The sequence below is a fragment of the Oryzias latipes genome, chromosome 22 (genome assembly GCF_002234675.1).
Source record: "Oryzias latipes chromosome 22, ASM223467v1".
NCBI lineage: Eukaryota > Metazoa > Chordata > Actinopteri > Beloniformes > Adrianichthyidae > Oryzias > Oryzias latipes.
The window spans coordinates 4,747,662-5,034,541 of NC_019880.2; the positions used below are offsets into that span (position 1 = coordinate 4,747,662).

Here is a 286,880-nt window from a genome sequence, read left to right on the forward strand (position 1 = left end):
GACAGCTGCTGTTTATCACAGGGCTCCTTTCCTGTTTGTGTGGTGACATCTGTCTGAGAAATTAACCAAGGATTGCTGCTTCCCTCTCTAAGTGCAGGTCTTTGCACTCCATGAGCACATTTCTGTCTTCATGTGGAAGAGGAATCCTCATTTATGTTTTAAATTAAAGGCCCGCACCGATGAAAATTGTGTTTTTAATTTGTTCTTGTGACATTTAAGAAAATTAACCTTAAAATTGCCAACCAGGAGCAGACAAAAAAATACTGTTTAATGCAGAAACTATATCCTAGAAAACAACACAGGATTTTGGATTTTGACTAAAATTAACCACTGGAGACACTTTAAATTGATCGAAAGATGGGACTTAAAAAGGCTAACAGTGATGACTGGACGGCTGCACAGCAAAGGACAAATTGAAAGATTTATGCCAAAAGTCCTGCCAGATTAATCTGAGAAAAAATTAAATTTCTGCCTTTGCATGGAACATAAAAAAGTTTAGCAATGAGCAAATTCTGACAACAGTTGGTTATATTTAATGGTTTCTAACTGGGAAGTTAGTGTATGTTATGACAGTTCTCACATGTTTCCGGTGTCATCAGGAAGTCGTGGGGTTATCTTCTCTGTGTTTTTGCCTGACCCCACTTTTCAGAGACATCCTTGATGATGTGTTTGAGGTCAGATGTTTTTTCAACACTCATGTCAGGATTTGTGCCTGCAATGGACTGGAGAGCCCTCCGGAGTGTGAACCGCCTTTGCCCAAAAGCTGGGATAGGCTCCAGCAACCCCAAACAGGATTAACCGGGTTAAGAAAGTGGTGGATTTGCTCAGAGCGCTTCCAGAAGAGTAAAACCATAAGGAGCCATGTTTCTATGTCGCACGGCAGCTCAGCAGACCTAGAAGATGTTTGTTTGGTAGTCACGGTGATTTCATCGCTTTGATCTTTTGAGGGTTTTCTTGTTGAGATGTCAATCAGTGGTGGTTCAGAACAAACTGAAAACTCTGCAGGTATTTAACATGTAAAGACTTGAAACTACGCAAGAACACACACACAAACCAGGCTCAACACAATCTAAAGTTCAAAAGTCATCCTGCGCTTGGGTGTGATCTGCTTGTACAGTAATGATTAAACTCCCAGAGGGCACAAAGCCGCATGACAGACACCTGACATCATCATCTCCATTATTGTGCAAGGAAAAGCCAACTTACAAAACCAGCTTGTCACAAAAACAAGTGTCAAGAACTGGAGAAATTTCTGCCTGCAGACTCTTGTTGACAGGTTCTTTGATGGGCTGAATTAAAGATCCACCCAAGTAGTCTTTTGATCTATTTTCAAAGCGTTCCAATGGTCAAGATAGTTTCTGCAGAGCGGCAGGAGTTCAGCAGAAATTCACCTCTGAGTTGTGGGCGGGATAGTTGGTGCATAGTAAGCCCATCCCCACTTCCCGTCACCCATCACACCACCAACCTAGAATTATCGGTGTAACAAAAATCCAATGCTGGAGCTCTGCAGCCGTACAGTTTCGAGTCAGCTCAGATGAGGAAAACAAAGACAGACGTGGATCTAGTCGTCTACAAGTGGACTCATCTGAATGGAGCAGAGCAGGAAGCTTGTGGATAATTGTAGTTTCTATGTCACACCTACAAGTTTGTTTTTCATTTGCTCCGGATTCACCATGATTGGAATAAAAAAATATTCAGAAATGCAACTTTGAGCTTAATTTTTTAATATATCATCATCAGAAAAATGACACAAGAACATGTTAAAAACACCAAAAAAAAAACATTTCCATCAAAGTGCATCTTCATAAAGTGTTAATAATTATTCCCTATATGGTCTGTGCAGTGGATTTTTGTCTTCTTATATGTTAAATCTGTGCATATTTGGTGCCAAACTGATGTTAAAACAAAAAGACAATGGTTAGCTTTTTCCTGACTTTAAGCAGCTTTTATTATTTGATTGGTTTTTCTTTTTTTCAAGGGGGATTCTGGTGTAAAAATCAAGTAACAGCTCAGTAATGGCTCCATTTAGGGCTGGTGCGTGGGAAACCAGGATTTACTCCTGTGCCGGTCCCCAGCCTGCATAAAATACTGGTTCATGTCGGGAAGGACATCCAGCGGGAAAATCTCTACCAAACCATCTGTGAAAGCTGATTCGCTGTGGCGATGAGCTGAAAGGTGAACAACATTCTTGTGTAAAAATTGCACTGAAAAATTTATCCAGAGATGACTTTTGGAACATACAGTAAATGGCCAAAAGGAGTTCCTAATGAAAGTTCTCCTGAACCTTTCTGAGACCTGTAGATTTGGAGATGCAGGGTGTGTTTGTTGAAAATGGTGACGTTTTTCAATGGTTTGTGAGGTGATAAAGTGCATTCTGTTTTGTTTTATAACACAATTAACGCTGTTTTTGCCTTTAGTGACTCCAAGTCTTTTCATGCAAAACAAAAGTCTGTGTTCAACCCTTGTTCATTCACCTCGCCTAGATTATTTATCACCTGTTTCCTTGCCAGTCAGAGGTGAATAGATTGGTGGGGCCATTACAGACAGCATAAGCCAGGTCCTTTTACAACCGACAGAATGAAAACAACACAGATATATCCTCCAATTAATCACACAGTCGTTTTTTTCATGTGGCTAAGGCAGCTGCTTTACACTTGTAGTAGATTTTTACAGTAAATTTAACGTGAATGGCGGATCGTAATAGTGCTATTTGCCCAGGCCATTAATAATTCAGTGTTTGCTCTGCAAAGACCTTTTTATTTGTTGAGTAATGTGGGACAAGCACCCAAGTAATTATCTTATTAGCTTTCAAAACCAGGCGTTGACACTCAGCCTTTGATCTATAGCTGCAGTAAGAAAATGTCACGTTTGGAGACTTAAAATGGAAAAAAACTGTATTTTGCCAAAACTTTTTTGTGAAATATTTTTGACAAATGTGCTAATGATCCATGTTCCCAGACCTCCAGTGTTAAAAACAACCAGTCAGCCGCTTCATAATTTGTTTACCTCTTAAGGTGTTGCCCAATTTTGCAGACTAATTTTTCATTAAATTTGGCCAAAATGTGGCGCTCCAGTCATTTCTCAAGATTTAATTTGTCTGTGGAACTGTTTGCTGATGTTATCGCTGTTATTATAGTACTGAGCTATTAAAACAATGGAGTGTTGGGTCAGTGTTTTTCAACCAGTGTTCATCAGCTCTCTGTTCATCCAAACAGGACCAGGTTTCAAAGAATTATGAAAGTTCATAAAATACTTTTTTCTTTGGGTCCTTACTTGTAATTTAATAAGAACAACTGTATATTGCCAAGAAAGACTTTTGGTTGGCGGTGTGCCTATTTTATCAAGGAAAAGGTAGACCTACCTTGGCTCAAAGAAGGTTGAAAAAACATTGTTATGCAATCAGGTGGGGCAGCATAAACTGGGTAAAAGGTTATTTTTCTGCCAAGAAAAATCTTTTGAAACGGGGTGATATGTGCTTCATACCGGGACATTGCTTGTGGGGTACCCCAGGGTCAGTGTTGGGACTTCAATTTGTTTCAAACTAACTATTTATCCTTAAAAAAAGATGTAACTTAAAGCAAAACTGTTTTTTTCCTAAAATATCTAATCATGCTTAAATTAGAACTACAGTGAACACGTATCTAAGCAGAACTATACTCTATAGATCATAATATTTGGGGGGAAACCGTGCGTAAAAGGCGGACTCCTCCGTTCTCGCGCCCTTTGTGGTGTCTGCTGGCTTCACAAACAGCGCTGATGCCTCTCCCACTATAAGAAAAGAAAAAAAAGTTTCGGTAGAGCCGCTTCCTCTGCAGTATAAATGCATCGCGAGCGCGCATCTGCACACTCGTGAGGCGTGGTCAGTCACGGAGGACAGGTGCGCCAAAGCTCTTCTCTCACATCTGCAGGAACATACACACAAACGCAACAAAATGCCCAAGTGCCCGAGCTGCGATAAGGAGGTTTATTTTGGTAAGTTTTCTGCACTTTCCTGTCATTTTTTGCTTTGTCAGAGCCCGCGTGCCTGATGCGCGCGCCAGCATTTCCTGGTTTGTTTGAATTTGCGAGTAAAACGCAGGAAGAAAAAGCTGAAAAAAGTGTGATAACAAGATCATGTTAGGCATTTGTAAACATATAAAACAATGCCTGAAGTTATTTAATATTACAATTTCATGTGTAATTTTGCCGCTGTCAGGTGTGACTTTATGAAAATGTCTAGTAATGCATGTACATTTTTTTTAAAATAATTTAAGAGTAAACCAAGAAACCAGTACTTATAAAACTGTTAAAGTGCATTATGTGCCATACATTTGTAGGTCTTATGGGTAGATTGTAGTATTTTTTCTATACAAACTTTAGTTGTTTCATTAGTTTTTTTTTTTTTTGTTTGTGGTAAAAAAAAAATCAAGAACTTTTTGTCCACTTTTAGCTTCCAGGATATCCAAATTGCAGATCAATTTGATATCCAAATCGATCAAAATCGACATTTACATGCCGATTTTATTATTAAATGCAGAAACAAAGAGACATTAGTCCTTTAAAAATAACTTGATTTGATGTAAATGTATGCACTTCTTGACATCATCCTCTGCACGATCCAAGGACCCAGCAGGAGACTGTTTTGCCTACTTTGTGAGGATTTGTTTTCTGTTTTTTTCCTTCTTCCACATCACTTTTTACTTTTTTATTTTGAGCCAGAGTTGTCAGTCAGATTGATGCAGCATGTAGCTGTAAAACCGTTCTTCCATCAGCTTTTTCCTGGCTCTGGGATTAAAACGAAGTTTCCCAGTTTGCCCTTCCAGAGGAAACTTGCTCTGAACGTCTCAACTCCTTGGCTTCTCTGCCTCCTTTACACCTTCATCCCTCTCACCTCACCCTGCCTCTGTTTGACTCTCAGATGGAAACAATCAGGCTACTGCTGCCTGTCCCAATGATGAAGCTCCAAGTGTGTTTTTCCTGGCAGGAAGCTGCAGACAATCGGTGCATTGTGCAGTATTGCTTAGGCAGGTGTTGTTTTAGTGAAAGAGTCAGCAGAGAATTTGTTTTGCAAACCACATTTATCTGGACAGAAAGGGAATTTGGACTTGATTGCGATTCCGTGTAATGAGACCCTAAAGGCATTTCCCTCCACCAATCCTCTTGTTTGATGCATAGAAACAAAGAAGCAGTTTGCATAGAAACAAAGAAGCAGAAGTTGATGGAGAGATGGCAGATAAGACAATTGCTCTGTCCTGTTACCTTATTATCTTTCTATCTCGGCAATTTACATTTTTATGGCTGCAAATCAAACTTGCAGCCTACAGTCATTGATATTTCCTGCTGAGTTGAGCCTTCTGTTTATCCAGCTTAGCAGTTTGTTTCTTAAAGCTAAGTTCCGTCATTTTTATGGGTCGAACTTTAACTTGAAACTTCACCATCAGGCCAGGACCAAGCCCTCGGGCGTTTTCTCTCCGTTTCCACTCCCTGTTGTGTAATCTTATGCAACATCTTGTTATTTTTTTTAAGAAGGAAATTTGTCATTTCCTTACATTATATGCAGGTTTGGAGCCTCAACGACTTCCTCTGTTATTCTAGAATCTCCTTTTTCACCATTTTTTTTTACTTTTGAGTCTGACATTTCCCCTGATTTAATCCAGGTGTTAACTGCTCTGCTGACGGCAGTTTGTGCTGATAAAGTTTTTATCGGTTTGAGTCAAGAGGAGGAGATCAGATTCTTTTGGGACCTTTTTTTTTCTTTTCTCAAACTACAGATTCCACACCCAGCTGTGTTCTCAATTTAATTTGCAATGAGAGCATCTTTGTGGCTTTGCGCAGGCATTAGGCTGGAAATTCCTGTCGTAATGAACTGGTGGAGACTGCTCCCACCCCCCTCTCCAGACAACATTTTCCATGTTTTTTGACTCGCCCTAAAGTCTGTGATTGTTTATTTCTGTCTGTTTGGTTGTTTCCTAGCCGAGAGAGTGTCTTCCTTGGGAAAGGATTGGCACAGGCCCTGCTTAAAATGCGAAAAGTGCCGCAAGACCCTGTCAGCGGGCTCACATGCAGAGGTAACATTTGAAATATTTTTTTAATTAATATAAACTTTAACATTCCTGTAACAAAACTTTGTCTCTTGCAGCATGACGGTAAACCCTACTGTAATAACCCCTGCTATAGTGCTATGTTTGGACCTAAAGGTAAGACCAATCCCCTGGAAAACAAATCCATCAGTCAACTATCCAAACAGTTTTGTTTCAGTCGTGAAAGCTCATTTGTGCAACCCCTGTCTTACAGGCTTTGGACGTGGTGGAGCTGAAAGCCACAGCTATAAATAGACAGGTATTGTCTGTCCGGTCGCATGTCAAAATACAGGCTCATTACATTTGCGTGTGCTGTGTCTGCAAGCAAATCCGTCTGGTCTCATCTGACACGTCTTTTCTCTACAGCAAAGATGTTGTCGGGAAGTCAAAAGAAGAGGCAGAAACCTGCAAACAAACTGCTCCTGTCCAGAGAGCTGTTTGTGTGCATGTGCTCTCATTTTATCAGTTTGGACCCTGGTTTATGATTTTTATATTCACTTAATTCCAAAAGCAGTCTTTGTCTTCTAGCTATTCAAATTAAACTCTTTTAAAAAATGTTGTCAGCTTTATTGCTGTCTCTCTGCAAAGTCCCTTCAGAATGTGTAGAACATTGAAACACAATGTTGTAAAAGTTGAAATAAACTTGTTTGTTTTTGCTTTAACATGCTTTTCAAGGAGTCAAAGATGTTTGAAAATTAAAAATAGTCTTCAGTCAAATTCTTTGTTTTTATTAGAATAGTCCACGCCAAGACTCTTCAGGGCTCATCAAAAGACAAATACTTTGGAAAGAAAAAATATGTTCGACGTTTTTTACCCTACATGTTTCTAAAAACCTGCCCCATGTGGGGCTTCTTGGAACCCACCTCCAGCAGATCCCAGTAGCACAAATGGACTTTAAAGGAGCTCCATGTGTCTTAAAAGCAAGCAGGCAGAGCTGAGACTTTTTTTTCTTAGCCTGTTTTAAGGATTTTTTTTCCTGTCCTAATATCGTTATTTAGAAATATGAAGGCAGGAAACGGCGATCAACAGGATTTGATGAGGTGCAGCGAGCACGCATCTATTTCTGGAGCTATAAAAACAAGCCTTTCCACTGAAAAAAGAAGCATTTCTGGAATGTTTTTCTGTCAAAAAAACACGAAAGGTTCAGCATTAGTGGAAACTAGGGCCTAAAAAACAATACATATCCATGTGATATGATAGGTTTAGTATTTTTGCTCCACCAATACTTTCCTTCCTGTTTTTGTAAGTTTGACGGCAAACAATTCTCTTTTATGTGGAATTGATGATAAATCTCCCAAGAAAAATACAAAACAAGGCACTTGCTTTTAATTCTGTGTTTCTTTAACATGTCTTTGTAGCCCCGCCCCTCTGTCTGCCGCTGATCCACCGTGGCTATCGGCACATTCTCGGGGTGTTGCCGCAGATCAACCAGATGCTTCCTATTTCCCTCTTTCGCCATGCATGGCCACGTTCACACAGGCTCTGCCATCTCTGCACTGCCGTTGCTATAGCAACAGACACAAACAAGCACCAAACAGAAAGCCAACGTGTCCGGCTGTCACCCTTTCATTCTGTGCAACAAAGGCGGTTACTGTGACAGAAAAAAAAAAAAAGAAATTCACCTCTAAGATCACAGACACCCAGATGAAAATAAATCCCCACTTTTTTCTCAAAATCAAGCGTGAAATGCAGCCGTCCAGAGGCTGGATTGAAGCCAGAGGACTAGTCCTGTCTAAAAAAAGGCTCCTAAAGTGTATGAAAGCAGAAACTTTCCCTCCGTTAGGACATGCTGATGTGCTCAAAACTCTTCCTCTAGAGATTTTTCTGATGCAAACATGTCTCCTGAGGCCATGCGGACAGGAAATACCATGCGTTCATAACCATGAATTTCTATTGCACCAGCAGCATCAGTCAGTTTCGAGGCCTTGCTGCTGAACCTGATCATTCATGTTAGCTCACAAAACAAACACAAAAACATCTTCCTTACACACTACTAAAACTGCACAGGAGAAGCAGGTAGAGTTTGTTTTCTCTTAAAGAGAAATGAGGACCTCGTGATCTGATGTTTTTTCTTGTTTTAAAGTGAACATCACCTCCTGACAGGAGCAAAGCTTCATGCAGGCAGGAAGCACTTCCAATGTACCTAAAGCAAGCTTTGCTTCGTCAAAGATCCACCATGTCAGCTGTAATCAGAAACCCTCAGTCTTTAAGTCGTAAATGAGAACCAGTTAGAGGCTGGAAAATAACAGTCTCACCGCCAGCATGACTTATTACACACGGCTGAGTGTGAAGAAGAAGGTGTTAAGTTGTAAAAAGGATTGAAGTTTACTTATCCACATGTGTTAAAAACAGGCAAAGGCATCAAAGGAGTCATGGTTTCAAAGTTGTTTCTGTCTTTGGTGACTCCTACTGGTGCAAAGGAAGATGAACGCACGTAAATGAAAAAGACCTCAAACAAAATTCTAGACAGCCAGTTCGGCTTTGACCTCTAAAAATTAGTATTTTTTGTCATTTTTTAGCCTCCTCTCTGTCCACAGGGGGAGGATACGTTTCTCTGTTTGCTGCACTTATAGCAGGATTTTCTGAGGATAATCAATAAACTCTCCATTTTGGTCCTTAATAAATAATCTGCACTTGATCCAACAAAGACCGGGTTATAGCAACTATGCAAAAAATCTAATTAAATTAAATACTATTAAAAGAAACACCACAAAAGGGGTGAGATCACATAAAATTTGCAGCAAATCAAATGCTCAATGATTTTAATTGATAATACATTTCATGTATTTAATGTGATGTGTGTGTGTGTACTATACGCATTACTGCAAAACGACCAATTAGGATTATTTTCTTTACTTTACTTCCTTTTTTTCTTTTTTTACTTTATTTTCTTATCAATATATTACTTTAAACTTTAAATGGGTTTAAAGTAATTTGAAGCATTTTTGTGATTTTTTTATGGTTCATATTTTTTTTAATTTTTGAAATAAATAAATCAAATCACAGAAACGTAGCTGTCAAACACAGCGGTGGAGGGATAGTAGTTTGGACTTGTATAACAGCAACAGAACTTGGAAGTCCGGGGTTAAAATTAACACAAATATTTTTCTCTGTCCTGATGTGCTGATAGCAAATAAAAGTATAAAACAAATACTCATGTATTATATTTGCAGGGATTACACTGTACAATGTCACTATCCCCAAAATATAGTTTCTCCACTTCTGTACAAAACCTCATAGTGAATCTATTTGTGCTTTATCATGATGTGTATGCGTGTGAGTGTGCGGATGGGGGGGGGGGCATTGTATCTGTTTTATACTCTTTGTATTTGTGTAATGGTCTTTTGTCCTTTGGTTTTTAATATCGGAAAGTGTGTTTGCAAATTAAGTTTGATTTGATTTGATTTGATTTGTGGCTGGAACTTTATATACAGAACATATTTCTTCCAAACATTTTCCTTCATTAAAGTTGTGTAGAGAGCTGGTTTTGAGTTAAGTCAAAGTGTTAAAGGTTTAACTTTGTGCCATTTGTTTGAAGCCAGAAAGGATGCACAACAGATACAAAGCCATGTGAGGTGAAGTTTTTTCTGAAGTTCAGCAGGAGTTCATGCACTGATACCAGTTCAGTGTAACACCAAATCTGCTGCTGATTTGCATTTCTCTCTTGTGTTTTTTCTGTCTCAACCCAGCGCAGTTCAGCCCGTTTACAACCTTAATCAAAGACGGGAAGATAAACAGCAGCTTTTTAACACGTTCACTTATGAAATTGTGCGATTGCATATTAATACCAACAATAATTAAAATAAAAATAACCTTTGTTGGAAAAATCGAGAAAACTCTTCTTAAGTTGGGTCATCATTACATGTTATTTTTTTAACTAAAAGAAAAGCTTCTAATCCAAAACATGTCAAACTAGTTTAGGAAGCATGGCACTGGAAGAATAATGATAAGCTTTGTTTGCAAAGTTTTTTAAGTATTGTTTTACAACCACAATCTTCTCGAAAACATGCAAAAACAGGCTCATGTTGGTGCAAAACAACAGCAGCAAATCCACCATGATTGATGAGAAACTACTAGAGGAGCCATGCAACAGGAAAAGCCAAATTTCGGATGTGAAATGAAGCCATGTTTGGAGAAAGAGGTTCTAAAAAAACCAGATAAAAAGACGACAAGACACAAAACAATGAATCACCAAGCTCCTGAATGATGGGAGGACAAAGCCTCAGCCACAGTTTTCAGTCAAAAAAAGTTCAATGAGAAACCAGAAGTTCAAATTATAAGGGTTCCTGATAAAATCAGCATTTTTTAGCCTGAAATATCATAGTAGGAAATCTGATATAGAGGCCAGGTGGATAAACAACCCACTTTTTTGGGCGAATGAGTCAGCGGAGAGGTGTCTTGTCAGGATTCTCATGTCTTCAAACTTCAGACAGTCTTTTATGGAAACCAACTAAAAGAATTCAATCACTTTCTCTGGGGTTTCAGAAAGATCCCAACCTGCATAAGCAAGAAAAACCACAACGTTTTCAATAAGAAAGAAAGAACAAACCAGCAAAAATATAATGAAAAGAAGCATTCCCTCATCTTCTTCCGTTTATTCCTTTTCGGGGTCACGGGCTGCAGGAGCCTATCCCGGCCAAAGGTCCTCCATTGCTGTTCTGGTTCAAGTCCCCCAGCCAGGACTTGAACGGGGGGCTTCTTGCTGTGAGGTAAGAGCGCTAACCACTGTGCCAACGTGCAGCCTGAAAAGAATAAAGCAGATATTTGTTGAACAAAATGGCATTTCCTGAGGCATTGGGTCCCATTTATATAGTCTTTGTTATGTCTCAGCCTGGATTTGAACTCGCAATCTTCCAGTCACAGGGCAGACACTCTACCACAAGACCACCGAGATGTTACTGTCCCAATGGTCTACTCCAACCAAAATTGTGTTTTGGTGTTTTCTTGTGACACATATAACGATTAAAGTCAGATTAAAATTGCACTTCTGAATATTTCTTTATTCACTTTGTTGTTAACCATGCGAGTATTTTTGTGACATAGAAAATACGCTGGATGTTCTCCGCTCCATTCTAAAGCTTCCACTTGCAGACGACTGGATCCATGTACGAGCTTTTCCTTGTCCAAGTTGGCGTCTGGCTTCAAACTGTACGGCTGGATAGCTCCACTATTGCTCACCGTTTTTGTTGCACCGGTAATGTTAGGTTGGGGTCGTGAGGGGCTGTAAGCCAGAGGGAGAGTGTGTAAACAGATGGGTGATAGAAAGGGGGCGGGGCTGCTTTGTGCTAACGGTCCCGCCCACGACTTAAAGGTGAATTTTTAATGTACACCTGCTGCTCTGCAGAAACTATGTCCTAGAAAAGGAAACTGTTTTTGACGATAGCTAAAAACGACAATGATAATTAAAAGACCTCTGGGAACGCTTTACAAATAGATTAAAAAGTGATCGGAGTGAGACTTTAATGCTTGAACTGAAGCATAAATGAAGCCATAAGCTTCACACTCACTCAAACCATCAGTCTTCAAACGGGAATAAAGAGCAGAGACAAGAGTTATGGCTGTAAAATTAGTTGAGCTCAATTATATCTGCCAAAATCTTACAGTAAAAATGCTTCAGGATCTAGTAACTCAGCTACGAGAGAGGAGCTCTTCACATCTCGTCCTTTCCCATCATAACTATAGCTTCACAAATGGGAGTAAATCAGTGGGACACGCTTTGCAAGCCTCATCCTGAGTTATGGGAACTCCCCAGGGAGGATCTGCATTGCCAAACCTGCAGGAGCGTCCGTGCAGCTTTGTGTCCCCTATGATGTCCGTCTTCCTGTCAGGACTAAACATTAAATTGTCTCTCAGCTGCAGTCTCTTCCATGAGTCCTTCCCTTCATCCCTCCATGCTTCCACTGCTTCCTTTCCATCCATCTTCTTTCTCATCACAGTTGCCACAACAGGGCTGGAGTGGATCAGTGAGGTTGGATGAGGCTGTTTCCACTGTGACTCTCCGTCTGAGCTCATGTGTATAAATAGAGCCATTGGCAGTGGAACTGTTAATGAGGATCCAGCGTGTGTTGAAACGACCAGCTTCTGCAGCCTGCTCCATGTTTGCATCAATGATGGAGGATTTCAACCATAGGAAAGTCCCTCAGCAGGGCCCGGTCAGACTCTGAGACTGCTCTTCAAAACATTTTAGCACATAATTAACATTTACCCCAAAAGAGGTAAAAGCATTTTTTCACGGTTTTCTTAAGTCTGCCTGTCAGTTACAGCCCATAATTGAAATCAGATGAGTGGATCTGAAGCCGGGCCGGGGGCGGCAGGTTAAAACCTCACATTTCAGTTGTTGGCACGGCAGGCTTTACTGCAAATGATTCTTAAGTTCAAATTGTTTGAAAAACTGACACGATTGTGAGAAAAGTAAAACAGATCACTTCTTTTTGGTCGTTTTATGAGACTTTTTTCCATTTTCATTCATTCATTTATGGGTTCATGTGTCTCACTGCTGAGATGGGATTCCCGTTCACATTACCTGTTGCGCTTTTTAAAGCTTTGTCAAAATTTCAGTTGGGAAGATCTGCCTCACTTCCGTTTACGCTGGGTGACTTTGCACGCCACTCATCAATTGAGCCTTCCCTTCACTCTTAAAACCCTTGTGCTATCTTGTGGGGTCCAGATGACCCCACCCTTACATTGACGTGTTCTCTCTACCATGACAAAGGTGGATAAAGGTGGAGCAGCAGGAGCAGTGCTTTGCCATGGACCCTTAACCACCATCAGCTTCTAAGGCTCTGGGGGTTTCTTCAACTGTGGTCCAAGCTTCTCCCACGTCATCGGCTAAGCTGTGGACTGACTTCATCCACACCTTTTGTGTTTCAATAAGAAATCTTTAAGATCTCTGCACTAAAAAAGCCTTGATCCTAGGATGACAAGAGGTGGACGAGGAGCAAAGCAGAAAGTAAAGACAAAGAATTTCAGGAAATGGATATCAGGAATGTGAGATAACCTGCAAAAACATCACCTATCTGCACAAACTTTTTATGATTTCTCATGCAAGCTTTTTAACCAACAAAATGCCACACCTATTACACCATATTGGTCCAATTTCTTGAATAATGTTATGCCAACTATGGGAAGTTTAAAATTAGAAATCAATTTGCTTCCGGAACACTTAGCAATTATTTTAAATTCCTTAAAAACCAAGTCCTGGTTTAACCACTTGAAACTTTGAGTTCTTGTTGGTGATCCAAGCTGCTGCTTCCAATTCTGTTTTTGCATGAGAAGGCAATAGCTGAAAGGCTAAACCAGACTGTTGTCCGAAAAACGTGTTAAAAAACGATCAGGAAAAGGCTGCAGGCACCTCAGAAAGACATTTGTTGACGTTTCATCTCTTCTTTTCACCAGCTTCAAAGTCAAACTGATGGAAAAATTCAGTTTAATCATCTGTAAAAGTTCAGAAAACAGCGTCGTGACCCGTCGGTCGCTGTTTGCAAGCATTCATCTTTGGCTCCGTTCACAAAAATCTCATGAATGCAGGCTGAGGATGATCACAGAACACCTCCTGTTGGGGCACACCCACATTCCAGCTCTGGCATAAGAATAGGAATTGGCCACAGTGGCCATGTTTCCCTGGACACATGTTATTTTTATTTTTACATAATTTATGATTTCTCTCTGTCTCTGTGATGGATCTTTGCAACACAGAATCATTCATCAGGCGTCTGTGAAATATTAAAGATGAGCTTCAATTTTTATAAAAAACCAAAACAACCTAGAGATGGAGCGGGATTTTTCATATGTCTTTTGATCCGTCTTCCATTTCTAATTCTCTGCAGATGAAGGATGACCACATAAAGTTTCTGTTCTCTTCCCTCCTGTTTTCTTTGTCCTCCTCCTCCTCCTCCTCCTCCTCCTCTTCTTCCTCCCACGAGCTGGAACAGACAGAGGAGGCGAGAACACATCTGAGCTGCATGCTGCTCTGCTTTGCCTTTCCCAGACTGCCCTGCTGCTCGCTGTAGTGCTAACAGGAACAGGGATAGTTTAATTTGCATTGCTGGATCCATGGCTGCACAAACGATTTCACATGCTGCACACCATAATAAAAAATCTCACATAAAACTAAGCAGAGAGTCCATGTTTTTAGGATTTAGTAAAAATGACTATAATGGCTTACTTTTGTGTGCATCCTACACTGGTGTCTATTTATTCTGCAACAGTTTTAAATCCTATAAAAGTTTATTTCCTGTCAAATTAACTTGACTATAATAAATAGCAACGTTTCACTTGATCTACCTGGTAGTTTGTGTCTTTATTACGTATGAAATTTAGAATATTTTGGAGTAATTTGTTTAATCACATTTTTTTTAAATGTTTCCTGCAACTTCATCAACTTTAAAGCTTAGTTTGAGGTCAAATTAGACAAACATATTTGGTCAGATTTAGAGTTTTTCCAGTGAGGATGTTTTAATGATTGCTGAAATGTGCTAATAAACTTTCATTTGGGCATCAAATCTTTGCATGGGGCTCATAGAGGAGAAGTATGAAGGTAAATGAGCACCTTTACAAGCTCTCAAGCAGAGCAAAGGAAATCCCGGTTGGACATCAGATTAAGGTTGGTTATCGCCTTGGGCCAAGAGTTACTAGGGCTCCAAATAAACATTCTATATACACCACTTTGACACTAAACAGATAACTGGTTGGCTGATTAACAAAAAACTGGAAAACACCTATAAAAACGAATATTCATCCGTCTGAAAAAGTGTTTAAGCTTTATGGAACTTAACCGTGGAGAACCCACAGGCTCTCATTTTTTTGATTGATTTACTTTTTCCCCCCTTTTTTTGGCTGCTGTTAATTACTGCTTCCCAAAATGAACCAAAAAAAATTCCAAATTTGTTAAATTGGCTTCAAAAGCTATGAAGAAAATTGTTGTTGGGTTTTTCAGGGTTAAAAAAAACATGTGAAGTTTCACAAGCTACAATAAACCCCATCTTGAAGACCGGAAACCCAAATATTAATAACTGTTCAACTGTTTACAAAGAAATTAACGTATAGTTTTTCTTTAATTATTATTTTTCTTAACAAATTAAGACAGGGAGAAAACAGGGAACCTGCGCTTTTATCATGTATGGGGCAACCAAAGTGCTTCATGAAACAATACAAACAAAATCAATAATACCACTTTATATATTTTTGTTTCTTTTTTCATTGTTTTACTTTGTACTTTCCTGCAGGAATTACTGTAACAAGGCCGCCTCCTTGTGGACGACAGATGATTTACAAGTGTCAGGTCGTTGCTTCTCATCTGCTCTCTTTTTGGTTTCCTCCTCCATCCTCTGCATCCTCCTCACTCAAACCAATCCCTCTCATGTCCTCCTTCTCCACATGCATGAACCTCTTCTTTTCCTGATAGTTTCATCCTCAGCATCCTTTTACTGACATCCGATTTTCTTGTCTCAATGTGTCTAAACCATCTTAGCCCTTGTGCTATCTTAGATGACCCCACCCTTACATTGATGTGTTCTCCCTACCATGACAAAGGTGGATAAAGGTGGAAAGATTTCATGTTATCCACAGACACCAGTGAAGATCACAAATCATTGAAGAAAAAAGGTTCAGAGCACTGTCTAGTGGGTCTAGATGACCCAACTCCCAACGTTAAAGTGCCTAGGATAGCACAACTGCTTCCCTCCATTTATCTTCAAAACATCTGTCATAATCTGTTACTCTGATGGATTCATTCCTGATCCTGTCCATCCCGGTCTCTCCCAAAGAGAACCTCCAGCTCTCCCTCATGTCTCTTTCTCAGAGTCTCTAAACCAACAACATGGCTATTCTCAACAGTTTTATTTCATTCTTACTGACACTTTTACTGACATCACACCTGAAACCTTCCTCCACTCGTCCCAATCTTCTTGCACACGTCTTTTCACCTCTTTCCAACCCCCTCTGTTGATCCTCCACTTTCTTCCCTGTAACCTCACCATTCCATTTCAGTTGCTCTCATTTACACAAGCATACTCCGTCTTGCTGCACATCTCCACCTCCCCCTCGCTAGATGTTTCTCCACCTGTTCCCTGGTCTCACTGCAGATCACAATGTCATCTGCAAAGAATATGGTTCACAGAGATTCCTGTCTAAACTCATCTGTTGGTCTGCAGACAACAAGGAGCTCAAAGCTTATTGTTGGTGTGGTCCCAGCTCCACCTTGAACTCCTCTGTCACACCTACTGCACATTTCACCACTGTCTCCCAGCCCTCGTGCATGTCCTGAACAACTCCAACGTTCTTCTCTGCCACTCCAGAGTTCCTCATCAAACCACAGCTTGAGGGATTTCCTGACAGCAACCGTACACTATAAACTAATTTTAATGACAACCTGACCACTTTTGAAGTGTTACATAATTCTTTTTAAAGATCAGCTCAGCCAAGACATTAAACGATTATGTTCTTGAAGCAATTGGACTATAAAGTTTGATCTGGAAGGAGGTCCTGCCAGAAGTCGCTCCAACGCATCGTGAGGGGCACCTGAGAGGATCATCGGTGCCCCTCTTCCCTCCCTCCAGGACATCCACACAGCACCCGTCTCACCCGAAAAGCCCTCTGCATTGCAGACGACTCGGCCCATCCATCCCACAGCTTCTTCAGTCTGCTGCAGTCCGGGACGAGACTACGTAGTCTTCAGGCCAGGACCAGCAGACTCAGAGACAGTTTTCTCCACCAGGCTGTCAGGAAGCTGAACTCTCTCCCAGCCCTGCCCCCCCTCCCCTCTTGTTGCCCCGTTCCCCCCCTGCTCTGCTGAACTCTGACACACACACACACGTCATCTACCTCATCAGCACTGAACTGCACCTTCCACCAGTCCACTGGTGCTGTAAAAAATGAAGAACTATACTACAGTCACTTTATTTTTCTCTATTTATAGTCACCTTATTTGTTCGTCTTATTCTATTTTATTCTGTAATTTGAAGCTAGATTCCCCGTTAAGACTGGAGTTTGAAGAAAAAAGGAATTTCAATTTCTATGTATGTGAAAAAATTATAGATTAACAATGAAGTTTACTTTGACTTTGAGGTCTTTGGTCATCTGAGTATTTTATTCAGTTCTCACTGCTGGATGTTCTGACCGTTTCAAAATTGAAACTAAAAAGTTAAATAAGTAGATGTCATGTGAGGAGATGCAAACAATCTAATCTATCTGAACGATGAGTTATGTCCTATTATTTGCCTTGTTGTGGCTTAGAGTCGAGGGCACTAAAGGTTTGTCAGTTGTACATGGCTTTCTTGTACAGGAGTTTCTTCAGCATGTTTATTCTGGACGTATTTTTCATTTAAGTTTTGAATATGGTTCAGAGCGAAAGGAGGAAGACTGGTAACCCCCAAAACACGTGACCAAACCTCCAGACATCCAAGGAAACATTTTGTTCCCCTTGGAGGACATTGTTCCTCTCTCAGCTTCTCTTTGAAATAAAAAAATGTGACTCCAATAAAACAGCAACGCTAACAACTATTGATGCTTTCAGTAGAGTTAACTTTGTTTTTACTTAATGTAGAAACAAAAAAGCATTTAAAAATAATATAGTCTGAAAATAATTCTTTTTCTCACACTTATTTTATAGCACACGGGCTGTTGTCCCTGTAACACCTTCCCTCCAGAAACGCCGACGAAACCGCTAAAAGAACCGCGCGACATAGTTCCGGTCTGACGTTGCGTTTGGATGAACTGGGAATTTACAGTACTTTACATCAAACTGTTGAAAATTAAAATATTTTGACACTTGAAATAACGTTATTTTACACCAAAGCTACCCAACAATTTTATCCTTTTCAGTGTAAAGGTTTTGTACATTTTTGTAGAAATTAAATTACCCAATTTTAAGAATTGATTTAATTTAATTTGGCAAGAGCTAAAAAAAAAAGATTAAAAATAAAAATGCAAATTTTTTGACACAACCATAGGCTATTTAAGGTTACTGTTACATTTCGCTGGTTCTAAATATTTTACAATGTAAATTAAGTTGTAAGAAATAATGCTTATTTTTTTTTTTTTATAAAACATTTGCTAGTTTCCTTCAGAATTTATGACATTAACATATAAAAAATAAAGCTCTTTAATAGTCAAGTGGATGTTTAAAACCTTTAATATACAGTGCTTCATAAAATCATTACTAAAAAACACAGGCGTAAAAATCAAATCAAAACAGATACGTAATAAAAAGCACTTGAAATCCCTTCTGTTTTCATCGTTAGTGTAAACCCTATAGGAAAATAGCATAGAAATTATGCAAACATAGAATTGCTTTCATATACACGTCTCATTTTTAGCTAAATAAACCTTTTGTCCCCTTTAATTTCCCTTAATTAACTGGATGAAATAAAGAAAGTCTACAGCCAATCGTTTGTGGTGGTTTCTATGCTTGATAGAAACCTTTTTTTGTGTGTGAACCCCTTAGAAAAAGAGCTTCAAGACAAAGAAAAAGGAAATATAAATAACTTATCAAACATGTGAACAGTCAATTTTTACCTGTCACCAAGCAAACATTTTATTTTCCAGCACTCATACACACCTTTAAGACGATAACTCACTCGTTCACACGCAACAGACTCTGCATAGACCCAGGGTAAACTCACGGAGCCTTTACTCGCCGACCCCCACTAGGTTTTGTCCTTTATAAGAAAACAACCCTTTAACCCATCTGTTGCCACGGCAACAGACACCGGCTCCAGGCTTAAGGGCTTAACGTGGAGATATGTTTTGATTAACGAATCTGGGGAGAAAAAAAAAAAAAAGTTTCAGTGCTCCAAGTGAACGCCGTCCGTTCAGATCTGCTCAGAAAACCCAGAATTTCATGTTTTTGGCGCAGGTGCGTTTTGAAAAATCCAACTGCAGACAAACGAATTTCAGTCTGAACCGTTTCAGAGAACGGACACTAGCATTGGCAGCATATGTCCCAGAGAAGTGAGATCTCAGAGTAGAACTTTTTGTGTGATAAGCAGCAGAAAATGTTGAGTTTTAGTTGGAAAAAAAAACACAGACGTGAAATGTCTTTAAGGGAGCAAAGTTTTATCCGTTAATAGGCAACAGTCTGAGGGAGGTGCAGAAGCAAAATAACTGAGGTAGGAAAAACCATTTTCACTTTCAGCCGCTTCAGACTTCCTCCATGAAGGTTTGTGAGGACACTTTTTGCAGAATTGCAGCAAATTGTGCGTAATCTTTGAGAGGAAAGAATTCAAAGAAACAAAAAAATAAAAACTTGTTTTCAAGTAGGTGAACTCTGAAAGGAGTCTGCAGCTGGATGGTTGTGTACGTATGCCGACACAAATGACGCCTCGCCGTCGCTCACGGGACTTAAAGGCTTCCACAACAGCTGATTGACAGCTGGGGGGGGGTTGAAGGACCAGGCCAATCATAAACGGGTGTGTGTGGGGGGGGAAATCCAACTTGTTCTATTGCACATATTCTGCTTTTTCTTCATTCTGGCCGCCTCCAAAAATATTATCAACAACAATAACAATATTAACTGTCACAGTTCTAAACAGGCAGCATCTAGCATTAACTCTGTTTTTAAATTAAACAAAAAAGCATAAAATAAAATTGCAGCCAAAACCAGGATATAATAATATTAATAAAACCACCAACAGGAATATTCACTAATGAACAATAACCAGATAGAACCACACAAAAGACAGAGTAACAAATGTTTGTGTGTGTCTTTACATATATATGTATGTTCAGTTTAACAAAAGGAAAACACCAAGTGTGTAAAATTGATTGTCATTCCGAGATAAAAAAAAACACCAAAACATCCAAGGCATAAACAGGAAGGATGAGGAACTGTGATGGGAGCTCATGTGAGGGGGGGTTCACAGAAGTAAAGCCCAAATAAACATTTCATGCGTCAGAAAAAAAGCTCCTTTGGCAGCGGGCGGCTTGTTTGCTGTCGTCCGTTTGTCTCGGAGCGCAGAACGCAGCAGCAGCAGCGTGGCCTTATGGTCACCGCCGCCGCATCCGTCTGCGTTTGACAGCTGGGACAAAAAAGAGACGCGTGGCTCGTCCGAGACTTCACACAAAAAAACTCAGAGAGCTCAAAGTGCTGAGGAAAGAGGCGCGCGGCAGCCGGAGGAAGCGGCATGGCTTTTGTTTCAGTGAGCCCTGTGACCGAGAGAGGAAACCAGAACAGCTTTTCAGGCAGAGTAAAGGGGACGTCTGCGAAAAGTTCAACGATTACAAAAATGGAAACTCCCACAGTCCAAAAGCTTCCGGGGGGTAAAAGAGTTTGTGTTGCCCAGGGAAACGGGCGTTCCACTGGAGAGATTTCTGCACAAACCCGTCAGTGTCTACGACCTTCCTCCAAGTGCCAGTCCTCCTCGTCCTCGCCGCCTGAAAAGTCCTCATTGGTCCTGCTCAGCTGCTTTCCGTTCTGGTGCCCCGCAGCCAGGAAGGCCGCCGCCCGCTCCTCGGCTTCTTTCTGCCGCAGAGCCGCCGCCTTCTTCTCCTGCTCGGCGTGGCTCTTCATGTGGGCGCTGCGGCTCTTCACCTTGTAGAAAACCCTGCAGAGCGGAGGAGGAGTCCGTCAATCCTTCAGATCAGCAGGATCTGTCGTAGTTTGGATCGTTTTTTTACTCAATTATATTTAACCAAATGTCTCCAATTTTTGTCTGTCAAAATACAATACTTCATAAAATTATTTTCAAAACTTAATTAAATAAAATCAAATAACTTTGCAGGATAAATCTAAAACCGTAACATATAAAAGGACAAAAGAATTTAAATAACATAAAAGTAAAAAATACTATTATAATACATAACGATTCTGCAACACTACTAAAAAATTAAATGGAAGAAAATTTAAGAATGTTGACTTTTGCTATATAGCTGCTAAAACTGCAGAGTTAAAGGCTGAATTTGTCTGAATTAATAAAAAATAAAGTAAATACTAGGATTTACCTTTTTTTATGATATAAAATGTTGTTTACCTGCTAAATGCAGAACAGTGGACAATATTTCATCTATATGTTGTGATTTTCAACAGACATTGAACTTCTAAGTACTAAAAAATGTTTTAAATTGGAAAAATAAAAACTTCCGGGAAGTCCGGAAACCGCTGAGTAAACCTGAAACTGGCCTGATTTAAGTCGTCAAAGTGATGAAGGAGTTAAAATGTGCTGAAAAAGCGTGAAAATCTCGGCTTGGCGTGTTAACTCAGCTTTCACACCTTTTCCTGAAACTGGATTCCGTCTAAAGAAAAGCGCAGCATGCGGCTCATTTCAAGTCACCAGGCTGACTTTCATTGATGAGCGCCGCGCTCTGCCTCATCCGACTTCCTGTTGCTAGGACACAGTTGGCAGGACGAGCCGTTTTTCAGCTGAAACCATGACAGAAGGCTTTCTCTATCAGACGCTCGTCTGTTTACTGATTTATATTCCAAGTGGGCTTTCGTGCCTCAACTTTCAGGTGACGGCGGAAAAAGCTGCTGCGTAAACGGCGTTGTGTTGGAGGGACTGACCTGCCGCACTTCTTGCAGGGGAATTCCCCCTCCTGACCGGCGAGCACTTGGTTGCCCGCAGAGGGGCTGGAGCGTCGCGGCGTGACGTCATAACGCGGCTTGGCGTTGAGGGGAGATGGATGGATGACCCTGGACAGCGGCTGGTCTCTGGCCACATGCTCCTGGCTCTTCATGATGAAGACCAAACCAGACTGCACACAAACAAGCAGAGGTGTGAAGACTTTTGAGGCAAAACCCTGTAGGGGGCGTGCAGACGAGCGCCCGTTAGCGTGCACCTCTGCACACAACGCATGAGCAGCAATAACCAATGGACTCTTTGTGGAGTCATGCTGACGGACATCCTGGAGCCGATCATAATGGAAGGCGTTTCCTCTGACAGTCCAGAAGGGGGCAGCAAACCGAGCACATGTGTGCCACGTCTGGAGTTCAAAAGGACAAGTGTGAAGAAACCAAGAACGGTTTCCCAACCAGGAGGCTGAACAACAACAACAACACAGCCTCTCATGGCCTGATATTCAGCTTGAAAAGTAAAAAAGGTTAAAAAAAAAGCACACAACAATGTTTCAGTTCTCAACTTCTGAGGCAAACATAAAGAATCAAATGTAAAGTATTAGTAAACGGAGGCAAGATCACTTTGTTGGTTTGCAAATGGGTCACTTAACAATGAAAAACAGATTAAACAGACTAAATGAGGTGGTCGGGGCTTCACAAAAGTAATAAATCTACTTTAGTGGAACAAAGGTGCATCTTTTCACCCATTTGCCTGGTCGTCCTGTGAATCCAGTGTTACAGAGCGGCACCGACACTTGGTTGTTAGGGGCCAACGGAACCCAACGGCTTTGAAAAAAGCGTCTGCATGAATATGAAACAGCAGGACGAAGCAGTCAAGCTGTTTTTATCCCATTTCTGTCGCTACTGAACATTTTTAACCAACGATAAGGACACAAGCAGCTGCAGGGAACACAATGCAAACACTGCAGCCGTGCATGCAGAGCCATACACAGCCATGCAGAGCCATGCAGACCCATGCAGGCCATGCACAGCCATGCAGAGCCATGCAGGCCATGCACAGCCATGCACAGCCATGCAGAGCCATGCAGAGCCATGCAGAGCCATACAGAGCCATGCAGAGCCATGTAGAGCCATGTAGAGCCATGCAGAGCCATGCAGAGCCATGCAGGCCATGCAGAGCCATACACAGCCATGCAGAGCCATGCAGACCCATGCAGGCCATGCACAGCCATGCAGAGCCATGCAGGCCATGCAGAGCCATGCAGGCCATGCACAGCCATGCACAGCCATGCAGAGCCATGCAGAGCCATGCAGAGCCATACAGAGCCATGCAGAGCCATGCAGGCCATGCACAGCCATGCAGAGCCATGCAGGCCATGCAGAGCCATGCAGAGCCATGCAGAGCCATGCAGAGCCATGCAGAGCCATACAGAGCCATGCAGAGCCATCCAGAGTCTTGCAGAGCCATGTAAACGCTTCGGTTTGGACTTCCTAGATGAATCCCTGTTGTGTTTTAAGAGTCATTTTCATCACTTGGTTATTTCTAGTAAGTTCCAGGTCCAGGGCCTGGACAGTGTTCCCTCATTATTCGAAAGAGTTAGGTTCTAAAAATAATAATCCGCATAGTAGGATTACGGCTGTAAAACTCTTCACTACACACTTTTTCAGACAGACGTTTCACAAAGATTTAAATAGATTTGCCAAACTGAGAGTGCATTCAGTACAGGAGACACGGCACAGAGGAAATTGATTGACAACACAACGTACTGCTAAAAAAAAATAAAAAATAAAATTGTATGCAAAACTGCACAGGAAAAAAAAAATCAGCATGACCAGGAAAGGCACACCACAATATAGCAAGGGAACACTGTATTCCAGACGGCAATATGTCAAACTCTTTCTCATCTGTTCTACATCAGGGGTCTGCAACCTGAGGCCCCGGAGCCTCATGCAGCTCCGGCTTCGTCTCTCTAATGTGGCTCTTTGGTTTTGAAAAAAATAAATAAAATAAAAATAATTTGAATAAATAATCGGTAAGGATTAGGGTTCAATTTGGCTAATTACTTTTAGTCAATCAAGTTTTTTCCTTTCTGTTTATACTTTTATCATGTCAGGTAACTGAGCAAAAGGATGGTAAATGTTTGCATCTACTGTCCATTTTCCCATTTTTCATTCAAGTCAACCTGCTGAAGCGGGAGGATCTTCTTTGACACTGGGTGTCTTTTATTTTGAAAGGAATCCTGATAATATTAATAATGACAAAAGTGAAAGAAGCTGTCATACATAGAAAAGTATAACCCCGTTATCATTCAATTACTGTAAATATTTGAAACAGGCATTTTTTTAAACAGAAAACGGCCACAAAAACGTTTATTTATGTAAACATAAAGTGGGATTTTACGTCTCTCGCTGGGTTTTGGTCTTTAAGAAACTGTCCTGAATGGCTCTTCTAGCGTTAAAGATTGCAGATCTTTAATTGGCCTTTACTTGGACAGATATTTTCTTCCTTTATTTCTTAACTCAAAATTTTTTGGCCTCGTTTCACCAGTTTATCTAGGATTTTGTGTAGAATTTTCCGATTATTCCAGGCTGGTTTGGAAAGTTTAACTAACTGAAAATTATAATTATTAAGCTTCCTTCCTTTTTTTTATTTGAATGTATTTTTATTCTGACCATTCAAATGTGAAAAAACACCAGAGAAAAAGAAAAAAAAAAAGAAAAGAAATGGCAGTATTCTAATAACCAGAAAAATCTTTTTGTTCCTCCACGACTCTTGAGGACTCACGTTCTCTGCAGGCTGCAGCGAGTGGGTCACCCCGGTGGGACAGACGTCCAGCTTCCTGTCAGGCGAACCTTCCCACTTCCTGCTGTCCTCCTCCGGCTGCGGCTCCAGTCTGTGAGGGCCCTGCTGACCCACAAGCACAGTTCCTGAGACGCATTTCTCTGGAAGAGAAGGCTCCCTGATTATTTAAACAACAAAATGTGACTTTTTCCTTCTTCCTGGTGATTTTTTTTGTTAAAGTGGAAAGTGACTCTAGCCTTTTGTTTTCTTGAGAAAACATGGATGTTTGGAATATTCGCTGGGTCTGACCTTGAGGTCCAGCTCCTCAGCAGTGGTCCGGCTCTCCGGGGGCTCGGACACGCCGTAAACCAGCGTCCCGCTGCGACCGATCTTCACCTGTTTCTTAAAGGAGTAGTAGAACTCCACGCACTGCGCTACCGTCTTGGTGGTTACCTGCAAACCAGGTGTTCACTTTAACTTTTTGGACAGATAAGATAAACTAAACACCATAAACAGAAATATGACAATAAATGACAATATGCAAAGTTTGAAAAGGGTTTAGGATGAACAATTTATCAAGTCCAGGCCCCTTTTTTCATTAAATCCCAATTAAATTTATACAAAAAGTATTTTTACAAGAAATAAACACTTAAACAGTTAATTCAAAATGTTTTTTAAAAAGTACCTTTTAATGAATCTTGTTGGTTTATTCTGTCTTTTATTCTGAATGTTTCTCTGGATATCTGGAAACATATCTGGAAACATAGCCTATTAAATTATAAAAAAGCTCTGCGTAGAGCTAGAAGCCAGTACTATTCAACCTTAATATCAGAGAATGGAAACAATCCAAGATTTCTTTTTAGCACTATAGCTAAATTAACTCGCAGTCAGAGCTCAGTAGAACCACATGTTCCTGTTTCTCTCAGCTCTGATGATTTTCTTACATTTTTCGATAGTAAAATCTCAAATATTAGACATAAGTTAAATCAAGTTATTCCTACTATCAGCCCAGAACAGGCTGAAGCGGTAGAAATGGAGGCATCCATAGAAACCTCTGTAACATTAGACTGCTTCACTGCTGTGGATCAAGCGGAAATAACATCAATTATTACGTCCTCCAAATCCTCAACGTGTCTGTTAGACCCAATTCCCACTAGACTTTTTAAAGAAACTTTTCCCCTAATTAATGATCCCATATTAACAATGATAAATGCCTCTCTGGAAACGGGTTACGTGCCACAGTCTTTTAAATATGCAGTTGTTAAACCTCTTCTGAAAAAGCCCAGTTTGGATCCTAGCATCTTGGCCAACTATAGACCGATATCAAACCTGCCCTTTATTTCTAAAATCCTAGAAAGAGTTGTAGTTAAGCAGCTTTACTGCCACCTACAGGACAACAGCCACTTTGAAGACTTTCAGTCGGGGTTTAGACCTCACCACAGTACGGAAACTGCACTAGTTAGAGTCTCTAATGACTTGTTATTGGCCTCAGAAAAGGGACTACTTTCTATTCTGGTCCTGTTGGACCTCAGTGCTGCCTTTGACACTATCGACCACGGTATTTTACTCCATAGATTAGAGCAGGACATAGGGATCAGAGGATCTGCTCTCCAGTGGTTTAAATCCTATCTGTCTGATAGGTATCAGTTCGTTAATGTAAATGGCCATTCCTCTCAGTGCACTCGAGTCAACTATGGAGTCCCACAGGGCTCAGTCTTGGGACCGATCCTGTTTACGCTTTATATGTTACCCCTAGGAAACATAATCAGGAAACACAGCATTAATTTTCATTGTTATGCCGACGATACGCAGTTGTATTTGGTAAATGGCGTATACTTATATAGCGCCTTTCTTCCTACAAGGACAAAGCGCTTTACAGTCACAGACCCATTCACCCAGTCACACACACATTCACACACACAGTCACACACTGGTGGTCGCTCCGCTGCCAAACACAGGCGCCCGCCTACCACCAGAGGCAAGGTGGGGTTCAGTGTCTTGCCCAAGGACACTTCGACTCATGGGCGTGCAAGGCGGGAATCGAACCTGCAACCTTACGATCATGGGACGACCGCCCTACCGCTGCACCACGGCCGCCCTGATTTATCCATGAAGCCTGACCAGAATGACCAGATAGAGAAACTGAACGCCTGCATCAGTGACATCAAGACCTGGATGACAATTAATTACCTCCTCTTGAACCCAGAAAAAACTGAGGTCATTATACTTGGTCCTAAAAACCTCAGAGATGCTCTGTCTGCTCAGATAGTCTCCCTGGATGGTATAAGTATAGCCCCCAATTCCACAGTTAGAAACCTTGGGGTTTTACTTGACCAGGATTTATCATTTAAGGCTCATATATCTCAGGCGTGTAGAACTGCCTTTTTTCACCTGCGGAATATTGCTAAGATCAGAAATATACTTTCTAAGAGTGATGCTGAAAAACTCATCCATGCATTTGTTACGTCGAGGCTGGATTACTGTAACTCCTTGTTAGCAGCGTGTCCTAAGAGTTCCTTAAGAAGTCTCCAGCTTGTTCAGAACGCAGCTGCTAGATTGTTAGCTGGAACCAGCAGAAGAGATCACATCACTCCTGTGTTAGTTTCGCTCCATTGGCTCCCAGTTGATTCTAGAATTAAGTTCAAGATCCTCCTGTTAACCTATAAGGCCTTACATGGAATGGCCCCGTCCTATATTAAGGACCTCATAGTCCCTTACCATCCAATGAGAACACTTCGCTCGCAAAATGCAGGACTGCTTGTGGTTCCTAGAATTAGTAAAAGTACGGTTGGAGGTAGAGCGTTTAGCCACCAAGCCCCTGTCTTATGGAATAAACTCCCAGCTCATATAAGAGAGGCCGACTCAGTTTCTACATTCAAAGCTAGACTGAAAACATTCCTCTTTGGACAGGCTTATTGTCAGACTAGTTAGTATTCAGAGATTATTTAACTTAATTTTAGTTTGTTTAAATTAAACTTAATAATAACTATTTCTTTTAAAAGGCTGCTAGAAGTTGAAGCTGGGGTAACTATGGTACACTGGGGTTCTGTCCTCTTTCCTTTTTTACTTCTACCCTTCCTCTCCTCTATTCTTGATCATAATTTATCATTTAGTTCTCCATGCCTCTGTTTGGTGCAGTGCGATTCATGTATTGTCCCTCTTTTCCTCTCCCGTCCTGGGGAGTGGGAGTGCTTCCAGACTCCAGTTGGCTCATCCGTGCTCCAGTTCCTGACCGTTTACCTCGCCTTCGCTCCTGCTCCTACACCTGGCTGTGGATCCTGCCTCTGGCTCATCTCTGGCTCGTCTCTGCTCTGTACCTGACCGAGTACCTCGTCTCTGCTCCTGCTCCTACACCTGGCTGTGGTTCCTGTCTCCGGCTCGACTCGCGCCTTTGACTGTCCCGATAACCACGGCTGGATGAAGCTCGTCTGCTGGACTTTTATATATGTAGTTGTAGATTTAGATAAGTTAATTCTTCTCTAAGATTTCTGGTAAATCGCCTGTCCGTCCTGGGGGAGGATCCCTCCTTCATGTGGGCACCCCTGAGGTTTCTTCGTTTTTTCCGGAATCCGTTTTTTTTGGGAGTTTTTCCTTACCGCGAAGGGGGGTCTAAGGGCAGGGATGCCAGTATAGCTTAGTCAGTTTGTTAGTTCATTTTAGTATTTTTCTATTGAACTCTTTGTATTCGTGATCCTTTTGATTTCATGTTTTACTTCGAAGCCCATCGAGACGACTGTTGTTGTGATTTTGGGCTATACAAATAAAATTGAATTGAATTGAATTGAATTAATAGATTAACATCTGAATCTTTCCTGCAGTTATTCCACATCTGATGTCCTTTTTGTGGAAATATAGGGGAGTTTAGCATTTGTGGCTTTCACAAACGTATTTGAGCCTCTCAGACTATTTATGGTTTGGATTTGGAAATGGTTGAATTCAAGCAATCCAAACAAAAATAACAACAAACTAATCAAACAGCAGAAATCAGAAATTCATCTATACACAGAGAAATCAAACTTAGGATAATTAGTCGTGACATTACAGGACTTGATGACACATGAAATTTTGATCAGTTATTTATCTTAAGAAAATCAATAATTACCAAAATGAATTACAAAAGCAAACAAACTATGATTTTTTTTCTCTCTTTAAAGAATCTTTATTTAAATTTGTTAAGCAGTGAGATAGTCGGCTCTAAAGAAGTTGATCTTATTTTATTAGCAGAAAAAACTTTACTGCAGATGAGAATAAGTTATTAGATATGTCCTGTAGAAACGAATTATTCCAATTTCCCAGAAAATTAGCAATAAAACAAACAAACAACTATGGGATCTACAAAGACAGCCGTGCAGCACCTGCATTTTGCTTCTCTCCACCTATAGAAACTAAAATTTCTATTTGCTGTGGAAGGTCTCCTCCTCTGCCACTCGTACCTGTTTCTGCACCATGAAGAAGTCCTTCTTGTATGTGCCGATGCCTTTGTTGAACTGGCGCCTCTCAGCTGCCGTCCAGCTGTCTGATCCTGCAGAGGCATGAGTGCAGACTTACAGACTCGCGCGTCACGAAAGAGAGAATCCTTTTGTGGCAAAAAAAAAAAAAAAAAAAAAAAAAAAAGCAGAAACTTGCCGAGCCTCTCCAACCCATAAAAACTTTTAGTAGATGAGTCCCACCCCCTGTCCTTTAAACCACACGCACTGCATAAACAATGGGTCTCCTGTCTTCTCCCTGGGATTAGGCACATGCTGTAACCCCCCCACCCCACCTTCAAACTGACCCAGACAAGCCTCCAGTCATCCAGGACGCCAGGCTCGCACCACTGCTGCTGCAGCTGCTGCTTTGAGGAACGACTCGGACTTTCTAAACCTCACGCAGAACATGTGAGGCGCCACTTACCCGAGTAATGGTACCTGGACAGGTGATGCGACCTGGGGAAGATTGGATTCTTCAGCAACAGCATGGACAAAGCCGCCTGAAAAGAAGAAAAAAAAAATACAAAGGTCCTGTTTTATTTGACCCTTAAAGCAGCAGCAGCTGCACATAAACAGAATCAAGTCCTTCAAACTGCTCCAGTTCTGCTTTCTACCCTTAAAAAACCGAGCCAAACAATGACTCATGCACATTCTGGTGAGATAATCGCCCGTCTCTCATTCCTTCTCTTCAATACGAATAGAATCGCTCGGCAAAAGTCGGAGTGAGAGTTAACTTGTGCTCTTTGAGAGGAGCCATCCAACTGTGCATGAATTATGCCGTTTGAGCCGGACTGCTGCAGAGAGTGGGCGCTTTGACAGCCCCCACCAAACCGTCTTGTGGTTTCCTAGACGACGCTGGACCAGTCCTGGTCGCCGGGGCCTCAAATCTTCACCAGCAGGACCCTCAAAGCTTCCTAAATGCTGCCGTCTAATTCCTTATGGAGTTTGGATGAAGCTCAAACCAAGGAAAATAAAAACAAAGCTTGCAAACACATGCACATCATTTATGTTGTTTTGAGGTTTCTATGACAAAATTATTGATTAGTAAAATGAAAAAAATCTTGCAACTTTGTGCAATCTTTAAAGACCCACTCCAATGAAAATGGTGTTTTTAACATGTTTTTGGGACATTTTTCTGAGGATGGAGGACATAATTAAAGAAAATTAAGATCAAAACTGCGTTTCTGATTATTTCTTCATTCAAATGGTTGTGAATCAGGAGCAAATAAAAAAACACAGTTTGAAAAAGCTTGCAGCTGCTGCTACAATCAGTGGGCCACAAGCTTCCTGCTGCGCTCCATTCTGATGCATCCACTTCCAGACAACTACATCCCTGCACGTCTCTGTTTTCCTCGTCCAAGCTGCAACTAAACTGTACGGCTAGATGGCAGAAATGTTGCTCGCCATTTTTGTTGAACCGGTAATGTTAGGGCGGGGCTGTCAGCTAGCGGGAGAGAGTGTAAACAAAGCGATGATGGGAAATGAGGGCAGGCTTAATTCCGCTCCAACAGTCCTGCCTACAACTCTGAGGCTAATTTCTTATGAATTCCAGCCGCTCTGCAGAAACTATGTCCTAGAAATCAACCGTTTTTTAGGTTTTGGCCAAAAACGGCATCATCATGATTAAAAGACCGCTGGGAACGCTTTGAGAATGGATCAGAAGATGATCGGAGCGGGACGTTAAAGCTCAGCATGAATGATTGAAGAAAATCTGAAATGCAAAATGTAATCAAAATCCTCATGACAGTGTTTTCATTTTCAGACGTTCTCGTGCTGGTCACTTATTCAGCTTTAATGCAAATTAAATATATATATATATATATATATATATATATATATATATATATATATATATATATATATATATATATATATATATGTATAAATCACACAAGAGACATGAGGTGAACTCAAAATCAAATGTTTTGAATTTGGACTTTAAAACCATCTGTTTACAGTTTGCATCTATACCTAAAAATCTGTCCACATACGCTAGAAGACGCATTACTTTTACACAATAATCTATTTTTACTTTAGAGTAAACTCATGAGAGTTTCTGCTTCTATCTTTGATTTTTATCTATCCTGATGGTCATGATGGTTGCAGCTTCTTTGTTTGTTCTTTGTGTTTGCTGCACTTTTTGCATAATTGTCCTTTTAATACTTTCTGTACATAATCACTAAAACCACTAAAAAATAACTGATTTTGATCGATGCCCATGAAATTCTCATCAGATCCATAAATACTGAGATTTATTAAACGGTTATAAGGTTTTTTTCAGTTTCTTCCATTTAAACAACCCGCTTATTTAGGTTTTTTAGGATAATCCTGTAGCTGTCTGAACCTGTTAAAGCCGACAAAAGTAGGATCCCACTTTAGAAGTCTGTTGGGATGTGGGAGAGTAGCTGAATCCACAGTTATATTCTTTATATAAGCCTCCAAAGTGTTGCAATAACACTCAAAAAAAGTAGCCTAATTCATTGCTATTCATCTTAAAAAATGAAATGAAAAGCTTTGAGCTTTAAAAAAAATCCCAATCAGACTACATTTATGTGTGTGTGTGTGTGTGTATATATATATATATACACACATTTATGATGATATTGTCATAATTAACTAAAGGTGATCTTGTGGCTGATAAAAAAAGCCAGAGGTTTTCCATGCGCTGTGGCCGTGCATGCAGCAGCTTCTCACTGCTGAAAACCTAAACTGTAACTGTTACAGACACAGTCATCTCAGACCCGCCGCAGTTTCAGAACAGAGCGCAGTGAAATTCTGCAGATCAGTCATTTCCGCTCAGAAATCAGCCAGAGATCAACAGAAAAGAAAACAAAAAAACGTTTCTGCACACAAGAAATGACTCAATACTTTTACTGTTTTTCACTACCATACAAACTGTCCATCACACTTTATTTCTTATTAATACCTATCTTATTAATAGCTTTTGTTCACAAGCTGATAATAACAAAGTTTTGATCAATTTACATAATTTATTTTGCTTAAATGCATTCATTTAACCAGAATTTCAACTAAAACATATTGCATTTATCACCCAAAAGTGAAAGAAAAAGAGAAATTCTCAGATATATGTGATTTTTTTCCAAAGGTTTTTATATTATAACTGAAAAACTTTGGCTTTCATAGTAGGGGAAAAAAACCTTTATTATTGTGAATCTACAGTATATCTCCTCCAGACTGGACTACTGCGATGCTCTCCTTGTTGAGATTCCTGGCAGGAGCCTGGAAAAGCTCCAGCACATTTAAAACTGCGCTGCCATGGTCCTGACCACATCACTCCTGTTCTTCAGTCACTTCACTGCCCATCCGTTACAGAATTCATTACAAAACTCTGTCTCCTCACCTACCAATGCATCCATGGAACTGCCCCTGCCTACCTTAGTGAGCTCCCTTCCCCGCACGCCACTTCATGCCTCCTGCGCTCAAACGTCACTCATTGCCTTCACCAACCACGGACCAGGCTGACCACAGTGGGGGACAGAGCCTTTCAGGCTGCTGCTCCTCGACTCTGGAACAACCTCCCCGAATCCCTCAGAGCCCCACAAAGCCTCGACAGCTTTACAAAAGGCTCAAAGACATTCCTTTTTGTCATTCTTATTTGTTAACTGTTTTTATTGCTGTTCTATAATGTAGCACGTTGAGATTTTTTTCAAAATGTAAAGCGCATTTCTTTCTAAATAAAATGTATTATTATTTTTATTATTATCATATAGAAAACTCATTTCTTTATTTGACTAGTTCTGATTAGATTAGCTTTCAGATGTAACCTTTTCATCTTAATTAATGAAATGTGAATTTGTATTTTTTAGATTTTACAAGTCAGAATCTGTCCGTCTATCATCTATATTCCCACATACTCATGAGGGAGGCGTTATGTCTGGTACCACAACAGCTTTTTCTTTCATGCATCTTAATAGCTGCCAAAATCTGCCGGCAGGATAAAAGTTGGGCGGGGCAGAGGCCCAGCAGTGTTTGTCCCACCCTTAAGCTGCCCTTGAGCAAGGCTCAGCTGCTCCAGTGAAGGGGTACAACGGCCCTAGATGATTCTGTAGCAGCTGTACGTTATGAATATGAAACCAGTTGGAAACCGCCCCTAAGATTGCTCCCTGAGAGATACCCCCCCCCACAGGGTAAAAAAAAAAGACAGGTTTCAGCTGTCAATCAGGAGAAGTGTGGATGTAAGGGACTTTTTGTTGTAAACAGACAAAATAAAAGTCCCTTTTCACAGGTCAGACCTGTAGACCAGTGTTTTTCAACCTTTTCTGAGCCACGGCACACTTTAACCTTAAAAAAAATCCCGCGGCACACCAGGATCCAAAAATTTAAAAAAAATCAAAAAAAACGGAGAAGCTCAGTCTGTATTGATCTACAGCCCCTCCACAATCTCACATGCATTTTTGAGATAATTGTGGCAGAAAAAGCTTGAAACTGCAGCTGTTTTTTTCTAAAAGATGCAATAAAAGTTAAGTTAGAAGATGTAAAAACAGTTTGATGTGTGTTCATTGATTTCAAGACGTTTAACAACAGATCTCCTTGAGCGCTGTCACTCTCACAACCCAATGCATCATGGGAGATGTAGTGCATTAAACGGCCGGCGGAGATCGCGTCTCTGAGCTTCCTTGTTTTGTTCACTTGTTCCACGGTCTGACATCGGATTCTGTGGAAAGCTGCACCGATAAAGACGAGCTTTAGCTGGTATTTTTGTTAGAACTGAGCGAGTTTACGAGCTAAATCGGGACAAGGAAGTGAAGACTTTAACCACTTCTGATTGGTCAGACCGATGACATGTGATTAAGCTCCCCAAGAATGATTGGTGGAGACAGTTAAAAGGACGGGACTTTTCCAAAATACAGCCGGAGTTGCAGCTGAATCGCGGTACTGTCATTCTTATCAAAATGTCTTTAATGAAATAAAATAAACGCAAAGAAAAAGTATTTTACGATCTTTTATATTCCTAACTCCTCAGTGTTTTATCAGGGCCTGTTTGGATGAACACAGAGCTGAAATCCTGGAGATGGGAAATGTTTAATTTTTCAGTTAATGAGGGCAATTTCCCACGGCACACTTGACCATCTCCCACGGCACAATAGTGTGCCGCGGCACACTGGTTGAAAAACACTGCTGTAGACTGTAAAAACAAAGACGAACCCAAAAAAAGTTTCTCACCTGGCGAAATGAGGCAAAACCCCTCGCCGTTTTTTCCTGACACGAGCGCCGCCATGTTGAAACCAGTCGACAGTGATTGGTCCGAGTCGCTCCGAGTCATCGTATCTATGGCGATGGTGACAGTAACTGCCATAGATACGATGACTCAGTGCGACTCGGGCCAATCGCTGTCGACTGGTTTCAACATGGCGGCGCCCGGTACACAAAGGTACTTCCTATTTGGGAGCACGAGAAGGGAGGGGTTGAGCTGTCCATTGTTTTTACAGTCAATGGTCAGAACTTTAGAAAAAATTATCTTCTGGATCAGGAAGGTGGGCGTCCAGGGACAAAAGGAAAATCTGAACATGTTGGGAGTCTTTGTGGGAATACCTGCACAATATGGATTGTTCTGTCCAACTCACCATTATGTCCCCTTCACACTGGTGCAGACAATGGTGAGCTAACTCCTGGTTGGTGCCCCCCCCAAACAAAACACTGGAGCAGGCCAGGTGCATGAGGTCTTCCACTGTCGGATAGGATTGGTAGAGTGATGAGATCAGGAAATTTCAGGACTATGCTGGAGATCTCCCAGTTTCTGATAATGGTTCAGTCCAAGTCGGTGTTTTTCAGACCTTTCTGCTTGAAGTCGGGTTTCTCCTCCAAAGCACTCAGTGGAGCCCAAACCAGCTCGGCCCGATGCTGATCCAGCTCGGCGTCGGATCTCAGTCTCAGCTCTGGAATCTCTGCCTGGTACCGAGATCCGATATTGATCCGTCTGGAAGGAACAGCCGTGTTAGGAAAGACACGAAAGGCCTGTTCTGCTTTGATCCTCTTCAGAGCAGAAACTCAGAGACCGTTCGATACGACTGATGCTGCCGCATTTCACAGTCGCCGAGTCAAAAGTGTGGCGCCATTTAACAGCGTCCACTCAATAAATGGCTGAACTGTAAATAAAGAATACACTTTCAATTGCAGTCAGGTGGAAAAAAGGCGTTAATGTCCATTTTCCTCTCAGAGATTAAAGACCATCTCCAATGAAAACGATGTTTTGATGTTTATAACATGTTCTTGTGGCATTTTTCTCATGTTGGAGGATATATATTAAAAATTTAAGCTCAAAATTGCATTTCTGAGTATTTCTTTATTCAAATCTTTGTGAATCAGGATGAAAAAAATGCTGTTTGAAAATTTTTATTTTTTGTGAGGTAGAAAATATGCTGGGTGGGTCACAAGCTCCCTGATCTGCTTAAATCAGAGCTCTCAGTTATGGATGACGGGAAGGGGGGGCGGGGTTGCTCCATGACACCCACAACTCAGAGGTAAATTTATAATGAATTCCTGCCACTCTGCAGAAACTATTTCCTAGAAAACATCAGGGTTTTAGAGCATAATCGTCATTAAAAGACCACTGGGAACGCTTTGGAATTGGTCAGAAGATGATCAGAGTGGGACTTTAAGGGGTAAACTTCAACCAAGAAACCAAGAAAATGCAAGGATCCCTCCCTCCTCTTCCCATCCGTCTTTGCAGCTCAGTTTCTGGGATTTCTGGCAGCTTTTCTGCAGAAAGGTGGGCTGCTTCTGCAACCGAACTGAGAGCAGAATTTATGGGAAGGCTCTCTGGCGGGTGGGCAGCTGGCCTCCGTAAACCAACACCCCTCTCTCCCACTCCTGCAGGTCTCTGCGGTGATGCAACTCCAAACACACACCCAGCGCCGCTCAACACGCCAAACACATCCAGCTGTCAGAGAGTGTTTACATGCAAGGCTCGTTTTTGAGCATTGTTCCTAACTTTACGGATGTTTTCTGAGCTAAATTATAAGAAGTCACCTTTCAAACATTGAGTTACTTCATTACTTCCATCCACACTTTTATTCTAAATCCCACTCCCATCATCTTTTGATTTATTTTCAAAGCATTCCCAATGGTCTTTTAATTAATCTAGGACATAATTTCTGCAGAGCAGCAGTAAATCATGAAATTTGTCTTTGAATTGTGGGCAAGGAGCAACCCCATCCCCCTTTCCCCTCCCCGTTGCAGAAAGTTTAGAGCAGGGAGCTGCTGGTCTGCCCATCGTAACAAATATGGTCCTTTTCCACAATTTGGACAAAGAAATACTCAGAAAAGCTCAATTTACTTTATATAGGTCCTCCATTATTAGAAAAATGCTACAAGAACACCATTTTTATAAGAGTGGTTCTTTGAATCAGTTCTTTTTCAAACAGATACAAAAGCCAAGTCAACAAATACTCTTTTGGCAGCAGGTTTGCTCTATAATGAGCCAAGTATGGTCTTTTTAATATCTAATTATCCCAAATTTTAAACATCTCTGTACGGATGTATAACTGCTGACTGTATTGTTTTGTGCATTAACCTTTGCTTTGATTGCAAATCAAATCAAGTATGTGAAGGTGGGCCGCCGCTCGGCAAACATCATTCAATGTGAGGTCTTCACCCGTGTGCTCAAATCTTTAGTTTGCCACTTTAGACCGTAAACTCAGAGAAAAATGCCCTTGCAGATCAGGCTCCTCCTCCAAGCCTCTGCTGAGGACCCCAAGCAAGCTGTAGCTTCTCACACATCCTGAATACCTATCATGACGGGCATGTGACTGAAGCAGCAGCCAGACCCGTGACCTCCACAACATGTGCTCCGAGTGGGATCTAACCAAAATAAAGGAGGGTCTAACCCACATTTTAGAGAACCCGTGGAGCTGTACAGCAGATTCAGGCTTTAGACTCTTGCAGATCTGGTTTGAACTGCATGTTTTTGAGGCCATCGCAGCCGTTTGATTTTGATAGCTGACCCTGTTATGAGGCTGCAGATTAATCAGATAGCTGACTTAGTACACTGGAGTCTTCCTGTGACACTAAGGAAAGCACTCAAGAAAAACCTATGTGTCAGACATTATTGCAGGGTTTAACAAAAAATACTAAAGGTGATAAAAACTGGCATCAAAACGGTTTTCCACTTCAGTGCATAGATTTAAAAATCCATGAGGGTTATACTGAGGCTTTAACGTTTACAAAAGCTGTCCTTTAATCAAACATTTGATCTCAAAACATTTCATAAAAGGGACTGTTGGGCTTATTTGTTCCCTTTTTGCCTGAAACGAGAGAAGTCACAACCAAGACGACAACTACTAGGGAGCTGACAAACGGCCTGAGAAGCAGCTCCACAGGAAACCCGAGTCAGGTGACTTTCGAACACCTGCGTCAAGCATCTACCGCTCCTCCAACATGCCTTACTTATTAACCGAATGAGACCTCCTGTCTTCTACTTTTCCAATAAAACTCCTGAAAATTAAAACTGTAAAAGCTTTTTTTTTTTTTTTTTAGCCTCCTTTCTATTGTTCTTCTGAAACAGTGAAAACCACTAAATCCCCATTTAATTTGTTTTTAAAGGACGCCATCTGAGCATGGGGATTGCTGCTGTTACTATGGTAATCAAGCGGCACATTTTCAGCGAGAAAACATGTAAAGCAGCGATGGTGACATTCTGTTTCGACATCAGGTTGCGTGTTTGATTCCAAGCCCCAAATGCAAGTTGTGACTCAAAAGACAAAGATGTACAGCGGCACCAAAAAACAAAGTTCTAGATGTAAAGAACTGGGTTTACTTTGGGTCTCTGAATGTAAATGAGGACTGGACTAGTAATAGCTATGGGATTTTGGCTTCTTGGAGCCAGCAGCCACTTCCTGTTTGGAAGGCCAGGTGGGAGGGGGTCACTCAGTCCAGTTCTCATATACAGTCAACTGCCGCAGCAGAGCTTACAGCAGTGTCTTGGATAATTGGTTAATTAGTTAATGTTAAAATGACCGGAGTGATGGAGGAACTTACGGCTCGATGCTGACAGGCGTGGCCTCGCTCATAGCAGACAGCACCGGCGGTGTGATGTCACAGCTGCCTATAAATCATAGCACCAAAGGCACAGATGTAAAGATACGACAAGTGATCACAACTGCTGACACCTCTTTCTGTTTTACTCACTGGTACGCAGCAAACTGCGTGTGGCGGACTTCGGGGTTGCAGGCGGCGGCAGGCCGCCGCTGCTTGCTGCCACGGATGACAGGAACGTGGAAAAGTAGAGGCCCGAGCCTTCGCGGACAGGGCTAAGGATCGGCGGCGGCGTGTAGGGCGGCATCGTGACTGGGTTATCGGTGAGGCGGACCGGAGAGCGCAGGTGACTTTGGTACGAGGTGATGCTGGAATAGACGGGCGGAGCGATGAGTTTGGGCGGCGGGATGAAGAGCGGGTCGGGCCGGGGCCGCCGCTTTGACTTTTTGCCGTCGTCGTCCTTTTCTCCCTCCAAACCGTCATTCTGGGACACAAAAGCATTGAAATAAAACTTCTGTTTTCCCTTTTTCCAAACCGTGTGGAACAAAACTAAATGCTTGGACACAGAAGTTTGATCTAGAGCAGGACAGAACCCAAACACTCATCTGTATGGAACATAATGTACACTTTCGACGCTCCAAATCCTAGTAATCTGACTGATCTGGGACAGGGCAACCAGTTCAACTATCCCCCCACATATGACGGAGGCAAAGGCAGAAAAGTGAGCACAACTGAAATGGGGGTAGGGAGGATGAGGATGGTGGGGGGAAGGGAGAGTGGTGGGCGTTGAGGATTTACAGCTCCAGTGAAACCAGAGGAGATGACGGGGTATTGGCCCATCACGCTTGTTTTTTTAAATCAATGGTGGATGATTTTGACAAATATTGTTCCATAAAATGTTCAATAAAAGTGAAACTTTAGGAGGAAAGAAAGTTAACGTGTTCCCACCGGCTCTGAGCCTTCAGATAAGGAATTCCTGAGGGAGCGTCTCCGAGTGACGATCACAGACGGCTTGTGATCCCGCCGGCCCAGCTCCTGTGGATTGGCAGGCCCGTGGGTCCAGCTGGGAGCCAGAGCTGCCTCGTCGTGTCCAGGAGATGACGGTTCCTGCTTCAGGACCGGAACAGAAACGGGGATGACGAGCGGCAGAAGGTTGTCGTCTCGTGGGCACTTTGTGTTCATGCCCTCCGTGTTGGTGGGACTCCACGGTCTGTGGGATTCCTTCAAAAACACAAGAAGCAGAACTTCAGCCAGGCTCAGTGGGGCGACACCGCTTTCCCTTTTGACATCACAAAGAATAAAGGTCAGGGGAAAAACACCGCACAGGAGTTACAGGGAACAGCCAGAGGTTTCCGCATTGAAGCATATTTGAAATCCAAAGCCGCCGGAGCCAGGCCAGTATACCGAGTTTCCACTAGGTGGCAACAAAAGCAAATCAAGGCTCATTTATTCATAAGGAAATTATCCAATTTTTTACACTAAAAAACAAGCAATCTCTGTTGATAAATTATTTTGAATTAAAATGACACAACGCTAAAAAAAAAGCTGGTTTCAAACGAGCCAAAAAGAATAAAAACCGGTAAGTAACATGACTACACGAAACCGAGAAAATAACAAATACAAACAAGACTTGAAGATTGAAGCTGGAGGCAACTTTTAAAACAAGCTGGTTTGATTATTTCAATGTAAAAAATTTTTTTTATAATTTTTTACAACCAATTATTTATTTATTTTGTAAAGAGGCTCACATTTTGTATTTCTAAGTATTTAGTAACTGTTTTAAGAAAACCCCCCAACATGTTATCGTAATCTATATTGTGTGTTCACCTTTTACTATTAGATATCTGCTGTGCTGTGCTGGTTTGTGTTGTGTTCTTTTCTTGAAAAGTTAATAAAGTATAATTACAAAAAAACAAAACCTTTTTGGGGCTAAAATGTGACGTAAAAATCAACAAATACAAAGCCAAGATACTAGTTTAGAATGGGCCACATACAAACTAACTGCTACCAATGTGGTGGAAACAAAAAAGACGCAAAAGTTCCTCATAAAATAAAGGCACATCAGTCCACAAATGTATATTTTTCTTTTTTTCTATGTATTAAACTCTAAAGACCAAAACATATAAGGAGCATTTGATATAAATGGAAAGTTATGCACAAGAAATAAAAGCATCGTCTGCACCAACTGGATGATTGCAGGGAGTACCTTATCACACAGCTAACAAAGTGCCTTAAACTCAACATTAAAGACCAACTCTAAACTTGTCGTTCTCTAGGACATAGTTTCTGCAGAGCGGCACGGAGCAACAACCCCGCCCCTTTCCCCTTCATCTCTTCACATTAACTTGGTGCTCTCTACTTACGCGCTCTGCTGATAGCTTACAGCCCCCAACCCCACAACAAAACTGGCGAGCAATATTGTCACTGTCCAGCCGTGCGGTTCAGCTCGGACGAGGAAAACAACGACGCGTACGTGGATCAGTTTGTCTTCAAGTGGATGCATCAGGATGGAGCACAACAGAAAAAAGTTATTTTTCAAACGGCATTGTCCCCTCCTGTTCACAACGATTTGAATAAAGAAATACACAGAAATGAGATTTTAGCTTAATTTCCTGTAAATATGTCTTCCATCAACAGAATAAATGCCACAAGCAGATGTTAAAAATACAAAAGCATGATGTTCATCAAAGGGGGTCTTTAACTTAGACTGGTGCTGGTCTCACTGGGATAAAGCAACCTAAACCAGCAGAAAAAGAGCCTGAAAAGCCCAAATATCTCATCCCAGAGTAGAAAAGCTATTTTGTCCAAACAGATGATCTTTGCATCTTTTACTGAGGGGATAAGCCCCACCCCATCTGCATTCTTTTCATTTTTCCTTTAAGGAAATGTGACGCGCGGCGGCGCAGCGATCGGCCCCCGGATGGACCGCGCTTCTGAAGCCCCAGCGTGGCGAGGCAGGCGCTGATGGGCGGAGAGACACGCGGCGCTGTGGCTGGATAACCGCTGGTGGAAAACTCCAGCCGTTACACCGCTGGTGGAGAGATATTCTGCTGAGCGCTGCAAGGCAACCCAGCGCCCCCCCCCCCCCCCCTCTCTCTCTCTGTACAGAGGCACGGGGGAGGGAGGGCGAGCATGCCCCCCCCCCCACACACACACACACCCACCCCCACCCGTCATGTAACCACACAGCCTGTACGATCTGCTTCTTCAATTCAGGGCACTAAACGCTGCTTAGCAACAGAACTTGATGCAGAATCTCACAGAGGGATTTGGAGGGGTGCGGAAAGGGTTAATCCATCACGTTTTGTTTTTTTCACTCCGTAAAGAATATGTTCCCCCCCCCATGGCAACAACTTCAGTGTAAACTCTTGCTTTAGCTCCAGATTTTCTCCTCCAGGCTGATCTGAGCAGCCAAGTTTGTTGTGTACACTTCACTGGTTGCTGATTACACACACAGCCTCTTCCAGAAACACGTTAATCACAAACAACACAATCTTTGGCACACTTTTTTTTTCTCTCTCTCTCTCTGGCAGTCACTTTAAGCCATTTGTTCCATTTTTTGTTCCTGAGCTGGGAGTTGAAATCTCAGCTCAATTATCCCCCAGGATAGTGTAGGAAAAACGGGCTTCTCTGCTGTTGTCAAAATTTCACAATTCTGGTTTTTAAAACTCGCCGCTTCGAGGTTTGAGTTGCAGCAGCACAGAGTTTCAGAACGTCCCGTACTTTTTTCTGAACGTTAATGTCTGTGGTTCTCCTGTTTGATGGAAAACAGCTGAGGAACAGGCAGGACATACGAGTTTCTTTACCTTCTCGAGTGAGGGAGGCTTCCTGTCCAGCGCCTCCTGGGCCAGCATCTCCAGGTTGACCTCCTGAGACATGCGGCGCTTCCTGCGCGTGCTCTGGATGACTCCCGTGGGTGCAGCCTGCAGGGCCCCGTTTTCGGACTTGATCTGCTCAGAGGAGACCGGGAGAAAAGGGTTGTCGGACGGCTCCCCCCCTTCCTTGGACAGTCGCCGGGATCTGCGGGGCTGCGATTGGGACTGGAGCTGCGTCTGAGGGTGTGAGGGCAGGTCGGGCTGCAGGGGGTGCTGTGGCGGGTGGGAGGGCTGCTGGGGTTCCGGGGTGATGTCCTGGATGATGGGCTCCTGTGCCTTTGGTGCAGCGGGAGCGGAGGACTCTTGGGAGTGAACCACAACAGGCTGCAGTTCAGGGGGCGCATTTTGTGCACCAGAGTAAAAGTCAAGCACATGGGGGTTTTGTTGTTGCAACTGCTGATGCTGCATTTGCTGCTGAATCTGGAGCTGTTGCCGCTGCTGGATCTTTTGTTGCTGCTGCTCGTGCTGTAATTGTTGCTGCTGCAGCTGCTGCTGCATGATTTGTTGTTGTTGCATTTGTTGGTGGTGCTGAATTTGCTGCTGGATTACGTGATGCTGCTGCTGCCGCTGCATCTGCTTTTGCTTCTGCAGCTGCTCCAAGCGATGCGAGGGCACGGCGTTCTGGCCCGAGTAGTTCGGCGGGTTGGGAAGAGCGGCCCGGGTCCCCTGAAAGGTCTGATAGTACGGCGGTAGGTGCTGCTTGGGCTGACCGAAGGCCAGCTGGAAAGGCTGCAGAACGCTGCTCCCTCCGGGGTGGGGCGGACCCTGCTGCTGGGTGTTGAGCACTCCCGGTTTCAGCGTCTCCTGAAAAGCCTGCTGCTCCCACTCCATACCCCGAGGCTTGGCCGCATCTCGGTACACATCTGCTGCAGGCTTCTCTGACGCTCGGTTCGATGCCGGTAAGCCAGAAGTCTCGTGCATCGATTTGACAAAAGCATTTTGAGTTCTTGCTTCTGTTACGTTCAGTCCTCCCAGATAGTTTGCGAAGCTTTGCCCCCAGTTGGGCATGCTGGCCCAAGTGGTGGCCCTCTGCTGCTGGGACAGGGAGGGCTGCTGCTGACTGGGCTCCTGGTGGGCCCATTTCATGGGTACAGTCTGCTGATAGTGGCCCCTGCTCTGGTCGCCCTTATCCGGGCTGAAGATGACAGAGTTGAGGAACACGTGAGGACCCTCTGGATTGGAGGTCACAGTGCTCGCCGCCTCGCTCTGTCCGGGATCCGAGGAGGTGCCGCTCGGGACATAAAAGACTCCGTCGGGATGCTGAGACGTCTCCTTCATGGCTACGGTTTGATCGCTGAAAAACGTGATGCGCTTGCCTGTTCTTTTACCGTTGGGTTTCTGCTGGGCCGGCACACTCATGGTGAGCATGAACAGGCCGAAGTGGAGCGATCCGAGCGCCTGTGTCGTCTTCGGACTCCGACAAGCCAGATTAAAACGAAAACAGAAGTCCGAGTCTGCGTGAACCGAGGCCGCTCGTTCGAGACAAAATCCCCCTGAAGCTCTCTGGGACCCACTGGGCGGGGTCTGAAGGTGGGCTTTTCTCATTCATGGGCAACAACCTGCAAAGACATGAGATGAAAGTCAAACATTGAGCAATCAGACCCAAAGGAGTCCCAACAGGGGGGCTTATTTGCATCCCTGCCTGAGCCGTGTCAAAACCTGCCGTTTGTTTTTGCAACAATAGACCCCCACTGAAAGGTATCAGGTGTGAGAACAGTGCAGTTGGGGGGGGGGGTTCGCCACATGACACACGGATTATGTCCACACAGAGCATGAGCGGGTCTGCATGTATATAGAAAAGTCACAATCGTGTTGAAAACGGTTGTTACGGCGACAAACATACAGGCTCACCAGCAACTTTATCGTCCTCATCACCCCCCCCCCCCACACACACACACATAGAGCTCACATGAGCTGCAGCAGAGAGGAAGCTTTTGCTTCCAGCACAGCGACCCACTCACGCTGCCAGCAGAAAGTGATAGAAACCGCTCTCCTTACAACCATGTGACTCATCAGAACTGAGAGCAACGATGAAGAAGGGAGAAGAAAAAAGAAAAAAGAGAGAAGCATGCGCCCTTTGAACCACGGCTGCAGTCTCAAAAAGGAAGGGCAACTGAAAGTGAGCAAACATGAGTCACGGTGCACCGATCTGTGCAAAGGGGGGGCAAGTTGGCAGGGGGAGAAGTCCCGGCAAGCCTCAAAGGCCTCGGAAGCTGTGGAGCAAATTATAAAAAAGCAAAAGATGCTCAGGTTCAGGGTTTGTGCAGAAGCACCAGAGGGAGCATCCAGGCTCCTGTGGGGATCAAAGCAACAAGGTCCTTGGACCTGCTGGACTCAAGTGGCAGACATTGATTCACTTGACAACATTGTTGGATACATGAAAACACGGAAAAGCATCTCAGCTGGTGCAGGAAGTGACCCGTAATTGTGTCACCCTTTTACTCTGGTGGCATGGAGAAACGCGCTTCTTAAAATAGCGGCTGCAGCTGTTCAGCTCCTGCACGCGCAGAGCAGCCGGGAATGACCGCTGTGTGCGTCGTCACGTGACGCTCCTCACAGAAATCATCTTCCTTCCAACGTTGTTTTCTGCAGAGCTCGTTTTTTGGTGCAGATGTTGCGGTTCTTAAGGCGAGCTGCGGGGAGACGGCGGCGCGTCCAGGTGCGGCCTCGCACAAACCTGCACGTTAAATTGGCTTAAATGTCAAGCTCCGTTGGTCGGCCTCGTCATCGCCGGTGCAGCTTTGGAAAGCGGCGCGTGCAAGCAGCCGCCGCGGCCTGCAGAAATGAAGCATCCACGGGGATGCACTCAAGATGCCCCCGTCCCTCCCCTCAGCATCACTTTCCAGTCAGATCAGCGCGATTTACGAGAAGCCCTTTGTTGCAGAAAACGGATTATCCGACCGCTCACTAATGCCGCTGCACCGAACCGGAGCCGCCTGCCTGTGTCGGGGCTCAGGGGCGCAGCCGGGAGCCTCGGTCCTGTCCGTGCAGTTCTGCTGCAAACCCGCCGTAATGACACATGAACGCACCGCAAGAGCGGAGGTAAACAAAACTTTGTCAGCGAGCTGCGCAGGAAAACAAGCTGACGCAGCCGTACACGGCCACGGCGGACACTTACTGTCACGAAGGCTTCCGCGGACGGCGGCTCAGTTTCGAGGGATCGCACACTTTCTCCGGGTGTGCGGCCAGCGGCGGCGGCGGCGGCAGGCCAGTGAGAATGACTGCACACATCCCCGAGGTTGACTCATGCTACGCTGCTGACCTCACGCTCCGGTCTCTCCCCCCTCCTCCTTCAGGGAAGTCAAGAAGCAGGAGGGGTCGGTGCGTAAACACGGTCCCGTCCGAGGGAAAAAAAAAAAAAGAGGGCGCTCGCGCGCACACGCGGGCTGCACGTTGCTGCAGAAAAACACGGGAATCACGCTGCGCGCGGCCTGCTGCTCCGCTCAGCACCGACTCTCTGCTCCTACGCCTGTCTTGTGACACCCCCCCCCCTTCTGCCGCCAGTTTGAATGGCCACACCCACTTCCTTGCCCATATATGGTCTTCCTCTGACACCACAAGGCGCTGTAATTTACGGAGCAAGATCCCTCTCAGTCCATGCGGGAAATTCCAACGCGCAAGGGGAGGACCGCGGGGATTAGGAGACAGGACGCACCCGGCAACGCGCGCGCACTCCTCCACAGGCACGTAATACAGACATGTTTTTAGAAAGAAAAGGAAAACACAAGGCTAAAGAATGTCCAAACACGTGGAACAAATACGAAGGATGCTCTTTTCAACCATTTTTGCACAATTCCCTTGTATCACATTTTTGACTGCTATCTTGCAGACAATTGCGCGATTCTTGCTGAGACTCCACTCAAGTGTCCTTGAACGTTCAATATTATAGTCTGGAAAGCCAGGATTTATACAAAGCATCCTGGGAAGAAAAAAGCCAAGGTCACAGACAACATTTTATACGTCAGACAGTAAGAAGCAGAACCTCTTCTAGTCTGCAGAAAACCAGGATTTTATATGAGCAATGCAGCTGAATTCTGCAACGGTTCTACTGCAAGAATAAAGACTTAGTAACAAATTTCTTTGCAAACCATGAACTGTAAACTGAGCACAATAGGCTGAGAAATCTCCAAAAATCTATTAAATGTTCCATTTAATCAAGTTTAAAGTCATCATGACCAGTTATTTGACATCAATTGAGAAATTAATGCATCAAAACCAAGTGGGATTTCTCTTTTCGGCAGGGAAAATACACACTAGACTAGTGTATTTACAAAAAGGGACAAAAAAAAGGCTAAATGTCATTTCATGTTCATAAAAGTAACCAATTCAAAGCAAACTCAGAAATTATTCAAAGTGTGGCATCTTTGCAAAGGTGAGTATTAAAAATTAATAAGTGATTTAGAAGCACATGCTCATATATAAACAAAATGTGTTGTTTGATTACAAAATGTATGACTTTAGGAATTTCTAGTCTTTGGACAATAACTAGAATAATGCATTAAAATATTAAATATTATAACAATTATGCTAATAATTACAAGAACAAACCTATTTTTTTAATCCCTCTTTGACATTTAATCATTTAATTAGTAGGTTAAGAGGCACAGTAAATGTCGATGGATTCAACTGATGAGTGCAGGCCTGATGCTTCATCACAGTGGGTCCGTTTTAGGAGCCATGCACTTTTCAAATGCATCTGCAGACAAAATGCTTTCGACTAATAGACTGTTTATCCCCTGAAAAAATACAGATGACAATTTTTTATAAATCTGCACAACTGATTTTCAGGAGCATGTTCTATTTTCAGTTTGTTTGAAGGGGAAACAGGATAACCACATTTCAAAAATTCTGTGATAAACTCCGTCCGTTACTTACATGGAAGTTGCCCCCCCCCTCACGACCCTTCATTTCGTAGCTTTCATCCTTGGCAGCGACGAGCAGTCTGAGACAGAATTAACTGTTTGATTGTGTTTCTTCTTTTTTTCTTCTTCTTCTTCTAATTCCTCTGAAAGAAACGTCACTTCCTGACACCTTTCAGTTTTAAACGTTTAAGCTAGCTATCTGTGCAGATTCTGTTTTTTCCCCCAAATACTTATTAAAACTTGTTTTGAAATTATTTAAATTCGTGCATCAATACGGAGAATGCGTTCACATGATAGTTTTGAATTGGACTCAGATGCAAAGCAAAAAAAAAAAAAAACCGTTTTCTTAACAGCTCAACGCTCCACGGTAGACGATCTTTGGCTGGAGGGGATAATAACCCTACTTACACCCGGAAATGATGCTAACTAAAACATTTGTTAACTGAATATTGTTAAAAATGGACAAGGCACGGTTTTTGTGTTAGTATTACAGAAATATTAATAATTATAGCAACACAATTGTTGTGATAATAATTTGTTAAAATGAAAATAAAAAAAATCCACTTAGAAAATCTGAATACCGTGACTTTAAGTGAAAGCGGAAGTTGTAGTCAGGGAACTCTCTTGCTGTACCATCATGAATGTTAGCTAAGGCTCGGCGTCCTTTTGCTTTATAACAAACTACAGACTAGAACTTGCTTTGGTATTAACAAAATCATAATAAGATTTTGTAAACACATAATAAATATTTTTTTCAGTTTTTTAGTTCTTTAAATAGCACACGTCTTCTAAACAGCTTGACCCAGTTTAGCCAAAATCATCTCGACATTTGTTGCCAGGTTTGGTAGAATCCTTAATTCGGGCCTTAACCCATTTGAAAAGATGCAAGTGCAGAGAGTCGTTCTGAACTCACGACCAGGTAATAAGTAATTTCTTTTCTTTTTTTCAGTCACATGTTTCCAAAATACGTGGCTAACGTTTGCGAATACTTGGCGTTTATACAAACAGGAACAAATGGGGTGCCAGTTCCTGAAAATTTCCGCCTGGAGGAGATAACTTTAGTGCCTGACCTTAAAGATGGAGAGGTTCTTGTTCGCACGCTTTACCTCTCAGTAGACCCTTACATGGTAATCCTATATGAACAATTAGGCACAAAGTTTCTATCATAATAATATACAATTTGCTTGGAAATGTCTATTTTTTTAAATCATTTGTAACAAATGCCAACTCCTCAACCTCAATACATTCAAATATTATTTTTTCCTGTTAGAGATGCAGAATGAATGAAGATTCTGGCGCCGAGTATCTGACCTCATGGCAGCTGTCTGAATGTTTGGATGGCGGAGGCGTTGGCGTGGTACAGACCAGCCGTTGCAGGACTTTCACCGAGGGAGACGTGGTCACCTCGTTCAACTGGCCGTGGCAGACTCAAGCTATTGTGAAGGGAAATGCCTTAAAGAAGGTATAATATGTCCAAGTAGGAACATTTTCATGTATCCTGATATGTGTTTGCTAAAAAGATAATAAGATGGTTGTTGCAGGTTGACCCCCAGTTGGCAGATGGACACCTATCCTACTTTTTGGGTGCAGTTGGCCTGACAGGACTCACTGCTCTGCTGGGCATCAGGGAGAAAGGTAACGTGACTAAAGGGGCCGACCAAACCATGGTGGTCAGCGGCGCAGCTGGCGCCTGCGGCTCCCTCGCTGGACAGGTAAACACAGCGAGCAACAGATTTATCTTCACCAAAGCTTGAATGGAAGAAGAAACAATAATGTGTTAGTCGGCTACATAATAAAATTAGGGAGTTGGAGGACGCTGAATCATCTGTTCCTGACTCATTTCCTGCAGATCGGCAGGCTGGACGGCTGTGCGAGAGTGGTCGGGATCTGCGGTTCTGATGAGAAGTGCAAAACTTTGAAAGAAGATTTGGGCTTTTCTGCCGCCGTCAACTACCGGCGGGAGGATGTGGCTGTCCGGCTGAAGGAGAGCTGTCCGGATGGCGTCGATGTTTACTTTGATAATGTTGGAGGTCCCATAAGTGATGCTGTTATATCACAGGTACTGCAAGAATTTCTTATTCCCCATAAAACTCAGTTTGATAGTTCTTCCTTCTCACATGTGGCCATGAGTCAGAGGAAGTCACTTTATTAAGAATTATGTGCACATTCCCAAACATTTTCATGCTCATCAAAGCGCAGGTTATTGAGTAAGCAAGCTTTACTAAGTCATGGGAGGATCTGTATGGGGTTATTCATGCTGTAGTGTTGATTATGTGATTGAAGGCTTGAGATTAAAAAGTTAAAGGGAAAACTAGCCCTTTTGCTCAGTTTTGCAGTGCATTTTTGAAATGTCAATCTTTATTTATATCTCAGGGAGAGTGCACATTAAAGCATCACTGCAATGAGCCAGAATTAGAACCTTTTTTTTAGTTTGCAGAAAACCCAGGATGTTATATGAGCAATGCAACTGAATTCTGCAATGAGCCTGAAGTAGCCCAGTGGCAATTTCTCATCTGTTGTCCCCAGACAGATTTTAAAACTGCCTTCCTAAAGACGACAATTACAAGCTACAAATTAAAATTTCACGATCTGACGCTCTCCTCTTTGATTCTCCTCTTCCGTCTGTTTGTTTTATGAAAAACTGTGTTCATCACATCAAAACAGACTTAGAGGTGGAAATTATCTAAACTTGCTGTAAGATGGCACAATATATCTTTTCATGTTTCAGAAGATCAATGTTCTTTGGTGCATTGCCCCTTGTCTTTACTAAACAAACTTCCTTTTATTTAATCAGTTATTCAGCATTTTTCTTTGGGAATTTTTTGGAAAAGTATATACTTGAATTATAGTAAGAAGTTTTTAGAGTTTATTTATAAAAAAAAAAAAAAAAGGGGGGGACAATGCACAAAAGAGCATTGATAACATGAAATGGGAATGGATGCGTTGTGCTCATTTCTGCCTGCAGTCCCAACGAAAGTAAGAACAAATAGAAGCAAAACAAAGCGGGATGATGTGATGAGCATTGGTAAAATAAATAAAGAAGATTAACATAGAGGAGAGCACCAGATCAAGTAAATTTACAGCAAAACTGAGCACAGCAGCACGATTTCTTATTTCCGTCAAGGTCTCAATCACAATCATTTAAATGCACGTTTTTGTGCAAAAAAAAGTGATTTTAATGGAAGTCCTTGAGCCAAAAAAATCTACAATTGAATATTTCTTTGCTGCAAATCTTTAAATAGAGATTGATAATATTTAAATCTTTATTATTTAACTGCAGTTTAGGAAAACTTAGTTTTTTATGTAAAAAAAAAGTCCAAAGGGAGCAAATGACCAAAAATCTACAATCCGTTTGAATTTTAAAGGTTGACTGCACAATAAAAGCTCTATTAAGCCGTCTTGTAACAAATTGTAATAATAAAAATTGTGACTGTGTTTGTACTGTGAAGCATGTTTATATCTTTGTCACTCTGAAAGATGCTTAAAAATGACTAGATCTTTAAAAACCTGTTAGTTTGGGTGTTTTTGTTGTTGTTGTCCGATGCTTAATTTAACTTTTTTTTTTCTTTTTCTTGAAATGTTCCTTTATATCAGATGAACCATTGTGGCCACGTGGTCCTTTGTGGCCAGATCTCTCAGTACAACAAAGACGTGCCGTATCCGCCGCCCCTCAGCGAGCAGACTGAGGAAATCCTGCAGAGCAGGAGCATCACTCGAGAGCGATTCGTGGTGCTCAGCTACATGAGCAAAGCGGAAGCTGGCCTGTGTGAGCTCAGCCAGTGGATCAAATCAGGCCAAATCAAGGTGCAGAGGAAATGCTGATCATGTGTGGTTGACTGTGTGGGCGTGCAAATGCTCGAGTCTTCTTTCCCAGGGTAATTGTAGTTCTGCTCTCGTGTCTGCAGGTCCTGGAAACTGTGGTGAGCGGCATAGAAAACATAGGAGGTGTGTCGCTGTTTCTCTGGAAGCTTTTTTTTTTTTCTTTTCTTTACCGCACGATTGGAATTTGATCGTTTTTTCCTTTTCTCTCAGGTGCGTTTTGCTCCATGATGGCGGGGGGAAATATCGGCAAACAAATTGTAAAGATATGAGGATCTCAGCAGATGAACCACCGTTCTGCCTTTTTATCACTACAGTACCACTAAATGAAGGACTGACTAAAAATATTGGATTTATCAGCAAATGCGCCTTGATAATTGATTGATTTTGTGTTTGTGGTTTTCATAGATTTACATGCAGGCTTCTTAAAGAAGGAGCTGCTTTGATGTTTTGCTGCCAAAATGTTCTAAGTCTGTAACAAAAGTCACCTGATGCTGAGTCTAAGGTGTGAGGAGGAGCTGAATGATGGAGTCTTATGTGCCACAGTGTGATTGACTGTATTTCCAAAAGGTAGGAAGAACAAATAAGGATACTTTGGTGATGTGTTTGAAGTCTCACTCCGATCATCTTTTGATTTATTTTAAAACCTTCCCAGTGATCTTTTAATAACAATTATGCCACCTGTGTAGTTTTCTAGGTCATAGTTTCTGCAGAGCGGTATTAGTTTGTAAGAAATGCATCTCTGAGTTGTGGGTGGGACCGTTGGCGTGGAGCAATCCCGCCCCCTTTCCCCTCCTGGTCTCTGAAAGCTTGAGCCCCACCCAGCATGTTTTTAACGTTGCAAATACAATTTTTTTTTTTTTTTTTTTTAAGCATTATTGTTTCATCTGTTCCTGATTCTCAACAATTTGAACAAAGAATTACTCAGAAATGCCATTTTAAGCTTAACTTTCTAAATATTTATCATCAGACAAATTCCACAAAAACACGTTAAAAACACAATTTACATCAGAGTGGGCCTGAGCCTTTTGGTGATTCTGATATTAGGAAAATATTGTTTTTAGTCTAGTTAGTTATCAGCAGCCGCGGGCCCCTCCCACATCCCATAATTATTTGACTAGCTGCGGTAACAATAGCATATGGTTGTTCCTGCAAAAAAATGCGCATTTGCCCTAAATTCTTGTTGGTAAATCAGCTGATTTCAAAAAGCGTACTACAAAAGAAAAAATGCTCATTTTATGGTGTGGATTAGCAGAACGGATTGGATGAAGGTTTTAATCAAAGCAAAAGTTTACATGTATACAAAAAAACCTGCAAGACGTCACTAATGGAGCCTTACAAGGCCAGAAATGATCAATTAAAACAAAAAATGTCACTTTTGCATGGGCGCTATGCAGAATGGAATGGGAATTTTTTGAACGAAACTGTAAATAGAAATATGCAACATCATCAGGTGTTCCAAGTAACTGAATCATTGGTTAGCCCCTTCACGCAGCACCCACCTCTTTTGCAACATATTTAATTTAGGACTCCACTTTACTCTCACCTTGAACAGCAGAAACACCAAATATTTTTTTCATATACTTGTAAGTCAATTCAGGCATGAAAGAGACTTAATAAAGAGCAATCCCGTTGTGTAAAGTACCAGTTAATGTTGGTGTGAGACTTTTTTCTGTGTCCTTCATCGTCCCAAAGAGCGACAACCACAGGGTTTACTGTAATCAACATCTTTATTCCACAGCAATAGAAACCATTATTAAAATACAGTTTTGATTGATTTCCAAATTTAGATTCACAATTATAAATGTGAAATTTGGTGGATGATGTAAAACCCTCCTGTCTGAATGTTGGAAGTGACGGTCATAAAACTATATATATATATTTTTTTTTGTTAATTCATTTGAACAACCAGTGCAAAGTACAGAATACTCATTTACAAAGTCAACCCTGTCTGGACAATGTTTTGTATTTCACTGATGACGAGGAATAAAATAAAAATCATGCAATATTTTCAGGTGGAACTGACTTTCTAAAATACAGTTTCCACCCATACTGGCTCCGTCTGAACAATTTCATGAACGAGAATTCAAAATATTCAAGGTAAAAATGTGCAGTTTTATGCCACAGTAACAGATTCTGTTTGGCGTGATAATCCACTGTTGGATAGAGAGCTGTAATTTGAGTTTTAAACTGTATGTTTTAGTGAAGCTCTGAGCAGTTATTTTCCATTCATGCTGGAGAGAATAGAAATATTTAATGCAATTCCATTTAAAACATTTATCCATCAAGAAGCTGATCATCGTTTGTCTTTTCACAGCGGTCTCAGTGAAATCAAGGCAATCGTGACCACATTCTAGAAAAGACTGAATTACAGTGCAAACAGACGGTTTACTGCTTCCACACCTTCACAAAACGAGGAAACCACGTTGGCAACAAATCGGACGACTTTTCACTGAAATCAAACCCCCAACACGAAGGAACACTTGTGTTTTTCAAAGGAAACGCAACCAAACCCCGCCTGCAGTGCAAATACGTCACCTAAAGGGAAAAGAAACACAACCATTAGGAATAAATAAAACACAGTTGACGTGGTTTATCACATTTTCCCCACTTCGATTACAAGACAATTAGGAACAAAAACCCCACGGGGATCGGTTTCTGATCAAGTGCTGACATTCCTGAGAAACAAGCAGCTGCTTTCTTCGTAAAGGATGTGGAGGCCGAGCTGCCCTCCGAGTTCAGAATACGCTCGTTTCAGAGAGAAGAGCTGCAGATGTTGGCGCTGGCATCGATTAGAAAAGAAAAGGATCTTTTTCCGCACAGCTACATCCTGCAGCTGTGAGGGATTTAAAAAAAGACAAAAACAGTTTCATCAAAGTATCTAAAGACCCACTCCGATTATTTAACGTGATCTTGTAGCTTTTTTTTGGAAGATTGATGACATATTTGAAGAAAATTCAGCTTAAAATTGCATTTCTGATTATTTCTTTATCCAAAATGTTGTGAATCAGGAGCAGATAAAAAAAAAATAAAAAGGCTCCCTGCCCAGGTCTGCTTTGCAGTGGGTGATGGGAAGAGGGGGCGGGATTGATCCACGCCAACGCTCCTAGCCACAACTCGGAAGCAAATTTCTGATCAAATCCTGCTGCTCTGCAGCAACTATGTCCTGGAAAACCACACAGGTTGTTTGGTTTTAGCTAAAACTGCATCATCGTGATCAAAAGCCCACCGGCTTTGCAAATAGATCCAAAGATGATCGGAGTGGATCTTCAGACAGGTTATCCGACGGTTATATTTCTGGGAACGTAAACACGAGGACATTTTGGCACGCCCAGCCTCGATTATAAAAACAAAAGTTATTTTTCAAAAAGGAAAAAAGCTCAATCTAAGTGGTCGTCCTTTGGCAGTGGTGAAGTGGCGTTTTACCAAGGCAACACTTCCAGAAAAAGTGCTTCATGTCAAACAAATAACTGCAGTTGACGCAGTCACAGCAGCATCACCCCCCCCCCCCCCCCCCCAACACACACACACACCAATCCCCACAGCGCTAGAATTTCCCATTTTACTCCTAATGCATCCAGGCTGCCATTTACACTGAACACATCTGTATGATGTGCTCCACAAAAACATGCATATAAACAATAAGATCTAGGAAGAGGATGTGAAGGGAGGGAGGAGGAAGAAGTGGGATGGTTGTGGTGGGAGGGGGGGGTCCAGTTCTTCAAAGTGGAGAAACAAGCTGCAGAATGCTTTGTGGAGAGGCCTTCAGGGGGCGATTCTGGCTGTAAGCCGCAGTTTCTGCTGTCAGGAGCGAGAGGCGCTCCTGCTGTTGCCACAAATGAGAGGGGCGGGGCCTGTCCAGGCGCGGTAGACCAATAGCAGGCTGAGCAGCAGGGCCCAGGTGTGTATGGGAGACATCAAAAACGCCAGGAGGCCGTAGGTCTCCAGGAGGAAGTAGCAGGAGTGAGCCTGCCAGGTGAGCAGGAGCAGCACGAACAGGTGGAGCACCAGCGTCCAACAGCGGAGACCCGAACGCTGGAAGTGGGACCGGAAGGTGTTGCCACGGTAACGGTGGTGGAGGCACCAGCACAGGTAAGAGGTGAGGGGCATGTTGAAGGAAAGCACCTGAGAAGTAGACAAGATTTCAGGAGGTTAACTGAGGAGATTTAGGAAAAGCATCAGTAAATAGTTTCAAAATAAAATTAAAATAATTTATTTTGCACACAGCGTTTGGAAGAGTAACCACTGATTTAGATCAGTGGTTCCTGACTTTTTTAGGACACGGACCGGTTAACGACAGGATGGGATCAGTCTGTACGAGGATGACGGCGTTACCTTTTCAAGCTTACGGTTTCCAGAAAATCTGAACCAGAAATAAAGTGCTTTGATTTGAAATGTTGTATAAAAAGACAGTTTGAAGATGTCTAAAGGTATTTTATATGGGTGGCAGTTTAGCTCAGGCAGTAGAGCAGGTCGTCCAACAACCAGGCGGATCGATCCCTGCTCTCCCTAGTCAGCCGTCGCGCCCCCGAGTCTGCAGATCACCGCTCCCCCCAGGGGATGGGCCAAAATGCGCAGAAGAATTTCCCCATTGTGGGATAAATAAAGTATCAACTATTATTTACAGAGAATAAAAATGTAACGAAACAAAGTTGTTGATTTGTATAAGTTCTTTATGATTTGTAAACAAAAAATATGTTTTTATTTTTTAAAAAAAAACGCCATCTCAACTCTGAGAACTCAATTCAAGCTCAGATAATCTTCCAAGGAAAAAAGATGTTCCGATGCATGTTTTATAAAGGCTTCAGTCTAGATTATTTCCTTTATTATACTCAGGACATGAAAAATTGTGTTTTTCTATAAATGTAATTTTTCCTTAAAATAATAAACATGTCTTGACATGACATGATTGGTGTAGGTGATGCATAATGTCCACAACATTGGACACATGGTTAATCTTACTTTTCCACCCATTACACATAAAAATCCAAACAGATATTATCTTTCCTTATATGTTACTGTATATCTTTTTTTTTTAATCTAATAAGGCTCTTTCAGCATAGAAAATTTGACAGGATATGCCAGCAGTCGTCATTATTAGCCATCTTAGATTTTAAGTAAATTTCACTGCAATTACACCGACTGACCACTGAGTTAAACTCAATGGACTGTGGCAGCAGAGAGCACACTAGTGACTGATTTTCTACCAGAGAAACCACTTCATTAAAGAGAGAGGTACTTTTTAGTAGCTGTCCACTGTAGTGACTTCTATGCATCAGAGGGTTAGACCTATTTTGTTTTAAAAAATAAAATAAAAATTTATTCACTGTATATTTCTCGTCAACACAGAGGAATGTTTTCTGTGCTAAAGTTTCCTAACACGTACCTCTTTGATTTAGCTTTGCTGTTGGAAAATTCTTCTTAATTGTCCTCTTAAAGTGTTTCCACAAATCAAAAACAACTTTATTTTGTTGAATTTTCATTCTCTGCAGCAGGTTTTAACTTTCTTTGCTCTCTAGAGTTTGTTTGGATCCACGATGTAGATTTTGCCTCAATTAGCAAATTGAAGAACCGTACGGCAACTTCAGCCTCGTCCACCTTTTAAGGTGTGACGAATAAATAAAGCAGATTAAAATGACACAACTGACATTGTCTGAATACCGTTTGAGCTACTTTATTAGGAAAATTCATTTAACATAAGCGAGTTGCTCGTCGCATATTGTGCAGAAAGCTTAGTAAGTCGTATAAATACATATATCGAGCAAAACTTCAGCTTTTGTCTGTAAATAAAAGATTTATTTTTCTTTGAATATTTGGTTTCCTGTCTGGTTCTTTTCTCCTCCCCCCTAAAAAATTCCAAAGACGTTTTTTTAATTTTCTTTTACTTTCCTAGCTTGGGGCTTTTGCTTTGGCGGTCGGAACAGCTGCTATAAGAAGGTAGCAAACGCATTTAAGACACGTGATCAAGGTGAACGACAGTCCTCCCACTTAAAAAGATCAGAGAGGTCTGTAATTTTCATCATAGGTATACCACAACTATGAAAGACAAAATAAGAAAAAAAAATCTAGAAAATCCCATAGTGTGAATTTTAAAGAATTTATTTGTGGTGGAAAATAAGTATTTGGTCACCTAAAAACCTACAGGTCCTGGAGTGGCCCAGCCAGTCTCCAGATCTCAACCGCATAGAAAATCTTTGGAGGGATTTGAAAGTCTGCGTTTGCCAGCAACAACCCCAAAACATCACTGCTCTAGAGGAGATCTGCATGGAGGAATGGGCCAAAATACCAGCAAAGGTTTGTGAAGAAGATGCTTGACTGACGTCATGGCCAACAAAGGGTACATAAAGTACTGAGTTGAACTTGTGTTATTGACCAAATACTTATTTTCCACTATAATTTGCAAATAAAATCTTTAAAATTGGACAATGTGATCTTCTGGATTTTATTTTCTCTCATTTTAGCTCTCATATTTAAGATGAATTCAATTCAACTTTATTTGTATAGCCCAAATGTACAACAACAGTCGTCTCAATGGGCTTCGCACCGGTAATTGTAAAGTGAATATACAATCAAAAGGATCATGAATTCATAGAATTCAATAGGAGGATACTAAACTTTAACTAAACAGACTAAACTAAACTGACATCCTTGCCATTAGACCCTCTTTCGCAGTAAGGAAAAACTCCTAAAAAAACCTTTGGATTCCAGAAAAGAAACAGGGATGTCCGCATGAAGGAGGGATCCTCACCCAGAACTCTTAGAAAATAATGAACTTTAACTTTAACTTAACTTTAAAATTTCAGGCCTCTCTCATCTTTTTAAGTGGGAGAACTTGTACAATTGTTGGTTGACTAAATACTTTTTTGCCCCACTGTAAGTTATCGTATTTTGTTCTGTGGCCCGGTACCAAGTGACCCACAGATTGGAGTCCACTGGATTCAGACCAGAATAAAGATCAGATGGTCTTTAACGGCAAAGCTGGTCAACAAATGATCCTTTCTTACTTGAATAACTCCAACGATGTAAGTGCGGCTTCCTTCCAGGAAATGTCCATCGATGAACACGCCAAAAGCGAAACAGGCGCCGCTGTGGCCATCAACCAGCTCTCCGAAGAACCATGGACCTGCAGCAGCAGAACACACACCTGATTACACGGACATCCTCCCCAGGGCAAAACCTAAAAAAAGTCTTCAAAGAGGCAAAAGGGCTTTGAACTGACCCAAAGCTGTGCACAGGTTGAACAGCAGCAGAGAGTAGAAGAAGGTATTGATTTTACTGACGAGATGGAGCGACAAACAGATCTGAGAGGGGAGTCCTGTAACAGAAAGCAAAAGATTTACTGAGACCTCACTTTAACCTTTAGTGTGACGTTTGAAGGCGATCGGTAACCACTCACCTCTACCAGCGGGAAATCGCAGGAACCTGAAGGCCAGGAGCACGCAGACGTTCAGCAGGACCGTAAACACGAAGGCAAACCGGCCCACGATGTAGTGGTCTGTGAGGAGGATGAAGGACTGAGGGAAGGAGAAGCTGACGGTCAAACCGTCCTCCAGAGTGAAGAGCTGCTCCAGCTCCGACGAGCGGCCTGCAGAATCCTGACCACGAAAAAAAGTACACAGAAGAACCTCAATGAGATGTGCTGCGTATTTCAGTTCAGCTAAACAAACCGACCAGTTAATCAAGACACATGAAGTATTAAAGCTGTTGTGCTGACCTCCACGGTGACTCTGATGGTGTGCAGTCCAGCTAGGTAAAGAGACGGGTCCCACGGCAGGACATAGAGAGGACCCCCGGCGGAGTTGGCCCTGCCCACAGGCTCTCCATCGATGCTCACGTGCACTGCAGTGATGGAGGCCTCTGAGAAGGCTAAGATCCTACACAGTCAGACATGACAAGTTTCACTGCAGGGGAATCTGTAAACCATGACTTCTTATTTCTCATTTGGATCTGTTTTTCTCCCTCTTTCTTGGAGTCAGGAAGCTGCAGCAGGATAAGAGGCTGGTTGAAGCTAAAGAAGGGAACGTTGGGTAATTCTGGCTCCATGCTGTCCGTTGACTGTACATGGTAAATGGAGCGAGTTTCTATGGGTGATGTCACACTCGCTCAGTCCAGTTCTCATATACATTGTTGTCACAGCATCCTTCAGATTAAAGCAGATACCCAAACAGCATGTTTCCACGGCAACTGGACTCATCTCAAGTGTTTTGATAGTTTGAGTGAAGAGTTTTTACCAGGTTATGACTTCAGAAAGATGCTCTCAAGCTAATAAAATGTATATTTTTACAATTGTATGAAAAGATGCCGGACAGTTACTGACGTAATGCTTTTGTGTGATTGTTAAAAAGATCTATTTAAGTGGCTATAAATGTTTTGGCAATTCGGTGCAAAATAAAAGCTGGCTGTGTTTTATTCATCCATTAAAGTTTATCTCTGAATAAAAAAGGACTGAAGGAATATTAGATTCTTGGATCCCTTTATTTTTTTCTGATGCAGTGCAGCTTCACATCTTGACAAATAAGTCAATTAAAAAATATTTTTGCTATTTCATTTGTCTGCCTGTTGTAGAGGCTGTTCCATCAAAAGCACCAGACGCTATATTTTCTGCGTTAATACATCAAAAGAGGTGTAAAAAAAGATCAAACATAAAATAAAACATTTAAATTGTTACACAACTTGACAGAAATGAATCAGTCCTCTTAATACTCTAATTCTCCGTCGAAAACTGAAAAACATGAATTTTTTCTGACTTGCATCATTTTTTTAACTCCACGTGGAGGAACGATGAAAGAAAACACACCTGATGTGCGTCGATTTCCGCATTCGTCCTAAAGGCTCCAACCCGGGGTGCAGGTACTGAGCATCCTTAGGGTTTGTAATGAGCACTGCGGGCCAGCGCTCAAACCGCAGGTCAGAGAAGCTCAGCAGGTCGTGGTCAAAGGCCAGAACTCTGTACCTGCAGAGCCACACGTTCATTTAGGGCAAAACAGAAAATGCAATCGGACAGCTTTGGCGGCGGCGCTCACCTGCGGTTGTCCATCCAGTCGCCCAGCTCCAGCTCCAGAGTGCCGTGAGGGTGTCGGCTGTGCAGGACGGGCATCATCCCGCCAAGGGTGTGCAGGTGGCCACACAGATATGCAACTGCAGAGCTTTGTTCGGAAGAACCAAGAGCCACAAAATGGACCGTTAGTTTGCAGTTGAAAATGTGGCAATGCAGACTTGAAGAACTGGATCCTCTTACCTCATCAGGTGCCTAACTCCCGGAGACGGGGAGACGATGGTGGAGGTGGTGTAGTGGCCAAACCAGATCGACTGGTTGCTTCTTTGGCTCTCGGCTCTGAACGTGTCCAGCAAGTTCATCTGAGTCTGCCATGTGCAAAAACAGAGAAAGTGGTGTCAAGGTCATCTAAAAAAAAACAGAAGACTCGATGATCGAGAGTCTTCATAGACAAAATTCTAAATCCTCTAATGTTTGAGAAATTAAAATCTTATAATCTTAAAATTAAAATCTTAAAATCCTTTAAGAAAGAGTAATACCTCACTTTAGCGGCTTGAAAGTCCCACTCCGATCATCTTTTGAGCTATTTTAAGCGTTCCCACAGGTGTTTTAAATATTTAAATATAAAATTTGTGCTGTGTTAAGGCAAAAATAACTAGGCCATAGTTTCTGCAGAGCAGCGGGAGTTCATCAGAAATTCACCTCTGACTTGTGGTGGGACCGTTGGCACAGACACTCCCTGTTGCAGAGAGCTCCTTGTTTACTGGCCTCCAGCTTACAGCCCCTCACAACATTATCGGTGCAACAAAAATGGCGAGCAAAATTGGAGCTATCCGACCGAACTCCCTGGCCAACAAAGTCCTTATGATTATTCCTAAATATAATTCTAATGTTTCTAAAATCATTCCAGGTAGATGCCCTCAATCAAACAAACAGGACCTGCCTATTCAAAGCATCCTATAAAAAGCCTCCAGGTGGACTGAATCCAATTCTCCCCCTGATCATTTAACATTGCCAAAACAATGGTGGCTACACTCATTATCATGATTTTATAAGGTCTTTACAGTCTCTAAAGGAAACAAATAATACCATTATTAGTCTTAAAGATAAATCACGGCATTTCATCCAAGTGGCTTCATCACAAAAAGAAATGTATTTGACACTTAAAGCCTTAGGTCACAAGCACGCGTGTTGGGGGTTGACTCAGGTTTATGGGTTGTCCGGAACTGTGGAGGGTCCCAGAGAGGAGCAGCTGCATCTTAAGGGTATCTTACAGTTCCCTTTGGGGCTGGTATGGCCACTTACAGGGAAGACAGGAAAATGGAATGTACCATTGCTGTGTACTTCAGGCCTGGAGGGGCTGGTGTCCTACATGTTTTCCAACCATCCTGCCATTGGAGCTCCTTATTGTCTAAACACACCTGATCCAGGTAATCAGCAGCAGATAAGGCAGGAGTTCTGGAAAGCCAGCAGGAGGCCGGTCCTAGAGGCCCGAGTTTGACACCCCTGCTCCAGTCATTAGTAAAGTGCGTGTACTGAGTGCTCCTGGCGTGCAAAGGTCACATGCGTGGGGTGTGCAGGTGATGTGAAGTCTGATTGTCTAACATCCTCATTTTCTAACAGCTAGGCTGCATGCCTGACGACAAAAGACAGCTGAAATGCCATTGGTTCAATCCATCTTATGAAGAGAAAGAATGTTTTTAGAAAGAATGTTTTTAGAAAGGCATTGATCGCAACTATGGTTCCTGATCTGCAATCTGGTGATCAAGACTCCCTCCAGCCAACCTTTTTCTGATTAACACTCACCTGGTTGAGAATACCGAAGAAGTTAAAGGGTCTCTTGGGACCCGGGGTCAGGGTGGCATCCACACACACAAAGGAATAGTTGCCAAAAGGAGTTTGGTGAATGTAGTGGAAGGAACCCATTTTCTGATTCGCTGAATATTTCCTGCAAATAAAGAACAAAAAACTTTATTGATGCGAACATAATCAGCTATTTAAAATGAATAAATAAATAAATACATAATGGACGAATCAGAAGACAATCATGTCAAATGTCTATTGATTGAAAAAAAAACATTTACACCATATACTAACCTGTAATAATTGTTTATACTGTCCAAGGAAAAAATATTGAAAGCATCTGTCAGACAAAACAAGAAAAAGCAGATTTAGTCCAGGATTTATGTCACTTAAAAAGGCTTTTATGCACAGAAAAGGATGGAAACTGAAAGTTTCAAAAGCAGGAATATCCCATTTCACACAAAGAAGAAGTTAGTGAGATGAGGAAGAACCGAATGGCTTCCTGCCTGATGTGAAATGAACAACAAGAATCTTTGGTGTGAGGGTTTTAAGATCAGCGTCCAGGGATGAGGCCGCCTACCGTGATTCCCGCGAATGTCGATCCACTTGGTGCGCTCCATCACGCGCGACCTCTTCAGCACGCCGTGGTAGGCTTGCCACTCCACCTCATGCTGGTCGGATCCCACGTTGTTCTCCGTTTTAGCGTCTGTCAGATCTCCTGCAACACAAAACACAAACGACTCCCCCCCCATTAGTGATGCATTCATGCAGGAAACCTCTTCAAGGAATCTAGAACGTCGACCCCACCTGTTGCAAGCACTAGAGCTGGTTTGATCGCATTGACGGTGTCTGTGCAAAACTTCTCAAACTCTGGAGTACGTCTGGGGTCGAGGAAGCGACTGATGTGAATGTCGGAAACCTTCAATGACAAGAGGGATGGAGACAGAGGATGAAATGATAACCAAGCATAGAAACATCTGGAGAACAAAATAAGTTTGTCTGCTGATTGATTGCTTTCTGGCTCGAGGGCAGTGACCTCTTCATGTCAATCATTCACAGAGTTTGCTTTGACTCTGCAGAAGCACAGATCTAAACAATCTGTGGGATTAGACCAAACCCCACCAGGCAGAGTGGCACCTCTCACCTGAATAAACCAGAATATGTTGCTCAATTCCCCGTTGGGGTATGGGGGAGTCGATGCTTCCGACCCGCTGACAGCCGGCGGCCGGACGCTCCGCTTGGGATGCCAAGCCGTGTCGTAACTGTCCAGCACCCAGGAGGTGATGCACGCCAGAGCCAGTCCCAGGAGAACCAGCGCGCCGAACAGCCTCAGCATCCTCCTGTAGCCGTCTGTTCTGTCCCGGACAGAGTAATGACTAGCGACGGGTGGGAACAGCTAAGGCGGGCACGACTGACGCTAACATTGACAGCAGATGCTAACGGAATACAGCGCTACATTGCTAGCAGCTAAAGTTCAGACCGTTTCTGGAGCTGCCATCGCGGCCGACGGAGTATGCGTGGAGACGCGGGGTTCATTCGGCGCACCGCGAAGGTAGCGAGTCAGCCAGCTAGCCACCTACCTTCCTGACAGAGCACCGACCAGCTGGAGGCGTGACGTCATCACTCCACCGGAGCATAGCAGAAAAAGAAAGAGCTCTCACTCTGACTTTTTTCCCCTGTCCGGTTAGCTATTAACTGCCTATTTTATTAATTTTAAACCAAAAAAATACATTCTAAACAAAATTGCTAAATGAATAGTCAATTATTATTTTAACACATGCAATACAACACTACACAAACGTTGCAAAACATGTCTATATATGTGACACACATTTACTTAATTACCTACTTTATCCTCTCAACAATTAATTCAACAGTCTTTATTTTTTTTACTTGATTTATTGCTATAAATTTTGTAATGATGAGTATATTTGCCTTAAAGCTAATAAAACTAACAACTAAGGCAGTCACTGTGAGTGACCTGTTCTTGTTGGTCACATGAAATAACGCGATACTAGAACACGAGACTAAAGTTTGAATGAGGTTCTTTCAGAATTTAGGTCCTCAACGATCTCGTTGCTGTTCTATGCCCGATTATTGTAAGTTTGCTGCTGTGACAAGGCATTTTATCTTTACTTACCTGATTCTCAACACGGAATAAGAGTTTCTGAGCAAAGAGTGTTTTTTTCCGTGAAGTCTTTCTCCCAGCCCACACGCACATCCTTAAGAGTTGCGCAATCAGCATTACGAGAAAAGCATCCCACGAGAAATGGTGTCAGATCTTCAAATTTTTCCAGAAAAGGCGACAAGAGAAGAATGCTATTAATAGATAACTAATTAACGGAACGGAAACAACAAATACAGAAGAAATTAAGAGAGGAATATTCCAGTTTTACAGTAGGTTGTACTCTTCTTATTCATCTCAGGACGCTAATAGCTTTTCAATCAAGGATTTGGCTCCCAAAGTGGATAAAAACTTAAAATAAAAAACTACGTGAAGCAGAAATAAATATTCTGATTCTGATCTGAGGGCTTACCAATAACTTTTACGGACATTTTTGGGGACACTTAAAAGAGCAGTCATCCCTCAAAATGTTGTAAACTTAGTTTCTGATCTGTTTCATAATATCCTTTACAGACATCCTGATTAATGGACACAATATATAAAATGCCAAACTCCCAAACCATCAAATGAGAGAATATTTGAATGAAACGTCTTTTCCCTACATTTCAAATCCAAATTATATTTGATTTTGATTTTATTGATTTATTTCAAGCATTGTAGTCAAAGCAATAAAGAATTTACACATATTTATCAAACTCATTACAGAAATGATGAAATGCATAGATTAGAAAGACAGAAATAAAACAAAACAAAATCGTCACTTAAATCACATTTGCTTAATTAAATACAGTGATAATTAACCAAAGTATAAGTAGAGTTGCTTGAAAAGGAGTGGGTAGAAGCAAGCTTATATAATCCCACCCCTACTGAGTTCATTCATTTGATAGTTTTACAGTGTTTTAATAACCCAACATTTTAATTATTTAGAAAAGAAACAAATACAAACTAAATATTTAAAGCTTCCCATACCTCCTAAAGTCAAGGAAGTCCACTTTAAAACCTTTTCAGGTATATACCCTTCCAAGGAATTGTTCAGAAAACGGTCAGGAATTCCTGAAAATTGTTTTTCTTTTTGTAATGAGGATATTGAAACAACTAAGCATCTTTTCTTTGAATGTTTTACTCTAATGCCTTTTGGGACAAAATACATTATAGGCTCTTCCCTATGTTTAGCAGACTTTTTTATTAAAGACATAACTTTTGGGTTTATTTAGTAACCAAAAACACAGAATTAATTATAAATGTTATAATTATTTGGGGTAAATTCTATATACCTAGATGTCGATTCCTTTAAATTAAACCATCTTTTTTTTTACATTTCATTAAGAACTCTGCTCTTTTTTTCTTCCGTAGAATTCATGGAAAATAAACTTGCTGTGCAATTCCAAATATCATATATAAATGAAAGCTTTTTGATAACCCCCTAAATTAATGATCATTACAATGCCCATGTATCCCCTCTTGATTTTAATCTTTTATTTTATTTTTTTTAACTTGTCCTGTCCAACAGCTGGGCAGGCAGAGGAGAGCTGACGGCCTCTTGTGTTGGACATATTATACTTTAACAAGAGGGGTTATTAATCTTCAGATAAACCAAAGGCATGACTGAATAAACCCCTTTTGTAATTGAGAGCCCAACGCAGGGCCCCACCCGAGAAGAGCGCCCACAGCTCCAGACGAGCAGCCCACCACCCCCCAGGAGTTCCGGGCATCCCGGGCATGCCAACTCCAGGTACGAGCCAGGACCCCCCAAGGGAGACCCGCCCCACACTCCAGGCAGCCACCCACCCGGCCCACGGTTGGTCCAGGGAGGAGCAAGGCAGGGGCCAGCCGCCCCCGCCCAGGAGGGGAGCGCCCCGGGGAGTAAGGGGGCCCACCAGGGGTGTTGTTAACTTGGCCCGACCAGGCTCGGCCACAGTTGGAGACTTGGCGGGGCCCAGCACCCAGGGGCAAGGACCCGAACCCACCCCCCAGGGAAACGGACACCCCCGGCTCAGGTGTGAACCCCCCCCCCCCCCCCCCCCCCGCGCAGAGAGAGCACCGCCGGGCCCAGGAAACCGGCACCCAGGGGACACGGTCAGCCGCCGTTGCCAAGGACCCCGTACCCCCCACCAGGGAAGGGGTAGGGGACAGATGATCCTAGGTCCCACCTTCCTTGCAAATGTGTGTGCGTGTATGTGTGTTTGAGAGGGTCTGTGTGTGTGTGTGTGTGTTTATGTTGGAATGTATAATTGAGGGGGGAGGGGTGTGTGTACTAAGGGGGGTGCAGTTAAAATTGGCAGGTAGGGCACTGAGGGGACATCTCCTGATTACTCACAGTGATGTCCCCTCACCCTCCCCACCAAGGGGCCCTAAATGTCTAAGGTGCGGTTAAAATTGGCGGGTAGGGTGCCAGGAGGACATCTGCTGCTTGCTGGCAGTGATGTCCAAGAACCCCCCCTACCAAGGGCCCTACATGTCTAAGGTGCAAATAAAACCGAAAGAGGGGGGCCCACTCCATACAGCAACCATGGGAGGGGGGGACCACTACCAAGTAGCCCCCCCCAAGGCGCATCGCAGGCTAGACCCCCACCCCCTCACCCTAATATGAGGTAATATGAGGAAGGGGGTAAGTTGGGGACAGCTGGTAGACTGTCCCCCGGTGGTCAAACAGCCGTCCCCCAGCCCCAGCCCCCCCCCCCCCCTTCCAGCATAGGGGCCCGGCCCCCCCAGCATAGGGGCCCCATCCCCGGAGGTGCCGACACCCCATCTTTTATTTGAGTTTGTATTTTTCTGTTTTATTGTACATTATTTTACTTAGCTTTATTAATGTTGTTTACATTTTTTTATGCCTGTTGTAATTGTAATTTGATGAACAACTGCCACAATGTTGTAAACCTCAAGTTTTCAATTTAAGATTTAAAAAAACATCATAGTGTCCTAGTGTGTAACTCGCAGTAACAAAAAAAATCACATATGTCACATCCCCCTTTTTAACAAGTTAGGAAACAAACAAAAAATTTGCAATAAACTAAAAAAACACATCCTGAACCAAAACATTATTTCCTTATGATGCTATGAAATTTAGATTTACTCTCTGTATCACTTAATTTATTAGTTTGTTAAATATCCAATTCTTCCAAAATACAAAGAAATCCATTTTAAAATCATCACTCCTGTTTATCCATGCAAGGAAATATGTACGTTTGGGTTTCCAAGAAAATAATTGTTCTTTTTGTGAGCTCAGTATAGAAACTCTTGATCTTTTTTTATGTTAATAGTTTTTGGAAAGATTTTTTTGTTTGTGCTGTTAAAAGTTTCCTTTTCCTATTCTCATACAATTACAAAAACACATAGTATTATTTGGAGTAGTTTCTGGTGATAAATTATTTGATTTGGCATTTAATACTTTATTCATATCTGGTCATTTTTACATTCACAAGAGCAGATTCTTAAAAATCAAACCATTATTTAGTACATTTTGTGAAGAGATCTGTTTATATTAATCACAATAGTTTATGAAAACCAAAAATGCAAAAAATCTGTCCACTTTCATTGAATATGACATTCTGTATGACAGTCCTTAGCATTAAATTATATTATAACATTTGTATTAGGCTCCAATTCTAATTGTATATTATTATGATTATTACTATGATGTTTATGATTATTATTATCATCATCATTATTATTATGATTATTTTTGTTGTTATTATGTTATTATTTTCAACGTTATTACTTTCTGTTCTATTCATGTGGATATGTATGTGATCCTCTGAAGTTCTAAAATAAAGAAACAAAAATTATCCATCTACTTTAACTATCGCGATAATCAGATAATCTTTTAAAACCTGACCCAAGTCTTGCGGGTGCTGTGGTCACTAACGCCATCTGCCTGTCGGCCAAATTAGATCTGAACGGCGCATTTTTATTGGAAGTTCACTAATCTCGTTTTGTGTTTGGAAAAGAAATTGAACAGGGGTTTCTGGAGTTTTCCCAAATAAACACATTCCTAGAAACAAGAAAAACAAAACGTTAAAGAGTTCAGAATCAAGGTACTTGATTTTCGTGTACGTCGAAAAGCACCTTCAGATGATGCTTGGCTTTACAGGTGGAACACCTCACGTTTTTGCAAATTTAAATCAATATGTAGAAGGTCTGCAGAAGCTCCTATTAAGCAAACAACCAGAGGAACTTGTGGTTGCAACTTTGACTTCAGAGACTTACTGTATGTGGAACAAAAGTCTGTGGTGACTTTACAGCAGAATCTGATGTTATCAGCCAGCGTGCCTCCAGTTCTGGTCCCACTAAAATAATCTCTTGTAAAGAGCTGCTGAAAGAGGGGTCCAGTCATACCAATTTTTGTATTATGGTATGTTTGGAAAGAGGAAGGATTATATTCTCCTGGTGAAACTAATCACTTTGGAAAAAGAGACCCTCCCACTACAGTGAGGAGAAAATTAGTAGAGTCATCCGCTGATTTTGCAGAAGAAGTCTGACCTTTGCTCACCTTGGCTTAGGCTATCCAGGGGTGGACCTTGATCTTCAAGATCAAATTGCAAATGAAATAAGGCGGCTTATGAAGTAATGAATCAGGACCCCGTTCTTTAAAAAAACATTTTTTTTTAAAGATGTTATGGCCCATGAAGATAATTTTTGAGTGACTGTTGAACAAGAGGCCGAAATATGAGGCAAGTCTCTTGGGCCAAAGATGGAGACACATGTGAAAGCCTCTCAGTATGTGACTACTGCTCAGTTTGCAACATTGACAGATTGGTTTACACTGTAGAAAACCTGCAGCTACAGCTCCACCGACAACTCAACTTGAGCCATGAATAATCTCCAGTGAAGTTTGGGGTTCACTGGAGAAGTTTGTAGCTTTCAGAATTGCAAAATTGCAATACGGAAAGCAGACCAAAAAGTAACACAAATAATGTTCAAAATTAGATGTTGAAATTTAAATAGATAAAAAGGTCAATATTATATTATGTATATGTATTTTATTATTAGAGATGTTTCCATTCTAAATAAAAGAACATCACATAGAAAAATCCTGCAACCAAAATACTAGAAGCCTATTACATTAGAATAGAGAAGGAGAAAGAAGATGGACTTATTTCACATTCCCTTTTCTATGTTTTTCTAAACAGTAAAAGACATTTTTTTAGCCTACATCTGATCTAAGCCCCATCTTTCAATTTATTTTTTATTAGACTTTTTTTTTTTTTTACCTGTGATACACATTTTAGCACAAGTTTCACAAACAACAACACACAAGTGAGTACAACTTTTTGAAAACAATTCGTTTTGTTGTTTTACGGGACTTTTCTTGTCGCCCTCTAGCGGTCTTTTTAGAACATACTTTAGTGTTCGTATAAAAGAAAACTACGTTCTTACATAATCATCTTTTTTTCTACGTGAAAAAAATAATCACTTTTTATTTAAACGAACACAAAAAAAAACTTTAAACGAATTATTTAAGGGTCATGAACTGCGCACGCGCTGAACGGTCAAACCGCATTTAATAGCTGCGCCGCGCGCGGCCGAGCTGTTGCGAGGGGCGCTCAGATCGGAGCCGCGCGCGCGCAGGAAGGCTGACGAGCACCGCCGAGGGTCGTGACGTCACGGATCCGCAGCGAGATGCAAAAAGGTGACAGCGGAGCAAGAGAAAATGGAACGATCCAAGACATTTCCCCTACGCTCCTGACTTCTTTTCCCCTCCCCCATGTTTTTCTTTTTTTCACATCGTCCGTCACCGTTAGAATCTCTTCCTGTGGACGGTAAAACATCAATGTCGGACCCGCCGCCTCAAAATCTAGAGGATTTTTTTCTAACCACACCCGGCTCCTTTCTGGATCAAAGATCAGCGGCGAGGTAAGGACCCGGATGGTCGCTGTGAAGCCCCTCCGATCAGCGCCGCGCGCCTTCGGTTGGTCATCCCGTGTGTTGCTTAGTTTAGACTTAGCTTTACCCCCGTCGGGATGAGCCTGCGTGGCCCTTGGACGCGCGTGGACGCGCTTGAGTAAAATCTACCACCACGCAACAGTGAAACCGGTCAGCGAGGATCCCACAGATGAGCAACAAACTGATCTGACGGGGGGGTTGTTTTTACGTTTGTTTTTCGTTTACGTCTAAAAGGGAAAAAACAACAACAACAACAACAAAAAAGCTCAGTCTGATCCATGAATCACATGATGATGGACACCGACTGCAGCCCCAGAGGCAGGCAGGACTGGCTCCCCTCCAGTTTTACGACACTTCATCCAGCTGAAGCCCAGACAAGCCCAGCTGCGGAACTAGGCCAGTATTGGATTAAAACAACAAAAATAATTTGAAGTTTTTGACCTCGCTGGAATTGTGACGCGCACGCGGCAGAGGTTCCCCATCATGCACTTGCAGCTGTGAGCAGGCTGAGAGGGGAGAGGGGAGGATGAGCTGCTGTCAGCAGATGAAAGCGGCACTGCAGCACGGTCGCCATGGAAATGCTGGGGTCAGGAAGTGTGTGATTCATGGCGGGCGGGCAGAGGAGCCTTCTGTTATGGACGGCTTTCATTTTTTTGAAGGGGTGGGGGGTGCCCGTTTTTGCCATTCCCAGCTGAGCGGTGTGCGCAGACATGTGTACGGTTGTGTGCAGAAACACATGGACACACATTTGAAGGATGTTAGGTCACAGAATCCCACAGTAACCTTGTTTGTGTTCACTGAAATGAAGGCCTTCCTCTTGATTTTCACCTCAAACATTTTGTTTGATCATCATTTCAACCCCGTCTTTCTGCAGAAACCTGCAAAAGTGGGATGCAGCAACAAGAATTAAATCAGAAAAAAGAAAAAAAGACAGATCTATTTGATACAAATATCTACACTTTAGAGTCTTAAACAGATGAGGTTTTCTTTCTTTTTTTTTGTCAAAGCAGTGTTTTGAAGTCTGGTTGTGTAACCACGTCTCCCTGCGCCTGTCAGGCTGTCTGGGAGGGTTTGAAGGCAGATGAAGGAAGTCGGCAGCGAGGCTCTCCGGAGGAATGCTTATCTGTACAGGCCTGGGATGTTGTGCAATGCAGGAACACAGAGTTTTTCCAGGGAGACTCCGGCTGAGCCTTGGTTTGAAGGACCTGCTTGGTCTAAGTTCTGACTTTAAAGGGAGAACGCAAATCATCGATCAAAGTTAAAAATGCAACACATTTCATGTTAAATACAGCCGTTAGAGCAGAATATTGTAAAATGGTGTTGTTGGTGTTTTTAGCATGTTCTTCTGGCCTTTTATTAAGAAAATGAAGCTCTAAATCGCATTTCTGAGTATCTCTTTATTCAAATGGTGGTGAAAAAAAATGCACCTGTGATGTTAGGTTGGGGTCGTGAGGGGCTGTAAGCTAGTGGGAGAGGGTTTTAAACGGAGAGCTCTCAGTTGTGGGTGACGGGGAGAGCGGGTGGGGTTGCTCCGTTCCTACGGTCCCGCCCACAACTCGGAGGTGAACGACACTGATTTTTTGTTTTGTTTTTTTGGCAAAAAACCCGCATAATCATAATTAGTAAAAGACCTGTGGGAAGACTTTTATAACAGAAGAAGACACAATGGGGGGGGGGGGGGTCTTTAATGAACTACTTAGCTTATCTCTTATTTCTGGAGGTACTTGGCAAATTTGACCCGGGGCACAAGTAATTATGCATTAGTCCAAAAAAAAACAAGAAAAACTCCCTAAAAACATTGTTTCAATCTCATCATTAACGTCTTTACTCACCCTTTGAAACACTCTTTGGTGCAGTGATGCCCATTGCTGGTCACAGATCAACTAATCATGTGCGCGCATTCACGTGTGTCTCGGACAGAGTAGTATTATGCCTCAAAGAAAAACATCTTTTTTGATCTTTCTGACTCTTTTTTAGCTTTTAGTTTGATTGCCAGGTCAAACTGACCCAAAACGTAGTTTCTCAATGTTATTAGAGTGCTTTGTGTGTTACGTACGTCTTTTAAATAAAGTTTGATTTGATTTGTAATTGAAACAAACAGGGCAGGTTTAAAAAGATATTAACTGAAGCATCTTGTGATTTACGTTGATTACAGTAAGGAAATCAAGAAGATGCAAAGTGAAAAATTCCTTTTGAGGATTTCTTTTTAGATCAAGTTTTAGGGCTGCACGATGTGAGGAAAACTTGCGATATAATTAGTAATCAGTTTTGACGATATAACTTGCGATACATGAACAAATAGAAAAGAATCTAGCCACAGGGGTTGCAAGCCAGTAACTTCTGTGCCGGTCCCAAGCCCGGATAAATAGAGAGGGTTGCGTCAGGAAGGGCATCCGGCGTAAAAAATTGCCAAAATAACCATGCGAATCATCCACAACACTTTAGACATACCGGATCGGTCGAGGCCCGGGTTAACAACGACCGCCACCGATGCTGTTAACCTACAGGGTGTCGGTGGAAATTTGACTACTGTTGGTGGAAGAAAGAGGGGAGGCAGAAGGGTCCGTGGCCAGAGAGAGAAGGGAAAAGGCAGGAACATAGGTTTGAGAATAGGGACTCTTAACGTTGGCACAATGACAGGGAAAGGCAGAGAGCTGGCAGACATGATGGAGAGAAGGAAGGTAGATGTACTGTGTGTGCAGGAGACAAGGTGGAAGGGCAGCAAGGCACGTAGTATTGGAGGAGGATACAAACTGTTCTATCATGGTGTTGATAGGAAGAGAAACGGGGTAGGAGTGATTCTGAAGGGGGAGTTTGTAAACAGTGTTCTAGAGGTGAAAAGAGTCTCAGACAGGATGATGAGCCTAAAGTTAGAAATTGAAGGGGTGATGGTGAATGTAGTCAGTGGGTATGCGCCACAGGTTGGCTGTGAGTTAGAAGTGAAGGAGAGATTCTGGAGTGAGTTGGATGAGGTCATAGAGAGTTTTCCCAGAGGAGAGAGAGTTGTTATTGGAGCAGACTTTAATGGGCATGTTGGTGAGGGCAACAGAGGTGATGAGGAGGTGATGGGCAGGTTTGGTGTGAAGGAAAGGAATCTGGAGGGACAGATGGTGGTGGACTTTGCGAAGAGGATGGAAATGGCTGTAGTCAACACTTACTTCCAGAAGAGAGAGGAACATAGAGTGACATACAGAAGTGGAGGTAGGAGTACTCAGGTGGACTACATCCTATGTAGACGAGGTCATTTGAGAGAGGTTAATGACTGCAAAGTGGTGGTAGGAGAGAGTGTAGCCAGACAGCACCGCATGGTGGTGTGTAAGATGACTCTGGAGGTCAGGAAGAAGAAGAGAGGGAAAACAGAAAAGAAGACCAAGTGGTGGAAGCTACAGAATGAAGAAACTTGTGAGGAATTTAGGCAGAAGTTGAGGCAGGTCCTGGGTGGTCAGGATGAGCTTCCAGAGGACTGGGAAACTACAGCAGAGATTATCAGGGAAACAGGTAGGAAGGTGCTAGGTGTGTCATCTGGAAAGAGGAAAGACGGTAAAGAGACTTGGTGGTGGAATGAGGAAGTACAGGAATGCGTCCAGAGGAAGAGGTTGGCTAAAAGGAAGTGGGATGTAGAAAGGACTGAGGAAGGTAGACAGGAGTACAAGGAAGCGCAGCGTAGAGTGAAGAGAGAGGTGGCAAAGGCCAAACAGAAAGCTTACGATGAGCTATATGACAGGTTAGACACAAAGGAAGGAGAGAAGGACTTGTACAGGCTAGCCAGACAGAGAGACAGAGATGGGAAGGACGTGCAACAGATAAGGGTGATTAAGGACAGAGATGGAAAGGTGCTAACAACCCAAGAGAGTGTACAGAAAAGATGGAAGGAGTATTTTGAGGAGCTGATGAACGAGGAAAATGACAGGGAAAGAAGGGAGGAAGATGTGGTTGTTGTGGAGCAGGAAGTAGCAGAGATTGGAAAGGATGAGGTTAGGAAGGCTCTGAAAAGGATGAAGAGCGGAAAGGCCGTTGGTCCTGATGACGTACCTGTGGAGGTATGGAAGTGCCTAGGAGAGACAGCAGTGGAATTTCTAACAAGGTTGTTCAATAGGATTTTAGAGAGTGAGAAGATGCCTGAGGAATGGAGGAGAAGCGTTCTGGTCCCAATCTTTAAGAACAAGGGTGACACGCAGAACTGCAGCAACTATAGAGGAATAAAGTTGATGAGCCACACAATGAAGCTGTGGGAAAGAGTAGTGGAAGCCAGGCTTAGGAAGAAGGTGGAGATTTGTGAGCAGCAGTATGGTTTCATGCCCCGTAAGAGCACCACTGATGCCATTTTTGCTTTGAGAATGTTGATGGAAAAGTACAGAGAAGGTCAGAAGGAGCTGCATTGTGTGTTCGTAGATTTAGAGAAGGCGTATGACAGGGTGCCGAGGGAGGAGCTGTGGTACTGTATGAGGTCGTCTGGAGTGGCAGAGAAGTATGTCAGAGTAGTTCAGGACATGTATGAGAGAAGTATGACGGTGGTGAGATGTGCTGTAGGTCAGAGAGAGGAGTTCAAGGTGGAGGTGGGACTACACCAAGGATCAGCTTTGAGTCCTTTTTTTGTTTGCTATGCTGATGGACAGGCTGACAGACGAGGTAAGACAGGAATCTCCCTGGACAATGATGTTTGCGGATGACATTGTAATTTGCAGTGAGAGTAGAGAGCAGGTGGAGGAACAGCTAGAGAGGTGGAGGTTTGCTCTGGAAAGAAGAGGTATGAAGGTCAGTCGTAGTAAGACAGAATACATGTGTCTGAACGAGAGGGATCAAGGTAGAAGCGTTAGGTTACAGGGGACTGAGGTGAAGAAGGTGCAGGAGTTTAAGTACTTGGGGTCAACAGTTCAGTGTGATGGGGATTGTGGAAAAGAGGTGAAGAGGCGAGTGCAGGCAGGTTGGAGCGGTTGGAGGAAAGTGTCAGGAGTGTTGTGTGACAGAAGAGTGCCAGCAAGACTCAAAGGAAAGGTGTACAAGACAGTGGTGAGACCAGCTCTGCTCTATGGGTTAGAGACGGTAGCAGTGAGACAGAGACAAGAGGCTGAGATGGAGGTAGCGGAGATGAAGATGTTGAGGTTCTCCTTAGGAGTGACCAGGTTAGACAGGATAAGGAACGAGTACATCAGAGGGACGGCTCATGTTGCCTGTGTCAGCGACAAAGTCAGAGAAGCCAGACTGAGATGGTTTGGACATGTTCAGAGGAGGGATAGTGGATATATTGGTAGAAGGATGTTGGAGATGGAGCTGCCTGGCAGGAGGGCAAGAGGACGGCCAAAGAGGAGATACATGGATGTCTTAACAGAGGACATGAAGTTGGCTAATGTTAGGGTAGAAGATGTCCATGATAGAGTGAGGTGGAAAAGGATGATTCGCTGTGGCGACCCCTGATGGGAAAAGCCGAAAGAGAAAGAAGACATGAACAAATAGAAAAACAACCAAGAATGTAATTTCCATTTCACTGGAACAGTTTATGTAAATAAGAGTCAATATAACTTTAATTATACTCCAAATGACCCTCATCCACAAAGGAGGTGAGCATCTAACAAAAGGGCTCCCTCCATCTGATTGGTCAACAACGTGACGGTTTCCATCTGATTGGTCAAATGCATAAATGTATTTAATTGATTCCTAGAAAATTTCAAGCCACCATAAGATTGTTTTATCACATGTAAGGTAACCATTTATTGCAATTTTTGCTGTTTTTTTTGCGATATATTCGTACTGCACATCGTGATAATGATAAATTTGCAATTTATTGCGCAGGCCGATTAAAACTGGTCAATTTGACCCAGAGCACAACGCGAAGGTTAAATATTCGTCTTTATTACTTTATGCTTAAAAAAAACATGAACAAAGATTGCCATTTGACACAGTCCAGTTTAAAGTGCAGTTTTACATTTAAATCTGGCTAAATTGTCATGTTTTATTTATTAACGAGACATTTATTAAAAGCATTTATTGTGCTGAGCTCCACATCCAACATGGAAGTAAAGTGCAGGACAAGTTTTATGACGCGTGGAAAAAAGGCCCTGTAGAAATAATGTTATTTATTAAAGTAAAAAACAATCATTCAATATACAATATATATATATATTTTTATATATATATATATATATATATTACCAAGAATTCCTGTGTTTTCTTACATTAATATTACTTTCCTATTTAAAAACTTTAAGTAAATAAAAAAGTTTTTCTTTATATGCAGTTTTTGCAGTCTGTGTTTGAAATGTTTTAAATGTATATTTTGCATTTATCTTGGTTGAAAGATGAGACTCCTTTTTGACCATCTTCTCTCCCCACCTCTGCGGGTCTCGGCCTCTTCCAGGGTTTTCCATCTGGTTCCAAATGTCGGGCCCGGTTTATAGGCTCAAGGGGAATTAGTGAACGCAGCGTCCCGGAGCCACCGGCGGGATGAGCGGAGGGGTGGAGCCAGCAGACATCCTGAGCGTGCTCTCCCTGGTTAAAGAGCGATGGAAAGTGGTAAGTGGTGCGGCTCTGGGGCTACAATGGTTGGCGTGTTTGTCCAGCCCCGTCGCCGCCGGCTCCCGGGTCATTCCTCAACAAACAGGCCTTTGTTCAGCCGCCAGCGCTCTGTCCCCTCTCTGTCCCCTGCTCTCAGTTTACCTGGTTTCTCCCCGGTTTAGGGTCACGTAGAAACGTCCAGGTCGGGCTTTCATGCAGGACAGGGAATCCACAAATATCCTGAGTTGCTATTTATAGACACGCTGACTTCTGCAGGAAGCAGTATTTCTTTTCCCAAGGAGCCTTCCCTCCCCCGGCGGTGGCCGCCCGGGTGGCATGTAGACTCCTAACTGGCGGCCCAACTGCCCTTCCTCTCCTCTGAGGAGCAGAGTTACATAAGGATGCTGCAGATAATCCTGGAGCCTTATCTTCTAACGCATCCCAGAGGATGATGAAGGACATGTGACCAGATCTGTGAGGAAGAAGAAACATTAGGATGATAAACATCACTCTAACTTGTCAGCAGACAACACTTTTTGATTTTTAGAAGGGTCTAAAAAAATACCTTTAAGCTTTAAGTTTTCTCTTAATGTTGACTGATCAAGTTTTTCTAAAACAAAAATTCTAAAATCAACTTTATTTAAAATGTTGGATCTCAAAGTGCTAAATAAAAAACACATAAAAAACGGGAAACATTTGCACAAAAAGCTCATTATATGATTTAAAAAAGACATAAAACCAGTAAAATGTATTAAAGCAATCATTAAAATTAATAAATGTAGTGTAGTCATAATATTAATATAAAAAAATAAAAATAATTGAAATAATCCATGGATTACAACAACCAATTATAACAGCTACCAAATAAAAACTTTAAACCAACAAATAATGTGATTTTATTATATAATACTAAATATAACAACAACACAAAAACTAATAATTTGGGGTAAATACACAAATAGCCTATACCGTGCAAAATAAATTTTTTGAGCCTTAAAGTTTTTTATAATGTTCGTTCCCCAGGAAAAGTTTTTGGATCTCATTTTGATCTGCTCGTGTATTTTTGAGTATTCCTCTAAAAACCTGCGCTCTGACCACCAGCCCCTCCCATTCCACAAGAACGAGTGGGTCCTCACATTGTGACATCACAAAGTGAAGAACAGCCCCTTCCAGGAAGAGTCTGTGTCAGCACCGCCCCCAGGCTCTCACACAAACACACACACTTTCTCCGGCTGTGGTCTGCAAACACGCTTTCCTATTCTATGCACAAAATGGACGTCCATCTTTGCAAAGGTTTGGATTCTGTTTGTTTCCGTGGGTGAACTCAGACATGCCGCCGAGGTCAACTCTAGGTTGACTTCATGAAATGGGCGGCACCCACAAGGAGAAAAAGGCGGAGCCTCAAAGATCGAGGGTAGAACAGGACAGTGTTTTATTATATCATATATATGGATATACAGTAGTTTACTCTGAATGACTTAAGGAAACAATGACTTACGGTAGGTTCTATCATCTTCTACCGTTTTGTCCATTTCGGGGTCACGGGGCTGCTGGAGCCTATCCCAGCCACTTGCGGGCGAAGGCAGGGGAAATCCTGGACAGGTTGCCAGTGTGTTACACATTCACACCTATGGACAAATTTGGAGTAACCAATTATTCTATGAAGCATGTCCAGAGTCCCTGGAGAAAACCCACGCGTGCAGCGGGAGAACATGCAAACTCCACACAGAAAGGGTCCCCCATGGGTGTTCTGTTTCAGGTCCCCCAGCGAGGGAACTTCTTGCTGTGAGGCCAGAGTTCTAACCACTGCTCCACCATGCAGCCCACAACAGTGACATAGACCCTTTGAATAAATGGAAGATATAATCTGTAGGTCTTTTTTCATAAATTGTAGATGAATTCCTTAGATCTTTATGCTACCTATTTATTGTTACTAGTATGTATCATTCAAGAAGTTTGTCTCTCCATTTCAGCCATTTTCAGGGTTATTCTCTGGCAGAGCATCTTAAAAGTAATTTCTTTTCATTTTTTTTACCCACTGATTTTAAATTATTAATCTTTTTTTTTTTTAAATCTATTAATCTTTTTAGTCTATTGCTATTTTTACTATCTTTATTGTTTTTAATGTGTGTATGTGTTTTATGAGTGTGAGCAGATGGCCATTTTTAAATTTCCTCAGGGATTATTCTATTCTATTCTATTCTATTCTATTCTATTCTATTCTATTCTATTCTATTCTATTCTATTCTATTCTATTCTATTCTATTCTATTCTATTCTATTCACGATACATTAACTGCAGTTTTAAAATGCGGCTTCATTTTCTGTCACCTGAAGTTCCTTTTTTTTTCCCCCCTCAAGGTGAGGAAAATAGGGGGTGGCGGATTTGGGGAAATCTACGAGGCCATGGACCTGCTGACGCGGGCCAGCGTGGCGCTGAAGGTGGAGTCGGCCCAGCAGCCCAAACAGGTCCTGAAGATGGAGGTCGCCGTGCTGAAGAAGCTCCAGGGTGAGTGGAAATGGCTTCGGTGGATCCAGTTCCAGGAACGGATCGATCCTCGGTGACACGGTGACCTATGGAGCCGTGAACATCACTCTTATGGAGGAAAAGCATTTCCTGTTGCGGGTTTTCGTTCAATAGAGGGAGCCTTTTATTTATTTATTTCTTTTCTGCAGAAAGACCTCCGTCTGACTCATCCAAACCACAGTTTGTAGAGCGTCCGCTCATTCAGCGTAAACAAACATGCTCTTCAGCTTGAGCTGCACACTTTGTTTTGATGTGATCTAAGCTTTTCAATGAACATTTTTTAATATGCTTAAAAAAATAGCAAAATTCGTCTTTTCTGCCTCTTTTTTTCCTTCTCCCTTTGCTCTTTTTCATCCTCCGTCTTGCCTTTTTTCTTTAGACTCTTTGTGAAGAAAATCAATGGTCCCCAGATCATGTTTTCTGTGTAATGGTCTCGGCCCGAGGCATCGGTGTTTCCTCTCGAGAAGCCGGCGTGTAACGTGAGACCACCTGAACTTTAGCTGCGCTGTCAGGAGGAAACAGAGGTCCTTTGCTGTCTGGCAAGACGCCGCGCTCTTATTGTGAAAAGTCTCACTGCATCGGTTTTCGAAAAGTTGTCCTTTTCTGCAGTTCGAGGCTCGGAGAATCTTTTTTCCGTTGCTCAACAATCAGGGGGTTTGATATGCAGAGAAGCTGAGGGGAGGGGTCACATCACAATGAAGAAGTTTCAAATCCTAATGCAATCCTTTAACTGTGCCCCGCTCCTCTTCCACCCAGGTAAAGACCACATATGCCGCTTTGTGGGATGCGGCCGCAACGACCGCTTCAACTACGTAGTGATGGAGCTTCAGGTAAACCCAGGTGGACGGGAAATATCATCCACAACAGGCTCTGGTTTCTTCCCAAAACTCCATACATCCCGCTGTTTTATGCAGCATTGATTTAGCTTTGAACATTTACCCAAAAAAAAAAAGCTCATGAAGTTGTTTTGTGTTCTGCAAATTAAATAAAATTGCTTTAAGAAAAAAGTCCTTCAATATTTGTAAAATGTTATTTAGAGGGATAAGAAGAGACTTCTGCTCATTATTTGACTATTTTGCTTTAAAAATACACCCAGACATAGAATAAATGCTAATGTAAGATACGTTAATAAGCTGTTCTACCACAATTAACTAGTTATGTGTCTTTAAAAAGAAATGACTTTATTTTTAAACATGTTTGTTGAGGACACAGTTAATGATTTTAACTAAACTAAACCTTTTATGGGAAAAAGTACATTAAGAAACTAACAGAAATGTAGAGTTTAGATGGAAAACAGCACAAAAATTACTTTGAAGAAAAACTGATGAAAATATTTGTCTTTTTCTGTTTTCTGTGACTTTCTGTTCGGTGTGGCCCTCCTAATTGACAGACATTTCTGCACATTTTAGTTGTACAAAGGGGGTTTCAGTCCAAACAGCAACACAGATCATAAAACCAGAATTTGATCCAGAGGAAAGATATAAAGATGAAAAAAGTGTCTAATGTTTAATTCTACCCTTTTTATGTACTAAACCAAAACCTCGTGTTCTTCCAGGGTCGAAACCTTGCAGACCTGAGGAGAAGCATGCCGCGTGGGACCTTCAGCATCAGCACCACCCTCCGTTTGGGGCACCAGATCCTGGAGGCAATAGAGAGCATCCACTCCGTGGGCTTCCTGCATCGGGACATCAAGCCGGTGCGTCCCATGGTCCCGTGACTCTCCTCACCTTCCCGTCATACTTGACTTTCCTCCTCACCCTCCTCTCCCTGTCTCTCCTGCAGTCCAACTTCGCCATGGGCCGCTTTCCCAGCACCTGCCGGACCTGCTACATGCTGGATTTTGGTTTAGCTCGCCAGTTCACGAATTCATGCCAGGAGGTCCGACCTGTAAGTGAAGCGCTTTGTTCCTTTGCTCGGGTTAAGTCTGTTTTCAAAGCTAAACTTTATATCCATCATCACGGATTTTGTTCTCGTTGAACGTTTTAGAGGCACACATTTCAAGTATAAAACGCTTTCCGAATCTGACCATCATTAAATTCTACTTTAAAAGCCTTTAAATCTCTGTTAGAAGCATAATTATTCAGCATTGAATTATTTTCTGATTTTGTTGTTGACAGGGGATGAGCTGCACCTCAGACTTTTATGTCAGTTTTTCCAGAACATTCAAAGTTAAAAACATTCTGAATCCTGTTTGTTTTTTTGTTTAGTTATGTAGCTTCTTTATGCCCTTTCAGAACCAAAATAAAATGTAATTCTTTCAACCCTTTGGGGGCTTTAAGTTAACTTCAGATCCAATTTTCCAAACGTCTTGGTTTTTTACCGATTTGCCTTTTACACGAACGAGTGTTTTTATCTCCGCAACCAAATGGCTTTTTTGTTCTTTACATTTTTTGTCTTTAATTTGGCTTTTTTCTGTTATCATTTTTAAAATATTTAAAAGCAAAACTTTTTTTTTGTTTAGCTCATTTAATTTTAAGAATTGCGACGTTTACAATTATTTGTTTTTCTGTGACTTACTTTTGGCCAATTGATGCTCTACCATTCAACATTGAAGCAAAACATCTGGTTTTTGCATTAATCAGCTTTCTTCGACTTTATAGCTACTTGAATGCTTGCCTAGTAAATTAAAAAAATATATTTTTTAGCTGTTTTTAAATGCTCCTGCAGGTTCAGCTTCATCCATGCGTTTTAACAGGTGCTTCTGTCTCTACCCGTTAGCCCCGCCCAGTGGCCGGCTTCAGGGGAACGGTCCGCTACGCCTCCGTAAACGCACACAAGAATAAGGTCAGAGTCTGTCCACGGCGTTTCGGGTGGCCAGTCTATGATTTCCTGTTGTTGACCGAACGTGTGACCCTGCAGGAGATGGGTCGCCATGACGACCTGTGGTCTCTCTTCTACATGCTGGTGGAGTTCCTGGTGGGCCAGTTGCCGTGGAGAAAGATCAAAGAAAAAGTAAGGGGCGAAAGGAAACCAAACGCCCTGACAGCGATAGGGTGTTAACCCATGTTTGTCACCTCAGGAGCAGGTGGGGAAGCTGAAGGAGACCTACGACCACTGCCTCATGCTCAGACACCTGCCGGCAGAGTTTGGCGTCTTCCTGGACCACATTTCCAACCTTGACTACTTCACTAAACCCGACTACCAGGTGATTCAGTCTATTAGGCCCCGGTGTTGTCTTGTATCGACAAAGGCGTGAGGGCTCAATCCCTTTAATACAAACAAACTATGAGGCACTTTTGTCCTTATCTCCTTGTAGCACAGGTGTCAAATTCCAGGCCAGAGTCCTACATGTTTTCCAACTAACCTACAGTTATAGCTGCTCATTGGCAAAACGCACCTGATCCAGGTAATCAGTGGCAGGTAGGGCCGGGTTTCTGAAAATCCAGCAGGTGTCCCTGATTTGGAGGGACACGAACGGACAAGAATACTTCTGGAAAAGCAGTTTTAGAGTTTTAAGCACTCTGAAAAAATTGCATAAATGAAGTTTAAATAAAAATTATAAAAATATAAAGTTATATTTTGAGATATATACTTTCTCCTTCTGATGAAATACGAGACAGCATTTCTCCTCAGCTCTGTATTATTATTTAAATATTTGGAGGAAATATTTATAGTTTTGCAAATACATCTTAATGGACCAGCAGACGATCACAAACATTAACACACAGGATTTTTCCCAACATTTCTCTTCTTCTTTGCTTGTTCTTCCCGCTCTAGAGCTTCACAGCATAAAGCAACACTTTTCCTGTTTTCTTTAAGATCCTTTTTTGTGTTTTTTTTTTTTTTGTCACAAAACTGTTTCCGAAAAGTCCTCAGGTTTGGAAAACCCCCAAAAAGAAGAAGAAATAAAACAACATTCCTTTCAAGCCATATTAAATTATTCTTTAAATTTAAGACGTAGATTGGATAAGAGGAAGGTTGGGCCCTGAAGTGGCCCCCAGGCCAGGATTTTGACGCCCCCACTTTCAGTAGCGGAGTTTCCTTTCACCTCTGTGAAGTACAACAACAGCGTGTTTTTCTGTGGCGTTTCAGCTGCTGATGTCGGTGTTTGACAACAGCATGAAAACCTACAACGTTGTGGAAAACGACCCCTATGACTGGGAGCGGACCAGCACAGACGGGACGGTCACCATCAGCGCCAGTACTACAACCCCGCAGCATCACACCCGCCTCACGCCGGCTCACATGGGGTCCGTCTCCCAAAGCCTCCCGAGTCCAGCCGCCGCGGCTTTAGCTGCTCGAATTGACGAGGCGTTTCCCGTTTTCCGCAGCATGGCGAACGCTTCTCTCATCCCCGGCGACCTGATGAGGGAGAACACGGACGAGGTTCTGCAGGATGAGCAGCTCAGCGATGCAGAGAACAACGCCGCTCCCGACCGCCTGCTGGCCTCTCCTCTGCATCCGCTCCGCAACCAGGAGGCCGATGTTTGGGAGGAGCTCGACCGCAACCGTAACCGCATCAGGGCAGCGGTCTGGAAGGTAGAAGACCACGCAGTCAGATGTTTGAAGACACAATGCGCCTTAAAAAAGCATATAGAATGAAAAAACAAAAAAAAATCTGCCAAACAGCGAGACCGCACAAGATGAATGGTGATATAACGAAGGACCACTGTAGTTATCTTTCTTTCTAAGTCTTATAGTTATGTGACTGTATAACTAATCCCACCATGCAGCCGCATTTTTGAGAAATGATTCAATAATTTTTCTCTGACGTTATCAAGCTAGCTGTAGCTCAAATCATCATACCTCCTCTCCCGTGCATAACCATTTGTATGTGAATTTAAAAAAAAGGCTTTATAAATATGTTTTCATACTCATGAAAAGATCAGCAACTGTCCTGAATAGTTTTTGCAGATAATTGTTCATTTGCATTGCAACGCTTTATTTTGAAAGGACTTTTCCTGGAATTCCTCTTTGACTGGTGTTAACAAACATATATTTTATTACAATGAATTAACCAATCAAGATAACAGTAAACCCACCGCATGTAAATCTTAATCTGCAAAATTAATCGTAAAAACAGTTGTTGACAATCTGCCTTTATCCAAACAAAGTTTTGTCTGATGCTAAACAATGGATGGAGATGAATCCTCAGTGTTTGGGACGACAACAAGGCTAAAAACTGTCATGAAACCATAAAAGAAAAGCTTTTGTTTCCACAGGGGGCAACTGAAGAGGAGCAAAGCAACAACCATGGCAATGCAGGACACCAGAGCCCCCACGGAGGCCCGACTCTGGGCTCTCCGGTCAAACTCCACTCCGAGGTGGCGGCCTCAGACCGAGACGGCGCCCTCCTGAGGAAGCTCCGCAACATACACAGCTTTGACCTAGAGAGGAGGCTGGGCGTGGACTCCAAGCCCAGCCCAGAGCGTTTTCTGGATTCTTGGTGAGTTTGATCTTCGGGTGTTCTGGGGGTGAATCTGGGAGTTATATCTGGACTTTTTTTTTTTTACAGTGTTCAGAAGCAGCAGATGAGCATCCAGAACCAGGAGAAGGAGGCCGCTGTTTTCCCAGTCCCTCAGGATCATGTTGTGACTGCCGGAGAGTACCGTGATGGGGTCTGGCACTATGAGGAGGAATTCCTGGCGAGAGGGGGTTCTCCTAAGCCGCCCTCCCCAGGATCTTTGGAGCAGGGAGAAGGGGCAGCCAGCAGCGGGGGCTTTGTGGCCCTGAACTTGAGCTCTGGGAGGCAAGACGTTGACTCAAAGGAGTGGGTAATGGTGGAGCGGCCCAGCGGCTCCCCGGAAGGAAAGGCCACAAGGAGCCCCTCGGAGGAGGACGAGGAGCCGGAGGTGCTTCGGCCGCAGGAACAGTTTCCTGGCTGGGACAAGGGCAGCCCGAGTCCCGGCTCTGACAAAGCTAAACAGGAAAGCTCCTCTTCCTCGAAGGGAAAAATGGACAAGCTGGAGCTTAGCGTGGCCCCTGTGGGTGCCCCCCCTCCCATTACTCCCACCAGTCCAGCCGAAGCTCTGGCAGAGGGAGTCCTCACCCAGGTAGGTCGTTCTCCCCGAACGCTGCCTCTGGTACACGGCAAACATGATACTGACCGTAGTCGGCATTTTACCCAGTTAAAAAGCTGCACAGTCAGAGTTCTAGATCTAGAACGCCGCTGCTTTTATCATACAGCAGTCAGGACTCACCAGCTGCATCTTGCTGTAGTTTGAAGGTAACTGTTGTGTTCGCTTGCTCCTTCATTGTGTTGGAAAAGAAAAATGTGACACTTCAGATCCGGACTGTAGCATGGGAGAAGAGAGCGCTTGACTTCAAAATCTGACTTTCATTTGCATCTTTCATTTATGTTTTATGCCTTTGTCAAACTGATTTCAAGTGCACTTTTTTTTTAAATTCTTTTTATTTACTTTGAACTTCTTGCTCTTTTGCCGTTCACACCCTTCTAATTATTCACTTAGGTTCACTTTGGAGTTCAGCTTGAGGCTTAAAGACCCACTCTGATATTCTTCTGATCTATTTTATTTTTTTCTTATGAATTGTGCTGTTTCAAAAACCTGTGTCATTTTCTAGGACATAGTTTCTGCAGAGCGGCAGAAATTCACCTCTGAGTTGTGGGCGGGATTGTTGGCGTGGAGTAACCCCGCCTCCCCATCATCCCTAACTGAGAACTGTCACATGCTCTCCCGCTAGCTCACAGCCCCCCACACCCCCAACCCAACGTTTCAGATGCAACAAAAATGGCGAGCACTGTTGGAGCTGTCCAGCCGCACGGTTTGATGTCAACATGCATCAAAATGGAGCTTGAAGCTCTTTTTCAAACTGCATTTTTTTTCGTCTGCTCCTGATTCACATTGATTTGAATAAAGAAAGACTTTAGGCTGAATTTTCTTTATATACGTCCTCCATCATCAGGAAAACTAGAATATATTAAAAAAATACCCAAAACACCGTTTTCATCAGAGTGGGTCTTTAAACAGTAGAAAAACAGCATCCGAGAGGGAAACCTCTGCCCACACGTATCCCACCGGACCACCTTCTTTAGGAAGCTTTAGAGAACACTTAGGATCCTCTTCCTCACACTCCCCGCTGCTTTTTCTGCCTCACCTCCACCTCCATCATCCCCACAATCTCACAACCCCCTTCTCTCTTCACCCCCTACCTCTGTCCTCCTCGTCTCTTAGCTCCCCACCTCTCCTCCGTCCCTGCCGGAGGAGGTTTTGGTCCGGACCTCCAGCCCCATCCCTCTGCGCTCCCCCAGCCCTCACACCCTCCTGACCACCCTGTCGGACCCGCTGCAGCAGCGCCAGCCGGCGGGCATGAGGCGCAGCCAGTCCGTGGACCAGCAGCAGCAGCAAGCGTCCTCCCGTCCTCAGCCAACAAGCCCCGCCCCCGCCGCCCGCTCGCCCAGTCGCAGGAAACTGCCGGCCATCCCTCCCGGTGCCGCCAACACCAAGTTTCCCTCAGTCATACGCATCACCCGCGCCCAGCTCCAGCAGGTGATGAAGCCCCTCCCTGAGAAGCGCTCCTCCACCTGTCCTCCTCCTTTGTTCTCCTCTCTTCAGTTGTTCATTTCAGTTGCTGTTTTGCCTTTTTGCTGCCTCGTTTTGCTGTCACGCAGCTCTCTCAGAAGCCATGAAGGGTGTGGCGCAGGCCAGACAGAGCATGGCTCCCATGTTTCCCCGGTGTCACGTGTCATGTGAATAGCGGTGTGTGTTTGTCGGGCATGTGGTGTTTCTGAATGTGGAGTCATGACGACAGGTCGCATGGTCTCTTTTGTTTCAGATCGTCTTTGTCCTCTCCATCTTTCTCTTCCTCTCCCTCTCCCTGTATTTGTTCCTCACCCTCTCCTCGCTGAAGCCCCCTGCCAAGTTGCGTGAACGTTTCCTGTCCCACCTACCGGTTTAGTACTCACAAGCTTGACTGACACTGCCATAGCACTTGTGTGTTTCGCTCTGATCATGGTAGCTATGGTTCTGCATGCTGTTGCCAAACTAATCACCATTTTTTTAGCCCACATTTTACTCTCAGTTCTGCTCTTGCTGCGGATCTACAGCACAACTGCACACGCTGTGGTCTATCAGCAACAGACCTTTCAATTAAAAAAACATTTTATTCCTTCAAGTGTTTTCCTTCAGATAACGTCGTTTTCTCTCTCCTGCCTCTTTTTCCAGCTGACAGCTCAGCGTCCGTCCGGCCCGTCCTCTCCGTCAGGATCAGACACGACTCCTCAGTGTCTCCTCCTGGAGAAGCGCGGTGATGCTGGAGCTGAGGCTCAGCAGTACCAAGAGCCGACCTCCCCCCGCGACCCTGAACTCACCCAGCCGGGGACATCGCCTGACCCCCCCGTCATTGGAGCTGGCCACGGCAAAGCTCAAAGCCCCGCAGGGAGCCGTGTGTCCTCGCCGTCCTCTCCTCGCTCGCCTCTCAGCCCCGTCCCACCCCACGACCGCCTCTCCCCCTCCACCAGCCTGCAAAAGGCTTCCAGTAACGGAGCTTTGTCCAATCTGAAAGACCCCGCCGATGATTCCCCTCGCAGCGCGACAGAGCCTCAGCTCAAGGAGGAAGAAAACTCTGCCGCGAAACAGCCAATCGGCGCTTCCTCCATCCGGAAAGACCCCACCCGCAGGCAGAGTCGAATCCCTGTGCTCGAACCCTGCACCGCCACCCCCGGATCTGCCAAGGAAAAGCTCCTGCAGAAAAAAGCTAGCCACCAGGGCCCGGCGCCCTCCCCCACCGCCTCGCCCTCGCTCTCTGATAAGCGGGGCGCCATCATAGCCACCCTGGCCCGGGATCCGTTGTCCTCCGCCTCCGACCGCTCTCAGGATGAGGACTCCCTCATGGGCTCCCGCTCCGACCGACAGGTGGACGACGCTCAGTCTCTGTCCTCCTCCTCCAGCCCCCTCTCCCGCAAGAGCAGGATCCCCCGCCCCGTTCAGTCCGCCGCCTCTGCCGAGCAGCTGGCCACCCACTTCCTGCCTAGTCCGCCCCCGGGGAGGCCACCAAGCCGTCCAGGAGCGGAGGGCAGGTAACTTACAGACCTGTAGCTTCTAGCTACATCTTTATGGAATAAAATGAAAATAGAAGGAATGTTTTTAAGGTTAAATTCAAGCTGATGAAGGGGAACTTTTTTTAATCTTTATTGAGTCTGTCTTTCCACCAGGTTTTGCATCTGATGCAACATTTGAACTGTCCTTTTGGGATTATTAAAATAATAATAAATATAGAAAGAATAATGAATAAATAAATAAGACTTTTTACCATAGAGCACAGCAGACAGTACTTTTTTTGTCATTGTCACTGGTGTGACATTTTAAATAGTGCTGTTTTGTCAGCGTTTCGTTTAAATATTAAAACAATATTTTAACAAAATAATATGTACAACTGAAAAACAAGGATATACAATTGATAAGTGTTAAAATTGTAAAAACTACAGTAAATAATAATATTTTTTTTTTTTTAAAGTCACATGATCACAGTACATTGAATTTAAAAAAAAACATTGCACAATTTTACTAATATTGATTTGACAAAATAAATTAAGACCAAATATTTTACACTGTGGAACAAAAAATACATTTTGAGAGACTAAAATTCATAATTAGCATCTGGTTTGAATTCAGTTTATTTACCAAGTTTTCATGAAACAAAAGACAGGAAACAAAATGTATAGAAACAAAAACGTTTGAAGCAATCCACTAATAAATAACTTGAAAACAGAAAAATATTTTTTCAAACATAAATATTAAAATGACAAATAAAGTCTCATTATTTGTCAAATACTTGAAGGTTTTTTCTTATTTTGTCTTGTTCCGTAAAGGATCATGTGACTGAGGAACCCTAAAGTCTATAAAAATAAGCTAAGTGACCAAAGAAACTTAAAGATACGAGTCGTCAAACAACTGTAATAAAAAATATGATTAAACTTAGACCTAATCACAATTTATTTCAATTTATATTTTTAAAAGATGCTATGGATAAAAAAGCAGCATGACTAAATCTTACCCAGCATCCTTTAGGAGTGGTCAGGAGGGTGTGAGGGCTGGGGGTGGATGTCCGGTCCAAAAGAATTAATATGCAACAAAAAACACTTATTCGTCCCTTTTCTCTTCCCCCCACCTTTCTTTTTGCTCATAAAGGCTGCGGCGCTATCGCATCAGAGTCGGCAGCACAGGTGATGCTGACATCCTGTCGTGCCTGGCTCAGCTAATGCACAGCTCCCGCGGCTCCCCGGTTCACCAGCGCTCCTCATCGCAGCACGGAGGCTCCAGGATGGGAATCGGCAGCCTGACCGGCTCCCCGCACCACCACCACCGCAGCTCCAGCGGCTCCCCGCGCAGCTCCTCCTCCCTGCAGCGCTCCGTCAGCTCCTCGCCGTCCCACCACGAGCACCGAGGCGGCGCGGGAGGCGCCTGCTTGGGTCGCAGTCACTCGCCCCCCAGCTTCTCGGGGTCGCCGCCTCCCCGCCGCTTCTACCTTCACCACCAGGAGACGTGCTGCAGCCGGCAGGCGCGCGCAGCCGCCTTCCATCTGTCCAGGGGGAAGGCCGGCTGCAGCCGAGAGGGCAAATGCTCCTCCAAGCTGAGCAGATAGTGGAGCAGACACTCAAACTGGAAATCTAGCTTCCCCTGGTAGATCCACTGCGACATGTAGGTCATTGTGTTTTAGGCTGTACTCTAATATTTTAGTTTGGCAGTAGGACGCCTTTCAAACGGCAGAAAAAGCTTCTTTTCATCTGTTTTTTATGGAGGGAAATCTTTCTAGAACAATCTATTTGTTCCCAGGATAAACTGACTCTATGTTTGAGTCTTGGTTAGACCAGAGAGAAGCAGAGAAGCAACCTTTCACTTGATGGGTGTGAGAACCCTCACTGACCACTCCTGCAGCACAATAACACAGCAACTTCTATATCCCCAGTATTCATGATTGCACTTGGGTCCCCGATGGATGAATCTGGAGGTAGCATGCAGGGTATAGCGGCTTCTGTAGGCCACACTCTGAAGCAGGTTACTTATTTTTATTTTTGATTATTTTGATGCTTTGCGAAGCTTCCTGCTGCTTTGCCCCCAACCACAGATGGGTCCCCCGCGCGAGTTTGTAGCGTCTCATTCCGAGGGTTCGACCCTTTAAACAATCAGCCGTGCGAAGCGTGTGAGGACGCACGCCTTTCTGTGCCTAAAGCGATGCCAAGAGGGAGTGGTTATGTCACGCCGGCTTCTGCAGCCGCAGGAGAAGCCGTCATCCTAACCAACACGAGGCGTTCGTCTCCGCGTGTGCCTTGGCACTTCGGGGGAGTCTGCAATTGAAAGAGAAGGAGCCAAAACCAGATGTGTGCCAGTCATTGTAAGATAACCCCCCTTTATTTTTATTTTTTCAAAGTAGCGGGACAGATGATTTTTGTAAGTTGAAGATAAAAGTAGCTTTGGTGGTGAAAGAGAGAGCCACAGCTTTCCTACATCAAGTCAGTGTGTGACAAACTTTTTCATTCATGGAGGTTTCAGATCTTTAAAAAAAAAAAGCACTATTTTGTGTCGCAGAAAACGTGGGCCATGTGTACAGGCGGTCGTCTCATCAAAACAGCGTTCCAGGGCATCGCTTTAGCTCTCCCACAGAACTGCGTCCCACTTATAAGATGCTGTAAATTAACCTCAACTCCCTTCTGCTGCTGCATCCTTTCCAGAACAAGAGAGTAAAAATGCACTTACTCCTCAACAGTCTTGTTATTCCTAATTGTTCTGCTGAAGAATGAGTTTTTTTCATCAATTCATCTGTCTGACACTCTATACAATTAGCAGAAATGTAGACAAATAAGACATGTGACATTCTTTTACAGCGTTTCTGAGCAAAGTTCCAATTTCAACCTTGCTGTGTAGCAGCAGGGGGCGGAGTCGGGTGTTTTTCTCCATCACACACTTTTCTTGGAAGTGTGCCTAAGCGTCAACCTTTGACTTCCGCATTGAAGCCAACTTGGTGACTGAGCCTGGGTGCAGTTCAGCGAGTAACCACCAGGGCAAACAAATCACTGGTCAGTTTCTTGTAAATTGGCGAAATTAAGAAAACTTGAACCTGGTTTTAAAACCACTTCGTCTCTAGCTTGATTTAAAATCTGTGGTAGTTCTTCTGGGATTCATTTTTAAAACATTAAGCGCTATTTATTTTTAATTTTACTGTGAAATTGCACTAGCAGGAGCAGGTATTTTTTTTTCTTTCTGAAATATAACCGTGGATCAAATCAGTTCTCCAGTAGATGGACTGGACCAAGATCAGGCTTGTTTTTTCCCCGCTTACTTGCCCATATTTTTTTAAAGGGACAAGGTGCAGAGGCGTTCTGCACAAACCTGGAAATGAAATGCGTCACATGACGACGTCCACCCCTTACTCAGTAATTGGCTGTGCCTTTTTTTTTTTTTTTAAAGTCCGAGCATGGTTTGAAGTGGGTCTGATGTCCCAGTTCCATCAAATCTGAGTGGTTCGTTGACTTTTAGACCTAAACAAGGCAACAGGGTTTCCATGGCGACTTGATCTTTGCATCAGCCTCCTGACCTGAACAGGAATGTGTTTTGTTTTTTTTCTCTCTGTATACTTTCTTCAGTCCCTGTAGGGATTATTAAATGAGGAGAAGGTTTGATGGGAGCTTCTTAAAGACATAACCGCACTTAAAGGGAGAAAATACATGCTGACAGAATTTTGCAGAGACGAGTTAAACAGTGTTTTCTTGGACTGGAAAAGCCTCACAGAGCAGCTACCATGACTCATCCTGAAGGCAGACAGTGTTCAGTCAGTCGGCTGCCTTAATGTCTTTTCTCTACCCCTCTCCGCGTGCTGAGGGATGACTGAGCCTTGTCTGTGCTGGAGATCATTCCACTGTTCGGCCAAGCTAAGCCTTCTGACTCCTGTGCGTGCGTCACTGCACAGAGAAACAGCGATGAAGCGAAAAACGAGAGTGGGAGTTTCACCAACAGTGTGGTGGAGAATTTCTTTTTTTTTTTAAATTAAGTGTTGTGTTTTGTCATAAGAAAACCCTGTGCTTGCAAACAGGGCTGAGCTGAGGCGCACAGATTTCAACAATCCTTTCAGAGTTCAGAACACTGTTCCTCTTATTATTTATACTTGTAATATATTTCAAAATTACTATTTAAAAAGTATTGTAACTTATGCGCTAAAAGGCTACAAAGAAACGAAGGAGCTGACACTAAACATGGCTGCTGGTTTTTCACGATAATCAGATTTCTTCATGTTTATTATTATTATTATTATTATTGCACATAGGTGGTGTGTAGTCTTAGTATTTGTGCTACCTATTAAAGTAAATTTACTTTGTCCCTTTTCAAAGAACAGACAGAAAGCTGTCATATTTATAGTAGCTTGTCGACGGAGCCGACAGGACAAGCCAAGCTGTTTTATTTTGAAATGTTTAATGGAAACTAATAAAAGCTTTGATGTCCACATATGTATTTTTTCCCATTGTGTCATTAAATGTATCGCTCATAATTACAGATATTATTAGATCCTTTTCACATCTGTTTGTTTATTGTAAAACTGATTTTTTTAAACATTTTTGTTTGTTTTTAACTTTTTTGAAAAACAACTGTACAGTCTTGAGAAAAGGAATGTAACAAGTGGCAGTTTTGCTTTGTATATATCTGTAATTATTTGCCTTTTTATTTAAATTATTTGTATCATATCAATGCCTTGTACAGCGTTTTTCTTTTTTTGTTTGTTTTTAAATTATTTTGTATTTTATTTTTATAAACTGGTTATGAATAAATTTACTCATTCCGCATGCAGACAGGATCAGGTGACAGCTCCTTCCTTTATTTTCCTTCAGACACAACATTTCACATGTTTTGTTCTACATGTATGCAATTTAAATAGAATAGAATAGAATAGAATAGAATGCCTTTATTGTCACTGTACACATGTACAATTCACATCACACACACATGCAGTGAAATTAAAGCCGCTCACTATTCAGTGCAAACATACAAGAGAGAAAAAACTCGCAGAATAATATAATAATAAAATAAAATAATTTCTCAAAATGAAGGGCACAATTTACAAATTACAAACTACAAAAGAACAAAATCTACAATAGAAATTTCTGCAGAGAGGTAGTTATGACAGACAGAAGAAACCTGCTGTGTCCATGAATGCAGAGATATATTGCACTTAATGTATTGCACATGATGGGATGGTATTGCACATATTGGGATGGTTTTTACATGATGGGATGCGCATAGTGAGAGAGAGAGACATGGAGGTGGAGCTGTCAGTGTCCGTGCATGTGGGAGTTCAGGATGGTTATGGCTTTTGGGAAAAAACTGTTTTTAAGGCGGTTTGTCCTTGATCTGATGCACCTGTAGCGCCTTCCTGAGGGCAACAGGTCAAACAGTCCAGAGCCTCAATTTAAATAAGATATATATGGAATTTAAGAGTGGATCAGACACACAAATGGACACATTTAATTGTTAACATTTAAAACCCATTAAAACTCACGCATCAAAGACATTAAATTTGCACTGCTACTCAACAGAAAGCAAACTTATCAATCTGAGCAACAAACAACTCCAGAAAGGGCTCCATCAGAGTTTTGCACAGACTTAGGGAATTATAAGTAACATTTTTCAAACACTGCGACAGACTGGCGACCTGTCCAGGATGTCCCCTGCCTTCGCCTGCGAGTGGCCAGGATAGGCACTGGCAATCCCGTGACACCGAAAGGGACAAAACAGGTTTAGATGATGAATGAATGAATCTTTCAAACAAAAATCCAATTATTAAAAAGTCAGATTCCCGCATTGGTCAGATTTTAGGTGAATAGAAGCACCCACCGATCCGTAAACACTGGGTCACATTCTTTTATGAAAATACTTATTTTTTACATTTTATTAGTCACCAAAGAACTAAATATGAAGATTAATAGGAAAACATGTAGACTTGAATGAGATTATTGGGAAGAAAACTGTGTGTGTCCATTCAATATATCACATTCGCACAATTGCCATATCGAAAAAAATACACAAGATTATTATTATTATTTTCTATTTGAACGATCACCTAAATAATCTCATTAATCGAGAAATTAGGCAGATTCTAAACGGTCTTTTTAATTAAACGTCACCACATGCGTCAGAAACGATGTTCGCAGTGCGCGTGCGCCGACCCCGCCTCTTCCTGTCCCGTCCTGTAGCCGCGCAGCTCCTGGCAGAATGGCGGCTATTTTGGACTCGGTTCTGTCCCAGAGAATAGACCCCAACAAGGTCGTGGAGTGGCTGAAAACTGTCCAGGTATAACTGAAACGAGGGTTTTGGATACGAGAGAGACGTTATTCTGCAGAAGGAATCTGATTTCGGATGTTTTATGAAATGTCAGAGTCCCAAACTGTTTTGTAAACAAAACTTTTAGCTTGTTGCAAGCTAGCAGGTGCTGCGTGCTTGATGGGTTAAATGCTACATATCCTTCGAGCTCCCACACATTTTAGTTCAAGTCCTTAAATGTAATATATTCTCTTATCAGTTGTACTGCAGGCTGTGTTAAAATCCGTGTTGATATTTAGTGTTAATTTATTTGGCTTCACCTTACGTACGTAAACTTTCTACCGCAGCCCATCTCTCTGTCTAACTGTTGTCCTCTGGCCAACCAACAGGAGCGCGACAGCCTGCCGTTCACTGACCGTGGAATAACTGTCCAAAAACACGAGTTTGTCTCTTTCCTTCTGAACTTCCTGAGAGAACAGAGCAGTCCAGCGCTCGCTCATCATGGCACCCCAGCCAAGACCCCCAATCGCCCAAGACCAGCAGCACAGACCGGGGTAGCTAGCAGGTCTGCCAGGAGTGGAACCGCTTCCCGGAGTTCTAGTCGGGTCCAGCTTTTTTCTCCGTCGTCTTCTGCGTCACCTGGAGCTGAGTGTGACGCTGCCGGACAGTCGGGCTGTCTGAGTGGAATCAGCAACTTCAGCAGCCCGTCCTTCTCCACGTCATGGAGCCCTGCTTCCAGGCCGCCGGGCTCTGAACGCCGGCATAGCCAGAGGGTCTGTCTTGGTGACTTCATGGCGTCCCCCCCGGACACGCAGCCTAGTCCCTTCCAGTCACAGAAGAGCCGAAAGAAGAGCATGGCTGTGGGAGCACAATGGAGGGGAGGGCGTGGGAGCCAGCACACCGATGAGATGGGGTTCGGCGATACCGGGACCAAGAGGCCGGGGAGAGAAGGAGGAGGAGGTCATGGCAAATCAAGGGAGCAGCTTTCACCTCCATCTGCAGGTTCACTTAATTTCAACAATTTGGAAGACTTCCCACCTGTTGGATCATCACCCATCTCCCCTTTGTGAGTCCAAACAAATCAGACTTATTTATTTTTTCTTACATTCGTGTTTTTCTAATAAGTTCTTGTTTTCTAGAACATCCAAACCGTCTAGAAGAATAAACCCAACACCCGTCAGTGCCGAGCGGCCTCGTTCTAAACCAAAGACCTGTTTTACATCCACTCCATTCACCAAACCGGGCAGTCCTCAGATGGGAGCAGAAGTGCTTGAGGGGTCGATGAGAGTGGGGAGCCCCTTGAGTTTGCAAGAGGAGAGAGAATTGCTTAAAAGAGAAAAGTAAACAGACACACATTGCACCGTCTTTTTATGCGATGTCACTAAAGTGTTGCACAATCTGTGCAGCTCCCCTCCATGTCGTCACTCATCGTCCTTCCTTTTTTCATTTTCAGGAGCAAGCGTGCCCAGCAGGCTGCTTCGCCCTGTTTGTCCTCTCTGGAACCGTGCACCCCACCCAAGACGGGAGTTTTGGGTGGAGCTAAAGTGACTCCAGAGCTGCAGACACTTTGTCCTGAACGCTCAAAGGTTGCATACGCTCCGGAGCTGGATCTTCTGGCAGAATTATACTGTGCCTGCATTTCTGGTAAATGACCACAAGGTGGTAGCAGTTAGCCAAAATACATACATGTTGTTGGAGGGGAAAGAGAAACAAGTGTGTTATAGTTTAATAAAGTAAGAGCAGTGATAGAAATAAAGTAGAGACTGTTAAATAGAAATATCTTCTAAAGATTATAATTTGGTTGTTTTTACAGAGAACTTGGTGCCCAACATCTTTTTGGAGCTCTTCTTTGTGATGCAGCTGCTAACATCCCTGTCTCCAGATTCTAATGATGCTGAAGTACAGGACAGCTTTAGTGCCACAAATTCAGGTGCCTCTTCTCTTCCCACACAAACGTACAAATCTTTCAGACTCCTGTTAGAAATATTTAGAACTCCAAATGAAACTTTTATTTGCAGATGTTTTAGAAAGATGCTACCTGAAGCAAGTACACAACTGTGTGTACTTTGCTGTGACTGTGCTGGAGAATCAGTTTGAGTGAGTCATAAATTTGATTTCTTCTATAAAGTTGGGCTCGTCTCTACACGTTTAATCTCTATGGGTGTATCCTTCGCTTCTGTCAGGTTGGTCGCTCATCTGGACAAAGGAACGCTGCGTCTGCTGGCAGAGAATGAGCGCGTGGCGTCTTTCTCTCCGACGCTCAGGGATCTCCTCATTCAGGCTCAAGGCAAAAGCTCAGCAAAGGTGTGATGGATGAAATGCAGTCGGACATGGCTAAGTACACCGCAGAAATGGAGCTTAAACATAGGAAAACAACACAAAACAAGTCATTTGCTAGAAAGTAGGAATATATCTGATTTGGACTCATATCAATAATAATTCCCTTATTCTTAGATCTTAGCTCTTAGTGAAACATAATATTTTGGACTGTTTGGATTTAGAGAAAAAGCTGTTGAGCAAAGAAAAGTTAAAATAAGCTAAAAGCTGGTAAATATGTCTAAAAAAATAAAACAAAGTTCGAAATCTTTGCTAGCATCCAATCATTGGAGTTAAAAAGTTTTATGACTTGATTTGTGAAATCAACTTATTTTACCTTTAAGATCTGCTTTTTTTTATGTGGTTTTAGTTTTTTATTGATCAACATTCCGGTTCGTTCTGTTCTTTTATTGCAGCTCTCTCCATCAGTCTCCACTTTCATTCATTCAGTCCCGTTCCAGCCAGACACGGACAACCGTTCCAACTTTGGGAATGACAGGGCCTTCCACACCTTTAAGAAACAAAGGTCAATCCCGACACTGCTGTCTTTTTAATTCTTAGCCTGGAGTTGTTGTTTTTCCTTTATTAACAAATGAAATTTATTTGAAGTGGTTCCATGTGCCTTTTGATAAACACAATTTTATTTAGCTGCATATATTCCCCAATAAAATGATGTAAACAAACGCTTGCTGTAAAAAAATGGACTTTGTTAGAAATTTAGAAAAGTTTTCTTTATATCTAGAAAGAGTTTTAGTGATGATTGACAAAAACCTCAAATTTAACAACTTCTTAGGAACAACAAACTTTTTTAAGTTCTGTACTAAATTATTTGTAACAGAAATAATAAGAAACGTCGGATAATGTAAACGTTATTTTTGAGTTGTATATTAGACATTGGCCTGAGTTTTATTTATATGTAAGTTTAAAAAAAAAAAAAGACGTATGCAGTCCCAGTTGAAACAAATAAAAGCTGACTGATATGTTGCTCCGGTCCCAGTCTGAATGCAAAGAAAAAGATAATATATCAACCAAAATTTAGATTAACACAGTTGATTAACTTTCTGTTTAAATTTGTCTTTAAAATGGAATAGAAAGTCTTTATTGTCATTATGCACTGTCTATATAAAGTGGACACACATCTAGAATAAAAACCAGATACAAATATACTAAAATCAGGTGGATTTTGGTGTAAAACTAGAATGACAGCTTTGGGAAAGAAAGGTGTTTGTTCTGGCTGGTGTGAACCTGAAACGCCTGTCGGAAGGCAAAAGGGTTTAAAAAATGTTTTGAATGTCTTCTAAGTCATTTGTGTGGGATTCTCCTCTCAGAGATGTGTTTTATGAGGTGCTGCGAGAATGGGAAGACTTTCACAACGAACCAGGGTGGAGCTTTGAGGCTTCGCTCGGGGGAAGAATCAGGCAAGTGTAGTTCTAGCGACTATCCTCCATAAAACTAGGATAAAGGTTTAATTCCCGCCTTTTTTTGTTGTTCTTCTCCATTTTAGAGGAATGATGAATCAACTCACCTCTGCAGGAATTCATTCTCATTTTGCCCGCTTGTTCCTCAAGCAGCTTGTTCAGGTAAATCCACCACCTTTCCTCGGAAAGATTTTGCTTTGCTGAACGCATCGTAAACGTTTCTTCAGATGTGCAAAGGACCGCAGATGAGCGGCTCCCCTGGAGAACCTCCGGATGCTGACCTGCTGGGAATGCTGGGAGCCGACAGCCTGGGTCGCCTGAAGCGCCTGGAGGAGCGCCTCATCCAGCCTCATGGAATCGTCGGCCCGTGTCCTCCTCCTTCCTTTCCTGGACATCAGGAGTTCTTCAGGGATTTCATACAGACATCCAGCTGGTGAGAAGGCACAGCTTCATATAAATTCCCTGTCAAAACAACGAGACGGACGTTTTATTTTGTGGTTATTTTGTTTACCAGCTGCCAGCTGAACCAGCATCTTCAGGACAGCTTGTGTCAGCAGCTCCTGCAGCTGGATGAGGTGTCCATACTGAGCCCCTCTGCTTCCATTAAGGAGGAAGATGAAGACGGGGACATGGAGCAGCAGGTAGAAGACGTTTGGGCACAAATTCTGCACGACAAAATGAATATATGCACAAACTCTAATCACCGATGTTGCATCTGATTGAAAGGACGAGAAGCAGCGGTTCTCCTCGGTGCTGCTTTTAGCTCGGCTCCTGGCAAAGTTCCTGGGTTTCATTTCCTTTCTGCCCTATCAAACGTCCGAGAGGCCGTCCAGGGAGATACAGGAGACGTCTGCAGCCCTGCGCAGCAAGGTGAGGCAAAAGGGGACAAAGCCCCGCCTCAACCAGAGTAAAGAACCAAAACGTTCTAAAGTCTGCAGAAAAGAGGCAATGCGCATCTCTGACTAATGGAAAACAGAGTCTCTGTAACCTGAATGTTATGTCTTCAAGCTGCTCCCTCTTGGTTTAATCATACCTAACGGTGTGTGCTTTGTTCTCCACCCCATCAACCCACACACGCACACACACACACACACACACACAGAGTGCTCCGGTTCTGGATGTGTGTGCCGTGCTGAACGACAGTGTCCGGAGGCGGCGCACCATCCTCACTGTCCCTTGGGTGGTGGAGTTTCTCTCCATGATGGACTTTGTGGGTCCTCTTCTGCCCTGCTACAGGACGGCATTGGGGACCCTGCTTCTCCTCTACAGGTCTGACGCCATTCTTTCCCAGGATGGAATCCGCTCTTTGAAATCTCACGTAAAAATGGTTTTTCTGTTGTTAGAAATGAGTGGTCAAGCAGTTGTGTGGTTAGAATTCAGTCAAAATATTAACAAACAGCCGGAGAAGAGATTCTCTTCTGTGACCAGTTTTGGATTTATTTTTATTTTTCTTGTTATAACAATCTCACCCTGCACTCTCAATTCCATTTTAATTAGTTTTACTATATTTTTAGCTCTGTTTTCCACTAATTGCACATTAGAAACAGGATCAGTATCACCAGCGTATATACAAAAAAAGACAGAAGAAACCTCTTTTTTAGGGTTCTAGTGTGGGAAAAAAAGTGTAGGTGTTGCACAAAAGTTTAAATGTAAAATTTAGATAAAGCCTAAGCATTAAGGAATTAATGTAAGTTATTCTATATGCTCAGGGTTATAGGAAATAAAGTGAAACTTTGCTGAAATGTTGATCACTTAAAGTCCTTTTCTTACTTAAAGGTTCCTCTTCCTGCAGACTAATGATGGATGTTTGTGTGTGCAGGAGGATGCAGCTGAAGCGGAGCGCGGATGCGTGTTACCTGAACAACCTCCTGCTGGTGTCCGTGTTGGGCTGGCTCTTCCACGTGAGGCGCCGCCGACCGCCGTTGTGCTAAATAATCCACATAGATGAACTTCAGGCAACTTCTGCTTTGACTTCTTTAGATTCCAGCCATTCCTGAGGACTTTTTCTTCACTGCTGAGTTCACGGCAGCAGTAACGGTGGAGGACGGGAACCCCGGTTCTGCAGGACTTGTACGGAGAACACACATTTTTTTTCTCCCTTTTTTTTGCTTTTGCTCGTTTATTTCACTCAAATGTTTTGCTGGTTTGTTTTAGGACTGCAGTCCTCTGGTGGATCAGCAGCTTCTGTATATTTGCTGTCCGTTTCTTAGTGAGTATTGTTATTTACGTCAGGCGCCTCGACTGTGTTTGGTCTTCTGAACCCCGAAGATGTGCTTTCCCCGCACCTTTAGGTGAGTTTCGTAAACTCCTGGCTGCGTTTGTGTCTGGCAGCACGGCAAAGAGCGGAGGGATCATCCGCAAGATCACGCCCACCTCTGCTGAGCTCAAAGACACGCCCCCCGCCAACCGGTCGCAGCAGAAACTGCAGGTGAGCGTTTGGGCCGGCAGGGTTTTTTTTTTAGAACGGAATGACCGGTGGGTTTAAACTGAAATTCCTGAACGTGACAGGGGGAGCTCGAGCAAGCCTTTTTCCACAACCAGCCCCCGTCGTTGCGCCGGACAGTGGAGTTCGTGGCAGAGAGGGTGGGATCCAACGCCGTCAAGCACATGAAGTCAGTGATGAAGCTCGGGTTTTCTCAGACTTTCAGGCTCTAAACTTTCTCATTTTGAAACGTTCAGCCATTGGCCGCTTTCCGTTCATGTCTCCCTGCTTTGTGGGGGTCTGCGTCACCAGGGCGACGTTGGTGAGCGAGCTGATGGAGAGAGGAGAGACGATCTTTCGAGACAAACGGAAGTCGGCAAACTTCAGCGCATCAAAAGTGAACGAGTCCATCTGTGCTCTGCTGTGCGACGCAGGCCTGGAGGCCCTGGAAAGAGCTGCCAGGTACAGCAGCGTCTTCCAAGACACTGCAATAACAAGCAGGGAGGACACAATGAGAACATTATTCAACATCAGTTGTTTCATTTAAAGAATCTACTAAAAACCACGGGTTACTACAACAATATTTTTTTTTGTGTGTGTGTTAAATCTGCACATTCAAACAGACAAATTCAACACTGTGAAGTTCTGTAAAAACTATCTTAGCTTTTAAAGTCGTTGGTATTTTCCAAAATTATAAGCAGGCGTGCTGATTGTCGTTCCCTTAGATTAGACATTTGAAGCTTCGTTTTCACCAATATTGTTTTAAGCGTTTCCATGGACCCATTAAGTTGGACCGAACCGTACCATTTTAGTGCCCCGATGGTTGTAGGTCCGTAGAATAAAAACAATAGACCCTTTAGGGCGGAGCTACTGTTGAAACTCATTGATTGGCTGTATTCCTCATCGCCGCCCACAATCATCTCTCAACCAACATTTAATGCCGTTCAGTGGATATGAGGCTTTAGTTTTCTGTTTATTTTTTAACTTTTGTTGTATTTACATTTGAATGTTCTGAGCTTTTTTCGTTGAGTTTTCACTAAACATTGTTTTAAACAAAATGAAGTTATAATACAAGCAAACCTTCAATTTGTCTAATTTAAGACCAAAATGACTTTTTTCTGTCCTGATTCCACCATTTTTACATTTGTGTCTCCTTTAAAGAGCAACCCTGATCATCTTTTGAAACATTTTATGATTATGCCGTTTCAGCCTAAATAAAACAGTTGTTTTCGAGGACATAGTTTCTGCAGAGCGGCAGAGAGCTCCCTGTTCTCCTGCTAGCTTACAGCCCTTCACACCCCTGACCTAACATTACCGATGCAACAAAAATGGCGAGCAGTATTGAAGCTTTCCAGTCATACAGTTTAGAGCCGGATGTCGGGTCACACGAGGAAAACAAAGACGTTCATGGATCTATCTGTCTAAAAGCGGGTGCATCAGAATGGAGCAGAGCAGGAAGTTTGTGGCCTGCCTAGCCCATTTTCTACGTCACAAGTACGTTCTTTCCCTAGTGATGTTGTGTCGTCTACTCCTGATTAACAACAATTTGAGTAAAGTAATACTCAAAAATACAATTTTGAGTTTAATTTTCTTATAAGAAAAATGCCACAAGAGCAAGTAAAAAGAACAACATTATCATGGGAGTGGGTCTTTAAATGTTGTATTTCTTGGTGGTATTCAATGAAAATAAAAAAGCACGACTTTGTTGGCAATTGAGGTCTCGTGTAATCTTTGTTTTCTGAATTATCTCCGACTCACATGCAGATTTTGTGACGAGAAAAGCCTCGACGCCGTACGAACACTGCTCCCTGAAGAGACCTCCCCCACTGTAATTTCACCAATTAATACGAATTTTGAATAGAAAATGTCGTCTTCGTGACATTCATTTCTTTGTGCACTTTTATTTCGAACATTTTTCTTAGGTTCTCCAAACATCTGAAAGCATCACGAGGCGCCTGGCAGCAGAAAAAGCTTGCAGCTGGCTCTCCGCTAACATCACAGGTAACTGCTCAAAGATCGGCAGTTCTTTAAGGAGTCTGCATTCACGCATATGTGCTTAGTTTTTATCATTAACTTCATGCTAAAAGATTTTTACAAATCTCTTAATAGAAGTACTTTTTTTAAAATGTATGACATTTCAGATCAGACTTTCTAAAGAGACACTTTAAGCAGTTTATATGCTAAAAAGCTGGAATGTAAGGGCTGCCAGGGTTATATTCATTTCTATTATGGGTGAAGGAAAGAAAGCAGAACTTTATAAAAACGCTTCCTTCCGTTGTCCTTGCGCAGCGCTCATAAGGCGGGAATGGAAGAGCAGGTTCGACCGTGTGATGAAGGCTCTCGGCAGTCCTGGAGCTTCAGAATCTGTGGATGTGAGCGGCGCTGAGGTGGATCTGGTCTCTCGGGATCAGTCGGTTGGTCCTGAGAGGAAGGCGGGAGGCGAGCAGGCGAGGGCTTGTCCTCCTGGCTGTGACCACAGTGCCCCTCTGCCTTCGGATGTCCTCATAGAAGTGAAGGTACCTGTACAAGTTTGGCCCCGCTCTCCTTTGTTCAATTTTTAATATTTTTTAAATATTTCAAATCCAAAATTCCAGCAGAAATCAAGTTTTCTTTCATGCAGGAGTTGCTGAGCATCGCTGTGGGGCCCAGAACAGATGTGGAGCTGCCGGCTGGCTCTCAGGTTAAAGCCCTGCTGCACAGAGCAAGGGACACACTGGCCTGCAGGAAGGTACGGCGAAACTGCCATAAATCCCCTTTTTTTAAGTGTGAATTACACCTTTTCTCTGTTTGGATCCTTCAGTTCCAGACTGCAGTGTCGGAGCAGATGCTTCTGAACTCTACAGTCATGCTCGCCTGCAAGCTGGGTAAGACGTTCCGACCTTTGACCGCCGTTTTAAGACAGTCGGGAGGTTTAGGTCATTTTAAAAGAGCAACATTTGAATTTTGATGTGTAATATTTGTTGAAGTATTTCCCTTGAAGAACTCTGAAGGAAACGTATCTTTAAATTTGGTTTAGGTTCAAGGAAACATGATGCAATCCGCAAAGTAATAAATAAATGCACCTTAAAACAAAGTATAATACGCAAAAATGTGGGGAAAAAAGGGGGCAAAGAATTGAACATTGGGGAACACCTAAGAAAACGAATTCATTTAAATGCAAAGGTACATTAAGTATCAGAAGTGATCCTGTCAAAAAACATGGAATTAATCAGAAATAGGAACCAAAACACTCCGTATTTATTTGGTACCAACGAATACAGAACTATCGGCACTCTATAAAAAAAGCAGTTTTTTGTACTTCATTTAGGAGAAGTCATTCACCTCTATCCTATTTTGTTTTGCTTTACAATTTTACCTTTCCAGCGATTGCGGGCGGGCTGATATAAGAATGGGTGAGTCCATGAGGGTGGGCGGAGCTTCTCTATAAAAAGCCAAAGGCAAAGAGGGCGAAGGTTTGGCTGTACTTCACAGGATTCTAATTCAGAGACCTGATGCAAAAGAGCGATGTGCACAATGCTGTGGGAAAAGATGGTTGTCGTGGCGACAAGCGGTGAAATCTGTGTTTACTTCAGCTAGTTTGTTAAAATAGTTGAGTCAGGGTTAGTATTACCCACAAAGATATCCTATGTGGTGCATGCTGTGTTTTTGTTTTTTCAGTAACAGGAGAACTTCCAGTGCTCGTCGTGTCCTCGGGAAGTGATGCCTCGGAGTCAGAAGCTCTGCTTCCAGACCTTCTGGAGCAGCTCGCTGAGCTGTGGCAGATAAACTTCCCGTGTCCCGACGCCCTTCATCAGCTTTTCGCCCCTCTCACCGTCACCGCTGTTCTTCAGGCCGCCGACTCGCAGGTAGACGAGGAGCTCAAATGCAGCTCTCTGTTAGCATCTGGTCCCTGCACTGCTGTTGCTCTGTTCTACCTGGATCAGGCGTGTCCAACTAATACCTGAAATAATCTGTTCTATTTTATCAGGAGGAATTAGGGCAGGTTGAGCTGCAAAACAAGCAGCACATATTTAATATAGGAATTTAGAAAAACATTCAGTTCGTTGGTATCTTTATCTTAACCATTTGTGTCTATTAATATATTTAATTATTTCCTAAATAGGTTGCTTTGCATTTTTGCACTTACATATTTTGTTTTAGAGGACGGAAGAAAAGTATTTGACTCTGAGCTGATGAGTTAGCCTTCAAGTCAGTTATTTTTATTATTTCTAAAGAGTTGGTTGTAGTCTTTTGCGGCTCAGTTTTAGTATTTATTTTAACATTTTTTAGGCCACAAACTACCTTTTCCTGGTCAGAAGGCTGGTCGACAAAGGGCTATTGAGCGAGGAGGCAGTCCTATCTCATTGGAATACATTAACAGATATGACATTGCCAGTGGTGAGACAATAAGACTTTGTTTACATATCTTTTAAGTGAATATTCTTTATTATTTACTTTATTCGTCTTTTTTCAGGAGTTGATTAAAATTTTCCAGCTCCAGTCGCAAAGGATGCAGCTGTCTCCTCCTGCAGCTGAGATGCTGAAGAGCATCGACAGGCTGCAGGTCTCGCAACAGCCGCTAGAGGGAGCATCGTGACAACAACATACCCACAGCTGGCTTCTTTTGTGGCCGCCAGTGTCTTATTCCACATGTTTTCTCCACCAAGAGGGCGACTTTTTGCCGTCGTTTTCTTCTTCTTCCAAAAGCTGTTTTGCACTCAGCTTCTCCTAAAAGAGATGTGGGACAATCTTTGCAGATTTACAATTTTAAAAAGTCCGAATTTTAGCTTATTTAAAATGAATTGACGTCTAATTCCTTTTAAAACTTTTTGTTAAGCACTTTCACGCATTGCCTTTTTAGAAACTGCAAGTATGTTCATGTTGAACGCTGATGTATTCACTGCTTTATAAATCTAACTTTTTTTTAATAAAGACTATCCGATTGCAACGTGTTTGTTTTAATCGGATAATAGACGAATAGAGAATGAGCAGCAGTCCTGTCAGAGGACGGAGGCTCGCGGGGAGGGCTGTTCCGCCTGTCCGCCCTCCCCTCCCACCTCTGTCCCGCAGAAAGTTTCTCCTCTTTGTGGAGGAGCAGGGAGACGGCGGGCGGTTGGAACTTTCACTGGCCGAACATGGCTCTCTCTGCCCGGATGTCCGGACCGCTCTGAAGTCGAGCGAAAGCACCCACTATGTTCGGCGGAGAACGGCTTCTCTACCTTCGGATTAATTCAACTGGCGAGTGAACTACTAGCTATGGCAAATGTCAAAGTCGCAGTTCGGGTTCGACCGCTTAACTCGAGGTAAGTCAGCTAATTTACACCGCTAATAACATATTAACGATTTTATTTTAAAGTTTATTTAATTCCCTATTTTACAAAAAAACTTGTTTTCTACTGTAAAACGAAGAACACGTAACAACACCATATAAACTTTTTTTTTCTTGTGAAATGCGTCACTTTTTCCTGAAGCTAGCTCGGTGGCTTGTTTTAAAGGTGCTTTAATAGGTTGCCGGTTAATTGTCGCGTGCGTCTCTGAGATTGATGACGTCATTGCGTCACAAACCGTCCTAACAGTGTTGCCAGATTGGGCGGGTTTCCGCCCAATTGGGCTTCTTTTGGTTATGTTGGGCGGGTAAAATTGGCATTGGGCGGGTCTATAAAATTTGGGCTGCTTTTCAAAATATTTAGCGGTTTTACTGTCATTATTATTATTTTTCTTATTATTTAAAATATTAATTAAAAGTATACTAATTAATATATCTGCCGTTTGGGTTCATTTCCAAAAGATGGAGATGATGCAGGGCTTTTATTGGCTTTTATTAACCTTGTCAGAATGGTTACAGCTCGAACAAAAATAGCGCAGCCTGCTTATACACTCAGCCGGAGGAGAACGTTCAGCCAACGCGCACCCAGGTAGGCCCCGCCCCCTCTAATCCACCAGTCACCAGCCCACCGCTGATTGACATACGCTGTGGTCCAGCACCTGGCAGTGGCAGAAAGAGGGGGGCGCCATCAAAAGCCATCTAGAGTACACGATACGAGAAACCTATAACTGGATTTTCTGTACTTATTTTATAAAAAATTTTATTATAACAGACTTATTATATAATAATTTATTATTATTGCATCATTTTTTATTAGGCTACTGCTATACTTTTACGTTCAACATTAGGTTTTTGCTAGGTTGAGATTTGGGCTGGTTTTTATTGAGGTGGGCGGGTTTTACGATGAGTTTGGGCTGGAAACTGTCACTCAGATCTGGCAACACTGCGTCCTAAGCGGCACGAATTTAAAATCGAATTTGCCGCACGAAGCACATGCACCTACATTCAAACGTTCCGCTGTTGCTGTGATGGACATTTCTACTTCCTCCCGAGGGGAAGTGACATTCTGGTTTGTCCGTGGATCCGAAGAAGCCCGCGTTTTCACAAGAAAAGCAGAACTTAAGGCGATACCGCCCGGGTGATCCAGAATCCCGACCCTATGCGGATGTGGCGAATTGTACTACTTCCTCTTGGGATTTTAAAAATAAATATATGGTTGAATCCTGTTCAAATTTACCTCATCGACAGACTCGATGCTGGGAAAAATAAACGGGTATACATGCATACAGAAATAAGATTATTTTAAATATTATGAATTAATTTCCCATCGTCCCTTTGTAAACATGCTCTCCCACGAGCTAACAGCCCCTCACATCCCAAACCTAACATTAGTGGTGCAACAAAAATGCCGAGCGATATTTTACCTGTCCAGCCGTACAGTTTTGAACCAGAAGCCAATCTATTTGTCTATCGGAATGGAGCGGAGCGGACAGACTGTGGCCTGCCCCGCGTATTTCTGACGTCACAAATGCAGTCTTTTTCAAACTGCGTTTTTTTTTTTAAATCTTCTGCAGATTCACAACAATTTGAATTAAGAAAAAGTTGGCTTTTTGGCCACACCTTCTTTTTAAGCACTTCAAACTAAATTGAAAAACAGGATTCTCTTTTATGCACATATAGAAGTGCTTGTTTACATTTAATCCGCCAGGTAGATGTGGGAATCAATTGAAGGGACGCGTGTCTTTTCCAATGATCATGTTTTTGAGAGATCTTGAAGTGAAATCATGGCATCTGGACTTAAAGCTTTCTTTCATGAACGCTTTAATTTCACCTCTCAGCATGTAAGGTTTTAAAGAAAGCCGACTTTCAGGCCAGATGCAGTGATTTCATTTCAAGACGTCACCTGAACGAATGAGGAGCTTCCCTTACATGTTTAGGTGAGTAACTGCTGATTTAGTTTACATGGATTTTAGAGGCCAGACTTGTTAGGCTTGTCCAAATCCCCCTAATTCCCTCATTTGGGTAAAAGAAAAAAAAACAGATTACAGCCCATAAAGTCTATGTAAACACACCAAGATGATAACCAGGGCCTGGAATATAACCATCATCCTAACAAATCAGGAAGTGAGAAAGCTTTTTAAAATGTGTTTCATCAAGATCACAACTTTAATATACTAATATCTTGTTAACAAAAGTGTTTTTTTTACTCAAATTGTTGCTGTAATATGTTTTCTAACTTTGTAAGACATATGAAATCATAAAAAAGTGGATTCACTTCTAGAGAAAGTAATGAGTAAATTCACATCAGTGGCTGATTTTCAATGTATAATCACAACCTATAAGTGAAAAAGAAATATTTAAGAAACATTGTTTCTTTTCAAGGCTTCTGTCTCATGGTTTTAAATATTAATATTTTCCACTTTGAAGTTTTTTTTTCAGTTTTCCAGGAGTTTGCTTTAACTTTTAATTCATTCAAAGTATTTATGGGAGGAAAACCATGTGTGGCTGATCGAGCACATACCTCTCCTCACCTCATAGCTTTATCAGGGGAAATACTTTAGCAGGATGAGAAACAGGTTTGTAGGCTCTTTGGAATTGTGTGTGTTAACTGTGTTGTTATGCTGTGCGTTTCTTTGAACTCCTGCTGGCTTCGTTAGGCTGCAGGTCTCTACAGTAGTAGCATAATAAAGCATTATTGTGGATGCCCTGGGAGGGACAATGATTTCCCCCTCAACCGGTTTTCCTGCTATCTTTGCATAACAAAGGGACGTTTAATATTTAACGTTGACTGTCATGCAAATTTGTGCCGCCTCATATACTTTGTGATTGTGCCATCCGCTTTTTACACTGATGGGTTGATATTGCTTCTCTATATGTTTCAATGACAATGGGGTCGTTTTTGATTTAGCTGATCAATGGGATTGAGCGTGCGACCTTTGCAGGAACATGTCACTTGAAATGAGAGATTTCAGTTTTTTTTAGTAGCAGATCTTTTTTTTTCCAGCCTGGAGTGCCGCTCCTTCATGCTGGCCTTCCATTGAAACTTGCTGGTGGTTTTGGGCTGGGCTGCAGTCAGGGCTGACAAAATTAATCCCACGTGGTGAAGCCCATGGAAAACCAAGCCATGTTTCTATCCCCCCTAGTCGTAGAAAAGGGTGAACGATGGGAGTAGCATTCGCCGTCGAGCCATTATCGCTCCTAAAGATTGAAATTCTGCCGGCCTCACGCCGTTATTGCCTCCATCTAGCCTTGCGTTGCGTCAGATGCTCTCAGTCCAGCTGCTGGAGTTGTTTTACGCACGATTACGCACACAACAGTTGTGCTCACCAGAGAAAGTCTCTGGTGAGCACGTGGGGGGGAGGAGGGGGGGGGGGTTGTGATGTTTTCGTTTGAATCTGAAACTGGTCAGCGGTACACTTGTGTCTCAATTTCATGGGTGGGCTGTGCACAGCGCTTCATTGTGGTAACTGTCATGTGATGGCCTCGAGTCAAGGGAAACTCACACAAATGTATGTGGACACCCTCTGGATTACATCATCTGCTCTGTGGACTCGGCGCCGTGTCCTAAGATGATCTGAAAAGTTTATCATAACCCCTGTTCAGTGTGTGGCTGCAGGAGATTTTCTTGGATGTCATTTTCTACAATGTTTTCTTTAAATAATTCTCCTCTTTAAACAATTGTATTAAATCTACAACCACAGTTTCTCCTGTCTTCCAGGGAGAGCCTTGACGGAGGGAGGCTTGCGGTTCAGGTAGACGATAAGTTTGTGAAGATCCGAAACCTAAAGGTGAGTTTGGATGCACAGCGACAGACAGATTCCGACTCCTTTTCTGTTTTGTTCGTTTGTAAATCTCTCTGAGCGTTCGACGCAGCAACAGGATGTTTACAGCTTCACATCAGCCTCTTCCTGCTTGATGTCACACAGTTCACAATGCATTGAACTCACACACATGGATTTAAAGACCAGTTTAAACTGCAGCCCACACAAGATGTCCCTTTAAAAATCCTCTTTAATAAAAAAAAAAAAACAACCACAAACTTTAAGCTTGGAGGACTTCAGTCTTGTGGCTCCAAGGGTTCATTTATTACTTGCAGCATCACATACGTTTGTGTTCCTTCAATGGATATTTGATGTTTTCCTAACATCTAGAGATCGACAGATGATCCTCTTAGCTCTTTCACTCATCTGCTGTCTAAAAAAAATTCCTAAAACCACTATATTCAATTTAGATTTTTTGTTTCAAGTGCAAAAAGGACAAAAACAATCTTCAAATTGTACCTTTTAGTTTTTAAACATTTCATACGTGTAGATTTTTTTATGTAAAAAACTAAATTTTGGACTGCTTAAAGCATAAAAGGAGCAGACTCGGCTCGTTTTGTTTCGTATGTCATACAGCTGAGTCAAATGTTTTGAATTTTTAAAGGGTTCCTTTTGTGTACATGTAATGTACACAAATGTAAAAGTTTGTGATCATGTTTTGTTTGCAAATGAAATGACAAGAGAAGAGCCACAGCATTAAACCATAAGGGAGCATCCAGGCTCCACGGTTCTCCTGTGGGGATCATTATTTTTGGAAAGTAGGTCAATAAATCTGACAAAAATGATTAAACGGAGAACCTTTCTGTCTGACAGCAATCATAAAGCAAAAAGAGCAAAAATAAAACAATGCATGCTATATCAATGTATGGATTTTTTCTCATGTAGATCTATAGGTGGTTGTTTTCTGCGGCCTCGGTTGCTACATTCTTCATAAACATTGTTATGATCTGTGCTTTAAAAAAAATGCTGTAATCAGAATTAATTTGTGAATGTTGCAGTGGGTACAAGCTGGTATCTACCATTATAGGGGTTTTTATTGGAAACAGCTAAGATCTTATGTTCCAAAAAACAAATTTATCAATTTATCAGTTCCAAAAATGAGGAATACAGTAGATAAAACCTAAGAATACTGTAATTTATTGACGTGTTTTTTAAAAGTACTTTGGTTTGGATAAAGTGCTTGATAGTTTATTGACATTTATCTGAAAAAAACAGTTCTAAGTTAAATGTTGAAAAAAACAACAGACAGGAGTTTTTTTTTCTTGTCTGGCAAGATTTCTTCTTAATGGACTTTTTTTTATTTATTTTTCCACTATGAATAAATGAACATCTAAAAGTGTTAGCAGACATATAAATCTTTGTATTCAAAAACTTTATTGGATTTTTAAATAAATCTTTTGGGAAAAAATGAAGGTAGCTTGTTTTTGAAGTGCAAACGATTTAAAAAAAAGTCCACAAGTTGTTTTAATTTCAATAAATGTTTGGATCCTGTGAACATCCTCCCTGTGCTAACAAACAGATCATTATGAAAATGTAAACAGCCCTTGAAATCGAAGGTGGCTCCACCACCCGCAGGTCCCGGAGGACACCCACCATCACTGAACTTGACGAGCCTTTCCGTTCAACGCAGCAGTATTGTTTTCCAGTCTGCTCTGCAAACCTGCATGCTTTCCTGGCTGTAAGCAGACCGGCGGCTCGTTTCAGTGCACCCAGCCGAAAAGAGTCGCTTAATAAATGGAAAAGGCTTGCTTGCATTTTGTGTAGTCCCAGAAACAACAACAAGTGTTGTAAAGAATAAAATGTTGCTTCTATGTCTGAATTGCATTATTATGAGTCTGTTAGATACTCTGCATAATATTTTGATGTCAGTTACATGAAAGAATCTAATCTACGTTTTTCTGCCTTTTGTTTCTTCTTCAAGCTGGATGGACGGACAGAGGGAGGAGTGGATTCCAGGGAGAAGCTTTTGGAGTTTTGTTTTGACTACTGCTACTGGTCGGTGGACCCCGCTGATCCTCACTACGCCTCGCAGGAGGAGGTAAAGTTCAACTTTCTTCTTCACGGCTTTTTCTGTCTGTTTAAACTTATTTTTTTAAAGGATTTTCTAATTTCACAAATGACACTGATGGGGCGCAGGACCGGAAGAGGCTGAAGGGGTGAATGTCTTTTCCATCACTCTTGCTTTATTCTGAGTTTCATCTCAAACTTCAAATCTCCACTCCGATCATTTTCTGATATATTTTGAAGGCGTTCCAAGTGGTCTTTTAAGTATAATTTTGACGTTTATAGCCAAAATTAAAAAACAAAACCTTCTCTTTTTACACACTCTCCCACTAGCTTACGGCTTCTCACCCCCCATTGCAAAAAAACATTGCTGGTGCAACAACAATACCAAGCCACAGCTGTACACTTTTTGAGCCATATGCCATTGTGGATGAGGAAAACAAAGACGTTCATCAGAATGGAGCGGAGCAGGGAGCTTGTAGCTGTGCTGTTGTAGCTGTTACACTTTTTCAAACCACATTTTTATTTGTTTGCTCCTGATTTGCAACGATTTGAATAAAAAAAATACTTAGAAATGCTGTTTCAAGCATAATTTTTTTAAATCTATGTCCTCCACCATGAGAAAAATGCATGTTAAAAACACTAGAAACACCATTTTCATCAGAGTGGGTCTTTAAAAAAGAACAGGCAGTATCAGTGAAATCTGTGGACTTTATCTTTTTTTATGGAGCATTGCACACCATCAATTACCGCTAATTTGTCCCGGTTCATTTAGAAACCTAAACATTTGAAGTCTTAATCTTGTTTTGCTTTCGTCGTGTTGTTGATGCCTTGTTGGGTGGAGACCACAAGGTTTCAGTGACAAACACACAACCTCCAAAGGAACAACCGGGAGGAAACACCGTCCTAGTGGACAAACCGCAACAAGAGTTGGGCGTGTTTTTACACAGATGGCCACTCAGGGGGGAAAAGGATATCAGCTCCATCTGTTACCCAGAAGTCCGCTTGCTTCCCTCGCCGGGATTGGGCATTTAGATATCTTCTTGATTTGATTGAGGGTGTTGTTGGAACCTAAGATGAACTCCAAATCAAGAGAAGGCAGTTTCTATCAACACGTGAAATGTTTTGCCCCTTTAGAGTCACATTTGTCAGAGAAACACAAGACTTTGTGAGCAGATACAAAGCTGCAGTTCTGCATTGAGTTCTGCATCCCCTCACACATAGGGGATTCCTGTGATTGCCCCTGGGTGGGCGAAAGGGCACCGGAAAATGACGAAGCTGTTAGGGTTAGATCTGACCTCTTTCTCAGCTCCAGAATCTCGAGAATGGTCCCACTGTAACAAAGAATCGTGTTTCCACCAGATCAAAATTCAACTCTGAATCCATTTAAATTGCAGATTTTGGGAGTGATGATGTCAGTTAAGAGCATTGACAGGCGTACTTTAAAATCATTTATTTACTGTCTTCTGCTACCCTCTAATTAAATCAAGTTTGTTAAAAATACTCCCCACATGTGCTTTAAGCGTTTTCTCGTTTAATGAGCTGATGCTATTTTGACCAGCGTGAGATTTTTCTGGTTCCAGAGTTTCTTCTTGCCTGCCAAACTTTTTTTTTTTTCTGAGCAGAACAACAGTCTTGCTGTGTTTTCCCTGGAGACAATCAGTGAGACTCAGAGAAACTAGATCTGATGCTTTTCCAGGGCTCCCTCCCCTCACAAACACCCCTCTATAATCTCCACCTCTGCTCTGTGTTCTCCGTTAAACACGTCCTTGCGTCACTGATGGCTTCCACCAGCCCGCTCGGGACGGTTTCCATGTTTGGTTGGAGCTCTCCACAAGCAGAAAAAAAGCTTCTGCTGCAGGGTGGAGCATCAGATTTATCTATATGTATCGCCGAGCCTAAAGGGTTTGAGTAAACACAAAGAGAAGGGCCCTGCCAGGTGAAGAAAGAGAGTCAGTAATGGAAACCAGCTGTCCAGTTGACTCAGAAAAGAGCCAATAGTCTGGAGTTTCATCATAGTTTTTCCAACAAAGGTGGAAGTAAAGAAGTTGAAATGAGGCTAGATGGAGAAAAAAGTGACCTTAATGGCATTTAGAGGAGAACGGATATGAAGGGGGCAGAGAAGAAAATGGAGTGGGGGTCCAGTCTTATTTGCCAGAGGCCCGGCTGCCTCACAAGTCATATTTTAGTGACATTTCCTTCTATAGACGTCAGTGCTGGGGATTGGGCAGGAAGCAGTGGTCGTTTTTTTGTGTGTTTTTTCTTTTTTAAAATCTGCAGATGGAGTCAGCTTGCTGGGGTTTTTCCCCTCCCTCCTTCACCCCCCCCCCCCCCCCCCATCTGCTGTCTTTCGGCGACTGTCAGTGCAGCGGCATGTAAGCGCTGGATCTGGGTCTGTGTGTCAGTGCTGCTGCAGAGGGGAAGGGAACGTTGTCTGTGCCAACGGAGGTAGAGCTCTGCACACGTGGGACCGTTTAAGTCCCCCTCCACACATGGCTGGACAGTCTGGTCGGAGTTCAAGACAATCAAAACACGCGGTGGAACATATGCACATATAAGGTCTGCTCCATGTGCAGCAGAAGCACCTGTAATATGTGTTTACATGAGATTGGAAGATAGCTCAAAAATACTGCACAATTTTCAAAAACTTGCGTTTTTGGTTAATAATTTGCCTTTTGAGGTTAAATTAATTTTTTTCCACGAGATTGTTTCATATTCTTTATTGCATTATAGGATGAAGATGTCGGATTTTCTAGTAAAGGAACACAAAAGCAATGTTTAAACTACACACCTAACTCTTTGAAAGAGTTTTTAAAGACCCACTCCAATAACAATTGTGTAATGTTAGGTTGGGGGTGGGAGTGTGCAAACGGATAGTTCTTAGGTATGGGTGACGGGAAGGGGGGAGGCGGGTCCTCTGTGCCAGTAGTCTCGGAGGAGACTCAGAGGAGAATTTCTGACGAACTACTGCCGCTCTGTAGAAACTATGTCCCAGAAATTGACACCGTTTTTTAATCATTTTTGGCTAAAAACAGCACAATCACTTATTTGCGTTTGACATTTTATCTTTTCACAAAAAGTGTTAATTTTCTACTAGTTTTTATGTTGCTTTGCCACGAATCCTAAAACTATATTAATATCTCAGTCATTTTTCATGTATTTTTGTTTTCTGGATCTCCAGCTTCCTCCAACAGTCCAAAAACATGCTTCGTAGGTTAACTGATGTCTCCAAATGGTCCCTAGGTGTGAATGTGTGGTTGTGTGTCCTTGTCCTGGGTGTGCCCCGCCTTTGCCCAACTGGAGCTGGGTTGGCTCCAGCAACCCGGTGACCCAAAAAGTGATTCAGCTCGTTCTGATGATGGACATTAACATTCTTTAAAATGATGGAAATAGTCTCACAGCTATTTTGTCAGTAATTAATGCTAAAATGTCAGGATATAAAGTTATAATATATGTTTTGGTGAGTTCATGTCGATCTAAAGTGGAATTTCAGCAGACTACTCCATTTCCCCTCATCACAATCTTAATCTGAAGTCTAAAAAAGAGCCTTTCCACCTTCAATATGCAGCTCCTCTAATCTGTATTTGCTCCTTTTTCCTGTTTAAATGGGTTTGTTTGTTTTTAATGCTTGCTTCAACCATGGGGGTCAGTGGCATTGAGACCGCATGCTGGAAACTGGAATGCACTGCTGGGCTTTCACTTCATTTTCATGCACACAGAGGCATGAGAGGTCCATCTGTGTGGCATCCACATCTCCATCTCTCCCCCCTCCCTCTCCCATGCAAATATGACCTACAAACTCAGTCCAAGTGTGACAGACGAGAGCATTGTTGAGCTGCAGCCAAACAGCTTCCTCGCCGCCTCCTTTTGGCTGCGTGTGACGTCTGCCTCTTGTGTCCTCGTCGTTTTCAGGTCTTTCTCCCTCACATCTCATTCTGTTGCTCCTCGCAGGAAGGAAAACGATCTCCCGTGACATTTTTTTTTAATTTCTTGTCTCCAAGGTCTAAACAAAGGCATTTAGTTTTGCTCAGGGCCCAGCTGTTGTGTAACCCAGTTTGAAAGCGTGGGACGAGAACCGAGCGACCCTTGCCTCTCCTGCAGCTGTTTGCTCCGATGCCTTTCATTGTCGTGTTGGTCTGTTTGTGTTTGGGACAGTTTGAGGGGAAGAAGTTGGATCACTTTTCACTGGCAGTTTCGTGTCTTTGTTGTGTGTTGGTGACACCCTCCCTGGGATGGGGAATCCAATCTTCTGGCTTGGTGTTTTTGTTTGCATCAAACCTGTTTATAGGTATTAAAGGTCCAACTTTTAAAGATGATGAAGTTACTCCAGGCATGATTGTGCACTCTGGTTCTAAACTGCATTAACTGAATTCTCTCCTGCCATCAAATGCTTCCTCTGTCACATTTAGTTCCAAATAATGTTGACAAACAATATATATTTATCAAGATCTGGATCTCCTGGACATTTTTTTTAACTTAAAGCTAGTTTCTCCAGAAAGACTTCAACTTTTCTTTTGTCTTCCGAGATTTCCTTTTAAATTTTGTTGCTTTTCTTTGTTTCTTTATCATTTTAATCTTTTTTTTTTGGTAATGTCGTGGCGTTCCTTTCAATTTCCACATACATGGTCACATTTTTACCACACTTTCTTGATTTTTCTGTTTACAAGTTTAAAACAATGTGGGATCAGTGATGAGATGTGCATCGCCTAGATATTTAAAATCTTCTTTTCCTGAAAATATCTCAACTTCTGTCACATCTTTATAGTTGATAGATGACTTTTCCCTGTCTAAAATAAAATGCGGATTGTTTCTTTTTTACATTTTTGGCTGCAGTTTACTTCTCTGAGGGGAAGTTGTCTTTGTTCTTCTTTTAAATGCAGTTTCCGTTGGGCCACGTCGGTTCCCGTGTGTTTTTTTCGTGCGCGCATGCTGGTGATAAGAGCCTTCCTGTCCAAGGAGATGTTTACTTTCTTCCACGTTTGTTTCCAAGAGTAGAACGAGCCGCCGCTCTCACTGTGGCCCTGACTTAGCTTTGTCTGGAGGTTGTTTCTCCTGCTTCATTCCAGTCTTCAAACCCACAATGCAACCTGCTTCTGAATTCCTTTATTAGTCCAAACATATCCTCCAGGACTGCAGGCTGTTACATTTGTGGAAGCAGGATCTGATATAAATTTATTTTTACTGGAGAAACACACTTGCATACCTTTTTTATTGGATTTCTTGTTTAGGGATTTAAATATGTCTCATCTTTTCTAGTCGTACAGCCTTTCCTGCACGGAAAAAAATTACTGTTATCTTTTTTTGTTAGAAGTTACATCAACATTTGGAACAAAAATCTCGGAAATCCTTCACAAAGAGCAAAGAAGCTGTCAGGTTGAAAGGAGCGCAGAGTCCGAGTGAAGTTCCTGTCTTTCTGCCAAGCCCGAGGGGACGGTCAGCCTCATTGTAGCCCCCACAGAGGGGATTTAAAAGGGTCAGCTTTAACAAGGGCTGTATTGATTCTCTGTGTTGAGCAAAGAGTGTCTGTTTTTGAAGACAAGACAGGAGCGGCGCTGCTTTCTGTCCTCATGTCTAAGCCCTCTTTCAGTGAAGATGTTGGGGGGCAACAATAGGCGGTCTGGACTTGAGTGGACTGCACACTTTGACGACTTCAATGGTATGACTGAGTTACAGTCATTAAAAATGCTGTCATTTCTAAGTCATCCTGAGTGTTTAAACCAGCTGTTTAAGAAAGATCTGATGAAGATTTTGTTTTTGGTGTTTTTAAAATCTTCTTGAGGAATTTTTCGGATAATAGAGGACACATAAAGAAAATTAAGCTTCAAATTACATTTCTTTATTCAAATCGATTTGTTTTCAAATCATTGTGATTTAAATACATAATCGTAATGAAGTAGACAAGAATAATGCAGTTTGAAAAAAGAGTGGATTTAATACGTATTTAATACGCTGGTCGGGCCTCATTCTGACGGCTAGGTCCATGAACGTCTTCATTTCTTCATCCGAGCTGGAATCTGGATCATAACCTTACGACTGGATAATTTCAATATTCATTCATTCATTCATTCATTCATTCATTCATTCATTCATTCATTCATTCATTCATTCATTCATTCATTCATTCGTCCCTCTTCTTCGGTTTATCCCTTTCGGGGTCACGGAGCTGCTGGAGCCTATCCCAGCCACTTATGGGCGAAGGCAGGGGACACCCTGGACAGGTCGCCAGTCTGTCGCAGGCTCACACATATCACACACCCATGCACACACACATTCACACCTATGGACAATTTAGATTAACCAATTAACCAATGAAGCATGTTTTCAATATTGCTCGGCATCAATGTTAGGTTGGGCATCTGTAAGCTAGCAGGTGAGTGTTTAAACAGAGAGCTCTCAGTTATGGGTGACGGGAAGAGGGGGGTGGTTCTGCCCAGTAATCTTGCAGTTAAATTTCTTCTGCCGCTCTGCACAAACTATAATCTAGAAAACAACAAAGGTTTTTTGGTATTTGCTAAAAACGGCATAATCGTTGTTAAAAGACCACCACAACGCCTTTAAAATGGTTAAAAATGATTAAAGACTTGAAATTGATTTACTGCACTTTGATTTTCCTTTTGTCAGTTCTGAACATTTCACCTCATCAAAGAAGAACCTCTACAGCCGTTCTTAGCTCCATCCATGTACAGTGATTTTGTTTCCTCTAAAATGAAAACAAATACACTATTTTATCTACACAATTTCTCCCAAACAGCACAGTCTTATGGTTTCTTTGATTGCAAAATAAGTTTGACCATTTGCAACTTTTCATGAACCTGGTTAATGTGCCATTTGTTTCCGCTCAAATTCCTCTTTGAGTGACTTAAAGCTACAAAAGCATCCAACCACAGACTGGTGTGGAAATGCTGGTTTGTCCAAATTCCCTTAAATCCGTCTTTGTCTCAAAGGTGTGATTTTATTTTTTTTAGCCTCCAATCTGGCGGTAAAGAGAAATCTAAAGTGGAACTTTGTTTGTTCCAGTAAAACAGATTTTACTGTAGACATCTTGGATCAGTCTGTAAATAATCAGAAGATTCTAGGAATCGCTTTTCCATAACCGATCTTTTTACAAACTAAAAGCAGAAACGGACTGATGTCTATTTCCTCTCAAAACAGGTTTTTAGTAAACAAGAGACGTTCCCAAATATTTTGTTGAAAACATCTGCATGTTTGGTTCTTTAAGAGTTGAAGCAGCGTTGTCAAAGTTCCTCTTCTATCTGCTGTGAACCCATCCAGCAGTTTTTCTGGTCTAATCACAACCCTAGATCTCCAAGAAGGTGACTTAATCCTAGCGTGTTTTGGTTCTGCAGGAGAATGTGCTGTGTCCCATGTCTGGTCTGGATCAAGTGACTGGACCCCCTTAGGCCCATGTTTTCTTTGGGATGATTTATTTGTGTTTTGGGGTCACAAATCCTGGGGAGCTGGTTCTGATCACATTTCTTTTTGTTATCAGAAATTAAACAGAAAATACGTTTTTTTTCCCCACAACTTCCTGTTGCTTAAACAGGCCGTCAAACACAGCTGGTTGACTGATGCGCTATGAAAACTGACTGGAGAGAGTTTGAAAAAAAAAAAGACTGAATCATGTTCATTATGAAAGAGGAGCCCTTCAGCTTTTATAAATTCATGTTAAACAGCTGAAAGCTGTCATTTCTGATAAAGCAGCATGTTTGGATGTGATAAGACACAACAGCAAACTTCAGATTCTTTGCTTCTGCATCAAAAAGCTTCACAATTTGCATCAAAACACTAGATTATAGAAAAGCTGAGAGGTTTGCGTCATTTTTAATAGCATTCAAGTTATGTTAACACAATAGTTTTTTAAGTTTGGACCAGGGGAAAAACTTTCCCTTGTTAAAAAAAAAGTACTTTTAATACAAAAGTATTTAAGTATAAGAGTACCCTAAAAATACAGAAGCGCCTCACGTTTACCAGCATCTTCAGGGAAGGAAGCAGCTGTGGTGCTTTTTAAGGCAATCAGATGAAGGCCTCCTGAAGGGTATCAGTCCAGGGAGGGACCACCGCGGTCAGAGGCAGGGGGGGTTGTTGCTATAGCTGGGGAGGCTTTGGTCTGCAGGAACGTTAAGATGAACAGTATATATGTGCCACAATAATCACTGCACAAAAGCCAAGAGGAAGTTTGCACACTGTTTCACCTGACAGAGATGTTCTTCAGCTATTAGGAGAATTCTAAACTTGATCAGTTGATTTAGAAATAATTTTTATTTGGAAAATCAACATGAATTTGTTAAATCCAGAAATCCAGTGTAATATAACGCAATATATATATATATATATATATATATATATATATATATATATATATATATATATATATATATATATATATATATATATATATATATAGTCAATTCTTTTGTTATCCTCCTTAATACATAACAGCAACAACAACAAAAAAGAGCTAGTTTGTAACTGGATTCCAAATTTTACCACTTATTGTTTCATCTTTGTTGAGTTGAATAAAGTGATTTTCATAACCAAACATAATGGATTTTAATTGAAAATTTGACAGCTAAATCAATATTAAATCAAATCTTGTAGTGCTTGGCAGTGATATAATTTGCTGTGTTGTTTTTCATTTCTACATCCCATAAAAATGTCTTTATCTTTCAATCATTATTATAGGTTTTTAGCTTCACGTTTATGCACTTTGTAAATTTCAACTTTAAATTATTTAAAATTTAAGTTAAGACACGGATATGAACTTTTGAACAGAATCCTGTGTTTACGTCACTGAAATGTTACAGTTGGATTGGAAATGAAGACTCGTTTTTGTTTCTTTACTCACAGACTTAGAGAAAAGCCCCTTTCCCGGTGGACGTTTGTGTGACTGTGCTGTTTCCTCAGGTGTTTCAGGACCTGGGAGTGTCCGTTCTGTCCGGAGCATCAGAGGGCTACAATGTCTGCTTGTTTGCTTATGGCCAAACGGGATCAGGGAAGACTTACACCATGATGGGAACACCGGTGAGGAGTTTTCTGCAGCTTACAGCGATCACACCCAGTTTAGGGAAGCGGTCAGTTTAAACAATTCTGTGTTTTTCTTCAGGACTCCACAGGTTTGACTCCTCGTATTTGCCGAGTAAGCGTTTTGGTAACAACAAAGAAACATTTCAGGTTTTTCGGCATGCAGCGCTCAGCTCAGTTACCTCTGACTTACAGGGTCTTTTTCATGGTGAAGAGGCTTTCCAGGATTCCCAAAACTCAAGCAGAGTGGAAATCAGGTAAGAAGAACTCAGGTTAGACATCTATATATGATTCAGACCTGCTAAAAAGTTCAAACAAGTAAAATATAAATGTAAAAAAGGTTAAATATGTCGCTAATTTCAAGCAGCGTTTATGCCTACAAGTCATACAGGATGCAGAAAAAGGACACCCCCCCATTTTTAAAATAAAAATACAAACAATCCAAATAAAAAGAAGCCCTCTCATTATTTTAAAATGGTTTTCATTCAACAACAAAAAAAAAACTGTTCAATACATATTATAAATCCATTTTCTTAACCCACTATATCCCTTTTGGGGTCACAGGGTTGCCGCAGCGCGAGCCGGCTACTGTTGGGCGAAGGCGGGGTTCACTCCGGACAGGTCACCAGTCTGTTGCAGGGCGCATTATATACAATGTTTAAAATATATTATATTAAGCTTTGTAGAGGCAGTTTAGTGCTTAAAATACACAATTAAAAGAACCACACTGCCAATGAAAAGGCAGGAAAAACTAGTCCTAAAGTAAAGTTCTGTAAATGTTCCAACAGTCATTGTTCAGTTTGCATCTAGTCTCTACCTTCTTAGGGATCATTATTCACATTCTAACAATGTTATGTTTGCATAATATACAATGTTCTTGTGCCTTAGTTTTATTTTTATTAAAAAAATCTGTTAACGTATCTTATAAGTCGGGGTTGCCAGAGGTGACTTGGTGTTTATCAAACACGTGTGCGTAACTTGAGGATGCCATCTGCTCCTGCAGCTTCCTGGAGATCTACAATGAGCGCGTGCGAGACCTGCTGAGAGGAGGCGAGCAGAAAAACAGACCCTCGCTGAGAGTCCGAGAGCATCCAGAGAAAGGACCTTACGTACAAGGTGAGCCCTCTCTGCGCCTGGGTGTCATATTTACTGTGCAGTTGTTGGAGCTAAGCTCCAAAAAAAAGAAATAAGAGATCTTCTATCTATTGTTGCAGTCAAGCATCCTCCGTCTGTTTTAACTTAACGTGACGTAAGGTTATCTTTAATAAATTAAGGAGGAGGTTGAGATTTAATTGAAGGTTTTTGGGGAAAAAATAAATAAAACTAGCCTTCCAAAATCTTTCTTGGATCTTTAAAGGTTCATGAAGAAAACGTTTCGCTGCTCGAGCAGCGAAACGTTTTCTTCATGAACCTTTAAAGATCTTTCAGGAGCAGAATCCTGGGATAACCCTGATCAAAAAGATTAAACTCCCAAATTCAGAACCAGGTTCCCCCCTGAGCACCTTTCTTCCCATTCCTCCCATTTGTCTTCTTCTCCGGTGAGTATAAAGCCCCACATCCACTCATTGTCTGCATCAGGGAGAAATCCCATTTGACCAGAGGAAGTGAAGTCATTTCCATGAGCCCCCCCCCACACACGCATACACACACAGCTTATTTCCCTCCTCCTTGAGTATTTGCTGCTGCTCCGTGTCCTAAAACAAGAGCTGACATGTTTTCTGTTCGTCTTACACCCTAAAATGCTGAATTGTTTCACATTTTTTTGTTGTTTTGAATTTTTTTTTCATACAAATCTTTCCTAGATCACTTTGCAGTGTTTGTATTTGTATTTTTTTAGCAGAAATGTCAGCTAAACCTCCAACCAGTTTATGATTTATGCTATAAAGCATTCAACCCACTGTTTTCCTGTTTCTCTTTCTTTATTATAATATCTTCCGCCATTTCTCTGCCGCTTAAGTCCTTCTACAATTTTTCAGCAATTTTAACCATTCAACTATAAATTATGTTCAGCTCTTTCAGCTTTGATTTTTGGATCTTCAAATCCTGTAACTTTCCAAGATATTCCAGAATTTCCAGGATTTTTGCCTCTATTGAAATACATGGGGAATAGATGGTGCAGGAGCTCGCTGGTTCGATACCCGGCGCTGGTATTTTTCACAAAAATATATTTTTTATCATTGTGATTTTTTCACTTTATTTATGGTCAACTTTGATCAATTCTTTATTTATTAAAACATTTTTTTTTGCCAATGATTACCCTTTAAGTTTTATTTTCATTCAGCATTCAATTTTGATTCATTCATTCAGCATTCAACCCTGCATTTTCCTCTGGAAATCAGAATCTTTATTGTCATTGTACATGGGGATACAATGAAATTGCAGCAGCCTTGAAGTGATGGAGTTAAATAAAATAAAGTAAAATAGAAATATTGTGTTTACATTTCTAACAGAAAAATAAACAATATGTACAGAAAAATTAACAATATGTACAGAACTGTTAAATATTAAATATGTATGGAAGAAAATAGAATGGAATGAGATGAGTTGCTGTGAGCACAGCATAATAAATATTGAGTTATTGCACATAGACCCGGTTATTGCACAGAAGTCAAGATATTGCACACATGTGTAGTGTTCAGTGATTTAGTATTGTAAAAAATCAGAGTACGGTGTGGTTGTTGGAGGTATGTGTATTCCGTATGGTAAATGCAGCTCCTTCTAGTTTTAATAGTACATATATATATATAAAGTTTAAACACCTTTCATCTGTGTTTTAACCCAGACCTGTCACAACACGTGGTCTCAGACTGCAAGCAGGCCATGGACCTTCTGGAGGAAGGCATCGCCAACCGAATCACAGCGGCCACTCACAATCATGATGCCAGCAGCCGATCGCACGCCATCTTTACCATCCAGTACACACAGGTCGCACTATTTCTTAGAAACTCACATCTCAGAATTGTAAAGCTTCACTATTTACCACTTTTTTCCCCCCCTCTACAGGCAATCCTAGAAAACAACCTTCCTTCAGAAATTGTCAGCAAGATCAACCTGGTGGACTTAGCTGGAAGGTTAAATTGAAATTTAATTTTTGGTACTTCAAGAAAATAGGAAGTTCTGGTTAAAGTGCCCCCTAGTGGATCTTAGGAAATACCTTTATATTTTCCAAAATTCAGTTTTACCACCATATTGTTTGTTTTAAAGACCCACTCTGATGAAAATTATGTTTTTGGTGTTTCAAACATGTTCTTGTGGCGTTTTTTTCATGATGGGGAACATATACAAAGAAAATTAAGATTCAAATTGCATTTCTGAGTATTTCTTTGTTTAAATTATGAGTGAATCAGAAGCACATTAAAAAATGCCTTTTTAAAAAGAGCCTATTTGTTTTATAGAAAATACGCTTCCTGTTCTGCTCCATTCTGATGCATCCACTTGCAGACAAAAAGATCCGTGTACATCTTCGTTTTCCTCATCTGAGCTGGAATCTGGATCTAAACTGTACGGCTGCATTGCTCCAATATTGCTCGCCGTTTTTGTTGGATCAGTAATATTAGCTTGGGGGTGTACGGGGCTGTCAGCTGGTGGGAGAGCATGCAAACAGCTCTCAGAAATGGGTGATGGTGAAACGGAGCAGGCAACACACAACTCGGAGGCGAATTTCTAATGAACCCCTGCCGCTCTGCAGAAACTAGAAAACTTTAGAGGTTTTTGATTTTGGCTAAAACGGCACAATCACAATTCAAAGACCTCAATAGTTCAAAGTGTGATCGCAGTGGGACTTGAAGTCATTTTAATCACATGGCAGGGAGCTAATGTAGTTGTCATGTTCTTGACAGTGAGCGAGCAGATCCCAACTACAGCAGAGACAGACTGACGGAGGGCTCGAACATCAACAAGTCGCTCGTAACTCTGGGAATTGTCATTTCTGCACTTGGTAAATAAAATGTTTTTTTTTTTATTATAGAGGTTTGGAGCCTCTGAGGAAAACTCAATTTAATGTGAATTTAGCTTCAATGCTCTCCTGCAGCTTCTCTCAGTCTCCTCTGTTCTGATTGTATTCCCTGCACATCCTGGATTCCTTCGGCTCCTCAGCCCAGAACTCCCACATGTCGAGCAGCTGTCAGAGCATCAACAGTGTGGCCTCCGAGGGTGACGGCAGTATGGTGGGGAGTAACAGCAGCTCCCTGTCAGGAGGCGGGAGGAGGCACTGCTTCATTCCCTACAGGGACTCGGTCCTGACCTGGCTGCTGAAGGACAGTCTGGGTGGAAATTCCAAGACCATCATGGTTGCGAGTGAGTATTACTCTAATTTAAACTTAATAAAATGAACTTTTCTTAGGTCAAACTTCATAATTAGCTTCCTGTACTTGAGAGCTGACTTGTCCTTCTGAATTTCAGCGGTCTCACCCTCAGTGAACTGCTACAACGAGACCCTCAGCACGCTGCGCTATGCCGCACATGCAAGGAACATCGTCAACAAGCCGCGGGTTAATGAGGTATGAGCATCCGGAGTCCGTGTTGGGCCTGGATGTTGTTGTGGTGGTGGGCTCACGCGGACTTTGATGTGTGTGCAGGATCCCAATGTTCGGTTGATCAGGGAGCTGAGGGAAGAAATCGACAGGCTGAAGAGCATGCTGCTCGGCTTTGAAATGGTTTGTCGACTTACGTTAAAGAGGACTCTGAAGTTTTCTTAATGTATGAGTAAACAATGCAACAGGGCTTTTTTCACAGTTATATATTTATTCCGTATAAAGTTTTTGACTGATTTTTTCCCCTCACTTTGAACTAAAAGCAGCGTAACCTCAGTCCGTCCCTGAGCGACGAGCGGGACGGGAGTCTTTCTGAAATCGTTCTCCAGAATGAACTGAAGGTGACACACATGCTCTAATCTGATATTTTTAAACAAAGCAGCGATGCGTCTGCTCTGATTCTGGTCTACAATATCCGTCTGGCCGTTGTTTACCTCACAGGTGGAGCAGCTGACTAAAGACTGGTCAGAAAGTTGGAGAGACAAGAAGGAGCTGCTGGAGCAATACAGCGTGGACATCAACGAAGACCGAGCCGGCTTCCTCATCAGCTCCCTTCAGCCACATCTAATCGCTCTAGACGGGGACGTTCTCAGCACCAGAGTCGTCTTTTATCACCTGAAGGTACGACAGAAAAAAAAATATATATACAGTGGTCCCTCCTTTATCGCCTGTGTTACATTCTAAAAACAACCCGTGATGAAGTCCTAACTACACACTTTATACACTTTTCTCCGACAATAACACTTTCTCTCTTGTTCAAACTGTCAAAGTTCAAACCTTCAATGCATACAAATATCTGCTAGCAATCGAAAATGTTTGTACATTTGGAAACTGAACGCATTCTGCACAGGAAACACGGCACAAAGGAAATTGGTTGACAATGGTCTCCATCCTGATTGGCTGTAAACCATTGGTTGAAAATGGTCTACAGCCAATCAGGATGCGGTACACAATTTGCTGTCTAAAAAAGAAAAGAAATTCAAAAAGCTCACAAAATTGCACCACAAAAAATCAGCCGTGAGACAGCGAAAGATGGACATCAATATAGTGAGAAAACACAGTATGTGAGTTTAAAATCAATCAGACTACCGTATGTTTTCTTTTAGCCAAAAGAGCATTCAGAATGCGTTTAGCTTTGCAGATGGATATCTCTTCTTTCTTTTCAATAATACGTGTTAGCCCCGAGCCAATGCCACAACTATAGGCTAATTTCTAATTAACTACTGCCGCTCTGAAACTATGTCCCAGAAAACGACCCAGTTTTTTTGTGTATTTTTAGCTAAAAATGGCATAGTCATAATTAAAAGACCACTGTAATGCTTTTAAAACAGATCAAAATATTATCAGAGTGGGTCTTTTTTCCACTGTTTTAAACACATTCTTTATGCTGTCTTCACTAAAATATTTCTTTTCTCCACCTAGATTCCTCCCAACCTTCTTCTAGTGTTTTCATTTCTTCTTTGTGTGTAAGAAAACTTGACAAAAATGTTTTTATTGTCTCGGCTTTTGAGTTTTTCCTTCCCGCTGTCCTGTCAGCTCCCCTTCTGTGTGTCGTCGTCTTTCTATGTCGGATAAGAGGCGTTTAGATCTGAGGCTACGACTCAGGGGAGCTCCAGTTGTCCTGATTGTGACAATGACAAGCGTACCTTTAGGCCTGACAATTACGCTGTTTGCCAGCATGTGAAGATCTTTTTGCCACCTGGGAACACATGTGATCCCGACAACATATAAGAGAGACTTTCATCCCTGCGGAAAAAGTTGGCTTGTTTTTTTTTTTTTTTTTTTTCCCCAGGTAAGACGGAAATTTCAATAGGAAAAAAAAATGTTTTATGGAAAGAAATGTGTCAAATTCCCTTCTTTAAATCAACTTTTTATTTGAGTGAGTGAATTCTCAGGATGCACAGATGTGAACCCGTACAGAGTATAGCTAACCTTTATAATGGTTTGGATACAGGAAGGAGTCACCTATATTGGAGATCAGGACCAAATCGAAGAACCACACCTAGGTATGACTTTATCTGACAGCTGTGAAGTAAAAAAAGACAAAAGTCTATAAAGGAACTGTTTATTCGTATGGCATAGAAGATGGAGTGCATCGATATTAAGCTTATTTAAACTCATAAAGTGTTTAATATGTTGCAAATAATAATTCTGAATGCAGACAACACCACATTTGGAGTTACTTTTTGATAAATAATGCATGGATCAGTGCAGCAGGTGTATATCAAAGTGTTCAGCAGCATCTCTGAATTCTGTTTATAGTCCTGCAGGGCGGTGCCAGCTGTGAGATTGAAAACCACGGGGGTGTGGTAACGCTCAGACCGCTGGCGGGCTGCGTCTGTCTGCTCAACGACAGAGAGGTCACGGAGCCCTGCAGACTGGCTCAAGGTCAGATTTTACCCCCGTTTGTGAAAACTCTTTGATGTCGTGAGAGAAAAAAATGAAAGAAAAACAAAACTCTGTTGCCGGGCCAGAAATACTCTGCGGTAGTTTCTACATTCTTCTGTTCTTTCATCTCCATGTCAGAAGTAGGTTAGTGTGCACTTCCATCTGCACACTAGCTCACACACACTCATCGCCACATATAGACCAACGTTTCCCGTATTCTTACATTTTTGTCATCCAGATGGATTCAGATGGTCCGGCAGTGCTGCCACCGCACACTGCAGCATGTGCACACACACACCCACACACACACACACACACACACACACACACACACACACACACTTTTGTCATCGTCTCTCATCAGTGCTGCAGGCAGAACTGCTGATACTGAACAAGTCTGTCTCCAGGGTCCGTCATTACCCTGGGAGGGGTGCACAAGTTCCGCTTCAACCACCCGGCAGAGGCGGCGGTCCTGAGGGAGCGCAGGCGGGTAGGCGCTGCTCACCTGAAAGTGTTGGTTCCGATTGTGACACACAGCACCGATACTCTGTTTACATTGAGAGTGGGTCATTCTTTTCAGGCCAGTGAAGGTGTTTGCCCCTTCAACCAGGATGACAGGTAAAAAGTTAGGTGTGTTTGTGTGTTCATGTTTGTGTGCTTGAAGGTCTGTGCATGTCTGTACCGTTAGCAAAAAGTAGTCTATTTAAATGTACTACAAGTATACTCAATCTGTACTAAAATTGAGGCTTTAAACTTAAAGTTTACTTTTCTATACGTAGTATCTATCTATTGTAAACATAAACTGTTCCCATTTAGTCTGAAGAAGTAGTAAGTTGCTCAATTATATTTAATAAAATGAAATAAACTGCAGGTGAACTACTCTTTGCTAAGAGTACTCATGCTTCTGTTTGCACGTGTATGTGTCGGTGTGTGCGTGCATTTGTTCTTCTATGTGTTTGCGTGTCTTTTTTTGTGTCTGTGCTTGAGTGTGTTTGTGATTTCACATTTGTGCACATGCACACGTGTGTGTGCGTGCATGTCTGTACTCGTGTGCTTCTGTGTCTTTGCACTTGTGCATGTGTGTTTTGTGCGTGCGCTTGTTTGTGCTTATGTGAGTGTGTGCATTTGCAATTGTGGGTGTGTGTATCTTTCTGTGTGTTTGCTCATGTGTATGTGTGTGCACCTGTGTCTGTCTATGTGTGCACTCATTTGAGCCTGTATGTTTGCAGGTGTTCACGTGTGTGTCTTTCTGTTTGTGTGCATGTGTGTCTCTCCCTGTGTTCATCTGTGTGTTTGCATATGTGTGTGTGTTTTTGTCTCCTTCTATGTGTTTGCCTGTGTGTTTGTGTGCACGCTGGTTTGTGCTCCTCTGTGCTTTTTTGTGTATTTGCACACGTGCTTGTGGGCTGCTGTGTGCTTTTTGTTTGTATATGCATGTTTTTGTGTGTGTGTGTGTGTGCGCTTGCATGTATTTGTGTGCACTTGTGTGTGTTTGTTTTTGTTTGTGCACTTGTGTGTTTTTGTATGCACTTGTGTCTGTGTGTGTCTTAGCTCATATATGCTTTTGTGTATTTACACGTGCATGTGTGTGTGGGCTGATGTGTGCTTTTTGTGCTAGTACATGCACATTTTCTGTTTGTGTGTGGTTGTGCAAACTCCCAGCATGCATATTTCATAAAAGTTCTGAGTCATGGATGTAGTTATTCTACAGAAATAGGCCAACACTTCATGCATGTTTTATTCCTGTTGGTTGCTATTAGCCCCTCCCCTTCCTACACAAATGCACACACACTTTGAACAGTACTTGTTATCTTTTTACAGCTTAAGAACTTAAAGTAATTTTACTTCATCTCTATCAGCAAATTACACGTTATCATAATTACATTCCTGTTCGATTCTTCTGTTATCGTGTCAGAGAGTCGAGGCCTGAGCAGCTGGAGGTTGCCGGTTTCACTCTGACTGAGGAGTCCACGGTGAGGCAGCGTGTGGACGAGCAGAAACGCTTGGTGGAGAGTCTGAGGCAGGACATCCAGGCTGAGCAGAGACGAGCTGAAAGAGAGCTGGAGAGGGATCAGGCCCACCTCAGGCAGCAGCGCACCGAGAGTATGCACTCGTTTTCTGGTGTCCATCATTTTAAAGTGCAGACATCCCATAATAACGTTTTAATTTTTTCTTTCAGTTCAGCAGTGGATAGTTGAGGAGAAGCACAGTTTAGCGGTTGCAGGGAAGATAACCACTCATGAGTCGGGAGTTCAGGTGGATCTCTTTCCTGCTCCGCTTCTGGAGAAACTACGGACTCACGTGTTCAGGGATCAGGAGGTCGAGGAAAACCGGCCTCTTATGATGAGGGCCAGGAAGAAGGCTGTGCAGGAAGAGCTGCTGAAACATCACGCCCTCTGCCGCGCCCAGAGCCGCATCCATCGGAAAAGGCTGCAATATCAATTAAAGAAAATCGCCAACAAGCAGCATCTGCTAAAAGCTAAGAGAGAATTACAGCAGCTGGAAAAAAAACTTCCTCCAGGATCGGACAGTCCTGAGTCTCCAGATTTGGAATCTCCCTCAAGGCTCAGAGGAGAGTCGCTGTCTTCTCGAAGACACTCATTGTCAGCAGATCTGTTGTCCCGGCTCTACCCTCAGAACACACCTATCTTCAGGTAAGTTCAGAGTGAGCTTCATGGTTGACAGAGGGGAAACACTGTGTAATATTTTCCCTTTACTCTCATCGACAGACATTTCCTAAAGAGGAACAAGTCCTCAGAACGGACTTTAAATTCGTCTCCAGCTGCTGACTCCATCGTCAGTAGAAAGTGGATCTCAGACGAGTGTCTTCCTCGAGAAAGAACGCAGAGTTGTTCCGGATCTTTCTTGTCAGGCCGTAGTAGGCCCTGCTCCTCTGAGAACGTCCCACAAGCTGCCAAAGATGAGCCGCAGTGTCGAGGAAAACCAGAGAGAAAACCTCTGCTACCGAACCAAGACTTGTTCCTTAAGAACCGCCTCAAACAGAATGCAGCTGTTGGACCTGCGTCACTGCAGGTCAACAAGGAAAATGATCAAAGTTCTCCCACTCCCAGACCTGGTCCTGATTCATCTTGTTTGGTGAACTTAAAAATTTCTGACCATGTAGGAAACATCAGACTAGGAACCAGCAGAAGACCATTTTTTCCTCCTGTGAGTCCAAGGGTCAACACGGCTCTGTCCACGGTTTTCAGAAGATCTCCCACATGTGCAAAAGGAGGACAAATGCCGAAGCCTCATGGGCGATTAGCAAGCAAGTTTCACGGAAGACTAAGAGGACTCAAGAGCCTTAAAGAGGCCAAAGCGAATCCGAGCAGCGGCGCCATGAAAGCCGCCGTCTCGTGTGATGAGCTCGACCAGAAGTTTCTGTGTGGGAGCATCAGACGGTGGCACAGCACAGAAGCTCTGATGAACCAAACCAGCGGGTGCAAAGAGAAGCACCAAAGACCGCCGACATGGCAGGACGAGGACTTGGAGGACAGAACGTCGGATTGTGAGAGTCTTTTATCCCTCGACTCGTTGTCTTCTGCTCACGCTGCCGCTCTGGCCGCGCAGCTGAGAGAGGAGGATTCGAACCTGAGTGAAGCAGAAAGTGAAATGTCCACGGATTCACTGACGGTAGAAAACAGAGGGAAACGGGCAACGGTGCGTGAAAGTGACCAAACTGTGGTTTCTACGTACTCTTTGGTAGAAGATTCTGTGCTTTCATCCATGCAGAATGACAGAATCCCAGAAATTGAACCTGCTGTTATTCTGTCAGAGGAAATCTGGATGCAGCAGATGCTTCCTCCTCAAAAAACACAAACTTTTGCATTAAAAAAGCCTCCATGCTCATTTGAAGCAGATTTCCGAGGCAAAGATGATGTGCATAAACTGACTGAAGACTTAAGAAACATGCAGCCCATTTCAGCCGGCAGCTCAGAGCTGGGAAACCTGCTGGTACTCACTGATCCGGATTTGTTCATGGGAGCAGGTGAGAGCTTCCAAACCAAGACGCTTTCCCAAAAGGAAGTGAGGCTGATTCATGCAGGGAGGAGTGCAGGTAACAGGAAGATCTCAGATGCTCAGGTTGGAGCTAAAAATCACATTTCCTCGTCCATCAGCACTGAAGGCATGAAGGCAGCAGTGCAAAAACAAGGCCTTGAAGAAGCCACAGGAGAACCTCCAGGGTTTGGGAAAAAGGATGCGTTTTGTTTGACCCAATCCACTCCCCAAACCCCCAAAACAGATTGGAATTTGTTTGGGAAAGATCCAGTAGCTCCTGAAAGGTCATCTGAAACTGGAATGACTTTGTCAGGTTTTCCCTCTGTGGTGGATTTCTCCTTAAGTTTTGAAAACTACTTTGAAGAAACCGATGGCAACCTAAAGACACCTGACTTTCAAGGACAAAAGGTGACAGAAGCTGAAGAACGGCCATTTGCACTGGAAGAAACCAAGAATGCCGAGCCGCCTGCTGCACAGAGGAGGGAAGTTGTTAAACCGGCTTGTAAAAATTCCAGGAAAAGGAACAAAGAACAGCAAGATGTTTTTAAGGGCAGCCTGAAAATTCCAAAAAGGAGCAACAGCGGGGAGCTGGTTACTTGCTCCAACACTCAAGGCTTCAGCCTGAAAAATAAACGCCGCGATGACAGAAACGACAGCAGTCGTGGCGAGAGGCGGACTGACAGCTGTGGACCTCCTCACAGCAGTGATCCAGCAGAAGGAGGAGCCTTAGATTTCGATTCCTCTCCAGTTTCTGATCCTGTGGCTGAATCAAAGTATCGTGTCTTTAGAGATGAGCTTGAACACGGTGATAGGATTTCAGTGGGGGCTGCGTCCGCAGGCGACAATGCAGACGTGGGAAAGGTGAATGAAACAAAAGGGAAACATCAAATGAACGAGCTCAGGAAACATCAGGACATTTTAAACCATAAATGCAGGTCAGACTCCATCTGTAGTGCTATTGATCTGAGGATTTCTGAACTAGTGCAAGATCATGACAAGCTGCAATCGGGTGTCAAAGATGGAGCCAGGAAGTACGGGATTCAGAGTGTAAACACCTATGAGCTTCCAGACCGTGAGCTGGAGTTAACAGAAACTAAACAAAAAAAGGAAACTAGTAAAGATGTAAAGCAAAAGATCAGAAATGCTTGTGTTACAGCTGAGACTTTGGCATCAAAGACGACAACGGAAAATCCATTTCTGTCAAATGAGATCCAGAAAACCTGTAAGTCAATCAGTTTGAACGCAGAAAATGATTCTTTTTCACCTAAAAAATGTCAAGATTTTCCAGAAAGCGCTCCTTCTCTTCAAAACATTCATGTGGATCAGCAGAATGCGCCTCCTGTCACCACGGATGTCTGTTCTAAGAACGTGAGCAGCCAGAGAAGTCCCAAGAGCCCGGGTTCAAAAGCTGACTTCCTCCTGCAGCTCTCGACGCAGAGCTCGGGTCCACAACTTCACCAAAAACGTCCCAAATTTCCATCACAAGACACCAACTCCACTGATTCTGAGGATACAGCTACATCCATCGGTGCCAAAACTGAACTTCAAACGGTTTACAAAACATCTCCAGAAGCTGACATTGAATTGCATCAACTCCAGGCGAACCGACGTCTCTGCAGCCACGTCAGTGGAAACGCTGGCATGGATCTCATGGACCAACCTTCCTGCACGGCTGATAGAACTCACAAAGACAAATGTCAGAACCAATCAGAGTGCAGCTTTGATAAACACACGCGGATGAGAAACAGAGACGGAGAGGTGAGGAGTGTTAGAGAGGTTAAACCTTCACAGGAAACCACAAAAGAGCGTAGTTTTAGAGCTGCAGCCTCCAAAGAAGACAAGAGAAACTCTGTTTCACTTAGAAATCCTTCCTCTGTGTCCAAAATAAACTGGTTTAAAAAGAAAAAGTCCAGCCTGAAGGCTGGTTCCTCCTCTGATTCCTCTTTAAAGACCACGGATGAAGATGAGGAGGATGAAAAAACCTCTAAAGGGCTTCATAGTCAACTGTTTTCTAAATGGATTAAGTTGGGCACCAGGCAGTGCTGCAATAATGAAGTTCAGCTTCCCAGCAAGGAAATGTGCTCCGGTTCTCCTCCAGGAGCATCACTGAACCAAAGTGGGGGAAAACATGTAACAGACCCGCAGAGAGGTGAACCAAAACAAGAACTTAGAACGGGAGAGTCTCAGGACTATCCCATCCATTTCGCCTCCAGTGACATCAATCCCTTTGTGCACCAGTGGCAAAGCTGCAGCTCGAAGCATCATGGCTGTAGAAACCCAGCATTCGGAAGCGCTGCCGACCTTTCCTGTAAATCCCCTCTTCTAAACGGCTCAGAAAACCAGATCACAAGGTGCTGCAGTGTCGATAACGGCTTGAATGGACAGGAATCTCCTTTCAACTCCCACCTGAGCACCTATGCCACCGACAAAGGGCTCACCAGCACACTGAGCAGCATGGAGGATCACAAAGGAAAGGCATGCTCGGGGTTTCCTGCCTGTCAACGAGGGTCTGCAGACTGTCACAGACGTCGGGAAGCATACAGCCGCTCCTCAGGTCACGACGCTCCTCTCAACACCTCCTGCCAGGTGGATGAAATCATGTTTGTTTATTCGTCCGAGCTTGAGTGCAAGACGAGTCAAATGGCGGGGCGACAGAGGCGGACGTGCGAGCACAGCACGCAAACTAAAGCGTGCGACGGAAACGGCAGCAGCCCTCCGAGAAGAAAAGATCGTCACAAACGGAGTAACACCGATGTTCCGTCGTTCCACAAAAGCAAAGTAAAGGAATCGCCCACATGGGCCAGTATGGAAAGCATGTCAGCACGCCTTTCTAAGCTGATCGACAGCACTTCAGACCTGCTGGGAGACGTTCAGGGACTGAGGTCAGGGGACGCCAGGAAATCCTGTTCCAGTAGAAGCAACCCTTCGTCCTTCAGTGAAGCTCATGACAGCACCACGAGAGACGGGTCAACCCAGACAGCGTCAGATGTTGGGATCCAAACAGAGGAACCTTTAGCGCCGTCAGATGCTGATGCTGCTGCTCACTTAGGCAGGGGGTCGTTTAAGTCTCACGAAATCAATGTGACAGTTAAAGTCATCGGGTCGGAAGTTATCAGTGCTTCTCAGGACCAGAATGGACAATGTGTGGTGAAATCCAAAGCTGGTGAGAAGATTCAAAGCATGCCTGACCTGAGGTGTAGCGCCTCTGCAGCCGCTCAGTCACAGGCAGACTCCATCAAATCGTCTTCTGGGAAGATGGCAGTAGGTTGTCTCAGGCATGTTAGATCTGCTTCATCTGGAGTTTCAAAGCACAGAACGTCTGCGGCACCGGAAAGCATCCTCGGGTCTTCAGAGAAGAGGCTTGAAGATCAACCTTCATTAACAAACCGTCTGCCTGGTTTTTTAAAGAACCAGGCGATGTACACAGACCGCGCTTCTTCTCCTATTCTTACTGTGGGGACAAAAAGGGACTCCGATCTTCAGGGGAAGCTCTGTCTTCCAAAATACAGGAACCTTACAGCAGAACCTTCCTGTGGGGAGGAAAGTCAGAACGTTTCCTCAGTTCCACAAGACCTTCCCCGATTCCAACAGGACTCTCTGGGTTTTGATGAGTCAGAAACAGGAAGTTACCCAAGTCACAAGGACTTGGAGAGATGTTCTTCAGAGTTTCTGCCGTCTCTAGATCTTTATATGGATGTTAGGAAAAGTCACGTGACCTATACAGACAGAGACTTCCATTGGTCAAGCTCGAAACAGTCAGTCAAGCCAACATGTCGGAGTATCTCCTGCATGAACCCTGTTTCCCCCTCGCCAAGTTTACTGGATGTGCAAAAACAGGAAGCCTCAAATACCACAGATACGTGTTTTGATCCCTGCAGTCTTTCCATTCTGAGTCATGAGGGTAACATGGAGTCACCGACGCCCAGTGAATGCAACACAGAAGCCCTCGTAAACATAGAACCTACTGTTCTGGACCATCCAAGAGTGCCTGAGGACCTGCCCGTCCACAACAAGTTCATCAACTGGTCAGGCGTGCGTCTCCCGCCAAACCAAATGAGAGATGACCCCAGGAGCAGCTCTGATTGGGCGGAGGTGGAGAGGGTCGGTGTGGAGGCCGGGAGGTGGAGCGATAGAAGAGAAAAAGAGATCATGAGGCTGCGGCAAGAGCGAGAGCAGGTGATGGCGAAGGTCAACCTCAGCATGAACTCCACACCTCTGACTGTGGAGCTGACCGAGGCCAAGCTCCATTACGGGCTGGGAGAGACGGACGCTCTGCTGAAGATGCTGTCCCCCAGGTCCAAGCAAGATCTGCAGCCACAGGCCTCCGCTCCCACCAAGCAGCAGCTGTACGACCGGTGAGGGTTCTCTTCCACCAAAACCGCTTGGCTAAAAGGCTATAAATACAAATAAAAAATTCACAGAATGCAGTCAATTCATATTGTTTTCCTAAAATCATTTCATTAAGGCCTTTTTTTATGTTTCAGTGTGCTGTTTTTTGTAAAATGTCATCGCTTGATGTTTTTTTTTTCTTCTCAGGCATCGGCGGAGTATTGAGGGTACGAGGCAGCAGAGGGAGGAGCGCCTCCAGACTTTTCGCAGAGCTCGCAGTTTGAGTCCCAGCAAACATCAGAGCTGCTCTCCTGAAGCAGTTTCCCCATCCAACGATCAGCGCAAAGACAGCAGCAGGTCAGACGCCGTCAACCCGTACGTGTGCATGGAGGATGCAAAAATGCCATAAAAAAGGATTTGCACCGCAGATCATCGGGTCGTTCCAAGCCAGACGGACAGTGTCCAACAGACATCGAACTTCTGTTGCGAGATTATGGTCGAGCTCGGGAAGAAGCCAGGACTGAGATTGCAAGAGCTCGAGAGCGACTGAAAGAGAGGACGGAGATGGAAAAGAAGAGGCTCCAGCAGGAGATAAAGGTCAGTTTTCCAAACAAACCTTTAGCTGCCCTGATGACAAAATGCTTTCAGAAGCTGTTCTCTGCTCTGTGGCTGGATTTTTTTTATTCCACATGGTACAATGATCTTCAAATTTTAGATTTGAAATATTTGGCATCAATGTTACAAGCCTCTTATCTCTGATTAACAGGTGAATTCTCAGCTGAGCATTCTACAAATACCTCCTAGTGCTGCTTATTTTCTTTGTTTATTTTTAAAGTCTTGGGTTGTGTCTGAATTATTCATATTTTTTATAAATAATCCAAGTTTTCATTATCAGAAAACAGTGGAGTCATAAATGAGCTTCATAAAATTTTCGTATTTATTAGAATTTTTTTTTTTACTTTTGCAAGGGATTGATTTAATATTTGCTTTTAAAATAAAAATAGCACGTGTCTGAATTGTGTTCGAATCCAGGGAACTAGATAGTCCTACACTCCATAATCTTTTAGGGTTAGGGAGTAGTGAAGGGAATTGGGACATAGGATGTGATGTCACCTCCTGTCCTTTTTACTGATAGTTCACAAGAAAAGTGTTAATAAATATGAGATTTGTCTGAGTTTGTCTAATTACAGAAGACTGTTATTTACCAGCATACACGGGAATAATCCAAGAACTTGTAATTATTGATTCTAAAGTTATTATAATAAGAACAAAAAATTTTTCTTATTTTTTTTAAATTAAGTTTAAAAGATATTAACTTTGAATTAAAATACTAACCAAGCCAAGTGCAAATAATTAAAAGTTTTGAATCTAAAGTACTTTTATTTTTTAACCCTGTGCATTACTGTGATAAATTGAGTTCACACAAAGCAGAATGATCCAAAAAAACATGTCAAACCTTTCTCTTTTCATTATTTAATGTCTAATTAAGCTCTTCTTAGTAATACCTAAAAAAAAAAAAACTGGAAATGATTTTCTGTGATTAAAAAAAAGGCAAGCTAAATTTTGTTTTAGTTGAAAGATCTGAGAACAAATGCTTTGTAGCAGCTCTATTTAAAGTATAACAAAGCCTCAATTAGTGAGGACATTTGCAAATTAGAATATAATTCATGAGATAGTATTTAAACTGTAATATTACATCATTAAGGAGTTTGATTTATACTCACGCTGAAGAGAGTCGCTGTGTCAATAACAGATCTGGGTGCTTCTAGACAAAGAAAAAACAGTTCATTAATCTATCGTTTTCCCTCTGAGACTCTATTGATTGTAGGCAGTAGAGTGTAAAGTGGTTTAAAATAAATATGTGATGTTGAATAAATACATTAGGTTGGCTGGAAGCCATCAACTGTGTATTCTCAGCAGGAGGACTTCAGGCATCGGACGAGAATCAGCTGCAGCACTCTGTGCACTGGATCCAGTCTGAGTCTGTCCTCTGGACCGACGTCGGGGTACAACAGCGGCAACGCCGGACAACCACGACCCTGCAGGACAGCGGCGCTGCCAGGACAGGTTTGTGCTGCGTAGGGAAGATTTGACCTGTCTGCTGAAAGACTTTACACTTTTTTAGTGAATTATCTTTTAGGCTGATGTGTTTATTGCTTTCCTGTAAATCAGTAACGTTCATATGGTGATTATTTTGTCTTTTTATTTAGATTGCAGGGATTCAGGATGAAGAGCAGATGAAGACGAGGCCTCTCATTTGCAGCCCTCAGAGTGTAAAGACACACCGAGCCTGGCTGTCATCTCAGGGTATCAAACACTAAAAACTATCCAGTATTTGACAGTAAAATACTGTTAAAGAAACACGTGTCATATTTACATAATAAATGGCTTATTTGTGGGAAACATTTGTGTGTTTTTCTCAGTTGTTTTCACATAATTGCGTGTTTCTCTTTCACCACCTCCGCGTTGTCCTCACCGAGACTTTATTTTTTATATATCAGATCTGCAACGCGAGCCGTCTGTTGGCGACTTCGAGCCTCTGATGACCTCGTCTCCATCACCTCCACTCCTAACTGCCCAAAGCTCCTCCCACAACCTTTTCACAGCCCATCAGGACATCACCTGTCAACTGCTCAGCCAAGCCTTTGCTGAGGTAACAGAAGACTAAAACCCTGTGCCATTTATGTCTTTACATATTTTATGAAGATATGAACTTCTCCGTCTCACGACATTTTCTTCTCAAAAGGTCCAACTAGCTTCTTCAGGAGATTTAGGCAACCTGATGATGGGCAAAGCAGCAGGAGGCTGGAGGTGACTTTTCTCCTGACTGTATCTCCAATCCTCAGCAATCCCAGAGCACAAGAATTTCTGGATTGACTGCTTCATAAAAAAAAAAGCTTCCCAACAGCCAGTCTCTGTTCCTCCAGGTACCAGGGAGAGGAGAGAGCAGTTCAGGCATTCTACAAGCCCTCCTCCAGTCCATCTGTCCACGGCTTTCTGGGGGCAGGAGACCTGGACCGGACCCTGAACAGTCTGTGGGGCGTAATCTGCCAGATGTCTAAGAGCCACTTGTATAATCAGTCGGTCCGTTCTGTTTGGACTCGACCACTAGAGGACAGCACTCAGCTGGGTGAGCGGAGGTTTCTGCCTCCTTTTTATGCAGTTTTCTAGCAGAAATGATCCAGAACTTTACAAAAGTTTTACCTCCTAAGGATTTTTGCATTTTGAGGTCTGTGTTTGTTTGTAGGCTTAACTTCATATGTATTTGGATTGGACCACGTAAAATGATTTTATTTTTACTGCCAAGTAGACTTTATTAGAATGAAAAGTTCTCAAAAAAAGTTTTTACATCTTTTTATTCTGTGAATAATATACTTTTAAACGTTTTTTTTTAATATTGAAATTACACAAAAACGTCTTGACTTACTGTCAGTCTTTTATTTTTTTCCTGGCTAACATCGTCTCATTTGGATTTCTGTGTAGTTTACATCTTAACAGATCCATCCACCTGTCACCTCAGCCAGCCGCGGGACTTCTGCTGCATCAGCACCGAGTCCAAACAGGTCAGCAGTCTGTCTAGTGCCGGGGGAGCGTTTGCACTCGTGTGTGTGTGTGTGTGTTCATTGGGCGAGCAGCAGCAATTTCACAGCAGACAATTGGGCTTTTTCACCCCCAAAACACCCACAACATGCTACTGAGGCTCCGGTCTCGCTGACAGATCACGGAGCGTAAACATCTCTGACCCGGAGGCAGCGGCTGTGAAGTAAACCGTCTCAGCTGTTGGTTATCAGTGGCCGGGTGGAGCTGCCTGCTGGCTGATCAAACGCTTCTCTGCCTGTTTTATTGATGCTCTTTCTGTTTCTGCCTCAGGGTGGCCTCTGCATTCTGGCAATGCGGTCTGTGTTTGACGAGTCTCTGCCTCGTCCCAGCGTTGACGCCATTCGGGGGGAGATGATGCCCAGCTGCTGGCTTCTGCAGCCACTCAGACGCAACGGAAAGGAGGCAACCAGAGTCATTTACCTTCTACAGGTATCTTTTCAAGAAACAGATCGTCTGCCTCTCCACAGAAATGTGGGATCATTGGTTTACTTGACTGTAGAACTAATTAATTATCATCATGAAGGTGCAGCAGAAATTAGGGACCAGGAGTGTCCATTAGGGGCTGTGGATTGTTCCTTAAGCCTTAGTCACAGTTGCCCTTGCTGGCGAATACGGGATGCTTGTGGGCAAAAAATTGGCAGCCCTGTAAGGGGCACAGAGGTGGCCAGCAGGAAAAAGCATGGTGGTCGACCGCTCGGTGAACCTGTCGAGCAAAAATGTTCATGCACATTGTTTTCTACAGGCATGCTGCTGGCGACCGGTTATAGCAAACATTTACACAACACGTAGTGCTGCGTTCCCACCCAACAAGATCTGCGCTTCAGGGGTGTCCTCACAAATACTTCACGATACACTTACCACACACAACAATGGTACATTCCATTTTCAGGGCATCCCTTAAGGGAACTGCAACAAAAACCTGCACTCTCCTTAAGATGCAGCCGCTCCTCTCCAATCCAAAATCCCAGAGCCCCCATGTGACCAAACCTTTAGGTGGAGATCAGATTAACAACTCAAGCTTTTACTGATCCAATCTTAATTCTTACTAGGGCTGCACGATATGAGGAAATCTCACGATTCCCGATATTAGTGATAAATACTGCGATGACGATATAATTGCAATACATGAACACTTAGCATAACAACCATAAACATACAACAGTTGAAATTAAACGCGAGTCAACAAACCTTAAATTATACTCCAAATGACTCTAGTCTAACATAAAAGGGCTCCATCTGATTTTTCAAATGCATAAAGGGATTAATTTGACTCGTTAAATACTTCAAGCTGTCATAGGATTATTTTAGCTCATTTAAGGTTCCTATTTATCGCAATTTTCAACAACTTCTGCGACATGTATTTAGCACAGCTTGATTTATCGCGATTATGATAAATGTGCAATTTATTGTGTAGGCTTAATTTATTACAATTTAATATATTATATTTGAATGGTTGCTATATGTTCAAATGATGCACGAAAATAAAATATTATGTATTTAAACACCATAACTTATATCTTCATTACGACCATGAGATCAGAATCAACAAAACACAAAAAAACTAAGATTTTTATGAAGAAAGAAATGATATTTGTCACTTTAAACTACCTTTTTCTGTCAACTTCCTGGTTAACTCCACCAATGAGCAAAACAAACATCACTGTTGCGTTGCATCATGAACAGCAAATAGTGATAATGGTCGCCACAGTTTTTTCATCATCATTCATGAAGACTCAGCAACACCTCAATAAAAATGACTCGGAAAACAACTAGAAAACACTCAAAGTCCTCAAATCTAAACCCACAACTGGGCTTCCACTAGACGTGTTTTATAAACCCCTTTTTTTCCCTCTTTAGTGGAAAAAGACCAAAAAACTCCCACAGTTTAGATAAACATTTGTCATTTAAGTCTCATAATTGATCACCAGATTTTTGTAATATTCTTAATTTCATATTCATTATCATTTATAGCCAAATTGTCATCTTTTTTAAACCAAAATAATTTTGTTAGAATGTTTTTCCTTAAACTGAACTGCAGCATCATTTTTTTTTAATCTACATTAAAGACTCCATAGTTTTACTTTGAAAATGAGAACCTTCACCGACACTTTCTTTTGAAGGTTTAAGTACTTGCAGTGACAGTGGCGCATTGGGTTGAACACTGTTCTACAATTTTAGAAACGATAATCACATTTCCTGAAGACTGAACACTGTAATTATAGAAATTCCAAGTCAGCCGTCTTGGACGTCACAAATACTCCATTTCTCAGGAACAGCTCGTGAATATATTTCGGAAACGCGTTACAGCCCTAGTGTCCATTTCAGACGAGCCAGGAAGTGATGAAGACTGAGGCGGACTCTGCTCTGCTGAAAGAGCGCATGATGACTTCACAGCTCATCATTGGCAGGCTTCCCTCTATTAAAGAAATTGCTTTTATTGAGCCGAGCCTCTTGAATTAGCTTCTGTGTTTATCGTCGCAGCAGCGGATGCAGACTTGGCTATTTGTCTGCAGGAAAAGACTGATTACAAACATTTTTTTTGTTGATCAAGGGTCAACGCTTTTATTGTTTGATTGCTCCTCCCCAGCTGGACCTCGGATCGCCGTCGTTTCCTCGCCGGCTGCTGAGCTCTGTTGCCAGGAGACAGGCGGCCGTCATCGCTGATCTGGATGTTTTCCTCTCTTTGTAAACTAACTGCACATTAACAGTCGACACTTAGACTAACGAGGAGTCTCACCTATGTTTTACACACTTGAGTATCTCAGAGCACTGTCAAACTTTTTATGTATGAAGCTATTTTTATAATATACAATTTTGATATGTATTTGTCTACATGAATGTGTTTAGTGCTATGTTTTACCAAAGTTTCCATCCATTTGGCTTTAGATTAAGACCACTTTAAGGCATCAAAACGCCCTAAGACTCTAAAAATTGTAATTAAAGTTTTAAAACCAGTCGCTCCAAACACACAAACCATATGTATGTGGGGTAATACTTGCAAATTCCTTGTTAAGTCTCCTCAAATAGGATAAATAATCACTTTTCTTTATGCAGAAAAACTCATTCCACTATTGTAGGAACTAAAACTGTGATTCTCATGCAGTATTTTGTAACAAATCAGAAGAAGATTGCAGCTTTTCTGATAGGAAATCAATCAAAGAACAGGTGAGATGAACACACCCTAAAGTCTCTCTGAGATAATGCGCCTTCCTCCCAGCAAGAAGCACAAACGTGAACCTCAGCATTGCAGAAAATCCAAAAACCGTTTGGCAGCAAAACCTGAAGCTGCAACGAAACACAGCAGGGAGAGTTTTGCTGCCAACATGTGTGCCAGAGGATCTCCATCCCAGAGCGCACTGGTTCCTGCTGGAGTGACGAGCTTCATCCTGAGCTTTGGCGCTTTCATCTGCTCCATTGGAAAAGCTCTTTTACCTTACAAAGCTGTTCAAATTTTTTATAGGTTTGTTGATATTACAAATAAAACAAATGATTCTTTCTTTTCGTTTCGTGTTTAAGCCATAGAAGTTGATCACATTCAGAAAAGCTCCTAAAAACAGGTCATATGTTATATGAAGCCATAAGATTGAAACATGTTAAAGCTCCAAAAATCTGTAGTGTGGACTGAACCAAAGACAAACGGGTGCAATAAGGAAATTCAACGACATTTTGTTTTTATTTATATTATTTTAAACTTGTATATTTGTAAAACGTCATATTTATGTATTTTGCTTTAAATGTTGGACTTTTTTTGTTAAGTATCTGTGAAGAATTTTTGAAGGAACTTTTTTGTTTTTTTGGCTTGTTTAAAAATGCAAAATATGTTGATTTTCTGATAAAAAGTGGGATTAAAAGTGTGTTGTTGTTTTTTTACCAAATAAAGTAAAGTGAAGTAAAATACGTGCCAGGTGTCATATTTTATTGGTTTTTATGTTTTTTTTTTTTCATTTATTGTTTTCTACCTTTGTCTTATGTTCATGATTTAAAGCTTTGCTTTGCTAAGTTAAACTTTGATCATCAAGTGTAGTGTCAGGGTGGGAGTTAAGACAACATTTTATTGCTTTTACCATAGATCTAATGTGCTTAAAGAGCACAAAGAGTTTCAAAATAAAACAGAAGTTCAAACCTTATAAGGTTTGTTGGGACCAGGTAAGAATGATAAAACTGTCCTAAAATGCAGAATAATAATCTTTGTTTAGAGTTTTTATGAATGAACAGGATCAAGAAAGATCCATTTGAATGTAATTATTGAGAATATGTTATGTAAAACAGTATGGCAGCAAAAAATGAACAAAAATATACCAATAAAATAAGATGTGACACAAACAACAAATAGCAGTTCATGAATTTAGATTAAAATTTAATTTCTTTTTAGTCACTACCATTAATTGGTCATACTTTTTTCCGATTTGTTAAATCTTAAATGGTGTAAGAAAAGCCTGAAATATGGAAAAGTGAAGCAAAAACACATTCTTTGTTCAGAACAATGTCTCACTTCTGTCATTTTTCTTTGTAAAATATCTTTTACTGCTTTTTTAGAAAGGATTTATTAGAAATAATTACTTAAAAGCAACAAAACTTGTAAGGAAGGAAGAATCTTAGACACTAGGATTTGATCATTAAACATGACTCCACCAGTGTCCAACGGGTGGCAGATCTTGACCTCGCCCAGAACATTATGTTCTGTTTACTCTGAGTTAAAACAATTAGGAATAAAACTAAATCCCCAGTGCAGAATACAAACTATTGAAGATTTTATGTGAAATGCGAAGCTCTTTTTATTTGATTCAAATAATTATTTGAAAAGTTGATGTCTGCTTGATTCGTTTTATCCGCTTCCACTGGTTTTTGTGGATTTAAAAGTCTATAAAAGTACATTTTAAAGTTTTTGAAGTTGTTTAACGTTTTTGTGGCAGATGTCTGTCTCACTATTTGACAGGTGTCCTCTGTGTCACATCTGTCAGGGGCTTGGAAGGCGTGTGGGTGATGTGCGCGCGCGCGATTAGGCCCGCGCGCGGGGCGGGGCGGGGGTGGGTGAGCCCTCGTGAAGTGCCTCTGCCATTTAGAGTCACCAGCTCTCGTCAGGAATGTCCGTCCGCGCGCTCAGAGCATGCTCATGCTCTTTATTTTTAACCAGGCAGGGTGGGTCCGGAGCGCGCGGCGCTTCTGCCCCCCCCCCCCCCTTCCCTCGTGCAGGACAGGTGAAGTCGCGCGCGCTCTGACCAGGACCCACTCACTTCAATGGGATTAAAAGCGGTTTGTTTGCAGGAAGAAAGTTCAAGATAACCTGGACTCAAAGTCAAACACGCCCTGAACAGGTGAGTAGAAACAATAAATATTATTTATAGAAACTATAAACAATAGTTAATGTGTTTGGAGCACTAACAAGTCTATCCAAAGCACCAGTTGAATCAAAATAAACTAAAGTTTTGCTAAACAAAATTATCCAACAAAAATAACGCAAACCTTTCTATTCGTTTGTTTTATTGATAAAACAATGTTTTTAATAGAGGGATATGAAGGGGAAAAAAGTTCTTGCCTTACCAACACGGATTTAAATAGCAAAGTATTAACCTAAGAATGACCTCTGTAAAGAATATAATGTAAGTTATTTATGAGTATATTTTCAGTACTTTAGAGTCAAATGGAGTAACTTTATTTTCTATTTTCTTCCACTAAAAACTTGTCACATCCACCATGAATGTTTGCCTAAGATACAGTAAATTCCAGTTTAACGTTTTTAAAAAAAAATGTTTTCTTTCTAAAGAAACATCTCCTATTGGATTTTTTTATTTTCTAAAAAACCGATAAAAGTTTGTTGACTTTTGGCACAAAGGAAAAAAAATGTCTTGGCAAAAGCGGCGCTGCAGTCCGGTCCCCTTAAAAGGACAAGTGTGGCGCATGTCAGGACCTTCAGTGTAAACACACTCCTGCAGGAGTTTACCATCGACTCTGTGTCCTACCACACTGTCATGATATTGTTGTTAAAGTCAGTGGTTTCACGTTTTATTCATTCGATTATTTTTTATTTGCAGTTTTTAAATGAACTACTTAAAAAGCATTGGATGACGTGTTTGCTCTGTTTTGGTTTCAATGTGCCAAAATAAACACGTGCACAGACCTCCTCTTCCTCCTCTACAGTTGCTGCTAAAGTTTGCCTAACACACATTGTCTAATATCTCTTATTTCATCTTCTTCATCTGATTGTGTGCAGCTCAGAGTTCTGATCAAAAAAAAAAAGAATCTGAGTTGTTATGAAGTTTACATCAGGTGCTTCACTGATGTTTGCAGCAAGCAGTGAATTTAAAACCCCACACATTTTTAGGTCTACATTACTTGTCTATGAAGACTCTCAGTCATCCAGGTTGGTTCCATTGTAGTAGGTTTAGGGGTTGTCATCTGGACTTGATTTTAAAGTTAGAAGACATTTCGCAGATCGCAGAGCCAACCAAAGTGGACCTGAGTCTGCAGTGCATCTCCACCTGAAGGCCACAAACCACTCGTTCGAGGACGGTGAAGTACGAATTCCAGCCAGAGAGAAAGGATGGTTTGAGCGAGGAGTGAAAAAAGCCATCTTTGTCAAGAAGGATAAACCTTCTCTTAATAAGAATGACGGTCTCAGGCTTATTCTTCCATCTATCTACGGCAGTGTTTTGAAACCTAAACAAACCAAACCAGTTCCACCTGGTTTGTAAACAGCTGAAAGAGATGACCAGTTGGGGAGGGAGTCACTGGCTCCCCAACCCCCAGCTGAGGACAAATGACTCTAAACGACCTGAAACCATGGAGGCTACGTTGACAATACCATCCAGTTTCAGGTCTGACTCCTCCCCCATGAGCACATATATACCAGCTCTTCGACCAGCTAATTCAGAATTGACAAAGCCCCTTGGATAAGAGGTGAAACGTCTTCTAACTTTAAAACTAAGTCCAGATGACAACCCCTAAACCTACTGCAAAAGTCTACATGATTTACAGATCCAAACAAAAACAAAAAAAACGTGTCCTACAAAAAGCAAGATAGACTTCACTATACCTGTGTTAATAGAAATAAAACTTTTATTCTGAAATTTTCTTACTTTTAAGAGGCTTTCAGACCAAATTGTTAACCTTTTTTGGAATGAACAGCCACAAGAATACTGCTTTAACATTCTATACTACAACAATAAGAAAAAAGTAGAGAAGTTTCTTCATTTGTCATAACAAAATGTTGGTGGCTTTTTAGATAAAAACTTAAAAGACAACAGAAATTAGGCATGAAAGAGCAATAAACAAATGAAAGTACCAAACCATTGCAGATCAGAATGTGTTTATGATGATGCTAATAACACTAGCAAAAGTATTACACTTGAATTTCAGTTTATTCAGTACAAGTATAGAAAGTATATTGTAGATCATGTACATGCAGTATAGGAAGTATACTAGTAGAATAATTCTTCAGACTCACTTGGAATAATTTAAGTTTACAAAATATAGATGGTATATAAAAAGTAAACTTCAAGTGTACTGCCTCACTTTTACTATAGACTAATAGTGGATTATAAATGGATAAATGGATGAATGGATAATAAATGGATTACTTCTGCTACTTTTTGATGGTTTTGAGCTTAAAACAGGAAGCTTTGAAAATCAGTTTCTGATTACTGTTTTAATTCAAGTTTGTTATGTAAACCTCTGTATTTAGGACAGTTTTTGGAGCTCAAACTGCTGTGTCGTTCCAGACTTGATGGATAAAGTTTAATCATGTATTTCTGGGAAGTTGTTTTCTGCTGCTGGAGGGGAACCATCTCTTCTTCTCTGTTCGATGTACTTTTTTTTTCCTCCATGCGATGTGAAGTTTATACTGATCTGCAGCCGACAGGCCGACCTATTGTTAGCGAGCTGCTATGTGCTGCTCAAGGACACAACAAAAGGACACGAGGACACTTTTAGCGTCCACAGCATTCAGTGAACTCCTTTGCTCCCCTGTTTTTTCTGCTCAGCTCCAAATGAAGACACATCTGCATGGATCTCAGTCTGCTCTAGTTACTGTCTGCCAGCTCAGGCCTCAGACAAGATGAGAGTCCTGCACTTTAGTGGAAAACTGTCAGAGTTTGTGCCGTAGTCCTGGCCAGGTTGGCCTGAGATGATAAGGATATCCCCCCAGTGGTGGGTGGAGCGTCCCAGCGGTGATATCAGGCCTCTGCAGAGGGCTGATACGGGGCAGGAGGAGGAGGAGGGAGACCTGGAGGATGGCATCATAGCACGTCACCGGGGGCCATTTCTCTGAATGCACCTTACAAACAGTCACTGTGGTGATTCTATGAATTTAACTGCCTCTGCAAAGAAACACAGTTTAGTCTGCTGGAATGGTTTACTTTTTTTCTATTTTTTGAGCTAAATTCACCATCAGCTGCACAACTTTAGGAAATGAGACTAATATTTAAAAAAAAAGTAGGATTTGTGTCTAAAAAAAACAATTGAAGAGATGCCCCACTCGCTTAAAACCCAACGCCTGAACACGTTTTAGTTTCTACATCACTGAGGATTTGCAAAAATATTTTGCAGTCAGAATTAGTTCATATATATTTGTTATTTGTTTTAAATCTGATTGTTTGAAAAAATGTAGGTGATTCCCTTTAAATTTGCAGAACAAGGCTGCAGTTTTGATCAATGTTCAATAAATCAACAGTTTAATATCCTCAACTTTCTTAGATTCATGAAATTTAAAGCATAATTATTAGTTATCGTAAACAACAATATGAATTCTAAAATTGTATTTGAATGGAAAATCCGTTACTTGATTTGAATCGTCACTTGAAGAATTCCAAATCGATTCATCTTATGTATGAATCAAACTTTTTAAAGAAATTTTCACCTAAAATTCTGTTTCTGTGAGTAAATCATTTAATTAATTATAATATTAGTGATAAAACTTTAATTCTTATTCTGTTTAAACCCCTTATGTTCAAACTGATTTCCATAAACAAAGTATAATTAAACACTAATATTAAATAGTGAGCTTATAAATCAAATAACTCCTATTTTTGGGAGTAAAACCCATATTGATGTTCAAAAAACAGATGAAGGCTTTTGCCTTTGTGGGAATTTTTCAGTTTTTAAAAACAAATACATGTCTAAATCTGTAATTTGGGAAATTTGAACCAAAATTATTCTTGGTTAAGTTCAAAAATACTTTTATGGAGCCACAAAAATAATACAAATCAACAAAATAAGTATAAATAAGTAAAAAATAAAGTTATGATTACATTTCTACATAGAAAAACATTTGATAACTTCAAAATCTAAAACTATAAACTAAATGTACTGAGTATAATTAGTCATCCTTTGTGTTTTTTGTATTACTGTGTAGTGTTTATCTCACGTTGCTCCCTTAATGAAAGTGCACAAACACACGCCACATTTTCAATATTGTTCGGCGCCATATTCAAACGACGGCGGCTTCTGCATGCAGAAGGGATCACCCCCCCCCAGTGTGACATGATAAGCGAGCTATGCTGCAGCCAGATAGAGCTATCTGACCAGCTACGCTTCAAACACTTCAACCCGCCATTCCACGCAAAGAACGTTTCGACTGAGGAGGCACATGCACAAAATGGAGGGAGGTGGCGGGGCGGCGCCGGAGCGTCCCAAAGCAGGTTTCTTTTGTGATTTCCGTAGATTCTGCATTAAATCTCTTTGGGGTGGGACTCCACCGCAGTCACAGGTGGTCTTCAGCAGTCAACAACAGACGCATTTAGGAATAACAGCAAATATGGCGAAAGCATTAAAGTCTCTGGAGATCAGTGAAAGCTAAAGGAGAAATCTCTGACATTTTTGTGATTCCTTGATTTAGTTCATGGAAAAATGATTCAAAAATTCACATTTAAATGTGGTTCTTGAGTTTGTTGTTGCAGGATTTACAGGATAACTCTGCTTCAGTGACAGATACTAATGTAATGTTGCATTTTGACCCCAGATCTGATTTTGTCTTGCCATTTTGTTTCCTTACAATAAGGTAGAAATTATTTCCTGTCCTTTGTCTGAGCAAACATCAGCTGCCTTGAAAGCAGAATTGTCCTAAACGTTGTGTTATTTCATCTTTTACGTTTGTTTCAGACATTCAGCAACGCTTGAGGACGCCAGCTGCCGTCCCCCCGCCTGCCCGCCACGCTGGCCACCGCCATGACTTCCACCAAAGATTTTGACAACGTGGAGATCACGCAGCAGTACAGCCGCATCAACACCCGCTTTGAGCTCTCCGACGAGGAACTAGACAACGACAACAGCTCTGCCAGGCTTTTCGAGCGCTCACGCATCAAGGCCCTCGCAGGTGAGTTCCTGCATGGTAAACAGGCTGCGCCCGCTGTCCCGCGCTGTTGGGATGACAGTCTTTTTGATGGTGGGAAGGTCGTGCCCTTCCCACCCCTCTGCATTGCTCAAGCAGACTTTAATGAGCGGCCTACCAGAGAAATATGACAAAAATCCCATCACGGGCGATGTTAGGGTGAGTGCGGTGGCGTTTGTGTGTCCATGCATCCACCCCTCACCCCCAAAATCTAGCAGTTGACTCCCCCTCCAGCCCCTATGGATGTGAAGGGATCACTTACACATTCTCAGAGCATCTACAGACCCCGACAGCTGCCCCGACCGACGGCCGCTCCTCTGACATTTCTGACGGAGCTGGTATGCTGCACTCCACCTGTGGGACGGCTGCTGGGGGGGTTAAAAATACCAGCTTTTCTGTGGCGGAAAAAAAAAACTGGAGTTGTGGGTCATGCTATTTTTATGTGTGTGAAGCTGCAGACACGGAATCAGATCGGGGGGGGTGTTCAAATATGGCCTCTAAATAGTCAAATTTTTTAAATTTCACACACGTTGCTAGCTTAAGTTCGCAACTACAGTTGAGACCATGAAACCTGTTGCCAAGGAAATCCCAAAATTTACTTGAGCTGATTATAATAATTACCTCACATTACGTAAGGGTCAATGGCCGACGAGGTGTGCGTTATTACTTTTTAACGCATGCCGTTAATAATGCACACTTCGAAGGCCATTAACCCGCAAACATATTAACCAGTTTTTAGTCCTTACAAAACATTTAAGCTAGGTGACCGGAACTTCTTTTTTTACTGTGCGGTTATCAGGTTTTAACGCACACCCAGCAGCCAATCAGAATCGAGTATTCACCCGGACCATGGTATAAAACGATATAATGCGGCACTATGTAGTGCCCTGGATTTTAAAAGCAATTTGGACACCATGTTCACTACTTTTTTTGTTTTTTTTACACGGCGGATATGACGTCATCGACTTCACGAAGTTAAAATCTCATATGAGGGTTTTGCGACGGTTGTTTATGAGTCCTGAGTTCTGAAGATAAAAACGTTGATGGTTTATTAAAAAAACATATTTAGATAAAATTTTCTGGCAAAAATCGTTCCGACGCAATGCATTGTGGTCTATATTGACACACTGGTCTTTTGCAGAGACGTCTGTGTCTAGGGCACTCGATTTTGGAATTGTAGATTTGGATAGCACTACAAAATGGCAAACGCACTATAAAGTGCACTATGTGGTTAGTAGTGAAGGAAAGGAACACCACCTTTGCCACCTGACCAGGGTGGCAGTGGCAGAGGGGCGTGTAACAGTCATTCAGCCAGTAGGGCGAGCCAGGAGGGAGTGGCGAGGGCAGGGACAGGTAGCGTCTGGGTGTCATAGAACGCCTGTCGAGGCTTTAAATCTGTTTACTTCTGTTTTTTTTTGTACTTGAAGGTGGGACCGTCCTCAAGCGAAGATACTCAGCTGTGTTTACACACAGAAGTGTTTTTGGCCTATTTTTATTTTTTACAAAAAAGCTGCAGGTGTTTTCAATTCAATTCAATTTTATTTATATAGCCCAAAATCACAACAATAGACATCTCAATGGGCATCATGCCAATAAATTGTTTGATTTAGGCCCCAAATTTGTGATTCTTATAATGTTTAATCAATTAATTAATTTGAATTATTGTGTAAATTATTCAGATCCATTCTTCTGTCATGTTTTCCTTTTGGCTTTTCTGGACTGTCCTGGACCGGAATCCCGGACGGGACTGTACCTGTTTTCATCACGCTTGAGTGCAGTCATCTAAAAGTCCCAACATGTCAGTCCTGTTGTTGACTCTAAAGAGCAGGCATGGCTGTTTGTCTCTTGAAAGGGCGCTTCGCCCTGTGACAGCTGGGATGGACTGCAGCTCCTCTGCAAACCCAGCGCTGCACTAAAACTGCTATCGACTAACCATGGATTCCAAATTTACAGCCTGGTTTGCGGGTTTGAGTCCTACTGCGGTTTGAGTTTTTGTTTCTGGGAATGTTTGTTCTTTCATTTCAATATAAAGTACAGAGATGTTTAATGGAAGGAAGTATGTAGACTTTTAAAGGTTATTCCTGCACCCAAAAGGCATCAGAGAAAGTGGACACTGCAGAAGATGAATTAGACACAAAAATTCACCTTAACATCTAAGTTTTGGTCGTCTTTTCTTGTGCGTTAAGTTTAACTTTTGTCATCCTAAGGTTTTCACTTGTTTTCTATGTTCACTGGAAAAATGTCCCACTCAGAACAAGTTTAAAAAAATAGAAAGTTAGATGTTTTTCCAATGTTATAAGTGAAAAAAAAGATCACTCAGTGCAACTAGAAGAATTTGATTTCTTAAAATAAATGTCTTGTCTGTTTTGGACACATTTCTTTTACCTATAAACACTAATTTTAGCAAAATTTTTCTGATGACTGAAAATGTTATCTTAAAAAAGCAGCCATTTTTAAAACTTAACTACAGACTGATTTTTATAGCTATATTGGTCACACAGGAGATTTTGCTCTGTCATTTTACATTTAAGTCTTTACTGTGTTTGATTTTTTTTTTTTACTTCAAGTTTTTCTATTTTTTAACTCATTTATAAAATTTGTTTCTAACAGTTTTTATTATGTTTAGGTTTGATGTACACCTCTTTGTTTCAATTTTTAATTGGCTTAAAGCACTTTCTAAAAAGAGACGACGATGATAAAGATGATGAGGTATTGCTTCAAAAAGTTAACCTACAAGTTCATACTTTTCCCCCAAAATATCCTATTTGAAATAGGATGAGATTTAATGTTTTTGATTTGTTCATCAACTCCCCCCCCCCCCCCCTTTAGCTCGATTGGAGCTGGAATTCATAAGACAGATCCAAATATTTGAGTTATTTATTTATTTTGGTTCTTGTCGTCTTCTCCACACTCGTCCTGCAGTCGAGGTAAAGGCGGCTACGTCTGTGTGAGATTGTCTATTTATTGCATTAGCGTGCTGCTCTGATGTTTTTGTAATGTAATCAGTGTTTCCTGTCAGTGAGTGAGATGGAGAGAAGGTGATGGAGAGAAGCTGAGAGATAAGAGGTGCTAAACGATACCCACCGCTGCAAATACAGCTTCTGAGCTGTGGAAGTAAACCATGCATGTGTTCAGATTTCACACAAAATTACATCTTACCAGGAATATCTGGCTTAATTTTGAGTCAAATTGAATTTTTCTACTTTGTATAGGACGGAAGGATTTAGGAGGTATTATTTTAACAAGGTAGATTCACTTCTATTTTACAAAAACATCTAAAATTCTCGTGGAATAAGTTAAAACCAACCTGCCAACAGTACAAGATAACACAACTTGCAACTAAATGGTTGATTATTTTGTTCTTTTGGTAGATTTTTTAATTTCAAGTGATTTTTTTTAGATTTAGAATCTACTTACAAATAAACAGATAATTCTAATAGCTTCTATCGTGAAATGTTTCCTCTTAAAGACCCACTCTGATGAAAATTATGTTTTTTGTGTTTTTAGCACAGAATTGTGGCATTTTTGTGAAGATAGGGGACATATCACAGTGGGGACAGTCACTTTATTTTTTTCTCATTTTATAGTCACTTTATTTTTTTCGTCCTATTCTATTTTATTTTGTATTTTTGAAGTTAGATTCCCTGTTTAGACTGGAGTTTGAATAGAAACGGAATTTCAATTTCCATGTATGTGAAAACATCATAGAGATTGACAATAAAGTTTACTTTGACTTGACTTGATATATAAAGAAAATTAAGCTTAAAGTTACATTTTTTAAGATTTCTGTATTTAAATTGTTGTTAATCAGGGACAGACGGAAAAAAAAACGCAGTTTGAAAAAGGGCCTATTTGTGACGTAGAAAATACATTGGGCAGGCCATAAGCTCCTTCCTCAGAGCTCTCTTTAGGGGGGAAGGGGAATTGGGGGCGGGGTTGCTACATGCCAACGGTCCCGCCTGCAACTCAGAGGGACATTCTTTACTGCCACTATGCAGAAACTGAAAGTTTTTTGGCCAAATATGATATAATCATAGCTAAAAGACCACTAGGAGCGCTTTCAAACAGTTAAAAGAAGGATTGGAGCTTATTAGGGGTGTAACATTAAATTGACCTGATCAATGAATTGATTAATTCAACCAGACCAATCCGTCCAAATCAACCTATACCATTAAATAATCATTCCAAAACAAATACATTGTTTATAATCAATATTGGAAAATACTATTTTGATTGAGGCACGGTAAGTTTACTTTACAATAACGTTAAAACGACCATCACCTGATGGCAGCAAAAACTGATCAAGTCATCATCCCAGTCCAATGTGTGAAAAAAAATTCAATTTAGCTAAGACATGTGACTATTCACAATGTTCTAATAATGTTTCTTTTGGATTATTTGATACGGAAAAACAACAACTTTATGAAAGTAAAATGTAAATGGATTTGTCATTAATTCTTGTTTATTTGTTTATTTGCACACATAACTAATTTGCACTTGATTATCTTGCAAGAAATACCAGGAATCTGATTAACGTCTCCTGCAATGTTCAGTACCAGGTATTTCTCTCTGAGTCACACTGGCTAAAGTTTTGGGTAAAGATGTCCTGGATCAATTTTTGGTCAATGAATCGGATCGTTCAAAATCAACCAATAACCAGAATCGTATCAGAAACCACAAATTATGATATGAACCGTTGTTAAAATGAAAGATTACACCTCTAGAGCTGATATCAATTTGACTTCAAATGAGACTTTGTAGAGCTTTTCGGTGTATCAGGGTGTTGGATTAACACTGGTGCACAGAATCCCTCCCCAGGTTGCTGTTTACTGATATTAGTTGGGGGGTGTGGGGGTGGGAACACGTGTACGCACTGGGGCATATTGCATGCATGGATGAGGCTGGAAAAACCACTTTGAACGGAAGACTGAGCCCCCGCGCCGCATGAAAGAGGAGGCAGAGCATCATGACGGTAACAGTGAGGAGAGAGGGAGGAAGGAGGGAGGGAAGGAGCGGGAGTGAAAACGAGAGGGGTCTGGAAAGGAGGACAAAGAGCCAGGAGACAGGAAAAGAAAAAGGCGCTCCTGAGGTTGTTGTTGTCATTGTCTGCGGGGGTCAGGATGAGCAGCCCCTGCCTGCTGCGCGCGGCCCCCATAAACCAGCCTCGGCTCAGAGAGGTCAAGATCAGCCTGAAGGCCGGCGGCAGGGAAAGCGGAGCCCTACGGAGCAGCGCTGGAAGCGTAAAGGAGGGGGCGACCCGGCCTCACGTCCCGGTGGAGAAAGATGCGCGGGTCGGCATGAGCGGCAGCCGGAGCAGGAGCACGCCCCCGGTCCGAGCCCAGAGAGCCGACAGCAGGAAGGCCGTCAGGGGAGGCAAGCGGCAGGAGCACCACCCGGAGACCAATGGCACCACCCTGCACGTCCCGATCAATGCAGTGCCCGCCAGGGTATCCCTGTTCTCCTCTTCATCGTCCTCGTCCTCCTCCTGCACCCCCAGACATCAGAGGCCCTCTCACCTTTCCCCCGCTCCCCTCCTCTCCACCTCCTCTTCCTCTTCCTCTGCCAAAAGTATGAAGCGGGCGCGCTGGTTGAGTTACAGCACCTCCAACATCTACTTCAATTCCATCCTGGACGGACGCTTCAGGCAGCTGCAAGGTACCAAAGAGTGTGGTGTGGTGTGGTGTGGCGTGGCGTGGCGTGGCGTGGTGTGGCGTGGCGTGGCGTGGCGTGGCGGCGTGTGTCAAAGTTTGTCCATCTTCCTCACGAGTGACAGGGATGGAGCGCGGCGGTCCAGCCAGGCCCCTCCCATCTGCTTTCAGAGCATTTAGGCCGGTGAAAGCAGAAGGTTTCAGCTGTCATGAGAGAAACGGAGAAGTTAGCTTGTCAAACTGGGTCTGGAATCTGCTGTAAAGATAAAAACATCAACCATGAAAACGACCTTTTGAAGAGGATTGTCTGTGGTTATGTATTTTTAGAAAGTCGCAGCTCTGCCCCAATTGTTCACTGATGGTCCTTAATTATTTATTCTCAAACACTTAAACTAACGGTGATGCTTACTTTGCCAAACTATTATTGTCAGTGCGATTATTATAATTCAGTATTATAGTTTGTGCTTGTTTAATATATTGTTTAATTTGATTTCTATGAGTAGTTTTGTATATATAATTTTTCTGTCATTTAACTTCTTTTTGGTTCTATCTTTACATTTTTCCTTCTTTAATGTCAAAAATATTGCATTTTTTTTTATTAAATGGTTTTTGTACACTTCGTTTACTATGTTGAATGAATCGACATGGCCTTTCCCCTTTTGGTTTCACACAAAGCGTTGGTTTCCCACTTCGTCCGCCTGCATGATTGCATCGGAGCTGTGAGTAATAATCAATTCCTGCGATGCTTTCACTTCTCCCCGCCTGCATTATTAAGGCTTTAGGAACGAGCCGTGCCGTCACTGTGGATTTTTGTGAGTTTGAACTGCGATCAAACTCCCTTGATGACAGAAGTGCATTAGCGAGAGGAAGAAAATGGAGGAGACGGCACAGGAACAGAAGCGAAAGCATTTTCTTCCTCTGTCTGATTTCAATAATGGACTTTTTTGGAGAGCTGCCACTGATCCTTGAGGTTTCCGGAGCTTTTCCAAATCAGAGATACATGCGACGGGATGTGGCAGAGGTTTTGATCCACCAACTGCATGAAAAATTCCACCCAAAGTCCAGGATTGGTGACAAATAATCAGAAAAAAGTCAAAGAAATAGATTTATGTGTATATTGATTTGAGCAAGTCAACCTTCTTTTGAAGTTTAACATCTTGCTCTTCAGCTGGTATTGCTCTTCTTGCTGGGAAAAATCATCTCCTCGTCCTCTTTTAATTCCGCTAATGCTCTGCCTGGCGTTAATAAAGCTTGGGAAAATCAAAAGCCCATCAATCTGTTGTTCAGCAGCAGCATCAGGGTGACGGGTCGTCCTGGACAACTGCAAATGAAGAGGATGCTTCTCGGCCGTCTGGCGGTCATGCCGGCAGTGGCTGGACTTGTGGCGCTCGGCTACTTCTATGCCACATCCAGCAAGAGCTGACTGTGGGAAAAATACCCACCAGGCTGTAAACAGGGAAAATCCATCAGCATGAATAAGTCATGGGGCTTTCTCTGGAGTCAAAGAGCGGATCACAAAGTAAAGGCATGTGAAACAGAGGAATGTTTAGTACGTTACCAGACGGGGGGCTTTATGGGGGGGTATGGAGCTTAAGAGCGAAGGATGCCTCGGCAAGTCCAGTCAGCAAAAACTGCAAGTACTCAAACGCAGCATAATGTTGACAGAAAGCACAGCTGCTTTCGTTCCAGCTGCACCAACGACACGAGGTGCTGACTCTCCACAAACCTCAAATACAGAAGAACCGCAGGAGATTTCCTGAAAAAACATGACTTTTTAGTCATTTTTTTTTCTTTTTCAAACAAAAATCAGATTCGTTTTTATGTAAAAAATGGAATTCATTTAAATGTATACCACTGTTGGGTTAAATTAGGTGAAATCTGGTTTTCATAGCGAAAGAAAATCAGGAAAATTTGACAAATAAATGGGAGTTTATTTGACTCAAAATGTTATCAGAGCTGTGATCTTTTAGACTAAAGTCAAATAGATTTAATATTTTGGCATTAAAGACCCACTCCGATCATCTTTTCATCTGTTTTCAAAGCATTCCCGGTGGTCTTCATTGATTGATTGTGCTGTTTTTAGCCAAAAATCAAAAACCTGTGTCATTTTCTAGGACATAGTTTCTGCAGAGCAGCAATAGTGTATTAGGAATTCACCTCCAAGTTGTTGGAAACCCCCGTCCCCTCTTCCCTTCCCCGTTGCTAGGAGCTCAGTGCATTTACTCTACTTTGCCCCGCCCCTATTTCCCCTTTTCTGGAATTTCGTTGAGATGGGCGGAGTAAACTCCAGTCAATGTGGGCGGGATCTTGGGTTCAAACACTGCAGAGAACAGACTGACCTATAAGAAGACGCGTTCAGTCAGTGAGGAGCGTGAAAGAAGAACGGCATGTGCAGAAAGTGGTGCATAATTGCTTTTGGTATCGACAGCTTTACATTAACAGGTTAACAGGTGAAGGTAACATCATTTAAGCTGAGGGAGATGGTTGTGGTGGTGGTGGTGGTGGGGGGGGGGGGGGGGGATTGGCCATAATGGAGAGTAGTTCCCTCAGTGACCTCTGGCTTTTCACTGTCTTAAAGATTTTTCAGGTTTCAATGTTTTCGTCTTGCAGCGCACATTTTTAGGGAGCAGAGTCGCTCTGCTTTGTGCTCTGGACGTATTCTGATGTTTAAAGACCCACTTTGATGAAAATTGTTTGTTTTTATCATGTTCTTGTGGCATTTTTCTGATGTTGGAGGGCATTTATAGAGAAACTGAAGCTTAAAGATGCATTTCTGAGTATTTCTTTCTTTCAAATTGTTGTAAATCTGGAGCAGACATTAAAATTCAGTTTAAAGTAAGAGCATATTTGTGACAAATAAATGCTCTGCTCTGAGCTCTTACCAACGGGGAGGGGAAGGGGGGGGGCGGGTTGCTCCAAGCCATTGGTCCGGCTCACAACTCAGTCCTAGAAAACAAAGCAGCTAAATCATAAATACATGTTAATTGAAGTTGATTAGTTAATTGACTTCAATTAACTAGTTAATTAATTAGTTAGTTGAAGTGGGTTATCTAGGCATTTTGCAGTGTGTAGATGGTTTGATTCCAGCTGGTTACCCCCTCCACCACAAACTCCAAAGCTTTCCTGAATACTGAACAGTCATCGGCGAGCTCTCAAAGTCCTAAAACTCTTCCTCAAGTTTCAATTGAATGCAGAATGCGGAGCCTTCAGTGTATGTTTTAATAATTTGTGTCTAATGTTTTTAGTGTTTGACAGGTCTGTGCTGCCATCAAGTCAGTTTAGCATCAGGACCAACCCCCTCACTACCCCCCCCCCCCCCCACACACACACACACAGACACACAGACACACAGACATAATGCTAGAATATGAGCAGACAAAGGTGAGATGTTATTCTCAGATCTTAAAGTTGTCCTTTTTCAATTCCACTTCTCGCCATCCTAAATAAGAAAGAGGGAGATGAAGTCATTTCATCTCCCTGCTTTAGTTTGTAATGATTTCTATTGCAGCAACTTGCCTATTTTTAGTTCAGTGTCATTTTGCTCCGGGTGTTATTGAGCTGTTGTCAATACAATAAGTTGTTGGATTGATCTGGGATCTTGTTTCTCTTCTTTGTGAAATCTAAGGTTATGTTATTTCGTTACATTTGAGAACACCAGGAAGAGTGTATTGTGTGTTAAAGAGTCTATATTATGAAAAATCTACCTTTTTTTTAGCTTTTAAGTGTATTTTAATGTTAATATCTCACAAAAGAAACCCCAAAGTTGTATTTTGTGGTGTGGTGACGTAGATATGGATAAGGTTTAGCTTGAGGAAAGAATGATATAAGCCCTACAAAAAACAAAAGACAAGAAGAAACCAGAAAAGGTAGAATATTGAACATTATTGGATTGGATGATGACATATCACTTCATGTCAAATTCAAATAACGATACTTTTTTTTCTTTTTTTTTGTTAATCATTTCATTTTTAATCTGCTAATTACTTTTATTTTCAGATTTTTTTTTCTTTTTAACGAAAGCTGGAAAAGGTAGGTACAATAGGACATCGCTGATTGGATGATGACGTTTGTCCATCTTTTCAACCAGAGGTTATTTGGCATGAAGCGACACTAGATAGGCTTCGTATTAATCCTAAAATGTTATTAGTATTCGTATATTTGAAAAAACGTCAATTTGGGTCATAAATCAAATGTCTTCATCCAATTTTCCCAGTATTTAAGTTTTTTCTTCGTTTTTTAACATTTCATTTTGTTTTGTTTTGCTAATAGTTTCCTTTTTATTTTATTTTTTTTAAATATGGGCTATCTGAAATTTTTTTTTGTTTTCTAAAATATCAAGTAGTTTTTTTATGATTTCTTTTTAAATCTTGTGATCTTTATCGTGTTTTTTTTGCATCGAGTGATTTGTTGATGCGGTTTGCCTTCAGATGCGGTTTCGTCTTGTATCACTAGTGGTGTTGATTTGGTTTGATCCGCTGTAAAACCTCCGATGGAATTGTGGGATTAGGCAGAGCCTTCTTTTTGTCTAAAGAGAGCTCAAAGCTGTTGTTCAGCAGTGAGTTTGCACAGAGCTGTTGTCATATCGAGCCTCTCATCTGCTGAAGACTCAGGGGATGCAGCCTTTCCTTCGCTGTCTGCTGTCCAGTTGTTGCCTGAAGAACCAGGGGCATCCCTCTTGTTGCTTCCCAACACGAGGTGTAAATGTGAGCAAAAACGTGGAATTCCTTCTCACTGTTTCTCCTGTGAAATCCTTAGCAGCCCAGACAGTTGAGGAAGGATTTGTCACAGTCATTGCTCTGGCTCTCCCTTTTTTTTGGATCTGACTCAAACTCTAATGGAGTTTGGAGTTATTTGCATGTTTTAATTGTCATGATTTTTTCATAGTCGTGTGGACGCCATGGAGCAGCGAGCGCTGTTGTTCTGCTGAGCAGGGCAGAGGGAGGCATGATTTATTTACTGTATTCTGCTGCTTCACGTGATTTACATACAGTAACTGTTGGAAGGGGGGGTTAAGCAGCTTAGGAGATGCCTTTTCTTTTTCTTTTCTTCTACAAACTTAACCTTAAGGGTTCTATCCCGCTGTAAACTAACATCTCTTATGTCCTGCATTTGTCTAATGTACATCTGCAGGTGCTGAAAGTCTTCCTTCTGCCTGTTTTCTCATGACTGCACAGGACAGGAATCCTCTTTATTCCTTTTACTTCAGACTAAATCTTTGGATTTTTGCTGCCTGTAGTGATCAGGCTCTGGGATAAAGGCAGCTGAAAGGCAGCAAAGGGGAGCTGTAGATTGTAGATCAGTTATGTAGATCACTGCTTCCAGAAATTGCTGTCCTTCTATTGTCCTTGCTCCGTAAAAGTGGTCAGTTTTTCCTTATCAACCCAAAAATACCTGTATTCTGATGATGATTATTGAAGTAGTAACTGAGTGTTTAAAGCATTTAGTGCCATTTTAAACATATTTTACACTCATCTTTGACTGTGAAATATTACATTGTGAACCATTAAAGCTCTAGAAATCAAAAACTCATCTCTGGATTGACGGAACTCATGTTGCTTGTTCGGGCTTTTGTCATCTCTTGATTTATTTACTACAAGTCTGCAGAATCAAGCCTCAGCAGATGATCCAAAAAACTGCTGCATGTTTTCTTTTTAATCAGCAAAAAGCAAACATGTCAACACAGGTCAGACTGGATTCAGGCCCAAAACTCTGACGATCAACATCTCTTTCTTAGCAGATCAACCTCATCCAGGTCTGCCAACAGACAGCAACCCAGGATCCCCCTGAGTGAAACAGCGAACTCGCTCCCCATGTTCCAAAAACGCCTCTGTGCAGATTTTAGAAACACTTAGGAAAAACCAAAGAACGATTTGCTTGTGGGACTTTTTGTGGCTGAAACATCTTTTTCTTTTTTCTTTTTTACAGCGCTTTACATGCAGTGTGTGACTCTTTCCACTTTTCCATCTTTTTAAGATCGTGTGGATAAAGGAATCTGCTAAACATAAAGACATTTTTCATAAATTTGGTCTGGAATGGCATTGTGGGAAAATTTGTAAGAGCTGAGAATTAAAGCATAAACAAAATGGGTTAAAAATAGGCCTTAAAATATTAACCTCGGGAGTAAAACTTTCTAAAAGCAAGAAAAAAAGTCGCTAAGTGTACACATATAAAGAACTTATATTCCCTATACTGTATATACATGGTACATAGTAGTACATGAAGATCTAAATAACTGACGGAGGCTAAAAAGATCCTGTGGTCGGTTAATCACTAAAGCTGCATGATCCTGTAAGTTACTTTTTATTGTTTGATATTAATTAAATGTGCTTTTGCTTTCACTGTATGAGTCTTTCTTGGGTTAGAAATAAACAATGAGGGTATTTCAAAGTGGGCCTTGGTTACATAAAAATGGAGTTGTGGATGCAAATGAATCTTGTAAACCTAAGCATTCGTATCAAATTGCAAAATGAAAAAAGGAAATGTTCTTTTTTATGAGTTTTCATTGAAGCAGTTTGATATCTCTGCCTCTGTGAGAAGCCCTAATGCCAGAACATAAATCCCTCTCAGCTGCGGGTGTGCTGGGAGGATTCTGCATTATTCACGGAGCTCATGTTCTTTCTCAACTGTGTTTCCTCATCAGATGAGCGCGAGGCAGTTCAGAAGAAAACCTTCACTAAATGGGTCAACTCCATCCTCTCCCGAGTCGGCTGTCGCATCTCTGACCTCTACCTGGATCTGCGGGATGGACGCATGCTCATTAAACTGTTGGAGGTGTTGTCCGGTGAACGACTGGTAAGCAGACTTTGTGGATGATCTAGTCTTTTCCTATGTTTTATCATCTTTTCAGACCACTTTTTATGCTTTGATTCCTGGTCTTGTTTGCAGCCAAAGCCCACTAAAGGTCGCATGCGCATCCACTGTTTGGAAAATGTGGACAAGGCCTTGCAGTTCCTCAAAGAGCAGCGGGTCCACCTGGAGAACATGGGCTCCCATGACATTGTCGATGGCAATCATCGCCTCATCCTTGGACTCATTTGGACCATTATCCTGCGATTCCAGGTAACGCTAGCTTTGCAGCTGCTGCAAAAGTGAAGGTGAACCCACTGATGACCTTGCACTCTAAAGTCATTGACTATGTCCGAGTTCCCTCTCCAACCCCTAAAAGATTTAAGTGTAACTTAAGTAAACTTTAATTAAACTATTTTTTGTACTTCTATTTAACTCAGTTTGCAGGTGGAAGTTCTTTTGTCAACAAAAAGTTGTAGTTGCATTCCTCTATTTATTCTAGTGCCTCTTTTGTGTCCTGGATTTTAATGCACTTCGGACACCATGGTTACTATTTTTGTTTTTCAAAGATTAAATATGTCGTCACCTATTTGCAAAAGTAAAAACCTAATAAATATGAACATCTTATGAATTCACTGTGTTTTGATGATGAAGACTCAAAAAAATGAACATACTTTTTTTTAAATGAAAAATTGTTCAAACGCAATGCATTGTGGTCTTTATTTGCCAATGTTGTAAGCATTGATGCCCAGTTTATTTTGCAAATTTATGGGAAATTTCCAGGGCAGTCACATTTGTATTTGTAGATTTAAACACCCAGAGAAAATAGCCGACACCCTCTTCAGTGTAGTAAATAGTTATTAGTGAGTTTTTTGTTGTAGCTGGAGCTGACGTAGCATATGCAGCATGCGAATGCTAATGTTAGAACCCTATTATTTTCAAAAATTTAAAATATCTTTAAAAATGTTTGCGCTATGGATCATAGGCAACAGGGAACCAAGGAGCAGGAAGGACTTGAACCACAATTGTGTGGCGTTTTAAAAAATATTTAATAACAACAAAAATTCACCACAAGCGTGGGCTAAAAAGACAAGTAACTCAAAAATACCAGAGAAGATGGAAAAATCATAGAACCACTGTAGAACCAAAAAACAACTCCTCAAATACCTAAATACTTAAAGATAATTAAAGGCAGCTTCAATGAGTACTCAGGAGGAGTGGTTATAACAGCAAACCTGCACTGAACGAAACATGCAAAACACATCACCAGGGGGCAAATCAGAACAGTTTATTACTAACATACTAAAGTTCCTGTAGTTATAATTTATAGGATAATTAAAAATTTGTTTTAAAATCATTTGAAACTATTATACATGTTTTTAGGAGTATAGTGTTTCCACGTTTATTGCAGGAGCTATGCGTTCTAAAAATAACCTGTGATGGGTGAAATCTGCGAAGTATGACTACAGATGTTTTATTGCCGTAAAACTCCTCACGACACACTTTACTACACACTTTACTACAAACTTTTCCCAGAATTTTTCTCAAAGTTCAAATCTTCATAGAAAAATAAGGAAAATTTTAAAACAAAGAAACCAAAGATGTGATTGCCACTGAAGATTTATGTAAGTTTGGCAAGCTGATTGCATGACTGACTGGGTCAACAGCCAATCAAGATGCAAAAACAGTGCTCTGTTGAAAAAAAAAGCATGCAAAATTGTTTTGAAAAAATCCAAAGGGCTGCAAAAGGTGGATCACAAAGTAGTGAGGGAACACTGTAATCCATAGCCTTATACATACAGTACATAACCATTTGAAAAAGACTTTGTCTAATTTCTTTGAAATCAAACAACCGTTATCTAGGTTTGTGTTTCGTCATCAGAAAGATTCATGGAAACAATTTTCCCAATTTAAGTGTGTTGATTTACATTTATGATTACTCAATGATGTAACTTATATTGATTTGTACATTTCTTTAAGTTTGAATAGAAAAATCTTGATCAAATTAGCAGCTGCTTTAATAAGTGTCATGTTTATATCATAAATGGAAATATTCTTAGCAATCCATTTAACATTTGATAAATGGAAATGAAATTACTCATTGTTCAGGTTCCGTCAGGTCTGGAAATTGTGTCTGCAGGTTCCTGTTAGAAACCAAAACGTCAGTCTCCTGTCTTTAATCGTCTTTGATGGACCGTGTATTTATTTTTAATTCGACAGGAGCATTGCTATTTTTAGACATAATAGTTCAGACAACATGGCACGCTGCACTATTCAGTCTTCATAAGGAAGAAAAAAAAGACTTGTCTTTGTCTCTCTTTGTGCATAGACCAAGGAGAACCAAAGCTGGCTAAATTTAGCCCTCTCCCAGGACTTGTCCCTCAGATTACATTACTGCTCTTATTACTACTGTGTGAGACGATAGGAATTAGAGTGAATGCCACTTGTCTGTCATTCATTTAAACCATGTTTTTGTGAGGAATAAAAGTGACTGAAATATGTAACAAATTTATCTGTAGAATTAGACAGAAACTATCTAATAATAGTAATTATAATATGTACTCTTTGCAGCACAAAAGTCATAATAGTTTTTCCATTAGTCAAGTCTCACTATTTTTTAACATCAGATCCAGGACATTATTGTGGAAACGGGCCAGGCAGACCAGAAGGAAACACGCTCAGCTAAAGACGCTCTTCTTCTGTGGTGTCAAATGAAAACTGCAGGGTAAGTGCTTTCATCCACCTTTAGCATCACAGAGCGGCTGTAAATACCCCGCGGGACTCATTATGGGAAGGCAGGTAGCTGCCGGTGTTCTGCAGCTCATTGCTTTTGCCTACGTAAATCGCTGTGCAGAGCACCTTTCAGTCCACACATTTAAATAATAACGTTCAGGTTTACGAAATGTCTTTGGCAAAACAGGTTCTTACCATTACTTTGACATTGTTGTGTTGTAGTTACCCCAACGTTAACATCACGAACTTCACGACCAGCTGGAAAGATGGCATGGCCTTCAACGCTCTCATACACAAACATCGGTAAGAGGAGATGAAGGTCAAAGTCTCTCCATGTCTGCTCAGAGTCTCTTGTCATCCCTCATATCTTAAACCTTCAGGCCAGATCTAGTGGACTATGAGAGACTGAGAAGATCCAACCCAACCCACAACCTCCAGAACGCCTTCAACGTGGCAGAGCAAAAGCTCGGCGTCACTAAACTGTTGGACCCAGAAGGTCGGTGATTTTACACTACATTCCTATCAAGTCCGTCTGGAGAAAGATGCTCCTAGAAAAGTGCCTCTGCTTGGGTTTCAGATGTGTTTACAGAGAACCCAGATGAAAAGTCCATCATCACATACGTTGTGGCATTTTATCACTACTTCTCCAAGATGAAGCAGCTGGCTGTGGAGGGGAAGAGAGTTGGAAAGGTGGGAAGAAAGCATGACAGAGGCGAGCTGGATTGTTTAGTGATGGTTTCCTTGTTTACCTTTGGCTTTGCCCATCAGGTTCTGGATAACGCCATTGAGACTGAGAAGATGATCAACAAGTATGAGACGCTGGCGTCAGACCTGCTGATTTGGATCGAGCAGACCATCGTCGTGCTGAACAACCGTAAACTCGCCAACTCTCTGACCGGAGTTCAGCAGCAGCTTCAGGCCTTCAACACCTACCGCACTGTGGAGAAGCCACCAAAGTGAGTGTGTTTGACCACCTTTTTTAACGTTTATTAATAATTTTGGAGGAACGGTTTGGCTGAAATGTAGGGTCTGCTGTCTGTCAGGTTCCAGGAGAAAGGCAACCTGGAGGTGCTGCTCTTTGCCATCCAGAGTCGAATGAGGGCCAACAACCAGAGGGTCTACACGCCTAAAGAGGGAGCGCTGGTTTCAGATATTAACAGGGTGAGATGGGGTGGCTTTAGAAAAGCTTCTCTGTGTCTGCAGCAGAGTGAAGAGCTAGAACTTAGTCACACGCACCCCTATGGGGGTTTGACCTGTACTGGTGCTGTGGGTTTTTGGGTCTTCTGGGCCTCTTGAGGGCTGTAGAGAGGAGCGGCTCCATCTTAAGGAAAGCACAGGTGTGTTATGCAATTCCCTAGAGGCTCATGCAGCCACCTTAAGGGAGGTCATGAAAATGAGACGCACCATTTTTGTTTGTTTGGTAAGTGTATTGTGAAGTATTTGTAAGGATAATGGAAGTTTCACACACTTATGACATACAGGTGATGCTGGTGTACGGTGCCCTTTATGCTACACACTAGTGACGGCGCCTTACACACCACGCGAATGGCGCTTTTACAAATGAAATGTAAATGTTCGTAAGACGTCCATTGGATGTCCACACATCCTAACTGTCAAGCTGAATGCAAGATGCGTGCAGGGATCACATGAACAGCGCTAACGGCACTGGGTCATTTCAGCATCAGCTTAAAGTGAAACGAAAACCAGATTGAAAATAAAAACAAGAAATTTCAAACTATAAACCTAAAACTGTTCCCAAATGTAAATAATGTCTATTTGTAACAACTGCTGTTTGTTTTTTTAAACTTTTGTTTTAACGTTTCTCTCTCTCTTTGTATTCAGTTCTCAATTTCCAGTTTTAATTCAGACTTTTGTCTTTCAGCGTTTTTCTAATGTGGGGGTGGGGCTTTGAGCCGATTGGTTACCGGGACATTATTGACACCAGGGGATAGAGGTTATAGTGATATCAACCTTTATCATCCGATGTCAATCATGTCCCAGTAGCCAATGGGCTCAAAATGAGCCGCAACACCAAAAGCAAGAATTCTGAAGTGAAACTAGGAATTGATGACTGAAAGCAAAAAGTGAGAGAAACGTAAATACAAAATAACAGCAGCTGTTATGAATGAATTTTTTTTTTATTTGGTAAGTGTAATAGGTTTATAGTTTTTATTAATTCAAGTTTCAAATATACTATTTTTTCAGGTTTACAATGTATACTTTCAAGTTCAAAACTGTTTTGAAAGTTTGAATTTCAGATTTATAATTTGGTTTTTCATTCACTTTAAGATGAAAAATGCAGACGACGTTCCTGCATCTGACCTACTTCAGACTTTTTTCTTTCACCGTTGACCTGTCATGCCCGTAGGAAAAAAAATGTGCATGAACATTTTGCTCCAAGGGCTCACTGACAAATGGGCCTATATTTTTACCAGCAGACAATCCGTATCCACCCACAAGGGCAGTTGTGACTAAGGCTTAAAGGGGAGGGTTGGATTTAGAGGAACAACAGAAAAACTGAGGCTCTTCTGTTATGCTGTTCTATTCTTTTTGGATGGGTTTAAACTGAAAATGTCTATCAGATCATTTGCGACTGTAAGTTCAGCGGCTTGCAGATGCCACAGACACCCAGGATCTCTCTCATTATCCGACTGCAGGCTTGGGAGCGTCTGGAAAAGGCGGAGCACGAGCGGGAGCGCGTCCTGAGGGATGAGCTGATCCGGCAGGAGAAGCTGGAGCAGATGGCGAGGAGGTTTGATAGGAAGGCTGCCATGAGGGAAACGTGGCTCCTGGAGAACCAGAGACTGGTGGCTCAGGTGGGTCAAGAAGGAACAAAACTCAGTATCGTGTTCAGTTAGATAATTGAATGTGATGCGAAATGCTGGTATATTTTTTGATAAATAAAAGTGATAAGAAAAAAAAACCTTTTTTGAACATGAACGAATATCTTTTTCTCATACTATAATATCTCAACTAATAATTCTAGAAATGTCGATAAAAAAATTGAGATAAATGTTGGCGCCTTTTCCTCCCGTCGCAGGATAACTTTGGCTATGACCTAGCAGCAGTGGAAGCAGCAAAGAAGAAGCACGACGCCATAGAGACGGATATCGCAGCATACGAGGAGCGTGTTCAGGCCTTGGTTAACATCTCCAAGGAGCTGGAGTCCGAGCGTTACCATGACGCCAAAAGAATTGATGTACGCAAAGACAATGTTCTGCGTCTTTGGGACTACCTGCAGGAGCTGCTGAAGGCCCGTAAGCTGCGCCTGGAGAAGAACCTGACCTTGCAGAGGATTTTCCAGGAGATGCTTTACATCATCAGCTGGATGGATGAAATGAAGGCAAGAGTGACAAGCTTGACATAAACAATGATTAAGTATTTCTCCAAGGTTTTAGAAAAAAACCAAAATGTTTCCGCCTTTCTTCAGGCTCGGCTGCTGTCTCCAGACTTTGGAAAACATCTGTTGGAGGTGGAGGACTTGTTACAAAAGCACTCTCTATTGGAGAAAGACATCGCTCTGCAGGCTGAGAGGGTGCAGAACGCCAGTGCTGCTGCTCTGAAGTTTGCCAATGGAGACAGTGAGTGCAGCAGATCAATGTGATGTTTCTGTAGCTGCAAGTGTTGAGTGTCATTGTCTTTTTTGTCCTTTACAGCCTATAAACCATGTGATCCTCAAGTGATCCGTGACAGGGTACAGCACCTGGAACTGTGCTACCAGGAGCTTTGCGCTCTGGCTGCCCAGCGGAGAGCTCGTCTGGAGCAGTCTCACCGCTTTTGGAACTTCCTGTGGGAAGTGGCGGAGCTAGAAAGCTGGATTAAGGAGAAGGAGCACATTTTCTCCTCCCTGGATTATGGCAAAGACCTGACGAGTGTGCTGGTGCTCCAGAGCAAACACAGCGCCTTCGAAGACGAGTTGGCAGCGCGCCGTTCCCACCTGGGGCAGGTTCTAGCAGAGGGGGAGAAGATGATCCAGGCAAACCATTTTGGTTCCCCAAAGATCCAGGAATGCATGGAGGACATTGGGAGGCAGTGGCAGCAGCTGGAGGAACTGGCTGCCTTCCGAAAGCAGAACCTCCAGGACACTCAGACATTCTTCCAGTTTCAGGGGGATGCTGATGACCTCAAGGCCTGGCTGATAGAGGCCAAGAGACAGATGAGCAGCGAGGATGTGGGAACTGATGAGTACACAACCCAGCGGCTACTGAAAAAGCACAACAACCTCAAAAATGAAGCTATCAAGAATGGAGCCACTATTGACGCTCTGTCCAAACAAGCCAACGCCCTGCCAGAGGAGCTGCAAAACACTCCTGATATCCAGAGACGTCTGAAAGACATCAAGGACCTTTACATGGAGCTGCTGTCCCTGGCTGACCTGAGACAGAGGAAGCTGGAAGACGCCATGTCTCTGTACACCATCTTCAGCGAGACGGATGCCTGTGAGCTCTGGATGGGGCAGAAGGAGACGTGGTTGGTGGACTTAGAGGTGCCTGAGAAACTGGAAGACTTGGAAGTTGTCCAGAACAGGTAGACTGTTGTAATTCATAAACAGAAGGACATGAAACGCTTACAATTTGATGGTTTTATTGCATCATCTCTTGTTTGTAGGTTAATCATTTTATCTCAAGATATGGCAAATGTTCAGTCAAGAGTGGACGACGTCAACAGAGCGGTGAAACAGCTGGAGGACAGCCGACATCCGCGTACCAAAGAAGTCAAGGAGTGCCAGAGGCGGCTCAACAAGAGGTGGTTTCGATTTAATTTAGCTCTAAAGACTCACTCTGATAAAAACTGCTTTTGGTGTTTTGAATATTTCTTTTGGAGTTTTTCTCACAATGAAGGACATATTTAAAGAAAATTAAGTTAAAATTGTATTTCTGGTTTTTTTTTTCTTAATATTGCTGTGAATCTGAAGACAAAGAAAATGCCATTTCAAGAAGAGCTTAATTGTTACGTAGAAAATACAGGGAGGGGAAGGGGAGGCGGGGTTGCTCCGCACCGATAGTTGAATTTCTGCTGCCTCTCTGCAGAAACTATGTCCTAGAAAAGTACTGTTTTTTTTCTTGGCTAAAAAATCAACCAAAATCACATCTAAAATTCCACTGGGAATACTTTTTAAATAGATCAAAAGAAAATCAGCGTGGGACTTGAACGGTTATTTCTTATTTATCTAAAAAGATTGGTTATTTTTATTCAGCAAATATGTGGAAATAGCCTTTCTCAAATTCATAAAACAGGATGTGCAGGAATTAAATTGCTTAGAGACTTGTTTTCTAATTTATTGATGTAAAATTGTCCTAAACTCACTTGGGTTTAGGCTAAACAAAGCCAGTCCTTCTGCTAAATTACTATTTTTTTGATAATTATTGCCAAATTGCCTTGTTCTTCCCAGGAAACTGCAGATCCATAAAATTAAATACTGCCAGAGACTCTCTGAGAACACAAGCAATTACACTAATGAAATACGAATCTTTTAAATGATTCTTTTTTTCAGATGGGAGGCTTTCAAGGCCATGGTGGAGGAGAAGAAGAGGAAAGTAGATTCAGCCAATAGTCTGCATAACTACGCACTGGAGTGTGACGAGACAGAAGCTTGGATCAAAGACAAGACGCGGGTGGTGGAGTCCACGCAGGAGCTGGGCAACGATCTGGCGGCAGTCATGACCATCCAGAGAAAGTTGTTCGGTATTGAGAGAGATTTAGCCGCCATTAAAGCCAAGCTGACCTTCCTGAGGAAGGAGGCGGATCGGCTGGCTCAGGATCACCCTGAGAACGCAGCTGACATCTTGGCTCGGCGAGGAGAGCTGGACGCCGCCTGGGAAACACTCAGAAAGACCCTCAATGACAGAGAGGAGTCTCTGGGCGAGGTCAGCAAACTGCAGACTTTCCTGCAGGACATGGACGATTTCCAGTCCTGGCTTTTTAAAACCCAGAAAGCGGTAGCTTCTGAGGAAGTGCCCACCTCACTCCCAGAGGCTGAGGAGTTGCTGAGCCTTCATGATGCTGTGCGTGAAGACATAAACAGCCACGAGGAGGATTACCACAGAGTCAAGGACACCGGGGCTCAGGTCACCCAAGGTCAGGAGGATGATCCTCAGTACCAGCAGCTAGATCAGAGGCTGAAAGGCTTGGACCGTGGATGGTATGAGCTCCAGAAGATGTGGGACAGCAGGAAGAGCTTCCTGGACCAGGGTCTGGGCTTCCAGCAGTTCATGAGAGACAGCAAAGCCATAGAGGCCATCCTCAACAACCAGGTACTAAACAGGACTGACCTTAAGTGGTGCATTTGCACTAATGCAGCGTGGGGAATGTGACGCAGTGAGTCCCCACGCTGCACTTGTGTGGTGCGATCTGCAGGTTCTGCGTTTGAAGTCCTTGCTTTGTTTTTGACTCCACGGTGGCTGTCTTGTTGCAGGAGTACACCCTGGCCCACATAGACAAGCCCGACACCTTGGCCGGCGCGGAGAAAGCTCTGAAGAAACACGAGGACTTTGTGAGCACCATGGAAGCCAACCAGGACAAGGTGGACGGCGCCGTGCAGAGTGGACAACGGCTGGTGGACAGCAACAACATGTACTCTGGAAAACTGCAGGAAAAAATGGACTCCATCCAGGACAGGTTGGTTGGATCATCTAATTGTAGCTGTCTAACAGCATACTTTTACTTTATTTTTGGCTTTACGTTTTTAAACTTGTTTCCTGGGATTGAATTTCCTCAGTTTTACACTGGAAAACAATTTAAAGTATGGAATAAAAGATGTTTTAAGTGAAAAAATCTGTCATTGGAACTAATAAAATTGAAAAGAATTTGTAAAAATAATTTGGGATGTCTTATCTTTTTAGGACAACATGAATATTTTAAAATATAAACACTTACATTTATGTCAATTTCTCTGCATGTAATACTTAAAAATAAGCTTAAAAACAGTATTTTTATACACTTTTCCCCTCAAATTATATACAATTTTAAAAGCTACAACAGTTTAACTATTTTTAATTTTTTGGGCCAAATTCATCTGAAATTAAAACTACAATTACACTTTTTAAAAATAATTTTTTCCTAAAAATGATCCATTAATTAGTCAACAAAGAAAAATAACTAGTTAAAATAAATAAATCTGTTTCATAAAGCAACTCACCATTCATAGATAAAGCTAAAAAATGTTATGTAAAGTTAAAAAATAGCTATTTCCTATAGAGATATTGCTTAGATGTTTTCAATATCAAATGTCTCAACAAGTCAAAACAAGTCAGTACATTTTATAAAAAGGTACTGGAATTGTCATATCAACTGTAATGAGGTATTTAAACTTGATCCAAATAAAACATACTTGATTAGATTTTATGTTTTTGTAGTGCAGGAGTCTCTGCTACTAAATTATACATGTTTGCATATCTCAAATTCATTTAGCAAAAGTTTTTTTTGTATATTTTTACAAATAAAAATGTAGTTTTATCATCTATCTTTGCTGAACTCCATGTTTAGCCAGCGTCAGCAGTGCTGAGCTTTTGCAGAAAAACTCATTTCGCCCTCAGTGGCCAAAAGGCTTTCTTATCACTATTATTAGCTTAACAAGAGGCTGCATGGAGGACATAGGAGCTGCTCCCATTACCCCCCATTCTTCAGTTTGATAGACGGGCACCGGTAATAATGGATATTGATCTGTAAGTGAGAGCTGTTCTTCACAGTGAAGCAGAGGAACCCAGGACTTTTTCCTCTGTTAGGCAGAGCCTTGAAGAAAAGCAAAGGTTTACTTGGTGAGAAAGTGCATTTTAATGTGGCCGTGCTTTTGTGTTTCCTGTTCAGGCATAACAAGAATAAGGAGCGAGCAAAGGAGGTGTCTGAAAAGCTCAGAGATAACCGTGACCTGCAGCACTTCCTGCAAAATACTCAAGATGTGAGTTTTTCCCTGCCAATCCATGACTCATTTATTTCTTATTTGTTCAGATATGTGCTCCTATTCCACTCGATTGCTCTATTTACCCAGAAGATGACACTTCCTGTGCATTTGTTACCATTTTAGAGTTGTGTGAGGAGGATTTTTACGTGTGAGGTTTCCCGCTAACCAGCAGCTTTGACTTTTCCTTACCTCAGTTGACTGTGTGGATCAACGAGAAGATGCTGACGGCGCAGGACACGTCATACGACGAGGCCAGGAACCTCCACAGCAAATGGCTCAAACATCAGGCATTCATGGCTGAACTGGCCTCCAACAAGGACTGGCTCAACAAAGTCGACCAGGTTAGAGTTTAGGCTTTAAATGTCTGCCTTGATGCTTCAGAAAGTGCTGCCAAAATACTGAAATATTTACGAGTACATTTTATTCAGAAACATCTTATTTTCAATTTTCTTGTCAAACGGATTTTGTTTTTGTTTATAAAAAAACTTGTTTCACAAATTATAATAAACATAGCAAAGGTAGACCTTTCATTAACATGTTAAGAAATTACTATAATTAAAAACTAACTGAAAGCAGATCGGAAAAAAATAAAAGAATTACTTAAAAGGAAAATCAAATTATTGATTTAATTAGTTGACTTCAAAGCAAAAATCAATTAAATATTAATAATGGATTTTTTTAATCAGTCTTAGAAATTACCAATAGAAACTAATACATAAATAGCTGACACTTTATTCATTAATGTCATCAAGGGACGGAATAAGGAAATGGAAATTGTAAGCTTCTAGGTAGTTTGGCCCCTTCAGTTACTGTGTTTTGATAAGGATCCACTCCGATAAAAATGGCATTCTTGGTGTTTTTAAACATGTTATTTTGGCATTTTTCTGATGCTGGGGGACATAGATAAAGATAATTAAGGTCAAAACTACACTTCTGAGTATCTCTTTATTCAAGTTGTTGTGAATCAGGAGCAGACAAAAAAATGCAGTTTTACACGTATCGTATTTGTGACGTAGAAATAAGCTGGCCGGCCACCAGCTCCCTGCTCTGCTCCATTCTGATGCCTCCACTTGCAGACAAAAAAGACCACTGGAAACGCTTTGAAAACAGATCAAGAAATGTTCAGAGTGGAACTTTAGATTAACGAAAAAGAAAATTCTAATACTTGATGTATTCATCACAAATATATATAAAATACTTTTTCAGCATTTAAAAGGATGGAGTTGAAACTGATGACACATTTTTTTCCTCTTCAAATTCGCATTTCAGAGCATTATTGTTGAGAATTTCCAAACTAAAGTTTTTACACTCTTGTCTAAGTTTTTCTAAGAGAAATGCAGCGGTTAGTTCCAATAATTGACCAACCTCTAGCAACACTTTCTTTTTTGACTCTGGCTTTTGCTTCTGTTGTGCTTTGGGACATTTTCCTGCTGCGTGACCAAACGCAGCTCTAGCTTTGTCTATGTGACAGAGGATAAGAAGATTTGTCTCCAAAAGACTCTGAAAACACAGATATTTGCAGTGATTGCAAAGTTTGTGAGTTTTGTTGTTGTTAAGCAAGCACAAATCATCATACCTCCACCACCGTGCTTTAAAGCAATCTGTTGTTATTTCTCTCTAGCGGTGACATACTGGAAAAAATTTGTTCTAAGGGCGTTCTCTTCTTTATTTTTTGGAAACTTTTACTGTAAAAGCATAAAAGACTGAGCTGATTTAGTCTTTATAATTAAACAAATTCAATGAGAGTTGGAGATCCTGAGATAAAGGTATTTTTAAACAGTTTTAATTTTCTGCAGATTTTCTGCATGTTAGTCATTATTTTATGACAAAATGGATTTAGAAAGTGATCAAAATTGAAGGTTTAAATGTACATTTCCATTTTGATTCAGACTCAAATTGAACGTTTTAAGATCCAAGTATTTTCTGGTGTTTTTTTTTACACACAGGAGGGGCAGGAGCTCATGGAGTCAAAGCCTGAGTATGAGCCGATCGTGACGGAGCGTCTGGCCAAACTGCACGAGCTCTGGGACAGACTGGAGTCCACCACTCAGGAGAAGGCCCGGCTGCTGTTTGACGCCAACCGCTCCGAACTCTTTGACCAGAGCCTGGCAGACATGAAGAAGTGGCTGGGTGAGCTGCAGCAGCAGCTACAGGGGGGAGACGAAGACGTCAAAGACCTGACGAATGCCAACATCCTCCTCAAAAAGCATCAGGTGAGAAGGGAGTATAAAAAAAATGTACCTTTCTCTACTGGAAATATGTCCATCTCAAAACAAGTAAAAAATTGCTATTTTTTCTCTTGTTATATGTGGAAACAAATCTCCCAATGCAGCTAGTAGAATTTATTTGGGTGCAATTTCTTAACAGAATTTGTGATTAGCTATAAACACTTGTATTGAAATCTTGTTGATTCATTTCATTTTGAAAACATTATATTTTAAGCAAAATTTCTGAAGAAACACATTTTCTTTTTACTTTTCTTTACATAGAATTAAGCAGATGTTTTGTTTGTAAAAGGTAAAATGGTTTTGTTTAAAGAAACAGGCAGTTTTTGGAGGAAGTGGAACTGGTTTCATATGACTCATATTTATTGAAACATATTTATCTTAAAATGTCTAGTAATGTAGTCCTATTTTAAGATTAATGTGGTCTTGAAATAAGGAGAATTGCAGCTCTAGGTTGGGAGAAAAGTGCATAAATATATCTACTTTGTTGAGATAAAACTCTTTGAGCATTTTTCAAGAGATAGTATTTCGATTTACCAGAGCAATTTACCCAAAAACAAGTTTGTATATCCAATTTCTTGATTGAACTTTGCTTTAAAATGTCAGGACATACCAACTAAGAAATATGAAAAAAAGTCTTCTGTTTTGGTAATTCTGATCTGAAAAAAACAAAAAAATCCTCCAATGAACTCCATCTGCTCTGCATCCTGATTATGTTCTTAAACGGCTCTTCATCTTCCACTCTAATCATGTCTTCAGATGACAGAGAACCAGGTTCGTGACCGCGCCCGGGAGCTGGAGGAGCTCCAGGAGGCCGTCAGGAAGCACGGAGGAGGAAGGGAAGACCAGCCCGAGCTGGAGGCAGAGCAACAGGCCCTGCAGAGGGAGTTCCAGCAGCTCCTCACACCTCTGGCTCAACGCAAGGGCAAGCTGGAGGCTGCCAAAGCTGTCCATCAGTTTTACAGGGACCTGGCTGACGAGCTTGTAAGCATGACTGTAACTTCAGAGGAAGGTCAAAGCGTCACTGCTGGTTTCTCAAAGTAATTGAGGGCTCAAAATTTAAATAATTGGGGTTGGATTTGTGCCAATCAAGACCTGAAGCCTCTTTTGCATTTGTGTCAACTTTCATCAACAACAGTCCTGAACAGCAACGAGACGACACACTTTAACCCCAAATGACTATTTGTTTCACATTTGATCATTAGCATGATTCAAACTTTCCTCAGAAACCCATTGAACATAACTTGGTCTGTGTTTTCTGCCCTGTAATGGATCAATCTTCCACTAGAGGCATTTCAAAATGGCTGCTTCCATCAAAATCAGTTTTGGCGGGAAAAGGCTTGCCTAACTATTTGCTGTATTGAAAATTGCAACATTAGTTGATATTTAATTCTTTATAATACAGTAACACCACGTTCTACATGCATCAGTTTTGAGATGGTGGGTTAATATGCTGTTTTTTTTCCTGGATATTGATATTAATATTTTTGCATCTTAAACTAACACTGTTGTGAGCAAAAATTGCCCAATTTACACAACATTTCATAATTGACACTATCTCATAAGAAATAATAACATTGTATATGTGGATCTTAATTTTTAATATCTGTCAATTCCTTGACGTAGTGGACTTTGCAGGGTTAAAACCTCAATTTGATTAAAAAGATGTCTTTTATCTTTTAGTTAAACTGTTTTATCTTTATGTACAAACATTTTTTTTGTCTTTATGCTTTTATGATCAGATCTACTTTTTTGTTTGTGTTTTAGCTGTGGATTGAAGAGAGGATGCCTCTGGCAATGTCACAGGAGCATGGCAACAACCTTCAGACGGTGCAAATGCTTCTGAAAAAGAACCAGGTTTGGATTTTAAACTGGATTTCTCTGTCTTTTTTATTTACTCTAACACGTATTTTGGATGCAACTCAGAGATAGAAGCTATAGTGATCGTTTTTAGCACATCTGTTTAACTCTACACCCGAAATGTAACATTTCCACATTGCTGCCTTTTTTTTTGTTAAAGCAGTTTCAAGGTAAACATTTCGATGACGAAAGCAGTTTGAATTCTTTCATGTTTTGTGATTTTTAGTGTAATATTTTCCTTTTGTCCGTCAGACGCTTCAGAGAGAGATAGAGGGTCACCAGCCTCGCGTGGATGAAGTAATCGAGCGAGGAAGAAGGATGGCGGTCGCCGCCGGCGCCGAGGGCAAACCGGAGGCGGAGCGAATCACAGACCAGCTGACGGAGCTGGAGACGGCGTGGGCCGGGCTCCAGGATGAGATGGAGAAGCGTCGGGAGCGACTGAGCAAGTCCAACTTGGCCCAGCAGTATTTCAATGATGCTGATGAGGCGGAGGCCTGGATCGGGGAGCAGGAACTCTACATGATCACGGATGAAAAGCCCAAGGTGAGGACAGGAGCGGGTAGGAGAGGGAAGTCCGATCCCCAGAGCACGAATAAAACTTGTAATTCCTCCCAGGACGAACAAAGCGCCATGCTGATGCTCAAGCGTCACATGATCCTGAAGCAGGCGGTGAATGACTATGCCGACTCTGTCCAGAAGCTCTCTGATCAGGCCCAGAAGATGTTTGCAGAGGAACATCCTGATGGGTTTGTTTCCAGGCCTTTACTGTACATAACAATCAAAAACCCACAATTCACAGTAGTTTTATTTTTCCCAAATCATCTTGTCATCTGTCGTGGTTCCCTTTAGGGAGGAGATCATCAGAAGGCAGGGTCAGGTGGATAAGCAGTATGCAGGGCTGAGGGAGCTGGCGGAGGACCGCAGGAAGAAGCTCGACCACACCTACCATCACTTCCTGCTGAGCCGAGAGGTGCAGGACCTGGAGCAGTGGATTGCAGAGAGAGATTTGGTAGCATCCTTACAGGAGATGGGTCAGGACCTGGACCATGTGACGGTACTACAGACGGAAACCATCTAAAAAAAAAGAAAAATTCTAAATCCACTCACGAAACCAAAACACACATTTTGGGAGCATTCAAAGGAAGTGGGGTGGGATGGACACAGGACCTACAGCTTGGTCACCATTTTGTAGTGAAACATTAGCCATAATATGGGAAAAGAAAACTTTTTTTTGAGAGATCCTTATATTATTTTACACTCATGCCGCCAGATTAAGTCTACAATCTCAACTGAAGTTTGGTTGACCCTTGACCTCATTAAGAGGCTGCCATCTTGTCAAAATAATCTCAAAAATTTCAATTACCTATCGCCTTCTAACTCCTCGAACATCTAAAAAAGTTAGAATTGAAAGTCGTAGAGCTCGCCAAAGTGCCATTCCCCTGCTGCTCGCTCAACTTTTACAGTAATATTGTGAAAATGTAATCTATTATTTGTTGGCTAAATCTGAACGATATGATATGACTTACAATACGAACATGTCAGGAATGTGGGCGTGGTTAACAAAATCCTCTGTTGCTAAGGAAATCCCAAAATGTACTTTGGCCGATTCTTCTAAAAATGACAGAGACCTGTCCATCATCCCCTGGCAGCCAAAACATTACATGGTTTCCATGGAGATGAAGCCAACAGAAAAGTCACAATTTTTTTTAAAAAGTGGGTCTTTTCATGAATCATCCAGTAGCACCTGCTTGCAGCTTTCATTTCTGCAGCAGCTTTCATTTCTTGTTATTTCATTCTTGTTGAAAATAAAACATTTTTGCTTTTCCACGCTTTATATCCTCTCAGCTTCTGAGGGATAAGTTCAGAGAATTTGCTCGAGAGACGGGGATGGTGGGCCAGGAGCGAGTGGACGTGGTCAACCTGACCATAGATGGCCTGATTGAATCGGGCCACAGCGAGGCGGCGTCTTTGGCTGAATGGAAGGACGGCATCAACGAGAGCTGGGCCGACCTGTTGGAGCTCATCGACACCCGCGCCCAGCTCCTCACGGCCTCATACGACCTGCTCAAGTGAGTTCAAGAAAACCAGGAAAATGGTCTCAAAGATTTCTCAGCACTAAACGGCCAAATTCTGCTGAAGGTACTTTGATGACGGAAAGGAGCTGGTGGCTCAGATCTACGAGAAGCAAAAGGAGCTGCCAGAAGATGTGGGTGAAGATTTCAGCATAGCAGAGTCCTTCCACAGGATGCATGCTGCCTTTGAGAGAGACATCACTGCTTTAGGAAACCAGGTATGAAGACAGCATTTCAGCCCACAGGAAAACAAATATCCTTTTGTCGTGGTTTGGAGGTAGAGTGTTTTTATTTTCAGAAACACAGCTTATTGATAACATAAAGTGAAATGAATATTACTAAAATTCAACAATTAACTTAAATGATTCTGTTAAATGTTTTGCAATTAAACATTTAAATTGTCATTGAAAAAACAAAAATAGCTTTTTTTCATGGGTTAAAAACTTCATCAATTTTGAATTTTAAAAGAATTTATGGATTTATTTCTCACACAATTCTTTAATTTTTTAGAGAATTTGGGGTCATTTAATTAACGTTATTCCCTTTTTTTATTGTTTGTTTTTGTTTAGTCATATTGAAAATTAACTTGTTAATAAAACTTTGCTTTTCGTATTCAACCATCTCTCCTATTGATCACCTCATAAACTAATTAAAGACCTGAATACATTAAAGATTTTTTTTTTTTAGAGCAACGGTTAAAGGAATCTGAAAGTATACCAAAAATAAAATTATAAAAAAATCTACAGACATAAAATATATTATGTTATTTATTTCTTTTAAATTTGAATTTATAAATCAATGTATTTTAAAAAATAATCAATGTATTTTTAAGTCCATTGATACTAAAACATTAATGAAAAATGTAAAGAAATGTATTTTTATTATTAATGCTACAGGGCTATTACAGAGATGCATGTCGTCCTTCAAAGCGGCTGAGGAAGAAAAAATCCAAATTAATTAAAAAATAAATAAACGAACTTTACTTTGTTTTTACTTATAAAGTATGAAAATTGCTATATAAATAAATAAATCATAATTCTTATCTTTCACTGTACAGGAGCAAATAATTACAATGTTTTCTTCCCCTATGGTAAAAAATAGGTGTTGGGAAATTTCAGTAAAATATGTGTAAAAATTTAAATATAATTTAAGGAAAACTTTATTCTCTGCGCCAATCAAACTGAAATGTTTCAGTTAAATGTCTCAATGAAGAAAGAAAACTGTCTATTTTGATGAGTTTAAGGAGAGTTCAAATCTGAAAGAAAACTCCTCGTTTTTGCAGTTTGTTGTACAACCAGGAGAGTTTTACAGATAGAATGCAGGCTTTAAATGTTTTTCTGTGCCAAAGCAATTTAGTTACGTTTGCCTGATGAAGTTGGGATTCATGAGATTAGAAGAGAAGCAACCAATGAACATTTGACTCTGGAAGCTGACAATAAAGTTATTTACATTTTAACAGAAGTTCTGCTTCATAGATGAAGTTCAATGTACAAAACGTTAGAAGAGGGTATATTCCTGTGATCTGCATGCTGACTCTTCTGCCCCGAAGGTCCAGCAGTATCAGGAGACAGCTTCAAGGCTCCACGCTCAGTACGCCGGGGACAGAGCGGCCGACATCCAGGCCGCAGCCAGACAGGTGATGGAGGCCTGGAAGGGCCTGCTGGACGCCTCGGACGGCCGCAGAGCGCAGCTGGTGGACACAGCAGAGAAGTTCCGCTTCTTCAGCATGGCCAGAGACCTTATGGCCTGGATGGAGAGCATCATCCAGCAGATAGAGACTCAGGAGAAACCCAGGTGTGCATTATGGTCATTTCATCTAAAGTGCTTTGCAACTAAATTATGCAAAAAAAAAAAAAAGTTTTCTTCCAGATTCAACGTATTTTAGCCCTTCATTCTTCTGCATTAGGGATGTCTCATCAGTGGAGCTCCTGCAGAAGTACCACCAGGGTATTCGCTCAGAGATTGAAGCCAGGGAAGCCAAATTCCCAACGTGCATAGATCTGGGAAAGGCCTTGCTGACTCGGAAGCACCGTGACTCAGTTGAGGTGAGGCTTGAGCTGCAGACATGAGCTTCTTTCACCCTCAGCTGGGCATCAAATTACTGCTTGTATTAGGCTTAATTAGTTTTCATTGAGGGATTGTTCCTGTCTGACACAACGGAACCAATTGGGCTTCTCGCAAAACCAAAACCTTAACTCCTCTTTCGCTCATCAGGGAGACTTTAAAGCAAAGACTAATTATGAAGAGGGAAACAGAAAGAATCTAAGCAAAAGCATGATCCCTACCTGAAATTATTGTTAGTGAATTGCTAATTCTTGTGGCACAGTTGTAAATCTGGTGATATTTGACTGTCAGATCAAAGAGAAGCTGGTCCAGCTGATGGAGAAAAGGAAGGAAATGATGTTCAAATGGGACGACAGATGGGATTGGCTCCGCCTCTGTAAGTAAAACCACACAGTCTCACATTTTAACCTCAAAATCAGTCCAGATGATCTCCAACATTTTTTTCTTTCTCATGAAAAGTGTTTAGTTTTTTTCAAAAATAGAGCTCTCTGAATATCTGTATTTGCCTCTAGGCCTTAAAGACCCACTCCAATTACTTTTGGATCTATTTTCAAAATGTTCCCAGTGATCTTTTAACTATGATTAAGCCAAAATCCCCCAAAAAACTGAAGTTTTCTAGGACTGTTGGTGCGGAGCAACACCACCCTCCCCTTCCCTCGTTTACACACTCTCCCACTAGCTTACAGCCCTTCAAACGAGTCTTGAGCTGTCCGTTGGTAATACCTCAAAAAAGAAGAAAGAAAGTTGACTGTGAATGCTGCATTTTTTGCCAGGATTTATTCACAGACTTTTGTAACTAAATATAGAAATAAAAAGTAGTTTTTATTACAATACAGGTGAAAAAAATCTATATATTTTGTAGAAGATGATAATGAACAGTATTACTTGAAAAACATAAATCTGAAGAAAAAAAACGTCTTTATAGTTTTTTATTGTAAGAGTACAGAACAATCTTGAGAAATGTATGTTTACGCAGGTTCAACCATATGATAAAGAACTGAATTGGGAGGAGAATTAATTTCTTTCAGTTATATTTTGCAAATTATATTTACGTTTAGATTTAATGATATCAGTATAACACGTTAAATTATATGTGTAACACACACTCTCCCACTAGCTTACAGTCCTTCAAACGATCTACTCTAACATCAGCGGTACATCAAAAAGTCTTCAAATTGGAGTGGTGGAGCTTGTGGCCATCACAGCATTTTTTCTACATTACAAATTTGATATTTTGTAAACGTCTGCTCCTGATTTGAATAAATTGTTACTCACAACAGCAATTTTAAGCTTTTTCCTTTTATAAATGTCAAAAAAAGAACACCAAAAGCACAGTTTTCATTGGAGTTTAAAATTTACCAGAAGAGATTTAAATTTCCGCATGTAGTTAAATAGTTTGAACCAAAGTTCTGCCTCTGTTCCACTCAGTGTTGGAGGTGTGTCAGTTTGCCCGTGACGCCTCGGTGGCAGAGGCTTGGCTGATCGCTCAGGAGCCTTACGTGACGAGCAGAGACCTGGGCGGGACCGTGGACGAGGTGGAGAAACTCCTGAAACGACATGAGGCCTTTGAGAAATCCACCGCCACCTGGGAGGAGCGCTTTTCTGCGCTGGAGCGCCTCACGACGGTGTGGACAAGTCTAACACCATCCTTGCAGGATTGAAGATGTTCAGCTGATCCTGGTTTTCTGCTGTGTTGCAGCTGGAGTTGCTGGAGCTCAGGAAGCAGCAGCAGGAAGTGGAGAGGTTCCTGAAAGATGAGCAACGCTCCGATAAGGACAGCAGGTACAGACGCAGGTTTTTGTGTTTTCACAATCTTTAAGGATTTTTAAAAAGCCTTTACCTAGAATTTAATGTTTTTCTTTTGCTCAAAAAGCCCTAAAAATCTGGATTGAAAAAAAAAAAAGTCCTAAATCTGCAGCTTTTACTTGTTTTCCTGGAGCCCAAAAGCGTAAAAACATATGTAAACATAATCATTGCAGGGTCAGTCTGGCATCCACACATACAAACAAAAACATTGGACTTGAGCAAAAACACATTAAAAACATTGGCAACATGTGGTCTAAAAAGAAATTACTTGGAAAGATTTGACTCCACCCCCTCGGGGGGTCTTGTTAACGAATTATGGCCATTGTTTACATTTAAACTGGACTACAGGAGTCTTGAGCTGTCCGTTGGTAATACCTCAAAAAAGAGGAAAGTTGACTGGGAATGCTGCATTTTTTGCCAGGATTTATTCACAGACTTTTGTAACTAAAAGGAAATAAAAAGTAGTTTTTATTACAATACAGGTGGAAAAAATCTATATATTTTGAAGAAAATTATGATGAACATTATTACTTGAAAAACATAAATCTGAAGAAAAAAAACTTCTTTATAGTTTTTCTATTATAAGAGGACAGAAAAATCTTTTCAACTTTTGAAAAATGTATGTTTTTGCAAGTGCAACCATATGAAAAAGAACTAAATTGGGGGGAGAGTTCATTTCTTTCAGTTTTATTTTGCTAATTTTATTTACGTTTAGATTTAATGATGTGAATATATAATCAGCACACGTTAAATTATTTGTGTAAATAGCTCATCGATGGTACAGATTTTGTCACAGCCTCCCTGAAAACAATAAGCATATTTTGTGGTTTCAGGGACAATTTCAGGAGATACTTTAAAAAAACTTTGAGGCTTTATCGTACCTTTTAATTTTTATTTGATTTTAGGCTGGTATTCACACATTATTTGAAAACTCACAGGGTGAAAACAGTCATGTTTAAGGCTTAGAAAAACAGACAACATTTAAAAAAAACTGTGAATATGTTATTGTTTCTCCAAATATTTTTGGGGAGTCTACCTTAAGAGCCATTTTTACATTAAAAGAAAACAAATTTTTCCCTCTCTTTTTTCTTTTTTGTAGGAGAGAAGACACAGGCTTTGCAGAAGAATCTTCACAACTTTACACAATCGGAGAGCAAACTCTGGTTAGGAATTATTTACGTTTCTCTGCTGTATGAAAGACAGCAATGACCCGCTCCAAAGAAAAAAAAAAATCAAATCTTCAATCTTAATGCTGAGCTTTGCTTTCCTTGCTGCAGTCCGGTACGATGGATCCCAGTTCCGCCCAGCTGGAGGGCACCGCCGGGGAAACCACGGCACTCGTGGCCTCTTCAGACATGAGGGAGAGTGCTTCCTTGGAGCTGGACCCCTCCATCTCAGTCGGGACACCAAAGGAGCAGGAGAAGTCTGCCACCATGCCTGCAGAGTCCATCAGAAGCCAGGCGGTGCTGCAGGAGGGCATGCTGAGCCGCAAACATGACGTGGAGGGCTCTGGGAAGAAGGCCTCCAACAGGTGGGGCAGAGGAGACTCCTTTAGTCGATACATCAGAGAGCTTACCGCCAAAGCTTAGATTCTGTGATGTTCTGCTAGAAGGAGGATTGAACCTCTATTTTATGAGCATCTAATCGCTGCAGGAAAGTGGTTTGTGACCAAAGCCTTAAATATTGCTCTTTTTTGGCTTTAGAGGAAAAATATTTTGAATTATTGTTTATTATTGGTGCATCTCTGTCATGAATGCAGACTGGCTTTTTTCCATCAGTTGAAGAAAAAGTTGAGTTTTCTGGGGGTTTTTTTATTTACCAGCTGTTGAACTTTGTAACTTGAGGTTCATAAAATATTTTTATTGCTCTTTTTTCCTAAATCCGTTGCAAAGTCAATCGCTTATGCTATTCATCCAACCATTTATTTACGTTTATATTCAATATTTAACTAAACCTGCAAAAGTGCACTCTTTGGGGGATTTTCCCTCCATTTGTTAATAATGAGGCACATCAATAAAACTTTTCAGGAAACTTTTTATTGCTAAAAATCAGACATAAAATCAGGACTTTGCATGATGTATGAACTTCAATCATGATTGAAATCTATAAAAGAAAAACCAGCATTATCAATAAAAAGTCCCCTACAAGTTGTTTAAGGTAAAACAACTAATGGTAAGTGTAAAATATTTTACAGAATGTTTTAAATATATTTTTTCAATCCTTTAAAACCAAAAACCATAGGTTTTTCAAAGACCTCAGGTAGATTTATTGACAGCAATTATACTCTATCTTTGTATTTTAAGTTTCAATTATTTGAACTTCAAGAGATCTCACACGTTTGAAAATAAAGTTATAAAACATCAGAGACGAACATTTTCCAGTTTTGCTCTTCAAAAAATCTCAATTAGTGGTTTTTCCTGAGGGTTGATTTTTTTTTTACATTTTTAGGTCATTACAGGTGATTTTAACTGGAGAATGAGAAAGAACAGTCGGAACTTCGTTCATATGTTTGTTGGAAGCTCGTGTCTGTCAGAGAAGCTCCTTATATAGTCGTTTCTCTTCCTGCCTCTCAGGTCGTGGAACAGCCTGTACTGCGTGCTGAGAGCAGGTCAGCTCTCCGTCTATAAGGACGCCAAAAGCTTTGGACACGGGCTGACGTATCACGGCGAGGACCCCCTGTCGCTCAGTGGCGCCACCTGGGAAATCCTCTTCAACTACAAGAAAAAGAAGCACGTTGCCAAACTGCGGTGAGAACCTTTCTGATGCACATGTCAGCTTGAAGGAAACCAGAAGAACGATTAAACGTCATTTCAGGCAGACGTCTAAAGGAATCAGAGAATCATTTGATAAAACTGGAATATTTCTACAGATTCCATAAAAATCTTTTTGTTTGTTTGTCTGAATAAAAAAAGTCTTAGATTTCTTTTCAAATCTTCTGATACTTCTGATCTACTGTTAAAGTGTCCCAGTGGTCTCTTACTTATGATTATGGCATTTTTAGCCCAAATCAAAGAGCCTCTGTGGTTTTCTAGGACATAGTTTCTGCAGAGCGGCAGTAATTCGATAGAAATTCACCTCTGCGTTGTGGGCAGGGCTGTTGGCACAGAGCAACCCCTTCCCTTTACTGTTGCTGGGAGCTTGTGGGCCACACAGATTATTTTCACATATAAACTCTTTTTTTAAATAGCGTTTTTATTTTCATCGGTTCCTCATCTAGAACTATTTGAATAAACAAATACTCAGAAAAGCAATTTTAAGCTTAATTATCTTAATTTATGTCGTCCAACATGTGAAAAACACCAAAAACACAATTTTCATTGGAGTGGGTGTTTGAACAAGACTGTTATACACAGAACCTAACTTTATTGAGTCTTACAAACAACGAGTAAATGTTTAGTCTCTAATTGTATTTTATTTTGATTTGTTTTTTACGTGTTCGACTGACTCTTTTATGCAGTTGATTTAAACTTTAGGTTTTCATTTACTCAATTTTTACTGTTCTTTGTATCTCTTTTTATTGTAAAGCAAATGAATGAATAATGAACAGGAAGTCTCTGATATTATCTTATAAACTCCAAAACTCCAAAACTTAAGAAAGGGCTTCTTTAAAAAAAAAAAAAAACCTTTTGGCTAATAACTGTTTGGGTTTATGTTGCTGACATTTGAAACTTTTTAAAACTAAAACCTTTGTTGCATCACCTCAGATGGGCTTCATTAGACCACCACAGAGCAGTCCTGAATACAGCCAGCACAAGATTGGGGATAAAATTACATTTTAATCATTTAGATTTTTGTACCAGATTTGTACTTACAATTCATTTTTATACTTGCATTCTTTCTACAACACTTAAATAATGTTTTATCCACATTACACTAACCTCATGGGGCTCCCTTCATCACTTCTCCATCTCTCTGCTCGATTCCACAGTAAAAAAAAGCAAAATCTCTTGTTTCCCTGAGCTGTACTCTTCTGAGGGGGGGGGGTGAAAGGTTACATTTTTTCTCTGCTTTTCATGGGAGAGCCCTATCAAAGCTACTACCCGTCTTTATGCCAAGCCAACCACCTTCGGACTGCTGCATTAAACATATTTAGCTGCGATCCCACCCAACTCTCTGCAAGAGGGCAAATGAGAGCATTTCCCAAACTTTCTCAAGCTTGAAAGTCTCCCCGGAATAAGCCGTAAATCAATTCTGCATCCACTTCCTCCTCCGGATGCTTCGCCTCTTAACTCATTTTTATTCTTTAGGTTTTAGGAAAAATATCTGCAACTTGATGAAAAGCCCAAAATGCTTAGAAAACAGTCAGTTTAATCAATCCTAAATAAGTTTTTTTTTTTTTTAAAGGAGCCTCTTTTGAAGCAAACAGCCATTTTATTATTTAAATTACTCCACCAATAAGCTCATGTTTTGCCTTTCCACTTGTAAAACCCTTTAAACGCCATTAACTGATTAGGCTCTAAATGTCAGCTGATTGACGCTCCGGGGCGGGATCAACTCCCCACAACGCCGCGTCCTTCTCAGCGGCTGACTCAAGACCTGAAAACGAGGATAAATTACGCCTTCACAGCAAGTAAAGGTTAGAAAAATATCAAACCTATCCTAGCCTCCAGTTCACACTGAGAAGATGGTGATTAAAGTCAAAACATGGGAGGGGTCAACGTCTGGAATTAAAGCTGCAAATGAGCCGCAGTGAAAATCCCACAAACTCAGACCAGGTAGATGTGAGGAGGCGAAGGAGGAGATGAAGGGAAGAACAGAGCTGAACGGAGAACACCTTTCACTGATGGAACATTTCATTACAGAATTGAAATGTGGCAGAATCTGTAGGATGTTTTAGTGAATGTTTGCTCACTTTTTAAGATCAGACTCCGCTGTTGTCAGGTTTACGATTCAGCAGTTAAGAAAAACTAAACTTGCTGAAAAAAAGTATTTCTGCTGCTTAGACAAACTATAACAAATATATATTTGTAATAAAGTTTTATCCCAAATTTGCTGTTTTAGACTAAAAAAATTGTAAAGTAAAAAAAAATAGTAATATAGTTATATTTGCATGTGTAAAAAATCCAGATATTTTTCTTCCAACTTGAATAAATGTCGTCATTTTCACCTTTGTTTTGCAGTCTTGCAGACAACAGCGAGTATTTGTTCCAGTGTAAAGATGAGGTAAGTTTCCCATCCCAGATATAAAGTATTCTACCTCATTCGGATGTTTTTCTTACATATCCATCACTTTAGAAATTCAGTTTTACACAAGAAGATTCTTTTTGGGGTTTAGATCTGTTTATACCACGGTCTAGGGTGAATACTCGATTCTGATTGGTTGAAGGATGGCCATTAAAAAGTGAAAATGGACAACTAAAAGAGGAGTTCTGGTCACAAAGCTTAAATGTTCTATATTATTGCACTGGTCTAAACGCCATTTATAACAGAGCAAAAAAAAAACTTAGGTTTATATATAACTTTATTATTAATTAATGAAAAAATTGTTGATACACATTTAATAATCAGAGTTAATTGCCTATTTTTCTTGCCATAAAACGATCTAAAAAACTTCTTGTAGACTTTGTTTCTTTGAAACAAACATTTGCGTCATCTGAAATGAAGCTTGGTGTCACTCAACAGGCACATAGACCACCTTCCTCTGCTGGTTAGTCTTCACCAGCCACAGCAGAGCGAGGTCGGTGCGGGACGTGGTAGCCGTTACCATGACAACGCGTCCCTCTGCGAATCAAACAGTCTGCTTCCTGTGAAAAACGATTGAAAAATTAATAATTATAAGGTTAAAGTTTGAATAATTGATTTCTTTAGAAGTGACCATGGTATAAACGGGATAATCTCCAATACTGGAAATCGATGCGGATGCCATACATAGTAAAACGTAAATAAATGTAAAATACCATGTTATCTGATAAGGAGTCCATATCTTGGATGTGGAGAAATGTATTTTCTTTTCTTTGCAGAATAAACTTAATTCTCTAACATTTTAGGATTTTTCTTTTTCAGGATAAACAGCTGTCAAAGGTCATCAAACTGTTTAACTTCAATCAGATTAGGTCTGAACCTTAATTTTAACTTTATAAAAAGGTCATTTAGGTTTTTTTTCTTGCTTTGTTTTGGTTCTGCAGCGTGAAGTTTTTGGTTGATTGTGGTCATTACTCCAGTTAAGATCCAAATACTTTTTTATTTTTTATGTATTCTGGAAAGGTAAAGCATCTCCGCACCATCACACCACCTCTGCCATGATTATTGCCATTGCGTGCTTTTGTCGATAACGTTTTGTGTTGTGTTATTTCTTTGTCTTTATTTTTTGGCAGTGAGCCTGGCAGGTTTGCATAACCTTAGAATAATATCAATTCAAAAAAACGTTTTGTCAACATTAAAAGTCTTTGTGTAATATTTAGGTGCAATAAATGTGCAAATAAATGTAAAAGAAGAAAAGGGCAGATCATTTTCAAAAGGCTGCATACATTAAACGTAATTAGTGTATGATTTTTTCTGAAATCGCCAACAGCAAGTTTAGTAAGATATTCAAACTCTGTCTGCTCTGACCTCACAGACACACAAAAAAAGGGGGGGGGGGCATCCACCTCCACCGAATTCCTCTAAGCAAACAAGTACAGACACTCCTCTGGACATGGATGTGCCGTTCTGAGTCTGTTTTGTGTGTCTTAACGCAGGACGAGCTGCAGAGTTGGAGCCGGGCCATGGAGCAGGCCGTTCAGGGCCCGCCAGCGGAGGAGGCGGCGCCCGGGCCCTCAGGAGCCAAAACCCACAGCCTGCCCGCCCCCACCTCCTCAGCTGCCCTGCCGGAGCCCAGCGCTGCCAAGAAAGACAAGGAGAAGAAGTTCAGCCGCTTCGCCAAGAAGAAGTGAACGGAAAGCGCGGGGGACTGAGCGTTGCCTAGGCAACCTGGAATGCGAAAGAAGTTATTGTGTACAATCACATATCACTTGTTTTTTATATATTTAATTTTGTGAGAACTATAGCAGTTTAGGGTAAAACCATCACTATTTGCCTGTATTTAAGCCAGAGTATTTGTTGTTTGTGTTCTTTTTAACAAACCAAATTCAAAAGCACAGGAATGCTCCTTTCACACTCAACCAAAGATTGCTTTTCTTTTCTTTTTCTGTAACTTCTTGCATCAGTGAGGCACGATGAAGCCACGGGAACGACGCTTCCGCCTTTAAAAAATGGTTGTGAACTGTAATACTGTGCTGTTTGACGTATCGGAGCACGGACTCGACCAATCGGAGCGGGCCGAAGGATGTTTTTACAACGAGCTTTGTAAATGCGGTGTAAAGATTTGGTGAAGAGGCGCCACTCCAGCTGAGACTTGCTATTGGCTGACTGGCAGTCATGTGACACCGGTCACTTCTCAGCTGATCTGTGGAGGCATTTATTTCTGTCAACTTTAATTATATCCAACACATGTATTTACCTCTTCTATATTTTCTATCTACTCATCAACATATACAGTGAAGAAGACGTATAGAGATACAGATGCATGACTTTGACCAGCTTCAGTTTGATATGGTGCTATGGTGGAATTCTTGACATTTCAAACAAGACCAACCTGACATGCCTTATCAGTCTCCAACTTTGGCTTGCAGCGGCACAAACACTGAATGCGTTCACTTCGCACGGACATATCTGAGGGGGGAGGTCTCAGAAAACAACGAAACATGTCTTTGTCAAAAAAAAAAAAAAACATTTACAGAATAAGAACAATCCTTCTGGTTTTTGGTCACAAAATGGCAAATTTCGACATGAGAAAACTCAGAAATTGCTTCAGTTCTAAGTTCAACCAGATTCTTAGAATCCTTCTGTCAGAACGGATTTGTTTACATTTATAAGGAAAGACCATAACTAGAAACATTTAAAGTGTTCCCACTGAACAGTCTTCATAAACACCAGACTTCCAATCTTCCCATTGCATGATACTACCACTACCATGCTTCACTATCCTGTAGATATTTACTACACAGAATTTTTTTAAACTAGAAAGTTAAAATTTAAAGCACCCTCTAATTATTATAAACAAACTTTTACAGAGTTATTTGTTTTTAAACTACGTGTAATGTCATTTTTAAAAAATGGAATGAGAAATAATTTAAGTTTAAAATATAAGTGAATGAAAATGTTACAAAATTTATTTCTGAGTAAAGAAGAATAAAAATGTAAAAACTAAAAAATGACTATTCAGTGCTTGTTCAGTAAATAGCATTTTTTTAACCCTTGTGCTATCCTAGTTACTTTAGCGTTGGGAGTTGGGTCATCTAGACCCACTAGACAGTGCTCTGAACCTTTTTTCTTCAATGATTTGTGATCTTCTCTGGTGTCCATGGATTACATGAAATCTTTCCACCTTAATCCACCTTTGTCATGGTAGGAAGAACACGTCAATGTAAGGGTGGGCTCATCTAAGATAGCACAAGGGTTAAGGTGTAAAAAAACTCAAATTTTCCTATTTATATTTGCTACAAACCTTGTAAACGTGCAATAATAAAAATATTTTAAAAGCATTTATTGAAGATCAACAGAAGCAGACTGGTGCCTCATCACGCAGCAGTAAGAAGAAAACAAAGTGAAGAAGTTCATGACATCATTTTGGATCTTTTATCACCAGAATGGAATCTCCTCCCCATAACTAAAACTCAAGAGCAACGACAAAATTTCTGAAAGAAGTCCAGACCCAGAAGAGACCTGCACCAGGAATCCACTCATTTGCTCACTTTCCTCACAGAAATTTGGATATTTACTTTTTTAAACATTTCTGTTCAGTGGTTTTCAAATCTGCGTTTTATACTTTCTGTAAAATAAAGACAGGAAACAAGCCTTTTGAGAGAATAAAGTTTAAAATAAACCCTGAGACTTTACAGGCAGTGTTTTATTTTTATTCAAAACGATTGCAAGAAAAAGCTTTTCCATTTTGACAGATGCAGTCATGAAACAAAAGCAGTTTTCCTTGAAAAAAAAAAAACGCTAATATATTTACATTCCAGTGGGTGTTGATGACAAGGATTCCACCGCGGGGCGACTTGAAGCTAATTAGATTTCAGCTCAACTTCAACAAGCCGAGGATGATCCCTTACAGGAGCTGTGAAGTCTGGCACAACCGTTCCTATGGACCTTTTCATCCTCGACAGGCGCACGCCGCCAGCAGAGAATACAAAACAAAACAAGAAAAAGCCAGGGGTGGGGGGTGAGGGCGCGGATGGTTTTTATGCATACCATGCCATCATCAGCCACTTTCACTAAGCGAGGCCTTGAAAGAATCCAGCAGGACGTGCGCGGCGTTTACGTGTTCAACAACCTCCATTTACATAAACGTACACATCCGGCCGCCGGCAGGAATTTCTCAACTCCCATTGCAGCTTTGACTGAAAGGATGCAGAGGAAGGACATGATGGCTGTTAGAACACAGCCGCATTTTCCCAATTTTCCTTTCTTACTTCACCCTCACTTAAAAACTCACCAACATTTGCTAAAACTTCTTATGAGGCCCAAAATTTATATATTTTTTTAAAGTTCACTAACAAAACCAAAAGACATGTTGAGGATATCTTTCAAAATCATTATGGGATGGTTACAGCGTGCCGAAGTAAAAAAAAAAAAAACTTTGCTCGCACATTTTTTTGCTGGAATTTTGTGAAAGTTTGACACCCAAATCTTTGGCTCAACCTCAAAGAAAAGATAGAACATGAGCATTTTAGAAAAACATCTGTTGCCATGGTGATCTGAAAATGTTACTTCTGCAGATTCCTCTAAGAATTGCATCAATCTGCTCGTCACCCCCAGCCCACTAAAAAATAAAATGGTTGCTATGGAAAAGCTGTCATTTTGAAAATAGTTTTCTATGAACTAATCGTGTGAATCTGTGACTTGGGTGGCAGAAGGGGAGAGGGCGGGGCCTGCGGGCCACACAACGTCACTCGCAGCTTTAATTATTTCTCTCAAAAGGCAACAAACCAATACATATATATGTATTAGAAATACAGTACAAGTTTATATTCTAATGAATTATATATGCAGCAGCGGATCTGATCTATTCAAAATTCTTTGTCATCAGATCAGTGCATTTGAAAACAGCTGCAAAATTCTTCTCATCAACTGAGGTAAGAACACATGAATTCAGAGGTTGAAGGTTTAAATCCCAGCATAATTCTCTCCAGGAACAGTTTTGGCTTGGAACAACTTAAATAAACGGATGGGCCCAAATGACGTGCGAACAAAGGGTTTCCAAAGGTTTAGCTTTATTCACAAGTCATTTCTGCTCAAAGAATAATTAAATAGGCTCTTAATTTCAAAAAAATACACGATTATATATATAAACTTAATTACATGACAAAACAAAAGATTTGAGGAAGATGCGGGTGATTTCCAGAGGCAACGTGGAGATCGTCCAGAACGGATCGTCCACACTGACCTCAGAACAGCAGTTCACAGTTCTTTCCAGGAGAAGGAACCTGTTTTGGGATGGCAGGTCAGTCCAGCGGGGGTCGAGTTTTCTCATCTACATTTGAGAACAAAAAAAAAAAAAAAGACAGCTGTGCTGCCAACAAGGACAGATTTGCTCTACGGACGTGTGTGGAAACAAACTGTGTGCATGAAGGTCGCAAAAGAGGCTCCAAAGTGGAGGAGGGGAAAAAAAAAAAACGAAGCAGACGTCGGCGTTCATTTGATGAGCTTGTTGGCTCTCTGGTTGGCGTCGTCGATGCGCATTTTGTTCATGTCCGCCTGAAGAGGAAGAAAATAAAAGTAGACAAGCTTTTCTTTAGCTCACTTTTCATTTGACGGGAATGTATCAACAATTCCAACTACAGTTAACAAGTGAAAAACATTTATAAACCTGAGAAAAGCCTTAAGGATTCTATCCTCCAGTGCCTGAAAGCTAACAAAAACACTGCAGTAATTGTACCTTTGGAATTACCATGATACTTCCACTGCCATGCTTCCCCCTCAGGGATCTACTGTGAGCCAAAATCTCTTTATTACACATTCTGATCAAAATTATGTTCTTCAAAAAGTCAACTATCGTCTATGTCTGTTTTTCAACCTTTTTTGAGCCACGGCACACTTTAACTTTGACAAAAAACCTGTGGCACACCAGCATCCAAAATTTAAAAAAAAAAAAAAAGGAGAAACTCTATAGTCTGTATTGATCTACAGGCCCTCTGCAATCACACATGCATTTTTGTGACATCTAAAAGATGTAATAAAAAAGTTAGAAGATTTAAAAACTGTTTGATGTGTGTTCGTTGTGGTTTCAAGACGTTAAGAGGAAAGACTCCTTGTGCGTCGAGACGCTGTCACTTTAACCCAATGCATCATGGGAGATGTAGTGACACCTGCCGCCGAACACAGACAGACTATCGTCTCTGAGCTTCATGGTTTTGCTCACTTGTTCCACGGTCTGACACCGGATTCTGTGGAAAGCTACACAGCTAAAGACGAGCTTCAGCTGGTATTTTTGTTAGAACTGAGCGACTTTATGAGCCAAATCATGACAAGGAAGTGAAGACTTTAACCAATTGTGATTGGTCAGACTGATGACCAAGAATGATTGGCGGAGACAGTTAAAGGGGCGGGACTTCTCAGAAAACAGCTTTAGCTGGGGCTAAATTGCAGTCCCGTCATTCTTATCAAAATGTCTTTAATTAGAATCAAATAAACACAAAAAGAAAAGTAATTTATGATCTTTCATACTCCTAACTACGCAGTGTTTTATCAGGGCCTGTTTGGATGAACAGAGAGCTGATATACAGGAGATGGAAAATGTTTTTAGATCAGTTATGAGGGCACACCTGACCACCTCAGCACACTGGTTGAAAAACACTGCTCTATGTAAAGAAACCGGATGTTTTGCTCATTTGATTTAATTTTGCTAAGCTAACATAATTAACTGAAGATCAGTAAATGAAAACAGGTTGAGTCAGTGTGTTTGCTCAAAAGCCGTGGCCTTGAGCAAGGCCATTGACCTGTTTCAAAGTAATACCCGAATGATGAAACTGTGCGACACTGGACTGGGTGTCCTTAAAAAAATAAAATAAATAAATAAATAAAAACGAGCTGCTTTTTCACAAATAAAAGAAAAGCCGAAACATTGAAAATCCTCTCCACTCACAACAAACTCTGGATTTAAAAATCCACATTTTTCCCCCAGAAAGCCTTTTATTTGATCAAGTCTCCACTCCATCTCTCATCTTTCCCCTGAACGTCTGAGACTTTGAATGTCGTAAATATAAATGGAATACAGTTTCAGAACTGAGCTGCACTGCAACAAAAGATTTTTATCCTGAATATCTTGTCGGCTCATTTGATCTTTAAGCATCTTATTTTTATTTACGTCATATCACTTTTCTGGGCTTTTTAATTGATTTGGGGACTAATGATTATACAACTTTAAAGAGAAATTTCTCTTCAAATGTGTAATTCTAGTCTAATATCTAGAGGATTTTTTTTTTAAAAAAAAAGGAAAGTTCGAGAGCTTGAAATAGGATATATTTGGGGGAAAAGTATAAGAATGTATGTTATACATTTTAATTATAAACAACTTTTTTCAGCAACATCTGCTTCCGGTGAGAATTTTGATAATTTAATAATGAAAATGATAGTAGCCAATTTTGAAATGTTATTTTGTCTTAAAAGATACTTTTTTCAACTAATCCCCCAAAATAAATGATTCTAGTTGTTTTTTTCCACTTATTTTAAAAAAGTAAAACATCTTGTTTTCTCTAGTTTGACTTGCTTTAAGGACACTTGTTTGTCTGTCTTCCTTAAGGTTCATGTGAGGCTTCAGATTTTCTCTTTAGGATTTTTAAAATGTATTTATTGAAAATGTTATGAGACCATTTTCAGCTGAGAATAAAACCAGATGGTTGGTGGATCTCTGGCTCTCACCTTATCGGTGATCCTGTCGATCTGTACGTTCTGCTTGTCTATTTCATGTCCCATCGTCATCGCCATGCCTTTGAGGTTGGAGATGATCCCGCCCACCGCCTCCAGGTTTTCCTCCATCTCATCCTCTCGCGCATCATTGGTCACCCTGCAGCACAAAGCCACGTTTGTTGAAACGACGGTCGGCGGTCTCTGAACTCGGGGACCCGTTCGAGGCCCCACCTCTGGATGTACGGGCCCGACGGCGCGGCGGCGGTCCCCCTGGCGGCGGTCTGGGCGGGCTGTCCGTTGCGAGTGCGTGACGGCTGCCTGGACACCACCTTTGAGCCGTCGCCATCATTTTCCCCCTCCAGCCCTCCAGTGCCCCAGGTTTTTTTGTAACGCTGGTCGTTTTCAAGAGATGTGACTCTGTAAACAAATATAAACCGCATTTATGCGCCAAAACGTCAGGGAACGCCACACAAACAGGTTCACTAAAACACACACTGCTTTCAGGATGAGCCATTTCTACAAGATGCTAAATAAAGAGGCAGGAATCACAGAACGCCTCCTACCTTATGCCTTGATAATCAAAGTATCTCCTTCTCCAAAGTGAAAGCATTTGAGGAAGATTTGTGTTTAGAAACAACAAGTCACACAAAAGCTTCAAAGTCACACTTTCACTAAGAACTCGGAATAAAAACAGAAATGGATCAGAAGAATAAAACAGATTCTGCTTTAATGAATAAATGAAATGTTCCGCTTTTGCAAAACATGTCAATGTGAGCACGCGTGCAGCATTCTTCCTGATTCCAACATTTGGCATGAATGCAGTCCAACAATCCAACAGGACTCTTCCTGCACTCTGAGTGGCGGCGGCGGCGCCGGCAGCAGCAGCGGCGTACCTGTCGCAGGGGCAGGTGCAGAGGCCGCAGCACTTGTTCAGGTCGTTGAGGTTTTTCTCGGCCTGCTTCATGTCCTCGTTGATCTGCTCCATGCCCTCCTCTACTCTTTTGAGCTGCTCTGAATCACAAACACACTTCAACATCTTCATCTCTGCTGTTGGAAACAGCTTGCAGAGCAAAAATGGATCCAGTTTTTGTGTCATCAGAGCTAAAAGCTAAAAGAAATTCAGTTCAGAAACACGTCTAAAGCTAAAGGAACCAATGAGCGTTTCTACTTTTGTTGTAAAGTATGTTTCTGAATTCTAGTGAATATATATATATTTTTTTAAACAAAATGGTCAGGAAGCAGACCCTGAAATCCTGAGATCTGCTTCCAGGATCAAAGAGCAAAAACTTTGAAGTGAAGAAGAGGAAGATTCTGTTCAGGACCGTCTCTATTCTCCAACATGATAAACAAATGTTTATGCTGCGTTACCTCCTTGCATATCAAGCATATCCAGAGTTTTGCCCCCAGTCTCTTGGCTCTATAAAATAAAAAATGAACAATCCTTCAGAGATGATTTAGAGTAAAGACATTTGATTTGAAATTTGAAATAACAAATATGAATAGGCATAACATTTTTCCAATTACGTTCATCGCTTTAAGTGTCATAAAGGTTGAGAGGATAAAACTGAACTCTATATTTATTTGATGAAAGGAGAAACAAAAGACGCCAACTTGTCCACCATGAGTGACTTCTGCTCATAGAGAAGCAGCAGCAGCAGCAGCCTCACCTCCTCCGCCAGCTGCCTCATCCTCCGGGTGCTTTCCAGCGACTGCAGGAGAAAACATGGCAGCAGTTTGAAAGAGAGAAAAAGGATCACCAGCTAAACGGGATTCTGTGCTACATAAAAGAATCAAACATAAACTGCAGCTGGAGTCCAGCCGCAGCTCTCAGTCGTCTTTGTCAAAAACAAAAACGCATCTAATCCTTCCAAGCTGAAACGCTTCTGACTGGATGTAAACAGACACTCAAACGTAGTTATTCTTTTAACTCTTTGCTTTATTTACTGAGATATTTGATTTTTATTTGAAGGTAAAGAGGTGATTAAATAGATTGAGTTAAAATAAAGGAAATGAACAACAAAACAAAGTATTTACAAAGTAAGTAAGTATTTACAAAGTATTTAGTACAAAGTATCATTTAATTTGAACAAAGCCCAATTCAAAATGCTGTTTAAAAAAAGAAAAGGTTGATTTTTGCATTTTGACAGTTTATGAACATTCAGAACTTGTTTTATTAAATTATAAGCATTTATTTATTCATCTATAAAAATATGTTTCCTAAAATATACAACATATTAAAAGTATTTTTAAAGAACAAAAAACCTGAAGTAAACAAAAAATATCTGTTTTAAAATTATTTAACAACATCAGAGCTAGAGGGGGGAAAACAATAAATGATATCAACAAAGAGAATCAACGTCAAGTAATCAGATCCAAAAATATGTCCTCATTTCAAACAAGTTCTTTTGTTTTTATTGTGTGTACAAAAAATAAACGATCACTTAGTTTTTAATGTAAAAACTCAACTTCATTAATGAAAATTGTTCTTTTATTTCATTTATATAAATAGTTCTGTGAAATTTGTTTTCTTTTATAATCAAAATCAAATTGGTTTCAAATAATTGACAGTAAAAACGGTATTGAACTGAATCATGAACTGTAAAATAGAATTTAATATTTTCTCTGAGAGTCTCAGGAAATTCATCCGTTTCATTTACAAATGAATAAAAATGAGACTGGGCCTCGTCAACTTCAGTTATTTATAAAGAAAAAAACAGCAACTGCATCTAAGAGTACAAATAAAAGTTCAGTCCTACTTTTCTTTTTACTTTAAAACGGAGAATAAAAGTCAACTTCCTGTAATAAAACCTGTTCAGAAATGTTTACAGATTTAAAGTAAAAAATGGTTCAACTTTTGCATAAATAAGACCTGTTACTTCAGGCTTTTCTCCTATTTGACACGTTTGACATAAGAAGAAATGAGTAACAAACTGAATAAATGATGAAAAATACTAAGCAAATGGTTGATTGTTTTGAATTAGACCAGAGTTTTATGGAAATGTCTTTCCAGAGCAGACGTTCATGGATCTCTGACTGTCAGCCTAAAGCCTGACGACCGCAGCGCACATGCAGGAATGCGGTCAGGTCAGGTGGGCCCCGCCCTTCTGCGCCTCTTATTGTTAGGAAGCAGAGCGAAGCTGCGACTCCGACCGAGAGTCTGTGACCTCCTTTACTTGAACTCAGACAAATCACAGCTTAAAACGACAGTTTGTTAAAAAAAAAGATGTTAGTTGACTGTCAGAGAAGAAAAGAAGAAAATGATGGCTGCAGCTCAACAGGATGAATCACATGTTTTAACTTTAGAACTAGACAGAAAATGTTGGCCACTTGGTTTTTTACATTTGAGCTCCAGCTGCCATTTATCTGAGATTGTCCTGATAAACTGTCAGCCATGGTCAGAGCGTCTCCGAGTGTTTACCCAAAGCACGAGCGGTAAGTGGAATTAGCAGAGGGGCCCTCCCAGGTCCCCTGAATGATCTCCTGAATAAACCAGGCGGCAGCAGAAAGAGGGAAGAGATAGAAGCAAAGGTGCAGGTTAAGTCAGGAAGCAGACAAACATCAACCAGTGTGAGCTGCATGAAGGTGCAGAGCAACAGCTGACTGACGGCGGGATGCCCTCGAGTGCCGATTCAGTAATTACTGGAAGATGACGGATCGCAGAGGGAGCCGTCAGACTGAAGCAGGAAGAATCCCTCCGACGCGTCCTGTAACCTCCATCCATTTATCAGACGCTGAGTGGAAGCGATGTCTCAACACGGGTTCTTTTAGGCTCTTTCTAAAAGGCTAAAACATTTTAGATGTCGATTCTCCCTCACCGATAACAGGATTACAGAAACTATTGTCCAACCTGAACATATAGGAAAAGTCTTTCCCAGTTATCCTTATCGAAGATAAATGAGTTCATTATTAAATACGACATCCATTAGGCTGAACAGACTGAACTAATGAGATAATCATGTGTTAATAATGAGCGTCAGAGTTTGGGGTTCGTCTATCTTCCACACTTCTAAGCTGCTGAAACATTCATTTTTGGAGAAAATCTCTGAGTTTTGCTTCAGAGATGAAGGTCACGTCTCGGCGCCCCCACCAGAAAAGCCTTTGATGCAGCTCGTTTAGACGGACTGCAGGAGTTTGAGACCTGAACTCCTGTTCTTTATGCAGCTTTGGCCGTTGGATGCAACGGCTGACCACAGAGATCGTGTAAGGTGACAGAGAGCAACGCTTTGTTTAAACCGTTTACCCTCAGTTACATTAGAAACTTCTAAAAACATTGAAAAAAATGTCGCTTTTAACAATAAAAATGATATTTTACGGCGTTTCTAATCCAAACGGAATGATTTCCAACCGCTTTTTGCATTCATGCATCATCTAAACATTAAGATTGAATGAAAAATCAGACTCAGCTGTCACAGGCTGCTCATTAAATACAGAAATCTGTAGCCAGAGAGAAACAGAAGAAACAGAGGGACGGAGCAGGAGCAGGAGTGTGAGGAGTCAGCACCTCATCCGTCAGCTGGTTGGCCCTCAGAGCCATCTGTTCCACACTCATGTCCTCCATGTTGCTGCTGTCTTGTTTGGGGGCTCCTCCCGTGGCACCGAGCTCAATATGCTGAGGCCTGAAAGAAGGCCAGAGGTCATCAGGTACTAATTAGTATCCCATCGATTACCATAAAGCAGACAAAGAGGACCAACTCTCAACTGCTGAGCAGGGGACTATGGGTGATGATGAAAAAAAAACAAGGTGAATGGATTGGACAAACATTTGAATTTAATGACGTTTTAATGGAAAATTTATTTGAATGACATGACTTAAAATTCAAAGCTCCAGAGAAAATAGTATAAACATTTCTGTTGAAAAACGTGTAGCTCCCAAATCCAGGCAATGTAAACAGGATGATAGTTAAATATAAAACCAAACTGTATAAAACAAATCCTCATTTAACAAATATAAAACGGCTTATAAACGCTACAGTAACAGATTCTAAACTGCTAGGTTTGTTTCCTCACATAAATAATCACAGAAAAAAGGTAACAGGATCTGAAAAGCTGTAGTGTAATACTCTATTGTATTTTAAAGGATAGTAATTATATTAAAATCTACTATTCTTATTGTTTTCTTTTAAATAAGGAGTTGACAGTTCCTTTTTAGATTTTGTGCAACAACACAAACTGAAAAGATTCAGACAAATAGAAGAGTTATCATCTATGCACCAAAACACAACTAAATGTTGAGAAAATGACTCAAAAACAAAGAGTTTGAGATAATACACGTCATCTCGTTTGTTCAGAAGTCATCTGAACCCATACGGATGGAAAAACGGGATGCAAAACCTAAACAAATGGCTTTTGTTTGTCTTCTAAGGAGTGTTAGAAACAAAACCACAATTCCCCCTGATAAAATGTGGAGATCTTAGCAACAATGTTAATGAATGCAACAATGAAGGATCCAGAAAACTGACATGAATATGAGAAACAACAGACGTTGAACTGTCATGATAAGATACAATAAACCATTTCCAAAAATGTAAAAGTCTGACATTATAAAGGGTCTTTTAATGGCATTTTGAAACCTTGGTGTGGCTAAAAATAATACATTTTACAGTCATTACAAACTAAAATGTGTTCCTGTGAATGCAGGCCAAGCGTTCAGTGTTCAGACATCTCAACTTTTGAAACAGAGCGAGCGCTGAGAAAGTAACAGGAAGCAGGAAGGGCCGATCATGCCCGCTCACTGCAGGCTGCCTGTTCTTCATCTTTGCTTTAGAATATGAACACACATGTTAAACTCAAGGAAATGCAGAAGATGGTTTTAGAAAACGGTGATGCAGCTCACAGTTGTAAACACTGTTGAACAGCCTAGAATGATTTCCACACGCGAGTGCGGTCATGGGTGTCATTTTCTTGGGGTTTTAAACAATGGTTTATAGAAAATGTGTTCAAAAAAGCCTCCTTAGAGACACATGGTTAGTAGGAGAAGAAGTTTATTGTAAACTAAAATTAAAAGGTTTATTTCAATAAATTACAGGGAAAAATAATTCCCACCTTATGGGTTTTACATTGGAGAGGTACAAAAAAAAAGCAACCAGGCCGGAGGATTTCCTATAATCTGTCTTCCTGTCCTGTTCTGTCCTGTCCTCCCATCTTCCCCTTAAAGTTGACGTTTTCCTGTTTTGCAAATAACCTTTAAACTCGCTTCGCTTCCCATCAAAATCTGCAGCCATCCACAGAAAATAAAAATCAAGATGAAAGTGTACTTGGCAATACGTTCTGCTCCTAAATGTTGACTTATGCTGTTTTTACCCAACCCGAGAGGGTATAATTCAAGAGGGCACATGTTTAGTGTAAACTTCAAACAGATTTCTGAATTTGGCTACAACAATTTACACATAACAGTTATGGGTTTAATACCTGCTGCAGAATTTTAGCTAAAAAAAAAATGATTTGCTGGTAAAGATTCAAAGGTCAAACTGTTGGGATGTTTAGAATTCTTCCCCAAATAAATATATATTCATAAATATTCAGCTTTCAGGGAACACAAAAGGGTCACAAATTAAGGTAATTATGACGAGGCATAAATATTATCACACACAAAAAAACCCATTAGATCTAATCCATGTTCCCACAAACTGATTTCATTTCCTGTTCATGAAGTAACCCAGGCATAGATTTCTGCAGAAAAGGCCACATGGGGAATAATGCAACACTGACAAACCCACTCATGTCACTTTCTTCACAGCAACAGCAGCAAATGAAATGACCAAGAAGAAAACAGGAGAAAAACGTTTCTTGTTTTTCAACCCAAACCTGTTACTCCAGATCTTCATGAGCCTCAAAGTGACGTCTTCTCTTGCTTTAAGTCATGCTTGGTTCACACTTTAACCATTTTCCCTTCATTTCAATGCCTAAATGTTGCCTCTTTTTTCAATTTAAAACCTCATTTCTACGAATAACTCAATTTTACCACAATTGCAAGGACTTGTGTTCACAATTGGGAGTTAAACTGAATTTAAAACCAATGACATCATGGTTCAGCGTCGAAACTGAGACTCTAAAGCATGAATCTTTATTTTACCCATTTGCAGATGAAAGAAGTGGCATTATTACGATTTTTGACCCAGTTAATGGTACAAATCTGGAAGTAAAACACCCCAAAATGGTTAATCATTTCCGTATTACATATTTAACAAGCAAAAGCTAGTAGTTTTGCACCTGACCACGGTTATCTCTCAAGAAGCTGAACCAGCAGGTAAAGCAGATCACCTGACAAACAGATGATGTTTGGTTAAATGGGTAATATTAACCAAACACTCCCAAACCTTAGTTTGAAGCAAGGGGAAGTCATTCAAACAACACAAAACTCCACATTTTCACACACAAGAAAACATAAGAGTGAAACAGACAGTCTAAAAAGGTCTATTAATTCGTCTTACATGGTTGGAAGGTTTGTAGTTTTTCCTTAATCCAGGAAAGCAAACTTTTTCTCCTAGCTAACGTGTTGCTAGCCTGCTAATAGGCTAGTTCCGCTTCCCTGTCAACTTTCCACCCCAACTAAGTTGATGTGAACTAAAGTGAGACGTTTGTTGATACTCAGTACTTACTTTCAGACTCCCTTCGGAAGAGATAAAAGAGTTACCAACTCCTCCTTCCTTCTGGTATGTGGACTTTTCGCTGGTCACTCCTGGATTCCTTCACAGGCCCCACAGTGAAGTGAATAACGTAACCTATGACGCCTTTGGGTCTCGTCGGAATTAACGCTTTTCTCAAATACACGTGCTTTTAGTTATCAACAATGTACGTGTTATGCCGCGAAAAGTTATTTCATAGATATTAACACAACACATTTTTTAAAATATAGCGTATTATAAATATTATCTAACATTTTTAAACGATGATTAGCATTTTTTTACCATTTTTAAAGGTTTTCTTTGGCACCGTCCCGTCTTTCATTGTAACTGTCACAATATGCTGCCTTGAATATACATTCAAGTACACACATTTTACTTAGATATGACTTTTATATCAACTTTATACCATTTTCCGGGTTGGTTTGAAATACGAGGATAAGAAATTGTTTGGAGTTCCATTTTCCTACACACCAAGATGTCATCACTACACTGAAACTTAGGTCACGTGATCAGCCCAAACTTTGCTGATTCAGTTCATGGTGATAGTAAAAAGCAAACTTTACCACATTTTACTACTCTTTTTGATATTTTGTTCCCTATAGCGGTTGTTGTAAATGTCAGCTGTTGTTTTTTTTTTTTAAATTATTAATCTCGCTTCTCTTTTGTGTTATATTTGAGTTCATTTGTGGTCAATGTGTGGTGCTTTTTGTTTTGATAACTTTTATGTAAATTTGACTCATTTTTTTATTTCATATAAGTAAATGAAAGATTTGTGAGATGAAAACAGGCCCAATGAGATCTCTCTCTCACCTAAAAAAATGAACTTTTAAAATAACATTTATGTTAATCTAGGACCATTTTATTAATCTGCTTCATGTTTTATGCAGTTTTTAGTGTTTGGACAGCATTCTTAACAGTTTAAAAAGCTTCACACACAAGCTCCTGATGTCCTGTTACAGACTCCAGAGGAAAAACATGGCACTGCTCTGTTTCCCCACATGAGTGCAGCATTTACCCTCCACCCGTACCTCCCCCTCCCATTCTGCTTTGCATAGACGCAGACAGCCAGATATATTTCATAGTGCATTTTAGAGATGGCCTGAAACCTGAACCTCTGGCTTTGAATCTTCCGTCTAATTCTCAAGTTTAATGGTTTACACCACAAAAGCATTTTCAAGGTGACTGGAAAGACAGCCACAATATCGGCTGACAGAGTCTAAAGGAAAATTGTTTTTCTATCCCAACCTCAGCTAAATATTTTCCCTTGAGGGGTCACCTGAAGTCAGATACTTGCAAACTGGAAATTCCATGTGCAACTCCAAATTTGCACAAGCCATGCTGCAAGGCTAACCTTACCAAACGGCCTAAAGCGTCTGACTGATGACTTGCGCTCTCTCTGGCCATGTAACTTTTATAGAGTCTACATTGCATGCATTATTCAGCAATAACACAAGGCCCATCTGGACTCCTGTGAGTGTGATTCTGCAAGAGTGTGTCTGTGCATGGGTGAATGACTCATAGTTAACTTTCCTGCCATGCCGTTTCACCATTTCACGCCACATCCAACAGTGCCTGAAGAGCTAGAAATTAGTATTTCCACTGTAATTACAGCCAAGGTGCCGTGCTTTTCGCAGCACATGCGAGACAGGAAGGGACGGGAACAGAGTAGTGATGAAAAGTGGCCAGAGAAAGAGGGAGCGAGAGGGTTTTCAAGTCTTACCAAAATGATACGTTCAGGATCAAGCTCTTTCATCATGCCGTTCCTCATTAACGGAGATGGGAGCGCTGGCCTAATTCCATAATTCCTAAATCATGCCTGTTAGTTGAATATGAGGAGACAAAGGTACAGCGAAAGAGGAGAATAGATTAGCCCTCGCCTAATGACGTGTCTGAGAAAGCTGGAAAGGAAAAAAAAAAAAAGCATGATGGGAGAGAAAGACAGAATCAAAGAAGGGGAGAAGGGGTTGCCATCTGGATTCCTGGCTTTTGCTTTCTGGTTGCAGCCAAAACCAACAACGTATTGGCAAAAATTGTTTCTCCAAATTGTTTTCCTCCAGCAGCTACTGAGATTATGAAGTGATAATAGGATGTGGAAAAGAAGGTGCTGAGATATTGTCATGTGGATGCATGGACATACCAATTTTTCATCATCTCTCCAAACTAATTTCTGGCTCTGCTTCGTTTTTCCTCTCATAGGGGGCTGAGACATGGGAATGTTTGATGTCCTGCTTGATTGGGTTTAATTTTACATTGGGCTAATTCTGCCGGTACCTGATACTCGTCAGGACAGCGAAGCGGTTGACCAAGCGTGCATCTCAATATCCAGAGACAATCTCATTCCCTTGCCTCCCTTCCACTGGAATCCACTCGTTCACATTTTGTATTGAGCTCTTATATGAAGCAATTTGTTTCAAACTAGAGACATCGATAGCCATTAGCCTGCTTTGCACAGTAGGGCTAAACATGGCAAGCCAAGGCTCATCTATTATTCATATACTTCAGTTTTCCCCCAGAACAAAGTTTCAGATATTCATTTTTGCATCATGGCCCCAAAACTGACAAGTCAGGGGTTTCAAATAACACTTTTGAAACCAAGCTGACGAATGTTTCAAGCAAGCGTTGGCCATTAAAGACCTCACAGGGGAAATGTGTCTGTTTTATGTCGGTGGTGAAAACCCACTAGGGCAGTATTCAAAATCAAAGCGTTTGCCCTTGTGTTGTGTCGCGGGTAAAAATGACCCACTAGCATGTTTAGTTGTAGAAAGAAAACCCATCCTTTTCCAACTTAAGATGTTTATAACGTTCTCTGAAGATGCTCCATCATGCTAGAAAAAGTGATGCTTTGTTTTTGTTTATGTTTTCCTGTGAGCTGTACACCACTGAGGTGCAAAGATTGTTGAATTATAAAAGTATCTGAACACCAGGAAAAGTTCAAAGGCCACACACAAACTCTCTCTAATTCACAAACACACACACATACTTACACACCCTTTCTTTCTTTGTAATGTGTAACAAGAAATATTTCAAAAAAGAAATTAAGTTAAATTAAATTCACAGGTTCTTTCATCTAGCGCATATTGTAATTTAAAATTCAATCAAGCTGCTTTATTTTGAGGTTTTGGTAGGGTGGGTGATTTCTGACCCACAGGAAAAGGAGGGGAGTAGAGAGAACGTTAAGGATTAACAGTTTGAATGCTAAATCTGCATATTACCAGTTTTGCCTCAAACTCAAACAGTGTTTTTGCACAGCACATGCCAAACATTTAATAAGGAAACTAATGCATTTGGCTGGTTAACATGAAGGGACTAAAACAGTTTTACCTAAATCTCTGAGGGTCAGAAATTTCTTAAACCTTAAATTTAAGGCACTGTTTGAAATAATGGGGCATTTCATAATAGCTTAAATCTGTTAATCTGTAATAAAGAAAGGACATTTTAAGCAAAATATGTTGTAGTAATGTTGTATGTTTTGAGAAATGGTCCAAACCGTCATAATCAAAAGGAAATATGACATGTCTCTAAATACAACTTTACACATTTCTTTCAGATTATTTACAGAACCTCCAATGCCAGGAAATGTTGGACTTTGAAAAGAAACATCTAATAATGTTTGTGTGGTTTTTTTTTTATGGAAGATTAATGCAAATAGCTTTATAGCGATTCGAGATAGGAATTGCAGAACATTTAATCTAAAGTCAATACAGTAAAATTACAATTTTCCCTCATCCATGAGTGGTCCGGTGACCAATGGGACGGATACGAGTTAGCCAATAGGTGAGACCCTGGAAGGTTGACCAATCAAAACGAGAACGTGTAAAACTGTAAAATGTGCTGTTATTAAAAATCCATGTGAACTTCAACATGTCAACTGTTTCAGGAGCTTTGGTAATAGGGATTAAGGAGTGTGGGGGTTATGCCAGTGATACAAAAAGAAACAAACAAAACTCTTGCAACATGGCAACACAACTTTAGGCTTCAGTTTCACCTTGCGGTGTCCTGGGAGAGACACCGGCCCAGTTATTATATGTATATGGTTGTTGCAGATGGGACTTAAAGTGAAAGAAGCTACAATTTATAAAAGCTTTTTAGAACACAAAAACAAAGGTGATGCAAAATTGTTTATAGTTAAAACTGGATTACCTTAAAAAAAACGTAAAAGCCTTGTAAACTATTTTTGAGGGCACTAGATCATTATTAGTGTCAGAATTCCTGTTTATCTTAAAATAGAGTCACATTCTTGTTCAATTTAAAGCAATGCGATGGACACTAATGCACCAGAGAGACCAACATTTTATACGGATGCTGCAGAGACGGTTCTTATCTTTGACACTCTTTTATTTTCAATAAACACCAAAAGCAGCATTTAGTTTTGATGCTCCAGCTTTCAGGAATCCGCTGGTCAGCAAATGAGCCCATAAAAAAAACAAAAAAATTCTTACTTGTTATTTTCAGCTGCCTCATCTCCTGTCGGTTCTTGGGGAGCGGTGAGCTGCAGATGGGAACCATTTTGTGGTTTAACCCCCAATCCAACACTTCAGTGTCAAGCAAGGATCAATTCTTTTACTTTTTTTTTTTTTTTAAAGTCTTTGCTGTGCGTTTCATCCACAAGCTCCTAGGTATTGGGTAGACATTCTACCACTAGGTCACTGAGGCAAGGTTAGCTGTTTTGCTCCTGTTTTTGTTTCACGTCTTAAAAGTGCTGTTTGAGAATGTTGCCTCTTGGTAAAATGCACCACTGTAGATGAATGAAATTAGCTTTGATTTTTGCCAAAATGCATGCATTATTGCAGATTTTATCACATTGATAATCCTTAATCATTATGTGTGCTGCAAAAAATGAATCTTAAAAATGTTAGGACATCTCTGATTCAAGAAAAAAACGTCTTATTTTATGTCTTGGAAGAAGAACAAGCTTATCAAGAAAGTTTTTAACAGTGAAATGATCATATAATAAGAAAACATGTCTTTTAGTGTCTAAACAATTATTAACTTATTTCTGAGGGGCCTGTTTTTTCAGTGTGTTGTTGAAACACCCAGTTGTTTAACTCCTCATACTGCAACACACTGGCTGTCAAACCTCTATCCTACCATTACCTATTAGGTCCATTCATATTTGCCAAATAAATAAAAGTTTAATATGTAAAATCAAAACAAAAACATGTTTTTGTTGCATTAGGAAGATTTCCTCACTCAGGTGTTATTTTTCTTCTTGCTTTTACTTTTTGCAAGTCTTACATGTTTTTGTTGCAAAAACGATAGCTTATTTAGACTGAAAAAAGATTTTGTGCACATATTAAGTGGTTTTTGTGATCAGATGAGTCGCTCTTGGCAGCTGGTGTAGCACAAAACCAAAGGAAAAGAAAAGAACAATCAGGTGTTGCAATTAAAAGGGAATCCGCCATCCCTCAGGCGCCTCTTCGCCATGTTTTGTCAACATTTTTCATTCAAATTTCCAGCTTTTCCGCTCATTCTTTTCATGTGAGAGCAAGTACGGCTTTTCTTCTTCCCATGAACACCCCTGAGAATGAGTTAATAGTGTATTTCAAAAAAGAAGTTGTTAGGCATTACACTGTCAAAAAAACTTCCATGAATAAACTATCGTTAACATATTCCTGAAAAGTTCTGGGGAACTAAAGTCAGGTACAGCGTTCGAGTTTTTCTCCCATCAGCTGCAGGGAATGCAACAGAAACGAGAAAGGAAAGGTTATCAAGCCATCCGGACACCAGGTTGTCAGAGGTTCAGATCAGCCGTCGCATCTCCGAGGGGGAAACAGATGAAGATTGAAGAGGGTGATTTCATCTGAATAATTTCATGCCTGAACTGGCAAAGCTCAGCGATCGCCGTTCCAAGAGTTTGACGTCAGAAGACGATTGACTGTGCAAATAAAGAGGCTGCTGGAGTGCACGTATAAACCCAATCATCTCCCCTTTGAGGATAAAAAAAAAACACATAATGAGAGGTAAGTCATAACTCTGAAGAAAGTCCACTGAATCGGCTCATTTTTCTTTTTTTGAGTAGACAAAAAGACAATCTTTATTTGTGTGTTTCTCTTCTTTGCTCTGACTTCTGTGTTTACTTGTTGACTGACTTTAATGGCTAAAATCAGCTTCCACAAAAACACCATGAACAGAAAAAAAAAAAAAAGACAAAATCATACATGACGCTCAGACCTGAAGGCCTCCTACCACTACCAACCATGGATCACAAGCCAGAGAAGAAGAAGAACAATAGAAGGACAGCATCAGTGGATAGAAGAAGAGAAAACATTATTTTTAATCCTCCACAGGCTATAACCCATCACTGCATCCCACAAAGGAGTAATTAACAGTGATTTTAAATGCTACAAAAATAAGATGAAATACGGGGAAAAAAGCTTTTTCCCTTGTTTGTGTTTTCTTGTGTGTCTTTGTACATGTGTGTATGTCCATGCTATGTCTTTGTAAATGTCTAGAGCTGCACTTGTTTCTCTACAATGTCAGTAGGTGTTGGTATCTGGATGTGTGTGTTCACAGTGCTTACTCGTCGAGTCCCAGACCCTTGATGCAAATGCTCTAACTCCCCCTCTCTTTGTGCCGTTTCCCCCTTATAGTTCATGAGTGCTTCCACCCACACCCTTGTTTGTGTACGTGTGTATGTCTGCCTGCATGCATGTGTGCGTTTCGGTGCACTGCCACACACAAGCAAACACCTTGCTTCATTTGCCACAGTCTTAACGCTTCCCTTAATGGTTTAACCCGCAGACCCGGAACTAGCTTCAGTCATTGTTTACGCCCATCGTGCTCTGACTTGGGCTCCAAGGGCCGATTTCCAGTCAGTTTCACCCTGCGGGTCCATTTATCTTCCCGGCTCGAGCTAATCCATCAACGGCTGAAAGTCAGACAGGGGAAACTGTGTGAGGAGAGAGGCGGAGTTTTCCTTTTTGATGTCCTAAAAAGTCCCAGGGAGAACGAGAGCGGGAGCAGGGCGCTTCCCAATTTTTTTTTTCCCCATGAAAAAATATATCATCATTAGAAACAACATTGATCTTAAGGTTTCACAGTGGTCATGCAACTTGAGTGTCACCTCCTTTTTCCCACGTTTCCATTCTCACTTTGACTCCCCAGACCCCACCTCCAAGTCCCAGACCTGTTCAGTCCTGCCAGTCCGAGAGAAGGTACTGTGAGTGACCATAGTCACAATAATACACAAAGACATAAAGGTGGGTGACCAGTGGTACATTCATACAAGAGAAAGTCTTGGTCCAAAAGTCACCCGAACCAGTCGACATCAGACGGTGCTGGAGGAGCCTGTGCTGCCAGGCCGTGATAAATGCTTTGTTTAGAAACATGAAAAAGACAAAAAAAACAAAAAAAAACAAGCCCCACCTGAAAATATACATCTCTGACCAGAGTGCAAGCCCACCCCCCCGGTGCTATCATTAGCTATGATTACGCTTGTCATCTCAAAATGAAATCGGCTCTTCTCTTGAACAATAACAGTAAGAACATTTCATTTTTTTTGCTTTTGGAGGTTGCAAAACTTTGAGATTGGTGCAAAAATGACCTAAAATGTTTGTGCATCCACGTCTGTTGCTGAATGCATCGGCACTGGTGACAGGGGCGCAACTGGGGATGACAAGTTTAATCATGGCTACAGTTTCACGCCAACGACGACCAGAGTCTGCAGTCAAATCAAACAAGCCCCCCCTGATATGAAGACCTTTCCTCCTCTGAGATGTGCTGATCCACCCAGAATTCAGAGATCGGAGATGAAGGGCAGCTTAGCCCTTGTAGCCATGCCTGGGGAGGATGTGCATGGTTGGGGCTATGAAAGGGACTGGCAGTGGGTGTAGTCAGTGGTCAGGTGGAAGTGGAAAGATGGGTTAGAGGGCTTCCCTGAGGGGTGGTGGATTTAGAGGGACAGCCAGCCCAGCCTTCATCCTGGGTTTGGAGCTCCACATAGTCAGGTGGGGGGAGTCACAGCCACAGATAGAGTCCCAGGAACACCAGACCCGAAGCTGCAACCAAGGCCAAGCACCCTGTCCTGGAGCTGGCTCCTCCATCAGTCAGGAAGGGCTCCGGGGAGTCGTATCCCGAACCATCTGAAACAGAGAGACGAGAGAAAAAAGAGGGGCGACAAAAAATCTGAACCAACGGGGACGAGCAGACAGATGCAAAGACGAAAGAACACCAAAAACAAGAGCATGAAAGTGGATTCTGAAAGACACAGAGTATGAGAGATGATCTGTCACGATGAAATACTGAGTCTGAGCTACCCCCCCCCCCCCCCCCCCCCCCCCCAAAAAAAAAAACACTCAACTGTCAGCGGTTAACGAAAGGCAAAGAGTGTGCGACAGAAAGAAACGAGTAGGAGAAAGAGGGAGAAGGGGAAGACGACAGCAACTGAGAGCTCTGCAGGGGGGTTTAACCAACCTAATTACAGTTTAATCACAGAGACTCAGAATCTGGAGCAGCTGACACACACACACGCGCGCACACACACACACACTACTCCCTTACAGTGACAGCTTTTCACTGACGAGATGGAAGTCGCAATGTCATACAGATTTAACAGCGAAAAGAAAAAAAAAAAACCTCAAAGAGGAGCTGCTAAAAAGTGACAGAATAAAAAGAATGTGTGTTGTTTCAGTAATTATGGAGGAGGAGATAATTTCCTGCCTCTGTAGTGAGATCTGGAATGATCTGAGCCTGAAAAGCTGCGGAAAAGCAGACTTTCTTTTGTGGGAATCTTCAAAGCTGTGCCATCATCTGTGGGGAAGTGCTGCCATCCAGGCTTGATTCCTTAATCTGTGTACGGCGGAAAACTCCGGAGGTTAACTTTGAACAGGAGTGCACGTAGATTTCCAAGAAAAAGCAGGTGTGGGCGGCTAAAGAATGGGACGCTTGTTCACGTCAGACTTTTTTGGAGTTATTTATGAATGGCAGCTCTGCAGGCCAACATCATGTATAGGTGACATTTTTAAAATAACTTCTCCTCTTGTACCTTCATAATTAAAATCCTCACTTTTGAAATAAAATAACACTTTTTGTTTATTTTTCATTCTTTTATGTAAATCTTGCGGTCAGAGCAATCTCAAAGCTTGCCAAAAATCGGAGAGCACTTTCAGTCAGCCTAGTTATCTTTTTCACAAGGACAGAAGGTCTCCCTCACACCCAGTGTGATGGGATGTGAAATGAGTGTGCCACTTTGTGTTTTTGTGTTTGCTATGTTCCTGTGAATGCATCAGAATAAATGTGTGTTTTCGTGTGCATGTGTGTGCAAAAAAAAAAAAATAAAAAAAAAAAAAGAGCTGCCTGGTTGGTCTGAGAATCAGAGCAGAGAGGTCTGTTGGTGCACTCCAACAAACCTCTTTTCCACTCCTGGTTTGGGCTCAAAAAGGCAATCTGGACCTTTGTGAGCAGAGTGTGTGTCTGTGCAGCCTGAATGTGACTTACCTGGAGGTCTGACATACACCTTCAGCTTTAGACAGGCCCGCCCCACGTGGTTTGGGTGAGGAGACGCTGCAAAGAGACGAAGGAGATGAGTTTATAGATGATTCGAAGAGATTTGTTTGTGTCTAAAGGCCGTGTCACACTGCCACTACTGGCATTTTGCGCATTTGCCACTTGTGAAACTTCGGTCCTCCTCGATACATACATGATATACGTAATTCACAAGTGTTTCTTGAAATTGTCATTTGTGGACTTGCGCAGATGTCCGTCGAGGGGTTTCGGCTGACGGGTTTTTAAGGGAATTCAGGTTTAAGCTGTTCAAAAATTTGGGTCAGTTTAGAACTACGCAATGTATGTTTATTTTACCCAGTATAATAATGTATAATTATATATTATGTTTAATGAATAAGTATAAGTATATTATGTCCAACGGACACACATGTACCACATATGTCTAACTTTAATATTGTGTATACGGCGCACATATGATGTTAAAATTATGTAATTGATGTACAAATCACTGATAAATTGCATATAAACAGCACTGATTTACATGTTCTTTGCGTAGTTTATTTGTACTTCTTCCCTGGTTTTAATGTGGTTCATTTTTGATACACCTGTGAAAATTTCACACAAAGACCACAACTTTTCTTACCTTTTCCACATATATTTACATATGACCAATTTTCAGTTTTTAAATATTACAGTTATACTTTTTCAACTGATTTGCAATTATCCAAAATGCCTGCTAAGTAATATCATGGAAACTTGCTTACTGCTGCTTCAATATAAACCCAAACACAACTAACCTCATGCTTGTTGCTTTTGTACTTCTTTAAACCTTGACCTTTGTTTTGTTTTTGTTTTTTTCTTGTCTTTGCACCACATTACTGGAGCAATGTCTTTTGTTGGCCATTTAAAAACATGTCACATATTTATAGTCATCTGTTCCACAGACTAGTTAAGGTTCACATCATGTAGATGAATCTCCATTGTAAATGGCGTGGCCTAACCAATTAAAGTACATTTTCACAAGAGAAACCTTTGATCCCATGTATTGGCTTATAGATGACAAATTAGTGTCCTCCTCATTTCTGCTGCCCATTAAAACATATCAAGCGAATGCATGACTCTTTTATCACTAGTTATACTTTGGTTTTTACTGAATTGTTAAACATATTAAACAATTATGTACACCTTTTAGGATCCTGATGTTGTTGTAGCTGCTGTGGAGTATTGTGAAATTCAATGAAAAGCTGAGCATGGTAAACAAGTCTGTGATAGATCAGCTTTCCCAATGGGAATTTGGTCACTCTGCCATTCACACCTGGGGGAAATTAACAAACTCTTAAGTCTATTTGACTTGCATGTCTTTGGAATTGGAAAGAAAAAAAATCCATGCAAATTCCCTACAGATGTTGGTCCCCCTTCCTGTGAGGTGACAGTTGCAGCCACAGAGTGTGCAGTGTGCAGCTCAGACTGAATACCAAAAAGAATAAAAAAAAGGTTGAAAAGTTACCGTTATCAAACTTCAAAGAACACCAAATGAAATTGAATCTGGGTTTTTAGTCCCACCTGACTCTGATGTGAAATGGAGCTGCAGACCTCGGGGGGAGACGGCGACCAAGTCTCTGACCACTCAAGCACACACACACACATAAACGTATGGGGGCTTGTAAAAGAACGCACACACAGTAGTGGCTACAGAAAAGTGCATGGAGACCTATTGTCCTTCTCCCTTGAGGAAGTTTGCACCCTGAGCTCAACGTGACCCAATGGAAGACCATCATCAAGACCCACAGAGTGCACGAAACAAATCTGACCCTGCCTTTGGCCTCTCATCTCTCCTTGCTTTTCCTCAGCTCCTCCTTTCATCCTTCTCTTTTCCTTTCACCTCTTGTATCCTTGCATCGTTCATATACTTTTCTTCACAATTTCTCCAACCAGTCGGAACACCACCCAGTGAGCAGAGAAGAGTTGTTAAGGTTACCGTAGAACAACTTTTCTCTAACATCTTCTTTTTTATCTTTTCTGTTGAAGACCAACTTTGATAAAAAAAATTGTGGCTTCTGTGTTTTTAACATGTTTTTGTGGCTTCATATTCTGATTTTGGAGGATATATTAAGAAAATTAGGCTTAAAATTGCATTTATATTCAGTATTTATTTTTTCCAAATAGTTGTAAATAAGGAGCAGACAAAAAAATGCAGTTTGAAAAACACAGCAAATACAGTGGGCAACAAGCCCCCTGCTCCACTTAAGGACGACTAAATTGATGGACATGTTTGTTTTACCCGTCCGACCGTCTGCCTCAAAACTGTTTGGCTGGAAAGCTCCAATATTGCTCGCCCGCTTTGATGCATTGGTATTGTTAGGTCGGAGGTGTGAGAGTCTGTTAGCTATACAGCATGTAAACATTTAGCTTAGTTTTGGATGATGGCAAGGGGGGTGGGGCTGCTTCACGACTCAGAGATGAATTTCTAATGAACTACTACAGAATACCTATGTCCTAGAAAATGACAGATTTTGGTGATTTAGGCTAAAAATTATATAATTAGAGCAAAAAGAAAAAATGTATTTAACAAAAAAAAAAACCACAGGCAGACTTTCTTTCCTGCACCTGTTAACAGTTTCCATTCTTGTCGTTTTTTAGACCCCTTTCACTTCCCGCTGCACCACTGTTTCCCAGCATGACCACTATCTGCTGTCTCCTAAAAACTCATTGAAAACCACTGAACCTCATCCGATGGCAGCAAGGAGAAATAAGGGGTGGTGCAGACCTGTCAACATGTCAACCACGTGACAAATGCACATCAACGTGCACACGCTCGTACAGGTCTTCTCCGGCTTTAAATCACTGCCAAGGATCAGTGTTTTTACAAAAAGATCGGAAAGTCTGGGTTGTTCAATAGCTGCCGGAGCATCGTTCCACATCACACCCAATCTGGACATGAGGGAGACTCTGAGACTCTATAAGTGTGAACTGATGACAGACGGTGAGAAATGAAAATGAGTGCGCGCCTGTCAGTCAACATGATGGACACGGCTTTTCACAGATTCACAATTACTTGACAACTGACCCGCGTGACCGGCTCCTCCCCCCCACAACACATGCATTCAAACAGACTCACAAACACTCCAGTCGTGTGGAATGCTCACAACCCACTGGCCTCCAGAAACACAATACCAAAGTCAGCAACTATACATCTCTGGAGGGGCCAAGCCGTCCTTACATGAGAGTAAAAACAAAGAAGCGTGTGTTTGTGTGAGTCTGTGCCAACTGGGAAAAGTGTAGTAGGACACCAGGAGGCTCTTATATTTGGCTTTTTAGCTCTGTGACTGTCGCCTGCTGAGTCTTTGTGAAAGTGCTGACTAACTTGGACAAGTGCAGTATCTGCAAATGTTCCATAATTTTTTCAGAATATGAATGTGCAGAGGGTTTAAAGCTGCAGTTTTTATTGCTTTTCATTTGTTTTCTACCAGATGCATTTCTTACTGAGTTATTCCTCAATGTCTGCGTAAAAAAGATGAAGATCCGTAGCCATAAAATGAAAGAAACCTGTGCCAGAGTCTTACTACGACTCTTTCCTGCTTTGTCTGAGTGTTCCTTCCCCTCCCTGAGCACAGACAAAATCACTATGACATGATAAACACAGTCCAAGGACAGAAGATTTCTGTCCTGCTTGCAGACTGACCCTAAACCATTGTCTCAGAATCTGTGCCCCATCATGATTGATGGCAGGGATGCATCATCTCCTGCTGAAAAGGTCAAGGTTAGTTTTCGGCCGACTGTGCAGAGGTAATGCACAAAGAAATGGGCAGACCTATGTCAGCCTTCATACTGGCAGCAAAACCACTTTGGTCAGTGGTAAAAATATTGTGACAAGTCTTAGGATGGTGAAATAAGGGACAGTGTTTGTCAGAGCAAGGACTTAAGGGACTGTTTTCATTCTGTTTTGCTATTAAAGCAAATGATACGAGTTCACGGAGTATCATAAGATACTTTAATCAACTATAAACAGCAACACAAAAAGTGTTTGTAGTTTTTTTGTCATTGTTATACTACATTTCTAAAAATTCTTCATGGTCACTGAGTAGAATTTGTATGGGAGAGCTCTCCAAACCTGGTCTTTAATATCCAACAGCCTGTTTGCTTTTCAGTCATCCCTGTTCTGCTGATTGTTAAGTACCTAAAGACACTTGATCCAGCTAATCATCTAATTACAGGCAAGGAGAATGGAGCTTGTTGAAAAGCAACCAGGGTGATGGATCTTTAGAACCAGGTTTGGAAGTGGATAAAGTTTTACTTTCGTTGGAATCCCAGCTGGGACCTTTCTGTGTGGAGTTTGTACGTCCTCCCCGTCCATGCGAAGTTTTCTCCGGACCCTCCGGGTTCTTCCCACATACACCGTAAGTGTAGGTGTGTATGTGTGTGTGAGTATGTGGCTTGCAACAGACCGACGACCTGTTCAGGGTCACAGGGCCATACACCTTCACACAATTAAGTCACTAATTAACATCTGAAACATGTTTTTGGACTGTGGGAGGAAGCCGGAGTGCCCGGAGAAAACACTCCACACTCCTGTGTGGATAACTCCACACAGAAATGTCCCAGCTGGGATTTGAACCAGGGCTTTCTTACTGTGAGGTCCAAGTACTAAACACTAACCATTGTGCAGCCCCAATCATTTTTCAACTTCAGCAAATCAGAGAAGTGTTGATATGGTAATTATCCAGTGAAAAAAACAGTAAATTCAAACAATAAGCCTCATGCAAATCAGCTCAAGACAGAGGAGTAATATGGCCCTATTCTCTACAACAAAGTTTGGGCATCAGCAGTAAAGTTTTTGAAAGTCATTTTTAAAGTACTTTACAAAGATCACCAACTGATTAGCTCTAAACTGTCCAAACAAGTAAAGCCTTGCTCTTGCATTTGGCACGCCGAGCAGTTGAAAAGATTGTTTACAAGTAATTTGAAGCTGGTGGTTTTTCTCTGTCTGGTGGAGGAATGATATCTTTTTAAAACTGTTCAGAAAAACTGTCTCAGGGGGACAAAGCTCATTTGTGACACTAATACATCACTTGTTGGTGTGAGGCGAAACGTCAATATGGCTAATACAAAAATGATTACAAAATACCTCTGGCGACATTTTTACCACTTTGCTGAGCTCTCCGTTTATGATCGCGACAGACTTCAAGGAGATACATGGAGAACTAAAGGGAGAGGGGGGCGGTGGGACGTGTATTTATGTCCGCCTGTGGGAGTGCGATCAGCATCACGGGCCGCGTTTCAAAACTCGCTCTATCAGCCTGTGTTAAATGCATATTTACACATTATTTACAAATGCATACTGAATGGCAGCATGCTCACAATACAAAGACAGACCCTCACTCAGACATTTACACAACGAGCAGCCTCTCTCTGTGCTCAGAATTTCACTCAGAGACACAATCTGTTTTGGTGATGACCTACAAATGTAGTAGTATTCATGTCCAGGCCTGAACTCAAAGCCCAAGGAAAAGGGAGTGAAGAGCTGGAACTTCTCCGAGAAACGCAGAGGCCCGTCGGCGCCGCTGGGCCGGTTACACTCCCAGCGCTTGAAACCACGCATCCTGTGCTGGCAGGTAGTGTAGCCCTCATGGTTGACCATGAACAGGATGTAGCGCTCCATTCGACCATGGGATGGAGGACCTTCATAGTAAGGACAGTAGATGTCTAGATAGTCATTGATGTTCACTGCCACTCTGTACTCTCCATGCCAGAACCTGGAAGACACAAAAAAAATGCATTCATGAAAGAAAGTAAGCAACCAAACCACTTAGAACTCCAAAGATTAATATGAATTATAAAAGATTTCAAAATCAGCACATTTTTCCATATGATTAAATACACTTAAAAGGCATTCATTTTTTAAAAGAAAAAAAGGAAAAAGACAATGCGCCTTATATTCTGATGTGGATTGCTTCATATATGGATTCATTCTGGTTGTGATTACTGAAGTTGAAGCAATCATTAGAGGTTCACTGCGCTTGGTCAAAATGGTTGGTTGAGTGTTGTGAATACGCTAATGTAGCTAACATGTACTGTGTATTTTTACATGTTCCTGTTCCTAAAGCCAAGTACACACAAGTCATTTGATGGACATTCAAGAATATATATTTAGCTTCATGGTGTTCACACTGGACAAGCAGGGAGGGGCTTCTTCGTTATTTTCCTCTCCTTTTCCTGTAGGTGGCGCATGTCTGCCGCCTACAGTTAGAAGAGGCTTGGTGTGCAATGTTGAAGCTGTGCAAATCTAGCCAGTTGAGCTTGAAATGCTTGTAAGTGGATATAAATGACCGTGGTGTCAGGAGAGCCTTGATTTATCTTTATTTAAAAAACAAATCTTTAGGCTCATCTGGGCTCATCAGACAAACTAGCAACGCTCCGTCAAACCTGAGTACCTGATTAGTCAAAGTTTGACCTGGTTTAGCTGGCAATGTGCATTCAGTCGCCAAATGTTTTGTCTTTAGAATCCCAAAAATGGTCGTAAAAACTCGCAGAGCTACGCTTAATCGTGTGAGTTTTGTACGCGAAAGCCCAAAACGTGCATTAACAGGTGGTCATATAGACCTTTCATTTGAAATGGCTGCTTGAATGCGTGTTGTCAAGGCGAATGTGTGAATATCCGTCTGATTCAAGTTGCGAACAAAGTTGGGAATTTCAGGTATGGTGAATACACTAACATGTCTAATGATTCTAAAGTGGCAAGTGTGTAGTGGGTTACAAACAAGATCTAGTTTCACCTTGAACGCAGTTAATAAAGTCTGACTGAATGACAGACTTATCTCTGAGTCTTTCCTCACTAAATGCGCTTTACAGTATATGAGTGCGACTCATATACAACACAAGTTTGAAGATAGATTTCTTTGCATTCAGTGCGCACCATGATGCAGAAAATACATTACTATGGATCTCATAGTAAAATCTGTTTATTTCCAGATTTATTCTGCAATTTGTTGCAATGCCGGCCAATAATATGATTGCAAACACTTTGAGAGTGAGCATTTCTTTTTTTTAGGACTAAAGCATCTTCAAAGACCTATCAATATTTTTTGATAGAGGATCTTTGAACTATTGGACCCACTGGAGTGTACTGCAAAACATTCCTGGATGCCCCCCCAAAACACCCTAAAATCCACTCATATGCAGCCTTCAAACCAGATTTATTTTGATAAAGCTCTTTGAGCTATGGGCCATGGGAATTAGAAGAGGGAATGAGCTGAATGGAATGATACATAAGAAAAGATGTTCATGGGATGTTGGAGAGCGCATACGATCATCTGAGCCCCCTAAAGCGGTGTGCAGTCAGTGTCCACCCAGTTCAGTGCACATAAAGATCACAAGGAAGAAGGGAGGTTTGTTGAAATGTGCAAAATAAATTCACAGATAAGTGGAAATATGTGCATTGTTCTATGTTTATATCAGAGCAATTTTCTTTGCAGTTTATTTCCTTGTGGCACACAGTCAAAGAAGGCAGGAAATAAAATGCAGATTCTGAAATGCATAAGATGGTGCTTGAACTCAGTGACACCTCCTCTCATTGCTTTTCAACTGCATCTGCTATGAAACATTAAAAAACATATGACTGCATTTTTCCTTCCCTTCACACAAGATGGGTTCTTTTTATGTTAATCATAAGTGCCAAAGTTGCTTACGTGGGAACTGAGCTTCTGTTTATATTCTTAAAGTCAGTGGAGTGAAACAGTCTCTCTTCAAAGGGGAAATGTTGAGGGATATTTTGTGTTGGTGTTGTTGTCAAGTCAGTCTAGCTTTCTAGACATTTGGACTCACTTGTCTTCAAGGCAGAACACTTTATCTATGTCCAAATGTTTTTATCAAATATTACAGATTAATGTTTTTTTTTCCATTAAAAAGTTTAAGTAGGAATACTTTATTTGCTGGTCAGTCATAAGTTATTTACTTTGCTCCAGACAGTGTCTAGGCGTGTGCTTGGTGGATGTGGAACTGACTGAATATGGACAGCTGTTTAGATTTCTGCTTGCATCCTTCAACTCACACCGAGGAGAGATCCCCATCCTTTGCCGTCTTCTGAAACCTCCTCCAGAACTTTTCCTGTAGACTCACATTTGCTCCCAAACCATTCGACAACTTGCAAACTTTCACAAAAGCCCCCATAGGACGTATCTTTTATGCAACCTCTGGTATAAACTTACAGTGGCGGACTTAGCAGTTTTGGGGCCCCAGGCGAACAATAACATGGGACCCTCTGCAGCGGTTGTACCAATTTTTTCATTTTTTTATTCTTACCGATAGGGTATAAATAACGTCCTTACTGGTCCACTTTTAGAACACTTCAATGAAAAGAATCAATTTTGTTTAAAGAATTTAAAATTGAAATCATACTGATATGTTAATGAAGTGTATTTTACATTATATAAATTTTATATAATAAATCTATCCAATGCGCTAATTTGTTAATCCATCACTTTTTAGGAACAAATTACAATTTTCTGTCTTTTCTTTAATTTGTCAGAAGATAGAGGGCAAAACAAAAACACTTGAATGAAGGAACAATAAATAAATAAAAAGAAATATTTTCAAAGTTACCATTTTCTTCCCCTCCTTTTACCTTTCCTCTACTTTTCTTCCACTCTTCTCATCCTTTACTTTGTTTTACCTTCTTTTAGAGCTTTTTTATTCTGTTCTTGTTTTTCTTGTTTTATCTGTCTTCCAGCACCTTTGGAAGTTTGGTAACAAGTGTCTTGCTTTCTCTTTGCCTTTTCATCTTTTCACAGCTCCATAGACCACTATGCTTCATTTGACCACTTTAAAAAGAAAAAATTGAATCATCATTCATTCTCTGCGAGTGTTGCCAGATAGAAGTGTGGTTTTCCAGCCCAAACATCATCCAAAACCACCAGACCCACCAAAAAAACATCCAAAATATTAATCAGTGATTAATTAGCGATAATTAATCATCCATTATTCATTACTTCATGATTTTTTGAAAGTCCGACTTTAACACATTTTTAGTTATATTACATCCACCATTTTTGCAGTCAGTCAGAGAAAAACATGAAATAACAGACTCCTACTGAACATTACAATCACTAATGTTTTGCTCATATATTAAGAAGAATAAAACAAAAGGAAAGTGAAAGAAAACACACATAATTGTAAGAACGTCATAGTAGATGTCGTTATCACGAGAAAACGGGCAAAATAAAAAGGAAAGTAGGCCGTTGGCGGCTTCCGTACGATTTAGCTGTTGACTAAAACAAAGTTGTACATTTTTTTAACTTCTTAATCAGGAAAACAGATATTTCTGTCTTGGACTTGACTTAGTGACTAATCTTAACAACTTGTAAAATGCTCAAAATATACCGGTGTAACAAATGGAGATTTGCATAAAAGCCATGCTGTGCTTAGTTAGGTTAGTATTGCCTGGTTGCTCATTTCCATCGCAGACTAAGTGATAGAAAGCATAAACATAACTGTGATATCTTCTCCCATCATCTCCCAAGGTCATGTTCTCGCCAGTGCTGCAGTCACTTTTGTACATACTGCATGCTATTTTTAAACGCAGTTGCTTCAGTTGATAGACATGTCTCATCTCCCAGAGGGAAAGAAGCTGGAGAAGGAAGTGGGTGGTAAGCATGCCTGACTGATTAAAGGGGCTCTATCTACACAGTATACTTTATGTTAATATGAGAGAATCACTTAAAAATAAGGCTGGAGACTTCAATGACAATTTATTTTCACAGCTTCCATTTCCTAAGACAGATTATATAATAATGCACTTTACTTTTGGTTCTTGCAGAGGTCTTAAGAGGAAACACAGTCTCCGATGCCCCCATTTGATGATGTGGTTGGAGCTGACATCCCCAGCCACTGCTGCACATGCTGAGGATTTGAAGGACTAAGGGTTGATGTGAGCTTTGATGTTTGCCCTCTTTCTGAGGTGTCTATTGTTTTTGAAGTGCTCAGTTAAAGGTTGCCTCTGCAGCACCAATGTTCAATCTGGACCACCTCCTGTTGGAGGATGTCATTCTTCCCTTTATACTCAAACAAAACCTTCTTTTTTTTTCAAATTTAAGGCTTCTGTCTGCTTTTCCCACATGACTTTAGTAGGGAAAACTGGCTTCCTATAGAAAAGGGGGGGACATTTTGTTTGTCTCTACTTCTCACGAAAATGTCTGGAGGGCAAATTTCTCTCATCTGCAGTAAACCTTGCTATATATAAACATTGCACTATACCTGCTGTGTTTAATACAGTAACTTTTTTGCATGTTGGTGTCGATCTCACCTTAGTTTGAAGCCTGTAGGCTTTACAGACTTGCAGTTCTGTAGATTTATGCTCCAGCCAGGACACTGGGGTCCACAAATCATTTTTATTTGGTCCATGCTTAAAGACACAGATGACAGACCCAACCTGTAAAACAGTCTGTTCTGTATAATAGGAACAGATCCCACTGTTGTTTCAGTCTAAATCCCAGTTAAAATACAGATTTTTTATGTAATTTACTTGTGCTAAAACTGTGTTATTGCTTTACATGGATGGATTTAATCATCTAAGGATCTACTAATCAATCTAGATTGAGATCAAAAGTTACGAGGATGCTGTAATTGATTGTTGTAATTAAAAGTCAGCTCAGTAAAAATCAGTCAGGTTAATATCTGTGCTCCTTTTTCGTGTGGGCTTCAGTTCAATTTAGTTTATTTACAAAGTTCCGGTAAACAGGAAAGCATTTCAAGACATTAAAAAAAATCAGAAACATCAAACTGTGCTAAATTATTAAAGATGTTGTAATCCTCGTGTCCCAGATCAGCTCATAAAGACCAAAAAAAGCTAAGTTAAAGCATCTGGAGATCGAAGGACGTTCAGCACAATATCTGTACTGAGAACAGGTGACTGTGACTCCAAATGGTAAATAGCGTCTTTCTGAAGCACTTACCCACCCTCTCAAAGGCCCTAAGACCTCTACAAGTCACACACCCTTCTCTTAGTTACACACATTCATACAGCGATGGCGGCAGAACTGCCCTTCAAGCACTAACCAGGAGAAATGTATTGTTCAGTGCCTTGCCCAAGGACACTTTGACACATGGGTGGGCAGAGCAAAGAAGAAACAATCAAAGGTCAACCTCTCTGTTCCACAGCCTCCCCAGAGCAGATGATCAAAGACACCTGCAACTATTCTACACAATAAAGAGTAAATGTGAATGTAAATGTAAAAATAGTAGAGCTTGACACGTTAATGCGTCAATCCCATGCTATTCACTGAATTAACACAGAAAATTATCTTAACACACTTCAAGTTTGGTAAAAATATTTTGCTTCTTGCCTCTAAATGCTACAGCAGATTGTTGGGACCGGATTTTTATTTTCTTTATCAGCTTTACCATTCGTGTTTAACATGACAGTTTGGAGTTTATGACTCACTTAAAAACGGCGATTGAGAGTCACCACCATCAAGAAGAAAGCATCATCTTTTATCTAAAGGAACCAAACATTTTTGTTACAGAGTTTTTAATTCACAAAGACAAAAATCCCATTTTGCTGCAGATTTGCACTTCTGAAAAATGATTCAAATGTGATCAGACTTTTTATTTAAATAGTGAGCATTAAAGAAAGCACTTTTACTCTGTTAATAAGGAAGCTTTAGAATAAAAACACAGTTTCAAGTCTGATAAAAAAAAGCTTCACTTTTATTTTGAAAAGACGAAATATGCAGTTTGCCAAATATGCATCCAACATGCATTTGATCATTTCAGTTTTTTAATGCAAGTAAAACACCGGCAAACTAAAAAGCTTAATTTAAAGAGAATTTGAGCTGTGGTTTTATTTGACAAATTTGTCTCCAACAGGGACACCTAAACCAGCTAACATGGTTAGATACACTGTAAACATGAAACATGAGCTGTTTATGTTGTTTTGCAATCTAACACATTGAAATGCATCGTTTGATTTTACAGTTAGCAATGGGATGAATTGCAGAAAATCATGCGATCAAAAAACCTTGTCAATGGCACAGCACTGCAGCAAAAGGGCTTCTTCTGGAGGTTAGCTCACTAGTTGAAAGACTAAAAAAACTAATAAAAATACAAAACAAAACATAGTCCTTTAGGAGGTAAGCGCTCATCCAAACGGAAAGTTGGATGGATGGATGGATGGATGGATGGATGGATGGATGGATGGATGGATGGATGGATGGACAAACAGAAGAGTGGACCAAAGGACAAATGGGCAGACAGATGTAGGAATTAATGGATGGATAAGTTGACTGATTGAATGTAAGACTGTATGCAGCACTGGTTGGATGGATCAGCATTTTCAAGCACACGATAGTCTGTTTGATAGCACAACACTAAAGACAGCAATTGGAATTTCCTGTTTCATTCTCAGACATTTCTCTGTACAATTTTCCACAAACTGATTTGAATTCATCAGAAAAACATCAAATGTCTTTTTGGACATGTGCCTGGATGCCAGCAGCAGCGCCATCTCTTATCATCATCACTGCCGTCCGTAGCTAAACGATCAATTTAATTTTGCATGTACCACATCACACACATTTAAAATTCTGCTGCGGCAAGTTATCAGATCTTGTTTCATGAAGCTCTGCAAATCTTGGAGGCAGAAAAAATGTCCTCAATCAAATAAATGAGCATAAACAAATCCAGACAATCTCGCCCTTTCACATGGCGTTCACAGATGCAGATGGGGCTTTTTAAACAAATTCATCATTTTCCTCTCACCTTGACAGTAATTGATTGCCTGGAATGAAGACATTTTGGTCTAAGCACTTTTGTTTAGTAGCTTTGGGGCAAATTATCTGTATAATGGTGGCGCTATCTCTCTCCCAGAGGGCAAATCAGGAAGTGAGTTAGATGTGAAATGAGCGCCTTCATGCTTCAGTGCCCTATCAGAGCACGTTTTGCTGCTTCTAAAGGGATCCTTGAACAGATCATTTAGAGGCATTGATCCACTGGGGAGCTCCTCTGGGCTCTCTTTGCTCCCAATCAAGTCTGATTAACTACCAAAGGAGAGAGGCATGGAGAGAAACAGTGAGAGTCAAGCAAAGAATGGGAATAAAAGGACTGCAAGGAATGAAAAAAATGTAAAAAAAAAAAACAGGGCAGTGAGACAAAAGGTACAGGAGGAGTGGAAAGCGAATGAGCATAAAAGAAAAGGAAACAACGGAGAGCAAAAGAAAGAAGCCAGGGAAACATGGGATAATGAGATTACATTAAATGAGAAAATGCAGACTAGGAAGGAGAAGTGGACGAGGAGGAGGAAGCCAGCTGGAGGAAGAGCAGCTGGAGGAGGAGCATATTTGTACTTTATTTTAATTTGTTTCACCACGAATTTCAATCTGAGGAAAGAAACGAAGCTCTAGCTATGAATTTTGCGTTGATAAATTTATGGACGACTACCGTTTCACATTAGCACTCACAAAGAAGAGTGTGTTTACTCGCACTTGTGTGTGGCTGCTTAAATGAGGGCTTGCTAAAGTGGGTGAGTGAGGATGCTCGGTCCAAGAAAGGGCTAATGTGCCAGGATACATTAGGTTGTATTAAGCTACTAAGCGCCCTGCCCTGCTCCTCTGACACCGTCTGCATTCCTAATACACTAAAGCAAGGAAACCTGCAGGTGTGTGTCTGTGCAGGTTCTGTGCTCTGAGTTTGTGCCCCCCTTCCCCTCGTGGCCCCTCGTGAGCTTGTGTGTCATTTGGAATTAAACACACACACTGCACTAAGGAAAAAGACACGGGAATGCACTCTCACTTTCTGCAAGTTTCCATCTGAAAAAAAAAAAATCACACCAGGCGCCATGGATTGTGGGTAAACGTGCAGGTTTTTGTGCATCTTCAGTCAAACCACAACACTGAAATGCAAATTTGATTAGAATTGTACCGAAAAAAACTCAGTGATGGCAGTTTTGCTTTTTATCAGAAATGTAGCACCCATCTGAAAAGTGCGGTGGCAAAAACATATTAACCCTTTAACTACCTAACCAAGACAAAATCAATAAAAACACGTTTTTTTCTGCTGCTTATTGTCTTTGGGGAGTAAAACACACATTCCATTTTTTTAATAATATGTTTTTTTTATGTGCTCTGTCATTCAGTTGAACTGGCAGATGAAGGGTTAAAGGTCACAACAATGATTAAAAAAGCCAAACTGTTCATAAAAAATAAACATTTCCAGAAATCAAAATAAAATGTAAAAGTAAATAATAATAAAAAAAGGAAGCGGAAAAGGAGGCATTATGGGACATCACTGATTGGATGATGTTCGTTCATCTTTTCTTGTTTTTAACTTGTCCTGTCCAACAGCTGGGCAAACAGATGAGAGCTGAAGGCCTCTTGTGTTGGACATATATTACTTTACTTGTTCATCTTTTCAACTGGACGTTATTTGGCACGGTGAGATCTTCAGACAGAAGACGTTTCTTTTCATGTCTGGCCACAGCCATTGTTAAAGTTTTGTGATTGCTGGACATTCTTCTGCTTTCTTCTTCTCTTATTTTGTTTCATTTTTCAACCCTTTCTTTTGGTTTCCGGAAATTACTTTTATTTTCCACAATGTTTGGGTTTTTTATGTTTTGGTTTCTGGAAATTTGTTTTGATTTTTAAACTTTAACATTTCTTTTGTGTCGAGTTATTTTTTTTATGTGATTTGCACTTCAGAGCCACCGTAGAGTTGTTCTTTTAAAGCTGATATTTTTGGTGACCAATGTGGGCTCTCATCTCATCGTTCCCCATCCAGAGTGTAAACAGTGTATTTCTAAGCATTTGTAATCTTTACACATTGGGAATCCCCACTGTTTTCCAACACAGGATCAGTGGACCAACTGTTCAGTCACTGCACTAGAGTGCTGGGAAAAACCAGCAATACAAACAAGTGCTGTGTACTAGCGCTGTACACAGCTGCTGAACCAATTAGAAGAGGAGGACAAAACACAATGCAGGTAGCATCAACAAGAATATCATAGAATATCATTTTGGTGCATGAATGCTTATAACCGCACTGAACCGATCACCAAAGACAGATTTCCTTTTACATATTTGTTATTGCCCTTTTAAAACCTCCACACAATCTAAACGTTTCCTTTTTTCACATGTTCTTTAATATGCTTTTTTTTACCATCTTCACAAAATGAGGACATCTATCCTCAAAACAATAATCAAAGGATTATCAAGAATGGTTTCTATTCCATGTGGTTGCACAAAAACATTAGTTTATTTCCTGGCAGATGGTTACACAACCTTACAACTTTCACGACGATATAAAATTCCACACAGGCGGCATGCGGACGTTGAATTCTAATAAAGCAAAGCATGAATCATGCAACTCCTCTAATCCTTTGATTCGTTTTGTGTAAACTCTGATCACCAAGATAGGAAATGTTTCTTATCATGCAGGTGATGGGGTTTGATTATTTTTCTGTATCACCAGAGAAAGATGTGTCCTGGTATTTCAGCCTGTTGACACAAGAAAAAATTGCAAGGAAGAGCAAAACTTTTTAATTATAAAGGGATTGACGATATCAGGTTTCCAAACTCTGAAATGTTCTTACGGAAGACATTTAGTTTTAGAGTGAAATGAAACACTTTTTCTGCTCCAGCTTGAAGCATTTGCTTTTGCATTCATCAGTGAGTAAACCTGTGCTGAAATTTAAGACGGGATCTACGGTTTCTGAGCGCTTGATGTTTCACAGATTCTCCTCACTGACACAGAACAGTTGGAGGGTCAGACGAGGTTATTCTGACGCAGCAAAGACTTGGCTCTCAGGCATCAAGTGAGATGTAAAAGCATCAGTAAAAGGATTGGAATAGATCAATCAAACTTTATTTGTATAGCACTTAACAACAACTCTGTTTAAAACAAAGGGATTTCCATAAACTCAATGTAAATCACACAAAACGTTCAACATAATTGGATTAAAAACAGGACAAGAAAAGGTTTGACTATCAAACAACAGTTTTAACGAAAAAATATTGTTGCACTGCTGTTTTATGTGTTTTTGATTTGGAAAAAATGAGCGTTTATAGATTTTTTTTCCCCCTTGATTTGGCAGTTCAAATGGGAAATTCTTCCAAAAAAGGGAGCGAATCTTTATGCATTTTTGTGTACTGTACATACAGTTTTCCTCATGTACTGTAGTGATCATGTATGCGCCCGAATGTGCTGCTTCTCTTTAGTATTCAGTCATCAACTTCATCTCTCAGCACGACTGTGATCAAAGCTTGTGGTTGGAGAAGCCTCGGATGTTTGCCGTACCTCCCCGCGTCCTAAACAGGCGGCCGAATCAAGCAACAAACATCAAAGGAATCTTCAGTCTCTTCTTCTTTCTTTTCTCCTTCTCTCTTCGCATCACTCCTATCTCCATCTACAACTGTCTCGTTTTCTCCAGCTTCACTTAATCTCCGTCTGTCACTCCCACTAATGTGGCCTTCACGCTCAGGGCTTGAGATCCACGCTGGCTTAAATGCTTTCCACTTGATGAAGAGATTTTGGTTAAAGTGGAGGTTCAAAGGACTAAATGAGATTGTCTGAGCACTGAAATCTCTCCGGCACTCCAAGAAGCAAGATGCAATATGTAGGCGGGTTTCATCTGGCAAACATTTGTGCAAACAAAAGTCAGGCTTTAAGTAGGGCATCAATGTCAGCAGGATGGATTTACCTTAAGCAAAAAGATCATCCGACACGTTTTGCCACGTGTAACAAACACAATTACCAGTGAGTGTCAAGCCTCATGCAAACAAACGTCTCTTGATCGTCAGGGCTGTGTTGAAGGAACAACAAGAACATTTATTTCTGTAGAATTCTTCATGGGATGTAACTATTGACTATACATGGGAACTGGACTGATGGACATGATGTTGAACATCTAGTGTCAAAAATTGTTGGTTTTCTGCTTGTTTTGGCTTTTTGGGGGGCCAAGCTACTCTAATTGGGATTATTCTAACTGTAGTTGGGACACTTAAAAATGGAACAATAAAGGTGTCTACGGATGCTGTGCGGCATCCTCCAATCAAAAACACATGATGTTGAAGATCTTGTGTTAAAAAAATTCTGGTTTTCTGCTGATTTTGGCTTTTAGGAGGCCGAAACTATATCAGTTAGGCTGCAGTTTTCTGCTCCGTAGCAACAGTCCCTCTCGCAAATTAACTCCACATTAACCTCGCACTCTTTGTCCATTTCCATCTCTCCATCTTCATCTGCTCTTGTCTCTCTCAGTCTTCTTGCCTTTTGCTTTGTACACGTCCGTCCTTCCATCTTCATTTTGCTGCCCTCTCTTTTATCCCATCTTCTTCTCTCACTTTTTGCTATGCTCCAAAGCCCAATTTGAGGCGTGGCTTGTTAGAAAGGAAATTACAGTTCTTGTCTTTAGAAAGTACTTGTTTGAGCATGAATTTATTTTATTTTAAAAAAATCTAGAATTTACTTCCTGTCACTTTATCCCAGTTTTCAAAAGTAACCACCTCAGTTTCTCAGATTTCTAAACCCTAATTCACCTTTTTTTTTAAAAGTAAATGTTTTCCTTTTTCCTGCAAAAGCACAAGTTTTAAGCAAAGTCTTCATCGTTTCCCCTTTTCTCTCATCTGAATGCATATTGAAAGCATTTTTCTCCCGGCATAAAGACTTCCTCTCTGATGGTGTTGTCTATCCCGGGCTCCCTGCAGGGCTGCTACCCCTGATGAGGAGGATAAATATTACCTCTTTTTACACAAACATTCAGAAAACACATATGCATTCACCGGTACGTGTGCATGATTAGGCCACAGCGGAATACAAGCTCAGCGAGATCTAATAACACGGAACGACACGTTCCGACAGAATCCACTGACACTCGAGACGCAGGAAAGAACCGAATGATCAGACGGGGAAATGCTGGAATTTGAAAACAACAGATGCACATGTTTAATTATGTAAATAAGCTCTTGATCCTCACGTGTAAACACGTGTAAACAACGAGAAGTGGAGGCAAAAATAACACAAAACCCTATCACAGTGTTCATCCCACACAAACCCCTTGTTATTCAGCCTGTTAGGGCTTTTTTTTTTTGACAAGCGCCACTTCTGTCACCATAAATAATGTCGCCCATAGATCGCTGCGTTGACATTCAGCACATCTGAAGGATTATTATGCGTTTCTTCAAAACAGGAAACATGCGCCCCCCTATGGATTAGGCACCACCTGTGCCAAATTTTTTAAAAATTCACAGACTTCCTGTATGCACACATAAATTCTCTCCATCAGACGCGAACACAACGGAATTAGCATAACAAACCAGTGTGGAGAAAAAGAAAATACATATCTCTGGGCCCCCCAAAAGCAAAACTGTCACTTTGGTGATGTGGCGGCTGAAACACAAACCTGAAAGAAAAGAAACAACGCACCGGAAGAGAGACAGACAGCGTGAAACAGAGCCACAAAGCCTCTGATGGATGGATGGACAGGCAGGAGGGAGTCTGGTGGATGAGAGCAGAGCTTGTTGGCTGCGTTTGACAGGCTGACAGACATGATACGCCTGTATCCATCTTCTCGTTTGTGAGGGCCATTCGCCAGCTTGTAGGATTGGATTTGGCTCCTTGCAGTAGCAGGGCTGTATCGGTATCGACAAGGTTGGCTCAAAGCGACTCGCAAACGGACGAGCTGATGGCTGAAGGCCAAGCGGGAATCTCCTCACAAGGACGGAGACCTGCAGTAGTGTCGCGCGCCCACTCTGTCACTGTTTACAGCAACCAGCGAGCGGGTGATTTATTTTGGTTTTCACGAACGCTCATGCATTCTTCAGGCTTCTTCCAGAGCAGGAGACACTTCAGTGCTGTCAAACAAATGGAGCGCTAATATTTTATGAAGCTCAAAAGGCTGAAACTTTTATCCCTCATTAAGTGTCTTGTTGACATTTGACCTGGAGCAGCAGACTCCATGTGGAAAAGCAACCAAACTCGAATTCAGTCACAGGCTGTGTTGCATATAAACATTACAAACCTCTGATGTGGATACATTTGGAAAACGTAAACAGAAATGTTAAAAAAAACTATGTACACCCCTTAACTACCACCAGGGGATGCTGATCAAAACTTCTGTTTGCTGATCTAAACGACCCAACCTGTTGAAGATCGGCTTTTGCTAATTTTAACATGTTCTTGTGGCATTTTTCTGATGATAGAAGACATATATAAAGAAAATTAAGCGAGTTATATTTCTGATTATTTCTTAATTCAAATTGTTGTAAATCAGGAGAAGATGAAATAAATGCTGATTGAAAAAGACTGTACTTGTGATGCAAAAAATAATTAACTAAGGGGAAACTATGAGTAGAAACTATGCTCTCGATTTTTCCTTAAAAAAAGGCATATTCATAATTAAAAGACAACTGGTAAGGCTTTTACAATAAATCAAAAGATAATCAGAGTGGGTCTTTAAGGATCTGGGTGTGTGTTTTAGTGCTGACAAACATCAGCTCTGAGAATTTACAATTCCTGAAAATGTGAAAAAAAAGGGATTTTAGAGGATTTGGATTTGTTTCGGTTTGTTACATGACTAAAATAAAAAAACAAAACATTCAGAAAAAATCCTTTTTGTAATTTGCTCAAAGCAAGGAACAATGATGAAAATCCTACCAGTTGGCTCATACTAGGGCGGCGTAATTTCTTAAAACGATAAATGATATATCCTTCTGAAATTGAACACAACACGTGTTTGACACTTTCAACATAGACATATGCGGCAAAGAATCCCTTTCCCAACGATTTGGTTCAATGGCGTACAACGCATGGCTCGGTTTTAAACCGAGAACTGAGGCAGCTCTGAGTTCAGAAGGTGTCCTGTCGTTACAAACATGTTTGGCTTAAATTTTTTCACTGGTGAGTGTTTGATGGAGTATGTTGTTTTTTTTTAATCTCTTAAAGTTGTAATGAAGTTTGTTGATCAGATGTTAGCACTTCATGTAGCTTAGAATCAATTAAATACAACCTCACAGAAAAACATGTATTTTAACAAATTTCAGCACATAAAATTAAATTTAAAAAGACCACAGTTTGATCTAAGTGTGATTAATAGTTGCAGCAAGATAAAAAAGTATATATTTGTCTTTGAAGTAATTTAAAGTACAGATATTTTTAAGGACTCCATGAATCCGATGGAACCCTGTGCTGTGGTAGCTTAATCTTTACAGTTTTAACTCATAACAATCACTCAAAAAGTATGCTTTTATTTCCACTTAAATTGTAATTAACTTATATTCTCTCATGACTTCAGGTAATCTTCCTATAATCGACAGATAAAGATGGGACATGGTGATACGACCAACCTGATTCAGTAAAAAACGCCGTTTGTCTTGTTGGCCTTCCGGCTGAGCGATGAGCCAAACTCACTCCCTTATTCTCCCAAAGTGTGCCCAAACTGGCACTGTGCCAAACCGAGTCACTCAATTACTGTCCGTGCTGCTTTGGCATCAGCCGCTGGTTGAAGGATCTTCATCTAAAATGGATGAGTTGATCCAGATTGAGGACGTGAGCTAATCCAGATAGTCTGGGTTAAAATGCTGGAGCCTCTGTGGGTTGGAAAGGACGCGGCGAGCCGGCGAGCGGGGAGGTATGGATCGCTTTGCAGGATCTCTAATGAGTAATTAAACACTTGAATGGAGTTTAGTTAGGATACACAGCATGTTTGCACGGTTTCACACAGGCAAATATTGGCATGTCAACAAAAATCAAAATATTCGTGCACACAGAAGCATGTGCGTTCAAACAGAAGTCGTACCACATTAGGACAGGGATAAGTGCCTCGCCGTTCAGCATGGGAGTGAAGGTCGACTTTGTTGCCCTCTTTTCTGCCTCTGGAGTTCACTGCTTTTCTTTTCTTTGCCGTTTCTCTTTACAGATTTAATTATATTCTAAAGTCCATAAGCCAAAGGACTGCAAATGGAAAGTGTCTGCTTTGTACCTTTTTTCTTTTTCTTCTGTAATTTTAATTGTAGCCATGTTTACGTTCGCTGGTCGAGACTTCTTGTTCGGAAATGAGTAATCAGGGGCAAAAAGGCTGGAAAAAGCTGGAGCACAGAAACACAAAGTATCTGCTGACTTTACAGGAAGAATCCAAAGGCTTTTCAAAGATGATGTACTTTCCTTCCACAGAAAGATTCTCTTGCATGTTAATTTCAGTTTAGGTGTTAATTTGGCACAGTTTTACATGAAGATTGCTATTGTGGTGAGTAAAAAATAAGGGATGAATGATGGTCACTTTTAACTATAAGTAACTATTAGTAAACTATTAGTAAATAACTTTAATGTGCACAAAACTAGTGACTTGTGGATAATTATGGCTCTGTAGAGTAATATGGATTCATACCTTTACAAATAGAAATTGAGTGTTAAATAAGCAGATAATGCTGCAATAACAAGCAAGCATTTCAATACACAGAACTCTACTAGAACTCACAGAAAAGGTATAATCTGAAGAGGAAATCATAAAGTTATCCTTAATTATTGTAAAACTTTTAAATATAATCTGTACTTGATGCTCAAATTGTTATTGGACTGCAAACTGAGAGGTAGGCTTATATAATTTTGCTTCTTCCCACTCCAATTTAAGAAAATAACAAAAATCTATTTGATAATTATTACATTTAATGGATTTAATGTTTCATGTACTGCATGTATAAAGGAAAATATGAGTGCAAACATGTCTATTATTGATAAAGAGTAATGAATGTGTAAGTAGATGTAGGAAAGATCCGCATTTCTTTACTTTCTTTTCTTTTCAATTTATAACTGAATTTATTAGATTTATTGATGTATACATATCTTTACATTTTTTATATATTTTAATATATTTATATTTTGGTTTTTCCCCCTAATTTGTTTTGATTGTTTAAAATAAACAAATTTCAATTCCAATGAAAGTTCCTGATATTTGTTATTTACCAATTCTGAATCGTTGTTACAACAGCTAAATAAAAGAAAACAAGCTCATGAAGATTAAAAATGATCAAGTCATGGCTTAGATTTTCCATCAAACTTCTTTTGAGAAAGTCTTTTGTTTATATAAAAGATATAATTGCAGTTGTTTTGTGTTGAAATCTCATAAAAAATTATAAGGAATTTATATAAGTTATAATTATAATTCAGAAATGCACTCAGACTGTGAGTTTGTTCTGGCTTCATAAAGAGTGTCTTGAACAGTAACCTGCATAAACCCTGCAGAGAATTACCTGCTTCAGGCACACCTGAGCTCACTTGGACATCTCCTGCACTGCCCCGATCGAACTCTGGCTTGATCTGCAGCCAGACACTCTGCTAATATTAAGTCGGTCAGTTGTTTGAAGCTCCCCAAACCTCAAGGAAGAAGCTGACGAGACAAAAGAGGTGATGTGAGAGTCTGCAGGTCATCCCCACAGCAGGACCTACAGCAAGCTGGGCTAATAAAAGAGCGGAGGGGATGACTCGACCGCACAAGAGCGTCTGATTTTGAAAATGAACGGTGCAAGTTCCTTTATTGTTCAGTTTATTTATTAAAACAGATTTGACCTCAAGTTGCAAGTCAAACACATTATCTGTTCACTGCAAATAAAAATGAGGTGAAGCTGTCAAAGAGTCTCCTCTTCTTGTCTCTGTATTCCTGTAGCCCGCTCACCATATCTCGGAGTAATCCCACCGTACCCAAACGCTCTCTTCTCATCTTCTCGCCTTCTTCTGATCTCACAAACTCCCTTCTTCTTCTTCCTCCTCCTCCCTCCTCCTCTTCTCCTCTTTCCCCTTCTCTTTCTTTTTATTTTTTCCTTTGGAAACATTACTTCTTCTGCTTAATTCTGAGCCAAAAATTATTCTTCAGGCTTGAACCCATTTTGGTAAGATAATGAACCCCTTTGCATATGCTCTTTGTTGAATCTTCCCTCGGAACAGGTACTTTAAAAATAATTTGAAAGTCGGCCGTATCAAGCACACTTAGAAAGAAACTGTTTCATGACATGAAAAACACAGTGAATTAAATTCCCTGCAGCATTTTCCAAATGGAAGAGGTTTATTTTCATACAATCAGACTTTTTGGCTTTGGCCTTTGGCTGGATTGTCCATGGCTGTCCTCCCTCCAGTGGCTAATTAAATTATAGTATTATATATTCTAATTCATTTCAGAGGGCAAAAAGCCAGATTAAAATCTTTTTTGGAGCAATGTGCATCCTAATCTTTTAAGACGTTTTTTTTTTTTACTGACCACGCATTGAACTCTCACAAAACAAAGTTAAAACATCTAAAATAATCATTCTTACCGCGATTGTTATGTTTTCATAATGATAAGCAATAGCAGGAATAAATAATCCTTAAAAGAAGCAAAGAGTGATTCTGATAAATCAAGAAATCAGCCAAGCTTCCATCCAGAATCCAGCCCATGACCTTAAAAGTTCATAAAAATTGAAAACAATCTTTAACACATAAAGCCACTTTTCCATTTCAAGCTGCGTTCTTCCAGAAATTCATTTTTGAAATACTTATTAAATTATGGTAATACAAAGTTGTTTTTTCTTTTGTAAAACACTTTAACTTAACACTTAAAATAAGAATTTCTATCTTTTGTCATAACTGTAGACATTTGTGCGGGACATTTTTGTAAAAAGAACATTTTCAGAGTATTCAGTGCGCTCTTTCTTTTTCTCTTTCTCTGTCATTGAAGTTATTGGATAACCAAAATGGCAAAATTTCCTCATGCTCAAAAGGAAAATGAATGCGTGTTTTGTTCTACATAATCCATGGTGGAGAAATGCATGCTTGACACTCAGCGACAATAACAAAAAATTTTACACATCCATCCTTTTTATGTCCTACTAGCTTTCTTTAGTTCTGGACTCACATTTATGCGGCCTAATAGTAAAATATGCAATGACAAATTGGACAAGATGCAAAAACCTTTGCAGATTTACAACCATGACTCTGCATCTCCTTTTTATAATAAATCACCTTTGGTTTGGAATTGTGTGCAGATATGGAAAATCTGATTTCTACTTTTTTGGATCTCTTCATTGTGGAGCCCTGGGTTGTATTAGGAATTGAATTTACAGATGTCTCACAGATACAGCAAAGCCTTTTTTTTTAAAAGACACAAAGTTAGAAAAAGAAAATACACAATTATAGTGGTTCAAAATGTTCCCAAAAAAATAGGCATAACAGTGAGTTTTGCAAATAATTGTTTTCATCCAGACTGTTTAAAGGCTTCTTTCAATCATTAACGGTGCTCTTCACAGCTATTCATTCCCCTGGAACATGAATCATTGCTGGCAGCACAGTACACCATGTCAAATAAACACTTAATGTTTTTTTTCTGCAGACTCATGGCCAATTAAAACATTAACTGATTTGGGAGGTAAACAAGTTTACCTTTAATTGCGCACATTCCTGTTTTTGTCCAAGAAAATAAACTGCATCCACCGCTACTGATAATATCCATCCATTCTCTAAACCTGTTTAATCCCTTTTGGGGTCACTGGGTCCTGGAGCCTTTCACAGCCACTGTCGGGCAAAGATGGGGTACACCGTGGATGGTTTCCCCGCCTATTGCAGACCTAGAAACAATTAAGATTCACCAAGAACTGACCTACAGTGCATGGTTTTGGACTGTGGGAAGAAGCTGGACCGCTCAGAGAAAACCAACACATGCATGGGAAAGAACATGGAAACTCCACACAGAAAAGTACTAGTCGGGTTCAAACTACCTTCTCGCTGTGAGATGAGGGTGCAAACCAACACTCCACCATGCAGGCCGCTACTAACTATATATTCATTGGGAATAAAAGAAAAAAAGACTTAACTTCACCGTTAAAATTAAACTTTTTGAGCATTTTAATGAACCTAAAACAATTGCCTGGTTCCTTCTACACAGCACAGTAGGTGCACTCACTAATTACACCAACTGAAGACTAAAGCAATCATCTCTGCTGCTGTTTCCTCATTTAAAATTTTCTTATTCTAGTGCTTTTAAATCTCTATTACTGACAACACCATGTGGACCATCAGTTCAATTGATAATATAAATGATAATTTCAACACACTGTGACAATGAGTTTATTCTCAGTATCTGCCAAGAAATTGGTTTATTTTCATTTAAATGGTTGTCGGAACAGTTTATTATGGTACTTTTAGTCCAGTTTTAGAAGAAATAATCAGCAAAATGGGTTGTTAACGTTGATGCAAAATCTATCTTCTTTTTGTAGTGGTTGTTTTTTTTTTTTTTTTACCAGTTGCTGCAGACACAGTTTTTCTTCTAAATCAATTTTTCAACAGCTTTTCTACTTTGCAGTCTTGTGTGATTCTGCAGGAGGCTCTCTTGCTTTGTAAGCATGTCAGCATGTGACTTACTCTGGACACATTTCCTTTAGATATGCAAGTTTGTGAGATTTTCTTGAAAGTCTCTTCAAAGTCCTTCAACTGTTTTGAAGTTTTGCAGTAAACTTTGACAAAACTGATTGCCTTAAACACATCACAAGCAATTATATTTCCTGTAAGTGTGGTATAATTTAAGTGTTTTGAGAGGAACTTGTCATATTATTTGGACCAACGTCAGACCAGTTTTACAGGGAATGTTTATTTTGTTTGTTTTTTAGTTGTGGAAACCCCATCAACCCTTACTCTTACAGTAAAAAAAAAAACTCTTGTTGTTCTGCATTTTATAAAGTAGAATTGACAGGACTTTACTGGTGTCTCCAACTCAGCAAATATTTCAAACTTAAAGATTAAAATTCTTAGGATATAATGATGAAAATACAAGAATACAATTAGAAAGGGGGTTTTGGAAACACAACGGATTTGGTTTTACCGCTAAAGTGGCCTCAACACATGTAATTGCTGGGAGATTTAGCTCAAAGGAAGTAAAAAACTGGTGAGTTAAACTACAATATGTCATGTCTGTAGTGTCAAAAGTGTCCTGCCTGATGGTGTGATCTTTGCTTCATGAATTTATCCGCTTTAAGATAACCTTTTCTCATTTTTCACATGATTTCATTTAGTGGACACTGATTAGGATCATAGTCATAAGGATGAGGTGGTGGTTGGGATTCATGTACTTTTTCCTAATCTTTACCTGTTTTAGCAGCTCTATCTTTATGTATGAATATCACTAAGAAGCCACGTAACTATGTAAAGCCCACTGCATAAAGAAAAATGTAAAATTTTTGGAATGAAGATGTTTTATTAACCCAATTCAGTGAAATCCTTTTTTAATGAGGTATCGATAGTATCAGTTGTGAGACGTTGGGTGATTTAATAGGTTTTGTTTAATACATAGTTTAAGATGCAAAAATACTGACATGAGTGTGCAGACAAAAAGCACCTGATTTACCAACTGTCTCAGATCGTATCCACACATTTTTTAACATGGTGTTACTGTAATATTAAGAATTCACTATCAACAAAATTTGCACTCTTTCAGTATAGGTATTAGTTATTTGAAAAAATAAATAGCACAAAAGTTGCACTATAAAGTTTTGAAAATTAGCAAAACATTGCCCGCCAACAGTGTTCCATGGAAGGAGTCATTTTAAAATGAAAAGGAAAAGTCTATATGCTGCCCCTAGTGGAATAATGATGAACTAAAGGACCAAAAACATGGACTAAGTCACATACTTAGTTTGGGTTTTGTTTGGATCATGTCAATGAGATGAGAGTCTCAGACATGCTTGTATCAAATATGATACATATGGCTGTATTGGGTTAAAACAGATGGTGCAGGTTCTGTTGACAAGTTTTGTCAGTGGTTTAAAGGTGAAACGAGCTTGTTAAGTATTTTATAAACAAGAAAGTATTATTTTGCCATCCAATAATTCAGACACCAACTTTTCTGGTTTGGTTGGTGTGCAGTTTGAGTTTCTCCATCCTCATCTCCATGTGTTTTCTGTCCGCCTGCTTCTGTTCAACGTCCCGCTCTTTCTCTCTGATCATCTTCTTCCACGGTGCTCTTCTCCTCACATTTCCCTCTCAGCCCTTTCATTCTCTCCTTTTCCATCTGGTGTCTCTATATGAGCATTAATCAGAGTGTTCAAGCACCATGACCAAAACAACTCCGCTGAGAATCACCGCTTCTCCCTCTGAGTCTCTCCTCAAAGTCTCGTTTCTTTCCTTCCTAAAAAAAGTCACATATAGCCGGTGCACCGACATGCAGATGCTCCAGTGCACACTCAAAGATATCCGCAAAAACATTTTTCAGAGCTTCAACCGGGCCTGGAGCAGCTCTGGATTTACAGCTAGAGGTTTTTTGTCCAACTAAACCAGTGTGGTGCATATAGAGATGATTTTCACACTGAACGTGCAAACTGGGACAAACTGTCAGGACGCCCCGTGGTAACAATTTTTCCAGCGCTTGTTTCGAGTCCATCCATCACAGCTGAGTTAATGCAAATCACTAACCAAGTTATGAATTTACTTTATCAAACAGTGCCTGGGTTTTATTCGCTGGCAGCAAGCTCAGAAAAGGAGAATGCGGCTGAATGCTGCATTAAAATTCATCATCTTATTATAATCTGCCGGTTCTGGAATGAAATGAAGGGCTCAGAAACGTCACCTCAGCCGTACCTAGAACACACCCAGACCGTGCTATTGACTAATGCCAGAAAATACACCCCAAACAGGAGAGGCAAAAATAAGAATTTTTCAGTTTTTATGATTTTTATGGTATTTTCATGCCAGTTGCAATTATTTCTGCTGAACATTTCTGCCAGGTGATGCCAGCTTCAGGATTGATGGCAATTAGGATTTGTACTTGGCTCAGCAGCCCAAGCAGGGCTGGAAATCTGACAGCATTTGTCATTTAAATTCTGCTTATTTTAATCTGCAGTCTAACAGGGAAGAATCTGAGATCCTTTCAGGTGACCTTGAATTGATTAACACTGATGTTCAGCTCCGTCAGGCAAAATGGCTTTCAGTTCATCTCTGTCCCCCCTCTTTTGCATCATCTTTTCTTCCTTCTCTCATGATCAAGAAGGTCGGTTTGCACCCATATCTCTATTCTGGTCCTTGTGCAACAAAACAAGTACAGCTGTTGCTAGAATTTGTTAAAAATGTAATAAAAAGGGGGTTATGGGTTGCAGAGGTGATCTTCGGAAGTACCTTCTGTCATGTTCTACCACAATCATTAAAGTCTATTTTATCTGGCGCCAAACACACGGAAGAAAACTCAAAATAACTCCATGAAATGAATTAAAAAAAACAAAACCGTAGAAGTCCTTTACTTGCACTTCATCTGATGGATCTTTTGACGTGTGTCAGCGATAGAGGTTGGAAAAGGACCAAAGTGCAGGACGGCGAACGTGAAATCTGAAACTCAGGGAAACGAAAACCCAACCAGAGGAACCCAAACCACGGCCTTACATTTACTGAGGGATTATCAGCAAACAGGAAGCAGCTTTGGTATATGCAATGAGAAACCCATGATGACAGGTAACAGAAAACTCAGGGAACCAGGCTGAGGAGTCAACAAGACCAATAGATGACCTAAATTCAGGAATGTACCAAACTAAATGAAACCAAACCAAGAAAAAGAGTCGAAGTTGGTCACTTGTCATCAATAATTATGACACAACAGCAAAAAGATGTTGAAATTGTAGAAATGCAAAATCTAATTTAGTTACAGATTTTAAAAAGTAATTGTTGGCTGCAAAGACATAAACATTACTTTTTTGTATTTTTTGGCACATGTTTTACAGTCAAAGTTTTTGTATTTCAAATTCACTTCTTTAACAAGATTACTGGACAATAAAAATTTATGTCTGAAGATGCCTCATCTGAGTGGGGTTGACATGTTTAGCTGATTGTGAGGTGAATCTTGTTGTAGAGTGAACAGGAGCTTTTCATTGAATTTGAAGTTATCATGAAAGACATTTTCATGATAACTTCAAAATAAGAGTCTTTGCTACCGGTGAACTCTGGTGCAGTTTACTGCAGTGAGAAGGCACATGGACTTTTGGTGCGACCAAAGAGGGAAAACAGAAGAAAAGGTGACTTGTGCCAAGCGTCTTAGGATGGAAAAGAAAAGTTAAAATCTGATTACCTGTCACACTTCTAGGTATGTGAAATTTGTTCTCCGCATTTAACCCATCCCTTTGGAGAGCGGTGAGCTGCAAGAACAATTTGGTGGGTTAACCAGCAGCAGGGAGGCACTGGCTCCCATTTTTAGTCCTTGCAATGACTGGACTGTTTATTCAACTCATGACCTTCAGGTCTTTGGGCGGACACTCTACCACGAAGCCAAATCATCAACATCAACCATCGTACTATCCTTTCTTTCTTTTTATGTTTTTTTTTTTGTGACGTGGATGCTTCTTTTAAGGGAATTCTGTTGAGAAAATAATAACTGTTGTAACATCGGGCGCCATTAGTTTAGTCAGAAAACAAACAAAAGGAAAGATTTTAATCTTTTTTAACAAGCTCTGCTCATTCAAACTGAGTGCACCACATTTTCTCTGCCAGAAAGCACCATTAGACAGCACTTTCTGTTGAAAAGAAAATCAAGCCCATAATTTCCTTTGTTAGACTGGTTTTAACAGAACAATAGGATTACAGAAAGTTTTCCATTGATTCTCCAGAGGTCATAAGTACACAAACCTGTTTGTCTCAGAAGCTAAACTTGTTTTTCATCCTATTTATGCATGTGTGAACACAGATTTAAAAACCTGCGATGATTTTTATTCAGGAGGTTCCTGTTTTTATTGGTTTATGAAATAAATTATGTAAAATGAGAAAAACAATGAGTCAAATTTCTTTATATTGTAAATAGGAGGTTGGGAATTTTTATATCAAAATGTAGAAAAATATATTCATAGTTCTGCATACAAAGGTTTATTTGAACACTAGAGAAACATGATGTAAATGTTTTAAGTTTATCTGTGTTTAGACCATTTCTAGTAACAGCTGGGGAAGAAAAAGTGCAATTTTGCAGCTTACGTGGTGAATCTAACTCTGTGGAACGACCTAGTTACTGGACATTTTGCTGTGAGGGTGTGTTTGTGCTCAGCGTGACGAATGCGCTCCCCAGCTCTGAGAGTTTCCCTGCGATATCACCATTGCTGTTATGAATCCCAGTGAGTCACCACGGTCATGACTCACGATATAGAAAAGCCAGATTTAGAACCGAAATGACCGCCGGGGTTCAGTTGACGACTAATTAAAATCATTCATATTGAAGGTTTTGGTGTATTTAATTATATTCCACAAATGCACAAAACACTTCTAGTTTATAGAGCTTTAAAGCAATAAATATCTCACATTTATGTCTGACACAGCCTCCTTCCTGTGCAAACAAAACCATATTGGGACTAAAAAAATAACCAGATTTAATCCATTCATGAGATCATAAGCTCAATGGCAGAGCAAGGGTTAAGGTTTTAAGAGCTTGATGTCTGTTCATTATTCTTCTTATTTTGAAAAGGGAGCAAAAGCTTTTTCCTACCCCCCCACCCCCCACCTTTTTTTTCAATAGGAGCACAGCTTTTCTCTGTCAGTGGCCAAACCTTGACCCTCCAACCAATCCAGAAATAGGCATTCACCAAGGGAGGCATAGAAAGAGACTCGCACACACATGAAGCCTGCAGCCTTTCCTTTTACACTCCACACGCACGCACGCACACACACACACATAGACTGGCTGAGCACACATGCAGACAGTGCACAGAAACACACAGACGGGCGAGCAACCAGCAGGATTTTATATTTTTCTCTGAGGGTTAAAGGTGAGCCCTTATTGTCTGCTGCTGAGTAAAAACCCATGGAGCTCACCCACAGGGAAGGTGTGCACAGACGTTTTGCACCAGATGTTTCATTTAGCATTGTTTTCTTTTGTTTTTTGTCATTTGCACAATCAGTGATTTGTTCTACCGAATAATAAGCTGTGTTTCTCCAATAAAAAATTCTTTGTTTTACAATAAACGTTTTCAGTTTCTTTTTCTTAAATCCTAAAAAAATGAAACTGTTAAAAAACAAACAAGTCTTCCCTAATGATTCAGCCAAACATTTTTGTTGCAGCTTTTCTGCTATTTACCGAACTTCACAATGTGTGCTATGGAAATTCAACCTTTAGGAATTTTGGTAAAGTTTGAACATTTTTTGCCATACAATTTTCTCCAAATATATCAGATTCCCTAAGCATTATTCTGCTTTATTTTACACACCGCCCTGTGCAAACGTCCAATAAAAAGTCTGGTAAAACAACTTTTTGGGCTTCTGCTTTCCAAACTCTCATGTTCCTCTGTAGCCATGCATACCTGTAAGACCGTTTTAGGTCTCTACGTACGAAACCCGCTGTCATCGTAAGTTAAACCAGAGTTGAACTTTGACCAATCCAGGACTTGGCTTTAGTAGTGACATGTAGATGGCGTCCTTTTTAATTCATGAAGCACCAGACGGTTGAAAATTGATCTTGGTGGAGAATTTAATAATTGCCGGTTGTGCCCCGTAGGAATTATGACACTAAGTATTTCATTTATCGGAATAGAGGTGTGAAAGAAAAAGCCTGGAGCAAGATTTACGAGATTTCCATCGCTTCAACATTTAACATCAAGACTCTTCCAGGTGTAGGTAGTGGACATGCACTAGTAAACAGTAGATAAAGAGACAGTAGAAGAAGCCCCTCCCTGCTTGTCCAGTGTGAACAGCGTGGGATAAATACGTTCAAGGATGTACGTTTAGTGTCCATCGATTCAGTAGTCTCTGCTCTCACTGGTGTGTTTGCCAATCGCTTTGGTTGTTTACAATAACATAGAAATGACCCCACCAGTCAGGTTAGCTTTTATTCATAATTTACCGTGAAGGTTTAGAAAAACAAAAGTTATAAGCTTTGAAATTTTTGGTTAAAAAAAATATTACCCAAATTTTTATATTTATTAGAGGAACCCCTGGAATAAATCCTTGGAGCTTTGTAGTTAAACCTGCTTCTCTTGAAACACCTTTCACATTGTTTTGACCTCATCTTTGCTTCCTTTTCAGATTTGTGCATTATAATTTTATCGATACACATTTGGTTTTAAAACAAAAATAGTTTAATATCAATTTTTATAACTTTTACGGTTAATTGTGAAATTATTGCGTAACATAATAAAAAAGAAGCTGGGGTTGATCTAAAAAGATGGACATCAAACGTTGTCACAAAAAAACTGTTTTAAATGTCAATTATTAGAGCAAATTATAGACTAGAAAAAAAAGAAACAAACAAACAATAGAGGGCTCTTATTTATGTGCTTTCATGTGTGGCAAAAATGATAATATTTAATTGATTTAATTGTTTTTAATCTTTTATTTTTTAATACTTTGAATAATATAAGCAGCAGAAAATGTCATTACATCACTGTTTTTTTGCAACAAATAAAACTTCAAAAGTTGTTAAAAGCTAAAGGAAAGATCTGCCATAGTATACCTCAATTTGATCAATTAGTTTTAGATAATTTGCAAGTGAAATAAGAAGATTAAAGCAAATCTTTTTAAAAATTGGAATAAATCTTTGCGAAGTACAAAACAGGTTAAGAGTAAAAAGAAAATAAAAGATTTTAAATAAAGCTTAGATCACAAAAAGTCATGAAACCATTAGAATTGTCAATAGTCCTCGTACTTTTTTGCAGCACCTATTCTTAGAGCAAAAAAGATATTTACATGCCATAAATACTAATAACAAAAAAAGCATCACATTCCTAATATGTGTTTTTTTAGGTGATCCGATGAACTTATGTCACAAGACTCACACAGGGACAGGAATGATCCATTCTCGAGAGTGTTGTGTGATTTACCATGGGGAGAGTGGAGACGGATGTCATTTGCATCCTTACTGCTGCCGCTGCCAAAGCCTCTCCCTTTACTACAGTTTTTGTTGTTATTAAATCTCCTTGTTTCCTCTGTTGCTCATTAAAAAGATCACCCACACAAACAAATGGTTTCTGGAAAATATGTTCTAAGCTGACATTTGGATAATTGTTTTTAAATTGTGTGCTGGCACACGGTCTATAAAAATGAAGGGAAATGCAATTGGGAAAAGCCATTTTTCAGTTTTTGTTGGTAAAGTATCATGAAGTCGGCTCTTTATTCAGAACTCATCCCTGTTTTCTTTATTATAGTTTCTCCACATACTTTATACATCATTTATTGTGACATTCAGACGCACATTTTTATCTTTCAGACTAATTTTTTTTTAGAATAAAGCACTTTCTTTTGTTTTTCAGTTTCTGCTGCAGAAAACTAATTTTGATGGAGAGACATTGGCAGAATCTTCACGATTTCATGCCGCAGCTGGAGTTTTTGAAAATTGTTGAATGTAGATGGCGGCAGTCAGGTGGCCGTTGGTCAGATGACACCAATATAGAAATGAGACGATAGGTGGGCGGCCACAGGGCAGAGGCAGCCGGATCACCGGCCGGCAGCAGCTCAGACTGGACGATGTGTAAATGTCTCCGGATGGTGGCCGTCCATATCAAGGGCCACCAGGCGCCCAATAGCCCAGGGGTTTGTAAAAAGGGATTCTGCATCACTGGCCATTTGCAACTCAGATTCTGCTTCTTCTTCGCCCGTCCTCTTCTTCAAGATCGCCATATTGTCGCCGGGCCATGTCAACAGTCCACGTCATGTGCCCACGCTGCTACTGTATGAATTATCAGAAGTGGATGATGGCAGTGGGATGGGGGCTGGGGGGTGGTTGGCGGATGGCAGTGTGAAATTGGATGATCATTAGAATATTTTGGGGACCTTGGAGACCCTCCTATCAGTCAATGATCACGCTGCTTCCTTCCTGCCTCACACCATCACTGGACTGCGCCTGCTCGACCTCCGAGTGTGCCCGATGTTGAAAAAATCGTCTGGTTGTTGTAAAATTTTTACTTTTTCTTAGAACCTCCACGGCCGCCATGCGGCGTGTAAAACTGTGACTGCCTCTTCCCTTGTGCCCACCTGCAGAATTTGCGTTTCAGTCGCAATGTGGTAGCATTTTGAGATGGGACTGTAGTCTTAACCGTTTTTTCTTTGACTCAAAACGTTTTACTTTCTGCCTCAGTGCCATTTTTCAGTTTGCAGGCACTTGTTGAGTTCATTAATAAATGTCTGATTACATATTAATTCCCAGAGTTTATAAATGAACAGAGATGCAATACTGATAAGTGAACCAAGGTGGACATCGCACTCTGCTTAATGCATAATTAAAATGTTGATTATCTCGATTTTATGTCACAGTGATTAAAGCAGATATTCAAATTACAGTTAAATAATGGAAAAAAGAATGGATTTTCACTTAGGCTAAAGATCTCCTCATCTCAGAGTTCAGCGACTTTTTCATTAATTGAAAACCACTTCCTTGAATACAATTAATTGAAAAAGGAATAGACCTTTAATTTGGAACTAAGGGCCCGTAACTGTGGTCAGCAGTGAGACTAATGGCATTCTGCTGAAAGGGAACGGCCTGAAAAGTGGACCAAGAGTTGTTTGCCTAAAATTCCCTCGGCGATGGCAGCATTGATCTTCAGCCGTAAACTTTTCAGCCTTGTTTCTGAGACTAAAAGGGGGCAAGAGGAGAAAGAAAAAAAACAATTTTAGCTCCTAATAGAAAGTTGGGCAGCAGGCTAAGCTCTGCGCCTGAATAATTCACTTTAGCCAAACTGTTGCTTCAGGTTCCATTCATTTTTAATGCCGTCTTTTGATGTTGATTAATTAAGCAGTGCTAGCATCGCTGTTTCTTCCCCGTAACACAAAAACACACCACCGCCTCTCCATCTTTTCCCTCTTCTGCCTCGCCTGCATCCATCTAAACCCTGAAGCTTTTATTTTTTCCTCCTCTTCCTCCTCCTCCTTCATCTCATCCCTTCACACACTCACTAAAACTTGTGGGGGACGGCGAAGCAACCTCAAAAGTCTCACAAAAAAAAGTGCTTCTATTTGAAAGAGAACACGTCTGCGAAGGGGGTGATGAAGGACGAAGGAGATGTAAGAAGGGAAGCAGGAGAGGGATGCCTCTCAGCTAAAAAAGAAGCAGATTGTGTGTGTGTGGGGGGGGGGGCAAAGGAGAGGAAGATGAAGCTATTGTTAAAGTCTGCACTGTAGCTAACAGCTTGGAGGTTTGATGTTAATGAGGACGCATGCATGTGGAAGCCTGTGGTGGTACCGGTGTGCAGGCCGAGGCCGCGCTGATGTGTACATTTGTGCCAGAGTGGGAAGAGGCGTGCAGCTGTGCGGTGTGCAAGCAGTCTGTCTCTTTCATGTGTTTTTAACCAATGAAGACAAGAGGAGCTTCGCAGCGGCCAATCAGAACGCTGACGTTTAAAAATAGTGTTTTGCTGACTGGATTTTTTTTTTTTACCAGTTCAGTGAGCAATCATCTTCCTCCTTAAAGACAATTTCAGAAAACTTGCTCCATGATCGCAAAAGAATGGAGCACGGATTAATAAATAGAAAAGCACGTCTTTTAGAAGTGCGTGTGATCAGTGGGAAAAAGCAAGCGAGAGATGTGGACAATTTTTTCCACTTTCCCGGCCTGATCCCTCATATCCCTGAACACTCGCACACACTTACGGAGTGAGTAACTTGATTTTCTCCTGATAATGAGTTATCTATGTGAGAGAAAGCCAGTGGCTATAATGTCTATAAATACCTGTCCAAAAAGCCTCCTGTCATGTTACATTGATCTGAGCGTTATGGTGTAAGTGGCCGATTCCATTAGGATTTCTGTTACATAGCTAAGCTTTTATAATCAGGTAAGCATGGAATAAAAAAAGAAAGCCCTTTAGAGTGTCCAGACCAAAATAGAATAAAGCACGCGATGAAAGGTTATTAGAATCACGTAGCAGAGTCGCACACTTTTTCCAATTCTTTTATTATACTTTCTAGTTTTTACGAAGTTACACTATTGGAGCTTTCAAGGGGGAAGATTAGGGTAAAGTAAAACTGATGAATTTGAATCAAAACCATTAAATGATGCATATTTTTCTGGTTGAGTGAATTTATTTTACAGGGTACTGGAGATTTCTCTGTGCAGGTTTTAAAGTGTAAAGTTTGAAGTCTTAAAGTGAAAATAGTTTTACTTCCTGTCAGAGTAGACACTTAAACCCAGCCAGCAGGGCCAAGTGGGCCCCCATATGGTTTAAAAGTAGGCAAAAAATGGGTTTGCCCTCAGTTTCCGTGGTGGCCCCACCCGGGTTTGCCCACATTGGCCCAAGTAGGCACTCAGTGGCTCGCTACGCTAGCCAGCGTGGAGAGCGTAGAGATCAGTCTTTTGTGTGCCAAAGGTAATATATTATCATATACAGAACATGGATATTGTTAACTACAAAAGGCTTAAGAATAACATGGTATAGGCCCTTAACTAGGAAGTCGCCCCCTTTGCCATCTGCCTCCAGTGGTCCTTTGAGGAACTGCAACATTTGGTACGACCTTCTGTTTGCTAACAGGATAAGTAGTTAAAGGTGTCAAATCTGTTGACATTCTCTGCCCCCTCAAACTGTTCCCGCCTGACGATGACTGTGTGAAGACACCATCTGTGGATAAAACCTATGTGATGCTGTTAAAGACTCTTCATGCTATTTTTATATTTTTTGCTGTGCCATTATTAGTTATTGTTCATATACAGAAATGCAACTTTAACTGCAGAAAGCAACTAAGTGATCCTTTTTTCTGTCTAACATCACAGTAATTATCTCAGACAAAAAAATGGGTAAAGTAAAAGAAACTATATTTTTAAAACTGTGCTTGTAACTTAACTATGTATTTTAAGCAGAAACGTGTAGCTTAAAACACAAATATTACTACAAATTTTACTATAAATCCTACTCAGTTTTAAGCATTTTTAGTACAAATATTGACATTTGTGTTCAGATTTTCGCTTCCACCCAGATGTCAAAGTTGAAATCACTTTAAATTCAACAAACAGAAACTAAGAACATCAAACGTCTTCATCCTCTGACTATAGTCAGAGAACATCTTTGATATTTTCGTTTATAAAAGACACTCGGAAGACGTTTTTTGGAAATCCTTCGCAAATTTGCTTTATGCTTTGTCACCATAATGTACGACCATGAAAACCAGCAACAATCAAGAATAACAGGACTCCAGGTGACGGAGTCAAAAAGGTATGTTTTTAAATAAGTGGTAGCACAGTCTTAAACCACACCATGTCAGGGGTGGAGGAAAAGCTTTGGGTGAAGCATGTCATTGACATTTCCCTCGTCTCTGTGGAACCAGGATGTGATATATAGAATACTACTTAACAGAGGTTACCTAAGGGACCTGAATAATGAAAGGTCTTAAATCAATGAGAGTTTTTCTGAAAATGTGTAACAAGCTAACAGTGTTAGGTTATATTGAAGCCACAACATTAATTTTTTTTATTTTTTTACTTATTAAATAAATGAAATTAAAGTTCCCTACAAGTTTTCAAGTGCAAAGAAGAGTAGATGAAAAATCTTGATTTGTAACATTTTAAAAGGATTTTTCACCCAGTTTGCTGTTTTACTGTACAGGTTCATAGTTTACATTATCAGGGACACTTTCACCACAACAAATAGAAATTTATCAAAGAGACAGAAAACCACTTACCCACAAAAGATGAAGCAAAGTACAAAGACAAAAGCATAAAGTAGGACAGAATACTAAGCAGCTTCAGCTGCAACATGCGTGCTGCTTCATCCCTGTCTGTGCTTTATCGGAGAACTGGCTGTATGCGTCTTTGCTTAGCAGGGCTCTCATAGTTTGTAGTGGTTGGAGCAATCCAAACGGGCAGCCTCGTCTCAAGCTGCGAGTACAAAAGAACTCCACTTTCAGTTATTTGTCAACCAGACAAACTGATCATTTTTATGTGCAGACTCAGAAAAAAAAATGTCATCTGACTGTTTTCTGAGCGTAAAACAGCAGATTATTAGTTTAAAAATGCATTTGTAATGATTACAACTCGTCCAATCATCTGCGCTTAGCTTTATTCTGAAATCTCTGTGTTTATTTCTTCCAGGGTTGACAATAATAAGAACAAAAGCAGTGTCGAGTTTCATCAGAACAGCATAGTTCTGTACACACACCCCATAAGTGGCTGAGACTTAGCGTGTCACATACGGCGCCGCACTTTTCTCCAACACTTTGATGAGACTCGAATGCTCTGTACTGCTGCTGCTCTAACATCAATAAACTTCCTACACCAAAGCTGTGGAGAAGGTTCATTGTAAAGCAGCTCTGCAGTGTTTACCCTGCACTGTATTAGAGGTATTTGTTGCTTATGCTGATGGGAGCTTTCAGGTTATGGTGCTTAGTTTGAGGTTTTCAGCCTGAAAACTGGGATTCTGTGAACATTCATGCAAGTGTGCAGGAATTTTATCTGGATGCAACTCATTTGATTTGATTTTGATAAAATTCAAATCAAATCGTCAGATGAAAATCAGGTGTTCTCTTTCCTTTTTTGTAGAATAAAATATTTCATAATGGTCATTTTAAAGATAAGCTGACGTTCATCTGAGATGAAGTATCCATTGATATATGTCTGCTTTTGTGTAAACTGTATAAACGTCTAGGAACAAATTAAGAAAATGAATTTCAGATATTACTCAAACCATAATAGAAATATATGGAAAATGTTAAAAAAATAAAACTAAAACTGAATGAAGTAAAGTAAATATAAATTACATCAAATTTAATAAAATACAATAAAATTAAATTAAATTGAAACAAAAACACAACTTAGTAAAATAAACAATGTAAAAATAAATTAAAATTACAATAGAAATAAATGGTCTGTTTGCAGCTTTCATTAAAACGTTTGAAGACATATCGTAATTCCATATAATTAAATCTTGTATAAAAATTCAGTTAAATTTTGTGTTTTAAAAAGTTTGATGCAGAAATTCTTTTTTGTTTTTTTAATGACAATATTGAGTTTTTTTTTTTTAAATTCTGCTCCTTTCCTTTTATGTGCATGCATGACATTTTTTTTTTTCAACAATTGACATTTCTATATAATGACATAGGACTGTATCATGAATGGGTTGACCGAAACAGAAGAAGGCCCAGATTCTGTGACAGATGAGCTTTTTCTTTCTATGTTCAAAGAGAAAGATCTATTTAATTCAATACGGTTTTAACAGTCTGCCCTGACATGTGGATTTATTTCAGATGGACTGGATCATAAAAACGTTTAACACACTTTGCTGTTTTCGGGGCTTTCCCTGAATTGCTCCTTACCCGCCTGAGTTTATCAATCTGCAGTAAAACTGATGTCTACAGCATCAACAATTGCTTTAAGCTTAATTTTCCTAACATTATGATGCTTGATTTATTTATTTGCAGATTGATCTCAGACTCCAACAATAAGACGATCTACAGTGCTGCCTGAGAGAGATCCATCATTCTCCATCGATTTGTTGAAAAACGAGAATTGACAAAACTGACTTCACATCAATAAATAAAATAATTCAGAAGATATGTCTCCATTTGGTTTAATTCCCAGAGCTCTACTCTTTCTGCACACCTCCAAACAAATGCAAGCAGAAGTGTGGCCAGCAGCCGGAAGATGCAGAGGTGGTCTCTGCTCTGAGGGATAAATCAGCTTCCTGGCAATGTTTTGCATTTTGAAGAAAAGATGGATCAATTGACTCATGGCACACAGACATCCTTCTTTGAGACAAAATGATGTAAGAGCAGGAGAACGGCGTTCTCAACAAGCAGAAATGAGATGTTTTTTTTTTTCTGGCATAAAAGAACTTTACTGTTTTAATTTCGAAAAAAAAAATTCCAATCATCTTTAAGGTCCTCACTGTTTGGCTTTGCTTAGAAGAAAGAGGAATAAAAGTTTATTTCTCAAATTTTCTTATGTAATATGGATTTATAATAACAAATAGAACCTGAAGAATGATCAAACTAAATCAAATTGTGACAAACGTCTTCCACTCATTGTTTGTCTCCATGTTCTCCTGGCACTTTTCTCATAGTTGAGGAATAAAGTTAAGCTCAAAATTGCATTTCTGATTAATTCTTCATCACATTCCATTTGAAAAAGATTAATTCTTGTGTAGAAAATACATAGTCCCACCCAGAACCCAGAGGTGAATTTCTGAGCTCTAGAAACTATGTCCAAGAGAGCGACACAGATTTTTGGATTTTGGCTAAAATTCCACTGGAAATGCTTCCAAATAGCTCAGAAGATATCATAGAGGGTCTTTAAAGGTCAATTCCACTTATTCCACTTAAACTGAAAGTTTATACAAGGTCAATATGATGTTGTGTCGCACTTTTGTCACTCAGCAAGGACTTTAACCAAAAAATTGCATCACAAGTCAAAAAGATCAAACATTTTATACAAAGAAATTTCTATTAAGCTTGTAAACTTCTATGTGGTGGTTGCTTTTAGTCCCAATAGTGACAAATTTGTGTCACGTTTGCAGGGGTTTCCTGGAAAAACTGATTCCAGTGTTCTAAACAAACATCAAAAGTGGGAAGCAGCCCAAATTGCGAGTGGAACACTGCGTGCAGGCCCCGAGATAAAAGAATAAGCCGTCAGGCTCACGAAAATAAGTTTAAATGCTTTTAATGGAGCAAAGCGTGCAGCATCCCTTTGGTTGCTGTCGGTAAAAGCTTCTGCTGAGGCTGAGTGTCTCTGAGGCCCTTAACGGCGGAACTTGGGAACAGAGGATATCAGAGGAGAGTGGACACACACACAATATTACCACACACAAACTCTGCGTGCATATATCACATTACTTTAAGACGCTGTAAGAGCATTAGTGGTGAGGAACGTTAAAACACAGAAGGCGTGACACGTGGGTTCCTCCAGCTGTGGAGCTGTTGCATACCGATGTGCGCGCCACAGAACAAAATGAACTTTCACACTGCGAAAAGTAATTATAAATATCCTTAAAATGAATATGCATAAAGAAAAAAGCTTGGAGAGCAGAAGCGGGCTGGCCGCATGAGTATGCAGGTGATTGTGTGTGCATGAGGGGAGAAGGGAAAGTGTGTGCGCTCATCTCCTCTCCCTTTAATCTGCGTACAGGGGCAGTGGTGGGAATCTGCACACCATGCTAAATCGATACACTCCCGACTGCTTTAGTATGCTCCAGTATGTGTGTGTGTTTGTTTTGAGCGTGCGTGTCTTAGTATGCAGCTCAGATAGGAAGAGAGGAAGAGAAAGGGAGAGGTTACATAAGAAGAAAGAGGGACACACTTAAGTGGTTTTGACCTTGGGTACATCCCCACCCCCCACCCCCCTTTCCATCTTCTTTGGGCTAAATAAATAAAGTTTATTTCAAGCCTGGAGTGTGTGAACATGAAGCTTATGCGTTTGTTCAAATAGATTAGGAGTCTCACAGAGAAACTGCATCAAACTGAGGGGACTCTGGGATTCCTCCTCCCCTCCTTCTCTATCTTTTTTACTTTCTTTTCCTTCTCTTTTGTTTAGTCTCCTCACTCCTTCCAACACCCCCCCCCCCACCACCCTTTGTTCTGTTGCTCCATCCCTCAGTCCTCTTCGGTTTGGCCTTTCCTCCTAAATCTACTGTATCTCTCCCCTCTGAGTCTCTTCCCATCCATCCGCCCTCCTCTCACTTAAATTTTCACTTCTCATTTCATCTTTCATTCCTTTTCTGCATCCCTCCCTTCCGTCCATCCTCATTCCTCATTCTGAGTGACCGCTGGTCCCGGAGGCTGTGAGCACATCAGACTGCTGAAGCTCTATCTTCCATCACCCGCCACCTCCCTCCCCTCTACATCCTCCGTCTCTTTGAGTCGCTCTTTCGCTGCTGGCAGCATTGGCAGCATGACAGTGCTTTCCCAGGGCAAGGCCTTATGTAAACAGCCCCATAGCACCATGCAATGTGTGTGTGTATTTGTGAAAAGGAGCATTAAATTTCCTGCGTGCAAAGAGAAAAAGCAAAAGACTCACACAAAGTGTGTTTTTTCCGCGCGTGCTGCACTGTGTGTGTTAGAAACGGCTGCTAGCAGTGGAGGTCAAAATCGCCGCAGTTGCTGATAAAGAGCCGACATAAAGGTTAGGATCTCTCTGAACCCACCTTCTGAGAGAAGGAAGCGCTCGCACTGTCTTTCTTTTATCCCACAGTCCTGTTTTTTGCCTATTGAAGATGATACGGTAGCTGCCGTTTGATTGGTTGACAAAGCCGTCTTTTGATTGGCCCTCCCCCAGGGCTGTCCCAGCCACGCTCTCGGACGACCTTCAGGAAAGTTTACCAAACTTTGCTTTGATTCCCCTCCCCGGCTCGCCAGCTTCCCCCCCACTTTCTGCCCCCTTTTCTTTTTCTCGTCCCGCAGGATTCCACAAACAGTCGACAGCTCCTCCATGATAATGAACGGCAGCTTCTCGCTGCACAGCTGACAAAACGCAGGAGGAAACTTTACAGCATTCATGCAGTCTCATCTCAATCAGCTGCAATCAGACTGTCTAAGAACATTAGGGTCACGCTGCCCTCCCACAGATCAGGAAGCTGCAATCCTTCATGCTCAGCTGTGAGTTAAAAGATGACTGAGATCTTTTCTCTGATTGGGAATCTCCAAATGCTCCGAGCACACGTGAGATGAGAAGAAGATCCTCTTCTTGGAAAAGCTTCTGACTTTCATGAACTATTTATCAATTCAACCTGTGTCTTTCTCTCCTCTTCTGTTGTTCTGTCATGACAGCTATGAAGGTGATGCTTCCTCTGATTCTTCAGAACGCATCAGCCTCTGCTCCCAGTTTTTGTTTCCCCTCCAGAGGAGCTTGGAGCAGTATTGACAGAAAGACTGAAAAAACTCCTACTGGTGTCCAAAGATAGCTAGAGAAAACCTCTTTACTGCTTTGAAGTGCTAATTGATGCTATCATAGCTGGAATCGCAGAGGAGTCCTCGTCTGAAGCCAATTTGTTGGGGTTTATTTTCCAAGCACAGTAATCTCAATGTAACGCTTTGATCTGACTGAACCTGGGTCTCTATGCTTTTTAGCTTTGTGTTTTAAACAATTTCTTGCCCAAAGCCTGATAACCTTTTCATTCTCCTGTAACCCTGTTATTAAACTTTATTAAAACTGATCTCCCCCACTGCGATTAGAGTCAGGAAACCCTTCTTTGCTTTAAACATGAGGAAATAAGACCAAAACTATCCCAACTGTCCCAACTGTCCTTGGCAGTGGGCGGAAAAATAGCAAACCTGTACTGGACGCGTAGGTAGCTCGCACAAAAATATCAAGGTCATTGAGACTCAGACATGTTGTGTATGTTTTTCATATCTCTCTCTCACATCCTGCGAACCGTACAAGGAGCCCATAGGGCTGTTCATGTGATAAATAACGCTCCTGGCACACAGCATAACCATTAGAAATGAGAAAATTAAACATCAGAGTGTAGTTTGCGTGAATATCCTAAGGGGCATCCTGTGGGTGCTTGTGTATCATCTGCACACCCCCTGTGTGCAGCATTCACGCGGCCTAGGTAAAGGACCAGTACTCGCACCTTACCAATGACTAGAGTGTGGCATGAGAGCATCGTACGACAGCATAACCCGTACAATTTAAGTGAGTTCAACTCACATTACCCAGTTTCATTGTTAGTCAATGTACAGATACAATGAAAGGTCCAACAGCACATTTTGAAAATCGGGCACGGCTGTCTAGTGGCAGTGTATTTCGTCAATGCTAGTTCAGTTATCTGAACTTTGGCGAAGAATTCGCGTTGCATCAACCAATCAAGAACTGTGGCCCGTTATGTGTTGATGTCATTAGGTTATGTCATCAGTGGGTGGACTCCAAAACCATCATGGAGGAGAATCTGATTGTTCTCCTCCTGAACTTTGTGATATTTTTCTCATTTGAATGGAGACAATAGTAAAGCTCCTCTAATTTTAGTATTTTTGTATTTAGGACACCAAGTCATCACACTGGGTCGCGGAAAGTGGCTGTCATTCAAACGCAGCTACTGCAGTATATGGTGAAGCTCACTGTACTAGGAGAATCATAGTACAGGGAATAATGTTGTGGACCCAGACGTGGCAATGTGCTTACCGACGCTTAGTAGAACTCTTCAAAATAAGTAAACATCAGCTCTAAACCTCATCAGTGTCTTCCATGCTTTTTGAATTAAATATACACTCAATGCAGTCAATGAAAACTTTGAACAGTAGCTAATCCCACATATGGCAGGTACACCAGGTTTATAAACACATTTTTGGACAAGCGTCCAGCAACAAATCTGATGCGTATCAAAAGAGAGGCAGAGGGTTCAACTTTGCAGTGCAAATTGCGCTGCATTGGATGCAGCCGCTCCTCTCTATGACCCTCCACAGGGCTGGACGACCCAAAAACCTGATCCACCCGTATCAGTCAGCCTGTGCAGGTGGATGTGACTAAGGCTTGCATTTATTGGACTATTTGCTTATGCTCTTTAACCAAACTGTGAGCTATTGCCCAATTTGAGTCGGTTTGCAAGGTGACGCTTGTGTTGCCTCAGATATTCAGGCAGATTTTTTTGCCCCCACACGTGTTTGTACTTGTGTGGGTTTACAAGAGCACGCATCAGAGGGTCCATGAATACCTGTGTGCATAAATAAGTGCGGGAAGCATTGGCGTTTGTGTGTGTGTGTGTGTCAGGGAGCAGCGTGGCACAGAGCAGAGCCCTGTCTGAGGCTGGCAGGCAGAGTTATTCACGGATCACAGCAGACATATGGGTAGACTTGGGACTTGCTGAAGACGTGCCCTTTCTGTTGGGGCTGATAGGACGAGATAAACAGATGTGGAGGAGGCACGTTTGACGGTCCTACACCCTGAGATGGCTGACGATTACACAACACTGCTGAGAGCCACAAACCAATGGATGCATGCAAAACTACGTGCATGTTTAGAGTTTTAATACCACCCCCCCCCCAAATCCTTGCAGAGTGATAACACTACAGGGAGCTCTTCATCTGAACGAGAGTGCCCTTATCAGGGACTGTTCCAGTTCGGTGGCTCTCACTTTACACTTTCAGACGGCAACCTCTCACTAACAGCCCTATTTCTGCCCACTGCCCCTCGGCGCTCTTTGTAGGTGCTACCGATTCGCTTTATTTCTCTAACCTCCCCCCAATCCAACACACACACAAACACACACCTCCCCCGTTCCCTCATCCCATCTTTTCTTGCTTCTTGTCTCAGTGCCAGCTCTGGTGAATGGTAGAGGGTTAAGGATGCAGCCAAAAGAGCAAAAGGGAACAGGAGGAGGCGTCTCAGGGCTTGAGGGGGTTGGATGTTTGTGGAGAGGGTTTCATTTAATATGCCAGCTGTCCTGAGAAAAATGCACACACAGAGCTGACTGGTGCCGCACATTCACACTGAAAAAATGCCTCGAGTATCCTCGTCTTTGTGTAACCTGTTGATAAGGGTCGCAGGAGATGATGAGAAATGAACAGGTTCCTGCTGAACCATAGTGGCACTGTGCAGAGCTAGGCCACAGGAAATGCCACAAAAGTAAGTGAGAGTAGCTATTTTAAGTGATAAAAACCGACCCTAAAAGTAGATGCAATGCCTGCCCAAAATAGGTGGAGCTTCCTATTGTAATTCCCTTCATCTGTGTAGGTGCAGGGCTTCATCGTGGAGTGGTACCACTTCACATTCAAACTTTGTTTTAACTTCTGGATCAGGCTCATTATAGACATCCCATTGAAATGTTAAAAGTTTTTCTATGATCTTTTATTGATAGCTTTTGTTGTCACTGGAGCTGGTGTAACATACATATGTTAAAATATGATCACAGAAAAGTCTCAAACCTAAAAGGTAAAGCTTTGTTACTGAGGTCATATGTTCACACAGCTTGGCTCCCTGTGATTTAGCTCAAACCTTGGTTTTTGGGTCAGAGTTTTGCTTCCATTTTATCCATCCATCCATCCATCCATCCATCCATCCATCCATCCATCCATCCATCCATCCATCCATCCATCCATCCATCCACTTTACCCACTGTATTCCTTTTGAAATACATACTTTCAACGCACATTCAGTGGCGGCATGTTTTTTTACGTAGAACCGGAAATGCTTACAGGAACTTGCATAGCTACAGTATGTGTGAACACAAGATTTTTAAATGTGGAAGCCTGAAATGGATGTTTACGTGTTTACGTTGACTTTTCGTTGGCCATGGCTGCTTGAACACGGGTTGCTAATGTCAGTGTGAACACAGATTTACACACCATTCGGTTTTAAATCGAGGATTGCAGATTCCCTAGTTAGTAATAATAATGAAGTAAAACTGTGTTGAAATGCAAATCAGTTCAATCCTGCTCATAAAGATTTGCAGCAAATAAACTGTTTTTTACGCCTCAGAATAAATTTGGGTCCCCCTAAAGCTTGATGGCCACAGGACAGGAAAAAAAAATGTTTAGCTCAGTGTTGAGCCTTTAAAAAACTTTATGATAGTACAGTTTTCTGAACAAACTTAAGAAGATTTTCATAATAGCCGCAGCCCTGGTACGGCTGTTTGAAATACACAAGGGAATGTTTTTAATAAAGCTAAGCTTGGTTTCTTTATGAAAGCATTAGCATTTTCCCCACCCAAATTAAAAGAAAAAGTAAGGGGAGACTAATCAAAGGAAGGGAAAAAAAAAGGTATGAACCAAAAAGCTGGAAAGATGAAAAAGAGAGCAGATAGCACCTTCGTTTCTTAATCTGTCACTTTGAGTTTGTGGATTTTTAGATTTGGCGTCTTTCAGACAAAGAAATGAGAAGAAGTTGGAGAAAAGAAGAAGCGGAGGGATTCTGTTTTGATGCGGAGCTCTGCACCTGGGGACTTGCATGGAAGCCATCTTTGGAAAGCCTTTTTGAGTGTGAGTGAAAGCCTGTGAGAGGAAGACACACTGCTTTGTGAGCGTGTGCGCTCATGAGCTTGTGTAACTCGCACATGAATGTGCGCACGGATGTTTCTATTTCTGTATTTATTCTGTGTGTGAAAGAGAAAGATAAAGTTTGTGAGAGAGATTGAGAAAGAGAAACTGAAAGACAGAGCAAAGGAGATCAACAGATAGAGAGAAAGGTGAGGTGCGAAAGAGATAAAGTGATGGAAATGGCTAGCTTTAGAAACCTGGGAAGATGGAGAAAGTGATAGACGAGGGGTACCAAGAGGGAAAGGACCTTTGGAAGCTGTTAATTCAAGGACCAGCTAATGCACACATTCATGAAGACCTCCAGCTTCATCTCCAACTACAAAGGAATCTGCTCTGCTTTCCTCCAAGGATGCCCAGCAGCACCCCTAACTTCATGTGTTTTCTTTTATTCATTTCCTCCACTCCCCCTGTCACTTTCTTTCCCACTCACTTTTTCCGCATCTATACACCTCCTAATCCATACTTCACTCTTCCAGTGACTTGGCAGCCATGTTTCTCTTATTTATTCATTTGCGTCTCATCTACTCTTAGTTGTCGGTACCCTTTCTGCTGCTTTCCCCCGTCTTCTCCCACTCACAGTGTCAGTTTATCAGGGACTCGCCTCGTTTGGATTTGGACTGTTTGCAGTGTAAAACATCTCGCTGATTGCTGTGTGTAGCGCAGGGTATCGGAGTTAATGACTGTTTACTTTTCTGCAATTCCACATCGACTCACTGAAGTTAATTCCCATTATACAGTCCTGCCATTCAACAAAAGCTTTCATTGACCTTAGGATTCGCTCTGCGTTTGGGCATCTGGTAACACTTTGGAAAAAATGAATTGATGTTTTACAAAGTTGGAAAAGCTTCTCATCATCGTCAATCTGAAAGACTAATCTATGAAGAGATGGTTTGGAGTGGAAAGACTTTGTCCTTTCAGACTCAATAATGAACTTAAACACTAGCCAAGCCATTTCTTCACATCATTGCTCAACCCGACCAAAGCTCCTGAGGCTGAATAGAGGCAAATCTCTGATGCCAAGAATAGAAAAGTCTTGTAAAGAGAATCTTAATTGTTGACCAAGCCGATGATGATTTCTGGAGGAACTGCTTGTCGTCTATGGGCGTCCAAACACCATGTTTCTCCAATGTAATGCTTTAGTAACCAATATCCGAACAAGTTTGTTCATTTTTTTGGTTTATAAAACTGTTGAAGTAGTAAGACCGGGACACCTATTAGTCATAGTTTGAGAAAAGTCATGGGTTTAACAACAAATAGTCTTAAGGTAAACAAAAAGAATGCAAAAGATGCATAAAGTTATAAACTTCACTGTTTTATATCCTTTCTCAATTTTATAAACCAGAATCTGTCTCAAAGAACCTTAGGCAATGCTTCATGGCCTTCTGGTTGTATTTCTTGTTTTTATTCCTGTCCGTCTTCTTTTTCAGCAACTCAGCTTGCTGAGGGTTGGAACAGCAGAGGTGGATCAGCTGATTGAGGGGCTCTCATCAGGCAGCAGATCCTGTCATGGGCAGAGGGGAGAGTGAACGCTGAGGCAAATGCTGAAGGGGCACAGTTCTTGAAACTGATAATAATCTTGAAACAAAGGCTTCTCTTCTGATGTGTTAATGCATCCAGTTTCTCCCTGATGAAATCAATAACATTCCTGAGGATTCGCATCATTGCATGCTGTTCAACTTTACTTGTGTACTAAAGTTTTTGGTGGGGGATTGTCCAGGATTTGAACAAAACTCCTCTCGCAGCACTAATGTTTCATAACAATCACAAAAACATACTAGGATGTCTTAGGTTCCATCTGCTAAAATACTGTTAAACAAATATTAATAGTATGAAAACAACTGAGGAAGGGGAAAAGTTTCTCTGTTTTATGGACAGGGGTACATTGGTGCAAAATGTCCATCATCCATGGATGGGAGGTTCTCTCCTCAGGGACAAGGTCACAGGGGCAGTGGTCCAAACCCAGACTTCCCTCTCCCCAATCACTCCCTCCAGCTCCTCTGGAGGACCCAGAGGCATCCCAAGGCCAGTTGAGAGACGTAGTCTCTTTAGCGTGTCCTAGGTCTACCCCGGGGTCTCCACCCAGTGGGACATGCCCAGAACACCTCCATGAGGCATCTGGACCAGATTCCCAAACCATCTCAAATAGCTTCTATGGATGTGCAAATTAAAAAAAACAAAAACAATAAAATAAATGATAAACTTGCTAACACCGATAGACACTACTATTACTTGCGCTAAAAATAAAAAAATAAAATAAAGGGTGGAAGTATCATGATGAGGGGTGCTTTGCGGCAAGAGTAATCAAATAAAAAAGATCACAAAAGTGTTTTAAGCAGCAGCGTATTTTGTTCCATAAATACAAAACTCCAGTGAATTTTTTTCTAAATTAAGGGATGTCCCAAGCTGAAAAAAAATGTCAGCATCTTAAAGTGAAGACACTTGAATAAACCAAAGGCGCTTTGACCGTGATTTAAAAGACTTGGATGTAAAAATGACAACAACAATTTTTTTTCTTCAGTTTTGTTAGTTTTCCTAACTTGAAATATGTTTATTTATTTATCAACTTGTGTAATATGTTCTATTGTCTGACTTCATGTATAATAAATCCCAAAGTCTTTCTCAAAGAAGCAAACAAATCTGTCAATTGAGGAGAGCCCCATGTTCAGGGAAAAGCTTCGGTGGCTGTTTCAATTTCTGAATCAAAACAGTGTTTTTTTTACTGGTAGAGAACTTTGACCAAAAATCTCCTCAACAAATTCAAACTTTGTCTTTCTCTGTGCTGCCAAATGCTTGGAATAGCTAGTTAATCATTTTCCTAATCTCAGCCGCCCAGTACACAATGTGGCACAACAAAAAAACAATCACGTTTTGTCTTTTTGTGTTTGGACAAAGTCCTCGTCTGCCGACGGCCAAAGTAAATTTCCCTCGTTTGGATTTTTCTCCAGTCACGTACCTGGAAATATACCTGCCGATTAACCTGATTTAAATTCTAAGCATCCCCCCATAATGTATGCCCATTCTAATTTATTTGAACCTCACTGTTTCCTTCTGCATCTCTAATTCCCATCCCTCTGTTATCCCTTTCTTCTCTTTGACAGACCCCTGCTTTTCTTGGTAATCCTAAACCGGGTGGAGAAAGCGTTTTCTTCTTCTCTCTCCCCCCCCGGTCTCTTATTCTTTTATTCGCTCCTTAAATCTGAAGCTTCCTTTGCCCTTCGAAGATCCTCCAGCAGAAACGGCAAAGGCACAGAAATGAATCACTCGAAGGAGGATGCTGTAAATATTCGTGTTTTACAGATGTATCAGCACGCGTGATTCCTCAAATGAGTTTCTCGCTGGAGAATCCGTCCAAATGTCTGCCTCATCCAAGACATTCCAAGCCAAGTCCGGCCAAGCGCCGGTCCAATTCCTAGCGGCATCATCCAGTCCTGCTCTTCTTTCACCGTCAGAGCATGACAAGAGCCAATCAGATTAGCGGTGGAAAAGGAAATCGGAGAAGGTTTGGCAGAGAGTCATCAAGCCTGCTTTTTCCCTTTCATGTTCCTCCTTCTCTTGTGCTCTTCTTCATACACAGGCTCACATATGCATACACAACAGCACACATATACACACATGCAGAGGACAAGAAAGAGGGTTGCCCCGGGAGACAGAGGCCTGGGTGAAAGAAGGATGCTGGCAGCAAAAGGGCCTGACCCATCTTTTGGCTGCCGACAGTCTCTCACCCCCCTCTAATGCACTGAAAGGACCAGTTCAACAATGCAGGGCAAAGCATTCTGGGTGATCCCTGGACCCCTGCACGTGCCTTCATCGAGTGAAAAGAGTTAGGCTGTGCATTTGTGCTAATGCTGGGGTGTGTGTGTGTGAAAAGTGGCAGGGAACTTTAGCCGTGGGATCCGCTTCTCCTTCTTCCCTAAAAACAAAGATGGGTAGAAGGAAAAAAAAGGAGAAGAAAGCCCTCTGTCCTTACATTCCCCTCCCTCTACATTAGGGCTCCAGTCATTACCAGCAATTTATATGCAAACAGAGTCACAATCACCGTAAATTAAGAACTCCTTTCTGAGATGTCCAGCGGAAGATGATGAATGGCAACAATGGGCTGCGGGAGTCAGAGGAAATGATTATAAAACCTTAACTGAACTCTGACAGCTCCTCTTCTCGGGGGGGGGGGGGGGGGGGGGGGGGGGGGGGGGGGGGCAGACCTTTGCACGCCGCTGACACCTGTCCAGTCTGTTTAACGCCCACTTGCAAGGCTGATCTGAAACAGGGGCATGTGGCTTCTGCCCTCTCCTCTCTCATCTTTACAAAATAAATACATCCACTTTCCACTTTCCGCCCATCTTTCCGCCTCACCTTTTGGAAACCGGGCGGCTGCAATCAGTCAAAGCCCAGGAAACAATAAGAGTTTTGCCACCAAATCCATACAGGAGATGAGGGCTGTGTGTAAATCTAGATCAGCTCTGCCAGCTCTGAGTCCCGCCTGTGTCACAAATCGATACAGCATCTGCGTTATATTAATAACCCCAAATGATCCTGTGCTCCGTCAGCCTTTTATCAAACACCTCTGCGAGCAAAACGGTCTCTAAACTATCATTTCTCCTCCCCCTCTCTCCCTTCCACTCTTTTAATCAGCAACTCAATGATTTTTTTTTTCTATTGGATGGATGACATATTTTGTTTTTATAGGACCTTACCAAACATTTTTAAGGTTGCCACCTGATTCTGTCAAACGCTTGCAAGTCAATTTGCAAACAAGCAGCATATATTATTCCAAATGCGTTTGTGCAGAATCCTGTTTGGTCAAAGTGTTTTCCAAACCGCCCATGACAAACCGATAGAAATTCTATGCATTTTGTTATCAAAGAAGTGAATTAAATCGGTCACACATAAATACTGTTAACTGTAAAGGCTGTGAAGGACCGTGCAGTCATGCAGTGCTGCCTCTCAAGCTTTTCACAAGGTTATAGGTTAACACAGTCTGCCAGCGGCTGGACAAACTGTGATGCATTGATTTTTGCCCTCGGACAAAAAAATGGATCAACTTCTCATGTAAATTAACATAAAAACTATTATATAAGATAAATGCATACAATTATTGCATGAGGTATTTGGACTGTTAAAGTCAGAAAATCATTTTTTTACCACCTTAATTCCATGCGTCAAATTTTTGAAACAACATTTAGCTCTTAAAGGTGACGGAAAATAAATTACAGCATATTTATGAAAGATAACACCAGGTTTTGAGGTACACAAAGTTTAGACAGGAAAGTCTTCTAAAGTTTGATACCAACTATGGAGCTTCAACCATGATTCTGCATTAAACATGAGTTTATGTTAACAGAAATCATTGATTTTGGTTGGAAAGCAAGCATATTTGTTAAAATGTGTCCTCCACACTGAAATTGTTTCTCTATTTTAAAAACCAAGAAGTAAATGGAAAAAAAGCTAATTTCTTCGTAAATGTATGTTTTTGAAGAGTTAAGATTACATTAATTTGTTATTTGAATGGTCTGGAATATATTTTCTACCCTTGAATCTGATCTGTCCTTGAACCAACAACCTTATGTTGGCCTTAATGCTCACTCAAGAGAGCAAAACAGAAAATCTTCCTGCTGAACTGAACATTTGTTGTTGCATCTCCTTCATACTAAAGTTGTACGAATCTGATGGCTCACATGAAGCAAGCATTACGATAATGTGGTTTTTCACAAACACAGTAATTCATGTCAAGCATCCCTCTGCACCAGCAGGTCACTTCTGGTTACACAAGTTTGACAACAGCCAAGTTTAAAATGAATCAAGATTGCAAAAAATTATGAAAGAAAATGACAATATAACTGCATATTTTATGTTGCCATTTGTCTATAATGTAGAGAAACATACAGGATTTATGCCCCAAGTTTTATGTTTTAACACCAATATCAACTATCTTGACAAAAACTGTAAGAAAACTTTAATGCCAGGTCACAATTCTTTTAGCAGCACAAGGCTTGTTTGAATAAAGACAACATCCAGGACTTTGTTGTCTCTTCTCCCTTACATTTAAGACTATATCTCAGTTATCAACACCATTTAGGAGGAAGGTAGAAGGCTGTCTCATAAATTGATGTTTTTGAAACCTTTCTATGAGTTGAGGCTGGATTTGTGTCAAAAATCTTCAAACGTTCCTTAAAACATTTGTAGATATCTCGCGGTTGTCTGAAACCACGTTGCTCACAGCCAAAAAGATGGCTCCCATGAGATTTAATGACACCAGCACGCTTTTAAGGTGGAAACAACATGGAACCCACGAGAGATAATGATATAAAAATGGCTTCCCTGGCTCACGCATTAAGTCCAGCTGGGCTCCACCTCAATTCCAGGCTGTATGTAGGCATTTACAGGTGGGGGCACCGAGGAACCTGCAGACAAATCCATATGGGACCTGTTCCTGAAACCCACTGTTTAACTTTATGGGGCGCACATTGAAATGCTGGCTGTGTGGGGACAAAAATGGAACGTTTTGATTTCACTGTCAGGTCAAGTCCAGATTTTACTGAGACTACAGAAACATTTGCAAAGGCAATAAAAGTAATTTTACGACTTTAAAGACCTGATCATCTTTTGATGTAGTGTAAAAGCTTTCCCAGCGGTCTTTAAATCATGTTTATGCCACTTTTAGACGAGGAAAACAAAGACGTACGTGAATTTATTTGCAAATGGATAAATCGTAATGGAGCGTAGCAGGAAGCTTTCGCCCTGCTGACTGTAGCATTCGTCACCCTACAGGCCATTTCCAGAAGCGGTTTTATTTGTCTGCTCCTGACTAAAGATTATTTTAGTAAGGAAATTCCCCAAAAATGCAATTTTAATGTTAGTTTTAGATGTCCTCCATCATTAGAAAAATGCCACAAGTCTTTAACTATTAACGTTTTTGTTGCTCAGTGCAAAGAAAAATCTAAAAACATTTTACAAACGCAACTGAAAGAATGAATTGATTTGGATGTGGACCTGAAACTATAAATACAAATTGGGATCATATCAGCATCTGACCTTCACTTATAAACCTTCTTATAGATTTTCTCCTTTAAATTTGTATTTGCATCAGTTGCATGATAGAATTATCATCAGCCTACACTTTTTTTTTTTTCTCTGTAACTCCTCCTGGCATGTTTTCTGCTCTGTTCACACTTGGCTCAGTCACACATCGCAGGGACTTGGTAGCAGGCAGCTGGCAGGGTGAAGTCTGCACATGGATCCATCCAAAAGGTTTAGAAATCTGACAAACAGCTCCTCTGGGTAATGTTTAAATGACTGCAGGGCTGCAGGGTTTGACAGGAAGGAGCTGAACTGCTGGAGTACCTACTCAAATGTGTGTAAATTATCATAATAAAACAATAAAATCACATTGTTGACATCAAGGGATCGAGTAAGGAGTCTTTCTTTGAGCTGCCAACCTCTGAAAGGTAATTTCTTCAGAAGACAAAAGAGTAATTTCTGAATTTGAAACAAAACAAAGTTACTATATTATATTATGTAAGTTATATATCACATAAGTTTGCCTCTTCCCACTCCCTTTTGAGCAACACATTAAACTATTTGACTTTATATGATAATCATTATTTTTAAATAATCTAATATGACTTCTGTGTACCGTGTGCATTACTGCAAATGCATATGATTATGATTATGAATAATTACACTGTCAAAAAGATGACACTATCTTCCTTTTCTAATCGATATATGAATAGATATCTCAAATGGATTTGAAATATCTGTGTTTTGTTAGTTTTTATTGTTTGATTTCATTATTGTACTGCTTGAAATGAACTAATAAATCAAATTAATAAAACCTGTATTTGATAATTGAAGTTCAATTGTCAGCATTCAACACACAACTTTGACTAAGCCGTTAAAACAAAGTGTCTGTCGTTGGGATGATGAGATGCCTGGGAAAATGTGAGATGCAGCGCAGATATATTTTATTAGAATCGACATGAAAAGAAGTTTTAGATTCCACAGAAGATTGAGGGGAAAATGCTAAAAACAAGGAGACACAGCAGCAAAAAAAAAGAAAAGCATGAGAGAGAAAGGAATGGAGAAAGAGAAGACAACTTCAAAGAGAGGTGAGAGGTTTTCTAACCCTCCTCTTCAAGCTTTAGGACTCTCATTAGCAATATCGATTTATAGCTTTTCAGGTCTTTAACGGTCAAATCTCAGAGACAAACACTCTCCTACGCTGATCCCAAAGCATTGAGGCGGCTCCTTTAGCACATACATCTGCTCTAGGATGATGCAGTGGGTTCAGGCCGTCCTCCTCACACGTCATTGAAAACAAGGCACCATAAATAGCGGCGTATGCATTTTTAATTTCTCACTGCACTGATGCCCCTAGAACACTGTCTGCCAATAACGACAAACCATATTTGGGGTTGATTTCATATTTGTTTGACAATTTTTGGAAATTTAACATGAAGTTTTTTTTTTAGTTATGCAATGTTTGTCTAAAAGGAGCTAAAATTGTTGCCACTCTATATAGAAATATTTTAATGAACTGTCTTAAATATTGAAAATAAAGTTTACTGACATGCAAATTAATAAAACCCTTCAAGCAACAAGTCTTTTGAACTGTGAAATACAACACAATATAAAGTCCACGATGAAACAAAAAAATGAGAATGTAATAAAGTTATGAGAAAATACATGGTGAAATTGAATAAAACGTAAAAATTGATTTTAAGAAAATATTTAATTATGAAAAAAGTAAAGTTTTTATGAGAATAAAATTGCAAAAAAAAAAACTTTTAATCGTACATTTATGATTAAAAATTCATGATTTTACAATGAAAAAAGTCATGTTTTATCAAAATAAATTTGAAATTTCAGGAAAATGAAAGTTGTGAAACATTTTAAAAGCTAAATGTGAAAAACAAAAAAGCATGACCTTTTCCTTGTAAAATATTGACCGATTGAAACACGAATTTACAACTTTATTCTCATAAATTGTTTTTCATATTTGTACAACTACTTTTTTGTCGACAACTGTAACTTTTCAACTTTTCTTCAATTACTGTAACTCCAGAGAATTCTGAAGCAGAGAAAAGCAGCCTTGAGCTGACGTGCAACACTTTACACTTGTGATATAAGTCGGTTTAAACAATTTAACATATATCAGCTGATTATGCTATACGCAAAAAAGCGACTTTGAGTTAATATTGGTGCAAAGCTGCTATAAATAGCCACGTTTTTCAGTGTCAGAATCAGCTGATTCCCGTAGATCGTGTAAATAGTCGAAGAGTCACAGTAGGTCAAAAAGTCTGTGTTAATAAGGTATCACCAGTGACATCTCGGGTGTTAAAGAGTTGAGTAAATATCAAACAAACCTGCCCATTTTTGGAAACAAGGAGAAAAATTCTTTGAGGTAAAATTATTGTATGATAATTAGGTTTCTTTGATGGGAAAAAACAAAACTATTATTGGTTCTTGGCTTTGGAATAGTACAGCATATTGTCTCTTAAAGCTTTTTTCACAATGTTAGAATTTAACATATATAGACACATTTTAAAGATTTTAGTGTAAGTCCTGTAGATTATAACCTAATAATGCAATTTTGAGAGTAAACTTCAAGTATTTATCTTTTTAATGAAAAAGAAAACCCTGAAAACAGTTACATGTCATGTTACAAGCTGAGCTTAAACTCTGTCGAATCAATATCTTGTAAAATCAAATAGTCATTACCAGAAGCCGTTTGTCAGTTGGTTCAGATGGTCGACCTAACTAACAAATCTTTCCAACAGCCTTTGATTAGATATTGTTGCAGACAAAGTATGCTGTCAGGCTCCTGTGCAGGTAATAGCTACTTCTCATTGATTGTTTTAGAACGGCTAAAGCAGCCTTTAACAAGAGTCAAAATGACAGAAAGCTCAGACAGACGCGTAATGTTCTGTGAAGCAGCTGCCTTGCTAATGTGACGCATTTGCAGGCCTTCACAGATCAGAAAAACACGACTCACTTTGCTCTGCAGAGACGTGCACACACTCTGCTTCATGCTCATGTACAGATTTACATTAATGCAATTTAGACTGAAAGTCACACTTCCACATCAAAGGGGATTTTTGCTGTTTTTTTTTAAACTAAATTTATTTAAAAAGTATATAGATTTCTTCTGGTATCAAAAAAGTTGGTGTGGATTTTCATTTCCATGCACTTATTGACTTTTCAGCATATTATTATTAAAGATGGAGTCCTCTATTCCCAGGAAAAGCAAAAAGGACTATTTCTTGTGAAAGTTAGCAAAAAGTAGGAATAAAAAACAAAATTAGCAGCTGAATTTGCAGTAGTGTGAGAAAACTAAGGGGAAAACTGAAGAGAGGAGGCTTATGCTGTTAAACTGTTTATTTTTAAGGGTGTATTCTGGACTGGACTGGAAAAGTCCATTGTTCCAGACAGAGTCCAGCTAAATTTGACCCAAATCTAGTTCTGAACCTTTAGTTTAGTCTGTATTCGGACTACTGTCAACCCGACATTTCTGTTTCCAACCAAAACTTGTAAACAAACCACATGACTAAAGATCTCTTCCGTCATTGGCAAGGAATTACAATGGTGGGGCAAAGCAAAGAGAAAAAAAATAATGACAATCCTGCACTTATAGTCCTTGTCGGGGTAGTTCACATGTTTCTCTGACGTATTTTGAATGTATCAACGCCAGGTACAAACATTTTAATGTATTACTTTGGTATGGAGGACACATGCTAAAAGGCGGTTATCAAGGAGATGTTGGCTATAAAGGCACACTGAGAAGTATTTATGACATATAGATTCGATTGTCGGGAAAACAGTGTAAGAAGCAATGTATATCATATTACAAGTTGTTTTAATGAGCTTGCAACCATCCGACTGCATTTCAATGAGTTACTGTGTCTTATTGTCATTGTTACTACCTTCCTTCTCTCTTTGCATCCCATAATGCCCGGCAATGGAAGTAGTTTGGTCCGCTCCGAGCACGGAGCCTACTCAAAGTGAGGAAACTCAGAGCAAACCAGAGCTCAGTCCGATTGGAAACAATTGGAGACCACCTCGAAAGATGGGTCAGAGAGTGGTTCCTGGTCCCTGACCAGGGTCCACTTGGGTGTATTCTGACTAAAGGTTTGTACCGGATTATCGGGGGTAACTAACTCTGGTTCGACTCAAGCAAACCGAATGTGTCCAGTCTAATTCACAGCCCATATATAGAGAACTGAACACAGTCACTCACACAAAACGCCTTGGCTCCAGCTCCAGCAAAATTAAGCCAATTAAGTCACCATTTTTCCACTATATGGGCGCCGCCATTTGGAGCCAGTCAACAGTCACAGATCTGACTCGGTCTGAGTCAACAGTTCTAGGGCAACTACTTGTGCCAATCAGGAGAAGCTTATTTGAAGTCCACACTCCTTCCACTGAAAGTGGCTCGGGAGAATCTGTCAATCAAACATTTGAGGTGGGGGCCAGCGAGCACCACATCTTTTTTTTTTTTGGAGGCATTTGATTTGTCGGTTTATAACTTGAATAACTAGTGATAAAAAATTTAAACGAAAAAAAATGTGGATTAGCAAGAACATGTTAGAAAGAGGTACCAGAGCAAGAATGGTTATTCTGACTAATAGAATAACTAAGTAATAGCTGTTTATTTCTCAACATAAGTCTTTGGGGTTTTGGCTATTTGGAGTCAGCAGGTACTTCCTGTTTGGAACGCAAGGGAGTAAGGGTCAGTCTGTCTAGTTCGTATTTACAGTCAATGGTCTGAATACACTGTTTTTTGAAGAGAACATTTTTTGTCACTTTTTTTTTTAAAATAAAATATGTATTCTGGGATTTAGGCAACATAAAAATAAGTAGCTCTTTTTTGACATAAACCTACTTACAACCCAAAAACTGATGCATGACATGGAGTTACAGGACATCCACACAGTCCAGCAGAGTGCGGGTATATGACAACTGTTCCTGGCAGAAGAGGTTTGATAGTGTACGAGTGTGTGTGTGTGTGTGTGTGTGTGGTGGGGGGGGGGGGGGGGGGGGGGGGGGGGGGGCTGGGTGAGGTTGCAAGTTAGGTGAAGTTCTGTTTTCCCTAAAGTGGTAGACGGCTCTGACTTGAAGGTCTTGAGGAAGACTGGAGTGGTGTCTCCCAGAGGAGCGATGCCTGTGCTCCATTCGCTCTCCCCTTTGTCTTCCCCTCCATTTGCTGCCCTGTTTCCTGCTTCTTCCTCCTATCCTTTTTTTTATTCACACCTCCTCCATTTATCTCGCACCTCATCTCTCCCAAACCAACGTGTCGTACTCTCCTGAGACTACTTCCATTGGCTAATTTTCCTACCCTTCTCTCTGAATATGCTAGTGCCGGAGACGAGCAGAGGTTGACAGGATCGGGTCGGGTTGAACTTGGTAACCTTGCTGCACTGCAGATGTGCTCCATTACTCTCTAAGATAATCACAACTTCAGAGTTTGTGTTTTCTTTATTAACTCCACGTTTGAGCAGACATAACACATCATCTCTGATAGTCTACTCAATTCCATATTCGAAATATTCAAGGGCAGAGTAAATGGGGCTTAGTTAAAATGTATGTAATAAAAGCTTCAAAAATCGGACTCTACATAACAAGAACAACTGTTTTTATTTGCCACATCTGTTTTTTACAGTTAGGAAAGATCATTGAAGAAATGTATTTCAGCTTATTCTCTGAGAAATTAAGTATCTGAGCATGTGCCAAATATTGATGCACACTTCCCTGACGACTATGTGAGTCTCATGTTCACTTGTTTCTTCACACAGATCGCTAAGCCTGATGGCAACAATTTGATGGATGCAGACATGTTCAGAAAACGGGAAAAGTAAAATGGGTGTTGGACGCTTTGAGCTTGATTGTTTGCATAAGATTACTGTATTTTAGGTTTCAGTCACATGCACCCATATGTGGGTTGATCCATACAGGTGCTGCTGGTTTTTGGGTTGTCCGGCCTGTGGAGGGTTGTAGGGGAGCAGCCGCATCTTAAGGGGAGCACAGGTGTCTCTTACAGTTCCCTTGTGCCTCGCATGGCCACCTCAAGGGACATCATGAAAATGGAACATGGTATGTGGTATCAAAGTGTTTGTAAGGATAATGCAAGTTGCACGGACTTGTGATGTACGGGTCATACTGTCGTATGGTGCCGTTTTAATACACTGTCGTCATTAGTAAGGTGAGCGCACTGGCTTCTGACTGCACCTAAATTTGGCAGGCACAGATTTGCACAAGTTAACAATTTCACAAGTCCGCACAGGACGCCCTTAGGATGCCAACACAAACCACGCTCTGGTTCCTACGCTCTGTCTAATGTCATCAATTCCAGTGCGAAGTTCACATTGGACTCGGAAACATGCATTGAAGCGACTACTTCAAATGGAAAGTCATGTAAACGCACATGTGCGTGTTTTGGTCTTCCACATTGAAAACCTTTGTGGTGTGTTGCATCATTTAGGCATGTCAGACCAAATTTAATACATTTCAAATGCTTTTAAAAGGTATTACATTTAGATTTCTTCATTCAAGACTAAAATCCAGCAACAACTCTAAAAACAGCAAAAAGAGTTCCGTTATTCAGAATATTTGATCAGAATCAGAATATTTTCCTTGCCATTGCCGGTGAGCATTGCCTTCACCAACTAGGAATTTTTTGTGGTGCTAGGTGCGTGCATAAAAGACCAACTCTGATCATGTTTTGATCTATTGTAATGGCGTTCCCAGTGGTCTTTTAATTAGGATTATGAAGTTTTCGGCGAAAATAAAAAACGCTTACTGTTATCTGTTTACGTGGTCTCACTAGCTTAGGTTCTGGTCTGGATAGACCTCTTTGAGGGGAGAGGAAGAAGAGTGTGTCCCAGAAGCAAAGGGTTGTTGCATTTTCTGATTTAAAAAGCAGAACACTTATTTTTATTAACATAGATGTCATGGTACCCCCTGCGGGCCCCGCCTCCTCATCAGGTTCACCTGAGGACACCAGCTGCGCCTCCTCATCATCATCAGCCGGGGGACTCTTAAAGAGAACCAGGACCCGTACTCGACGCTAGTTCGTTGTACTCCACGGTGCACTCTCTGGCCTTGCTCGCTATTCTTGTCCATGTGTTATCTGCCTCGCCTAACCTTGCCTTGTCTCTGCCTGCCTAGGATCACGACCACGTCTGTCACGCTCTGGACTCTGACTCACCTTCTCTCTGGTCCCTCCTCGTCGCCCCTCTGGACATCCTCCTGGAAACACGGTGTTCGCCGCCAAGACCCTCCAGCCATCCACAAAACATCCTCTCTTGGAACTCTGTCATTACTCCATTAAATCCATCACTACTCATCCTCCTCGCCTGCCGAGTATTCCTTCCGGGTTCCAGCATCTGGGTCTGCCACAGTCTCGTTAGCCATGACAATAGATCCATTAGAAATGACTGCCTAACCCAAACCCATGAACTAATTCTTATCATAACCTAAAAGCCAAATTTGCTATTAAAAAGACAACCATTAAAAGTGTCCTCATAGTGCTGGTGTTCTCCTGAAGGTTGGTTCCCTAAAGTATATACATACAAGTACACACACACACACACACACACACACACAGAGAAGTTCAAAAGCATGAAACAATCCATTTCCATGGGTGTCATCACTTTCCTTGTAGTTTGCGACATCCCCGCTCACATTAAACTGAAATATGGAGCTGCATTTCAAACACCAAATGAGATGGTAAGACGCACTGAACACGACACACTGTTTTAAACAAGCTAATTAGACAGAACACGGCTTGCTGAAGTAAGAGAGGCCTTCTCTGAGACAAAAATGATTTAATAACAATTCCTCAATGAGATAAAACAGCTTGCTTCTGCGCTCTTTGTCTAATTCACATCTGATCAGGGATATAAATACCAGAGCTCACCGCTGAGCTTTGGAGGATCCCTCAGCAGAATTGCTTTTCTTTTGACTCATCACTCTCGCATCGTTTTCGCCACACATTTTTTGTCAATAAAGTACAGCACTATTTAGTTACAGTGGCATGGGAACTCTAAATTGACTCAGAGACGATTTTTTAACTATTGCAGTGTGTGCCTGACGCACACCGTCTGCTCGCCGTCTGTGATGAAAAGCTGCATTACAGTGAGGAGCTATCATTTTTCAATAGACAAGCCCATTTCCTTGTCTTTTTTCTACCCTTTTCCTTCTGTTTACTGTCCATTAAAAAGAAAGCGATTCGGTTACTCTGACAAGGAAACTTTAACCTGGGGGGGGGGGCTTTTCTGTCCCTAATGCATCTGGTTCTTAATGTTTTTCCCCTTTTCTTCTTAGTTATGTTCTATTATTGTTCATATGCTGACACTGGGTTGTTTTTTTATGGTTATTATTGTTAAATGAAAGATTTTCATTCATGTTTTCTTTTTACCAAACAGATTTGTTTACATTCAGAGGCTGGCCAAGTCTTGGCCTGTAGGGATTCCAGTCTGGGACTTGAAATAAAACAGAGAATTACACTGCAAAAACATGCCCCCTTAAAATAAATTGAAAATACTTAAAATGTAAAAAGATTTCTTTAAATAAGCAAAAGAATCTGCCTATGGTAAAGAAATGGTCCCACCAACAACTCTAATTATACTCTTATTTAAGATTTTTTTGCTGTTGAAAAACTTTTTCGATAAGATTCTTTCTCCTGTAAGAGAAAAATAAAACATTTTATTTTTTATTTAAGGGACTTTATATTTCATAAGATTCAGTTTTTGCAGTGTACTGATACGTTTGTTCTTAAAAAAGATGCGCAATAGCTTAAAATCAACAAAATTACATTTTCATTATTTAAAGTCCAGCGTTATTGTATTTGTTCTTTTGTAAGTTTGGGGAAAATGGATTTGGTTTTGTGACCGAATTTAAAATATTGAAAGACGTTTTGGTTACAACTTTGGTTAAACTTTTTAAGTCTTATATTCACATGCACCCGTACGGGGGGATGGACACACGGGTTTTTGGGTTATCCGGGCCAGTGGAGGATTGTAGAGAGGACTGTCTGCATCTTACCGAGAGCACAGGTTTGTCTTACAGTCTAGTAAGTGTATCCTGAAACATTTGTAAGGTTCATTTTAGCTACTTACGACATTCACGTGATGCTGCTCTACGCCACACTCTTGTCTGAGAGTTTGTGCTGCACGCATGGTGTGCACGTGAAACGCAATTGCTTAGAAGGTGTCCACCCACGCAAACTACGCTTTGATTGTCTAATTTCCTGATTTCTAAAAGGGCTGATGTTATTTGCATGTATTTATGAATGACCAAGCACAAAAACTGATGGTAACTTATGTTAGCCATATGTAATATGTGTGACCTAGATGCACAAAAAAGAAAGATCCGTACAACATGCCTGGGTCTCACATACTTTACTCTTATGTGTTGCAAAAGCATTTTCTACAAGCTGTTGCCCCGTGCATGCCTGTAATCAAAAATGTGCATAAACATTTTCGCTGTATGGGCTCATGGTCTACAGCTGCAATATTTTGTGTGTACAGATTTGCCCATTTTTCACTCCCATATGTAAAACGTCCGTAAGGTACAACCCCTAAGGTTTTGCTGCAAACAAAGGACCGCAAAATGCTCGATATGCTCTATGTCCATGCCTCTTGACTATATTAATGACAACATTTTTGACCAAATCAAACTCTTTCATGTTGTCACATCTGGATTCTCTGCTTTAGCTCTTCAGATGCTCTCCTGGACCCAAACCTAACATTTGAGGTATGCTTTTTTGTTCTGTCCTCACTCTCTGTTTCTCCTGAAACAGAGAGATTCAGATTTCTTCGTTATTTTCTGAGCCATCGCCTTTGAGGAGAAGTTTTCCTCTTCTTTTTCTGAACACTTTTTTTTTATTCCTTTCATCAATTGAAGAATGGCTTTTTTAGAGCTTGTCTCATGTGATGTGCTGAGAGAACTTTACAGAACTTCTCCACCTGAGCCTTTGGTGGAGTATTAAATGTACAGAGATGAACTCTAACTCTTGTTTTTCATCCTTTTTGTTTTTCATAAATTATGAACCAAACTCTGCAGTTTTTGTTTTTTTTGCGTGATTATTGTGTTTTCTAATCTCATGATATGGCAAAGTCTACTGTTTTTATTTCTTACTCATTTGTGGCTTGTAGTTTGTTTTCTGCTGTTTGTTCAGTCCTTTGGGCAAATTATAGTGTTTCAAAATCACCACTGAAACAAAATTACATTTTCTAAGAAGCATTCGCAGTAATTGTACGTAACACTTTTATTGTTACCTGATACTTGTAATAAACCATCAACCCCACTTTCAGTGGTAGAGGTGTGGTCTTCTAATGTGTTCACTCCTGATTGGAGAGAGTGGTTGCCATAGAAATGTAGATGGAGCATTTATAGCTTACTGAGGAAATCTGGTTCCATCATGGCGACAGCTGTATTGTGGAAAAATGGCGACCGAACTGACTGCATTTGGAAGCAATGCATTTTCTATGGATGTTGTCACAAGTGATTCGTCCACACTAGAGCCCTGCGCTGGACTATTTTCTTCATCCCGCTCCCGCCCGCGCCCGCTGAATTTTTGACCAATCCCGCCCGCTCCTGCAACGTATGCGTTACATTCCCGCCCGCTCCCGCAATATGTATGACCACTCCCGCCCGCACCCGCAAAACTCATCGAATTTAGTCCCGCACAGTAATACAGATGCATTGATTTTGTATCGTCTCCCGTCCCGCAGGAAAGAAACACGTATTTGTATTGATATTTTTACTAAAGAGACTCATGTCCCTACTCCGGCCTCATCTTTTCATGCATTCCTCTTGTGTAATGTGCAACTTAATTATTAAATATATTTTTACAAATCCTGTTCTGTTAAAAGTGTGCGTGTGTGCGCGCGCAGACAGACGGCCTGAAGCGCGCTCTTAGTAAGAGGCGGGGCGGGGCGCACCCCCAACAACAGGTTAGATGACAGAGGCCATTAGGCGTCTCTACCTGATGCCTTCACGGAGCTTCAGTACATAAGAATCAAATAGCCGCACAGCCTAACGTAGTCCGCTAATATATATTCATGAGATATTCATGGCAGCACTGATACCGCGGGTTTCTTTTTCTGCCGCCCGCTCCCGCCCGCAGCACAATGCAAACCGCCCAATCCCGCGAGATTTGGGTTGGGTCCCGCGGGACCCGGCGGGACCCGATCCCAATGCAGCCCTCTAGTCCACACGCATAAACTAAAACACCATTTTAAAAACACTGAAGGACTTTTTAAAAGAAAAAAAAAACTGAAGCAGGGGGCTGCTGAAGACCAGTCTCTGCGTGTCTGGGACCAAGAAGAGACAGTAAGAATCAGGCGTCACGCCTGATATAAATTAGACAGTCAGTGGGTCGTAGGCACCATTTCTCCTTCTCCAAACACGTCCATGGATTCAATCCACGCAAACTACGCTTTGATTGTCTAATTTCCTGATTTCTAAAAGGGCTGATGTTATTTGCATGTATTTATGAATGACCAAGCACAAAAACTGATGGTAACTTATGTTAGCCACATGTAATATGTGTGACCTAGATGCACAAAAAAGAAAGATCCTTACAACATGCCTGGGTCTCACATACTTTACTCTTATGTGTTGCAAAAGCATTTGCTACAACCTGTCGCCCCCAGCATGCCTGTAATCAAAAATGTGCATAAACATTTTCGCTGTATGGGCTCATGGTCTACAGCTGCAATATTTTGTGTGTACAGATTTGCCCATTTTTCACTCCCATACGTTAAAACGCCCGTAAGGTACAACCCCTAAGGTTTTGCTGCAAACAAAGGACCGCAAAATGCTTGATGTGCTCTGCGTGTCTGGGACCAAGAAGAGACAGTAAGAATCAGGCGTCACGCCTGATATAAATTAGACAGTCAGTGGGTCGTAGGCACCATTTCTCCTTCTCCAAACACGTCCATGGATCTATTTGTCTGCAAGTGGATGCATCAGAGTGGAGCAGAGCAGGGAGCTTGTGTGGGTTGTAGCCAGTCGATTGTAGCACCTTTGTCACAGCTCTTTTACAAACTCAATTTTTTTTGTCTGGTGCTGTTTTACATCAATTTGAATAAAGAAATACTCAGAAAAGCAATTTTAAACTTAATTTTCTTTATATATGTCCTCCATCATCAGAGAAATCCCACAAAGACATGTTTTAAACATAATTTTTATCATAGTAGGTCATTTATGGTTACTAATGGGTCAAATGCTTACTAAAATAATCGCAATCTAATCCAAATAAATTTAGTCGATTTTAGTGATTTTCTTTGGGATTTTATAATCTCTCACTGTTCAAATGAACCTACTATTTAGATGAAAGATTGTCAATTTCTGTTTAGGTGAGCAAACCTACAAAATCTTCAAGGGATCAAATACGTATTTCATCCATTGTCTATGTATGGCTCATTTGCAGGATATAAATTCTTTTTTTCAACGTGAATAAACCAAACAAACTCCGCTTTAACTAACTTTCAACTTTTTCTGTCTTCTTCTGGCCTTAAATTGAAAAAGTGGTGTTATGCTCTGCCCGCATCATTTGCTTTATTCAATAGATTTAGGCTGCTCTTATTGGTGAAAAACACCCTCAAAGTCTTAAAAACACTGTGATCCCAGGAAAGGAGGCTTTGAAATTCCAAACATGAGTGTGTAGCTTCTATCTAAGGCATTTATCACCAACTGCACTTTGATGTAACATTCCCTCTCCACTCCTCCCCTCCCCGCCTGCTACACATTAAACAGCAGCAGCACAAAGTTACTCTAAATGAGTGTGGAGACTTTTTTTTTTTTAAATCACAGCATCTCCCGTGTGTTTTCTCTGCCCCATATACCAGACAGAGCGCAAGCTTCTTCAGAGAATCAGCTAAGTTCACACCGACAATGCACGTTTAGGCGACCACTGGTAATGAAAAGTCTATGTAAATGTGTGTAAATATGGAAGCATTTGTGTAACATAATTACAAATAAAAGTCAAAACCATAAATGCTTTTTAATTTTCAAAATGTAACTTCATCAAGTTACTCAAAATTAAAATGAAAATTCAATACTTCAAAATGCTTTTTTCATTTTCTACTTAAAAACCGCTTATTCTGTGTCATAATTAAAATGAAAATGCAAAGAGAGGTTTGCATTTTCATTTTCACATCCATCCTGCGAATAGTGTCGCATAATTCAATTCGACTTAGCATTTCCAGGAGGGAGGCGACTTTTATTTTTAATTATGCTACAGAATCGCTTCCATATGTAAATACACAATTTTCTGCATTCAAAACTCATGTTTCTGCGTTGCTATCCAAGTTTTTAAATCATTGTCGGACTCTACATAGAAAACACCATCAAACACACTTTGAAAGCTAAAGCGGTTGAACTTTGACCAATTTGAGACTTGGATTTGATAGTGACGTATTGGTAGAGTCTCACTACCCCTCTGGCTCCTCCCTATTTCTCCCATTATAGAGGCATTTGGAGCTGTAGTGTGTACGAAAGTTTTTTTAAGGAGGAGCTATATGGACTTAGAGCTGGCTATCCCTCCACCAGTATGGTGATCCGCGTCCTGCTTCTAAGCGGAAGAGAAATACATTTCTTCATGTAGGTGTGGCCCGAAGCAAAGAAGTATACATTAAATGGAAGTATTTTAGTAATAAATGTGACACTTAAAATAGTTTTGGCATAACTTTTTAAATTTATAAAACTATCATTTTGAGAGCACAGTCAGCTACGTGCTAACGTTGATGACCGTTGGCAGAGAATTTTACACCGGATGCCCTTCCTGACACAACCCTGTATTTTATCCAGGCTGGGGACCAACTTGCGCCCCCTTGTGGGCAGCAACATGAAGGGTCTTGCCCAAGGAATAAGCTCTTGTGCCCCCTGGGAACAAACCATAGTCCTACAATTACCCAACTGAACCATCCAGCTGCTATGATAATGACTTGGGACTATTCCTTAATTATTTTATGAATTCTTTTTTATCTTTTTTGTTTTTTATGTAATTAGTTTTACTTCTTTGTGTTCTTTTGTTCTGTTTATTCTAAGATAGTCTTCTTTTTTGTGTATTTGCCTTGTGTTATATAAAAATGATTAAATATATATAAACAAATAATAACCGGACTTCAGAAAGTTCTTGAATGCTTGTCACATGCCCGTGTGTTATAGCATTAGAGTTACAATAAAGAGAACGAGTCTGTTATTTTATTGATTGAAAAGTCTGCCCAGGTGCTTTGTCACTTTCATTTTCCCCCTTTCCCTTGAACAGTGAGGGCTAAACTGGCCGTGCAATGCTCCATTTGTTTGGGTTCTTCTTCCCCTGCCATGGATGCAGCCGACTGCTCCCGGTGCTCACTCATCCATCGCTCTCCCTGCGTTTGGTCACCCTTTGCTCTTTATACATTTCTCTTTTTGTCTCTACATGTTCTCCTCTTGGCGTACGCCTTTATCTTCGGCTTCCCTTTTGCTTTTATGCCCCCCCACACACCACCACCACCACCACTCTTCCTGCACTTTAAGCTTCACTCTGCTGCTTTTATCTCGTCTGTGTCTTTGCTGGCTTATAAGTCTTCTTTTCCCCTATTTTGGTCCCGTTTTTCACAATACATGTCCTGTCCATTACTTTGCTCTCTGTACCTTTAGCTGCTTGTGTTCTCTGTCTTCCATTCTCCCCCTGCAGTCTCCCCCTTTCCCTCTTTGTATCTGCTCCGTTAGGGAAAAAAAAAACACCTTTCAGTTAAGTAGAAAGGGTGATACCATCATGTAAATGAACCTACAAGGACGAGTTAAAGTCTTCAAGTATTTAAGGATTATCACTTAATCTGGCACACATAAGAATCCAAAGGAAAATCACGCCGAAAGGCTTCTTTCAATAATTTTACATGGGATTATACTTTTTCTGCAGAAGTACAGGATGAAGCTTTTCAAACCCCATCAAGTTTATGCGTATTTTTAACATCTGAATTGCTATCCCGCTGAGTTCAAAATCTAAAATGACTGGACTGTGTTTGAGCTCGGCTCATTCATGTCTGGTTGCATTTGCACCAGTTTTTGCACTGGCTGCACGCTGAGCGTGGACTAGAGAGCAGCCGTTACTATGAGCTACGGCTGAGCAATTTTATTGATTGCTTTAAATCAGCACAAAAAAAATTTTGTATTTTAGTTGATTAGTTGATTTACTATTCTGCTCTCCTTGACTTTCGTCTGGCCATCTCACGCAGATGTTGAAATGCCAACAGACAAAGAGGAGTTTTCTTGAGTTGGTTAAATTTTGCAGCTTCAGACTTCAGACTTGGATCAGCAAACCATATGCTGCAAAACATGTTGGCAGGCTGTTCCTATGAAAAGTAGGAGTAAGATGAATTTTTTTTAACACCTGAAACAGAGACTCTGTCCAATGGTAAGTGTTAAATGAGTGTGTTTTTAATTTGATTAAAAACACACTCATTTAGCACTTTAACGTAAAAAATAGCACATCCACAAAGGCCTGTTACTGCAATAATACCACAGTATTTTAGATAATACGTAGTTGAAAATATAAAAACAAAGGTAATGAAATGATCCATGTCAAACTGAACTGTGAGCTGGATCAGAGCAAACAAAACTGGATCTTTAAATCCAATAAAAGATAATGAAGAAACAGGAAGCAGCTGTGATGATTACAAATAAACGCAGGTGTGAAGGTGACAGGAAGACAAAAGCTTTAAATACCAAATATATCAAGTAATAAAACCAACAGAACTCAAGTTGTAGACCTCTGCTTCATCAACTCAATGGTACCTGACATAAATTTCCACAGAACGGTGAAGTTTCAAAGCATAAATGTTCAACCATCAATTATTTATGACATTTATTTCTAACCAGGAACACCTAAAGGTTTGTAGTGTTGGAAAATTTTTAGAAAGAGACTTTTAGGAGCAAATTCATTTCTAGAGTTTGATTAATGTTTTCTATTTTTCAAATAATCTGCTGCATTAAAATTTGTTCCAGGGACAGTTACATGTAGTTTTTATACTTCTGTATTCTTCTTTTTAAAATAAAGGTTTTCAAATATTATTTCAATGCCCTTTGAGAAAGATCGCAGATTAAACAAAACGTGTTATATTCTACGTAAAACCTGGTATTCAAAAAAAGATCATGTGTGGTGAAAAGAAGATAAAGAAATTGTTTTTATAGAAATTTAAAACTGATTGTTACGTTAAACGGAAAAATAAGAAACATTATTAACATGTTGAATATTTTACAAAATTACTTTTGTAATATTTCTTATTCTAAAAATGATAGGTATTGAAAGACAGCTGTATCCATTAGGAGAACTTTTTTCATGTATTAAAGGAAAGAATAATTTATGTGGAAGAACATTTCCATCTCTGTCCTGATCACCTCACAGATTTAACCTTTTTTGAAAGGCACCAGCTTTTTAAAAAAATGTTTTTACTTAACCTCTTTAGAAATGATTTGCTCTTAATTCATGCAGGAATATGTGTCGCAATTATTCAAATCTCGGAGTAAAAACAAAAACTGATAAATGTGTGACTCTTTTGTGCCGACACGCCTGAGGCCTGATGCTTTCAGCTGATAAATCTCTGCAGATTTCTTTGATCAAAACTGACTTCTGGTTTATTTTCCATCTGTAACTTAAAAACTTAAACCATCCAACCTCAAAAATCTGAAAAACGGCCGTTTGATTTTGATGTTTCTTAAGTTTTAGTTCAAACTTTGATTTTTGAGCAAGTCAGTGAGGGAGCTTAGTATGAAATCCTAGTTTGTGCAGAAAAATTCATAAAAAACTGATATACAGTGCTAAGCATGAATGAGTACACCCCACTACATTTGCTATAAAGTGTCCTGTCAGAATCATCGTTTTCTGTATACTAAAAAATACTCCCACAAAGGTGGGCGAATAATTGCAACCAAGATTTGTTGATTTAGACACACAAAAAAGGGATTTTTCCCAACAAATGAATTCAAACCCATGTTGCAAAAATTAGTACAAAATTCTAATTAACAGGCATTCAGCCACAGGTGAGCCTAATAATTCATTTAAGAGGGGTCCAGCACACAAAGAAAACCGCTTCCCATTTCAAGCTGTCAGCAATGGCTCTCCGTGGAAAAGAAATGTCACAAACTCTGAGAAAGGAAACAAGGTGAGGGCTACAAGAAAACCAGCAAAGCTTTGCATATCAGTCAAAATACTATAGCAAAGGTGATCCAAAACTTTAAAAAAGACGGAAGTGCAGCCATCTTACAGAGACGTCCAGGCCGTCCACGGAAGCTAACAAATCGAGAGGAGCGTCTTTTGATGAGAAGGGCTGAAGAAAACCGCCATGCTAGTTCACTGCAGTTAGCTAAACAGTAGAAAGCCAAACAGGAGTGAATGTTTCCCGTGACATCATACGGCGCATGCTGCAGAGGAATGGCGTGCATGGTTATCGTCCTCGAAGGAAGCCTCTCCAAAAGCCCATGCACAAAAAAGCACGCCTAGAAGTTGCTGGGGCCCATGCTGAAAAGGATGAAGACTACTAGGACTCAAAACTCTGGAGTGATGAGACGCAGATCACCGTTTTCGGAACTACTGTTTTTAAAACTGTATGGTATCACAAAGATGAGGTTTTCAAAGAAAAAATGTGTGGTGCCTACAGTGAAATATGGTGGTGGCAGTGTCCTAATGTGGGGCTGCATGAGTGCTGCTGGTGTGGGGGAGCTGCATTTCATTGATGGTATCATAACCTCAAGGTACTGCTCTATGCTGAAGGTAAAGATGCTGCCATGACTTAATACACCACAATGATCCAAAACACACTTCTACTGGGTAAATCTATAAGGTAGATTTAGCTTTTTTACCCTAAAATATTATAATTATTTTATAAATCAGTGTTTAATCTGCATTTTCTGAGAACTTATTTATTCGATTCGATTCAACCAGAAGAATTTCAAATAGTGGCCTAGAAACAATCGGTAAATGCTTTTTTGCGCATTTATGAATTATTTTTATTTGGACTATATTTCTGTTAAAGTAAAATATTCATGCAGATGATGCAGACATATTTCAGGAGCTAGTTTGCTTGAAAATTGTACGTCTGCCTCAAAGTGACACTTGACATGGCCACCTTCTACTTTTCTCACATATCTTTATTTTCCACCCTCTGCTCCTCTCTTTCCACCCCCTCCTTCTTTTGCACTTTATGCCCCTTTCATCACTCCTCTCTCATTCGGCCCACTCCCGTTCCTCGTACCTTCTCCTCCCAAGAGGGAAAGAGTAAGTGCATGGTTGAGCGGCGAGGAGAGGTGGGTCCTGCCCTTCCAAATTCTATTTCAGAGAAGCTCCAGCTCAGAGGAGCGCCATCAGAGGGCAAACGGCGGCCTGCTTTCACAGCTTCGTGAGCGCCGCAGAGGCTGCGTAGGTATCTGTGAACCATGATGTCACATGCTCCAAACGCGCAGAGGTCAACACACGTGTTCGTCGTCACACATGTTCTCACATGACCCGTTATTTCCGCTTCTTTTGGTTATGTTTGTCTCTTTGGTCCCAGAAGTAACGGTGGCAGCACAAACAGACACAGCAAGAGGAGCGCGGCTGGCAGAGGGACCATGAATTATACATCCGACCTGTCTCTATGCATTAGACAGAAAAAAGGAGAGCAGGGGGGGGGCAGAAGTTGGAACTGCAGCAGTGGAAGTTAGCACGTTTTTGATGCATAATGTGCTTTAAAAAGGAGCAGGTTGCATCTTCAACCAGTAAAAAAGACATTCGTGTCTGTTTGAGGTGAAGGGGTTTCATGCATCTGTCTGATGCAAACTGCAGGTCCACAGCTGGATGGAGAAAGAGCTCCCAGTAACATTATTTCTGCTGCTGTGAAGCTCATCGGTTCACAGTTCAAAGGATTTTTTTCTCTCCTCTTGCAGACGGAGGGGAGAAAATTGGGTTTGCACGCCTGTACATGCAGTCTCCACTGATTTGGGCAGATTTTTTTTCTTTCTAATTTTTATTTCTTAACCTACCAAAAGCACCATTCGTGCCTCAGATTTATCTGCTTGCTGCAAAAAAAAAAAAAAAAAAAAAAAAAGAAAAAGTGAAAATGGCAGCAATTCCAAGCTAAAGTGCTTCAGGGATGATAGAGAGAAACCTCCGCCTCTGACAGAGACGCAAACCAAATCAACTGTGGTGAATGTGCAAGAAGGACTTCCTGTCTGTCACTGCTGTCAAGAAAGATTCCTCCCAGCTCTGAGGACTGAGCTTCATGGGAATAAAAATAAATTCCCATATTTTCTGATTGAAAGATGTCCGGTTTTCGCTGGCAGTTCTTCTAAAACTGCTCGGTTCGACATGCATTCGGTTTCATTCTTTGTTGCTTTCTTGTTCATTAGTTTGCTTTCTAGAGAGGAAAGGCCTTTTATCAGCTCGCTGTTCATTTGTTTTTTATCTTAGCCGACATCTTTTCATCTCCTCACATCAGTTTTTTTTATAAATTCACAGCACACTGCCTTTGCTTAAAGAAGAACACGTCAAAGGAGCCTCTCCTCCTCTTAGTATTATCATTTTGAGTTTTTTTTTTTTTTTTGCTTAAATGTTTGATGGTTTTAAAGGGTTCGTCTTTAATTTGTGCTTTTCATTTTTAGATTTTTCTTGCAGTTAAAGCTGCCCCGCTGGAGGTAAACAGATAAGGCCTGGAGAGCTTTCATGGGAATTGAGTGGAAGAAAAAGCAAATGGATTAATAAATCAGTGACACAGCGGGGATTATAACAAAAACAAAAGCAGAGATTCGAATCATTAAGATTAAAGTCTTTTTTTTTTTTTTACTAGTTAAGATTGAAGTTAAAGCATAAGCAGTAGAAGGATTCCCTTTTAAATTGAGCAGTAAATGTGGGTCGATTCCTGAACAACAGTCTGTATGAACTGTCATGGTTTGTTATCTGCATCCTAAGGCTGTGGTGCACGCTCAGCTCAAGGCCAAAGAAATGACAGGATAATCATTATTTTAGCTGTAAAATTGTTCTTTTCAAACTTTGGGACAGTCTTTCCTGTAAGTGTGGCTCACTCCTGGCTTGAGGAGCATTATTTTTATGAACATCTTCTCCTCAGATTCTATTCTTTTTACCTCCTCTGGATGCTGCTGATGTCCAACAATGCTTCAGATTTTTTATGGACAACATAGCACATTTCTCAATTTAAGGCAGTTGTGTTCCTTTAAGAAATAAGGGATTTGTTTGGATTTATCATTGTGCCAATTTAAAGACATACACTGATGAAAATCTGTTTTTATGTGTTTTTTTGAACATGTTCTTGTGACATTTTGAGGATGGAGGACATATATAAAGAAAATTAATCTTAAAATTGTGTTTCAGCGTATTTCTTTATTCAAATCGTTGTGAATCAGGAGCAGAAAAAAAAATTATGTTTAAAAAGATCGTATTTGTGACAGAAAACAAGGTGGGTGGGCCACAAGCGCCCTGCTCTTCTCCATTCTGATGCATCCACTTGTAGACTACTACTACATCTTTGTTTTCCTCATCTGAGCTGACATCTGGCTCAAAACTGTACAGCTGATTAGCCCTAATATTGCTCGTGAGACAGCACAAAAACAGAGAGCTCTCAGTATCAAGGGAGGGAAGAGGGGGCGGGGTTGCTTCTTGACAACAGGGCGGGTTTAACAACAACTCAGAGTTGAATTTCTCATGAACTGAACTTTCGCTCTGCAAAAACCATATCCTAGAAAATGAAAGGTTTTTTGATTTTGGCCAAAAAATGTTTAATCGTAATTAAAGAACCACTGGGATATAGAGCAAAAAATAGAGGTGATTAAAGTGGGTCTATGAAGACATTAAGTAAGATTTCCAAACTTTTTGTTGTTAGCTGTTGAGAAATAGTAGTTTTTTGCTAATTATTCATGAGTTTTAGACTAATTTGATGTCATCTCTATGGAGACTAATGGAGATTGTAAATGTTGTTTTTCCCGATTTTGCTCCTGATTTATGTCTGTATTATAATAAAGACACCAAACTTTGTGTCAAATAAAAGAGAATTCATCCATAACATTCAAAATATTGATTTTGCTCTCTCCGTAACTGCAGATCACCAACAAAATGTTGAAAAAGTAAACTTCTGGAACGTTTACACACAGATTAGTAAG

General features: G+C 41.0%; 10 protein-coding genes across 21 annotated transcripts in view; 6 read left to right on the forward strand and 4 right to left on the reverse strand.

Annotated features, from left to right (window-relative positions):
- Window positions 1-3,821: 3,821 nt before the first annotated feature.
- Window positions 3,822-6,776, forward strand: crip1 (cysteine rich protein 1). The gene is made up of 5 exons (XM_004082157.4): window positions 3,822-3,972; window positions 5,953-6,047; window positions 6,119-6,176; window positions 6,274-6,318; window positions 6,426-6,776. The coding sequence occupies exons 1-4, from the start codon at window positions 3,933-3,935 to the stop codon at window positions 6,312-6,314; spliced, it is 234 nt and encodes a 77-aa protein (XP_004082205.1). The 5' UTR covers window positions 3,822-3,932; the 3' UTR covers window positions 6,315-6,318; window positions 6,426-6,776.
- Window positions 6,777-18,171: 11,395 nt separating this feature from the next.
- LOC101173423 (ELM2 and SANT domain-containing protein 1) lies at window positions 18,172-46,732 on the reverse strand. 2 transcript variants are annotated; one of them, XM_011490160.3, is made up of 13 exons: window positions 46,563-46,732; window positions 41,619-43,246; window positions 38,761-39,033; window positions 37,966-38,296; window positions 37,816-37,882; window positions 34,614-34,756; window positions 34,404-34,507; window positions 29,243-29,318; window positions 28,783-28,871; window positions 24,659-24,802; window positions 24,353-24,472; window positions 21,556-21,746; window positions 18,172-20,599 (listed from the first exon to the last, which is right to left on the reverse strand). In XM_011490160.3, the coding sequence occupies exons 2-13, from the start codon at window positions 43,230-43,232 to the stop codon at window positions 20,380-20,382; spliced, it is 3,372 nt and encodes a 1,123-aa protein (XP_011488462.1). In that variant the 5' UTR covers window positions 43,233-43,246; window positions 46,563-46,732; the 3' UTR covers window positions 18,172-20,379. The 2 variants fall into 2 exon arrangements, with proteins under 2 accessions (XP_011488462.1, XP_011488461.1); XM_011490159.3 differs by lacking the exon at window positions 46,563-46,732 and adding an exon at window positions 44,806-45,156.
- A 435-nt stretch (window positions 46,733-47,167) lies between these two features.
- Window positions 47,168-52,012, forward strand: ptgr2 (prostaglandin reductase 2). Its single transcript, XM_023951974.1, has 8 exons — window positions 47,168-47,468; window positions 47,558-47,676; window positions 47,820-48,011; window positions 48,091-48,261; window positions 48,399-48,608; window positions 50,144-50,353; window positions 50,455-50,494; window positions 50,582-52,012. Exons 1-8 carry the CDS (start codon window positions 47,432-47,434, stop codon window positions 50,638-50,640), a joined length of 1,038 nt encoding a protein of 345 aa, XP_023807742.1. The 5' UTR covers window positions 47,168-47,431; the 3' UTR covers window positions 50,641-52,012.
- A 67-nt stretch (window positions 52,013-52,079) lies between these two features.
- On the reverse strand, window positions 52,080-62,976 carry tmem62 (transmembrane protein 62). Of its 4 annotated transcripts, none has more exons than XM_011490161.3 (14): window positions 62,647-62,976; window positions 62,311-62,521; window positions 61,974-62,085; window positions 61,747-61,884; window positions 61,461-61,506; window positions 61,170-61,311; window positions 59,607-59,731; window positions 59,392-59,514; window positions 59,166-59,321; window positions 58,083-58,242; window positions 57,765-57,963; window positions 57,588-57,683; window positions 57,373-57,491; window positions 52,080-54,493 (listed from the first exon to the last, which is right to left on the reverse strand). In XM_011490161.3, exons 1-14 carry the CDS (start codon window positions 62,700-62,702, stop codon window positions 54,173-54,175), a joined length of 2,004 nt encoding a protein of 667 aa, XP_011488463.1. In that variant the 5' UTR covers window positions 62,703-62,976; the 3' UTR covers window positions 52,080-54,172. The 4 variants fall into 4 exon arrangements, with proteins under 4 accessions (XP_011488463.1, XP_011488464.1, XP_020569316.1 ...); XM_011490162.3 differs by having other exon boundaries at window positions 62,747-62,802; XM_020713657.2 differs by having other exon boundaries at window positions 62,311-62,516; window positions 62,647-62,779.
- A 5,357-nt stretch (window positions 62,977-68,333) lies between these two features.
- On the forward strand, window positions 68,334-91,935 carry ttbk2 (tau tubulin kinase 2). 2 transcript variants are annotated; one of them, XM_023951908.1, is made up of 17 exons: window positions 68,334-68,920; window positions 69,033-69,144; window positions 75,530-75,684; window positions 78,027-78,174; window positions 78,949-79,022; window positions 79,748-79,888; window positions 79,975-80,079; window positions 80,911-80,976; window positions 81,052-81,144; window positions 81,212-81,337; window positions 82,225-82,382; window positions 82,464-82,671; window positions 83,355-83,578; window positions 83,648-84,185; window positions 85,326-85,640; window positions 86,316-87,169; window positions 88,281-91,935. In XM_023951908.1, the coding sequence occupies exons 3-17, from the start codon at window positions 75,616-75,618 to the stop codon at window positions 88,732-88,734; spliced, it is 3,573 nt and encodes a 1,190-aa protein (XP_023807676.1). In that variant the 5' UTR covers window positions 68,334-68,920; window positions 69,033-69,144; window positions 75,530-75,615; the 3' UTR covers window positions 88,735-91,935. The 2 variants fall into 2 exon arrangements, with proteins under 2 accessions (XP_023807676.1, XP_023807677.1); XM_023951909.1 differs by lacking the exon at window positions 85,326-85,640 and having other exon boundaries at window positions 68,335-69,144.
- A 1,344-nt stretch (window positions 91,936-93,279) lies between these two features.
- cdan1 (codanin 1) lies at window positions 93,280-104,481 on the forward strand. 2 transcript variants are annotated; one of them, XR_002292955.2, is made up of 28 exons: window positions 93,280-93,428; window positions 93,788-94,464; window positions 94,538-94,738; window positions 94,852-95,042; window positions 95,212-95,328; window positions 95,417-95,495; window positions 95,582-95,702; window positions 96,131-96,240; window positions 97,043-97,132; window positions 97,219-97,294; window positions 97,360-97,565; window positions 97,647-97,773; window positions 97,859-98,002; window positions 98,235-98,401; window positions 98,952-99,033; window positions 99,113-99,202; window positions 99,287-99,341; window positions 99,424-99,560; window positions 99,641-99,744; window positions 99,867-100,016; window positions 101,319-101,382; window positions 101,477-101,555; window positions 101,844-102,070; window positions 102,175-102,282; window positions 102,355-102,418; window positions 103,212-103,399; window positions 103,695-103,931; window positions 104,008-104,026. XR_002292955.2 is itself a non-coding variant. In XM_004082442.4 (28 exons), exons 1-28 carry the CDS (start codon window positions 93,351-93,353, stop codon window positions 104,128-104,130), a joined length of 3,963 nt encoding a protein of 1,320 aa, XP_004082490.2. In that variant the 5' UTR covers window positions 93,285-93,350; the 3' UTR covers window positions 104,131-104,481. The 2 variants fall into 2 exon arrangements, 1 of the variants encoding a protein (XP_004082490.2); XM_004082442.4 differs by having other exon boundaries at window positions 93,285-93,428; window positions 103,824-103,931; window positions 104,008-104,481.
- Window positions 104,482-104,549: 68 nt separating this feature from the next.
- stard9 (StAR related lipid transfer domain containing 9) lies at window positions 104,550-142,450 on the forward strand. Of its 4 annotated transcripts, XM_023951907.1 has the most exons (33): window positions 104,550-104,836; window positions 108,578-108,647; window positions 110,602-110,718; window positions 119,589-119,705; window positions 119,788-119,820; window positions 119,901-119,962; window positions 120,709-120,821; window positions 122,488-122,630; window positions 122,709-122,776; window positions 123,545-123,642; window positions 123,801-124,001; window positions 124,107-124,204; window positions 124,283-124,360; window positions 124,501-124,578; window positions 124,679-124,858; window positions 126,192-126,243; window positions 126,500-126,625; window positions 127,033-127,115; window positions 127,206-127,243; window positions 128,541-128,728; window positions 128,805-129,279; window positions 129,355-131,216; window positions 131,334-134,979; window positions 135,161-135,310; window positions 135,382-135,550; window positions 136,871-137,020; window positions 137,164-137,260; window positions 137,455-137,606; window positions 137,700-137,764; window positions 137,881-138,083; window positions 138,437-138,516; window positions 138,824-138,982; window positions 141,141-142,450. In XM_023951907.1, exons 1-33 carry the CDS (start codon window positions 104,790-104,792, stop codon window positions 141,240-141,242), a joined length of 9,300 nt encoding a protein of 3,099 aa, XP_023807675.1. In that variant the 5' UTR covers window positions 104,550-104,789; the 3' UTR covers window positions 141,243-142,450. The 4 variants fall into 4 exon arrangements, with proteins under 4 accessions (XP_023807675.1, XP_023807672.1, XP_023807673.1 ...); XM_023951904.1 differs by having other exon boundaries at window positions 129,355-134,979; XM_023951905.1 differs by having other exon boundaries at window positions 129,355-134,979; window positions 136,874-137,020.
- A 1,250-nt stretch (window positions 142,451-143,700) lies between these two features.
- LOC101175117 (spectrin beta chain, erythrocytic) lies at window positions 143,701-189,685 on the forward strand. Its single transcript, XM_011490164.3, has 37 exons — window positions 143,701-143,868; window positions 148,649-148,862; window positions 161,166-161,317; window positions 161,411-161,584; window positions 163,939-164,036; window positions 164,267-164,347; window positions 164,425-164,540; window positions 164,622-164,734; window positions 164,813-165,000; window positions 165,088-165,205; window positions 166,702-166,860; window positions 167,085-167,387; window positions 167,475-167,625; window positions 167,701-168,571; window positions 168,653-168,790; window positions 169,539-170,298; window positions 170,460-170,662; window positions 171,851-171,941; window positions 172,139-172,285; window positions 173,891-174,157; window positions 174,929-175,153; window positions 175,937-176,026; window positions 176,282-176,572; window positions 176,645-176,775; window positions 176,879-177,083; window positions 177,875-178,098; window positions 178,169-178,319; window positions 179,651-179,895; window positions 180,008-180,146; window positions 180,457-180,541; window positions 181,594-181,790; window positions 181,865-181,947; window positions 183,071-183,134; window positions 183,249-183,502; window positions 184,545-184,718; window positions 187,092-187,134; window positions 188,649-189,685. The coding sequence occupies exons 2-37, from the start codon at window positions 148,715-148,717 to the stop codon at window positions 188,841-188,843; spliced, it is 7,074 nt and encodes a 2,357-aa protein (XP_011488466.1). The 5' UTR covers window positions 143,701-143,868; window positions 148,649-148,714; the 3' UTR covers window positions 188,844-189,685.
- Window positions 189,686-190,843: 1,158 nt separating this feature from the next.
- On the reverse strand, window positions 190,844-202,599 carry snap23 (synaptosome associated protein 23). 2 transcript variants are annotated; one of them, XM_023951934.1, is made up of 8 exons: window positions 202,458-202,599; window positions 199,361-199,475; window positions 196,527-196,568; window positions 196,228-196,276; window positions 195,753-195,870; window positions 195,091-195,276; window positions 194,872-195,016; window positions 190,844-192,708 (listed from the first exon to the last, which is right to left on the reverse strand). In XM_023951934.1, exons 2-8 carry the CDS (start codon window positions 199,415-199,417, stop codon window positions 192,646-192,648), a joined length of 660 nt encoding a protein of 219 aa, XP_023807702.1. In that variant the 5' UTR covers window positions 199,418-199,475; window positions 202,458-202,599; the 3' UTR covers window positions 190,844-192,645. The 2 variants fall into 2 exon arrangements, with proteins under 2 accessions (XP_023807702.1, XP_023807701.1); XM_023951933.1 differs by lacking the exon at window positions 202,458-202,599 and adding an exon at window positions 202,290-202,420.
- Window positions 202,600-208,481: 5,882 nt separating this feature from the next.
- Window positions 208,482-286,880, reverse strand: part of LOC101175360 (ephrin-A2) — a 100,872-nt gene continuing 22,473 nt past the window's right edge. The window contains exons 2-4 of one of the 2 annotated variants that reach the window (XM_011490165.3): window positions 217,389-217,681; window positions 211,920-211,985; window positions 208,482-210,562 (exon numbers count right to left, since the gene is read on the reverse strand). In XM_011490165.3, coding sequence (XP_011488467.1) covers window positions 210,441-210,562; window positions 211,920-211,985; window positions 217,389-217,681 — 481 coding nt within the window. In that variant the 3' untranslated portion in view covers window positions 208,482-210,440. Of the gene's footprint in view, window positions 210,566-211,919; window positions 211,986-217,388; window positions 217,682-286,880 lie in introns of both variants that reach the window. The other variant, XM_004082446.4, reaches the window with a different exon arrangement.

Bases quoted from the DNA above. Each gene is read 5' to 3' on its own strand.
- crip1 (XM_004082157.4), top strand. From the start codon at position 3,933: ATGCCCAAGTGCCCGAGCTGCGATAAGGAGGTTTATTTTG. The intron at 3,973-5,952 runs GTAAGTTTTCTG...GTTGTTTCCTAG, and splicing joins CGATAAGGAGGTTTATTTTG to CCGAGAGAGTGTCTTCCTTG. The intron at 6,048-6,118 runs GTAACATTTGAA...TGTCTCTTGCAG, and splicing joins CAGCGGGCTCACATGCAGAG to CATGACGGTAAACCCTACTG.
- cdan1 (XM_004082442.4), top strand. From the start codon at position 93,351: ATGGCGGCTATTTTGGACTCGGTTCTGTCCCAGAGAATAGACCCCAAC. The intron at 97,133-97,218 runs GCAAGTGTAGTT...TCTCCATTTTAG, and splicing joins TCGCTCGGGGGAAGAATCAG to AGGAATGATGAATCAACTCA. The intron at 101,556-101,843 runs GTAACTGCTCAA...GTCCTTGCGCAG, and splicing joins GCTCTCCGCTAACATCACAG to CGCTCATAAGGCGGGAATGG.
- snap23 (XM_023951933.1), bottom strand. The intron at 195,017-195,090 runs GTGGGGCCTCGA...TTTGTGCTGCAG, and splicing joins TCGGGCCCGTACATCCAGAG to GGTGACCAATGATGCGCGAG. The intron at 192,709-194,871 runs GTGAGAGCCAGA...CTTCCTCTTCAG, and splicing joins TCGACAGGATCACCGATAAG to GCGGACATGAACAAAATGCG.
- ptgr2 (XM_023951974.1), top strand. From the start codon at position 47,432: ATGCAAGTGCAGAGAGTCGTTCTGAACTCACGACCAG. The intron at 48,262-48,398 runs GTAAACACAGCG...CATTTCCTGCAG, and splicing joins GCGGCTCCCTCGCTGGACAG to ATCGGCAGGCTGGACGGCTG. The intron at 50,495-50,581 runs GTGTGTCGCTGT...CTTTTCTCTCAG, and splicing joins CGGCATAGAAAACATAGGAG to GTGCGTTTTGCTCCATGATG.
- stard9 (XM_023951904.1), top strand. From the start codon at position 104,790: ATGGCAAATGTCAAAGTCGCAGTTCGGGTTCGACCGCTTAACTCGAG. The intron at 120,822-122,487 runs GTGAGCCCTCTC...GTTTTAACCCAG, and splicing joins GAAAGGACCTTACGTACAAG to ACCTGTCACAACACGTGGTC. The intron at 137,261-137,454 runs GTATCAAACACT...TTTATATATCAG, and splicing joins AGCCTGGCTGTCATCTCAGG to ATCTGCAACGCGAGCCGTCT.
- ttbk2 (XM_023951908.1), top strand. From the start codon at position 75,616: ATGAGCGGAGGGGTGGAGCCAGCAGACATCCTGAGCGTGCTCTCCCTG. The intron at 85,641-86,315 runs GTGATGAAGCCC...CTCTTTTTCCAG, and splicing joins CCCGCGCCCAGCTCCAGCAG to CTGACAGCTCAGCGTCCGTC. The intron at 87,170-88,280 runs GTAACTTACAGA...TTGCTCATAAAG, and splicing joins CGTCCAGGAGCGGAGGGCAG to GCTGCGGCGCTATCGCATCA.
- LOC101173423 (XM_011490160.3), bottom strand. From the start codon at position 43,232: ATGAGAAAAGCCCACCTTCAGACCCCGCCCAGTGGGTCCCAGAGAGCT. The intron at 37,883-37,965 runs GTGAGTAAAACA...TATGATTTATAG, and splicing joins ACGCAGTTTGCTGCGTACCA to GCAGCTGTGACATCACACCG. The intron at 34,508-34,613 runs GTCTGAAAAACA...CCTATCCGACAG, and splicing joins ACCCGACTTCAAGCAGAAAG to TGGAAGACCTCATGCACCTG.
- LOC101175117 (XM_011490164.3), top strand. From the start codon at position 148,715: ATGACTTCCACCAAAGATTTTGACAACGTGGAGATCACGCAGCAGTAC. The intron at 170,299-170,459 runs GTACTAAACAGG...GTCTTGTTGCAG, and splicing joins AGGCCATCCTCAACAACCAG to GAGTACACCCTGGCCCACAT. The intron at 179,896-180,007 runs GTGTGCATTATG...CTTCTGCATTAG, and splicing joins GAGACTCAGGAGAAACCCAG to GGATGTCTCATCAGTGGAGC.
- tmem62 (XM_011490161.3), bottom strand. From the start codon at position 62,702: ATGAACCCCGCGTCTCCACGCATACTCCGTCGGCCGCGATGGCAGCTC. The intron at 59,515-59,606 runs GTAAGAGGATCC...TTCCGAACAAAG, and splicing joins GGAGTTAGGCACCTGATGAG to CTCTGCAGTTGCATATCTGT. The intron at 57,964-58,082 runs GTCAGCACAACA...TTTCGTGGTCAG, and splicing joins CCATCAGAGTCACCGTGGAG to GATTCTGCAGGCCGCTCGTC.